The 229,097-nt window shown below is 39.0% G+C and overlaps 10 protein-coding genes across 16 annotated transcripts; 4 read left to right on the forward strand and 6 right to left on the reverse strand.

The window, feature by feature from the left end:
- Nucleotides 1–1,855: 1,855 nt before the first annotated feature.
- Nacalpha (nascent polypeptide associated complex protein alpha subunit) lies at nucleotides 1,856–8,345 on the reverse strand. Of its 3 annotated transcripts, none has more exons than XM_028172985.2 (6): nucleotides 7,852–8,345; nucleotides 5,608–5,766; nucleotides 4,568–4,689; nucleotides 3,583–3,801; nucleotides 2,864–3,025; nucleotides 1,856–2,692 (listed from the first exon to the last, which is right to left on the reverse strand). In XM_028172985.2, exons 2-6 carry the CDS (start codon nucleotides 5,723–5,725, stop codon nucleotides 2,678–2,680), a joined length of 636 nt encoding a protein of 211 aa, XP_028028786.1. In that variant the 5' UTR covers nucleotides 5,726–5,766; nucleotides 7,852–8,345; the 3' UTR covers nucleotides 1,856–2,677. The 3 variants fall into 3 exon arrangements, with proteins under 3 accessions (XP_028028786.1, XP_028028787.1, XP_089591287.1); XM_028172986.2 differs by having other exon boundaries at nucleotides 7,784–7,943; XM_089735161.1 differs by having other exon boundaries at nucleotides 7,497–7,903.
- Nucleotides 8,346–8,419: 74 nt separating this feature from the next.
- On the forward strand, nucleotides 8,420–39,685 carry LOC114241922 (uncharacterized). 2 transcript variants are annotated; one of them, XM_028172911.2, is made up of 9 exons: nucleotides 8,420–8,787; nucleotides 32,583–32,694; nucleotides 33,662–33,743; nucleotides 34,510–34,654; nucleotides 35,909–35,994; nucleotides 37,346–37,427; nucleotides 37,733–37,833; nucleotides 38,906–39,027; nucleotides 39,544–39,685. In XM_028172911.2, coding segments are annotated over exons 1-9 (792 nt in total). In that variant the 5' UTR covers nucleotides 8,420–8,726; the 3' UTR covers nucleotides 39,545–39,685. The 2 variants fall into 2 exon arrangements, with proteins under 2 accessions (XP_028028712.2, XP_028028711.2); XM_028172910.2 differs by having other exon boundaries at nucleotides 8,421–8,787; nucleotides 35,909–36,003.
- Nucleotides 39,686–51,867: 12,182 nt separating this feature from the next.
- On the reverse strand, nucleotides 51,868–74,274 carry LOC114241953 (uncharacterized). Of its 2 annotated transcripts, none has more exons than XM_028172955.2 (14): nucleotides 72,385–74,274; nucleotides 71,267–71,401; nucleotides 70,547–70,672; nucleotides 67,924–68,130; nucleotides 66,607–66,687; nucleotides 65,394–65,543; nucleotides 64,698–64,871; nucleotides 64,003–64,151; nucleotides 63,373–63,594; nucleotides 59,425–59,537; nucleotides 57,998–58,098; nucleotides 55,649–56,703; nucleotides 54,533–54,751; nucleotides 51,868–53,549 (listed from the first exon to the last, which is right to left on the reverse strand). In XM_028172955.2, the coding sequence occupies exons 1-14, from the start codon at nucleotides 73,088–73,090 to the stop codon at nucleotides 53,361–53,363; spliced, it is 3,627 nt and encodes a 1,208-aa protein (XP_028028756.2). In that variant the 5' UTR covers nucleotides 73,091–74,274; the 3' UTR covers nucleotides 51,868–53,360. The 2 variants fall into 2 exon arrangements, with proteins under 2 accessions (XP_028028756.2, XP_028028755.2); XM_028172954.2 differs by having other exon boundaries at nucleotides 64,689–64,871.
- Nucleotides 74,275–75,456: 1,182 nt separating this feature from the next.
- LOC114241872 (protein-L-histidine N-pros-methyltransferase CARNMT1) lies at nucleotides 75,457–101,691 on the forward strand. Of its 2 annotated transcripts, XR_016324676.1 has the most exons (9): nucleotides 75,457–75,719; nucleotides 76,651–76,948; nucleotides 77,337–77,458; nucleotides 79,820–79,967; nucleotides 80,999–81,151; nucleotides 81,856–82,007; nucleotides 82,300–82,381; nucleotides 83,197–83,401; nucleotides 101,557–101,691. XR_016324676.1 is itself a non-coding variant. In XM_089735214.1 (8 exons), exons 1-8 carry the CDS (start codon nucleotides 75,631–75,633, stop codon nucleotides 83,317–83,319), a joined length of 1,167 nt encoding a protein of 388 aa, XP_089591340.1. In that variant the 5' UTR covers nucleotides 75,457–75,630; the 3' UTR covers nucleotides 83,320–85,325. The 2 variants fall into 2 exon arrangements, 1 of the variants encoding a protein (XP_089591340.1); XM_089735214.1 differs by lacking the exon at nucleotides 101,557–101,691 and having other exon boundaries at nucleotides 83,197–85,325.
- LOC114241894 (protein KTI12 homolog) lies at nucleotides 88,145–90,817 on the reverse strand. Its single transcript, XM_028172875.2, has 4 exons — nucleotides 90,475–90,817; nucleotides 90,010–90,178; nucleotides 88,890–89,028; nucleotides 88,145–88,430 (listed from the first exon to the last, which is right to left on the reverse strand). The coding sequence occupies exons 1-4, from the start codon at nucleotides 90,740–90,742 to the stop codon at nucleotides 88,146–88,148; spliced, it is 861 nt and encodes a 286-aa protein (XP_028028676.2). The 5' UTR covers nucleotides 90,743–90,817; the 3' UTR covers nucleotide 88,145.
- Nucleotides 99,825–107,662, forward strand: LOC114241895 (U-scoloptoxin(01)-Er1a). The gene is made up of 4 exons (XM_028172876.2): nucleotides 99,825–99,983; nucleotides 101,557–101,720; nucleotides 106,647–106,727; nucleotides 107,541–107,662. The coding sequence occupies exons 1-4, from the start codon at nucleotides 99,950–99,952 to the stop codon at nucleotides 107,592–107,594; spliced, it is 333 nt and encodes a 110-aa protein (XP_028028677.2). The 5' UTR covers nucleotides 99,825–99,949; the 3' UTR covers nucleotides 107,595–107,662.
- Nucleotides 107,663–110,685: 3,023 nt separating this feature from the next.
- Cht2 (Chitinase 2) lies at nucleotides 110,686–130,083 on the reverse strand. Its single transcript, XM_028172874.2, has 9 exons — nucleotides 129,869–130,083; nucleotides 127,652–127,816; nucleotides 125,455–125,650; nucleotides 123,586–123,682; nucleotides 122,801–123,016; nucleotides 121,573–121,767; nucleotides 119,821–119,954; nucleotides 112,320–112,495; nucleotides 110,686–111,096 (listed from the first exon to the last, which is right to left on the reverse strand). The coding sequence occupies exons 1-9, from the start codon at nucleotides 129,939–129,941 to the stop codon at nucleotides 110,831–110,833; spliced, it is 1,518 nt and encodes a 505-aa protein (XP_028028675.2). The 5' UTR covers nucleotides 129,942–130,083; the 3' UTR covers nucleotides 110,686–110,830.
- A 3,890-nt stretch (nucleotides 130,084–133,973) lies between these two features.
- Nucleotides 133,974–164,214, reverse strand: LOC114241967 (trypsin-3). The gene is made up of 9 exons (XM_028172975.2): nucleotides 163,902–164,214; nucleotides 148,208–148,492; nucleotides 146,780–146,975; nucleotides 143,363–143,480; nucleotides 140,610–140,739; nucleotides 139,871–139,991; nucleotides 138,238–138,485; nucleotides 136,364–136,471; nucleotides 133,974–135,266 (listed from the first exon to the last, which is right to left on the reverse strand). Exons 2-9 carry the CDS (start codon nucleotides 148,413–148,415, stop codon nucleotides 135,091–135,093), a joined length of 1,305 nt encoding a protein of 434 aa, XP_028028776.2. The 5' UTR covers nucleotides 148,416–148,492; nucleotides 163,902–164,214; the 3' UTR covers nucleotides 133,974–135,090.
- Nucleotides 156,631–158,247, reverse strand: LOC149503396 (uncharacterized). Its single transcript, XM_089734960.1, has 2 exons — nucleotides 157,179–158,247; nucleotides 156,631–156,792 (listed from the first exon to the last, which is right to left on the reverse strand). The coding sequence occupies exons 1-2, from the start codon at nucleotides 158,106–158,108 to the stop codon at nucleotides 156,787–156,789; spliced, it is 936 nt and encodes a 311-aa protein (XP_089591086.1). The 5' UTR covers nucleotides 158,109–158,247; the 3' UTR covers nucleotides 156,631–156,786.
- Nucleotides 164,215–169,032: 4,818 nt separating the features above from the next.
- Nucleotides 169,033–222,779, forward strand: LOC114242004 (uncharacterized). Of its 2 annotated transcripts, XM_028173021.2 has the most exons (7): nucleotides 169,033–169,803; nucleotides 189,883–190,338; nucleotides 209,247–209,358; nucleotides 212,271–212,330; nucleotides 218,752–219,005; nucleotides 220,914–221,081; nucleotides 221,695–222,073. In XM_028173021.2, the coding sequence occupies exons 1-7, from the start codon at nucleotides 169,161–169,163 to the stop codon at nucleotides 221,925–221,927; spliced, it is 1,926 nt and encodes a 641-aa protein (XP_028028822.2). In that variant the 5' UTR covers nucleotides 169,033–169,160; the 3' UTR covers nucleotides 221,928–222,073. The 2 variants fall into 2 exon arrangements, with proteins under 2 accessions (XP_028028822.2, XP_089591324.1); XM_089735198.1 differs by lacking the exon at nucleotides 212,271–212,330 and having other exon boundaries at nucleotides 221,695–222,779.
- Nucleotides 222,780–229,097: the final 6,318 nt, after the last annotated feature.

The following is a 229,097-nucleotide window of genomic DNA, read 5'->3' on the forward strand; positions in this document are numbered from 1 at the left end:
GTCCTACGTCTCGACTGAAGCATGTCCATATTGACATCATAGGCCCTCTTCCATCTTGTTCTGACTTCCAATACTGCCTGACTGCTGTGGATCGCTACACTCGATGGCCCGAAGTTTGGCCTATGCACGGAATAACAGCAGAAGAAGTGGCAAGCACCTTTGTAGCCGGTTGGATTGCTCGATTCGGAGTACCTGCTGTCATCACTACCGACCAGGGACGACAGTTCGAGTCGGACCTTTTCAGACGCCTTACTAATTTATGTGGTACTAAACGTATACGCACTACTAGTTACCACCCTTGTGCCAATGGGCTCGTGGAGCGCATGCATAGACAATTAAAGGCCTCTCTGATGTGTTATGATGATTCGTGGTTGAATGCATTACCTTTGGTCTTATTAGGAATGCGTTCGGCTTTTAAAGAAGATCTACAAGCAACAGTAGCGGAATTGCTTTACGGAGAAACATTAACGCTTCCAGGGGAACTGTTAGTACCTCCCGGTCCTTCTGGCTTCGAGGACCCGACGGATTTTGTCGTAAAGTTAAGACAGCGTATGTCTAAATTGCGTCCCACTCCATGTTCCTCACACACTAAACCATCACCTTTCATATTTAAAAATCTTTCCACTGCCTCTCATGTCATGCTCAGGGAGGATTCGGTTAGACGTTCAATGCAACCACCTTACTCTGGTCCTCATAGAGTTATATCTAGAGCCGAGGACGGAAAAACGTGGTCGATTGATGTAAAAGGGAAACAGGTGACGGTCAGTGTCGACAGAATTAAGCCAGCTTTCGTCGAGCATTCTTTAGTAGATCTCGTTCCAGCACCAGCACCGCGGGTTTCTGTGCCTCAACCAGCGCAACCGGATGCTACTAATGTCCCTTCATGTCCACTCGTGCCTTCGGCACCTCTAACTGCTACTCCTACACATACACCTCAATATACCACCCGGTCAGGTCGCAGAGTCCACTTCTCCAAACCTTTCGACCTATGATAATTTTTCTCTTTTTCTGCGGATTCTCCTTCTCCGTAGGGGGGTGGTGTGGCGTTTTATTATGCGTAAGCCGGAACGCACGAGATGTGGGAAAAAGGATATAGTCTGTGACGCATTACCTTTTTACCGCCAAATATGAAAAACATAAAAATAATTTATAATGAGTTAAATAACTAATTTAATGTAATTACTTTATGCCGCTACAACAATAAAATTTATATTGTTCCAACTGTGGTGTTAATTACATAAAACACGACCAGGCGAAATAAAGAAGGGACTCTATATGAGCTCCCTCAAGCGCATTATGCTCAACTAAGATTCAGCATAATTCGGCATTGTGCGTCACTGAGTCGCATTATGCTCTGTAATTAACCATTACTTAATGGTAGTTTTCCAATTAACCATTACCTGTAATTGGAAAACTACAAATTCTGAAGCTTAGTTGAGCATTATGTCGCATAATGCGCTCTTGTGCTGTAATTGGAAAACGGCCATGGTAAATACGTACTTTTTGTTTTATAGTTATTCAATTTAATAATTTATCAAGTAGTGCGCTCTACGGTTGCAGTATTATGGAGGCTAAAGGTAAGGAGCACCACTTTGTTTAGGGAACAAGCTGAAAAAATGTCCACCTGTAAACGGCAGGTTATTATTGGAAGCATCCGAAATAGCGCTATTCTAGAAGTGGAAATTAAACAGGGTGAAGTGTTTAATAGTTTATGACGCTGCTATCTAACTTCGCAGTATATAAAAATACAGATTACTAATTTAGTTACAGACGCTTTCGCAATTTATTGTTGCGAAACTAAATACATACCTAGTACATTTTATAGTTGTGCATTTAAAAATGAAAATAAAAAATGTAAATTCCAATACTTTTATTATTTCAAATTTTAAGCCTATGTACATTCAACTAGTACACCTTGACCGAGGCATACTTTGGATTCCGACACGAAGGACGACCTCCTTGTTCTTAAATGCGTATTTTACATACATAATTAGCGATAGTTATTTTATCTTATCTATCTTTTATTGTTATTATTTTTACAAATTGTACATAAGTATTGTATCTTTTCTTTATATGATTCTATCTTTCCAATTATTGTATGCTGTTCGACAATTTATTGCCTACAAAGAAGCGAAAAATAGGCCATTCACCTATAAAAACCACATCAACCTCTAGGAGAGCGTACCTAGTTGTTAATGCGTTGCCTTGTCCTAGTTTCATAGGTTTAAAAAAAAAGTTCAGTTTTCAACAATGTTTCCGTTTCCGTTTCGTGAATTTAAAATATAACAAAACAAGCTTCAACAATAATCAACAGCAAGAATGAGTCAGATTTTTAGTGTCATAAATAGTCCCCGTTTTTAAACTAGCTTTTTGGGTGTGACCATGTTGATGTAAATCCATTTACAAAAACGTTGGCCTACAGTTGCATACATTAATGAAAACAAAACGTTAGCCTACACTTGCATACATTACTAAAAAGAAATGTGGCCAAACAAAATCACTTTAAAATTTGCAGGTTGTACAGACACTACTTATGATAATTTTTTTTATTTCGAGTATACAGTTCAATATATCGCCTATTATGCATGTGTTCATTCGACTTTTCGTCCAGTTGCTAATGTTGAGAGCGACTTAAAACTAACAGCAGTGACATAAGATATTGTGACGAAGGCTTCTCCTACATTGTTAGCTCCTGCAAAGAGAAAACAACATAATTAAAAAAAATTATGTACAGTCAACATAATAAAAAAAAAGAAATTAAGTCGAAAATTTTATATTCACATTTTGAATTTCGGAAATACTTCATGATTAAATGTATAAAGTTCAAATAAGGGTTTAAAAAATTACCAGTCAAGAGACTCACCATAATTGCATTAACAATGTCAGATTGGTTGTTCTTGAGTGCTCGGACTGCTTTCGCTCGAGAGACGTTCGCCTGGGACATTACTATCTCCACGTCCTTCTCATCGACTCCAGTCTCGTCTACTCCTTCTTCGTCTTCTTCTTCTGCTATTGGTGCTACCGTCTATGTAAACAATCCAAATTATTGGGTTATTTTACACAATATTTACCGCTAGTGTAAAATATAGTAGTATAAACTATTCTATAATAACTATTTCTGTAAAACTTATTTCGAGTATATAGTGAGGAAAGAATAAGACTATACTTATTTCGGAAATAAGAGAAAGAAATATAACAAGTGCATGCTGAGACTTTGTTGAAGTTACAAATTCTATGGAATAAGAACTATTATATTCTTGAAATCTGAACAATATATAATCTGTATTTTTTTTATTGCTTAGATGGTTGGACGAGCTTACATCTCACCTGATGTTAAGTGGTTACTGGAGCCCATATATATATACAACGTAAATGTGCCACCCACCTTGAGATATAAGTTCTAAGGTCTCAGGTATAGTTATAACGGCTGCCCCATTCTCCAACCCGAAAGGCATTACTGCTTCACGGCAGAAATAGGCAGGGTGGTGGTACCTAGCCGTGCTGACTCACAAGAGGTCCTACCACCAGTAAATCACTTTGCTGCAGAAATAGGCAGAACAGTGAGAATGTTTAATAGCTTACCGTTCCAGTTGTGGAAGCGTCATTGCCAGTGGCTGTGGTCTCTGGTGCCTTGAATCTCTCTGCTGCAGCCATGGTGGCCTGTGTGGACAAATCTTCAATCTTGGCTTCACCAAAAACAATGTAGGTGTCTGAATGAGGATTCTTGTATACATCAGGTGAGTTAATGACAAAGAGAATGTTCTTTGATTTTCTGATTGTCACTCTCTCTACTCCTTGTACCTGAAAAATATAAATTGTTTTTAAGTTGAATGATGTTTTTAAACATGTACTTTCTTTACAACTATGCAAAATATCAACTATTTCAGTAGGTAATGTCATAACCCAGAACAAAACAATGCTTATCCTACTTGGAAAGGAAACATTATGTTTTGGTAGTTATAACACTAATTAATAAGACAGCCGGTATCAATCCTCATAGACTAAAATAGTAATTGCTTATATTGATCTATATAAGTAATAATATATAATAATAATAATCATCTATAATGGTGTTTAGTTATAAGGTTATTTTTTATACAGTTTAAGTTCACTCTTTGTCTACCAAATAAAACAAAATAACAAAATAGCTGTCTGTGAAATATCTGGACTGAGCATTCCGCTGTTTTTGCTTCTTAATGAAGACTTAGACTTCTATGTAATGTGAGGTGTATGTGCGCACCACAGTTGACAGGCCTTTGAGTATTATATATATTGTAGCATTTGAGAACTTGCATTAAATGAAGGACAGAGGGCGTATATTGGAATACCAACATCACATGAAAATTCATGCTTTTCCCAGTGGAATGCAAACTTGACTCTTTTGAATTTAATTGTGCAGCCTTTCACAACACCATTTATAAGCTTATCATTATAAAATACTAATAGGTAAAAAATTTAAAGACAATTCAGTAAGCACAAAACTTGTGCTATGAACTACTTAATAAAAATGTATGTGTGCCACATTATCATAAGGTTTGCAAATAAAGATATAAATTCTATCACTCACTGGTTTGAGACCGAGTTTACTCATTATCTTTCTGGCCTTCTTCTCACCACGAGATTGTTTCGATTTGCTGACGATGTCAATGCCAGCAATTGGGTTGGTGATTCCACCTGCATCTGGTGCACCTGTTTAACAAAACATAAGCCCTAGTTTAATTTTCAAATTGCTGGCAATGATGAGGGCAAGTTTTTTCCAAAATCTCACTATTGATGTTAATCTCTTCTGAGTTATTACTTTACACTGCCTTTATTTTCTATCTATCTATCTCTTAGGTTTATGGCGTTTCCTTTTAGATTTCGCCAATGTCAAGTGTATTTAATACTCTGCTTTCTATAGCGGGCTTCGTGAATGAGCAAGGTCACAGATATTCACTAAGAATTAAGTGAGTAGCTAAGAATGTTTGATGACAGGATCTCTGTTGATTTACCTAAAACAAATAAAACGCACACAATATATATACAGGAGTTAGTTCGATAACAGACAGACAAACTACAGCTTAATATTATTATGGTTAATGAATGAACTAAGAATATAAATATATTTTATAATCATCTTTAGTTGTTGACATATTGACAAATGTGAATACATTTATGTACTTGATATGTAGCCTCAATCCAATGCAACTGGGTTCTTTATCTAACATTAGTGTAGAGAATGGTATTCAAATTATGTTGTCTATATATAATTTTTTTTCCACAGGAGAAAATCGTCGGATCCCCACCCGCATGTGAGAGTTGAACCTCACTAACAACTCCTGCCGCTCACAACCGGCGCCCTACCCCGGACCGGACCGGAGCCCAGTCGGCACTATTGAGACGGCGGGACAGGTTAGACGCAGAGCACATTACATCCATCCCGCCGTCCCACAGACGCCGGACCGGCGGCCGCCAGCGTCACGAAGATGAATTCAGTGAAATAAATTTGAACAAGCACATATTCAGAAAGCATAAAGTCTAGTCAACTTTTCATATATTCAACAACATTTTAAATGTTACAATTTGTAGGTACAAAGGGCCTATAAAATACAGAGTTGGGACATTAACCTGCATCTTCCAATTCTGGAATGTTGTCATCAGAGTCACTGTCAGATGATGCAGTCTCTTCTTTGCGCTTCTCAGTCATAGAGGCGGTGGCCTTGTCAAGTTCAGTCAGTTCTGGCATCTTGATATACTGTTGAGATTATTTTGAGTAGACGTAGAAGTCTGAAATGAAATTTTTAAGTAAATGTCATTCTTTAAGCTATTTTGTCACCAGGAAAGGAGAGTATTTAGACAGCGGCTTGGCTCAGCCCCTGGTATTGCTGAAGTCCATGGACGACGGTAACCACTCACCATCAGGTGGGCCATATGCCTACAAGGGCAATAAAAAAAAATAACAGTAGAGTGATGAGCAAATTTAGGTACACAACCCAACCGGTACTAAATTACCATGGTCAATTTTAATTTATGTTTAGTATAAATTTTCCTAACTTATGTATCATCAGAATATTGTCTCCTATTACAATAGTACAGCCTTGTTTAAGCTAGTCGGTTATTGGAACTAAATAAAATGAGTATTAATGAAAATAAAAACTCTTTTGTTATTGACTAAGACTAATATCTCTGTGCAAGTTCCTTACCGAGTAGTCATTGATTAAAAGATTTGAAGTACTATGTTTGCCTCCTTACCACATAAAGATAAACATTATAATATATGTGGATTCTCAAAAATTACGTTGCTTTAAATAACAAACAATTGTTATGCTAGTTAAGACTAAGAACGAGAATACATTATTCATGAAAGTGTTCAAACTATTATCTTACTATACACCACATTCAATAGTGTTATTCAAAGTCAAGTTGAGTTTATGAAATTTGTTATTAATCAAAATTTTGGGAATCAATAGTGGCAATGAAATGATAATTTGTTAATCTTACCTAAACTTAGTGTGTTATTTGAAATCTATTAAATTTCATCTCAAAATTAAGATTATCAATATTGTTCTTTATTAAGGTAATGTATTAAGTAAATCACAACAATTTAGTTTTGATACACTAACATAATTGATGAGAATCTTGTATAATATATTTTTCTAAGCTGAAATTCATAGAACATAAATATAAAAAAAAAAGATTTTTTGAAATTTATTTTTCTATTAGAATAAAGAAAAACTCGATTTTGATACCCATCGAATTTAGATACTTTGGTTTTGAAAAAAAGAAATTCTTAAATATTTAACACCACAAATAATGAAATTATCAACATGTGGTTTCAAAAATATATGTAATTGCATATTTAAACCTGTACTGTGTGTGTACATATTATATATTAGTAATCTTATTTTTATTTTTATTGTTACATTCAGTGTTCATCTCTTTTCATCTAAGACAATTAGATGTTTTTTTTCATGCTGCGTTGTCAATGGGAGTCATAGTATATTTAAAAATATGAATTAATTTTTTTTGTTGACACTGATAAAAATTATGTCACGAATATCAGTAACCTAACACATTGGCTGTGGGATCATTTTTCAAAGCCAATGCGTATGAGGTCTTTCGAGATAATATTGGACTTCTTTACAGTGCGTAGGAGACCTGATAAGCCTCGCAAAGGACCCACCCACACACATAGAAATCTGGACATAGTTGCCTCGTGCACCGAGCGGAACATGGGTATGACTGCCGTATCAGAAGGCAGTCGCGCATGATGCTTTTTAAACCACATAACGCGGTCAACTTATTAAATATGAAAAAGTAATAAGTGAAACTAGTTACGTTCGTCATAAAATTCATAGTACTACACTATACATTCCGGACTTAGTGTATTATTATTTTTTGTTAGGTACAAGACCTCTTCCTTGACCACATAAATTATGAATTCAAAAAGTTGAAAACTATACAATGACAATAATGAACGCAAAATGAAAACCATAAAAGCTGTTTTAATTACTTACACGTTTGGGTATCTCGAAAACAAGCCGACAATATATTGTGGGCTAGGTTATAGGCATCTTAACCATTCAATCATACTTTATCTATTTCTACATTATACGGCTACTTCGATTTCAAAATACTTTATAACAGATAGTTATTTTGAGGAAATTAGATATATATAGTAAATAGTTGTTGCCTTAATAATTTATCACTACATTTCATTTAGAGGAGCCGCAAATTAAAATACAGCGTCCCGCTAGTGAATTTCCTTAAAATCAATAAACCAACAACCTTTTTCAATACTCACGTTAAGACTAATTCAATATTTTCGTAGTATTTTAATAAGATTAACTTATTTTTAAACGATCTATTTACCTTTTAAAGATATCGGAATACGAGAAGAGCTATTTGAGTATTCGCGTTTTGTATTTTGACTTTTGACGTTAAAGACATATTTTTATTTCTTTTCATAGGACAAGCAAAGGAACGACCGAATGAACAATTCTTGTAAAAAGTCGAAGTCATTTCTTTAAGCCAAATAAAGTAGCATAAAATACATAGATGCCACTGTCACATTAAAACTATTGAAAATTTTAACGCAGTAATAAGATTGTAAAAGATTCGATCTTAACAAAAAAATTAAGTTGGATTTTTGATAAAACGACTGATGTTGAAAATAGACAGATTTTATCTCTTTTTTCTTAAAATTGTCTTCTTAGATTGCTATTGATGCCATATTGAGTACGATGCTCTATTAAAAGTATAACGGAGCGGGCCAACAAATATGTTTGAAACTTGACGGTCATACAAATTCAAACATTGACTGTACGTTTTTTCTATGATTGTATCAGCTGTCCTCCGTTTAACACATTACTTCAGTGGTTTAACAGCGTAACAAGAATCTCAGAGTAGTTTGAGTAGCATACGTACCTAAAAACTACTCTGTACTTGTTTGACAGCTGTTTGGCTCATAGATAATGCACTTATTATTCCGAGTACATATGAATGTGTCTATGTATCTACTATCTAGTGGTTCGTCTTAAATTTTTAATGTCGTAATTTCAACCATTACAATACAAGGACATTAGCACCTAATTACGAGTCGTAACTTAATTCCTCAATGTACAGTTAACATGTCCAATACGGTGCAGTGATACAACGAAATTCGTTTTACCAATTGAGTCCAAAGTGCATTGTTGTAATTGTTTTTACAGTAGAAATTACTGTGATCGTTAACTTGTGCTAATAAAATGTCTCTCGAAGAAAAATTTAATGCTGCGGTGAATGTTATTAGGAGTTTACCGAAAAGTGGTAAGTTTAGGAATTCAATAATATTGATAATAGTCGATTTTGATGTATTTTGTGGGTCGGTTATTTGTCTATATCCGAATTAATTAATAGGCTTACTAAACAAAAGTAACAATTACATACGTACTGAAAAAGGAATCTTTTACTGAACAACACCTAATTAATAATATATGAAAATTTTGTTGTAATATTTTCTGTGAACGAATACATTAAAGAAATATGTAGGGCCCAAATAATTTAAAAAAAGAACGACGAAATTTATGCACATTACACAGCAATTTGTGATAAGTTTTTTTATTCTATTTTCCTAAAAATTTTTGCTATGGTAGTTTTTAATAAAACTAGTTAATAAAATACTAATATTACAAAATAATGTATGGTACAACATAAATGATAGCTATTGCTGGAAGCATTACTGTTAAATAATTAATGCACCTTATAGTATGAACAGTAAATTATTAAGATGTGAAGAGTAACAAAAGAGACTGTGTTGAAGTGTTGCCAACAACAAAGTGATTTTTTAATTTTTTTTTATTGCTTTTGTACGCGTACAGTCCAATTGATGGTGAGTGGTTACCGTCCCCCATGGACGTAAGCAACGTCAGGGGCGCAGCCAAGCCCCTGCTTATTGTTAAAGTTATTTAAATCAATGATTTAACATACAACATAAAGAATACTAAAATCAATTACTAATATTATAAAATAAAAAGCAATAAAGCAGATTAAGTAATGACTATACTGTGTGCTGTCTATCTAGAATAGCACAAGCTTACATTTGAACACTGAAAGAGTCATTAACCACACTATTTATTACTATTATTTTATTAATATCATAAATATGAAAGTGCTTTTGTTTGTTTGTTTCTTTGTCCTTCTATCATGTTGAAATGAAGAAACAGATTGACATAGTTTTAAAGTAATCGTTTTAATTCAGAAGGATGACATCGGCTACCTTTTATTACGAAAAACTTTTCGTTCCTTAGGGAAAGTACGTTTTACTAACTTACTGGTGGTAGGACCTTAGAACTTATATCTCAAGGTGGGTGGCGCATTTACGTTGTAGATGTCTATGGGTTCCAGTAACCACTTAACACCAGGTGGGCTGTGAGCTCGTCCACACATCTAGGCAATAAAAAATATAAAAAAATTACCAAATTTAGATAAAATAAGTTATTTCTTTTATCTTGTTGAAATCGAGCAATGTGCACATGATTTTTATTAAGTGAGTGTTTATTAATTTAATTGATAGTCTTAGATTAGAAGAGTGACATAGGCTACCTTTTATGTCTCACTCCCACGGGAAACTATACTGACATATTTCCTTGACCACACAATTAAGATTATTTCAAAATTATTAGTGGCTTCACATGTGTACCATGGTATGTAGGTTCCATTCTATTATTTTCGTAAACAAGACTTGCCCCATGGATTCACTCACTAATACGATTGAGAATTTTATTGTTACAAGAACAAATGTTTCATAGATTTGCTCTCTATTAATACCTGGATTATCATGCTCTGAGATCATTCAGGTCATTTGCATTTTAATCAGATAAGGGGAAGAAAACCCTGAAATAATTACACACGTTTTATTTTCCTGGAATAAAAAAACAAACAGTAGATTAATTCTATTAGAATATAAAGTCACAAACCAGTGAACACACTGTTCTACGTATTAGACAATATACACAATACGTCCTGGACCAATGGTAGGCAGTGGTAGATAATTTTTGCAAACCTTGCCAAAGTGACGTCTTCATACAGAGAAACTAACCTAACTTGTCTCCGAATTACTAAATTTGGATTAAATACCAATTCAAGTTTCCATATAAAGTGATAATTCTTGCTCAATCTAGAATGAAATAAATAAAAAAAATATTTGGTTAAGTCTGGTTATTGCGACAATTGTGTGAATTGATTGAGACATAAAATAGGTTTTAAATTGTTTTGCTACAGTACTCGAGGACATATTAAGCCAGGGTGTGTATTGTATCCTGTATGTATCTTCAGGTTAATGCCTCTAGATAAAGACCAAATGTGATTGCAAACATATTTTTACCCATTAATTTTAATGTAAATCAAAAATCGCATTTCTAAATAAAATTTGATCTGTTAGTTTAGCTGCAATACAATTTTCTGGAATTAATTGCAATTTACGAATTGTTTATAAAACTAAGAGGTTTGAATGTTAAACTTATCTTTATATGTATTTGTAATGTATGTTTTGTAATTTTTACTTTTCATATGGAGTACTTTGGCACTGCTTTGATATTTAAATGTTTTTTTTTTGTTTAGGTGGTTTAAATGTCCACTTTCCATTTACGCTTGTGCTTTTCTGGTCGACGTCGCCCTAAACACGTCATTACGGAACCTCCCGATCCATTAACGGTGATTTTAGGTACCTCAAGCGCCGGTCACCGTCCTCGCCGAACCCGTCGCTTGCGACGAAGGGCTCGACGAGTAAATTAACCCATAGACACAGCCTACTGAGTTTCTCGCCGGATCTTCTCAGTGGGTCGCGTTTCCGATCCGGTGGTAGATTCTGCGAAGCACGGCTCTTGCTAGGGCCAGTGTTAGCAACACTCCCGGTTTGAGCCCGTGAGCTCACCTACACGTCAAGCTGAAATAGCCTCTCAAGGCTATCAGCATAGAAGTGCTTTTCTAAGGTACTTTTACGAATACGTGTTCATCAATGACTGTCTTGTAAGAATAACATTGTGCAATCCGGTCACCGTCCTCGTCGAATTCGTCGATAACAGCGAGTTCGACGAGCTAACTAACCCATAGATACAGCCCACTGAGTTTCTGGCTGAACCTTCTTTACTGGTGGTAGGGCCTCTTGTGAGTCCGCACGGGTAGGTAACACCACCCCGCCTATTTCTGCCGTGAAGTAGTAATGCTTTTCGGTTTGAAGGGTGGGGCAGCCGTGGTAACTATACTTGAGACCTTAGAACTTATATCTCAAGGTGGATGGCGCATTTACGTTGTAGATGTCTATGGGCTCCAGTAACCACTTAACGCCAGGTGTGGGCTGTGAGCTCGTCCACCCATCTAACCAATAAAAAAATATATGTATGAGACTAAACCCCCTCCGTGTTCCTCAGTGCTGAGGGTCGTGACCTTTACGGAGCACTATGAGGTCGCACACATGAGACCAGAGGCCAGTACAAAAAGGAGAGTGACTTTTCGGAATGACACATCTCAACTATGCCTGTATGAGCAGTAAAATTTCGGTTCTTCCCCTATATTCTGTGTTCATAGTGCATAATATAGGTACCTATTTTTCTAAATATTTTTTTTACAAAAATTTCGGTATCGTTTTGTAGAAAAGTACCGTGTTATAAGAGGATTTACGGGAATTTTTCTTTTCGTGTTAGAGTCGAGCAGTGTTGTAAAATACCGTGTTGTAAGATGGTTACCTGGCTGGTTATTACAACAATTTAATACCAAAAAAATGAAGAGTAAGACAAATCTCACTATAACTCGAGAACACGCAAGCGCCTTCAGTTAATCTGCCCATGTTAGATCTATATATTAATACGTGAAGCAAAAACTTTGTATCCCTTTTTACGAAAATTGCGCGGACGGAGGAGTATGGAATTTTCCACACTTATAGACAATATAGAGAAGAAGTGCACAATGCAAATATTTTTTTTAAATAATGCATAAAAGATACATTAAATCAATAAAGAAAACATCACACACACTACATACCATGTATTTGACGCACACACGCATGCATACTATTTATTGTCAAACTTTTGTTCTTGACGTCTGTGGTCAAATTGAGAGTAGATTAAATAATAATATTGTTTGTCTTTATTAATATTTTTTTATAGTGTAGCCTTGGTGAAATTTGTGATTATAGAAGTATAAAATACAATCTTACAAATCTTACAATTAAAGTCGAATTTCGACTACTGCGGGACCTCTAGTAATTATTAAAATAAAATAAAAAACTTCCATTGATTAATGCCCAAATAATGATACCGTATTACGAAATGTTAAGTTTCGTAATCGCGTTGCCGAATGTTCTCTGAAACCTTTCTCTTTCCATCACCGGCGATGGTGTGTCTGTAAATTACCAAACGCAGCTTTTTGCGGTATGAACACGTCGGTCTGTCTGTTATTGCGTGGTACAAGCGCAATTGATATATTAAACCACACGGTGCAGTGCAACTTTGTTATGGAGGGTTGAGGTAAGGAGTAAGGATGAAGCGTATTTACGCTCCCAGGTTTTAAAACCAGCTTTTCTCTTCGAAGTACGGCGCCCTGGTACTAGCAAAAAGTACTTGCAAGCATGAAAGTATATGTGCTGAAGTCGAATTTTGCTCCTTATCTCTCATGGGTTGAATTCCTATGCAAGTATTTTCAAATTTGAACACAGCGGCATGTCAAGCAGTTCATACGTATATTTTCAAGTATTTTTAAAACCTGGTTTTTGACCATGGTATTTTTCCGTACTCTTAATTAGTAGCCCTGGTATTCAATTTTGCAAGTATGTCTCATCGCTAGTAAGGAGAACCGTCTCTGTGTGTGAAAAAGCGTCCGTTAAAATCTGCTAAATAAGGGTGGCGCTACTGTAGCAACCGTGTAAATTTTAATAAAGACGCTGAAAGTTATTAGAATAAGATAGAGAAATAAAAAAAGGACGAAAGAACTGTAAGCACTACAAAATCACAAAAAGTATATTATTTAAAGCTGATAAGAAAATGCAATCGATGTCTCCACAACAATAATTTTAGGTTATATTGACGAAATTAGTTTGGACTACGTAAACATGTGATTACACTGACAATAACTACTCTAGTAATTAATAAATATATTAAATTTCCTAACTCAACATACTTCAATCAGTTAACAACTGCTCAATCCATATCATACCCTGTGCCTATGCTAGCGCCATTCTAGAGGATTTTTGAACTGTTATTTAGCTCTGAAAGTGGGATACTTTTTCATGCTTCTCCCACATGAGACGGTTCTCCTTACCTCTAAACTCCATAAACTTTGTGCTTAGTGCGAGTTTTTTAACGTTCTCGATAGCGTAAAAGTTAACTCAAATTTGTATGGAGTTGGAAAGTTTGCCTACATTTGCCGCTAGGGGCGCTGTTCCAACTGCATACAAATATGAGTTAACTTTTACTCTGTCGAGTACGTTAAAAAACTCGCACTAAGCACACTGTTCCCGTGAACGCAAGGCATTGTGACGGTGTTGGCTTTTCATAACGCTAGAGCGGTCGCTTTCAAAAATTAATAATAGGTGTTGCATTGCAAGCGATGTCGACGTATATTTTTAACCGATTTCAAGAAAGGAGGAGGTTCTCAATTCGGTTGTATGTTTTTTTTTATGTTACCTCACAACTTTTGACTGGGTGAATCGATTTTGATGATTCTTTTTTTATTAGAAAGCTGACGCTTCCCGTGTGGTCGCATTTCAATTTAGTCCAGTTCTGATAATGGTATCCATGAGAAAACCAAAGTCTTAAATTTTCATTAAGTACGTGCGCGACAATTAGATGAATAACTCAATAACTCAATATCACGTCAACCAATTTCGATGATTATTGTTTTAGTGTATATATATTAATGTGTTTTGGATATTTTTTTTCTATTTGTAGTCGGTTTTTGTTAAAGCATATCTATTTACAATAGTTTGCGTTTTTATCCGCGCTAAAGTTTGTCTTTGAAAGAGTATGTGACATTTTAGTTTGCCAATTCAGGTTATGAACAATCTTTTTGTCGAATTCTAAAATTACATAAGTAATTCAATGATTTTTTCGAATTTGAATAACAAACATCCTTCACACATGCAAACTTTCACATTTGCAATGAAAATCGTTTTGTATTTTGAACACAGATTTTTCAGTTTATAGTCAGGTTTAAATGCTTTTTTTTTTTAATTTTTTTTTCAGTGCCGTATGTACAAATCTCTTTCGATTTTTTTTTAAATTAAAAGTATATCGATGGATCTTGTGAGTCCGCACGGGTAGTTACCACCACCCTGCCTATTTCTGCCGTGAAGCAGTAATGCGTTTCGGTTTGAAGGGCGGGGCAGCCGTTGTATGATAAAAATGAGATCTTACAACTTCATGTCTCAAGGTGGGTGGCGGAATTTACGTTGTAGATTTTTATGAGCTCCGGTAACCACTTAACACCAGGTGGGCTGTGAGCTCGTCCACACATCTGAGCAATAAAAAAATGTTTAGTGTAGTTTCCCGCGCGAATGAAATGTTTTTTTTTTTTCGGGATAAAAGGTCTCTCCCGTCCTAAAACTGTTAATTTAATGTCAATCCGTGTCTTCGTTTTGATGTGAAACGAGGACAAACAAACACACTTCCATATTTATAATACATATTAGTCTGGATATAAGCAATGTATTTTATTTTATTTTATTAGGATCTATTAATTAGGATTTATTAATTATTTAGGATTATTAATTAGGATTATCTTTCTAAACACATCCAAGTAATTACAAGTTTGTGTTTATCATATTATTATAAATGTGGAATTCTACAATGAAACTGAAATTATAGTAGAACGTGACGTATTTATTCATAACTAGAGGTCCCGCAGTAGTCGAAATTCGACTATAATTAATTGGAATTGTAAGTTTGTACATGTGGGCGCAAACGCCACAATTGGCAATAAATAACATAATAAATATATAGTTTAGTTTATTTACTTATGGATAACGACTTTAGTAATATTAAGACATTGTTATGATTGTTATTCTAAATGATAAAATGTTGTTTTGATAAATATCACAATAATGTAGGGTAGACACCGTAACGCCACAGTATAAAACGGCGGTGCGTGAACAGTGTCGTCTCAGTCTGTCTCAGGCAGTCAAGTCGGTCGGTCGCTCTGTCGGTCTGCCGGTTTTATTGACTTTTATTACAATTATTACAATACACTGGGTTCAACGGAATAAGAGTGATGACGGAACGGCCGCTCAGCCATTCTTGGCGCCGTCATCAGAAGTGGGATCAGAACGCTACTCTCACTGGCGTGCCATGTTCGAATTTTAGAAAAGCTACCGACGCGGAGATGTGATTATCGGCTGCAGTACCAAAGTGGGACAGGGATGCAAAGGCATTGGGAGGATGATGTTCCCCACCTGCCATTAAAATAAAGCAGATTGAAAATGGTCCGCTGAATGATGAATTAAGAGAAGTTGAATCAGTTGGTAAGAAATGGATGGACGAGCGGTCTCTGCAATCCAATGTGTTTTGATAAAGGTAAAGGTAAAGGTTTGGTAATGGTAAAGGTTTGGTAATGGTGAATCAGTCCTCTAAATGTTAGAGGATCCTGATAACTGACAAATTGACCATATGGGCAGAGCGATTTGCTCTGCTGTAAAATGACTTAAGTGTCTACTTTTATTTTCCTATCCAATTATCCTTCCTAAAACGCTGGCGGGCCACCATGCGAATCCTTAATCCTGGTCTTGTGTGTTGGCTAGATCCCGTATGGGTGATGCCTTGTGTGTTGGCTAGATCCCGTATGGGTGATGCCTTGCGTGTTGGCTAGATCCCGTATGGGTGATGCCTTGTGTGTTGGCTAGATCCCGTATGGGTGATGCATTGCGTGTTGGCTAGATCCCGTATGGGTGATGCCTTGCGTGTTGGCTAGATCCCGTATGGGTGATGCCTTGTGTGTTGGCTAGATCCCGTATGGGTGATGCCTTGCGTGTTGGCTAGATCCCGTATGGGTGATGCCTTGTGTGTTGGCTAGATCCCGTATGGGTGATGCCTTGCGTGTTGGCTAGATCCCGTATGGGTGATGCCTTGCGTGTTGGCTAGATCCCGTATGGGTGATGCCTTGTGTGTTGGCTAGATCCCGTATGGGTGATACCTTGTGTGTTGGCTATATCTCGGTCGGGTGATGCCTTTTGTGTTGGCTATATCTCGGTCGGGGCTATATCTTTTGTGTTGGCTATATCTCGGTCGGGGCTATGTCTTGTGTGTTGGCTATATCTCGGTCGGGGCTATGTCTTGTGTGTTGGCTATATCTCAGTCGGGGCTATATCTTGTGTGTTGGCTATATCTCAGTCGGGGCTATGTCTTGTGTGTTGGCTATATCTCAGTCGGGGCTATGTCTTGTGTGTTGGCTTTAACTCAGTCGGGGCTATATCTTATGTAAAATAAAACAGCGCAAGGTACGCGCTGGAGTCAGTATGGCCGTGTGGGCGCAAACGCCACAATTGGCAATAAATAACATAATAAATATATAGTTTAGTTTATTTACTTATGGATAACGACTTTAGTAATATTAAGACATTGTTATGATTGTTATTCTAAATGATAAAATGTTGTTTTGATAAATATCACAATAATGTAGGGTAGACACCGTAACGCCACAGTATAAAACGGCGGTGCGTGAACAGTGTCGTCTCAGTCTGTCTCAGGCAGTCAAGTCGGTCGGTCGCTCTGTCGGTCTGCCGGTTTTATTGACTTTTATTACAATTATTACAATACACTGGGTTCAACGGAATAAGAGTGATGACGGAACGGCCGCTCAGCCATTCTTGGCGCCGTCATACACTATTATGATTGTATTTTATACTTCTATAATCACAAATTTAACCAAGACCACACTATAAAAATATTAACAAAGATAAAACAATATTTAATCTATTCTCAATTTGACAACAGACGTCAAGAACAAAAGTTTGACAATAAATAGTATGCAGGCGTGTGTGCGTGAAATACATGATATGTAGTGTGTGTAATGTTTTCTTTATTGATTTAATGTATCTTTTATGCATTATTTTAAAAAAATATTAGAATTGTGCACTTCTTCTCTATATTCTCTATAAGTGTGGAAAATTTCATACTTCTCCGTCCGCGCAATTTTCGTAAAAAGGGATACAAAGTTTTTGCTTCACGTATTAATATATTTATTCATAATTCATTGGCGCCATGGCGTTTTAAAAAAACGAAACAGGTTTTTGTTGTTACCGCACCGACGCGGCGACGCCGCGACGGTAGCGCGCGGCCATATTGAGATGATTATAGTAATAAGTCATTTGCATGTGACGTTTGTTTTATTTGTGAATCTGTGGCGTTATTTTTACTTTTCTTAATCTGCTTTAAATATTGTTTATTTTTTTTGAAAATGGAAATTGGTTTCCTGTGCTGCCATTGTTGCCAGTGTCGATTTTATAAAAATCATTTCAAATTACATTAAAAATGATATTAAGGAGCGGAATGAGATGGGATTTTGGTTTATTTTATAATGTGATCAATTAACGTGAAATTAAATAAACCGAGATGAGATAAGATGAAATAAAGTCTCAGTTTTTTTTCCTACCTAAGCTGATAGCCTTCAGAGGCTATATCAGCGGAACCTTAACTAGTAGTTGAGCTCACGGAGCTCAAACCTGACGACGTTGCTAACACGAACCCTAGCAAGAGCCGTGCTTCGCAGAATCTACCACCGGATCGGAAACGCGACCCACTGATAAGATCCGGCGATAAACTCAGTGGGCTGTGTCTGAGGGTTAACTTACTCGTCGAGCCCTTGAGAACGATGACCGGGGTCTCAGTAAAATATGGGATAATCTAATGAGATTTCAGAGATGCTAAAACGGTCAAACCACCGTAATTACACGTTAAACCAGAGGAACCATAAATATATATATTTTTTTAAATGAGCTTTGTTGTTCACCAATTAAAATACCTTTAACGATTAAAACGTGTTTTCGATTTTATTGTTGATCGGCGAAACCAGTTCATTTAATGTAATATTAAGTACATTACAATGTTTTAATATGTTTTAGAAATCGAAGTTCTCATTATCATTATCATAATTTTAATGTAGACCGTAAAAAGCCTCTTCCATAGTTTTGCAGCCTTTGAAGCTTTACAAACGGCCAATGAAACAAATTCACGCTGCTCCTACTTTAATTTCGCAGGTTGATTAAGTTATTTTCGTTGCTCTTACTCTAAAATTATAGTAGGAGTAATTGTTTTTTTTATCATCATCACCCTATGCTGTTTCATATTAATAACATAACTAGATGATGACTGAGCTTTGCTTGTTTTTTTTTTTTTTTGATAACGCCTTCTTTTTGTGTCTTTAAAGCGGTTAGTTGCCCTCAATTAAGAAAAATAGTATTATTATTCGCCAATAGATGTCGGGAAGAGTTGATTACTGAAAACACGAATAAAACAACATTTTCTGAAAATAAATCGTAGCTATAGTCGGATTTTTAATTAGACGAAGCCAGCTGACAGTAGCTAATGTCACTTTGTGAAATAATGTTGCTATATTTAAAGTAATAGTGATGCGTTCAGTTCTCGTTCAATCACATAAATGAACAATGAGTGTGAAGAGTTAATCATTAATTTCAAACTATAAAAGAATATTATTTATATTTTACAATAAAATTGTATTAAAGTGATCCAATATAATAATATGTTACTAGTAGTATGTAACTACAATCAGTTTTTTTTATTTTCATTACCTATGTACCTATAATTGTTATATTTTATACATCTATAGTTTCAACTATATGATGCATTGGAAATAGGACAGTCTTACAAACTTCCTCGCAATGTTTTTCTTAATGTTTAAAACACTCGGTATTTAGTACAGGTAGATACCATAGGAACATAATGTTTCGTCGAAAACTCGTTGGTATGTACAAAACACGGCTAAAATTCGAACCCCGTGCCCGATATCGGCAGTTCGGCACACTAACTATTCACTAGACAATCGAGGCAATTTCATTAATTCAGGAGTTTTTTCAATCGTTCACTTTGTCACAACACTATTTTTATTTCATCAAAAACTGACAACACAGTAAACGTCAGTTTACTTCGTCTAATAAAAAATCCGACTATAGATCGATTTATCGCCCCCGAAATCCCCTGTTTACTAAATTTTATGAAAATCGTTGGAGCCGTTTCCGAGATTCGGATTATATATATACAAGAATTGCTCGTTTAAAGGTATAAGATGAGATACAAGTTTTGAACAAGATCATTTGAATCGTCGGTCTACCGAAATATTTCACCCGGTCGGTGCAAGATCTTCCCTTTGCCGTATTCATTCATCTTAAGCCTTACAGCCCAGGGTGGGCCTAGCCTGGTCCGGTATGTTTCTCCAGACTGCTCTGATCAGGGCTTTCTCTTTCCAGTCCTTGACACCGATAACTTTGAGGTCGTGCTCTAGGCCATCTAACCATCGGAGTTTGGGCCTGCCACGACTTTTGCGGCTGGCTTGCCGTATACCCGTTTGCAAATAAATTGGCAGTTTTAGAGCTCACGCTCAGATAAGCGATCTCGGTTTTAACGAAGGCCTGTATTAAAATAAAGCGTAACATAATAAGAAAAGATTGTTATTGGTAAAAATTAAATTAGGCATGTACGTACGTAGTGCGTTGACCGATTTACCGTGGCCCCTCGCGTGACCCTAGCGATTGTTCAGAAACCAACGTACATAACCGTGAATATTGATGAGGACGAACAATTAAAAATGCATTGTTTTTTTTGCTTAGGTGGTTGGATGAGCTCACGCCCCACCTGGTGTTAAGTGGTTACCGGAGCCCATAGACGTCTGCAAAGTGAATGCCGCCACCTACTTTGAGAGATGAGTTGTAAGGTCTCATTATAGTTACAACGGCTGCCCCACCCTTCAAACCGAAACGCATTACTGCTTGACGGCAGAAATAGGCAAGGTGGTGGTACCTACCCGTGCGGACTCCCAAGAGGTCCTACCACCAGTGAGTTCTTTATTGCTGTTTTTTCTTTGGAGGTTCACTGATAAGTGTTTCTATCTCGTTCCTTATTGGTCTATTTACAATTTCTAATTACGATCAAGTACAGAACTCTCAAATCAAATACAGAATACACTTAAATATATGGCTAATAAATACTTAATTAAATATCATACATTCCTTACTAACTATATTATATTAATTATAAAAAAATCGTGGGGTGCATGGTATCAGTAGTTATAAATACTAGAGGTCCCGCAGTAGTCGAAATTCGACTATAATTAATTGGAATTGTAAGTTTGTACACTATGATTGTATTTTATACTTCTATAATGACAAATTTCGCCAATTATATAATAATTTATTTCACACTGTTAAAAATATTAACAACAATATTTAATATATTCTCAATTTGACAACCACTGAAGTAGGAAACCTATGGAAATGAAACGTCAACCAAAAATTCGTGCCACTGTGACGTCATCTGACCACAAAACATGGCGGTTTTAGTGCTGTACAAAAGATTTCAATGTTATCAGGTTTTATCGATAAACGTTCTTGGCTCATTTTATTTTAAATATTGTTGAGTATTATTTATTTGTAAAATTTATACTTTAATGGGAAGTAAGTAGGTATATTGTTATGTGCAAATATGATATGATTTAGATGGGTGAAATCTAAGACAAGTTCGTCGAATTTGCCAAGTAAACGATATGATGATTTTTAAAAGTTGCTACACTGATTTTATAAAGTTGTCGTTTGTCGCAAAACATAAAGATATGGCGTAGTACAGTGCCATCTGCCCATTTCTAGCATGCTAAATGTTATCGTATTTTGAGTACGTGTTTTTCTTAGACTATTACCATCTATTTTAATTGTTGTGCTGACACACTACCGCAGCGCACCCCAAGGAAGGTGCGCCGCACCATTTGCATCACTTTCTTTCACTTGAGAGTGATTCAAATTTTAAACTTATCAAGGGACCGAGTGAAAAAAAAAACACCTACAGAACATTTATTCATTATTAAAAACGTCATTCCTTGTGACTTCCTCTCTAAAATCACTTAATTATTAAATATTTAACGAATTTACAATAGTGTTTTACTCACTGCGGAATAAAACTATTTTATTATTTATATTTATAACGGCCGTCTGGTGTAGTGGTAAGTGACATGGTCACTACACAAGGGGGTCGCGGGTTCGAATCCCGCCAAGGGAAGATATTTGTATGATAAATATAAATGTCTTTTCCAGGGTTATGGATGTCTATTAAATATATGTATGTGTATAATAAAAATCTTACATTTATTTCCGTTATTTGGTACCTACCTGTAACACAAGTTCTTTACGAACTTATCACGGGACCAGTTAACGTGGCGTGATTGTTAGTAAATATTTATTTATTATTTATTTATTTATTTAAATAGTTCCGAAGAGATTTTGTCGGTAGCCTTTTTCCCGAAATATCTAAACAGAATGTCTTGATGTTTTGATGACATATTTTAAAGAGGTATTTATGATTAGTGTCTTGATCAATAGATTCCGACCGAAAAATATGGTGTTCGATTTTTCGGATGAGGGCTCCTTAATGAATTTAAATATATAGATATAGATAATAGTTTTGGGACATCGACTTTCTTGAGATCCTATAAAATATGTTTTAATTATTATTTTTGTATGTTTTAAGCATGATAAAATTAGAAATTTTATATAAGCAATCATATTAAATCGATATCAAAGTCAATAAATAATGTACAACCCAAAACAGACGGCCGAACTGACGTGACAATGACATTTGGCGCGCTAAACATGGCGGATTTTCGGCCTCATTAGACGGAGACGGAGATATTTACGTATATTCATGTTTCATTTTATGTACGCACTGAAATACTGTTATATTGTTTTCCTGCGAGTTAAAGTTCTGAGTAAGAACGAGATAGATATATGTTTATGTGTGTGCCTTCAAAATGGGTGCTATTTATATAAGCATTTGTACGTATAGAACAATATGTCGTGTCCCTACTATATAGGTCTAGGTTGACAAACGACGACAAAAACAAAAGTTTGACAATAAATAGTATGCATGCGTGTGTGCGTCAAATACATGGTATGTAGTGTGTGTGATGTTTTCTTTACTGATTTACTGTATCTTTTATGCATTACTTTGAAAAAATATTAGCATTGTGCACTTCTTCTCTATATTCTCTATAAGTGTGGAAAATTTCATACTCCTCCGTCCGCGCAATTTTAGTAAAAAGGGATACAAAGTTTTTGCTTCACGTATTAATATATAGATATCTTAGTTACATTTTCTATGAAAGCGTATTTTGTTAGTTTTTTTAAACTATTATTTATTTTTCAATCCTTCAGTGTTCCCTCGGTTATCCGTGTGAGCAGACAAAGAACAATTCGAATAAAAAGAAGTTAATATAAAAAGTCGCTATCAATATTTCGTCGTTACGCTAATAATCTGGGAGTACCCACACAACAGAACTGATTTTACGTAGAAAAATATTTAACACGTCATTACCGTGAATTTCACATTTACACTACACAATTCCACTGATTTTAAGTGAAATTAATCTTAAGCATCTTTTTTACTGGTGGTAGGACCTCTTGTGAGTCCGCACGGGTAGGTACCACCGCCCCGCCTATTTCTGCCGTGAAGCAGTAATGCGTTTCGGTTTGGAGGGTGGGGCAGCCGTTGTGACTATACTGTGACCTTAGAACTTATATCTCAAGGTGTGTGGCGCATTTACGTTGTAGATGTCTATGGGCTCCAGTAACCACTTAACACCAGGTGGGCTGTGAGCTCGTCCACACATCTAAGCAATAAAAAAAAAGCAATCAATCAAATGTAAACAAAATCTTAGTTATTTATTCTTTTTATTTTTGTTGTTAATGCACTGTCGATTGCAATTATAGATTGAGGTGACATCTTCCATGAACTTTTGTCAGTTTGTCAATGTTTTGTATTATCGATGATCACATTGTTGATGCAACTTAATAAATAAATAATCAGTTGTCAGGTACAGTGGCTATGATGATGACGGCTAGACTGTATACGTGTAAGTGGCGCTTACAACACCTTGAACATATTTGGAACAAATTGAATGTGAAAATCGTGGTAGGAACCCGGTTGAGTAATCTTGAGTCTGTATTTTTTTTTATTTTTATTAGGCACACTATATACCTAGTCAGGTCATAAATTCTGTCACATGTTTAATGTAAAATAATTGAAACAAGTTTATTCATTATGTAACCATTCATATACCAAAATGAACTTAACAAAACATAGATTCTTATGACACTAAAGTTTATTCAAAATAACCTCCGTGATTTGAATACAGGCCTTCAATCTGCGCGGCCAGTCGTCTATCGCAGCACGAACGAGGTCCATGTCAATATCGGCGGCTGCCTTAATCAAGGATGTCTTGAGTGACTCGAAATTGGGATGAGGCTTTGAGCACGCCTTTTCCTCCAAGTGTTGCCATATCTTGTAATCTAACGGATTCAAATCTGGACTGGAGGAGGGCCAGTCTTCGTGCCGGATGAAGTCGATTTCACGCGCCGCCAGCCAGTCTTGTGTGCTCTTCGCTCTATGAGCTGGCGCCGAATCTTGTTGGAATACCCAGTGCCTGTTATTGAACATGGTATGAGAAACAGGTTCCACAAGGTTCGTCAGGACTGTATTTTGATACACAACTGCATTCGTTTTTACACCTTTCTCACAAAAATGTACCTCTGTTGAGCCCCAATAAGAAACTCCCAACCATACCATGAGCAAGGATGGAAAATGACCTCGTTAGACACGCGGAATACGGTTGCTCGCTTCTTCACTACTGTGTGCGTACACCTTATCATTTTGTTTGTTGTAGCTCTCTTCTACGGTAAAAATTTTTTCATCCGAAAAAAGAATTTCCCGATATTTTTTTCCCGCGTACCGCTTCAACAAAGCGCGGCATCTCTTCAGTCTCAGGTCCATTAGACGAGCATTCAAACGATGTCCTGTTTTTCTTCGATATGCCCGAAGCCCTAAGTCTTCATTTAACACCCTTTTCACCGTGGTTCTGCTTGCATCTGAAGGGCCAACAGTTTCTGCTTACGTTTGGGATTTCTTTGAATTCGCGCCTTCACAGCTTTTATCACTGCTGGAGTCCTAACAGACCGAGGGCGACCACTTCTTGACCTGTCATCTACACTAGAGTCTTCATTGTATCGTTTGATGGTACGATAAACGAATCTTTTGGTTATATTCAAATTTTTCAGTATGTTAACAATTTGAATTGGCGCGTAAACGCAACGATGCAACGCAATAACTGCAACACGGTCTTCTTTAAACGTCCACTCCATATTTAAAAATGAGTAAAATTCTAAAAGTATACATTTTTATTTTCATGAACAATTCGAAATTCGAATTCAATAAACTTTTTTGTGGCCAGCATTCTAAAAAAAAGTTTTTACTGTGTGACAATACTTATGACCTGACTAGGTACATTACTATAGTGCGCGCGGAAGCGCTAGTCACCTCCTGAGGTATGTGGCGGGGTGAGACGGGTGAGGGCGCGATTGACAAGACGCACACGATATTATATTTATCTGCAGATAAATCTCAGAATAACATTTTGGAATTAATGTAATGGGTACCTAATTGTAATATTGTATTTTACTATTACTACTTACTATTACTAGTACACAAAGTAACTCTTTTGGTCCATCATCCATCTTGTCACCATTTCTTCCATTTCAGTCTTTGGGCATGGTTTAGAGCGTCGGTGGCTTTTGATATATTTCTTATTTTTCTTATTTATTTTTAAAGTGGGTGGCGCATTTACGTCGTAGATGTCTATGGGCTCCAGTAAACACTTAACACCAGGTGGGCTGTGAGCTCGTCCACCCATCTAAGCAAAAAAAAAGGACATGTCATGGCGCTCAAAAGTGTGAATGAAATTTTGAATCCCCAATTTCAATAAATAAATATTATAGTCTGTTATTGTTAAAGCTATACATCGATCACAATGATGTTAATTTAGTCGCATAGACAATATAAGTTATTCATTGCATACTAGTCTATGAGCTATGGTTAGATCATTGTTGATTTTAGACACGTATGACGTCACCCGTAATGCAGTTTTTACGTTCCGTCAAGGTGACGCGTATTTTTTTTTTCTTTTTAAATCATTAGTGGTCTGGTCAAATGTTGTTTTGATCTGTACTAATAATATAATAATAATAATATATAATAATATATTATAAACAGAAAAGGTTTGTTTGTTTGTTTGTATTGAATACGCTCCGAAACTACTGAACCGATTTGAAAAATTCTTTCACTGTTTGGAAGCTACACTAATCCCGAGTGACATAGGCTATAATGTTTTTGAAAAAAATTGGGGATCCTTACTAAAACTCCAATAATGTAACCCAACGTGTAAAAAAATTACGTAAAATATTTTTTACATCGCGTGCCCTGCGATAACTATTGATGATAGAATAAAATAATGTACTACGACTTTGTAGAACACATTATTATTTACAAAAAGGGTCGTGACAGCATGTGTCTTAACTATTATAGTTAAGCCGCAATAAGTGTTTTTTTTATTTAAAAAAATAAACCACGTCAAATATCTTTGAAATTTTTGTTAAAGACCCGAGCGGAGCCGCAGCGGGCCGCTTGTAATTTATCTATATATTAATACGTGAAGCAAAAACTTTGTATCCCTTTTTACGTAAATTGCGCGGACGGAGGAGTATGAAATTTTCCACACTTATAGAGAATATAGAGAAGAAGTGCACAATGCTAATATTTTTTTTAAATAATGCATAAAAGATACATTAAATCAATAAAGAAAAACTTACACACACTACATACTATGTATTTGACGCACACACGCATGCATACTATTTATTGTCAAACTTTTGTTCTTGACGTCTGTTGTCAAATTGAGAATAGATTAAATATTGTTTGTCTTTGTTAATATTTTTTATAGTGTAGTCTTAGCGAAATTTGTGTTTATAGAAGTATAAAATACAATCATAATAGTGCACAAACTTACAATTCCAATTAATTATAGTCGAATTTCGACTACTGCGGGACCTCTACTAAAGTAAAAGAGGCAATACAGGTTGAACGACTGTGGTAAATGTCGAACGAATCTTTTGATGTATAAACACTCTATGCTAGTTGCGTTATCCACTAAATAAAAAAAAAAACAAATAATTAGAATGTCTGAAGACTCAAAACAGATGTTTAGATAACACGTCTTTTTTTTTTCGCGGTGACGTAACGTAAATTCAATTTTAATAACGCCACTTGGCATTAGAGAGGTCTAAAGACCTTCACTGGACCATAGTCAATTATTCGATTATTATTTTTTAACTCGAATTACATAATGTCTCATGGGTATTCGTTTATAATAAAAATGAAGTAGGGGCAGATACGAAAACTTTTTTTTTATTTTCACCTTTCACTTCATCTACTTACATAAATCTACAAAGGGCCTTGAGTTTGCGGAGTTTTGTACCTCGTATTCCACAAGTGCTCTGAGCCATTAATAGGGATTTTCCTATCATATAAGCAGAATTCTTTATTGTAAATTATATTCTTAAAACGCCTTGGCTTTGAAACGTATTTCAACCGACGTGTTTTTTCCTGAGCGTTACGACACGTCCTTGGCTCATTCATAGCCTTTAGTTGCACTGCACCTTTTATAATCCTGGTTGGGCCATAGAGGTTCATCTACTCGTCTAATCATCCTTTTTTGTTATTGATTAGATGGGTGGACGAGCTCACAGCCCACCTGATGTTAAGTGTTTACTGGAGCCCACAGACATGTATAACGTATATGCGCCACCCACCTTGAGATATAAGTTCTAAGGTCTCAAGTATAGTTACAACGGCTGCCCCACCCTTCAAACCGAAACGTATTACTGCTTCACGCCAGAAATAGGCCGGGTGGTGGTACCTACCCGTGCGGACTCACAAAAGGTCCTACCGCCAGTAATTACGCAAATTATAATTTTGCGGGTTTGATTTTTATTACACGATGTTATTCCTTCACCGTGGACGTCGATCGTGATTGTTGAGTACGTATTTCATTAGAAAAATTGTCCTCGGGTAAGGGTAAGGCTAATCTTCGCCGTATGGCTATAATTTTGAGACGCCCCTCGTGCTAGCTCGCATGCTTAATTTTAATCCTTTTACAATCGAATCGCTCGCATACAACTACACCGGGAGTTTTATCCTATAGGCCGCCACGATTTCGAATTGACTCAATTCGTGAGAGACGCTTGCGACGAAGGGCTCGACGAGTAAATTAACCCTCAGACACAGCCCACTGAGTTTCTCGCCGGATCTTCTCAGTGGGTCGCGTTTCCGATCCGGTGGTAGATTCTGCGAAGCACGGCTCTTGCTAGGGCTCGTGTTAGCAACGTCATCAGGTTTGAGCCCCGTGAGCTCACCTACTAGTTAAGGTTACGCTGATATAGCCGCTCAAGGCTATCAGCATAGGTAGGACAAAAAAAACCGTGGAAGTCAATCGTGAACAATTGTTGAGTAGATACGTACTTCATTAGAAAAATTGTCCTCGGGCAAGGGTAATGCTAATCTTCACAGTATGATTGTAATTTTGAGACGCCCCTCGTGCTAGTTTGCATGCCTGATTTGAACCCTTTTATTGTTGAATCGCTCGCATACAACTACACCGGGCGTTTTATCCTATAGGCCGCCACGATTTCGAATTGATTCAATTCGTGAGACATGCGTTATCCTCAATCATCTTACTCGTAGGTAATGTTTTAGCGTTCTCCGATTTCGTCTTGATAATTGGAGACAGCAAAAACGCTTACCACTTGCTTAGCACCGGTAGGTACCACCTTTTTTTTTATTACCCTTGTAGGCAGACAAGCATACGGCCCACCTGATTATGAGTGGTTACGGTCACCCATGGACTTCAGCAATGCCAGGGGCAGAGCCAAGCCGCTGCCTACCGCTTAATACTCTCTACAAGCCTCGTTTGAAAAAGGACATGTCATAGCGCTCGGGAAACACACTTTGTCTATTTCTGTCGTGAAGCAGTAATGCGTTTCGGTTTGAAGGGTGGGGCAGCCGTTGTAACTATACTGAGACCTTAGAACTCGTATCTTAGGTTGGCAGCATATACGTTGTAGATGTCTGTGGGCCACCACTTAACACCAGGTGGGTCGAGCTCGTCCACAAAAATTTGTAATTTAAAAAAAAATGAACGCGTTAACTCTTTAAAAAAACTAGAGTTTAGTTTATTTAGATTGTACTCTATAGTAGTTAACTTAAAAGCGCCTTATACCGCGTAATTGGTACTTACTCTCTTCCCTCGGTTTTCTGTGAACCACTAATGCGAAGATGAGATTCTCGTTCAGGCCTCACCGCAAACAATAACCTTTGGCTGTGGTAACGGTACTTTTGAGCCTTATGATTACTATGATTTCTTCTTACACGGCAATTAGCTAACTTTTTTTTTTAAATATTATTTTAGTTTGAAATATCTTTCTACAGTTTGACGTTCTGAATTTATAATGACGTTCATAATGTCAGTTTCGATCTGTCATCTATATATTAATACGTGAAGCAAAAACTTTGTATCCCTTTTTACGAAAATTGCGCGGACGGAGGAGTATGAAATTTTCCACACTTATAGAGAATATAGAGAAGAAGTGCACAATGCTAATATTTTTTTAAAATAATACATAAAAGATACATTAAATCAATGATGAAAACATTACACACACTACATACCATGTATTTGACGCACACACGCATGCTTACTATTTATTGTCAAACTTTTGTTCTTGACGTCTGTTGTCAAATTGAGAATAGATTAAATATTGTTTGTCTTTGTTAATATTTTTTATAGTGTAGTCTTGGCGTAATTTGTGATTATAGAAGTATAAAATACAATCATAATAGTGTACAAACCTACAATTCCAATTAATTATAGTCGAATTTCGACTACTGCGGGACCACTAGTACTATTTAAATGTGTAATCTTAATTTTATTCATATAATGTGCTTTAGCTGTAACATTTTGTTGTATTGATGATGATATAATCGTAATAATAAATTTATTTTTACATTGGTAATCTATACTTATTATTATTATTATTATTATCTATACTAATATTATAAAGAGGAAAGATTTGTTTGTTTGTTTCGAATAGGCTCCGAAACTACTGGACCGATTTGAAAAATTCTTTTTCCATTAGAAGCCGACATTGTCCCTGATGAACATAGGCTACTTTTTTTTTGTTTGTTTCATGTGTGTTTTAATGTTTCCGAAGCGAAGCGAGGGCGGGTCGCTAGTAATTAAATAATTATGATACGATTTTTATTTTGTGTTCTCAACGTTATTTAGGTTAGTAATTTAAAAAAAGAATCATTATTATTTATTTTGACAATTTGGCGTTTGTTGAGTGTTTAATTTTTTTTTTATTGCTAAGATGTGTGGACGAGCTCACAGCCCACCTGGTGTTAAGTGGTTACTGGAGCCCATAGACATTTACAACGTAAATGCGCCACACACCTTGAGGTATAGTTCTAAGGTCTCAGTATAGTCACAACGGCTGCCCCACCCTTCAAACCGAAACGCATTACTGCTTCACGGAAGAAATAGGCGGGGCGGTGGTGCCTACCCACCCGTGCGGACTCACAAGAGGTCCTACCACCAGTAATTACACAAATTATAATTTTGCGGGTTTTGATTTTTATTGGACGATGTTTTTCCTTCACCGTGGAAGTCAATCGTGAACATTTGTCAAGTACGTATTTCATTAGAAAAATTGGTACCCGCCTGCGGGATTCGAACACCGGTGCATCGCTTCAACACGAATGCACCGGACGTCTTATCCTTTAGGCCACGACGACTTCAAATTAATTTTTGACATATAATTTTAATTATTTATGTATGTTATGTATAAGTAATTTTGGCGATTTGGTTATTTCATTTTCTTCCCGTCGCGTTGGCTGCAATGATTTAATTCAATAAATATTAATAGGAACATGAATGTTGAACTGCCAGTCGTCTGTTTGGTGGGACGACCTGTTGAATTCTGTGTCATCATTGTTTATAGCAAGACTAGCTTCACTTGTCCGCTTCGCTGGGCATTTAAAATTAACATTATTATTTCTCACCCCCACGAAGATTCAAGAGATCATTTCTCATCATTAACACCCCCGCAACTGGCGTAGAGAGTCCAGCACTCATATAAATATTAGCCTATCCGTTAAGTACATGTATTTTCTACATGGATACCAAGTTTCAAGTCAATCGGATGTACGGTTCAGTAGTTATAACGGAACATCCGTAAAAACCACTGTAGATTTATATATTAGTTATTAGTATAGAGATGTGTAAACCGGTGCGAATTATGTCTTTTTTTATCGAAAGCAGACGGCTCGCCCGACGGTGAGTGACAACCGTCAATAAAATCAGTGGTACAAAGAATAAGTAAAAAATTTCATGAACAAAATAAATCTTTTATTCATAATAGTTATAGTATTTATTGTATTATCATAATGTTAATTCATATTATCGTATAATAATGACGCATGAGATCGATGAAAGGTCATATCTGTTGTGTAAACAAAGAATGTTCGGAAATTAGCGATTTAAATTTAAATACATATCACGAATGTAATAGTCAAATGCGTTTGTCGAAACAAAAAGAAAATAAAGGGATAATCATCAATCAGTCCCGGAGAGTGATAAATTCCAATTTAAATTGACATTTTCCTTGACCTAATCAATGGACCAAGTCTCGAATTCGGAAGCGCACAAGCGGGTAACATCTTGTAGCAAAAATCAAACCCGCAAAATTGTAATTTGCGTTATTACTGATGGTAGGACCTCTTGCGAGTCCCCACGGGTAGGTACCTACCACCACCCCGCCTATATCTGCCGTGAAGCAGTATTTCTGGAAAATATTACGCTAAAAAGGTATTGTGCTCTGGGTGCGAGTTAAGATCGCCACGCCACTGTTCGAGGCATCGATGTCTAGTGAACAAATCGCGATTGAGAAAATACTTAACTAAATAACTTTCTTAATTAACTAATTTAAATACTTAACTACATAAAAAACTTGACGTATCAGCATACGTATTGACGTATTGGACGACGTTATGTAATATGTTATAACGTCTAAACGCAACCACGTGAAAGTGAAATTGAAACAAGACCTGGAATTGCATGGCTGTTTTATTTAATCATCAAAACACAACATAATAATATGATTGGTAAATTTAATTTGGATGCCTGCTGTTCATTGGGAACAGCATAACCCATTTCATCGAGATTCGATTGAAGAATGCGCAGCAGAGATCTGACAGTATTAGACAAGCAGACCATACCATTCAAACAGGCAAAGTCGTTTTTAGCGCTATTGTACGGTAGACAGAGGCTTGAATGTACCCTCAGCCTTGCGGACGACCATGAGCGAAGATAACCGCTCCATGAGATGGGCCGTATGCTCGTCTGCCTATTCTATCAGTCCACAGACGTCCTCTGCTGGACATGGCCTCCCCCAAGTCTCGCCACAACGATCGGTCTTGCGCTGCTTGCATCTAGAAGATCCCCGCGAACCTCAATAGACCGCGTACAAGAGTAATAAAAACAGTCCATATAGCGCTCGTGTGCAATCATTACCCTGGCGGCCTCTAGTAAGCGCGCGGTTAAAATGGGATAGGTATAAATGTGACAGGTTCATTGAGAGCAGGCGGTAGGCTCTGCCCCTGGCATTGCTGAAGTCCATGGGCAACGTTAACCGCTCACCAGCAAGTGGGCTGTCGTCTGCCTATAAGGGCAAAAAAAAAGAGTATTTAGATCGTCGCTCTCTATCAGCGCTACGTCCTACGTCATAGGTAAAGCCGTTTCTGTGTAGGAGTGTTGTTAAACCCCTACGACTGGGTTTCACTACAGTTTCCCAGGATATCCGGTCTGCTCGTCCACCTGTCCTGGTGAAACTGGAAAGGCCTCTGGGCCACCTGTAATCCCCCGTTCATAAAAAAGAAGGATCTTCTGCAATCACTTACGGTTCACTTTCGTTCCAGGGTCGTATCAGCCCAGCAACGAGCTAATGCTCCGCTTCTACAGCTATTACAAGCAGGCCACGGAAGGACCCTGTGACAAACCGAAACCTGGCTTCTGGGACGTGGTGAACAGGTCGGTCAGCCCTTCGATTTTAAATTACTAGTAGTAGGACCTCATGAGAGTCCGCGCGGGTAGGTACCACCACCCTGCCCATTTCTGCCGTGAATCAGTAATGCGTTTCGGTTTGAAGGGCGGGGCAGCCGTTGTAACTATACTTGAGACCTTAGAACATATATCTCAAGGTGGGTGGCGCATTTACGTTATAGATGTCTATGGGCTCCAGTAACCACTTAACAAAAGGTGGGCTGTGAGCTCGTCCACCCCTTTAAGCAATAAAAAAAAGAAAGAAAGAGAAAGACGAAAGAGCTTTAAAAACAGCCCCATAAACTAGCACACTTCACTTCAAACTAGTACACCTCACTCTGTTTAAAGCTGCTATGTTCATATCATTTCCACTTGCCACACTAGCGCCATTTCGGTGAGTCTTCCAACCAAAAAAATACATGTGTGCAATTCACACGTGGTAGAAGTGAAACGTTCAAAAATTAAGATACAATTATCCTAAATGTCTAAGTATATATGTAAAATTTTGCCATTAGTAAATAATTGTAAATCATCTTTTATAGTATGAGCTAGCGCCCTCTGTGAACTGATATTTTAACTTCACGTATAATCCTAAATTAAAATTCACTACAAGCGGTTTCATACACACGTTAGTATTAAAAAATCTCACAGATGGCGCTGTATTAAAAAAACACTACACTGAGAACGTGTGATGTGCTCTATCTCATTCTCTCGCCGGCTGAATCCTATACATTTATATGTTTGTGTCTCTATGGACTTATTTTTTCGTTTCATCGACTTTGAAATCAAAACGATTCTAAAGAAGTTTCACTTCAATAACTTACTGTTTTCTGCTCCTTACCCTCCAGACTTCGTATTTCACGAATGAAGTCTAATTATTTTCAGTGGCAGTTTTTAGGGGCAAAAAATGTTGAAGCTAATCCATCCAAAAATTAATTATTTTGTATGTTTACAGAGCGAAATGGGAATCGTGGAACAAGCTCGGTAACATGACTGCAAACGAAGCTATGCAGGCGTACGTCGAGGAATTACACAAAGTTAGTTTAGAATCGTTCCGACGTGTTCTCGTACGGGACCAGTGTGCTTAGTGCGAGTTTAACGTTCTCGATAGCGTAAAAGTTAACTCTTATTTGTATGCAGTTGGAGCAGCGCCCCTAGCGGCAAACGTAGGCAAATTTTTGAACTTCCAATATATATACATATACATATCTCAATTCGGTACACGGTTTATTACTGGTGGTAGGACCTCTTATGAGTCCGTGTGGATGGGTACCACCACTCTGCCTATTTCTACCGTGAAGCAGTAATGGGCTTCGGTTAAAGGGTGGGGCAACCGTTGTAACTATACTTGAGACCTTAGAACTTATATCTCAAGGTGGGTGGCGTATTTACGTCGTGGATGTCTATGGGCTCTAGTAACACCAGGTGGGCTGTGAGCTCATAGCTCATCCACCCATCAAAAAAAGGGAGAAAAAAGCTCATCGAAGCAGAGGACAGTAGCCGGCGCCGGGGCGTAGCGTCCACGGGCATCACTTCGCACAATAGTCAAGCCCATCGTACTATGTATATGTATATATAAACTACAGCCGTACACGCTGCGAACATCCCCCCCCCCATCTCACCCTGCATCCACTTCAGTCCTGCCCTGTGTGGCAGGGAGCTTCTGCCCGGGCAGATGAGTTAGTCCCGAGTCCCGTTTCGTGCCCCCGTAAGAGGGTACGACGACCCGCATTCATAATTCGGTACAGTCCGGCTCTGTTTGTACAATGAAGTTTGTACAATTCGAAGTGAAACTCTTTACAGATAGTCGAAACGATGTCGTACAGTTCAGACGTCGCCTCGTTCCTGTCCGTCGACGACGACGACCAGGAGTTTCCCAACAGCGACCTGGAGCTCGTGGCGGGGGACGTGCTCGCGAGGGTCCGCTCGGCGCACAACACGCCAGCCGGTGAGAGATTACAGGGAACTCGACGTTTGTCGTGGCGTGCAACCTCTTTGCAACCGTATTTGACAGGACGTAAGACCTATAATGACTAGACATAGACAGACACGTCATTTCGGATCCTCCCGATCCACTAACGGTGCTTTTAGGTACCTCAAGCACCGGTCACCGTTCTCGTCGGACCCGTCGCTTGCGATGAAGGGCTCGACGAGTAAATTAACCCTCAGACACAGCCCACTGAGTTTCTCGCCGGATTTTCTCAGTGGGTCGCGTTTCCGATCCGGTGGTAGATTCTGCGAAGCACGGCCCTTTGCTAGGGTTCGTCTTAGCAACGTCATTAGGTTTGAGCCCCGTGAGCTCACCTACTAGTTAAGGTTTCGCTGAATTAGCCTCTCAAGGTTATCAGCTTAGGTAGGATTAAAAAAAAAGATAGACAGTCTAAGACAGAGACTTGACAAGAATTCGAAAAGGAATGGAAGGAGGGCGTACGTGACCAGCGAGTGGCACGCAGTACATTTTTTTGACTTCCGAAAAGATGGACACAAAAGAGACGACAAGGAACGAACCGACCGTTCAACTGATCCTTTAATCGTTCAACCTTGGAGAAACTAGAACGACCAAAGGAAGATCCGAAGCTAAAACGCAGACTGCAGACGAGTATACGGCGAACCTGATGGTGAGTGGTTACCGTCGCCCATGGATGTCAGCAATGCCAAAGGCAGAGTAAAGCCGCTGCCAAACGCTTAATACTCTCCTCAAGCCTCGTTTGAAGAAGGACATGGCATAGCGCTCGGGAAACACCGTGGAGGGGAGCTCATTCCAAAGCCGGATGGTATGTGGCAGAAAAGACCTCTAGAAACGGACTGTGGATGAACGCAGTGGCTCCAGGTAGTACGGATGAACTCTACTCCGTATTTATGTATGCAAGCTTATCTTGAAAATATTGTAAGCGAAATTCGGGTATTTGTCAAATATCTTGTGTTCTATGATAACTACCCGCTACAAATACAATATTGGCAGATGTCGATGAGCGACATATTACGAAGCATTCTTTGAGTATGTTACCAGGGCCATGCCCATATCTGCCGCGGAACTGTTGAGCGTCGGTTCGAAGGGCACCTCAGTTGAGGCTTGAACCTCATGCCTCAAGGTGGGCGGTGACATGTGTATCTCAGACTCAATCGCGTACATCTCGCTTGTGCGTTTTGTTTAAGCTCCGAAGGTAGGGTATAGCGAAGTTCACTGTACATTGCCGCTCAGGTTCTCGGTCGGCGAGTGGCGCGTCCTCACCGGCGGCGCAACGCACGCGACACGACTCCGAGGACGAGTACATCGACACACTCGATGTTAGTGTTGTACGTAATATAAGCTCTATCGCCCCTCTCCTCAACCCATCCCTGTAACACATATGCGATCTAATGTCCATTCTCATCTCGTTAATCTTTGATGACCACTCTAAGGAATATAGTCTTTGACTGATCCGCCATATTCCGTTAAAAGGAGGTAAAAATCAACACGTGATTATATAGAAATAAAAATCATATCGATTGTCATTTGTTCCAAGAATCCAAACATTGCAATCCCTACATGCATGGCATGGACGTATACAATACTAGGTTTTTCACATTGTGCTCATGCTGTGCGGTGCTCATGGATTTGAATCTTTAGATTTTTAATCCTCATATCTGTTTATCTCGGTATTTCACTGAAAAACTCAGCGAGCGACCGCGTAGTAAGTAAAATGAACGGCAAAGAAAATGGCGACTATAGAGTCAGAACGATTGGAATTAAATCGATTCGTATTATCAATCGAATAACAAACGAAAAGTGCCTCGTTACAATTGTCAACTTCAAATTTCGAGTGACAGCACTGGCCGAAGCTGATCGGCTATGGATATGTTTGCTCAGAAGCACTTATTAAAAAAAAAATTTTTTTTCATATATTTCAGAATCTCCCGTATCCCCTTCAGATTTAACGTCCATTTTTTCCTTTTCCCTTAACAAAAACGCTTTCTTCTTAATATATAAATATACCATAAATTCTTCAATAATAAATAATACGTTTTCAGATACATGATCCCTAAAAGCAGTTTCATTAATAATATTTTATTTAAATATAATTTTACGGGTGCTTTACAATTTAGGTCTAGTTGTTGCCAACGACTGAATTGTTATCATTCGACATTCGTTTTTTTAAGGGATTTTATGACCTGGTAACTAAGACTGTTAAGTCATATCTTAGTTTAATTGATATTCTTATTTTTATGAAAAATGATAATATGGAGTGAAATGAAATGAAGGTGATTAATTTGAGACATTAATCAACTGGGATGAAATTAAATGAAATTTGATGATATGGGATGAAATAATATAATCTCAGTAAAATGGTGGTTATTTACTGAGACTTTTTCAGTGGACTTTTTGGAGGATCCCGAGAAGTTACGTCCAGCGGCTTTGTTTCATTTTCCCACATTCGTGCACTTTCGCAGACATTAAATAGTTAATAAACCACCGTTATTACACATTTATTATTTCACATTTAAACTTGAAGAAACACTAAATAAACAAAATAAAATAAATCACACAACTTCACTCCTCGCGTTCCCGCCAAAAAGTCCATATTTGTGCTTGTTTGTACATTGAGTTTCGGAGTTGTGGGTAGACAGATATAATAGAACATTCTCGTTCCCTGTGTAGAGCGAGCCCGAAGCGACGACCCAGCACCGCAGCGTCCGTCTCGGCAATGGACACGCGCACCAGATCACCTCGCAGCTGACCCGTGAGTGACTCGTCCATTTCAGAACCCGTCGCGGCTTGATTGGCTAGACGTCTGACGTTTTTGACAGTTGACAGCTCGATGACAGAAAGATGAAAAAAAATTTTTTTTTTTTATTCGTACCCAGTCGCTGGTATCCCAAGGGGCCGTTCCGGTTACGAATCATCCATTTCAGAACTCGTCGCGGCCCGACTGGCTAGACGTCCGACGTCTCTGACAGTTGCCTGGTCATGTATACTATCACTGTCATATAAACTGTCACTGGCATGTATACTGTCATGTACACCGTCACTGTCATACGTTTTCAGATTTGAAGGTCCTAGAGCAGTTGCCCGGGACACTGGCGCGGCTTGAGGCCGACGTGGCCGCGCTCAGGAAGGCCGTCGAGGGGGACCGAAGGATATTGGACGTGAGTTTGTTTCCCGCGTTAATCCGAACTCACTAACTATATTATTAAGCGTACGGTCTGCAGAATTGCACGGATAATAACTACTAGATAAACTAGACGTTTTGTTGTTATGACTACAGTACGTACTCCCAGTGCGGCGTATAACGAGTTCGCACTGACCTCGTTGTGCTCTCACCTGACCGCCGATAACCTCTTAAACACTAATGTAGAGTTCGTCCCTGGGTACATAGATGGCGTTAGTTGCGTTGTCCTTTTACACAGATCGTTGGTTAGGTTCCCTATATATAGATGGCGTTGCTTACGTTCCCATATACATAGATGGCGTTAGTTACAGCTCAGTACGACCTTCTGCCTGAACTATCCATGCACTTTTATAGGCGAATGTACTGAAGGACGTCCTCATGAAATATTTCCACGGCGAATAGTATAGTGTAATTAAAAAAAAGGCGGATTTGTGAGCCCGGACGGGCAGGTGCTATCGTCGCGGCAGATTATGCCGCGAAGCAGTAATGCCTTCCGGTTTTTAAGAGTGGGGCAGCCGTTGTAGTACCATACCATACCATGTCGACTGGGTCCAATTAATCATTCAATACTCAATACTCCGTGTACGCGTATTATTATATTTTTTATTTTATTATTATACTATACATTTTCAGTATTATTATGGCACGAAATGAATGACCTTCGCTTCTGAAATGCGTTTTAGTATGTTTTTACTAATAATAAATAATAGTTTAAAAAAACACTAACAAAATACGCTTTTATAGAAAATTCAACTAAAAAATAGAAAATAAATTTTAATAAATTTGAATTAAAAATAGTCTAAGAAAAAAATATTTTATTATAAAAAAAGCGTGGGGTGCTTGGTATCAGTATGGTATATATTCAATTTTTTTTTAATATTGAATTGTCATCGGTCCTTAATAAGTATACCAAATTTCGAGTTAATCCGACGTTTGGAAGGGGATCAAAATCATGTTCAAAGATTCCGTTACAAACATACATACGTCTGAAGCTAATAAAAGCGTATTAAAATTATTAAGCTCCTACCTATGTGTTGGGTCGTTTTCAGCAAGTTTCAGGCGGCTGGCGTTGGCCGTGGCAGGAGCTGAGCCCCCCCACATTGGCAGTGTTATTGTTATGGCCATTGCTGCTGTACCGGCTCGCCAGACGTAACAGAAGCGCTCTGCAATGGTCAGTATTGTGTGCTTGTTAGCGATACAATCGCGTTTCTCTGTACTGTAAAAATTTATGACACGTGTGTAAACTTTTTTACTGGTGGTAGAACGCCTTAAGTCTGAGCGGGTAGGTACCACCGCCCTGCCTATTTCTGCCGTGAAGCAGTAATGCGTTTCGGTTTGAAGGGTGGGGCAGCCGCTGTAACTATACTGAGATCTTAGAACTATATCTCAAGGCGGGTGGAGCATTTACGTTGTAGATGTCTATGGGCTCCAGTGATCACTTAACACCAGGTTTTGTTAAATTGCCCTATAGGCAGACGAGCATACGGCCCACCTGATGGTGAGTGGTTACCGTGGCTCATGGAGGTCAGCTAAAATCGATTATAAACGACTCAATCGTGTGAACTATATATATATGTTTCAATGATTTCTTCCAGATCTGTGTTAAGTCCGGGTTATCGGAATAATAACGTCGTCACTATGTCGTACCTTCACATACACGGATTTTAATGTGTAACAATGCTTACAGATGTCGAATGTTTGAGGAACGTTACCCACAGAAACTGGATAAAAGATTGAGAAGCAGCGACTCGCACCGCCTTGCACGTGATAAGCGTTCTGTATAACAAAAAAAAAAAAACCAAAATAATTATAGAATTTGAATATTTAAAATTAAAAAAAGGTTAACACGCCGTGATTACGATTTACAATCACACCTTGCGAATCGAAGGAAAATCGATTTTAATATAAACAATCGACTAATTCTAGTTTTCGATTAATCGATTTGAAAATTAAAAATTAATCGAATTGTCTCTGAATATATATCGACGTTTGAAAGGCAAACGTGACTAAGCGACAATGCGTGAACTTTACAGTAGACTAATTTAAAGTTGAAATACCTGAAGAAAATTCTATTTTAACGAATCTAGCTGTAGGATTGAAATGATTTTAATGGACCTAGAAATATATTTTTTTTGCGCATCGAATATGGTTATTGCCTATCATTTATGTACAAAGCAGTTATTGTCGCTTAGTCACGTTTGCCTTTCAAGCGTCGATATGTTGTTTTGTATTAAATAATGTACGCCCTGTACTTAGAAGACATTCCTATTAGGATAGTTAATACTAATTAAAATAAAACATTTTTCATCTGACACAAAGATAAGATTTAATAGTATTTATTTGTTAAATATATTAATCTTTAATTTAATGAAATCTTTATAATGAAATAAATTATGTCACACTCTAAAAAATACAATTCTCCGTTTACCTCATCAAAAGAAGTGTAACTTATTGAAAATTGTAATCATAGTGTTGCAAGCCTTGAAAAAAAAAACATTGAAACGGTATAGTACAAATTGTGGTTGGCAACACGAAGCTTTCAAGACTTCGGTGTTAGATTAAGCAAACACAAGTCGGCAATTCGATTTGAGCTGTTTTTTTTATACAAAAAACGTAAATATATGTATTATAAAACAGGGGTGAAAAGGTGAGGGTTGAAAAGTTGTTTGGTTTGAGCGACATTTTTGCAACTTTACAAGAGAGACATTTAAAAGTTTTTTTTTTATGGTATGTTACGACCTGGTAACTGAGACCTTTAGGTCAAGTCTTATTTGAATTTTTAATGTTATTTTTATGAAGAATGATAATATGGAGTGAAATGAAATGAAGATGATTAAATTGAGACATTAATCAACTGGGATAAAATTAAATGAAATTATATGGGATGAAATATAATCACAGTAAAATGCTGTTTATTTACTGACTTTTTTCAGTGGACTTTTTGGAGGATCCCAAGTAGTTACGTTCAGCGGCTTTGTTTCATTTTCCCTGATTTGAGCACTTTCACAGATATTAAACAGTTAATGAATCACCTTTAATACACATTTAAACCTGAAGAAACACTAAATAGACAAAATAAAACAAATCACACAACTTCACTCCTCGCGTTCCCACCAAAAATTCCTTTTAAAGTTTATGATTTGGAAAAAATATCTTAACAAAGAAAACTTCTTCAGCTATGAATAACTGGGGTAAACTTAATTGACGTTCAATTAAAAACATCGAACTGTTGATGCAAATACCAAATAAAGCCTTTAATTACAAAGATAAATGTGGCGTATTAACCGATATGTTGCTTAACCCAAATATCCTTTTACCCTTCGATATATTGTTTACCTATTATATAAATCTTTTTAGATGTAACAATAAGATTGATGAAGGCAATTATACTTGTAATTGTTTTTTTTTATATCGACGCTTGAAAGGCAAACGTGACTAAGCGACAATGCGTGAACTTTACAGTAGACTAATTTAAAGTTGAAATACCTGAAAACAAAATCTATTTTAACGAATCTAGGCTGTAGGATTGAAATGATTTTAATAGACCTAGAAATATATCTTTTTTTGCGCATCGAATATGGTTATTGCCTATCATTTATATACAAAGCAGTTATTGTCGCTTAGTCACGTTGCCTTTCAAGCGTCGATATACAATAATATTACAGTCAAACAGTATGTGGGTCAAAAATATTGTGATGCTTAACAGAGATGTTCGTTTTCAAAATGCAACGCTAAATCTAAAATTATCATACTCTATCTCGCTCGCACTCGTATTAATAGCGCGAGCCGAGAGCGAGACGGCACGTTTTGATGAATTTCGTCGTCCACTCAACACATTCGGTTTTGTTTGGTTACGTTTTTAAAATAATTTTAATGTGATATTTAGTTTTAAAATGATTAGAACGAAAATAAGTTTAATACACTTTTTTAAGTGTGTTTACTTTATTCACAATCAAATGGAATGGAAATAATATATTTTAAACAATATCGATCGAATACAAGACGATCTTTGGATCAGCTCGTGCACTTGGAACTAAGTTTATGTGAATCCAATCGTTACCGTAGGCTGTGGTACAGTCAACAAAAAAAGTCGAAACTAAAATTTAGTTATTAATTCTATTATCGTTCTCAATAATCACAGACGTATTTTTTTTTCGCGTTTGTAGTGTTAGAGGTTGGTAGAGAAAGAAATTTCGATTTCGTTTTTGTCGACTGTACCGGTTTTACATTTTTTTTTTTCATTCATACAATCATCATAATCGCTAAGTCACGTTTCAATTCTATTGTAAGTTCAATGTTTTGAGGCCAAGGGAAAAGTTTAACAAGGAAAAGTTAAGTAGAAATGAATTTAATTATTTTTTTAAAGGGATTTTATGACCTGGTAACTGAGACCTTCAAGTCATGTCTTATTTTAATGTATATTCATATTTTTATGAAAAATGATATTATGGAGTGAAATGAATTGAAGATGATTAATTTGAGACATTAATCAACTGGGATGAAATTAAATGAGATGATATGAGATGAAATATAATCTCAGTAAAATTGGTGGTCATTTACTAAGATTTTTTCAGTGGACTTTTTGGAGGATCCCGAGAAGCTACGTCCAGCGGCTTTGTTTCATTTTCCCACATTTGTGCACTTTCACAGATATTAAACAGTTAATAAACCACCGTTATTACACATTTAAACCTGAAGAAAGACTAAATAGACAAAATAAAACAAATCACACAACCTGACGCCTCGCGTTCCCGCCAAAAAGTCCAAAATGAATTTAACTCCTTTATGACAGTATTTATCTGTCAATTTTGAGTTTCGTATAAATGACACAGGTTTCATTTTTACTCAGTACAAAATTCTTTTGAAATATATGTGTCGTAAATCTAGATTTTATAATGCTGATTTGCGTTTAGGTTGAATTATTTCCTAAAAACTATTTCTGTGTTGCGCCTTGTATTGTTTTAATATGAGAACAAAAATTGAGATAACCAAAAAAATATTTTTTTTGTTAAAATAATAGTTAAAAAAAACTAAAAAACACGCTTTATATAAAATTCAACTAAAAACTAGAAAATAAAATTTAATTGAAAATAGTGTAAAAAAATATTTGTTATTGTAAAAAAAGCGTGGGGTGCATGTTGTTATTAGTTATAAAATATTTTTCTGACAGATATGAGTAGAAAAAATATTATTTCAATAATATCTTAAAAAGTACGGTCAATTACAAACATACAAACATACATACAAGTGAAGTTAATATAAAGCGTGTAAAAAAGTATATTACGTATCAACTCTAAAGTTTTCCTTGTTCAACTTAATGCATTTGTAAATAAATACCTAATGGATATAGGTGTTAAGTGGACAATTATAGATTTATTTTTTGTTTGTTTTAATTATGTAATAAAGGGGATTTTTTTTAAAATAAATAGTTTTTTATTTTATGCTGTATGCCAAGAACCAGCCTAAAGGATAAGGCTGCACTTATAGCCCGCGTTTGCGATCGTGTGATCGAATCGACGCAGGTAAGTATCAAAATACTAACGGAATATAAAATAGATATTGTGGAGATATATAACGACGGAGGAAAGATCTTCCACCGAGCGGGTGATATTGCTCGGTAGACCGACGGTCCAAATGTTTTTTTTCTTTTTTTCCTACCTAAACTGATAGATAGCCTTGAGAGGCTATTTCAGCGTAACCTTAACTAGTAGGTGAGCTCACCGGGCTCAAACCTGACGACGTTGCTGACACGAACCCTAGTAAGAGCCGACGAGGACGATGTGCTTGTGGTACCTAAAAGCACCGTTAGTGGATCGGGAGGATCCGAAATGACGTGTTTTGGGCGACTGCTTTCCATTCTGTCCGCAGGATCGGGAATGGGTCTGAATGTTTGATTTTTTTTTCTTACCTAAGTTGAGAGCCTTGAGAGGCTATTTCAGCGTAACCTTAACTACTAGGTGAGCTCGCGGGGCTCAAACCTGACGATGTTGCTAACACAAACCCTAGCAAGAGCCGTGTTTCGCAGAATCTACCACCGGATCGGAAACGCGACCCACTGAGAAGATCCAGGGAGAAACTCAGTGGGCTGTGTCTGTGGGTTAATTTACTTGTCGAGCCCTTCGTCGCAAGCGACGGGAACAACAACATTCTTGTATATCTGCAAGCTTATCTTGAAAATTTTAGCGAGATTCAGGAATCTGTCAAAGATCTTGCGTTGTATGATGGCTACTCGCCACAATATCGCAAAAAAAACATATCATCAACAAGGAAAATAGTTTTAAATAAAAGACGAAAACGTATATTAAAAACATTATATTATATTCCGTACGCGAAAATTACTCGTTACAATAATAATACCAACAAGCGCATAAATTGAACCGAAGAAGCATAAAAATCACAACTAGATTTTGTACAATGAATATTGCTTGTATCTAAATAGTCACTTTTTAGTTCACACCCATACGTTACGTTGGTAGTTTTCCAATGACAGCACAAGAGCGCATTATGCGGCATAATGCTCAACGTTGAATGTTCAAACTACAGCAACTCGAAGCACAATCGAGCACTCTCAAAAGTACTGCTCTCGCGTGATACTCGCAATCGATACCGACTCAGTGACAGAAAATTGACAAGTGTTTTTTTTTTTAAGTTGGCATTGATCGAAATTTTGTTTATATTATTGTTAGTAATATTTTTTAATGTTGAAAAAAATTGCAAGGCTTTCGTTTCGTCGTAGTTTCTTAGAAATAATCAATGCTAATTAAAGCTGTGCTAACTTAGCGCACTCTGCTGATGCATTTGAAAACTAATTCACGTTCCAATTAAGCTTCAGCATAATTCGGCATTGTGCGTCACTGAGTCGCATTATGCTCTGTAATTGGAAAACTACCGTTATGTGCTTAGTGAGAGTTTTTAAAATTTCTCGATCGCGTACAGTCCCTACGTTTGCCGCTAGGGGCGCTGTTCCAATTCCATACAAATAAAGAGTTAACTTTTACGCCATCGAGAACGTTAAAAAACTCGGACTAAGCACACGGATCTTTTTGTGAAAATCAACGTAATGCATTCTGTCAGCGGTTACATATTGAAATAAATGAAATACGCAACCCAGTGTATTGTATATCGACGGATGAAAGCGGAATTGTCGTAACATGAAAATTGCCAACTGTACACTAGAGCCGTATATATAATACTAACTGACCCATCTACCTTTTAAACCTTCTCTGGACTTCCACAAATAATTCAACGCCGAAGTTAGCCAAATCAGTCCAGCCGTTCTCGAGTTTAAGCGAGACTAACGAACAGCAATTCATTTTTTTATATATAGATAGAAGATAGATAATGTGGTAAAAAGTGTTTTAGCCCAAAACGCAAGTTACGACATTTAAACTTTCTCCCGCCGATATAGTTATGTCGGGTTTTATTGTCGATCATGTTAGCTTGCATTACGGCCACATACGTACAAACAAAATATTAAGTCTATGTGTATTTAAAAAGCCAAAAACGAATAATCTTTTAGTTAATGTAATTTTGAAAATTGGTCAAATGGCACGCTTGTATTGTTAACGTATGAGATAATGCAAATTGAAAAACAAGTAGCCATACAGAACTTTGAAGTTAGAGAGAAAAAAAGGATTTACTTTAAAAAAAATTGCACGAATGAAAATGAGTTTTAGAAGATTAAGCCGAAGGTTTTGAATCACGTCATATTTATAATGACATTGACGTAACCGCTGACAGAACCAAAAAGATGATGAGGCAAGAGGATGATGAACATACATGACAGTTAAACTTCTCATTTGTTTAATCATTTCTAATTTCCATCGTAACATGTTTTAATATTATATCTTTCTTTGTAATTAAAATTTGTAATTAACGTAACTCTTTGTAGATTTTCAGATGTAAACTTTCCGTCATAGAGTATAAATATATTGAGTATAAAAAAAAACCTTGGTCTTAAAAATTCAAAAACTATTTCACAATACTTCGATATTGAACTATAAGCTCGTGATTTTGATTTTGAATCCGATTTTTATCCAATTGAGTAAAATATGAAGAAAAAAAAAGATTTCCTACTTCTCTGCTTCATATACTCTATGACATTTTATATTACATTTTATTATTGCTTAGGACTTACTTAAATTTTATGGTTACAATATCATCAACTGTTTTTATAATTTTTATTTATATATATATATATATTTCCGATTCGTTAATACTATATTTTATATTATTACGTGCGTGAATTGTATAATAATAACAGAAGAATGTTTAAAAACGGAATACTCTCGGACAAATTTAACATTGACTACGTAAACTTTGGATGTGGCTTTCGAAGAGACGTTTAAAAGACTCATCCAATTTTACTGTTGTAAAACATTGACAGGCGAGCACGGGTCATTAACAGTGCCAATACTACGATAAACAGATATCGATAGCAAAACAAACGAATACATTGTTTTATTAAGTTGTATTCTTCTTCTTCTTCTTTGTCGTTTCCTCATTACTGAGGGTCGTGACTAAGTTGTATTAAGAGACGTTAATTTATCAATAAATTATCCCAACGCAACCAATGTTAAATTCAATGGCGAATCCAGGGGGGGGGGGGGGTCATGACCACCCCCTGAGCTGGTTCCAGGATTAAGGTGGACCACTAATTGAATATAATGATTTTATTTATATATTTTGTCACCATACAGATTTTATGTAACTACATACCTTCAATATTTAATTAATTTAATATAATATAACAACTTTGTATAATGGCAAACGTTTGGGAACGAACGCATCTAAATTTGACTATGTGACCCCCTCCTGACGCCAAAGCTGGATCCGCCCTTGCTTAAATTCAGACACTATTAAAAATAAGTTAACATATAAAACACAAGAGAACAGTAAGTAGCTTTTGACATCAGAAAAAGAAAGGTCGGATTTCTCTTGAAATAGCTTGTAAAGTAATTATAACACGGTACACTTATAACGCATTTTCATATTACGCGATTTCAATCGTATAACACGAGTGTTCTCCCATATAACGCGGGGATCTCACACGAGATTATATTTCTGTACTGTGAAATTTAAAATGATTTATAAAGCTCATAATTAATTTCGCGCACCTTTGCACATTATGTCAATTGTGTCGTTAAGAAATTAAATCAAATTAATTTATTAAATTTGTGTTCTTTGTTTTTGAATTGTAAAAACCTTGTACAAAAAAAACAAAAAAATACAAAATGTGTGCAATTCACACGTGGTAGAAGTGAAACCTTCCAAAATTAAAATACAATTATCCTAACTTCTTAAGTATATGTAAAATTTTTTCATTAGTAAATAATTGTAAGGTAGCGCCCTCTGTGAATTGATATTTTAATTTCACGTATAATCCTAAATTAAAATTCACTACAATAGCTTTCATACACACGTTAGTATTAAAAAATCTCACAGATGGCGCTGTATTAAATAGTATGTATATTTCTGTCTCGTTCTTTGCTGGCTTCATCCTACACATTTTTGTATTTGTGTCTCTTACCTGTCGTTTTTTCCGTTGCATCCGGTTTGAAATCACAACGATTCTAAAGAAGTTTTCACTTCAACAAAATATAAAAATAATAGAATTCTGTTCTTTTACTCAACTTACAAATATTTGCATATTATATATGTACATAACGCGTTAAATGGGGTCATACAAGCGCGTTATGCGAGAATACTCCTACAACGCGTTTCCTATAACGCGGAACCAATCTGCCGTGTTATACGGGGATACCGGGGATTACTGTATACAGAGATATTAACAAATACATTTTTCTTTTCTTGAAATCTCGACCTAAGACCTAAGACTAAAAGGTTTAGATTTAAGCGAACATTATATCTTCAAATGGTTGAAAATATTCTACAATATATTAAAACGAATTATATGTTTAAATGGATTTCCGACCTTATCTCTAACGAGTCAAGAGCCATTGCACTAAAGCACGCTTATAAATCGGTTATCTAGATTCGCGGGTTACACAAACTTATGGTTTTTGTACTTTTCTTTTCGTAGTGCTCACTAGACGATAACTCAGTACATTGCGGGTTCAATATCGAAATTATTGGACAAGCAATGAAACTTAGCTTGGAAATTTTAAACTGTTTTTGTTTAAACCGTCAAAGAATATAACTGAGATGTGACATGAAAGTACCCACAATTACTTTTTTTACATTTGTGGATGAACGAGCTTATGGCCCAGTTGGTATTCAGTGTTTACCAGGATCAAAGGACCGCCTGCCGTCAACCGCCCTTAGATAAGAAATCGAAGAGTGTAACATATAATTTTTTTTTTTTTAATAGTAAAATAACAAATTCTCGGATTAGCATTCTAGGCCACCGATATATAAACATGCCTTAAATAAATTAGTTATCAACTTAAATATCACTTATAATAATAATTGTATAGTAACATTTGGGAATAGTGATTCTTTATAGACATGTGATAAGCGATTTTTAAATGACAATCTGTCAACTTCGTTCCGGGGTAAAATTGAAAATACTTTTTTTTAAGGGATTTTATGACCTGGTAGCTAAGACCTTTAAGTCGTGTCTTATTTTAATTTATATTCTTATTTTTATGAAAAATAATAATATGGAGTGAAATGAAATGAAGATGATTAATTTGAGACATTAATCAACTGGGATGAAATATAATCTTAGTAAAACGGTGGTCATTTACTAAGATTATTTCGGTGGACTTTTTGGAGGATCCCAAGAAGTTGCGTCCAGCGGCTTTGTTTCCTTTTCCCACATTTGTGCACTTTCACAGATATTAAACAGTTAATCAACCACCGTTATAACACATTTAAACCTGAAGGAACACTAAATAGACAAAATAAAACAAATCACACAACTTCACTTCTCGCGTTCCCGCCAAAAAGTCCATTTAAAATACTTAAGACCGCGCGTCTGGTGTTCTATTTTTAAATGACTTGATCTCTCAACATCGTCCCGGGGTAAAATTTAAAATACTTAAGACCGTGCGTCTGGTGTTAGATCATTAGCAGGGTCAGACCTGACGTTAAGAGATAGAAACAGCGTCTCAGTCATTGCCAATTTAATCTATACTAATATATAAATCTACAGTGATTTTTACGGCAGTTCCGTTATAATTACTGAACCATGCATCCGATTGACTTGAAACTTGGTATTCATGTAGAAAATTAACTTAAAACTTAATGGATAGGCTAATATTTATATGAGTGTTGGACTCCCTAATAATAATGACAATAAATAATAATGTTAATTTTAAATGCCCAACGAAGCGGCCGAGTACGGCTAGTAGTCAATAAATTTGACGTTCTACTTTTGATTTTGTTTCTCAAATGTTATGGCGTAAAATAATTGTTTTTGACTGTCACGAAATCTGATGACGTGTGTAACACAGAATCGTAATACCAAATTTCGACCTTACGAACTCTGGGACGAGAGTCGCTTAACGCTAGCATCGAGACCGCACCCGAAGTTGACAGAGCATCACATTAAATCACAACAATATACAAATCAACTTTGAACTCTGAATGCATAAAACCAATTTTTTTACAACAATTTTACAACCTGGAATGATTACAGAATATAATAATAAAAACAAATAAAAAAAAAGTTACAATAAGAACGTCATTTATGTACAACAAAACAAAAATAATAATAGTATAATAATAAAAAGATTAAAGCTTCAATGATGTTTAAAAATTGTACCTTCATATCAGACCTATTCAACAAACCGTTAACCTATAAAACTAGTAAAAAAAAATAAAAAAAAAACAAGGAATCAATAAAAATGGCTGCCAAAAATTAGCACTCGACTAAGCTATGTACATATACATCCATTAATTTAATATTACTGAAAATACTGCGCTGAATCGTGTTGCTTGAAGTGTATTTACTGACAATTTTTTTTGGTAAAATTTTCTTAAAATACAAATCGACAGATCATTGTAACATTTGTTTAATATTAATAATGTTAAAAATCGACTAAACAACATTGAAAAGAAGAGAAATGCGAATATCAATACGTTTTTCAGATCAATGTGCTCGCGACAATAAGCTGTGCCTGCTTCGTGAATCCCCTCGTCAAGTTAAGCTAGCATAACCATATTGGGTTAACAGCTTAGATAAGAGAAGAAAATTTTTTTGGATGCAAGTGGACCAATCATTTATAATCGACTATTTTCGAGTTTTTAGAGATTTGTATTAAGATGAAATAAATGATCAATTAGCTTGGAACATTCCATATACATAATATTTACATATACCATATTTACACTTGGAACGTCACGCACGGTCATCAGGTCCCAATTTAGGATTCCCTGTGTTATCGGCTACTAGAGAAGTAGAGACTGATAAACAAACTATGTCGCCTTTCCGCATTAAAAGTGTACAATTCCCCAAAATATTTAAAATTGAGTTAATATGCGTAAACATTTGGTATCACCAGTATTTTTCTCATAAATACTGTCAAAAGAGGGTAGTTTAGTTTTTCTTTTTTTTAGTTTACCTATGTTTTGACTGCTATTAACAAAATGAATACATAAATTTTATCTTACTTTAAAAGACAGATAATGTAACTGGTAAAAAATAAAAAATAGATGTTGCAAATATGACTAATATTAAAAATATTACAAGTTAAACCTTTAAAACACTCTCCTGTAAAATTAGTAAATTTTAAGATTATACAGTTTTAATGCGAGAAATTTAAATTTAAATATATACATCAACAGATAGTAAGCATCCAGACAAAGAGCAAATAAATGTTAATCACAAAAAAATTTTGCTCTATGCAGAAATCGAACCCAAGACCCTTGGCGCAATAGTCAGGGCCGCTAATCGCTGCACCATGGAGTCAGTCTAAAACTGTTTATTATCAGTATCACTACATACTATAAAACAAAGTCGCTTTCTCTGTCCCTATATCCATATGTATGCTCAAATCTTTAAAACTACGCAACGGATTTTGATGCGGTTTCTTTTAATAGATAGAGTGATTGAAGAGGAAGGTTTATATGTATAATAATATCCATCAAATAGTGGAGAAATCAATTATAAATTACAGTTTTCGAAGCGAAACGAGGGCGGGTCGTTAGTAAATGTATATAACATATGTAAGGAATTCGTGCATGTATATATATGTATGTGCATATATACATATATGCATGTGTGTGTATGTGTATATACATACGAGTATATTTCAATTGATAAGAAAAACCGCGTGTAATTTGTTTCCAAATGATTCTTTCCATCTGATGGTTGTCTGGAAGAGATCGTTTTTAGCGATAAGACCGCCAATTGTACTTTTTTTGTATTTAATTTTTCGCATATTTTGTTTTTTGTACAATAAAGAATACTCTCTCTCTCTTTAGTACGATGGTAGATTCTGCGAAGCACTGCTCTTGTTAGAGCTAGTGTTAGCGAATTCTCTCAGGTTGAGCCCGTGAGCTCGCCTACCCGTCTAGGCGTAGTCTCTTAGGCTACCGGCGAATAGGTAGGAAAAAAATCATCTATTTACTCATCTACGACCTTTGGGTAAGTATGAGATATATTGTCTTGGCGAGGATCGAATGAAAAGACAATGTGTTAACTTCGACTCTTCAAGACTTCGTTTCACGTAGCAAACCCGCATAAATGTGAATTTGAGAAACCTTAAAACGCTGGAGGATCGGAATCTCACACCGGGCATCATACCGTGCAAGGTACTCATAAAGACAAAGCCTAGCTTACTTGATAGGAGCTTTTGCGGACACAGCTTACTGTCGCGAGACGTATTGCAATTAAATTATTCAATACTTATTCGAGATTAGATTATATCAATTTAGAAAGAAGAAAAGAAAAAAACATCGCAACATGATCAACTGTTACGACTTAAAAAATATTTAATTTAAAGTACAAAATTATTTCACGCATTCTTATTCTTTTAATGGCAATTAATTGGCTTCTTGCGACGCCATTGTTGCCAGTATCGAAGTTAATAAAAATCTTTAATTATTTATTATTATGAATACTTTAAAATGGAATATGGAGCGGAATATATTTTATTTATAATATTTATTTATTTGAAATTGAAATCCTTTGGAATGAAATGAGATGAAATAGCGCCCTAGTAAAAATTGTGGAAGCTTATCGAGACTTAAATGAGCTTTTGTTAAGAACCCCACGTCACGTCCAGCGACTTTATATATCTTCCCATCTTCCCACACTCGTGTACTTTCACAGATGCTTAAAGGTAAATGAACCATAGTTATTAAAAAAAAAAACACTAAATTATTATAACAAATTCGCACAACTTCGCTCTACGCGTTCCCGCCAAAAGAGCCGTCAAAATACTTCAACAGTTAAATACACAGTAATAGACAATCAGCACAGATAACACAAAGACATCGGCTCGCCTGACCGGAACATTTATTGATACGACTTATTTTTTCTTATTGCTTAGATGGGTGGACGAGCTCACAGCACACTTGGCGTTAAGAGCTTACTGGAGCCCATAGACATCTACAACGTAAATACCACCACCCACCTTGAGATATGATTTCGGTCTCAGTATAGTTACAACGACTGCTCCGTCCATCAAACCGAAACGCATTACTGCTTCGCGGCAGAAATAGGCAGGGCGGTGGTACCTACCCGTGCGGACTCACAAGAGGTCCTACCACCAGTAAAACGACTAAAACTAGCGATACATTGATGTTCGGACTTACGATTATCCGTTTGCCTATATTATCACAGTAAAACAAAAACAAAACTAAGCACGTGCCAGCACGAGATTCGATTCAGTCATCAATCTTCATGTTCATGACATTACTAACCGACTTTTAATATTAATGGAGGAGTTTATCGATTGGAGGTGTATGGTTTTTTTTTCCGACATCCTTTTGTAATCAGACCTTCAGAAGTCTTAGCTGCCTTGTAATCCAAAAGACCCTTCCTATAAAAAAGGGGTATTGACGGTTTTCTAAAATTGCCAAATTAAACCGACACCTCATACAGTCCGACTAAATGAAGACGACTGGTCATATAATCGGACTAAATGAAGACAATTGGTCATATAATACGACTAAACGAAGCCGATGCATCGTACAGTCCGACTAAATTAATATGACTCGTCATATAATACGACTCAATATATAATCCGACTAAATTAACACGACTTGTTATATAATCTGAATAAATTGATACGATTCGTCATATAGTCCGACTAAATGAAGTCGACTCGTCATATAATCCGAATAAATTATTACGACTGGTCATATAATCCGACCAAATGAAGACGACTCGTCATATAATCCAACTAAATGAAGACAACTCGTTATATAATCCGACTAGATTAAGACAACTGGTCATATAGTCCGACTAAATGAAGGCGTCGATGATCCCGGACCTCACTTAAAACACTAGTTCGTTCAATGGGTGGAACGACATTCGTGTGTTACACTCTGAACATTTAACACTCCTCAACCGAAGACACGTTCGTAGAGCAACTACAGGGTGTTCCCCAGCATGACGCTGTCGTCGTACAGGCTCAGTCTGTTGGCGCTCTCCCGGCCCTTCTGAAGGGCTCGGTCGCGCCTGGCCTTGCGCAGGGCCACGGGAAGGTCGCCGGGGGTCTTGACTCGGCCCGCCGGCTTTACAAGTTTAACGTCGCTCACCGTGCTGAAGATGTCGCTTACCTGTCAACAAGAACGACCAATCATTACGACCAAGTTCTTCAAATTAAAATTTTGAACATGATATTAAGAGATTTGAGATTTGAAAATAAAACGTAATTAATAGTGTATCACTAGCTTTTTGGATGGGCGGAGCATCACGGTCGTTGTAGACGGTGACTGTTCTGATACCATAACCATTAACGCTGGCGTTCCACAAGGTTCGGTGCTCTCCCCCATGCTTTTCATCCTGTATATCAATGACATGCTATCTATTGATGGCATGCATTGCTATGCGGATGACAGCACGGGGGATGCGAGGCCATCAGAGTCTCTCTCGGAAAGTGGTGCAAGAGAGACGATCAAAACTTGTGTCTGAAGTGGAGAACTCTCTGGGGCGAGTCTCCGAATGGGGTGAATTGAACTTGGTTCAATTCAACCCGTTAAAGACACAAGTTTGCGCGTTCACTGCGAAGAAGGACCCCTTTGTCATGGCGCCGCAATTCCAAGGAGTATCCCTGCAACCTTCCAAGAGTAGCTTCTTCCATTTGACTCCCTACAGAAGAGGGCCGTTCGGATTGTCGATAATCCCATTCTCACGGATCGTTTGGAACCTCTGGGTCTGCGGAGGGACTTCGGTTTCCTCTGTATTTTGTACCGTATGTTCCATGGGGAGTGCTCTGAGGAATTATTCGAGATGATACCGGCATCTCGTTTTTACCATCGCACCGCCCGCCACCGGAGTAGAGTTCATCCATACTACCTGGAGCCACTGCGGTCATCCACAGTGCGTTTCCAGAGATCTTTTTTGCCACGTACCATCCGGCTATGGATTCGGCTTATTCAAACGAGGCTTGTGGAGAGTATTAAGCGGTAAGCAGCGGCTTGGCTGTGCCCCTGGCATTGCTGAAGTCCATGGGCGACGGTAACCACTCACCATCAGGTGGGCCCTATGCTCGTCTGCCTACAAGGGCAATTACTATAGTAAGTATTAAAAACTAAGAAACCTGCTCCAGTGAGCGCTGGCGGCGCACGGCGGGCTTGCGGGGCGCGGGGGCGGCGGCGTTGGGGGGGGCGGGCAGGTAGGCGGGGTTGTCTCCGCTGTAGCCATTCGCTACGTTCTCCTTGTCGTTGGGGTCGCTGACCTCGTTGTCGAAGTTCGAGTAGCGGTTGTGGTTCTTGTTGAAGGTCACCGTTTTCTTTTGGCTCTCCTTCAGCACGTCGTTCTGGAAACGTGATGGCGGACGTGAGACTTCGCTGCCCGCCTTGAGGCATGAGGCCGAACACTCAATCACACTAGCGATTATGCCCCTCTTAAAACCGGAATATTAAGAGCGTTAATTTTAGAAAACAAAATTAATTTAATTATTTAACTATATTAATTAAATTAACTGTTAAGACCTTCTTTATTTATTAAAAAAAAAATGTTGTGACAAAGACGTCTCCATCGTCTCTGTTCTTTGAAATTTTAGTAAATTAGTTCATATAAGTCCGTTAAGTATGTTTTACAAAGGCATTATTATTATTTTTTCCATCTTTACTAGATAATGATTGATTTTTAGCATGATGGCATGGCGTCGGCCGCGACCGATCGAGGAATAGAAAGGGGTAGAGTTGCCTCCCGAAACATCGAGGACCTATTGAAGTCGTCGTGGCCTAAGGGATAAGACGTCCGGTACATTCGTGTTGAGCGATGCGCCGGTGTTCGAATCCCGCAGACGGGTACCAATTTTTCTAATGAAATACGTTCTTAACAAATGTTCACGATTGACTTCAACGATGAAAGAATAACATCGTGTAATAAAAATGAAACCCGCAAAATTATAATTTGCATAATCACTGGTGGTAGGACCTCTTGATGGTCCGCGTGGGTAGGTACCACCGCCCTGCCTGTTTCTGCCGTGAAGCAGTAATGCATTTCGGTTTGAAGGACGGGGCAGCCGTTGTAACTATACTTGAGACCTTAGAACTCATATCTCAAGGTGGGTGGCGCATTTACGTTGTAGATGTCTATAGGCTCCAGTAACCACTTAACAACAAGTGGGCTGTGAGCTCGTCCACCCATTAAAGCAACAAAAAAAAAAAAAGGCTGACGGTGGTCTATGGACGCACGAGTCGCTCACCTGGTACTTGGGGTCCTTGCTGACCGTCTGCATCGTGATCCTCGAGCCCCCGTTCTCGGACAACAGTAGCAGCTGCTCGTCTTCACTTCCAGAACAATCCGAGTTCAACTCGAAGGGACTGGCCGCTGGGTTCGCACCCTCTATGAACTGCAACTCCAAATTGATACTGGCCCTAGAGGAACTGTTAGAGCCGGGCTTGTTGTCGTGGCTCAGTCGATTCTTTAGCGTCCAATCCCCGGATTCAGAGTTGTTCCTGTAAACGCTCTGGGATGAGGCGGAGGTCCCTACAGACTGTTTCAAACTCTCCGAACTGCTACCGTTCTTGCTCTTGATACCGCTTACGTCCGGTTGGACTTTCGGCACGATGACCGCGTATATGTGACTATCGTTGTGCGAGGGTATCTCCTTGAAGGTCGCGTCCGCCATCATGTTAGGGGACAAAGTTCGGTTTGGCGGCGAGAGGCAGGGCGCTTCGTATATAAGATTGGGGTCTTGGCTCAGGACCAAGTTGCTGGGTCTGTTGTAGTTGTTCTTGTCGTTAACTACGGATATCCTCGTTCTCTGGCCTTCCGGTGCGAGCTTCACTTCCGTATCCATTTTGTTCTTGTTGAACTTCTCGAAGAACTTCCTGATGCCCCATCCGGTTTTCTCGGTTCTTGTCTCCTGCAGTAAATTGGTTTGCTTCGGTCCCCGGTCGACGTCGTGGTGGCTCACGTCGTTCTGAACGTAATCTAGCGGGCGCTGGTGTGACCTGGTCACGTTCGGCCCCGAATTTTCCGGTACGGCAACCCTGGGCGAGCCCCTGGCCACAGACAAGCAATTGTCGTCTATGTTCTCGAGTCGGATGGCGTCGCTCGGGTCGGATATGTCCTTCAGGCTCTTGTGTATGAGCGTCACGTATTGCTGCGTGCTCGTGTGCGTGTTGCGTTCGATGCACGCGTTGCGGCCCATGTGCGGGTGCGGGTAGAGCAGCGGGGTCGTGACGTCACAACCGTGACGTAGCGCCGTGCAGTTCGAGTTCTTATCCTGATCGACTGGCGAGGGCGGGCTCGTCTCTGTTCACACACAAACAAACATACAAGCACGTTCGCTATATCGAAGGATGAGTTACTATTTGGTTTAAGCGTCTTCTAGGGTCATATCGAGTTATATACAATATTCGGAATCAGCGAATTTTTCTCAATCGATTCGATGTTTTTAATTGAATTTCAGTAAAGATATCGATATCGATGATTGTCTGTGCGTTACTAATCAGTCGGGAGTCCCTAGTTACGCTGTCGATGTATGGTGCTCATCTCTATTAATATTATAAAGAGGAAAGATTTGTTTGTTTGTTTGTATTGAACAGGCTCCGAAACTACTGAACCGATTTGAAAAATTCGTTCACTGTTTGGAAGCTACACTATTCCCGAGTGACATAGGCTATAAACTTTTTTGAAAAAAAAAAAAAAAATTAGTATCCTTACTAAAACTCCAATAATGTAACCCAAAGTGTAAAAAAAATTACCTAAAATATTCTTTACATCGCGTGCCCTGCGAAAACTATTAATGATAGAATAAAATAACGTACTACGACTTTGTAGAACACATTAGTATTTACAAAAAGTGTCGCGACAGCGTATGTCTAACTATTATAGTTATGCCGAAAATTAGTGTTGCAAAAAATTCGCTTAAGCCAAATGGCCCTTCACTCCTCGATAGGCAGAAGGTACTTGGTTGCACGTTGTGTCGATTCTATACATACGCATTCACACACACAAACAGACAAACGTACGTACTACATTTTTACAGATCGCCCTTTCTGGTGAAGTTACTTTACCTGGTGACTTAGCACTGAACCACTGACTTTTATTAGAGGTGAGATGCGTGCCTCATCATTATTATGTTTAAGGCGATATCCGGCCCCACAATCACGCAGCAATTAAGATATTGGGTTAAGTGCGAGGCAGAACCACAGGGGGCTCAAGGAGTCACCTTGATATGAGTCGACTATTATCAAAGCCGGCAATCTGACTTTTGGACAATGATTGGTAAATCAGAAAAACGAATTATTGACTTTGTATTCCATTGGCAGTCACAAAACCCTTCGGAACGACATCTTAGATAAATAACAGGTTAACTATTAACCTTTATTTAATGCAGGTTTTGAACCGTATTCTTTGAAGGAGACGATTATATTCAAATCAATCTGTATTGACATATCAATATTTTTTTTTTGTCCAAATGCACAGATGGCCACCTTTGATAATAGACGACTCATATATACCTTTTTTTTATAGCAATTTCCCTAGTTGTAATGTTGTGAAGATGTAATGTAGTTTTATTATTATTATTATTATTATTATCTACCCGAATTCGGATGCAAGTTGTTATCGTGTATCCGAGGTCCCTGGGCTTGCAGTATCTGCTTCAGTTCGGCCATGCGTTCCTCAACGCACACCGCGGTCAACCTAAAAAGGACGAATCATAATAATCCTTCGAGATCTCTGCAGCGTTTTTTTTTTATTGCTTAGACGTATGGACGAGCTCACAGTCCACCTGGTGTTAAGTGGTTACTGGAACCCATAGATATCTACAACGTAAATGCACCACGCACCTTGAGATATAAGTTCTAAGGTCTCAGTATAGTTACAACGGCTGCTCCGCTCTTCAAACCGAAACACATTACTGCTTCACGGCAGAAATAGGCGGGGTGGTGGTACCTACCCGTGCGGACTCACAAGAGGTCCTACCACCAGTAGAAGTGCAAGTGATTGAGGCGATTACCAATCACCGGTGGTAGGGCTTGGTAGGAGCTTACACGGGTAGGCACCACAATCCTGACTGCTTCTACCGCGAAGCAGTGACACGCTCCGGTTTAAAGAGTGGGCCACTTGTTCTAATTGAGATTTCGAACTTTTCGAGATCTCTACGAGCTTTTATGGCTTTTTTTTAACTTGCATGTTCGATTTCCAATAAAGAACACGGACATTTATTGTGACAGTGAAAGAGAAAGACATGGCGTATACTTTATTGCAAACCAAAACACACATAATTGAAAAATAATCAACAGACAGCTATAATTGTTTAATAGGCGGTACTTATCGCTAAAAGAGATCTCTTCTAGATAAGCTTTTTTATTTAGAAAAAAAATATATCTGAAAAAGATACGTCACTTGTGATATGGTGTACTGTTGTTAACAAAATTATATTGAAAAATAATTCTAGAATTACTTATCCGGGTGGATAATAGGGTCTTCCCTGATATCGGTACTATTACGTGTATCGATATATAGTATAAAGCCATATAGTAGTCATATAGCCAGTGAAATGTTACTGAGGTATCTAATTTGACGTATTATGTATTATCTTTGTGAATGTGTGCGACAAGGGAATTAAATGACTGGAAGTGGACAGATTTAATTAAAACTTGGAAATTTTCTGTTGACGTTGATAAATGGGAACGTCTCCGATAAGGGAATTAAATGACTGGAAGTGATTAGATTTAATTAAAACTTGGAAAATTTCTATTGATGTTGATAAATAGGAACGTGTGCAAAAAGGGAATTAAATTACTAGAAGTGATTAGATTTCATTAAAACTTGAATATTTTCTATTGATGTTTATAAACGGGAACGTTTGCGATAAGGGAATTAAATGACTGGAAGTGGCCAGATTTAATTAAGCTTGGATTTTTTTTGTCGATCTTGCTGAGAGGGTTCTTTAAGGTTATGCCTTACGTTAAACTTTGAAATCTATGCCGATATGAAAAGAAGATAGTGTGAGGTGTATCTGACCTGGCCTCCGCGTCGTGGTCGCAGCACTCGTCGCACGTGTCGGCGGCCGTGCACTGAGCGAGCCCCGGCTCGCGCGGCACCGGAGGCCGGGCCTTCTTGCGGGACACCAGCGTCTGCGCGGGACACACGCGACTTTACTGGTCGGGTCAACGGACTGTAGCACGCACGCCACACAAACGACTGTTATAAGCGGGTCAAAGAACTGTTGCACGCTCGCCACACACACGTCTGTACTACCCGGGTCAGCGAACTGTTGCACGCCCGCCACACATACATCTGTACTACCCGGGTCAGCGAACTGTTGCATGCCCGCCACACATACATCTGTACTACCCGGGTCAGCGAACTGTGGCATGCCCGCCACACATACACCTGTACTACCCGGGTCAGCGAACTGTGGCATGCCCGCCACACATACACCTGTACTACCCGGGTCAGCGGACTGTTGCATGCCCGCCACACATACATCTGTACTACCCGGGTCAGCGGACTGTTGCATGCCCGCCACACATACACCTGTACTACCCGGGTCAGCGGACTGTTGCATGCCCGCCACACATACATCTGTACTACCCGGGTCAGCGAACTGTTGCATGCCCGCCACACATACATCTGTACTACCCGGGTCAGCGAACTGTTGCATGCCCGCCACACATACATCTGTACTACCCGGGTCAGCGAACTGTTGCATGCCCGCCACACATACATCTGTACTACCCGGATCAGCGAACTGTTGCATGCCCGCCACACATACTTCTGTACTACCCGGGTCAGCGAACTGTTGCACGCCCGCCACACATACATCTGTACTACCCGGGTCAGCGAACTGTTGCATGCCCGCCACACATACATCTGTACTACCCGGGTCAGCAAACTGTTGCATGCCCGCCACACATACATCTGTACTACCCGGGTCAGCGAACTGTTGCATGCCCGCCACAGATAAATCTGTACTACCCGGGTCAAAGAACTGTTGCACGCTCGCAACACAAGCATCTGTACTACCTGGGTCAACGAACTGTTGCACGCCCGCCACTCACACACACACGCACGCGACTGAACTACCCTAGTCAACGAACTGTTGCGCGATCGCCACACGAACCACGCTCTCCACACTCACCACTGTTATACCCGGGTCAACGACTGTTGCACGCCTGCCACACGAACGACTGCTATGAGCGGGTCAATGAACTATTGCATGCTCGCCACACAAACATCTTACTACCCGGGTCAACGAACTATTGCACGCTCGCCACATCAACGACTGTTATAAGCGGGTCAACGAACTGTTGCACGCCTACCAGCACACACACACACATACACACGCGACTGAACTACCCTAGTCAACGAACTGTTGCACGCCCACCACCACATACACACACACACACACACGCGCGCGACTGAACTACCCTAGTCAACAAACTGTTGCACGCTCGCCACATCAACGACTGTTATAAGCGGGTCAACGAACTGTTGCACGCCTACCAGCACACACACACACATACACACGCGACTGAACTACCCTAGTCAACGAACTGTTGCTCGCTCGCCACATCAACGACTGTTATAACCGGGTCAACGAACTGTTGCACGCCCACCACCACACACACACATACACACACGCGCGACTGAACTACCCTAGTCAACGAACTGTTGCACGCCCGCCACATCAACGACTGTTATAACCGGGTCAATGAACTGTTGCACGCCCACCACCACACACACACATACACACACGCGCGACTGAACTACCCTAGTCAACGAACTGTTGCTCGCTCGCCACATCAACGACTGTTATAACCGGGTCAACGAACTGTTGCACGCCCACCACACACACACACATACACACACGCGCGACTGAACTACCCTAGTCAACGAACTGTTGCACGCTCGCCACATCAACGACTGTTATAACCGGGTCAACGAACTGTTGCACGCCTACCAGCACACACACACACAGACACACACGCGACTGAACTACCCTAGTCAACGAACTGTTGCTCGATCGCCACACGAACGACTGTTATAATCGGATTATCGGACTGTTGCACACTCTCCACACACACCACTGTTATACCCGGATCAACGAACTGTTGCACGCCCCCTACACACACACGACTGTACTACCCAGGTCAACAAACTGTTACACGCTCGCCACTCAAACGACTGTTATAACCGGGTAAACGGACTGTTGCATGCCTACCACACACACGAGTATATTACCCGGGTCAACGAATTATTGCACGCCCGCTACACTACACAGATATTTATGGTGTTATGAGTTTCCTATATAATGGCATATTATTCGCACGTGGTAGCCCTGATGTTGATATCAACGGAATCATTCCCAACACCAAGGCTACAACATTCTCAAACCTATCAGCAGTGATGTTTCCTCCCAGGCTCATTATATTGACTACCCCGAATCCCCCCACTGGTTCCCAATTACATCTTTTACTGGAAACATTGAAAGCCCGTGTGGATGGGTATTACATCTATTTCTGCCGCGAAGTATCCATATGTTCTACTTACATATATATAACCAGTCTGGCCATAAATACTGTTTCATAAAAACTTTTCTTTTTTTCAACTTTTTAATTATTTTGAATTTGGAACATGTATATTATTTTTAAAACTTCTTTCGATTTTGCGCCATTTCACATATTTTTTTGTGTTCATTATCAATTTACAATATGGAATGGGGTGTTAAAGAAAATAGGATTGCAGTAATCGCCTTGCACAAAGTGGGTATGAAGCCGTAGGTCATATTCCAGACACTTCAAAAGCTTGGTATCTATCAGCCGTATGTACGTATATCGTACTATCAACAGATACAACAACACTTCGTCTGTCGAAGATCAGAAAAGATCGGGTCGACCGCGTGCCGCTAGAACTACAAAGGCTGCTAACGCTGTTAAAGCCAAATTTGGTCGAAGCCCCAATAAGAAGAAAAAAAGTGTGTGTGTCCGCTCCGACGCACGACTGGAGTTTACTGGATATAAAAAATTAAACGAAACAATACGAGAAATAGTTCTATATTACGACAACACGATACACTACAGATTATTAACAAATTAACGAGACACAAAACAAACGACTAACAAATATATGAAAATACAATAATGAGAGAAACGCGCGATCAGTACGAGGCTTTGTGGCGGACTGCCGGCGCATGTACTAGCATGTCACACGAAATGCGCATAACGCATTTCGTGTGACATGCTAGTACGATTTTGGTCCCCATAATTTTCATACCCCGGGCCTATATATGTAAATCGATTCTAAAGGAGTAAACTCCAAAAAAACTTTACGCCTGAAATGAAAATGCCCGCTAGGACTCTGTCGCGTGTTATAAAACAAGACCTGAAGCTCGATGCTTATCGTTGATATACAGGACATGCCCTAAATCAATCTTTACAATTAAAGAGAGTGATCGATCAAAACGCCTTCTGTCGCGATACGCAGCTGAAAGGTACAGAAATATCCTCTTTACCGATGAAAAAATTTTCACGATTGAAGAACACTACAATAAGCAAAATGATAAAGTGTACGCTCACATTTCTAAAGAAGCAGCTCAAGTGGTCGGAAAGGTACAAAGTGGTCATCATCCTGCGCCAGTGATGGTTTGGTGGGGCGTGTCTTATCAAGGAGTCACAAAACTACATTTTTGTGAAAATGGGGTGAAAAAAAGATTAAAGGCCGGTATAAAAGGCAAAGGTGGCCATTTCAAACAGAATATTTTTTTATTTTTTGCTGAGACTTTAATAAATATGTCGGAATACATTTTAATAATTGAATTGCAAAAAAAAATGTTTTTCATTTGTAACAGAATTTATGGCTAGACTCGAGCTCATATTTCAAATTTGCTCAAGTTAAGAGTCTACATGTCTGTTTAACTATCATACCGATTGTCCAAAGACCCAAAGATTGATTAGGTCCAAAACTTACCTGCATGTGATGCAGCGTGGGATTGGCCGGCAGCCCCAGATGCTGGTAGGGCAGCATGTAGCAGGGCGTGGGCCCGCTGTGGGCCGGGGCGGTCCTCCACAGCAGCTCCCAGAGGACGAGGCCGAGGGCGTACACGTCGACGGCGCACAAGGCCGCCCGGGCTCCGCTGAGGTCCAGCGCGCCTTCTAGGGCTTCGGGCGCGAGATATCGGAGGGTACCGGCCTGCCACATATCGTCCATCAGGGTAACTTAAGCTTTCCGTTTAACATTAGCCCACTTACTCATTTTTTACATAATATCTATTTATAATTTCCAAACGGGATACATGTTACCATAGACTTTGAAATTTTTAAATATGAGGATTATTATTGAACGAAGAAAGCGCGCCAAAATTTGAGTAATGCGTTTCGGTTTGAAGGGTGGGGCAGCCGTTGTAACTATACTGAGACCTTAGAACATATCTCGAGGTGGGTGGCGCATTTACGTTGTAGATGTCTATGGGCTCCAGTAACCACTTAACATCAAGTGAGTCGTGAGCTTATAGCTATACTAATTAAAGAAATAACTTCCAGTCGCGCGTCGGAATTGTACATTATGTAAATCACCCTTATTGAGCATCACCTCACATACCTCAGTGATCCTGTTTGGAGCTGTGTGCTCTCTCCTGGGCTGCAAGACTTGGGCCAGACCCAGGTCGGCGAGTCTGGCGGTGCCGTTGCTCGCTATGAGCACGTTGTTGCTGTTCACGTCGCGATGGACCACGCAAGGTTTGTTCCCGACTGAGGACCAAAAAATTGGGCCAAAATTTCAAAGACAATTCTGAACGGGCAACAAGTGATATCTCTGCGGTTTCTGGTGAGAGGCGACTGATAGCCAAACTGGGTATTTTGTTATGAGATCCCTTTGCAATTGAATACGCAAAAAAAAGGTACGGGTCTACGGGAATATTCCTTACAAATCTGTTTTTTTTTTCAATATCATCGGCCTGATTTAGGGCTCGATTAACGGTTTTACAATTATTATTTATTTATAATCAGTTCGAATTCCTTAAAGCAATTTTCCACTTTAATTCGAGTGACGATTCAAGATTACAGGAGAACGATTTTTTTTTTTTTAAAACTATTATAACAAAAAGAACTCGGCTATTTGAATGGGGTAAGCTTAACTTTAATCTCTAAGTCATGTCGCGATTTACTGATTTTTTATATAATTTTAACCTATATTATTCATTTCGGAACTAACTATAAACGCCGCATTTAAACACCCTTTATTACAACTATACAGGGTGTTTGTTACACGAAATAGTTTTTACTTACAATACTTACTTGGTGTATGTAGGTGTGCCAGTGCGGCGGCTATCCCGTGAGCCAGAGTAGCGAACTCCAACCAGCTTAACGTCTGAGCTTGAAGCTTCGCCCTCAAAGTTCCCACACAAAGCTCTAGAACGACTAGATGCTCCCTCCCGCCACCCTCAGTCAGAGTGGGTCTTGTTTCACTGCCTGAATTTTAAACAATAATATCGAATACTCGTTACGTTAATATAGAAGGGTAGATATAAAAAAAAAAACTATGCGTCTAATAAATCGACAAAGAAAAAAATTAAGATTACTAATTAGATAACTAATTAAGATTTTCTCCATAGTTTTTCAAATGATTCTCTTATAATAGCAATATGCGAGTCTACTGTTCTAAAGACAAAAGTGAAGATTTATTAAAAATAAAAAAAAAACAAAAATAATCTAAGCCTTGTGATATCTGTAATTAAGGTCGAATTTTGAACACAGACGAACTTAAGACACTATAGATGACAGAATCTTTGAATATTCAATCCGACAAATCTGGTTTTTCATGAAGACTGTAATTAGAAAATAAAATCAACCACACGGAGCTTTAAAATATATCTGAATTGTTTCTTATATGGTGTCTTCTTATCTGGTGGCTGTTTAGTCGGTGGGCCGTTGTCTCTCTAGAGCAATAAAAAAATTAAACAGCCACAAGGCTTAAGGGGTACTACTACTCACCGTAATATCTGAGTAGATTTGGATGAGACAGGTGAGGTAACGCGTATATAGCCGTCTCTTTCTGCCAGGCGCTAGAGCTGGAATACAGTTTGACAGCAACTGGCGTCGAGCCCAATGAACCGCGCCACACTGAACCGAATTTACCTTGACCTAAACATAATAAAAAATCGGCACAGAGTTTATTAAGTGACGACGGTGACAAACTGACCATTTGATAAGCGTGTGGTTTGTTATCGCTTTCGCGGGATATTTTCACTCCGAATATAAAAAAGTCAAACACACAATTTCCTATAATGTGTACAATGTTATAATCTCTATATATATAAAAAAGAATTGCTGTTCGTTAGTCTCGCTAAAACTCGAGAACTGAGCCGATCTGCCTAATTTTGGCCTTGAATTATTTGTGGAAGTCCAGAGAAGTTTCAAAAGGTACATAAATATGAATTTGCTCGGAATTAAATAAAAATAACAATTTTGTTTTTTCTTTCATGTAACCCCCCCCCCCCCGTTGCTCTTTTATTTATCGATCGGGTCAGCTAGTATAAACTAAAACAGTAAACTTAAACCGACGCGCGCGAATCTCGTCGCATGACGTCACGGGACACCTGCGCGTTCGGGAACTCCGATCGCATCCGATGACGCCCGAGTGCGACCCAGTATTGCACGCTACAGGCGCATAGCAACGTTACATTCGGTCGAGGTGTTTGTTTGTCACGGTTTTATCAAATTGTTACAGTTGCAACAACTGATCCGGGCGTTGTGCTGGTGTTAAGTGGTTACCGGAGCCCATTGACATCTACAACGTAAATTCCGCTACCCACCCCTTGAGATATGAGTTCTATGGTCTCAGTATAGTCACAATGGCTGCCCCAACCTTCAAACCAAAACGCATTATTGCTTCACGGCAGAAATAGGCGGGGTGGTGGTACCTACCCGTGCGGACTCACAAGAGGTCCTACCTCCAGTAAAAACTAAATTAAACAGCTGTCCGAATCAAGACTGCATAATATGCGTAAAATGGCATTAATTAAGATTGAAAAACAATAAAAAATGGAAGCAGATTATTTCTAGCTAATCTAAAAAAAAACTACTACTGTTTCTCTTTTTTAATTCGCAATATGACTTTGTTTTTTTAATAATAATAAAAAAAAGTTTGAGAGCCTCTGGATTATTAAGTCCAAACGGGATTAATCTTTAACAATGTCAAACTCACCTATATGCTCGATAAGCGTCAGATTGTCGACACACAGTAGTCCCGTGGACAGCGAATCGGGGCAGTTGCCCATTATATCACCTGCAAAGAATTTATAGGACTTAATTAGGGCTGTCACCACTTCGACAAAGCGGCACGACACGAGAGCCCTCTCATCATGCCGCCGGTAACTACATTCCCGATCCTGCGGACAGAATGGAAAGCAGTCGACGTCGCCCAAAACACGTCATTTCGGATCCTCCCGATCCACTAACGGTGGTTTTAGGTACCTTAAGCACCGGTCATCGCTCTCGTCGAACCCGTCGCTTGCGACGAAGGGCTCGGCGAGTAAATTAACCCACAGACACAGCCCACTGAGTTTCTCGCCGGATCTTCTCAGTGGGTCGCGTTTCCGATCCGGTGGTAGATTCTGCGAAGCACGGCTCTTGCTAGGGTTCGTGTTAGCAACATCGTCAGGTTGAGCCCCGTGAGCTCACCTACTCGATCTGCGAATCTATAACCCCTCGAGGTCACTAAAATAGGTAGAACAAAAAACAAAACAGAAAACAGCGTTAACTACCCACCAACTTGAGACTTTGAGGTGGAATCTCATCCTTAAAATTATAACTATACAGGATGGTGATACCTACTCATGCCGGCTCATACAGTAATTACGTTTGAAATTATTATATTACCAAACTATTTTTTTTTTTTTTTTCTTAAGATGAGTGGGTAGTTTTTTAATGAGCTAAGGTTAAGTTTAGATCTACCAATAAGTTAATAACTATTAAAAAAATATGTTATTAATATAAATAAAACATTGTGTCGTTAATGGATATCTCCAGCAGAGCGTTAAGGACATGCTGCATTTGGAATAGCCTCTCTAAAGTGCATTTGTAGAGAAGTCGGTCATCTATTACTGGTGGTAGGACCTCTTGTGAGTTCGCACGGGTAGTAGGTAGGTACCACCACCCTGCCCTTTTCTGCCGTGACGGGTGGGACAACAGTTGTAAATATACTGAGACCTTAGAACTTATATCTCAAGGTGGGTGGCGCATTTACGTTATAGATATCAGTATATAGGGCTTCAGTAACCACTGAACACCAGCAATAAAAAAAAGCCTGGCCAATGCGGCATACGGTATCAATCTACAATGATGATACAATACAATTTTAAAATAATTTGTAAACAATCTCAGCAAGGTCGTTGAACTTTGACTTTTGTATGCATTACATTGCCGGCTCATGGAATATGAAAATTTCAACTGATATTTTTCTTTATCTTTCATGGAAAGGAAATCCCTTGCATCTATACTATACAACAGCAAAAAAACAAACCTTTCTCGACATCAGTTCCGTCACTAAGCTCGCCTTTATCGATTTTGATGCGTTTGCAATAAAACGTCTTAACGACTATCGCCATCACAAGTATCGCGACTAGGGCTAGGGATGACGAAGCGACGAGGTTGGAATAGCTCGGCTGCTGAGATGCTGTGTTCATTGTAGACTCGGCAGATATTGTCACCGTCTCCTCTTTAAGTGATACTGTAAATGCAATAGACTAAGTCGTCGTGGCCTAACGGATAAGACGTCCGGTGCATTCGTGTTGAGCGATGCACCGGTGTTCGAATCCCTCAGGCGGGTACCAATTTTTCAAATGAAATACGTACTCAAGAAATGTTCACGATTGACTTCCACGGTGAAGGAATAACATCGTGTAATAAAAATGAAATCCGCAAAATTATAATTTGCGTAATTACTGGTGGTAGGACCGCTTGTGAGTCCGCGCGGGTGGGTACCACCACCCTGCCTATTCCTGCCGTGAAGCAGTAATGCGTTTCGGTTTGAAGGGCGGGGCAGCCGTCGTTACTATACTTGAGACCTTAGAACTTGTATCTCAAGGTGGGCGGCGCATTTACGTTGTGGATGTCTATGGGCTCCAGTAACTACTTAACATGAGGTGGGCTGTGAGCTCGTTCACCCATATAAGCAAAAAAAAAAAAAAACCTAAAAGCTCTTGAAAACAAATCGCCTCGAAAGCATTGTACGCATTGTCACTTGTAGCATATAGAAAAGCTATTTTGAAATATTCATAAGGTGATTTAGTACGATGAGTATTATAGTCTTATAGTGTAAGTTGATGTACAAAATAATATGTGCGTATTGTGTTGCTCTTGTTTTTTTGTAACTTAAATTTCTAAAGGGGAATGCCCATTTCAGGCCCAAAACGGACAATAGATTAGAGAAAAAATACTTAGTGCATTAATTTTGTCATAAATAAATATGCATTTACTTTCTTCCAAATAAGCGCCACTACAGTTTACAATAAGTAGTTTAAAAAAAGTAACTTAAAAAGTAGTTTTATAGTAATATTTGATGTCCACCTTGGGCCTAGCACACTATGGAGAGTAAGCATTCCCCTTTCTCTTCTCTGTTCACTTTCTAGCTATATGTGATATTGACTGTAGAAACATATTTAATTATTGTTTTAGCAATTTAAATATTATATTATATCATATTAAAATATTATATGTTTGTATTGTGCTGTTGGTTTCCCAAATAGATAAATGTCAAATGGTATCAGGTGTAATGTGAACTTTGTTTTAGTAGTAATTAAATAAAAACACATACATAAGTTGATTACCGAAAGAACATTTTGGTTAACTTAAAATTTTTAAAAACACTTTTATTTCAAATTTGCATCACAATTACTATTAAAAAACTGAACCAATTCTTATCTTATTCTCGTAGACATGAAGTATTATTGATACTAACAAAAGATAAAAGAGCTATTAGTAAAATGGTAGTAGAAAAAATAATACTAATTAAGGATAAGAGATAAAGAGATAACCATAATCACAAAATATATTTGTTAGGGTTCACACATCATCGTCATATATCAGAGTAATAACTAACAATACAGTTCACATCACCTTATGGGATATCTTTAGATGATCATGGTCATCTGGGCAAATATACGGATGCCGATTTGCGGAAAATGACCAGATGCACACACTCATTGAACCAGAAATATACATATTAATGCATAATGAATGACCGCAACAGCAAAGCAGTAAAAATGTAAAAACTTTTACTTTTTTTTTTATTATTCAAATGAAATCAAATAAAAAAAAAATTATTCAACATAAATGAAAGTACATACTTGTTGAACGTCAAAAGAACTACCGCCAATTCACAAGAACTAGCCTCCGTCCTGAGAAGAATTGGCAAGAAACTCAGCGGGCATATCTTTTTTTTTTTACATATAAAATTATTATTTATTTATTTTTTAATATTAGATTTTTTTTAAATATGAATTTTTTACACTGAGTATTATAACGTAACAATTACTACAATATTGAAATGCCTGGAGCGAGCAACTCATTCCCACTTTTATTTTTTTATTTTTTTATTGCTTAGGTGGGTGGACGAGCTCACAGCTCACCTGGTGTTAAGTGGTTACTGGAGCCCATAGACATCTATAACGTAAATGCGCCACCCACCTTGAGATATAAGTTCTAAAGATCTCAGTATAGTTACAACGGCTGCCCCACCCTTCAAACCGAAACGCATTACTGCTTCACGGCAGAAATAGGCAGGGCGGTGGTACCTACCCGCGCGGACTCACAAGAGGTCCTACCACCAGTAAATATTAAACCAGTAAATAATAATATTATAAAAATTTGGCTCCAACAACGCCTTTGGCATTGATTTCGCCAATGTCAAAGTGTATACAAAAATGACAGGTGCTTAGAGAGGAAAAAAAATACTAAATCTAAATACAAATAAATTTGGTCAGTTTTTCCATACGCGAATCTGTGGTTTTAAGAGCAGCCCAAACAAATATATGTTAGACTAACTACTTTAAATATAAATATTATTAGCAGATGAAAATTTACACAGAATATTTACATGTTTAGAATAGACTTAAGTTAATAAAGAATTAATATATAAAACTTACAGAAATCACTGTTGCAGTAACTTTTGGTACAACAGCAGAATTTAGAACCCGGCAATCGTTTGGGGGCACGCATGCACTTGTCACATGTGCTAATGCCCCTTGCTGTTTCAGCTGATCTCCAGCAACCTGCACATAATCCCAATAGTGAACTAAATAAAAATTTAAGTCTTTACGAACATATACCATTGAAACGGTTTGTGTTCTACTCTAGATGGGCAGGTAGCATTTGCTGTTTCACAGTTACAGATTATGGATAGCACAATATGAGAGTCTTACATTGACTTTATTGTATGATGTTTTCAGTAACTCGTATTCTTGCACAACAAAGATGTAGAGGCAGAAATATCGTCTTCTCATATTAAAAGTGTGCAAGTTCCAAAAAAATTAGAATAATTTTTCTCATAAATACTGTCAAAAGACCGTAGTTTATTTTTAGTTTGTTTTTTTTAGTTTACCTATGTTTTGACTACTATTAACAAAATTAATACATAATTTTATCTTACTTAAAAAGACAGATAATGTAACTGGTAAAAAATAAAAAATAAACGTTGCTAAGATGATTAATATTAAAAATATCAAATGTTAAACCTTTAAAACACTCTCCTGTAAAATTAGTAAGTTTTGAGATTATACAGTTTTAATGCAAGAAGACGATATGTGTTTTAAATATGCTGTTTTATTATTTTCACTCATTGTATTGTATTATCATTTTTAACTGACCTTGTCCAAGTATTGTAATATTTCCTTGATCCTGCATATGCCAGAATGTGTAGCAAACATCTCGTGTATGTGTACAGTGTTCAACTCTTACTGTTTCACCGGTTTCAAGTTTCATATCTGTTATTGGCCTCTCTCCTGTGTAGATGTAATTAGAGGAAACAATAAAATATTATGAGGTATCATATCATATTTATGTTTTCGTTTCGTTTGTGTCAAGAAATATCGACCATGCTGATATCAAGGAGCTGTCTTATCTGTAAACTACTCCTTACCTTTTACCTTTAAACCTAAAACCCGGATACATTATCTCTAGACCTAGCGAAAGGGAAACAGGGAGGGGTTTCACATTCCAGTGATGTCCAGAGATGTAGTGACCGAGCAATAAAATAGTGGTAGTTATAAAGATCACTACAACCCGGTTACATTATCTCTGGACCTGGCGAAAGGGAAACCAGGAGGGGTTTCACATTCCAGCGAGGCCCAGAGAGGTTGTGGTCAAGGACTAAAATAGTGGTAGCTATAAAGGTCACTACAACCCGGTTACCTTATTTCTGGACCTGACGAAAGAGAAACAGTGAGGGGCTTCACATTCCAGCAAGGTCCAGAGATATTGTAATCGAGCTATAGAGTGCATGGATACTATACAGCATAAAAACATTCAAACTAACTTTTTTTTTTTTGTAATCAATGATAGCCTACATTATTTGAAATGGTATTTTATTCAGTCCTCACTAGTTGGAACATAAAGGCTTCGTCAAACAGAACGCGTAATTAGCGCGCGTCAGAGCGCTACACCAATGCCGCGCTATGACGCCGAGATGTGTTGTACTACTACGGTATCATACCGTCAAACAGAGAGGCGTAGTAGCGCTCTGACGCGCGCTAATTACGCGTTCTGTTTGACGAAGCCTTAAGTGTTAGTTTTTCATTTTCTATTGTTGTTACATTCTACCAGATGCTTTCATTTATTTCTGTATAGAATAACTTAGTCAACACAATAGTAATATTTGCATGAGCGACACGTTAGTTGTCTGTGACAACAAAAAAGCTTTAAATTATACATAAATTAAAAAAATATTTATCAAAATTCTAAAAAATAGAAACCTTTTTTTACTCACTATAAACATCATTCACTGTCATAGTTTGAGCGTTCGTGTCATCATCGTAAGACAGGGTAGCACTGTGGAACACATTCTGCATTTTGTATATACATGATATTGTAGGTCCCATTGTGGTTGGTGGATCGGTAACAACGATAGCATTTTTCACATTCGTATTCTTAATGTAACTAGGTATTTCATTTTTTATTATAACTTCTTTTGACTGGCTTGAAATTTTATGATCTATAGAACTGGTGTGTTTACTGACAGAGTCAGCTGCAAACTGACTCAAAACTGGTATATTGCCCGAAACCAATTCATTCGAATTCATATCATTGAATCTTCCAAATTCGTTCGGTTTTGTTACACTTCTCTTTCTTTTTTTATTTTTCTTTCCAAACCATCTCCCACTAGAAATAATTTCATTGAGTGGCTCATTAATCACTGTTTCAATATCTTTATAGTCTAAATTTTCTAGGTCTCTTTTCCCCATGTATGTATGGCGGTCTTGCATCAGCCAGAAGTTATTTATATCATTATTCTTGTGTATATTTCTTCTATGGTGATATTTCGTAAATGTCCTTATATAATTCTGTGCTTTCAATAGATGAAAGCTGTTTCTAACCTCCTGGGAATCATGCTTGTTCGACGTCAAAACTTTCGCGGTGAAAATAAACAGAAATAAAACTATACATTTTAGTATGGGTATAACTTTTTGCCCCATTATACTCTCCGTGTTTTTTTTGCTGTTTTTTATATTTGCACTGGCATTTTCGAATATTTGTGTAATCTATCGGGCGGTTTTTTACTGCATAGCGTTAATCAAATCCTAGCAACCGCGACCCTGCAGAATTTATTGATTTTTTCATCATGTCATAAGGCGTTCGCGGAAAGCGGTTTTGATGTTTTCATCAAAAATAAACTAACGACGCACTAAACGCACTTATGCCACTTATTAAATTCACAATAGATACAGTCCCACAGAAGTAATATTATTATAGAAATTAGTTTTACATATATACGGTGCAAAATGTTAGAATGTTCACATTTTCGTTATTTTAACGCACACGATACGTTTTAATGTGTAATAGATTGATTTGAACGTATAAACTTGCTTTGTACTTTATGCAATGACGACGGTTATTAAATTTTTTTTAATAGATGATTTATTTGTTTGATATTTTAGAAAAGAAAGAAAAAATCAATACGATGTTGACAAACAGTTCTTGGTTCGCCGACATTTCGATTTTCGATGACGTTCCGTGACCTATTTTGTGTTTTTTCCGACCAACATCTCAAGAAATCGATTAAATACAAAAATATGTAAATGCTTGTGATATAAAATCTTTGATCAATCAAATCACAAATATTGTTAAATTCTCGTGAGAATTATGGTAACGAATAGTAACGAACGAATTATAAAGATTGACGAAGAGTAAGTTTGTCCACTGGGGTTTAAAAGTTTCTCGAGTGGCGATCACACATTCGAAGGCAGTGAAATTTCCTATAAGATAGACCATCGAATTATTGTATACAGCAGGAAACATATGAAGATCATCGTGGAGGAGGAATATATCCATCAGTGGATGTCTGTAGACTGAAACTGTCTGTAGATGAACGTTGAGGAAAAGCTAAAACCAAGTTTGATCAGAAATATGTTGAACTTCGGAAACATTTCGGTTTAGATTGTATGTGAAAGCTCGTGACAAAAATGATATATCACTATATCATTTAGTTAGTTTCACAACTAACTCCTAATCTAATTAATTTCTAAAATTCGTGGTCTGGTCCTCTTTTTAAATACATATTATTTTACCTTGATTACCATCTTTACCTTCATTGTTTTTGTCTAAAATCGATTCAAAAAGCAACAAGCAAATATTTTTGTTTTGCAGTACAACCCTAAGAATCAACAAAAATGTCATTGTCACCACTAGACAACGGCAGGCTGATCATAATTCTCTGACCAAGAGAGTCAGTGTTAGGTGTATTATCTGTTATCTTTTTGGCGGGAGCCCGAAGACGAAGAGTGAAGTTGTGTGAATTGTTTTATTTTGTTACTTAAATTATTCAGGTTCAAACCTGTAATATTAAACCACTGTAGATGCTATATTATTAATAAGCCACCAGTTCATAAATATGGGTAAACAAAACGAAGCCTCGGGACGTGGCTTCTAGAGCTCTTCCAAAATATCCACTGAAGTCTAAATAAGCAGCTATCATTTTATTGAATCTTTACTTCCTCCATTTCATATTGTTTCATTTAATTTCAGCCCAACTACTTACAATCTCAAAGAAATCAACTTCATCTTATTTCGCTTTATTTTATTATACGTAATTTTCATTTATGAGAATGTATATTTAATTAGCAGATTTTCTTATTCGGCAGCAATGGCATCTCAAGAGGCCAATCCTATACTTATAAAAAGATGAAGAAGAGTACTTAGTTTACCGAGAGTATGAAAATGAATCACATTAAATTGTTTAATCACAACCAGAATCAGTGACATGGGTTTTGATCTTAGAAAAAAGAATCGATTACATGAGTCAACTCGAATCTTTGGCTCCATAGATTAAAAGGCTTACGAGAAAACTCTGAGATCGATTAACAAAAAAGTCGATGACGATTAGATTAATCCATGGGAGCTCAATTTTGAAAAACTGATCATGATGACATAATAGTACCTATCTTTGCATTAAATTCTGTAAAGCACAGATTAAAGGCTTAGTTATTCATTAATTTTATTAGTCAACCACGTTATTTAATGCAAAATGTTATTATATTAGATCTGTATGTCTGCAACTCTGCACAGAGAGAGGTTTGATCTTTTCGCCAATAATCCATAGTCTCGATTCGGGAGTAAAATCGATTTTTCATTTCAATCGGAATCGATTTAACCTGCAAATCTCGCAGTTTCCTTTGCAAGATTTTATATTAATTGTCATCTTCTTAATGAGTATAATATCTATGGGCTTATTTCAGAAATTATATAGAACAGACAAGGCTGTATAGGCTTAGATCCCCTTGCCTATCCTAACAGGGAAAATTGTACCAAACAAAATATCTATGGGCATCTCAAAAAATACTGTCATTTAAACTGTTTTCGCAGGTTACAGTACATACAACTTACAATAGATTTTACAACAAAAAAAAAGATAAAGACACCTGCGTTAATATTGTGATAATTAATTAGATACGTAAATTATCAAACGGTTATTCGTTATTATTGTATAATAGTTAAGGTTAAATTACAAGTCTTTGAAATGTCTTCCATTCCGGCTTCCGAGGAAATTGATGAGGCGAAGGAGCGTGAGCACTTTAGGGCGGTTGTAAATGCATTCAAATATTACAAGTAAGTACATGAATTGGACAAATGTAATGAACAAGAAAATTAAGTCTTCGTTTTAGCGACTTATTAAGTTAAGAAAGACAGAACTGACTGAAGAAACCATTTACAGGCCGCATAGTAACAATTCTTTGTGTTGAACTTGTACTCTGACCGAATTTATTGTACTAATTGGCTAACCAGTTTATACAAACCGAACATATTATCGTATGTATCCTAATTAGGTCTAACACAAAATCAATATATGGATTAGTTATTTTAAATCTCATTTTTAAATTTCCAGTTAAAAATTATTTAAATATTACACTAGTTTATGTATGTACTTCTTTCATTCAATTCATATTCAACGCTAATCTTAGTAGCTCAGCTACTTGAAGGAAAAAATCTTATAATAAATGTGCTAAATTAATGTAAATTTTTTATTCATATTTATAACCATTAATTATTTACCTCTGTATTCTTCAATACATATAATTGACAAACAAGATTCTGCCCTGGTGGGTACAAGCATTCTTCTTTCTATGAAGTATCCAGTTTGAATAGTAGGAGGACATCTATTACACAATGCAATTGGGACTTTGCCTTTGACTTACGATATCTCATTTTAATGAATTAGTTGGCTGTAGTGGTGCCCATGAACTACAGCAATTAACTCTCAGGCTATCTGCATTTCTAAGTAATTAATGAACACATGCACTGTAATAATTGATCTGATAACTGGAGTATTTTCTGAGTCAGCATAGTCACTGTAGGAGTACCATGTAAAGGCTCTAGTGTTGTACCACGAATGTAGATGTTTATTTTTTAATATTTTTTTAAAGCTGCAGTCACACACTGGAGTTTTGGTTTTTCACTACTGGAAACAAAATTTTCACATAAATACTACTTTACAATGTAATAGGCATGAAATGATTGCGGCATTGTATTTTTTTTTCAGGCTATGTAGTTTGGATCGTATACATAAATCTGAAAAGATAATTAAGTCACTATCTCAACACCATCAAAGGCACCTGGATAAGTACAAAACATATTTAACTAGATTCAAGAAATGTCTTGACATTAATAATAGTGTTGTTAATTTGATAATTAAAGATGTGGATAAAATGTTTGAGAATGTCGATCATAGTATGACAGAAAGTTCTGGAGCCAACGGTACTGAGAGTTTTGGATGTAATTATAATAATTGCGAGATATCATCGCAAAAACAACATAAAATGCAGCATGACGTTGAGAAGGTAAATATTGAAATTTTTGTTCTTTTATTTATTTATTTTTTATTGCTTAGATGTGTGAACGAGCTTACAGCCCACCTGGTGTTAAGTGTTTACTGGAGCCCATAGACATTTACAATGTAAATGCGCCACCCACCTTGAGATAAAAGTTCTAAGGTCTCAGTATAGTTATAACGGCTGCCCCAGCTTTCAAACCGAAAGGCATTACTATTTCATGGCAGAAATAGGCAGGGTGGTGGTACCTACCCGTGCAGACTTACAAGAGGTCCTACCACCAGTAAATAGTCTATAAATAATTTTTCAAACGGCCAGTATTGTAAAATGGCAACTTCATAGATAAATACCTATTTTCTTTATGGTATTTTTTCAGTTTGTCTTGTATATGTTTTAGGTGCAGTCAGTATTAAAAAATATTGTGCGAGATTGGAGCGACATTGGAGCCCCGGAAAGGGAACAATGCTACAAACCCATACTGGACGAGATTGAGAAAAGATTTCCCCCAGAGAAATGCAGGTAAGGGGTTTTTGTAGCTGGAATTATGGAATTAAGAACAAAAAAACATCAAAAGTTTTTGTGGTAATTCAACAGACAGTAACATAAAGAAAAATGGTTGCATTTTGAATTGGTGCTTCGTTTTTTTTTGCATTAAGGGTTTTCGAGTAATCTTGACAATTTACCACTTCGATAAAGCGGCACGACACGAGAACCTTCTCATCGTAGCCGCCGGTAACTACATTCCCGATCCTGCGGAAAGAATGGAAAGCAGTCGACGTCGCCCAAAACACGTCATCTTGGATCCTCCCGGTCCACTTACGGTGCTTTTAGGTACTTCAAGCACCGGTCACCGTTCTCGTCGAACCCGTCGCTTGCGACGAAGGTCTCGGCGAGTAAATTAACTCTCAGACACAGCCCACTGAGTTTCTCGCCGGATCTTCTCAGTGGGTCACGTTTCCGATCCCGTGGTAGATTCTGCGAAGCACGGCTCTTGCTAGGGTTCGTGTTAGCATCGTCGTCAGGTTTGAGCCCCGTAAGCTCACCTACTAGCCACGGTTACGCTGAAATAGCCTCTCAAGGCTATCAGCTTAGGTAGGAAGAAGAAAAAAAAAGACAATTTAGGGAATTTTAGTTGGTCCCTTAATTTAGGTGAAGTGTGTTTTTTTTGTCACACTGAAGTTCTTAATAATAGTCACTTATTAAGTAAAAATAGTCAAGTGATTACCTTGAGTAGTACTTTCCGTTATTTACTAACCACCTTCCCATTCATTCCTATCGAGATTAATCCCAGACTATTCCCAAAAAGAGACATCACGCGGGTGGCCGATGATAGAGCCAAATTAAATCACATAATTGACAATGTTTTCTCTACTGACCTAGATAAAATGATGACAAGGCCAATACACCTCATATATACAAAATTATAATTATTATTTTTCATTTCATCATAGTCATTGAGTCAGCGATGTGAAGAGTGCAAAATTCGGTAAAAATTCACACTAAAGTTGTACCTTTTTAGATTTAAATTCAATAGTCACAGTGTACAATTATCAACGCGTCCAATGGAGGCGAAGGGCGGGTTTGGACGTTTCTTTTTATTATTATTAAATGCGTTTATTTCAGACTAGCGGCCTAGGGGCTTTAACAAAAATTTCAAAATAAAAAATTATAATACACACTCATTAACCCTTATATTTGCGTCAGGTTTCTAAAAATAGAAAGTTATATAGATAGTTTAAATATTATTATTATATTTTAATGAACTTTTATTTTCATTTAAATAATATTTGTTTTTATCTATTTTTTTATTATTTTTACATAGTACATTATTTTATTCTATCATTAATAGATTTTGCGGCGCACGCGATGTAAAAAATATTTTTGGTCATTTTTTTACATTATTGGAGTTTTAGTAAGGATCCCTAATTAAAAAAAAAAAAAGAATATAACCTAGGTCGTTCGAGGATAGTGTAGATTCCATACAGTGAAATAATTTTTCAAATCGGTTCATTAGTTTCGGAGTCCATTCAATACAAACAAACAAATCTTTCCCCTTTATAATATTAGTATAGATAATAATCCATATTAATGTTAGTAGCAGTGATTTCTTACAAATATGTTATTAAGGACATATTAACAAAGGAAAACAACAACACACATACATACAATTCTGCAATAGTTGTCCAGTACGAGCAAATTTCGAAATTTCAATCCGGCTTCGGAATCCGTACCTTTGCTTCACAAATGTCACCTTTCGGCCACGAAATCGTAACCCTGTGCCTGTATAACTTTAAATGAATATATTTCGCAAAAGCGACACTGACATCGGTGCATTGTTATGATTATATTGCACAAACTGAAATAATGTTTTTTAATACATATTTGATCATACTAAAGTGATTCGCTAAATACTCGTGTTTTTTTTTTTGCTTAGATGGGTGGATGAGGTCACATCAAATAAGGGTGCGCCACCCAACTTGAGATATAAGTTCTAAGGTCTCAGTAAAGTTACAACGGCTGCCCCACCTTTCAAACCGAAACGCATTACTGCTTCGCGGCAGAAATAGGCAGAGTGGAGGTACCTACCCGTGCAGCCTCCCAAGAGGTCCTACCACCAGTAATTACGCAAATTATAATTATGCGGGTTTGATTTTTATTACACGATGTTATTCCTAAATGAGTACGTATTTCATTAGAAAATATTAGTACCCGCCCGAGATTCGAACACCGGTGCATCGCTCAACACGAATGCACCGGACGTCTTATCCTTTAGGCCGCGACGACTTATTATGCACATACATACGGACTGAATTTTTTTTTTTTTTTTTAACATTTGGCCACACTAAGGTTTTCGCTAAATACTCATACTGATTGTTGCAGTGACACTGTGGTCCGCGTGCTGGTGCCCGGTGCCGGTCTGGGCAGGCTCGCCTGGGAGATATCGAAACGCGGCTATACAACGCAGGGCAACGAATTCTCATTGTTCATGCTGTTTGCAAGTAATTTTGTGCTTAATCGGTGCCCTGAGGTTTGTATTTGATCGTGTTTACAATATAACGTAACGAGTTATAACGTAATGCTATCTTTAGGAAGCCTTAATTTATTTTGTGCTCCTCCCTAACTAGGCTTTTTTTATTTTTTTTATTGCTTAGATGGGTGGACGAGCTCACAGCCCACCTGGTGTTAAGTGGTTACTGGAGCCCATAGACATCCAAAACGTAAATGCGCCACCCACCTTGAGATATAAGTTCTAAGGTCTCAAGTAAGTTACAACGGCTGCCCCGCCCTTCAAGCCGAAACGCATTACTGCTTCAGGGCAGAAGTAGGCAGGACCTAATTAGCCAAAAGCCCGTATATACAGTTCTACCGGCTCTGTCGACAGACTGAACTGAGAAATGGGAAACCTATGAACAATAATAATAAATAAGGCCCGTAAATAATAAAAACGTACCTACCAGCGTCTGCTGAGAATAGAAAAGTAAAGAAAATAATACTAATAATAATACAAAAAAAAAAAAAAAATATATAAAAATACTTTATTTTTAAAAACGAGTCAAAACAAAACAATGATTGGAGTCTCCTTTTAAGCGTGCAAGCCTGTACTAGGAGACTCCGCTCTTCCATAAAAGCAATTTATATACCACAAGAAACCCATACTGGGGGGATCGCGGGGATCCGCTGGATGCAGGCAGCGCAGGAGCGGTCTTTGTGGCGAGGCTTGGGGGAGGCCTATGTCCTGCAGTGGACGTCCATGGGCTGCTATCAGTGTATCAGCTATCAGTAGTATTGTGGTATCCTCCTATGAGGATACCACAATACTACCAATTATGCATAACAAATGTGTGTGTGTGTGTGTGTGCGCATGCGTGCGTGCGTGCGTGCGTGCGTGCGTGCGTGTGTTTTACTTTAATATATATAGTATAAGCCTCTGTTTCGTCATAGTTTTTAGAACTGAGCCATTTAGAGATGGTTATTTTACACTCAATGTATAATTTATCATATAATAATAATACACGCGACATTAAACAGTTCTTTCAAAATACATCTATTTTCCAACAGGCGAACAAATATACGGTTCACCCGTGGTTACACCAGTACGTCAACAACCTGAGCTGCGAGCACCAGCTCTTGGGCGTGAAGTTCCCTGATGTGAGGCCGTCGGGAGACAGGCCCAATCCGAATTTTTCTATGGCCGCTGGAGACTTTCTTAAGGTATTGTTATGCGCTGTGGTTCGGGATAAATAAAATTTCACCAAAGTGCAACTTAAAATCTGTATTCAACACTTGAACACTCAACAAACACTTTAAAACACTTCACAAACACTCAATTCGCTTGTTCCGCTTCGCTTCAGGCGATCCGTTCGCTGTTTCGTTTCGAGTAGTTTCGATTACTGACTGACTGCGTGCCAACCCTACAACGCTTTTATAGCCGATACCTCATCCCTAGAATTATCGAGAATATTCCACACCTCCCTAGTAGTAGTTTCTGCTATCTGCCAATAGATGGCGTTGTACCTCTCGAGCGTTCTAGGTGCTACTAGATCCTTCGATATTCGTTCGACTATTCGGCGATAGATGGCGTTACTCTTACCGGCGTAACAGAATGTATGACGTATGGAACGTGTGATGCTGAATGTCATCTGCTCCTCTACCTTCCTGCCACATTTAGAACCTACTGAAATGAATTCTTTTTACTGGACGGTAGGGGGCGCTGTTTAAATCATACACATTTTTTTTCTCGACATGTTTTTTTTTTGCCCTTTTATGCAGGCGAGCATACGGCCCACCTGATGGTGAGCGGTTACCGTCGCCCATGGACTTCAGCAATGCCAGGGGCAGAGCCAAGCCGCTGCCTAGCGACGTCGACTGTTTACCATTCGGTCCACCGGATACCTTGATTCTTGCTCGGTCCCCAGGTCTACACCGAAGTGGACGAGTGGTCGTGCGTGGTGACCTGCTTTTTCATCGACTGCGCTCCCAACGTCATCGAGTTCGTCGAGAGGATATTCGAGATATTGGTGCCGGGAGGGATCTGGATCAACCTGGGACCCTTGCTGTATCACTACAGGTACGCAGCGCAGGCCTGACTGCATCAAAGTCTTGGTAACTGTAACGATCTTGATAATATTGTCTTGTGAGTCCGCGCGGGTAGGTACCACCACCCTGCCTATTTCTGCCGCGAAGCAGGAATGCCATCCATTTGGGTGGCGCCCTGGATGGTTTAGATTCACAAATCAGCCCGGCAGATGGCGCTGCAGTCGGTATATAGGTTATTTATCTTTCTTAGAAATAATTTATATGGCAAAACAACGTTTGCCGGGTCAGCTAGTATTTTATTATATTATTATCTTCCTTTGCAGCGACATGCCGACCGAAAACAGTGTTGAGCCGCCTTACGATATACTAATAGAAATAATAAGAGATGTGGGATTTGATGTTCTGGTAAGTGTCCTGATAAATATAATAAAACAGTATATCGTCGTTCTCAAACCAAAATCTTCTATGTGCACTTTTTGAGATTTTTACTTTTTTACCTTTTCGTATAGTTCACAGCCCTATCTACCGTATAAAAAAAACTGTGTAGTGTTCCTATAGCTTTAATATTTATCTATAGTTTTAATTTCATATAGTTCTTAAAAATTCACCGTCATATAAAAATTTAAACAAAAATGTTTTTACTCGTTAATTCAAAATAGAGTTTTTGCACATAGCAGACATTTTGGTTTGACAGCGACGATATTTATTACACGGTATTAAGGTAGTCAGCGACTCGGCCTCTGACATTGCTGATGTCCATGAGCGCCGGTAACCACTCACCATCAGGCGGGTCGTATGCTAGTCTGCCTATACGGCAATAAATAATTAAAAAAACATTGAAAATTGAAAATGTAAGTGCTTTAGTAATTTATTTAGACAAGTATTACAAGATGATTTACATTTGACGTTCCAGAGCAATTAGTCACCTCAAATGTCAAAATTTTTTTTTTAAAGTGATTTTATGACCTGGTAACTAAGACCTTTAAGTCAAGTCTTATTTTAATTTATGAAAAATAATATTAAGGGAAATGAAATGAAGCTGATTAATATGAAACATGGCAAAAAATGAAAAGAAATGAGATGATATGGGATGAAATATAATCTCAGTAAAATGGTGGTCATTTATTGGGACTTTTTCAGTGGACTTTTTGGTGGATCCCGCGAAGTTACGTCCAGCGGCTTTGAGTGAGAAATGGCACTTAACTGTTTTATCTTTACAGGAAGAGCGGACGGGCGTCAAGACGAAATACGCCCAGAACCCAAACTCTATGCTTCAGCACGAATACGAATCTGTTTTCTTCGTCTGCAGGAAGCCTTACACCGCACTACGGGATAAACTTTAAATTAAAACAACTTACTGAGTATCAATGTAAGTCGGTCCACAGCAAAGAAAAAGTTGGGATAGCTTGAATTATCTTCTAAACGGTTAGTATACACTGATGATGAACGTTCATAGTGTATGCGTTATGCAGTAAATTTGCTCAGAACATCATAGCTTTGTGAGGCACAGGTGTTCGCTATCCATCAGCCACTTTAGTTTTATTTATGTGAACCATACATGAGGCTTAGGGATGGAATTTAAAAAAAAAACTCAGTGCTTCTCTAGGGAGCTTGTGGAATGATATCATAAACATTAAGTACCCTAATTTTTAAATCAATAATTGAAGGAGATATGTTTTTTTTTGGCGGGAATGCGAGGATTGAATTTGTGTGATTTGTTTTGTTTTGTCTATTTAGTGTTTCTTCAGGCTTAAATGTGTAATAACGGTGGTTTATTAACTGTTTAATATCTGTGAAAGTGCACAAAAATTTGGGAAAATGAAACAAAGCCGCTGGATGTAACTTCTCGGGATCCTTCAAAAAGTCCACTGAAAAAATCTCAGTAAATGACCACTATTTTACTGAGATTATATTTCATCCCATATCATCTCGTCTCATTTCATTTCATTTCATTTTACTCCATATTATCATTTTTCATAAAAATAAGAATATAAATTAAAATAAGACATGATCTAAAGGTCTTAGTTACCAGGTCAAAAAATCCTTAAAAACAACAAATGAAGGAGATATTATGTCGCAAATCTATATAATATAATAGAGCTAGTTCAATTTGGAAAGTTGAATGAACATCCGACTTTATGGTTATTAAGAGATATATTAGTATTAATCCGTTTCTCATTGTCTTAGCGAAAAGATAACAGGGTTGCCTTTATAGAAGCCAGCGATAACTACCTCAACCCAAGCGGGTGATAATACTAAATTTGTTAAACTAGCCTTACCTAAATATTTGTAACGTTAGGCAATGCGGATTTTGGGTTTAGGCTCGAAAGACCTGAGTCCAGGGTGTTAAGATTTTAATAGTTAGTGAAATTTAAAAGGTTCCCGTACCCAAACATTCTTTCACGGCCCCTTAAAGGATGAAAGCGATTAATAGTTTTTTTTATGTCAATCGTGAGTTACCTCGCATTACTAACCTCTTCAGAGACAATTTTTTTAAAGTACAAATAGTTACATGAATTTGATTTATACTTTATTGCGATTTGTTTATTTTATATTTAAAACAATTGAATGAGTAAAAAAAATATAACAAACATATTTAGTAAATATTAATTTAAAAAAAAAAGTCCATATATGTGGCCTTTTAGTGTAAGTTAAAAATAAAAAAAACAATTAAAAAACTCACACATATGTGCCAATGTTTCTGAAGAGGTTAAACTTGAATAATGATTAGTTTCATTTTGATTTAATTCCAAAATTGAGTTGCAATCGGATTATTAGTAAAATAAATTGATATTTAGTACTACATATTTTTAAGACTAGCTTTTGCCCGCGACTTTGTCCGCGTGGGATAGTTACTTTGGCATGACGCTAAATTTTACCCGCCTCTTCATTTACATAGAAAGTGAAAATATTTTTGAATAATAGAATGTTAGCTCTTTTAAAGGGGAACAATTCTCTCTTACATTACTTTAGTGAAATTTTAGCTGTTTCCGCAGCGCACGCAGTGAAAACTCTCAAAAGGGATTAAGGCCGCTTGTATTGGCCTTACCGTGATGTTATATAGCCTATAGCCTTCATCGATAAATGGGCTTGAGATATAGTTCTAAGGTCTCAGTATAGTCACAATGGCTGCCCCACCCTTCAAACCGAAACGCATTACTGCTTCACGGCAGAAATAGGCGGTGTGTAGGTCACCGGTGACCTACGCGGCGCACTCAAATAATTATATCGATTTGTGTTGCTGTTCGAATTTAAGACACTAACAAAATCAGTCATTTGCTTTGCATTGGCAGTGATACTGACAGGTTCTAGTGAAAGATTTCGCGCCCGTTTACATTATGCCTCGTAATTAAATAGGGAATTCCCCGGTTAACAGGTTAAGCTATCCGCTTTTTGGAAGGCCTCAAGATCCGTTCAGTAGAGTTGCGTAACGAACGAACAAACAAACAAACATCCAAAAATTTTGTATCCTTGTTCCATTTATGTAACTTTAAGGTTTTTTTTTTTTTATTGTTGAAAATGTGTGACGTATTGACAAGAGGGATTTTTTTTAAAGCAATATTATCAGGCGGTTCGATTAGTTATTTTTTTGGAACGAAGTTCCTTACGGCAGGCTTGGATAGGGATTTTGCTGCGCGACCGAACTGAAAAAAATGTGATAGTAAAACCGTAAGAAAAAATCCGTTCATCCATTCTCTTTCTATTTTATGTAATTTATTATTTCCTAAATTACTGAATTTCCTAAATACTTTCCTATACTTAAATAAAAACTAATCAGCAAAATTTAAGAGAAAAATCAAGAAAATCAACATAAAATGGAGCACGATTTTTTTTTTGCAAATTGTGTCGATTCTACATTAGCCGAAGGAACTTCGTTCCTACCTGGTGTCCCACGACACCACATTTTTTTCTAATATCTCTTCAAACGTGCCTACCTCTTTACTTAAAACAAAAGTCTGTATTTAGTAATATTTAAACAAACGGAATTTGACTAACAAAATTGTATTATTTTTGTATTAAAATTAACTAAATGAAACGTTGTCTAGTATTAGTAGTAAATATTTTTAAAGAAAATGTTTAAAAGAATTAATAATAGCAGAGTTTAAAAATGAATAGTATTTTTGTTTAATATTAGCTTTCATTAGAACTAATGAGTTCAAATATTCAAATAATAAATTTTCGATGATGAAAAAGAGAAAAACAATGATGTCGAAATGTTCGATAATTTAATGCGTTTACGGATTGATTTCGTAAATAACTAATAACAATAGTTCAAGTCTATAGCTTAGGTTCTAGTTATGGAGGGTAGAGGTAAGGAGAACCGTCTCATATGGGAGAAGCTTGAAAAAGTGTCCCACTTTCAGCACTAAATAATAGTTCAAAAATCTTCCAGAATGGCGCTAGCATAGGCACAGGGTATGATATGAATTGAGCAGTCGTTAACTGAGTCATTAACTGATGCTGAGTTAGGAAATTTAACATATTTAATGACTAGAGTAGTTATTGACAGTGTAATTAATATATAAGACCTCACATGTTTACGTAGTCCAAACTAATTTCGTCAATATAACCTAAAAATATTGCTGTGGTAAAACGTGGAGACATCGATTGCTTTTCCTTATCAGCTTTAAATACTTTTTGTGTTTTTGTAGTGCTTACAGTTCTTTCGTTCTTTTTTATTTCTCTATCTTATTATAATAACTTTCAGCGCCTTTTTTAAAATTTACCCGGTTGCTACTGTAGCGCCACCCTTATTTAGCAGATTTTAACGGACACTTTTTCACACACAGAGACGGTTCTCCTTACCTCTACCCTCCATAGTTGTAGATTATCTTGCATCAGTTGCGCATAGCCTGCTAAGGTCTTTTAAATTTGTGCAGTGATTATGACAAATATGATTGTTAGGTTCCCAATTAACACTTCGCACTTAAATTGTGCTGTCCCATTCCCACTTCCCTTCGGTGACCACTACAGCAGCCGCGTAGTGTCAAGAGAAAATTATGTTAAGTTGAAACTTTTCAGCAGTTGTCTCAAAAAAAAAAGTCGACCGAAATTGACTGCTACTTCCGTTTTCGATAAAGGTCTATTTAAAAATAATTTCAGTTAAAGATAAAAATGAAAAAAATTTCAGGCAGAATTCTATCGATGCAATTGAATGACAATTACATGTATGACGTATCTCTATCCTCATTATAATACATACATTATCCATAAGCTTTATAAAAGAAGACCTTATTTTTGTCTGTTACAACTTAAGAGTTCTATGTGAAGTCTTAACAACTTAAAAGTTTGTTAAGCTTGTGTTGTAGAACAGCTGTAACTGTTAATATTTTTGTTGCGTGTAAAGAAGAAATAAACATCCATTTGTTTTAAAGCTTATCAAAATGTTAATATTTGTTTAGTTACGTAATAAGTCGTTTTCCGTTTGCATTTTTTTTTTCGTTCTGACAGCTGTCTAAATTATAAATGTCAAATTTTTTGTACTAAAAATATTCTACTGTTTATGACACTTGAATTTTTTTATGTTGTATGGGATTAATAGGCGAATGTAATAAGTAATAGATAGTTAAAAAATATTGTATTGTTTCAAAGTAAGCTTTACAGCTTTATCATCAGACTGTATTTGTAAACTTAAGTTGTTGATATAAAAAGTACACAAAAAAAATGGTTGTAAAAAAATAGTTGAATTTCTGAACTTTATTTATCTTGTTTCATTTATTGTGAGCAATGTTAATAAGAGATTATACGTGTTTTTTTATATAATAAATAATGTTTTATTTTCGTGTTTACTAATATGAGTATATTCATTTGATAATGTTTTTTTTTCCTGCCTATGCTGATAGCCTCTGTCAGTTTACCCTAGCGTGTGTAGGTGAGCTCACGGGCCTCAAATCGGAGAGTTACTAACACTGACCCTAGCAAGAGCAGTGCTTCGCAGATTCTATCACCGGATCGGAAACGCGACCCACTGATAAAGATCCGGCTAGAAACTCAGTGGCTGTGTCTGTGGGTTAATTCGCTCGTCTAGCCCTTCGTCGCAAGCGACGGGTTCGACGAAGACGGTAACCGGTGGATAATATGTATTAATTATGTGAGATAAGGAGATATCAAAGAATTGGCTCTTTGGTTCTTATTATCAAGACAGTGTGACTCATTTAAAGTTTGAACATCAATCATGTAAAGTTTTATTTAAATACTGCACAAAGTATCTTGCTATTTTATCTGCACTTTCACTGGAATGATTCATTTTCGCATATGTGAGGAACTGTCTCCTGAGTCGCAGTAACTTCTGAGGGTTTACATCTTGTATGAAGCCGGCTTCAAGCACAGCCGAGTAACTTGGGAACTTGACTTCTCCGTCCAAGTTCAACTGTTTCGCTTCCAGTATCTGTTTGCAGATATCCTGAGTGGTTTTGTCCACTTCATATAAAAAGTTCGTTGAGGATAGTGGAGGCTGAAATTACCAAAAATTTATATGAACATCTGCTGTTAAGCAGAAGGACAATACCCGGAACATAGTCCCAGCAGGTTATTTAGTTCTTCTTTTGTCTGTACAATACTAGTATACCACTATGCATGCATGAAAAATACCAGAGGAATGATATTCACATACGCTTATAAAAAAATCTACTCACAAATACTTTGAGAACTAGCTGAGAATGTATTAGAATTTTGGATATTATAAATATCAAAACTATATAGTAATTGATGTCACATCACTAGCTAATAGTCACAAAGAGTAACTATTAGCTAGTGATGTGACACAAAGAGTGTTGTCTGTATTTGACATCACAACACAATACTTCAAACAATGTTCTAATGATAGAAAATAGCTTAACACACTGGGCATTGCTAATAACCTTTAGTCACGGTAAAACTAAGATGCAAGATTAGGTGACATGTAGATACTTACATTTTGAGTGCTTTGATTGGGTGGTGGAGGTTTCTTTTCAAATAGAACTTTGTATATAGTTTCTAAATCTATATTGTCTGTTGGCAGAACTGTGAAGCGTGGACTATCCCATCGATTGTTGGAATTTGGTTCCTCGAACCTAGAAATATTAATATTTGATTAATATAGGCAATATTAGAGAAATGAAACGAATATTCGAGTTAATGATGATGTTTTGTTAACGGTCCCCTAATCTGCTCTGGACTATAATGAATTGAACTGAAAATCAGAAAGATATGATATTAAAATATATTTTTGAGTTGTGTTCCTAATCTTTGCATCGTGTTCCTCAGTGCTGAGGGTTGTGACCTTTATGGAGCACTTTTGTTTGGTCTGCTCCTCGATTCTTTAATATTAGAACTCATTCATAAAGGTTCTCTTGGGAAAATGACTAGTTGTGGATTCCAGTGTCCTTCTACAGCAGAATTTCATCAGAGGCAGTTTGGTTCCTCAGAATATCAAAGTTGTGTTATTTTATAACAACTCATCAATGAAATATTTTTTTTATAGTTAAATAAAATAATTTAATTTCCATTAACTATCTGTCTCTCTCAACTATAGGTTATTTTATCTGTTTATTTATTTGATGAGTTGGATGCTCTATTACATTTACAGTAAAAATCCATTTCAAAATTAACTATTTATTAGTTAGTTATTTAGAAACCATAGATCCACTAAATTTCACTTTAAAGAAGGCGATATTTGAGGCAGTAGCATAAGTGTGTTCACATTGCCATTGTCCATAAACATTCGCACAAGATAGATGAGAGAGAGAGATGGGCCATAGTTCTGCCACCAATATCAATAAAAAATCGACTAGTACACATTTGTACATAACTTTTACTGATTAAGAACACAAACATGTTTTTTTTTATTGCTTAGATGGGTGGACGAGCTCACAGCCCACCTGGTGTTAAGTGGCCCATTGACATCTATGTCGTAAATGCGCCACCCATCTTGAGATATAAGTTCTAAGATCTCAAGTATAGTTACAATGGATGCCCCACACTCACTGACTCACAAGAGGTCCTACCACCAGTAAACTGACAAGAGGTCCTACCAACAGTAAGTGTGATTTTACCTCAATCTAGTTAATGCATTAAAGACTTCCTCAGTGTACTGGTCACTATTATCTGTGCTAATCCTCTTCTGGTTCGCCTGCCACGCTTCTTCGTGATTACGTAGGGTGTAAATTGTGCATTGCGTGGACTTTGAAGCTTTTGAAGCGCAATACAACTCGTAACGGTATCCTGTGATGTAATAATCGAATATAAGTTTATACAGGAGAGCAGAGCAGATTTCTCGGTTGTCTCATATTTGTTAATTGATATTAGATTGTGATGAGCTAGTTCACGTTAAGCACTCAGACAAAACACTTAAATTATTACTGTGATCATTTTCATTTGGATTTGGTGGATAATCCTTAAATACAATAATTCGGTTATGGTATAGTTTATTTTCATAAAATAATTGAAATGAAAATGGTATATTAATTTAAAATCTGTTTTGTTTAATTTCTTTAGGCAGATGTTAAATGATTATTTACCTTTGATATAATTGCTGCCGTCTAGTATAACGACATTATCCTTTCCTATTAATCTTATCGCTTCAGATTTTAAGTAACCCCGCACTCGTTTTTCCTTCTGGGAGTCGAGAAACATTGAATTTTTTTCATAACCTAATTTTGCAATGGCCTCGTCTTCAGAAACGATTTCCACGGTTTTACCGTGCTTTTCCTCAAAAAACTGTTTTAATTCTTTCGCTCTTGTCGTTTTTCCGCTTACTGGTGTGCCACAAATTATAATTAAAGGCATTTTATCGAATACTTACTTTTATTTTACTATTTATGTTTCGTTTTGTTGAGTAGGAATTCCATTTTTCTAATTGAAAAGGCGAAGATATCAAGCCATACAGCGTAATCTTTTGAATATTCTGTTTTATGAATAATGATACTGAGCGTTATGATATGGAATGGAATGAAGTCTCAGTAAAATTTTGGTTATTTATTGAGACATTTTTAATGGACTTTGTTTCATTTTCCCACATAGGTTTTGCAGATATTAAACGGTAAATAAACATTATTACACTTTAAATTCTGAAGAATCAACGAAAGAAAACAAATTACACTTCGTTCCTTGCGTTCCCAACAAAAAATCTTTTGTGTTTTACATTAATTAGATATAGGTGCCTTATTACACTATGCAGATGGTTCTGTTTGAAGTCTGATATCGTATAGTCTGATAACATATAATTTTAGTCATCAATATGTTGATTTGTGTTTTTCTCCCCAAGCGACGGGTTCGACGAGAACGATGACCGGTGCTTGAGGTACCTAAAAGCACCGTTAGTGGATCGGGAGGATCCGAAATGACGTGTTTGGGGCGACGTCGACTGCTTTCCATTCTGTTCGCAGGATCAGGAATATAGTTACCGGCGGCCACGATGAGAGGGTTCTCGTGTCGTGCCGCTTTATCGAAGTGGCGCATCGACGCCGACTGCAGATACCTACTGATGGACTCTAAGTCCAGGTCGTCATGGGGGTCGACGTTCCTGACGAACCACGGAGCTCCAACGGCTATCCTGCAAAAAGCGGGATTGAATAACTTGGAATGATTTTAAGGTAGTGCGGGCCGCGTTAGTGAACACTACACTTGCATAGGTCATGACGGGGCGTATGCAAGTTTTGTAGAGTGTCACCTTATTTCTAAGGGACATTTTACTTCGCCTGCATATCATCGGGTAGAGGCGTCCTAGTATGAAGGCGGCACGGTCGCATACCGTCTTTATGTGGGGGCGGAATGTCATCATCCCTCTGTCGAGGTGACGCCTAAGTATTTGACCTTCGGGGCCCACGGTATGGGTAGGTCGTACATCATGATTGGGCGAATGGCGGAGGCGGAGGTGTTGACACGCCTAGTCGGGAGTGGGATGCTCAATGTGGTGTTCGGTGGGCGACTCCTTTTGTAGAGCACCGCTGTGCTTTTCGTGCGGGCTTCACTTGAGCTTATTTATTAACGCTCGCCCTACCAAGAGTAGTGCTTAACAGAATCCACGGCTGGTAGGCTGTGTCTATTGACGAGATTGATTGTCGTATTGACGAGATCGACAAGGACGGTGACCGTTGCTTGAGGGTTCTAAAAGCACCGAGAGTGAATCCGGGGAATCCAACAAGACATTGTCATGTTTAGGGCAACGGTGGCTTTGTATTGCGCCATGGCCTGGATCAGATAAGTAATTAGGGGCGACCACGATTAGAGGGTTATCGTGTCGCGCCGCTTTGTCGAAGTATATTAATGCCGCATGTGTTTTATGATTTTAGATAGTAATTTGTTCGAGTGTTATCGCGCCAAGAATTACTTCTTGACAAAGATTCCAATACGGCACGTATTATTACGCAATAGTTATCTGTCACATTCGTATATCCACTACGAAAAAGCGCAATAATCAATTATACATAATTATCTTTTTAATATCACGATACTGAATAATTATGGTTCTGTATATTTTTATTTCTATTTTAGCACTTGTGAGTCCGCACGGGTAGGGACCACTGCCGTGGAGCAGTAATGCGTTTTGGTTTGAAGGGCGGGGCAGCCGTTGTAACCATACCGAGACCTTAGAACTTATATCTCAAGGTTCGTGGCGCATTTACGTTGTAGATGTCTATGGGCTTCAGTAACCGCTTAACACCAGGTGGGCTGTGAGCTCGTTCACCTATACAGGCAATAAAAAAAAAGTATATCCAATGCAGAGAATTTGTGTGTATTAGTACCATAAGCGTCCCAGAGCAATGCTTACACTTTGCCTGAATTTACTGAAAAAAATTACATAAACGCGAGCGAGGCCGTTGATAAAAGCTAGTAAATAAAAACGTTGAACATCACGATTTTCAGAAAAAAAAATTAAAAATAAAACTTAATTTCAAAAAAGAGGAACCCTAAAATGAAATTGAATATTTAGATCAAATGTCTAATCAATCAACTGTTAGTATTGCAACCTTCGGCCGACGTTTCAATGTTGTCAGTGTTAAAAATTTACAATTTATTTTTTACATACAAAAATCTTTGTAAGCAGCCTTCGGTTAGTTTGAAAGTATGCTGTTTATCTTGATTTAATAAAAGTAATCAGTCAGTTGAATGAGGCCAAGATATACCAAGGGTTCAGGATCCGACTAGTGTTGAGTGGTCCGGCGCCCATGGACCACACGACACCTGTGCCCATCTTGAAACATGATACGCGTCACAATTGTATAGTAAAACGGCTCTTCCTTCGAAAAAAAAAAAAAACATATGTAATGATATAAAATGTATGTAATGACAGTTATGTGTTAGATTTTTTAAGTTACTATCATAGATAATAAGTAACTCTCAATACAAAAATTATAAATTGAAAATGTTCCGCTCATCCTTAATGTTTGATGTTGCGTACTAAAATACAAACAAAAATACTATTATGTACATACTATCAAATAGCATGGCGATGCTTTCCGGGGTACGCATCGCCACGCCAACAGTCTATCTGACTCGTCGAAATAGATGTTTCACATCAAAATAATAATCAATTGTCTTTGTCTTGGCCTCATGATAAGTTACAAGAGTTCGCTTAGTCTATCTTACCATGCTGCATAGGGATTTGGCTGCCCGCTGAGTTTCACGGTGGATCTTCTTAATGGGTCGCGATTTTGATCCCTTTTTTAAATTTTTTTATTGCTTAGATCATCTTAGCCACCTCGTGTTAAGTGGTTACTAGAGCCCATAGACATCTACAACGTAAATGCCGTCACCCACCTTTCTAAGGTCTCATTATAGTTACGACGGCTGCCCCGCCCTTCAAACCGAAACGCATTACTGCTTCACGGCAGTAATAGGCAGGGCGGTGGTACCTACCCGTGCGGACTCACAAGAGGTCCTACCACCAGTAAAATCCTGCGGTAGATGCTGCGAAGTACTCCTCTCGTTAGAGCTAATGTTAAATAATTTCCTTAGCTGGAATAGTCCGTTAGGCTACTTGCGAATAAGTAGGGAAAAAAGGGATTTTGCTTGAGTTTTACGACGGGCAGCCTCCCTGACGCGAATCCTACTTCTGTTATATCTCTATGTACCCGATTGTACTTCTTGCAACGTGCCATAAGAACTATCCCTTTCGCCTTTTGCTGTAAGTTTTACTTCATCTAATTTAAGTTCTATGAATTTAAGAGCGGACTGTTAGCGTAGTACGGACATGTGATGCGTAGAGAGAAGATGCAAATGACTAGAAGATGTATGGAAATGGTAGTGCAAGGTAGAGGCGGAAGAGGTCGATCGAAGAAGACATGGATGGAGCGTGTGAATGACGATATGAGACAGAGAGGAGTGAGTGTTGAGATGACGCCTGATAGAAGAGAATGGAATAGAAAAATTCCCTGTGCCGACCCCACCTAGTGAGATAAGGTGGAGAAAAATTAGATTTTAAGTTCTACGATTTTCATTGTATTTATTATAAAAATGTATACTAAAGTTTCAAATTCGTCAATACAAATAGTGAATATCAATTACAAGTGTTGATCGTAATCCATACGTGGAACGTTCAATTCGTTTGACAACGATTTATGCAAATCAATCGAAATGATAGATGGTCCGCTTCTAATGAGACGTTGACGTGTGTCAGTTGTGTCATTGTCATGTTATTGATTGTTTATGGTTTCGGGTGGGTGGGTAGATCTGTGAATTCGGGGTTTGAAAATAAGGTTTTATTTGATTTACTGTTGATGTACTTTGTAATTGGAATAATAGTTAAAAGAGATTTATATGGATAGCCTAGAATTTTTAGGTTCATGTTTGTATTTCCTTGATGGACAGACGATCGGACCAGCTGACGATGAATGGCCGTCTATGGACAACAGCAATGCCATGGATACAGTCAAGCGTCTTACCACTAAAGACCTTCCTGAGCCTCACAGGAAATACATACTTCCTCATTAACTACCATAGAAGAAACAATACATATAATTATAAAAATTAAAAAATAATAATTATAGATGCATTTTATAGTAATCGTTACTTCTATATCGTCATTCGACTTAAAAGTTAAGGTTTTAGCTGCATAATAACGACTATAGTCAAAAGCGACTTTTCAACCGGCAGTTCTGTCCGAGAACGTTTGCCTTTATTTGAGAAAAATCGTCTAAAAGCGAATTCGATTTTAAGCATTCTAATATTTCTTAATTACATGCTCATGTACTCGTATACTTGTCAAGCAAGTACGCCATAATCGAGTTTAATAAACTGATCGCTAATTATTCCATAACAAGCGTTCACTTACCTAACAACCATTACCTAATACGTCAGCTTCAGAGCCGTGAACCAAATTAAAAAGTTGAATTAAAAAACTGCAAAAGCCAATTCGAATTTCAAAAGGTGACGTTTGAAATTTTTTGATGAAATTTAAATTCGGAATGTTGACGTTTGACCTCGGTGCGCGATGGCGGTCAGCTTTGGCGCCAACCGCTCACTTATGGCGCCAAAACGTGCGTAGGCTAGGAACTTAATTCTAATAAAAATTTTTTAAGGACGTGCCATTTTTTTTTAATTCATCATCATCATCATCATGAGCCCAATACAGTCGTTCACTGCTGGACATAGGCCTCTCCCAATCCACACCACTGAGCCCGGTCTTCGGTTTTTCTCATCCACTTCTTGCCGGCCACCGTTCAGAGGTCATCGAACTATCTAACCAGGGGGCGTCCCACGTTACGTCTTCCGCTGCGTGGTCTCCGAGGACCTGTCTGCTCCAGCGATCGCCAGTTCTACGGCATATATGGCCAGCCCACCGCCACTTCAGCTTGCTGACTCTTTGAGCTATGTCGATGACTGTAGTTCTCTATCGAATAACCTCATTCCTGATTTTATCCTTCAGAGTAACTCCGAGCATATAATAACTTATAATTACGTAATTAATTTATGTAATGAAGCCTGCAATAATTGTGATAGGCCTAATTACCAAATTGGGAAAAAAAATCGAGTATCAAGGTAACAGAAAGTTGCAGCTTATCCTCACACCATTACGGATCCATCCATCCACTAACCCAACTATTAGACCTCTGCAGCGCTTAGCACTAGAAGCAGGTATAGGGACCCTGGTACCCAAACTCGCATAACTAGCAAATCTCACCTCACCTGGCTAAGTTTGCGCTCACCCACCTGTTCTGGTGATACCAGATCGCTTTCGGATAAGGCTTTCATCCCAAATTAAAAAGGACTATCCGATTAACTTTAAACAAACATTCATGAATTTAGAAACAATTGTTCTCTCAAGTTTCTGTCAGAAATTAGATTGGCATTCGTCTAACAACGTTTGAGGAGCTAAAGCTATATTTTTTTTAAATAAAGCTGCGAAATAACAGTCGTGCTCAGATGCCGAAGCTTAATCATCAGAGTCACTGAGCACTAGATTCACGAGGCAATAATAGCAACGCAGTGATGGGCCCTTGATTTGTAGACAGCGCCTTGTCTCTGCCCCTGACATTGCTCAAGTCCACGGGCGACGGTAACCACTCATCATTATATGGGCCGTACGCTCGTCCGCCTAAAAGGGCAATAAAAAAAAATTTATACTTAGAATACAAGAATGTGATAATTCCTTCAATTGTTGTAATTAATGATCATTACGAGTATTGCGATATGTGACCGCAAATCCCAACAGCGCGGTCACTGGAGCAAGCCACAATCGTAGGCAAGGCCGCAACCTTCGTACGGTGTATGCGAGATGTAACCAAGAAAAGGATAATAAATCTAATATATAAAATTCTCGTGTCACAATGTTCGTTCCCATACTCCTCCGAAACCGCTTGACCGATTCTCATGAAATTTTTTATGCATATTCAGTCTGAGAATCGGCTACTATCTATTTTTCATCACCCTAAGTGATTAGGGTTGTCCACCCCTAACATATTTTTTTTTAATTGGACATTTTTTTTTGTTATAATGAGGTATTATGTGGTTGAATGAGGTTTTGTTATTTTTATTATATATTCCCTCATCGTTCACTGCACTACATGCCTCTTTCACTCATTTACCACATCCTTACACACTTACAATAAGTTATTTTTTTTTTCTACACTAGAAATTCCCTAGAAATCTTATATATGGCAAAACAATGTTTGCCGGGTCAGCTAATAATATAACCAGTCAGGTCATAAGTATTGTCACACAGTAAAAACTTTTCTTTTAGAATGCTGACCACAAAAAAGTTTATTGAATTCGAATTTCGAATTGTTTATGAAAATAAAAATGTATATTTTTAGAATTTTTAGAATAGAACCACGGTGAAAAGGGTTAAATGAAGACTTAGGGCTTCGGGCATATCGAAGAAAAACAGGACATCGTTTGAATGCTCGTCTAATGGACCTGAGACTGAAGAGATGCTGCGCTTTGTTGAAGCGGTACGCGGGAAAAAAATATCGGGAAATTCTTTTTTCGGATGAAAAATTTTTTACCGTAGAAGAGAGTTAAAACAAACAAAATGATAAGGTGTACGCACACAGTAGTGAAGAAGCGAGCAACCGTATTCCGCGTGTCCAACGAGGTCATTTTCCATCCTCGCTCATGGTATGGTTGGGAGTTTCTTATTGGGGCTTAACAGTGGTACATTTTTGTGAGAAAGGTGTAAAAACGAATGCAACTGTGTATCAAAATACAGTCCTGACGAACCTTGTGGAACCTGTTTCTCATATCATGTTCAATAACAGGCACTGGGTATTCCAACAAGATTCGGCGCCAGCTCATAGAGCGAAGAGCACACAAGACTGGTTGGCGGCGCGTGAAATCGACTTCATCCGGCACGAAGACTGGCCCTCCTCCAGTCCAGATTTGAATCCGTTAGATTACAAGATATGGCAACACTTGGAGGAAAAGGCGTGCTCAAAGCCTCATCCCAATTTGGAGTCACTCAAGACATCCTTGATTAAGGCAGCCGCCGATATTGACATGTACCTCGTTCGTGCTGCGATATACGACTGGCCGCGCAGATTGAAGGCCTGTGTAAGCTTTAGTGTCATAAGAATCTATGTTTTGTTAAGTTCATTTTGGTATATGAATGGTTACATAATGAATAAACTTGTTTCAATTATTTTACATTAAACATGTGACAGAATTTATGACCTGACTAGGTATAATAACTGGGAACAAATCGCGCACGACCATACGGTTTCGAATTAGCATTTCCCGTGTTATGGGTATCAGAGACTGACGTACATACTTATATATGTTTAGATATATACATAAATAGATAATAAAAACCCGAACAAAGAACAAACAAGCATGCTCATCACACGAACGTCTGCCCGGTGTGGGAATCAAACCCGCGACCCTCGGCGCGACGGTCAGGACCTATAACTACTGCAATACCGATTCAGTTAGGATAATCGTGTCTTCTTTTAATTTTTTTTTATTGCTTAGATGGATGGACGAGCTCACAGCCCACCTGGTCTTAAGTGGTTACTGGAGCCCATAGACAGCCACAACGTAAATGCGCCACACACCTTGAGATATAATTCTAAGGTCTCAGTATAGTCACAACGGCTGCCCCACTTTTCAGACCGAAACGCATTACTGCTTCACGGCAGAAATAGGCGGGGCGGTGGTGCCTACCCGTACGGACTCACAAGAGGTCCTTCCACCAGTAATTACGCAAATTATAATTTTGCGGGTTTGATTTTTATTGCACGATGTTATTCCTTCACCGTGGAAGTCAATCGTGAACATTTGTTAAGTACGTATTTCATTAGAAAAACTTGGTACCCGCCTGCGGGATTCGAACGCCGGTGCATCGCTACACACGAATGCACCGGACGTCTTATCCTTTAGGCCACGACGACTTCAATATCTATGTATGTTTTTAGTATTCGGTTTTGGCGGAGCGTCGACATAATTAAAACTGCTTTTATGGCTTAATATCACGTTCGTTATTATCCTCGTGCTTATTTATCTCCAAAGCTACGAATACTTAACGGTTTGCGACAATTACAATGCGACAGGATCTATCAGGAAGCGACGGTCCTTAGTTTTACCTCCCGGGAGTATTTCTCGTGTTTACACATTTTTAAGCGGACTAAAACGTCTGATGGAATTTTACTTACAACGTGGTATCATAACTAGATTCATCTAAAAATTTACTTAGAATTATTTATACTTAATATTATAAAGACTTAATATTACCGCGTACCGGTAAGCGCAGCGTTGGGCGTCCCCCTGCCCGTTGGACCGATGACTTGCGGCGATATACTGGGAGAGATTGGATGCGGAAGGCGGAGGATCGTTCATTGTGGCGGACTATGGGAGAGGCCTACATCCAGCAGTGGATAGATACAGGCTGATGATGATTATAAAGAGGAAAGATTAGATTGTTTGTTTGTATTGAATTGGCTACGAAACTACTGAACCGATTTAAAAAAAAAATTCACTGTTGGCAAGCTATACTATCCCCGGGTGACATAGGCTATATTAATAAAATTATAATTAAAAAAATAATAGGGATCCTTACTGAAACTCCAATAATGTAACCCAATGTGTAAAAAAAATACCTAAAATATTCTTTACATCGCGTGCGCTACTATGCAAACGAAGCCGGGGCGGGCCGCTAGTGGCCCATACAACTGTAAATAATTATGTTCATCTATAATGCGTCTCTCTAAAGAAATGTGAAAAAGCAATGCGGGCTCAATGTTAATAACACTGTGAGCTTAAGAAGGGCCCTTATTGTCAGCATTATATTTGATGATAGCACAGTGGGCTTAAATGCGCTATTTAAAGTATTTACGTAAAAAAATAAAAATGTTATTAAAATATTACATTCCGCATAATATCATCCACAGATCGATCACATTCTAAATCTGTAGCAGATTGATTACAAAGTAAAAGATTAACTATTGGCTTAGTACAATTGATCTCGTACAGTGCGCCGGTCGGCCAACGACCCGTGCCCATATAATTTATTTATTAAAATAAACTCGTAAAATTTAGTGTTTATTTAGTTTATTTTTAAGAATGACGAATTTATTCTACATTTTGGTATCGATGGGTATGTCTGCATTTATTTATGTTGTTTTAATTTCGTTTAGGAAGAACATAATTTGACTGAACAATTTATTTTCTTTTTCTCTTCATCGTCTTTGTAAGGTCAAGGCAGTATTTTCTGTTATAATGCTGTGTTAGGCGTGAATTTTACGATCGGCAGCTTGTAAGACGTGAACCCTTCTTGGATTAAAAATCTCCTGTAGCATATCGACGGAAGAAAGCGGAATTGTCGTAACTTAAAAAAATCCAACTTTACACCAGAGCCATAAAAATATTTTATCATTATCTATACTAATAAATAAATAATAAATAAATAATAATAAATAAATATTTACTAACAATCACGCCCCGTTAACTGGTCCCGTGATAAGTTCGTAAAGAGCTTGTGTTACAGGTACTAGATAACGGAAATAAATGTAAGATTTTTATTATACACATACACATATTTAATATACATCCATAACCCTGGAAAAGACATTTATATTTATCATACAAATATCTTCCCTTGGCGGGATTCAAACCCGCGACCCCCTTGTGTAGTGACCATGTCACTTACCGGCCGTTAATATATAAATCTACAGTGGTTTTTACGGATGTTCCGTTATAACTGCTGAACCGTGCATCCAATTGACTTGAAACTTGGTATCCATGTAGAAAATACATGTACTTAATGGATTGGCTAATATTTATATGAGTATTGGACCCCCTACACCAGTTGCGGGGGCGTTAATGATGTGAATCTTTGTGGGGGTGAGAAATAATAATGTTAATTTTAAATGCCCAGCGAAGCGGTCGGGTACAGCTAGTATAATAATATAATCAGATAGGTTTTAGAATACATACCAATATTAAATTTTCCATCTTTATAAATATAACATGAGTAATGAATTTTTGGAGTAAGGATTTTTTGAATGAGTTTTTGTGGCTCTGGTGTAATGTTTTTTTAATATATTTTTTATATATCTTTTATTGCTTAGATGGGTGGACGAGCTTACAGCCCACCTGGTATTAGTGGTTACCGGAGCCCATAGACATCTACAACGTAAATACCGCCACCCACCTTAAGATATAAGTTCTAAGGTCTCAGTTTTTGATGTTGATTAAGACCTAGGATGTTTTTTGTTATGGTTACTATGACCAAGTTCCATCGAGCTCCTCGGTGGTTTTTCTCAGTGAATCACGTTTCCGATCCGGTGGTAGATTCAGCGAAGCACTGCTCTTGTTAGGGCTAGTGTTAGCAAATTCTCTCAGGTTGAGCCCGTGAGCCTTATTCTTTAGGCCACGACGGATTTACCTTCGAATTACTTTTCGAAGTTCTAGGGTAAGGTAAGGTAAGTCCGAAGGCCTAATATCTACCGATATTAGGTATAAACTTGTCTTGAATGAGTAAGTTATTAGTAAATAGTGTAATTCGTACATCAAAACTGAGATTTAGAACAAATGTCTCAAGATCGGTGGCGGCATTGACATCGTGATGTCCATGGTCTCCAGTAACCACTCGTTCATCGGTCTTTAGAATAAAAAGCCTAGCCTAATTAATGATGTTATTTAATTAGTCGTTTCGCTTTTCTTTCCAGGTGTAGCAGCAGTACTGTCCCAGCAGGCCATCGACTATTACCACGTGCTGCACCTTCCCCACCACCCCCCACTCCACCCTGTATACGACCACGCACCCCCCACTCGCTTCTCCTGCGCCGGACGACAGAAAGGATACTACGCTGATATAGACAGTGGATGTCAAGTAAATACTACTAGACGATTTTTTTTGATAACGCCTTGCGCGGTTTTTTTTTGATAACGCCATCTTGTTGTGTCTTTAAAGCGGTTAGTTGCAAAAATAGTATTATTATTCGCCAATAGATGTCGGGAAGAGTTGATTATTGAAAACACGAATAGAACAACATTTTCTGAAAATAAATCGTAGCTAGATCGATTTATCGCCCCCGTAATCCCCTGTATACTAAATTTTATGAAAATCGTTGGAGCCGTTTTTGATATTCAGATTATATACATATATATTAATATACATTTTATATTAATATATAAAATGTATATTAATATACATATATATTAATATATTTTGTGGTCGTCGTGGCCTAACGGATAAGACGTCCGGTGCATTCGTGTTGAAGCGATGCACCGGTGTTCGAATCCCGCAGGCGGGTACCAATTTTTCTAATGAAATACGTACTCAACAAATGTTCACGATTGACTTCCACGATGAAGGAATAACATCTTAATCTCTAACGCAAAATTATAATTTGCGTAAATACTGGTGGTAGGACCTCTTGTGAGTCCGCGCGGGTGGGTACCACCACCCTGCCTATTTCTGCCGTGAAGCAGTAATGCGTTTCGGTTTGAAGGGTGGGGCAGCCGTTGTAACTATACTTGAGACCTTAGAACTTGTATCTCAAGGTGGGTGGCGCATTTACGTTGTGGATGTCTATGGGCTCCAGTAACCACTTAACACCAGGTGGGCTGTGAGCTCGTCCACCCATCTAAGCAATAAAAAAAAAAAAAAAATACAAGAATTGCTCGTTTAAAGGTATAAGATAAGGGCCGAGTCACACCGGAATGGCAGCGGCCGGCGGCGCCCTCCAGACTGGACGCGCCTAGTTTAGTTTCTTCATTTGGCAATGATAATCGTGTGTTTGGAGTGAATATGAGGCCTATAAAATTAAAGGCAGCTAAATCCAAGTCAGTCAAATATTCAGGTAAACTACAAAAATCGACCCTAAACACGTCATTACGGATCCTCCCGATGCATCGAACTACTGCTCTTGCTAGGACAAGTGTTAGAAACACTCCCGGTTTGAGAAGCTGAAATAACTTTGTTCGGATAGCTAAGATATTCTATATTTTAAAGCAGATATATAAAGAATGAGAATATTACTAATAATCTGAATTTTAAATGATAAAGCTTCGCTGATAAATTTTGAACTGAATTTGTTAGAGATTTAGCTGCATTTGTTATAACATGAAAACACTAAAGCGTGTCCATCCATTTTACGACATTAAGGCGTTTAGCTGCCTTTGATTTTATAGGCCTCATATGATGGACTTGGTTATTATATATGAGCGCGGTGTCGCCGCTGGCAGCCCAGGGTAGAACTACCGACAAGAGGCACGTGGCGCGCGGCTGTTCGCTTCACCGCGGTCGAGCAACGGCTGTGTTGCGACCTTTGCTAGCTTTTCAAGCGATACTGAACTTTTAAGTATTTAGATAAAGTTTAAAATTATTTCACACTGAAAGTGCTCGCCGCGACGCTGCCATTCCGGTGTGACTCGGCCCTTACGCGCTGGGGTTCGGGATAAATAAAAAAATCCACCGAAGTACAAGTTGACACTGTATTAGCACTTAGAACACTTAAAACGCTTCACAAACACTTTAAAATTCTCAATTCGCTTCTTCCGCTTCGCTTCAGGTGATCCGTTCGCTGTTTCGATTTGAGTAGTTCCGATTACTGACTGACTGCGTGCCATCTCTGAAACGCTGTTATAGTCGAGACGAAATTCCTAGAATCGTCAAGAATATTCCACACAAGTCGAGTACTGTGACTTTCCGCTATCTGACAATAGATGGCGTTGTACTTCTCGAGCATTATAGATGCTATTAGATCATTTGATATTCGTTCGACTATTCGACGATAGATGGCGTCGCCGATGAAAGGCGGTTTGATGAACGCGACATTTATCTTTGTAATGAAAGGTCCGTTTTATTTGGTACCAGCATCAACAGTACGATGTTTTTAATTGAACTTCCAATTAAGTTTACTCAATACGAATAGCTGAAAAAAGATTTTATTTTTGGTTTTGATATTTGTTTTCCAAAGGACAATGCCCAAAAGTGGGCCAACTTCATGACAAAACTATTTGTACTTGAAAAACTATGCCTTATTTTTTCATGTTGTTTAGTTTATGTATCAACATTTCTTTCACCCTGGCATTGTTTTACAAAAATATAAATTACTTATTTGATAACATCCCAAAACTGAGTGCCATAGTTTTTAAATTCGCCAATAGACAAAGGGAAAATTAGCCCATACATCTTTATAGTAAACTTATATGCTGACAAACGAAAGAGCTGTCTGTGACTTGAACAGCAAATTAAAAAAATTGCTAATGGTTATAATTCACAGACTTTTTAGTTTATTGTTGTTCAATTCAATATTTATGTATTGTAATAATAATTATTACTTAAAACCATGAACTATTTAATATTTTTAGATATTAATGATTCCATTAGTAAAAATCTCAATGGTCTACCATTACTCTATTCTTATTATATATGATCAGAGAGTTTTGGCAGCAACCCGAGTGAAGCGTCACTTGAAGTTTTATTTTATGTTTTTTTAATAGCTTATTGTGATGTATAATATACAAATTGGGTGTTGTTTTGTGAATTAAATGTCAATAATCGTTGTTCACGATTATTGGGGCATTGGAATAAAACTGTGGCTAACATAGCAGTGACTGTTTTTTTTTTTTCAAGATAAAAGGTCTGCGGAAATTCACGCTCACTCAATGTGCTATTCATCAAGTTGACGTCAAAACTCCCAAAAAGCAATAAAAAGAAATACACCGGATTTTTATTAACATAAAAAATATATAAAAAATATAACTATGACAGACTAGGCTGTATAGGCTACGCTCTTTGCCTGCTTGTTGGCGAATTTAAAAACAACAACAACAATATCGTTGCCGGCTTCCGGATTTCATTTCATTTTATTATTATTATGAGGATATAATAATAATAAAATGTACGTAAGGGCTTATTTCTAGCAACATTAACCACAATTAACTTATTTAATACTGTAAATAATGATGAGAGTGATTATTGATTTCGAAGAAAACAATTAACAACTTAATTTTAGCTGCAGAAAAAAACAGATTTCTCTTAAACCTGGGTGAGAATATAAAAATCGTTTTCTGAATATGAAACGATATTTCTTTTTTTGTCTATCAAATTAAGTTAAAATCATCATCACCCGACAACTTTTTTAGGGGCCCAAACGCCCATAGAAAATGGGCATTGTCCTTTTAAACTTTAAATGTTTCTATTGTAAAGTTGCAAAGATGACGCTTAAACCAAATAACCTTTCACGTCTCCATATGTACATATCATATACATGTCGGAGACGGTTATCAGTTTGATAGCTAAACGAAACGCAGCACGATTTCCGAGAGATGGCAGCACGATCGCGGTCTCGTCGGAACTCGGCTAACTTCGTGCTACGACAGAGCCTAGCCGATGGAGGCGCGTAGACGCCATTACACACTTACTAACCAGCCTTCTTGAATAGCGGTGCCTCCGTCCTGAGAACTGTCATTCGTTTTCGTTTGCTAAGCGTCAAGAGAAGATTTCTAAATTGTTCTAAGACAACAAATGTGATTGGTGTACTCAATATTTCTCTTAGTTCGATCACCCTATTCGGCTCTATGATGTCTGACTTTTTTTCCCTACCTATGCTGATAGCCTTGAGAGGCTATTTCAGCTTCGCCCTAACATGTAGGTGAGCTCACGGGGCTTAAACCTGAGTGTTGCTAACACTGGCCCTAGCAAGAGCAGTGCTCAGTGGCGTAGCTAGGTAACCAAGGGCATTGGAGCAAATTAAAAAATAGGGCCCCACTGCTATGTAAGCTGATTAGGTTTTATCAAATAAAAATATGAAATATTTTAAAAATGCTAAGCTCGAATGCACCAGACATCTTATCCTATAGGCCACGACGACTTCAAACGATGCCGGTGTACTAATCCGGTAGGAATGTATAGGATTTTCTAAGTAAATACGTACTTATCTCGTGTTCACAAACGACTTGAACAATGGACGGTTGTGCACTGCAGGGCAGGTAATAAAAATATTAAAGAGTAACAACATAAATTACAATTAATACTTGGTGTAGGTTTGGCTAATAAAACGAAATAAAGAAGATTCAAGGGTTTATTATATAAAGGGCGGGTCCTTCTTTTTCGGGCTGGGGGCCGAACCTCCTACTAGGTCCTCGCGCTTAGGGTGCGCGTGGGGTATGTGGTACTGATCCGCGACTGCGAAACCGCGGGTCCAAACATGTTTTCAGGGCCTTACCGCACTAAGCAACTCCCCTGCACTCTTCGCCCAAGCGTCCGATCCCCTTCGAGGTCAAAACCCGGATGAGGTAAAGGTTACCGCGGTGAACACTACAATCAGACGGCGCAGCTCACCCCAAGGACGCCCGGCCGACGGAGCCTTCGAGGCTTAACTCGAATTCACAATAAAATGCACATCGTAGAATAATAAAACGCACATATCACTATCCGTCAAATTGACAACACTGCCAACCTACAGAAATAATTTAGGGGAATTCCCTAGGCATAACTTCTGAATTTCTCTCAACTGAGTTGTCATGATTAAAGTGGGGTTGCAACCTGTCATATTTATTTTTAAAATAGGAGAAATTTCCAAAAGTTCAGTTCGATTGAGATTTCTGGTAAGGATTCGAGGGCCCCCTGAGCTTGAAGGCCCCGGGGCACTGCCCCGCCTGGCCCCTAGGTAGCTACGCCACTGGCAGTGCTTCGCAGAATCTGCCACTGGATCGGAAACGCGACCCACTGAGAAGTTATTCATCTAGTGACTAATGAATTATAACTATTACTATTGTACTAAAAATAAAACATATCGCTTTTCAGGCATATCACTTCTGCTGGCGGCAACGTCTGATCAGCACCGACTTATGCTCAAAGGGGACGCTCTTCAACGAGCAGTTTCAGGTATTTTATCATGAAATTTTAAGCTAAGCAAGTGAAGTTTGAAGTCGTCGCGGCCTAAAGGATAAGACGTCCGGTGCATTCGCATCTAGCGATGCAACGGTGTTCGAATCCCGCAGGCGGGTACCAATTTTTCTAATGAAATACGTACTTGAAAAATGTTCACGATAGACTTACACGGTGAAGGAATAACATCGTGTAATAAATATGAAACCTGCAAAATTATAATTTGCGTAATTACTGGTGGTAGGACCTCTTGTGAGTCTGCAGTAGCCCGCATGGGTAGATACCACCACCCTGCCTATTTCTGCCATGAAGCAGTAATGCGTTTCGGTTTGAAGGGTGGGGCAGCCGTTGTAACTGTACTTGAGACATTAGAACTTATATCTCAAGGTCGGTGGCGCATTTACATTGTAGACGTCTATGGGCTCCAGTAAACACTTAAAATCGGATGGGCTGTGAGCTCGTCCCCCCATATAAGTAATAAAAAAAAGCTTTCGTTGTCTGTTCTAACGTTTAACGGCCTTCTGGTGTAGTGGTAAGTGACATGGTCACTACACGAGGGGGTCGCGGGTTCGAATCCCGCCAACGGAAGATATTTGTATGATAAATATAAATAAATGTCTTTTCCAGGGTTATGGATATGTGATGTTAATTAGATGTATTTTAAAAAAAAAACTTACATTTATTTCCGTTATCCGGTACCTGTAACACAAGTCCTTTACGAACTTATCACGGGACCAGTTAACGTGGCGTGATTGTTAGTAAATATTTATATTTATTTATTTATGTTCTATTAAGTAATTTTATTTTTAGGTCTGCGATCACTTCTACAACGTTCGCTGCGGTTCGCCTTATGAAGATCTTTAATTCATGATTCAGTTTATTGTTTTTACGTAATATTATTTATAACAACAATTTAATAATAAATATATATACGTAAGTCGAAGTGTATATTTTTCATATAGACTCAGAACGGCTGGACAGATTCCGTTGAAATTTTCAGGATATATTCAAATTGACCTAACCCAATTGTGATGGCCATTGTGATGTTCCAAGAAAATAAAAATAAAAAATCGGCTATTAAATAAAACAAACACTTCTAATACAATGCTTTTGTTTATTCGCTAAAGTACATAAAATATAAGGTACAGTAGGTAAATATAAGGTACAAACAAAAAAAAAAGAGTATTTATATTTTCAGTATTTTTAGGTTCAATTACAAAAAAAAAAACAAGTCTTAAACGTAATAGAGATGTATAATTGAGTATTTTATTATATATATTTAAAAATATAAATAGAAAATAATGTTTAGTGGATAAACTACCATTCAATAGTTTGGCATTAGTAAGTTGACAGCCCTAATCGAAAGCAAAGGCGTTACCCGCGTAAAGTATAATGTTTAGGAAGATATCTAGATTTTTTTTAAAACGAACTAAAAATTATATAAATATTTCTCCGCAGTTAATTGCGATGTCATCATATTTCTGAATTATATGTTAATTGTCGTCTTTATCAGAAAGTTAGTTTGAAATCAATTAGCATCGTGTGGTAGAATTTTTCAGTTATATATGTCATTCATAGTTTGCTATAATAAATGAGGTATCATGCACGAAGGTTGAAAAACCTTCCTGTTTTTCTTTCGAATCATTAGATATTCGATTTTGCGAACAAAACTTAGCCCTAAATATCTTAATTTGACAACTGTCACACGTATCATCCTATATTAGTTACTATACTTTTTTTTTTTAATGAGGAATTGATTTTTGTGTAAATCAGGCAGCGTGCGGGGTCAACGCCCCACAGTACCGTGTTACGCCGCGGCCATCTTTGCTTTATTCTTAGAAAACGATTACATATTTATATGTTATTAAATTTTGAGTCACTATTAATATTGGCAATTTTTATATCAATAATTTGAAAGTGGACATAAAATAAACAGTGAGAATTGTTGATTTCCTTTAGTTGCGCTAGTTACTGGTTGCAAATATGTTTCAGAGTGAAAGTAAAATAAACAGTGGCAATTGTTGATTTTGTTTAATTCCAATCTTAGCGAATATATTTGTTTGCTGGTTACGTCATTGTAGTATTTAATTTTGAAGTTTTTCGAGAACAGTTCTCGTATCGATAGTAAAAGTAAAAAATAATCTCTAAGCCTAGATAACCTATATCCATTTAAGAAAATATTTATCTATGAAATCTCCGTATAATAAACAGAAAGTAATTTTGTTTTAGAGTACACGTCCCTAGACGTCGATACCCATAGTACCCATAATCAAAATGCGCAAATAGTCGGTATTCCGACGCTCCGCACTTTATACTCATTAATAGAGAGTCGACCTATCGACGGTTCGCGCTGAAAGGGTTAAGTTACAAATGGCCTGTATTGTAAAACGGCTACTTCATAGGTAAATACATATTATATAATTTTTTTCCTTCTTTACGATCCCAGGTTCAAATATCATGTTCAAATATCATCAAATATCATCAAATTTCAACAATAATATGTTTGAATTCATTTGAGTATCTATATATTAATACGTGAAGCAAAAACTTTGTATCTCTTTTTACGAATATTGCGCGGACGGACGAGTATGAAATTTTCCACACTTATAGAAAATATAGAGAAGAAGTGCACAATGCTAATATTTTTTTAAATAATGCATAAAAGATACATTAAATCAATAAAGAAAACATTACACACACTACATATCATGTATTTGACGAACACACGCATGCATACTATTTATTGTCAAATTTTTGTTCTTGTCGTCTGTTGTCAAATGAGAATAGATTAAATATTGTTTGTCTTTATTAATATTTTTCTATAGTGTAGCCCGAAGTTTGTGATTAAAGAAGTATAAAATACAATCATAATAGTGTCAAAAACTTACAATTCCAATTAATTATAGTCGAATTTCGACTACTGCGGGACCTCTAGTTATAAATAATAGGCAGTGAATTTTTAGCTTCGATATGTTTAAACGAAAAGGAACCAGGAAAATGCAGTTAAATATTATTTCTACCTACATATTTTAAAATTAATCAAGTATGTTCAAATGTGGCAATGCGAGCGCATCGCCTGATGTTAAGTAGAACAAATTGAACCAGAACGGCTGTATCACGTGACTCGCTTTCTCTCACGAGTCAATATTGTTACGCTGATCTCTTACTGAATTAAGTGATTTATATGAATTGTCGCTTGGTAATTTATTGGTATTTAAAATGACTTCGGTGTTAACACGAATGTTTGGTCTTTTTTTTTTTTTTTTGTTGCTTAGGTGTGTGGTCGAGCTCATTTATTTTTATTTATTTATTTCATTTATTTATTATGTTGGTCGGTTGAAAGCGAAAACATTTTAATCAAGGATTAGTGTAGGTATCTTTAATAAAGATATGGTTTGTCTATTTATTTGCCTTATAACACACAAAAATGCCTTAAAAGCTGACTAATATCATGTGTCAGTTTTTGTGTCATTCTTGACGAATAAAAACTAAATTGGTTCCTTACTGTATTCACCGGGCTCTGTGTCCGCTCTGACAATCCAACACAGAGGCTACAACGACTAATTAACACACTACCATACAATCTGTTCTGACTGCTTCTTCAGAATTCCTCTGAATGACAACGATCGCTTCTAGCGACAAGACCTTTTATTTTACAATGCTAATGTTACCTTTTAACCGACTTCAAAAAAGGAGGAGGTTTTCAATTCGACGGTATGTTTTTTTTATGTTTGTTACCTCATAGCTTTTGACTGGGTGAATCGATTTTGATGATTCTATTTTTATTAAAAAGCTGACGCTTCCCCATTGTGGTCCCATTTCAATGTCCAGTTTAGTCCAGTTCTGATAATGATATCCATGAGAAAACTATATAAGTCTGAAATTTGCATGAAGTACGTGCGCGACAAATAGATGAATAACTCAATATCACGCCAACCGATTTCGATAATTATTGTTTTTGGTGTATATTAATTTGTTTTGGAGTATTTTTTTTTTTCTAATTCGGTTATTGTCAGAACATGTCTGTATTTACAATTATTCGTGCGTAAGTTTTCCTTCTTTCTATCTCTCCGTTCTCCTTCTCTCTCTCTTTCTGTAGTTCAAAATAACAACTGATATATTAGTAAGCTAACCAAGGCCAGACTCCGCTCCGGTCGGGAGCATCCGCTCAGAGTTTGATCTATCTCGTTGTCTCTGTTGACGCGTGACATTTCGTCGAGGATCCTCTTCTCCTCGAGGGCGAGGGTGGTCGCGGCGTTGACCGTCTGCATCAGCTGGTAGTTGCTGAGCTGGGGCTGGGGTAGGCGGAGTTCCAGCCTGCCGTCGGTCAGGGAGTAGGCCGTGCCGCGGTGGAGGTTCCGGGCCTCTGTGGACCACGGGCCGCTATAATCCTTCGATCTTATCTTTTAGGGGAAAACTGCTTTTTGCAGATTGACATACGTAGGTACTGTTCTCGGACTGTTTACCAGGTATGCCCGTGCACATATAAGATATGTACCGTACGATATCTATACATATAAATAAAATTGGAATGTCTGTTTGTAATATTGAAATAACCGCTTTTACTACATGTATATGAATATCGACACTTGAAAGGCGAACGTGACTAAGCGACAATAACTGCTTTGTACATAAATGATAGGCAATAACCATATTCGATGCGCAAATAAAATATATTTCTAAGTGTATTAAAATCATTTCAATCCTACAGCTACCAGCTAGATTCGTTAAAATAAATTTTGTTTTCAGGTATTTCAACTTTAAATTAGTCTACTGTAAAGTTCACGCATTGTCGCTTATTCACGTTTGCCTTTCAAGCGTCGATATGTATATATTTAAGGACGAGTATTTGTATCTATAAATATGTAATTATATATACACATAATGTAATTATATATACACATATGTTTCAGTAATATCACCTTCACACTACACCTACCAAGGTTCATCTCTGCACTCCCCTAAGGTAGACTGTCAGAGAATGCCTATGGCATTAAGTCCGCCTTTATACTGTCTAGTATATGTATAAAGTTATAAATAAATAAATAAAATCCTTCGATCTTATCTTTTGGGGAAAACTGCGGGCTTTTTGCAGATTGACGTACGTAGGTATTGTTCTCGGACTGTTACCACGTATGCCCATGCACATATAATTTTTTATTTTATTGCCTAGATATGTGGACGAGCTCACAGCCCACCTGGTGTTAAGTGGTTACTGGATCCCATAGACATCTACAACGTAAATGCGCCACACACCTTGAGATATAAGTTCTAAGCTCTCAGTATAGTTAAGAGATTTGTACCATACGATTTGGACTATACGATTTGCACTATCATATATTTGTCATACGATTTATGGCTAATAAATGATTTGCATTTTTTTTATTTATTGCTTAGATGAGTGGACGAGCTCACAGACCACCTGGTTTTAAGTGGTTGCTGGAGCCCATAGACATCTACAACGTTAATGCGCCACCCACCTTGAGATATAAGTTCTAAGGTCTCTTAACATCAGGTGGGCTGTGAGTTCGTCCACCCATCTAAGCAATTAAAAAAAAACACTTTTCAAGGGGTTTGGATGATACTCACCGTCGCCCAGTTTCAAGGTTTTCAAAGCCTCCTTAAGTAAGGGATCGTTGACCATCCTGTTGTAGCGGTCTGTGAAGTCCTTGAAGGTCCTGTCGTCGATTCCGCAGTGACCTCTGAAGTCGTCCGTGTCTATACTCCAGACCATGAGACCGCCTAAGTTATTGTCTACGGCGAACCTGAGGAATAACGGTTTTTACTAGAGATGAAACGGATATCCGGTAACAATCCGGTATCCGGCCGGATTTCGGATAGTAAAATTTAAGAAAATCTCATGGTTATACGAAAGGCAAATAATACCATAACTTTTATTTTTATAATCGCACGACAAAAGTGATTGTTTTATTAATTAGTTTGTTTAATACTCAAAATTAATAAGTGGCAAATTGTAGTGAATGAAGTCCAAATCGTAGTCGCGATCTCTTTTTTTTTTTTTATGGTTGAAAGTTTACTGGTGGCCCGAAGGCCTTTCCAGTTTCACCAGGACAGGTGGGCGAGCAAAGGCTCAGCCAGGAGGGGTGGGATTTGCTAACAGCTACCCGAGCGCCTCCGAAGGAGACCTAACAACTCAAGAGTAGCTGCTTCGCGAATGAATCTATTACCGGATCGGAATCGCGACCCGCTGAGAAGATCCGGCGAGAAACTCAGCGGGCTGATGCATGGGTTAGGTTGCACGTCGACCTCTTTGTCGAGTTCGACGAGTACGGTTACCGGGGTCCCTAAGCCTGCCCCTAGTATTAGAGCTGAAGGCATCTAATGCAAAGGTTATTGGATCTGATGGATCCGTAAGGACGTGTCTAGGGCGTCGACGGTGACTGGCTCCTGCATGATCAGGATTCGGAGAGTAGTCAGCGGCGGCAACGATAAGGCGATTATCATGACGCATAGCCTTATCGAAGTATCGTTCCGACGCTGACTTCATGTATTTCCGAATTGATTCGAGGCCCAGGTCGTCGTGTAGGTCAACGTTCCTCACGAACCACGGAGCGCCGACAGCTAACCTGCAAAAGCGGGATTGTAGGGATTGGAGGGTGTCTATGTGTGTGCGGGCCGCGTGAGCGAACACCACACTCGCGTAAGTCATGACGGGCCTTATGCAAGTTTTGTAAAGTGTCACCTTGTTCCGAAGGGACATTTTACTCCGCTTACAGATCATGGGGTAGAGTCTACCGAGAATAAACGCGGCACGGTCACGGACTGATTTTATATGCGGGCGGAATGTCATCGATGCATCCAGGGTAACGCCCAGGTACTTGACCTTCCTGGCCCAGGGTATGGGTTGTCTAAAGAGAGTAATCGGGGGTGTGAGATTCCTCCTCCTAATCCGGGAGGAAATCCGTGTGGAGCTTCCCCTCTGAAATAGCACCGCAGTACTTTTCGCTGGGTTGATGTCTATGCGCCATTTTCGGAACCACTGTCCTAGGGCTAGGGCTGCGCTCTGAAGCTTCTTCGCGATTAGGGACTTATTTCTACTAGAATAGTAAACAGTCGTGTCGTCGGCGAATAAAGCTAAATGGGTCGGCGGCGACCGGGGAATATCGTTGACGAATAAGCTAAATAGGAGTGGTGAGAGGACAGAGCCTTGCGGGACTCCAGCTGTGAGAGGTCGTGAGGAGGAGCGGGTTCCCTCGACTCGATATCGAAAAGAGCGGTTCGACAAGAAGTCCCGTATGATGAGCACGAGACTATCCGGCACGCCCATGTTGAATAGTTTGAAAATCAAACCATTGTGCCAGACTTTGTCGAACGCTTTTGCGACGTCGAAGAAGAGAGCTCCCGTGTATAACGGTTTTGGTCGATTAAGCCCCACAAGAATGTGCTCCGTGAGGCGGTGCACCTGTTGAACGCATGAGTGATTTGTACGGAATCCGAATTGTTCATCGATGAGAATGCCCTTGGATGAGACGAAATCTCTGAGGCGCTTGTAGAGCAGACGCTCATACAGTTTGCCTAGAGACATGAGGAGGCTAATCGGGCGGTAGCTCGTCGGATGATTTTTTGGTTTACCGGGTTTATGTATGCCGATAACGTCCGCTTCTTTCCACACCGCGGGAAAGATACAGTTCGCCATAGCGGCATTGAAAATAGATGCCAACATCACGATGAGTTGGACGGGTAGAAGTTTAATAACGCGGTTAGATATACCGTCGGAACCGGGAGCCTTGCGAGGACGTAGGTCTTTGATCAAGTCTTTAACTTCCATCGGGGTGACGGGTGGTAACGTATCCGAGGGTGGCAAGGAGGCTCTGCGTTCTACCTCACTGTCTACTAATTCTACATGAACAGGGTCCACGGATTGAGTGCTGGGCGTGCACTGGGTTTGCAATGTATCGGCCAGCAGCTCTGCTTTTTCGTCATCATCAAAGGCCGCGAGTTGGCCTGAGGGGCCTACGAGGGGGGGCATAGTTACTACCGTATCCGATTTGAGAGTACGAGCTAAGCGGTAGTAAGACCTTTGGGAGGGCGCGAGTCCTTCTAAGAAATCAGACCATCTGGCATCTCGGACTTCGGCGATGCGAGACTTTACGTCGCGTTGTAGGGCACGCATTCGAATACGATTTTCCGCGGTAGGATACCTGTCGTAGGCGCGTATCGAGGCGTTCTTAGCTCTAAGGAGTTCCCTAATATCGTCGGACAATTTGAAGCGGTGAAGGAAGTCCTCCGCTACAACTTGTTTCGATGACCTATCTAATGTCGAGGTGATGTGTGATGTTAAGATGTCTATGGCTTCAGCGGTATCCTGAGGAGACGGGGTAGAGTCCGGGTTAAACGGGAGCGATGGTGGATCAGATTCAGCCAGGCTGATGCCCAGCGTGTGCCAATCCACCACAGTCCTCGTGACGGGAACGGAATCGGGAGCGCGACCGAGCTTCATGACGACGGGACGGTGGTCTGAATCTAACTCTGAAACTACTTCGATCGAGTGTAAGCGCAGAGTTACGTTTTTTAATAACGCTATGTCGAGTATATCCGGGCGATGCGCGATATTTAGCGGGTAGTGAGTCGGGGTTAACGGAGCGACGATATCGAAGGCGAGATCATCGACTAACGCGTCAAGCCGCCTGCCATTCGGGGTTGTGGTGTGTGAGTTCCACCTGATGTGTTTACAATTTAGGTCGCCCGCCAGAATGACAGAGCTCCCCATACCGAGCAGCGCCTCAATATCGCTGCTTAGAACGATCTTATCCGGTGGAAGATAAACGGACGCGATAACGATCGGCGCGTGTCCCGTCAGTGAGATTCGGCACACTGATGCTTCGATATTAGCGAGCGCGGGAGGATCGAGCGGGACGCAATGCAGGGCTCTTCTATAGTAAATAACGGTACCACCACCACGGGCAGAGAGCCTGTCGTTCCTGACCATGTTATAGTTCGCGATTTTAGGGTCACGGCGCGCGGGCTTAAGTAGGGTCTCCTGCACTAAGAAAATGTAAATTTGATGGTCACGCAAAAAATCACAAACCTGATCACGTTGATTTGCGAGACCGTAAGCGTTAAAAAATCCTATTGTTACGGATAAGGGTTTTATTCTACTAATGTACGCCATTGATTACCGGCGGAGTGAGGGGAGGACGTACGTATTTAACGACGCGTATACGTCAGCGTATTCTTGCACAACGGCGATGAAATGTTGTGCAGTGGAGGCGGCGCGAATGGCGTCACCCAAAGCGTTAACACGCTCAAAGTTGATCGACTGAAAAAAGTCGATCGCTAGAGCGAGATTTTCGGACGCGGTCGGAGGGCAGGTCGCGGGGGAGGGACGTATCGCGGGGGTGGGACGAGTCGCGGGGGAGAGAGTTGTAGCCGTGTTCGTGTACGGCAACGGTTTAGCCCAAGCCGAGACGCTGGGCACCGACGCCGGCACGAAAGCAGGCTTAGCCTTCGGCACAGAGGGTACCGTGGCTTTGATGTCTGGGCCGGAAGCTCGGAGGCGGTTTTGACGGGCGACGCGGCGATTTATTTTTGGAGCTCGGGGGCATCCACGGTAGTTCGCGGGGTGACCTTGTGTTCGGCACAGGACACAGCTAGGCGGTTCCGTCGCGGTTTTTTGGTCGCGAGCGCAGAGGGCCGTGGCGTGATCGCCCAAACACTTAACACATCGGGGGCGCGCGTGACAGTTACGGGAAGAGTGCCCGTACAGTTGGCAGTTATGGCACTGACTAGGAGTGCCTTTTTTATGGGGGACTTCGACGGCAATACCGGAGAGCCTACAGACGGTCCGAATGTTAAAAATTTGCTTACCCTCGGGGGCAGGCTGGAGGGCGACTAAAACCATATTGTATGGCTCCCTACCGCGGCCGGTGTGCATGCGGTGCACGGAATTTACTGGTAGGCCTTGTTCTATCAGATCTGCCTTGACGAGATCGGCATCTAGCTCCTTCGGGATTCCACGTATGACAACGCGGAGTTCGCGCTCCTCCTGGAGCGTATAAGTGTGGAAACTTATACGCTCCTTTCGGAGGTAACTTGAGAGGGCCCTATGGTCGTCGGGTGTCGTTACTTTTATTTGAATCCCGTTGGCGAGATTACGGGCGCTGGCAAAATTAATATTTTTGGCCTTAAGGGCCAGGGAAACTCGGTCCCAAGCTGCCTTCTCTTGAAGGATAACCGGGGGAGGGGTCTGAGTTTTAGATTGCGCCACCGGTCGCGGCGACGGAGTGGCACGGGCTGGAGGCGCAACGGGAGTCTGAGGGCGGGGGCGCGACGCGTTCGCGGCTTTGCTAATTTTAGCGGCCGCGAGAGCTCGAGACTCCGCGGCACGCTTCTTACCCTTTTGTACCAGGGTGAATCCATCCGTCGATGAGGCGGGGGCGAGGTCGACCTCCATCTCCGAGTCAGAGTCGGAGGACGAGGAGGCGGGCGCAGGTGACCTACAAGCAGGAGTTTTGGAGGGCGCGACGGAGGCCGCGGATGATCGCGCTGCTGGAACGGTGGCCACGGCGGACGATGCAGTAGTTTTACTCGCCAGTATAGGCGACGCGGGAACGGCAGGCACGACGGAGGCTGCGGTGCTCGATGTAGACGCTTTGCACGCAGGTACAGGCGACGCAGGAGCAGCGAGCACGGCGGAGTCTTCGAGAGAGCTCGCAGTGTGATTGGCCTTGAAAGCCAGAAACTCTGAGGCGAGTTGTGGGTGACGAAGTCGGAGGAATTCCACGAATACAGCGTCCATGATCGCTGAGTACCCAGGTGGGGCGGCCCCGGGTCTTGAAAACACTCGCCTTGCGGCGAGGCCCCAACTTCTCGGACCTGAGCGGTTCTATTGAACACAGGTGGCAATGCGGCGCGATTACTACAGGACAAAGAAAAAGCACAACAAAACAGAAATTACAAAAAGAAGCAAAACAAATAAATACTTGCAGGAAAACACTTTGTCGGCAAATGTTCCACGAACACAAAAATAACTAAAACAAAACAAATAAAAGCTTCCAGGAAACACACTTGGTCGGCAGATGTATCACGAACACAGGCCGCGCGAACAATGGCCGGGCTAACAAAAGCCGGGCGAACAAAGACCGGGCGATCGAGTGGTCGATGAGCACGTCCGCACGTGACGGGTGCCTTTATCGGAATGTCGCGATCTCTGCTACGTGGGACAACGTACGTGGGACATGAAAAGCGTGTCAGATGTAAGCATTTGGTATTACCAGTATTTTTCTCATAAATACTGTCAAAAGAGGGTAGTTTAGTTTTCTTTTTTTTTTTAGTTTACCTGTTTTGACTTCTATTAACAAAATCAATACATAATTTTATCCTCCTTAAAAGATAGATAATGTAACTGGTAAAAAATAAAAAAATAAAATTAATTATGTGGTGTCGTGGGACACCAGGTAGGAACGAAGTTCCTTCGGCTAATGTAGAATCGACACAAATTGCAAAAAAAATTGTGTTCAATTTTATGTAGGTTTTCTTGATTTTTCTCTTAAATTTTGCTGATTAGTTTTTATTTAAGTACAAGAAAGTGTTTAGGAAATTCAGTATTTTAGGAAATACAGTCAAAATCTGTCATAACGACATCGAAGGGACTGCTCATATTCAGTCGTAAAAACCGATAGTCGTAACAACCGGTGATGTTTAATGTGTATTATGCAACTACAAACAAATCGATAGGGAATTATTGGAAAAATATATTTATTCAACTATGTACATTTTGTTTATTACACATAAGTACAATGCATATTATTTTTCTGTGAGCATAAAATCTGTAATTTTGGTCTGTTTGGAACACTTCTGTTGTGCATAGATATTTTATAATTCACGTTGGATTTTAATTAACGTATCCTCATTGCTCTTTCCAAATGGTTGAAATTGTCGAGTGTGATACACCATATTCCTTTGCTAAGTCTTTGTTTGAAATTCCGCTCTCTAGCTTGGATATAATACGGATTTTTCTTCAATATTAATTTGTTTTCTTTTTCTTTGCGACATTTTTAAAGTTTCACGAATAACTCCACAAAGTTTTGGTGCGTCTTGTGTATAGATAAGTAACAAACTAACTGAAGAGATATGAAGAAGCGGGCTTTGACTCTGCTGCATGCATGTGTTATGTTTCTAAGAATTAGAAAAGACCCTACACTAAACTAAATCCTATTGTTTTCTTTCCTGATTTTAATAGCCATTGAAGACAAATGTGGATACCTATTCAAATTGTTTAAAAAAATAATAGCCGGTCGTTCTAAAAAATCGAATTCTCCGAAATATTGGTTAAATGTGGTCGTTTTATGAGGTATGTCGTTATAAGCAATGTCGTATAAAGCAATATTTTTAATAAGGCGGTCATATAGCATTCAGCCGGGACCTTTGTTCTAGGTTATTATAACCGGCATGTTGTTCTAACCGATGTCGCAGTAAACGGTTTTGACTGTAATACATTACTTAAAATAAAAAAAACATCGTAATTCAAATTATCAACTAAAATAACAAAATATGTCTCTTTATTTTTGTTTGACAACATAAAATTACATAGAAATAGAAAAATAGAAATAAAAATAATTACAAAATAGAAAGAGAATGGATGAGAGAACGAAAAGAAAGAGGGAGAAAGAGAAAGGTATTATACACTACTCGCTTGTGTATACGACTGTCGCGCCTGCCCACGTCTCATTTAACGGTTTTATGCCACGCACTTTCTTCCACGGATTTTTTCTTACGGTTTTACTATCACATTTTTTTCAGTTCGGTCGCGCAGCAAAATCCCTATCCCCTCCAAGCCTGCCGTAAGGAACTTCGTTCCAAAAATAAATGTTGCAAAGATGATTAATATTGAAAATATCACATGTTAAACCTTTAAAACACTCTCCTATAAAATTAGTAAGTTTTGATATTATACAGTTTTAATGCGAGAGGACGATATATGTTTGAATAAATAGCGTCCACAGAGAGAGCGAAAAAAGTTATTATCCGATGTGGGAATAGAAGCCATGCTCTTCGACAGTCTAGGCCACTAACTGCTGCGTCATCTGGTTAATCAACTAACAAAGAATTAGATGAAAACAGTACTGACTTCACTTTAGCTGCTATAGCTCTGGGATCATCGTAGGAGATGACTCTGGCTCCATCGCGTAAGTATGCTGTGGCGCTCCCCTCGTGCCAGTGGTACTCCCACGGCGATGATTTATTCGAAACCTCTGCGCAGATCTGGAAAAGAGAAAAGCTTCTCAGATTAATTTGTCATACGAGGCTGTTCTTATCACAGGCCCTTGCATAGCCCGAGTGGTATGATCTGTGCTATAACCACAGATTAACATTAGAGGGACTTTTTGGCGGGAACGCGAGGAGTGAAGTTGTGTGATTTGTTTTATTTTGTCTATTTAGTGTTTCTTCAGGTTTAAATGTGTAATAACGGTGGTTTATTAACTGTTTAGTATATACTAAATATCACACAAATATTTCACATATGTGAAAGTGCACAAATGTGGGAAAATGAAATAAAGCCGCTTGACGTAACTTCTCGGGATCCTCCAAAAAGTCCACTGAAAAAATCTCAGTAAATGACCACCATTTTACTGAGATTATATTTCATCCCATATAATCTCATCTCATTTCATTTCATTTCATCCCAGTTGATTAATGTCTCAAATCAATCATCTTCATTTCACTCCATATTATCATTTTTCATAAAAATAAGAATGTAAATTAAAATAAGACATGACCTAAAGGTCTTAGTTACCAGGTCATACAAACGCTTAAAAAAAATTAACATTTTGGTCAGTCCATTTATCACAAGATGGGCGAAATACTCCTTCCATAAAGGAATAAATTGTTGACTGTGAAGAAATAATCACATCGTATAGGGTAATCACTGATTAATTTTCGCGCCCCTCAAATCGAAATTGGTACCTACCAATAATTTAGCTATTTCCGTTTCGATTTGATACCCACCGATTGTTACCTGTGGGTACCTACCCACGCGAGTAACAATCGGTGGGTACACGAATCCGTATAAGTTGTAATAAAGACTTAAACACTATGTGTTATTCCTTCAGCGTGGAAGTTGTTCATGAACAAATGTAGGGTAGATACGTATTTCATTAGCATTGGTATCCCTGTCCTGGTCCTGTCCTGGTCCTGTCGTGGTCCTGTCCTGGTCCTGTCCTGGTCCTGTCGTGGTCCTGTCCTGTTCCTGTCCTGTTCCTGTCCTGGTCCTGTCCTGTTCCTGTCCTGGTCCTGTCCTGTTCCTGTCCTGTTCCTGTCCTGTTCCTGTCCTGTTCCTGTCCTGTTCCTGTCCTGTCCTGTCCTGGTCCTGTCCTGTTCCTGTTCCTGTCCTGGTCCTGTCCTGGTCCTGTCCTGGTCCTGTCCTGGTCCTGTCCTGGTCCTGTCCTGGTCCTATCCTGGTCCTGTCGTGGTCCTGTCCTGGTCCTGTCCTGGTCCTGTCCTGTTCCTGTCCTGTTCCTGTCCTGTTCCTGTCCTGGTCCTGTCCTGTTCCTGTCCTGTTCCTGTCCTGGTCCTGTTCTGGTCCTGTCCTGGTCCTGTCCTGGTCCTGTCCTGGTCCTGTCCTGGTCCTGTCCTGGTCCTGTCCTGGTCCTGTCCTGGTCCTGTCCTGGTCCTGTCCTGGTCCTGTCCTGTCTGGTCCTGTCTTGTCCTGTCCTGTCCTGTCCTGTCCTGTCCTGGTCCTATCCTGTCCTGTCCTGTCCTGTCCTGTCCTGTCCTGTCCTGTCCTGTCCTGGTCCTGTCCTGTCCTGTCCTGGTGCTGTCCATCTTCTTACCAAAAGGTCTAAAAGGTCTAAAAAGACAGCCGTGCCATTGATCGACTTACCTCATTGTATCCCATGAAACCAGCTTCTCTTGTATAAGGCCCTTTGAATCCTGCACTCTCCACGGAAGTGACGCCGAACTGAAGACGTTTCGTTGAAGCGTCATTGAGCACGAACGTGCGCCCGTACATTGGGAGTCCAAGGACCAACTTGTAGGGTGACACGCCTTGAGAGATCATGTATTTGACTGTATACTCCTGTAACAATAAGAGCATTATGAAGCTCAGCCCTAATGGGGAAGACGCCTGGCATACACGTGCAGTCATGCGTGTTCCAAGGATGTTATTTTGGCCTCACGCCACGCGAACTAATAACGTACTGTTAAAACAGTCAAGGCCTTAAGTTTAAAACAAAATTGAAATACAGAAAATGTGGACAACCGTCAGGACTGGGAGTTGAGAGGAATGGCTGAAAAGGTTGAAAAGGAATGGCTGAAATTGCTGATGGAAAAGGCAGTCGAGTATGCAGAAAGCCGTACATGGAATAGTTATAACAAAGGTACCGAAGTGAATGTCCGTATGGGACCCATGTCGCTATAGCCTAGACGTTGCTAACCTGTCTCTAATGCAATAACAAAATGGTTCATTTTGTGGTGGTCACCGTTGAGACTATTTCATATATTAACGTCTGTTCATCACAAAAGAAGAAGTTCTGTTACTGTTTACTGGTGGAAGCACCTCTTGTAAGTCCGCGCGGGTAGGTACCACCACCCCGCCTATTTCAGCCGTGAAGCAGTAATGCGTTTCGGTTTGAAGGGTGGGGCAGCCGCTCTAACTATATTTGAGACCTTAGAACTTATATCTCAAGGTCGGTGGCACGTTTATGTCGTGTATGTCTATGGATTCCAGTAACCACTTTACACCAGGTGGGCTGTGAGCTCGTCCACTCATCTAGCAATAAAAAAAGGGTATTTTTAGTCATGTCCATTGTGACTGATGATCGTGGTTGGTCATCATTCCAGCACGAACAGTTTCTAGTCATCAATTCCGGTCTATAGCATTCCTCATAGTATCCTAGAAGTTTTGTGATGGTTTTTCACCTTTGTGCTGGTCGGCTTATCGTCCTGGGCTCGGCCATATATATGGCTTTTATTCTCACCTCACTCTTAATTTATGGAATAACTGATAACAGCTGAGAGCATACGTTCCAGTAACTTTAATATGCCCCCCAAAGAACCACATAGGAGGTTCGACCCCTAGCTAGAAAAAAAAAGTAACTACCCTCACTCACCACGCTTAGAACGTCTTCATCATCCAGTCCCCTCAATGGAGCGTTCGGACCCACCACTCCGTCCCAGGTTCCGTGGTAATCATAGCACATCATATGAATCAAATCTAAATAGCGACTCAGTTTGCTCAGGTCATAAGCTGACTCCATCGTCTCCTTGCCAGCTCCAAGGGCTGCTGTTAGTATCAAGCTTTTGGGCTCGAAAGCTTCTTTGAGTTCCTGAAATGGTTTACCTCCTCATATGAAATGATTGGCCATAGGATCACGAAAACAATTTAAACGAATAAAAGGTTATAAAATTTTGAATTATTTATTTATGATCAAAAGGGGGGGTTATGCCGTAAACGTAGTGTAGGACACCCTCCTGCTAGATGGAGCGACGACCTGCGCAAGGCAGCTGGCAGTGACTGGATGCGTAGAACCGAAGATCGGGTTCAGTGACGAGCTTTGGGGGAAGCCTATGTGCAGCAGTGGACTGCCGCAGGCTGATGATGATGATGATGATGATGATGATTTATCATTTACTAGAAGTTAACCGCGACTTCGCCTGATTGGTCAAGGAAAATTGTCAGGGTGTAGTTTTCCGTTGGAAAGAGATATTTTTGCTGGACATAAGACAGCCTGCGTCACTCTCCTGGTTGAATGCGGTCACTTTAAAACAACCATGTCCATCCGTTGATTCTTGTTTCGACGCGAAAACGACAGACATAAACAAACAGACGGAATTCAAACGTAAAACCCTTTCGATAGGTTCGGATAAGCGAATGGTTTGGTGGAAGATATCTTACCTTAACAAGGGATACATAGTTCGCCTTATCGTCTGGCTTTCCGCCCCTCTTGCTCGGATACTCCCAATCAAGGTCCAAGCCGTCGAACTTGTACTGACTGAAAAAGAACGCTCCAATTACGCAAAGAAGATGCATCATAATGATCAGCACTCAAATAATATTGGCCTATCTATTCCCTGGTAGACTTGGAAATTCCAACCTCGCGTCGATGGGTAGGTGACCTCACGGGCTCAGAAAGAATTTGCTAACAATAGAGGGCAGCAAAGGCAGTGCTTCGCAAAGTTTACTACTGGTACGATAAAACCAAGATGCTATAATCAGTCATTAGGGCAGGGCAATGAGAAATAAAAAAAAAAAAAATGTGTGCAATTCACACGTGGTAGAAGTGAAACCTTCCAAAATTAAAATATAATTATCCTAAACGTCTTAAGTATATGTAAAATTTTGTCATTAGTAAATAATTGTAAGGTAGCGCCCTCTGTGAATTGATATTTTAATTTCACGTATAATCCTAAATTAAAATTCACTACAAGAGCTTTCATACACACGTTAGTATTAAAAAATCTCACAGATGGCGCTGTATTAAAGAGTATGTAATCTCTTTCTGTCTCATTCTTTGCTGGCTTCATCCTACACATTTTTGTATTTGTGTCTCTTACCTGTCGTTTTTTCCGTTGCATCCGGTTTGAAATCACAACGATTCTAAAGAAGTTTTCACTTCAAAAGTGTGTGTGTGTGCAAGTCACACACGGTAGAAGTGAAACTTATAAAATATAAAAATAATCGCAAGGGTCAACCACTCCGCAGTGCAATGGAGCAGCCGCACCTCGGGGAACCGCCTGCATGATCACGGTATCCCTACGCCAGCTAAGTATGATTTAGCTTTTTTTTTCCTACCTAAGCTGATAGCCTTGAGAGGCTATATCAGCGTCACCTTAACTAGTAGGTGAGCTCACGGAGCTCAAGTCTGATGACGTTCCTAACACGAACCCTGGCAAGAGCCGTGCTTCGTAGAATCTACCACCGGATCGGTAACGCGACCCACTGAGAAGATCCGGCGAGAAACTCAGTGGGCTGTGTAGGAGGGTTAATTTACTCGTCGAGCCCTTCGTCGTAAGCGACGGGTTCGACGAGAACGATGACCGGTGCTTGAGGTACCTCTAAAAGCACCGTTAGTGGATCGGGAGGATCCGAAATGACGTGTTTGGGGCGACGTCGACTGCTTTCCATTCTGTCCGCAGGATCGGGAATGTAGTTACCGGCGGCCACGATGAGAGGGTTCTCGTGTCGTGCCGCTTTATCGAAGTGGCGCATCGACGCCGACTGAAGATACTTATTGATGGACTCTAAGTCCAGGTCGTCATGGAGGTCGACGTTCCTGACGAACCACGGGACTCCGCCGGCTATCCTGCAAAAACGGGATTGAATGATTTGGAATGTTTTTAAGAGAGTGCGCGCCGCGTGAGCGAACACTACACTTGCATAGGCCATGACGGGGCGTATGCAAGTTTTGTAGAGTGTCACCTTATTTCTAAGGGACATTTTACTTCACCTGCATATCATCGGGTAGAGATGATTTAGCTTTTTTCCTACCTAAGCTGAGAGCCTTGAGAGGCTATTTCAGCGTAACCCTAACTTTGGTGATTTAGCAAGAGAAATACTAGAACATCTATCAGCTGTGTAACATCTCGTCGATTCAGGAATTGTTGAATTTACGTGTAGCGACATCTGTTGATAACAAACTAAATAGAAATAAAATAAACATGGCGCGTAACGGAAGAAATTAAGATGGCGCGTAACCGAAAAATGTTACGTACGTTTTTTTCCTCCCTGCGTCGATAAAGAAGTTTCACATCAAAAACAACTCACTTCAAAAAAGTCATGACGCTGTTTATAAAAGTCTTTCTCGTTTCTGGGCTGGATGCCATTTTGGAATAGCGTTCCGAACCCTCATTCCAGCCTCCTATAGCTATGGTCACCTTCAAATGAGGGTAGCGTTCCTTCAAAGCCACGATACGTTTGTAGCCGGCCTTGCCGTAATCCTTTTCTAAATCTTGCCATGGGTCTGGAGAAATAAAAAAATAACGAATTTATTAAATATTTAATCTCATCCTTCGACTGGATATGCGTGCTTACAGAAACCAATAGGCGTCTCAAAGTAAATTCTGCCACCCATATTGAGACACATGAAATACCAATTACAATTTAAACTTATTGAACAGCTTTTTTCCCTAAAAGGGAAGATATGACCTTAATAAGGCCTGCCGTCTTGTATGGATCAGCTTGTTGGACAACAAAAGTGGCGGACGAAAGGCGATTGCATGGAGCAGAGATGCGAATGTTGCAATGGATGTGTGGAGTAACGAGAATGGATAGAATACGGAATGAATATGTTAGAGGAAGTCTGAAAGTGGCACCTGTGACAGAGAAGCTGAGAAGTGCGCGTTTGGGATGGTATGGACATGTGATGAGACGAAATGAAAATGAGGTTGGTAAGAGAGTGTTAACTATGAATGTGGAAGGATATAGAGGAAGAGAGAGACCTAAGAAGAAATGGATGGATTGCGTGAAAGACGATATAGGTAAGAGGGGAGTGAGCGAAGAAATAGTATATGATAGAAGAGTATGGAAGGAGAAAACATGTTGCGCCGACCCCAGGTCGGACTGGGAGAAGGGCAGGATAATTATGAAATGGTGATGGTCAGTTTTTTTTTTTTCATTTTCAGCTTTGCAGAAATAGACATGATGATGGTGGCAAATACTCGTATGCAAACCGATAGACTTGTAAAACTTGATTTTGAGTTTGTGATTCGACACTGGTTCCAGGGTGTGGCTCTTGATGTGTTTCATTATTTACCAATCTAATGATAAAAAGGGGGAAGGGGTAAGGCTTTATATGGAAAGAAGAACTGATCACATCGGTCAATGTTCTATTTATCGACCAAACTATAACAATGTAAGATCCTGAAATGTAATTTCATAAATACATGAGCTCCAAGCAAGGCTGATCAATCACATACGAAAAGTTGTTGTAATTGATTACCAATCATCCAATTCCCGTCCGCTACTTATATTGCACCGTCGGGTATGTAGCTCAGAGCATTGTAGGACATAAGAGCATTGTTTTTGTTAAAGACATTTATTTGGTTTTACGTATCTGGACTTTACGCAGAACCTTGAAGAATTGACCCAGATTGGTCGAAAACATCCATTAACCGATGAGATCACTTCTTCTTTCTATATAAAGTCTTACTCCTCGCCCTTATTTTTATCTGATTGGTGATCAATTAAACATGTTAAGGTCTAAGGCCCTGGAACCAGTATCGAATCAGGACATTAAAATTAAGTTTTGGAGTCTATTGATTTGAGTATTTGCCTCCACCGTCATGCTTATTTCAATTGCGAAGCTAAACGTGAAAAAGAACCGGTTTTTCAGTATATTTAAATTGTAATTGGCACTTGCGTGTCTCGATGTGTGTGGCAGAATTTACTTTGACTCTCTCTCTCTCTCTTTACATCTCTTTGGCTCTCAGTTGAGATGTTGGATATTGGCTTAGACCCGTTGAATTTGAACAGTCTATCTACTGGTATTTTTTTTACTGCTTAGATGGCTGGACGAGCTCACAGCCCACCTGGTATTAAGTAGTTACTGGAGCCCATAGACATCTACAACGTAAATGCGCCACCCACCTTGAGATATAAGTTCAAAGGTCTCAAGTACAGTTACAACGGCTGCCCCACCCTTCAAACCGAAACGCATTACTGCTTCACGGCAGAAATAGGCAGGGTGGTGGTACCCACTCGCGCGGACTCACAAGAGGTCCTACCACCAGTAATTACGCAAATTATAATTTTACGGGTTTCATTTTTATTACACGATGTTTTTCCTTCAACGTGGAAGTCAATCGTGAACATTTGTTGAGTACGTATTTCATTAGAAAAATTGGTACCCGCCTGAGATTCGAACTCCGGTGCATCGCTCAACATGAATGCAACGGACGTCTTATCCGTTAGGCCACGACGACTTCTAAACAGAAGAACGACTACATACAGCAGCTTAACTTACCCAAGCTTTTAATGGTGAATGTGGTTTCGTTGAGTCCGGCGAACGAGTACACCAAATGGGTGCAGAGGGCTGGTTGCAGGTTATCCAGGGTGAATTGCCCATCGTTGGGTCTGTAGGCTGCCCAGCTCGCGACGTAGCAGACCACCGCTTTTCCATGCATCGGCCCTTGAACCACGATACGGTTAAATAAATTGACAAGGTCATGTTTCCACAGGAGTCATTATTCTAGGGAACGCGAAGATTTTCGAGTTCCCTTTTTTATTGCTTAGATGGGTGGACGAGCTCACAGCCCACCTGGTGTTAAGAGGTTACTGGAGCCCATGGACATCTGCAACGTTAATGCGCCACCTACCTTGAGATATAAGTTCTAAGGTCTCAGTATAGTTACAACGGCTGCCCCACCCTTCAAACCGAAACGCATTACTGCTTCGCGGCAGAAATAGGCAGGGCGGTGGTACCTACCCGTACGGACTCACAAGAGGTCCTACCACCAGTGTTGCACCTAGATATTTGAAGTTCCATTGGCATGTTAGTATGGAAGGGACGTACGGATGTTATCTTCTAACATAAATACAATTTTTTCCTCAAAAACAAGAACCTCATAATACGTACATAATATAATACCTACGTAAAGAGTTTTGAGTTTTACGTTATCGAGAAGGTTAAAAAATTCGCACTAATCACACAGTTTCAGTCATGCGCAAGTTAAGTCAATAAACATATTTTATTTGTTTTCTTTCCAATCGCATTAATGCAATTTGGCTGTTAGAAGTCATTAACATTCCTATATATTAAGTATATATATAAAAATGAATTGCTGTTCGTTAGTCTCGCTAAAACTCGAGAACGGCTGGACCGATTTGGCTAACTTTGGTCTTGAATTATTCGTGGAAGTCCAGAGAAGATTCAAAAGGTAGATATAAATATAAAAATGCTCGGAATTAAATAAAAATAACAATTTTGTTTTTCCTTTGATGTGTCCCCCGTCGGACGGATTCCTTTTGTTTGTTTTAAGTTTATTTTATACAAAACTTTAGGTCTTTTATTTATCGATTGAGGCACTAAGAAGTCTGCCGGGTCAGCTAGTTCATAATACAATCGAACTTTACTACGAAAATGAATAAAACGAGGAGATAAATACAAGGAAAAGGATGCCGTTCAATTCCTTTAAAATTTAATTAAAGTATTTCTGTAATGACTCATTTCGTGAATCATTAAACCTAACAACAAAATTCAACTGGGTGCTTTTTCTTCTATTTTTTAAGTGTGACATTTGGTTCCTGTGACGTTAATGTTGCCAATGTCGGATTTATAAAAAAACACGTGTGGCACTCGGGGACTGGCGCGGTAAGGCTACTGCTTAGCATTTTTTATCGTCCTCGTCGAACCCGTCACTTGCGACGAAGGGCTCGAAGAGTAAATTAACCGACAGACAGCCCACTGAGTTTCTCGCCGGATCTTCTCAGTGGGTCGCGTTTCCGATCCGGTGGTAGATTCTGCGAAGAACTGCTCTTGCTTGGGTTAATGTTAGCAACGTTTTTAGATTTGAGCCCCTTCAGCTCACCTAGCTGTTAGGTTATGCTGATATATATATATATGATATAGGCTCTCAAGGCTAAGCTTAGCTTAGGAAGGATAAAAAAAAGATAACATTGATCGAGTAGTTAAAAAAACTAGAACTAAGCATAGTGACATTACCATTACCCGACTAATTATGATAGTAACCAGTCCCTATTTAAATATCGTTAGAAAGCTTGATATATAATTTCATTTTGACAGTCTAAAGCAAAAACAGACTTTTTGGCGGGAACGCGAGGAGTGAAATTGTGTTTTATTTTGTTTATTTAGTGTTTCTTCAGGTTTAAATGTGTAATAACGGTGGTTTATTGTTTAATATCTGTGAAAGTGCTCAAACGTGGGAAAATGAAACAAAGCCGCTGGACGTAACTTCTTGGGATCCTCCAAAAAGTCCACTGAAAAAAACTCAGTAAATGACCACAATTTTACTGAGATTCTACATTTCATCCTATATCATCTCGTTTCATTTCATTTCATTCTTCATAAAAATAAGAATATAAATTAAAATAAGACATGACTTAAAGGTCTTAGTTACCAGGTCACACAATCTCTTAAAAAAATATGACAAAACCTCGTAAGTCTATGATTCAGAGGCTAGCAGAAAACTTTCTCTTTTAAAGTAAAAACAAAAACACTCACCGCCCAATATCTGACCGTCCAAACTCGGCGCCATTAAAGCAAAAATTAACAACAAAAACAACACTACCGCCATTTTGTTTCAATACAAACTACAAAATCAACTTAAAAATGTTGGAGGAACGTGTATTTTGAATTTAGAACCACGCCGTTGCGCCACGGCGACCAAACTGTATGAAATCTACGTCAGACCGCGAGACATTCTCCTTGACTGACTGAGCGCGTTTGACATTTGCTATGTTGCAGACTTCTCCGATTATATTCGCAGTTGAATTTAAGCCCTAATTATCTGGAAATACGAATCAAATTTTATTAACGGGGTCAAGGATGTAACTTAAAAAATTCAAATTTAAAAGAACCATACCGGAATTATTGGGAATGTTTTAAAATTTAATATATAATTTAAATGAAAATGTGTTTTATTCGGTTTGAGGTAGAGTAGAAATCGTATTGTTTTTAAATAATATTTTTAGGGGGACATGTAATTTAAGGATCCAAGAAATGGAACGTGATTGTGTTTTGAATTAAATTTTAATGCTTACGTAACACGGTTTAAATTTGTTTTTGTAGATTTAATCGGCTAGAGATGTGCAATGATGAATAATACATTTACTTATTCATTAGTAGGTAGTACCGGTTGTAATGAAGTCCAAAAAGTGGATTTTTAAACAAAATTTATTTTATATATTTTTTTTATTTTTTTTTTATTGCCCTGTAGGCAGACGAGCATGCGGCCCACCTTGTGGTGAGTGGTGGCCGTCGCCCGTGGACATCAGCAATGCCAGGGGCAGAGCCAAGTCGCTGCTTAAGTACTCTCCCCAGCCTCGTTTGAAGAAGGACATGTCGTAGCGCTCGGGAAACACCGTGGAGGGGAGCTCATTCCAAAGCCGGATGGTACGTGACGGAAAAGATATCTAGAAACGCACTGTGGATGACCGCAGTGGCTCCAGGTAATATGAATGAACTCTAGTCCGGTGGCGGGCGGCGCGATGGTAAAATCTACCTTATTTATATAGAAAGGTTAAATATAACGAATTAAGTATTCTTTATATTCTTTACATTGTGTTATGTTTTTTGTTTATTGTTATGGTCCGAGAGCATTCTATGGTGGGTATTTGAAGCAGAGTGATTACTTAGCCAAGTTCAAACTGATAAGTTGTGGGCCTAAATTGTTCTCGTGCTACCTTGTCGTTCGTTACCCTTATATTTAACGATATACAGGGTGTTACAAAACTACCCGTAAAGCCGAACGGAGCTTAAATGGGGAGTTAGAAAGAGTCCATTCACAATATTTAAGAACCTTAGCAACGCTGTGTACAACATTTTTTTTTATTTTTTTTTATTGCCCTTGTATGCATACGAGCATACGGGCCACCTGATGGTGAGTGGTTACCGTCGCCCATGGACTTCAGCAATGCCAGGAGCAGAGCCAAGCCGCTGCCTACCGCTTAATACTCTCCACAAGCCTCTTTTAAAGAAGGACATGTCACAGCGCATAACTTACCACAAAAAAAAAAAAGAAGTATTTTACTGAATTAAACCACGCAGAATGTACCTACATTTCTACCGAATTCGCGGAAAGTCAAAAATATTAAAATACTAGACTAGTACCCGTCCGCTTCGCTGGGCATTTAAAATTAACATTATTATTTCTCACCCCCACAAAGATTCTCAACATTAACGCTCCCGCCACCGGTTTAGGGAGTCGAACACTCATATAAATATTAGCCTATCCATTAAGTACATGTATTTTCTACATGGATACCGAGTTTCAAGTCTTGACTCGAGTCTAGACATTCGAGTCAATACTCGAATACCGAAACGGTACTCGATTACTGACCGGGCTTGAATCGCCCAATCGAGTCATGATTCAAATACCGCGTAAACTGCATCGAGTCGACTCGATGACTCGATCCCCCAAAACAGCGACTCGACAGTCGGCACTCGGCAGATTGCTGTATACTGTATGTAATTTAGGGATGTAAACCGGTTCGAAGATAACGAGAGAAAAACCGGTTTTTATAGATACCGATAAACACCTGTTTTTATTTAAGAATATCGGTTTTTAATTACGCCTTACATTCACAGTTCCCACCAGTGTTACCTCTTTTTTTTTTCTTCGATGGGTGGACGAGCTCACAGCCCACCTGGTGTTAAGTGGTTACTGGAGCACATAGACATCCACAACGTAAATGCGCCACCCACCTTGAGATATAAGTTCTAAGGTCTCAAGTAAGTTCCAACGGCTGTCCCATCCTTCAAACCGAAACGCATTGTTGCTTCACGGCAGAAATAGGCAGGGTGGTGGTACCCACCCGCGCGGATTCACAAGAGGTCCTACCACCAGTGATTACGCAAATTATAATTTTGCGGGTTTCATTTTTATTACACAATGTTATTCCTTCACGGTGGAAATCAATCGTGAACATTTGTTGAGTACGTATTTCATTAGAAAAATTGGTACCCGCCTGAGATTCGAACACCGGTGCATTGTTCAACACGAATGCACTGGGCGTCTTATCTGTTAGGCCACGACGACTTCAAATTATACCAGATCAAATTGTACAAACTACCGTGCTGCTAGATAAAAAATACCGTGTTTCAGACTCAAATTACCGGGCTCACGGGGCTCAAACTTGACGACGTTGCTAACACGAACCCTAGCAAGAGCCGTGCTTCGCAGAATCTACCACCGGATCGGAAACGCGACCCACTGAGAGGTTCCGGCGAGAAACTCAGTGGGCTGTGTCTGAGAGTAAACTGCGTGCTATACCTGCAGCGGTTATATTTTATTATAGTCGATACCACATCCCTAGAATTATCGAGAATATTCCACACATCTCTAGTATTGTGTTTCCGCTATCTGACAACAGACGGCTTTGTACTTCTCGAGCATTCTAGGTGCTCCTAGATCCTTCGATATTCCTTCGACTGTTCGGCGATAGATGGCGTTACTCTTACCGGCGTAACATTATGTGTTCAATAATGTATTCACTTTTTTTCTCTTTCAGTTAAATGTCAATGTAAGTAGACTTTAAACAGTTGTGTGAATCAATGAAATAAATAAATAAACATAAAAAAGACGGAAACCTCCTTAAGCTCTTTAAAAAAAAACCATTTTTTTCTTCTTCATCTCCTCAGTATTCTTATTGCATTTTCTCCGATTTTCGTGTGTCCGGAGACACAATTAAAATTAATTTTAGGGTTTAATTGATTTTAATTTATTGTCGGTATATTATTTCATACGCTTCGAATACCTTACCTACAGTTTTCATGATCTCAAACGCGCACACAGTCACAGACACACACACACACACGACTTAATTCTGATTCTAAAATGATTATAATCGATTTTTTTAATCATAATAAGCCACTTTACCTTTAGTCGACATACAACGCTACGTCGCTAAAGTACCTAGCGTGTTTTTTTTTTGGGTTATTTAAAGGCATATATATTTGTTTTCTTTTTTTAATCTCAATACGAATTTAAATTACACGTAAAATGGAAGAATCGTTTTTTTCTTTCTTGTCTATAGTTGAAAAATATTAGGCTGTCATTACTCGGTCTTGGGTGCAATTTTTTTTAAGGTAATCCAAAATTTTTTATGCTAGTCGAAATCACGATCAACATTCGACATTATAAGATTTGATTAATACGTGAAGCAAAAACTTTGTATCCCTTTTTACGAAAATTGCGCGGACGGAGGAGTATGAAATTTTCCACACTTATAGAGAATATAGAGAAGAAGTGCACAATGCTAATATTTTTTTAAAATATTGCATAAAAGATATATTAAAACAATAAAGAAAACATTGCACACACTACCTACCATGTATTTGACGCAACCACGCATGCATACTATTTATTGTCAAACTTTTGTTCTTGACGTCTGTGGTCAAATTGAGAATAGATTAAATATTGTTTGTCTTTGTTAATATTTTTTTATAGTGTAGCCTTGGCGAGATTTGTGATATAGAAGTATAAAATACAATCATAATAGTGTACAAACTTACAATTCCAATTATTTATAGTCGAATTTCGACTACTGCGGGACCTCTAGTAAGATTTGATTGATGGAAAACAAAGTCAAAAATAAAACACAAGAAATAAACAAAGGTTTTCTTCATAATAAAATTATTTCGATAACAATAATAAATTAGGGTAATACAATTTAAAGAGGAGATCAAAATGTTTCATTTCAAAAATATACAATCAAAATGGCAAGGAAAGCATTGGATTAGGGGCTGTTTTAATAGAGGCTAAGTGACAATGTCAATGACATCATCAACAATCGCGTAAGTCACCGTGGACTAAACGATAAGGCGTCCAGTGATTTATGTCGATGCTACCGTGTCAGTGTTCGAATCCCGCAGGCAGGTATAAATTATTTCTACTGAAATTTGTACTTGACTCAAGTTCAGGAATGACTTCCGAAAAAATATATTTTACTGGTGGTAACGCGTAATATGAGCCCCTATGAGCAGTAGTATTCGCGTTGTGATGTCTATGGACTCCCGTAACTGGAGTTGCTGATCTGTGAGCTTGTTAATCTACGCAACGAAAAGGGTACTACCTTCTTTCTTACTTTTTTTAAGCTCACAGCCCACCTACTGTTTTTTTATTTTAATTTTTTTTTATTGCCCTTGTAGGCAGACGAGCATACGGCCCACCTGATGGTGAGTGGTTACCGTCGCCCATGGACTTCAGCAATGCCAGGGGCAGAGCCAAGCCGCTGCTAAGTGGCTAAGGTGTTAAGTGGTTACTGGAGCCCATAGACATCTCCAACGTAAATGCGCCACCCACCTTGAGATATAAGTTCTAAGATCTCAAGTATGATTACAAGGGCTGCCCCACCCTTCAAACCGAAACGCATTACTGCTTCACGGCAGAAATAGGCAGGGTGGTGGTACCTACCCGCACGGACTCACAAGGGGTCCTACCACCATTTATTTATGTCGCTAATCAGTCATGCGACCAGTTTGAAGAGTGACCAGCTATTTAGTGTCTAATTGAATAGCTCTCACAATAATAAAAAGAAATCTTGTATTTAAGAGCATACATGAGAATGTTCTGATCGTATACAAAGAGTGTATATCAATATTTGTCCACAATAAGAAATTACGTGTCATATCTTATCAACATCTTTTGTGTCCACCCTGAAGCCACAATGAACGATCGCTTCACGACAGAAGTAGAAGTCGGACTTCTGTAGGTGCCGCACCAATCAGAAGTCAATGTAGTTGATCGAGGCTATAACTCCTCGTATCCAGTTGGCTGTCACTTTGACGTTGTGGTAGATGCCGGGCTGATGGTCCACACCGCAGCCGAAGCCTGCCGAAGTGATCCCCACAAGGTAATACCTTCCGTTGTCGAGGACTATGAGGGGTCCGCCTGAGTCACCTGCAATTGTGGTATGTTAGGAGAAGGAGAAGGAGAGTGCAGCTAAACGAAGCTGGTGATTCTTGACGACATAAATCTTGGAAGCGTCCAATCTCTAATCTCCCATCATGAAGATCTTCAAATCCGCTAGCAAATCTGATTTTTTTTATTGCTTACATGGGTGGACGAGCTCACAGCCCACCTGGTGTTAAGTGGTTACTGGAGCCCATACACATCTACAACGTAAATGCGCCACTCACCTTGAGATATAAGTTCTAAGGTCTCAAGTATAGTTACAACGGCTGCCCCACCCTTCAAACCGAAATGTATCACTGCTTTACGGCAGAAATAGACAGGGTGGTGGTACCTACCCGCGCGGTCTCACAAGATATCCTACCACCAGTAAGGTAAATTATTTGTATGCATTTAACATGTGGATATAGTCCGCATTGAGGGAATTAGTTGTGGAACCAATCGGAAGAAGGGGCGAATGTTTAACAGGGTGCCAGTAAGTTCCACGGGAGACGCCATGAGAAGATTTTTGAGGCAGTCCCGTCGTCTCCATGCTACCATCGCAACCCCGCCACCGAAATAGAATCGATACGTGAAATCTTTGCGTTAATCCACAATGCGTTTCCAGATATCATTGCTGCAACTGATTTTGGGATGAACGTCAGTTGATGTGTTCATGACTGTGTTCAGCATCACTGCCAGTGTGGCAACATTGTCGACCGCCTTGGTTACCACGGGCTCTCATGCGCGAAAAATGCTGGCAGAATATCCTGCCACGCCAGCATAAATGACATCATCGAGGCCTCGGGAAACCAGAAGGCCGCTACGTATTTTGCACAAAGAATTAGCATTGCTATCCAGCGTGGAAATGCTGCCAGCCTTCTGGGAACGCTGCCAACTGGCGGTAAGCTTACACAGATTTTCTATTTATAAGTAGCTTTACCTACATAATTATTATATAATATTTTGATAATACTTATTTCATTTCTTCTTTGAGTGAATTTGGACACGTGTCGTCAGCGGTGCCGGGTTGGGTGCTATGTTCATAAGTACCGAAGCCCCTAATGCCTTCGTGACCATAAAAAAACCGACTTCACATTTATTACCTAAACATGCGTCTTGGTGTCCATCAGAATGCCCGGCGCATATCATCTCTGAATGTATCTCGACTGATATCTGCTTGCTCTGGTGCCAGCTGATGCACTGCTCTTTGCCTGTGATAAAAGATTTGATAAAGTATTGAGAATACAAAGACTATTTTTTAATTAATTTAAAAAATGAGGTTCCCATTTCTACTGTAGTTTTTTTCAATGTGTTACCAGAAGAAGATCTAGTTCACAATCTAGAACAGCTGATGGTGACAGGAAAGGTAGATAGCAAACGTCCCAGAGGACGCAGTCCCACGAGATGATCGGACCAAATACGATCTTCTCTAAACATCAACTTCCACAATGCCCTTCATGAAGCAGCAGATGGTGGGAAGTCGTACGGGAGAAACTGATGCAGCGGGGGAGTCACGACCCTCAGTAATGAGGAAAACGACGCGAGGAGGAGGACCAGAAGAAGAAGGTCCAGAGGCAGAAGGCGAATGTACTGGTCGGACCTGATACCCTCTACTCTCAAGACTTTAATTCATGTTGCCATCCACCCAGCCGAGGATAGGCAGGAGTGGCGCTGGATAATCCAGGATAATCCAGAGTTATTAGAGGAGGCCACAACCCTCAGCGTTGAGCATTATCGACGCAAAGAGAAGGACCCCTCAGAACTTTTTTCAGGTTGACCGATTTTGACGATTTTTTATTATTATTATTATTTGAAAACTGTTTCTTCTACTGCGGTCTCATTTATACAGTGCATTTTTAGAGATCTTTTTGACTTTGAATAATATCCGTACGTGGAATGAACTGCTTTCTATGGTGTTTTCATTTACCATTCAGTGAGCCAGACCAGGGAAATGAACAAGACGCTTTTTACCCCATAGGACTCTTCTTATAAGACTATCGACTAACATCAACATCCATTAATAAGAGCGATCATCGGCTTAGAGCCTAAGCTGTTTTTTTTATTGCCCTTGTAGGCAGACGAGCATATGCCCCACCTGATGGTAAGTGGTCGTTGCTCATGGATGTCAGCAATGCCAGGGGCAAAGCCAAGCCGCTGCCTACCGCTTAATACTCTCCACAAGCCTCGTTTGAAGAAGGACATGTCATAGCCCTCGGGAAACACCGATATAGTATAACACCGAAACTCTAGTGTCGATAGGTATATATGTAAACGGTATATATTTTGTTTATTGTATGTATATATTTTCTATATATTAATACGTGAAGCAAAAACTTTGTATCCCTTTTTACGAAAATTGCGCGGACGGAGGAGTATGAAATTTTCCACACTTATAGAGAATATAGAGAAGAAGTGCACAATGCTAATATTTTTTTAAAATAATGCATAAAAGATACATTAAATCAATAAAGAAAACATTACACACACTACATACCATGTATTTGACGCACACACGCATGCATACTATTTATTGTCAAACTTTTGTTCTTGACGTCTGTTGTCAAATTGAGAATAGATTAAATATTGTTTGTCTTTGTTAATATTTTTATAGTGTAGTCTTGGCGAAATTTATGATTATAGAAGTATAAAATACAATCATAATAGTGTACAAACTTACAATTCCAATTAATTATAGTCGAATTTCGACTACTGCGGGACCTCTAGTTTTCTATAATAATGCATTATCCATAGTACACCGCAACATACCTGCTATATTTTTATATTTTCCAGAATTTCTGTAAATTAAACGGTTATCTGGAAGAGATCGCTTTTAGCGATAAGACCGCCTATTGTATTGAATTGATTTTTGAATGTATCGGTGTGCAATAAAGTGTATTCTCTCTCTCTCTCTCTCTCTCTCTCTCTCTCTAAGAAGCTCATCGAACTGTCCTTTTTGCCTACTGAAAAAATAACTCACTCAGTATAGGCACGGTGGCAGATCTTAACAGATTCGTTCCGGTGTGGCCATTACTCGTGTCCGTTTTTCCCCATCCTGCGATAACTCCCGACTTGCCTTTCAGTTGCAGGTCGTGATCAGGCAGGCAAATGGGCAGGATATGCGACATGTACGTGACGGGCTGGGAGAGCTTTAGCAAAGCTATGTCGTAGCGGTCCGGTTGGGTTATCCGGAATTGAAACAGAGGATGGAGGATCTTCCGAACGACTCTAAAATTTAATTAATACTATTAAACATTAAAATCAATCAATATGTTGATCAAAAGTACTTTGATAAAGAGACGTATGCATTTATAATATTATTATAAGTTTATACTTATTTGAAGTCATCGTGGTGTAAAGGATAAGAGGTCCAGGTACCAATTTTTCTAATGAAATACGTACTCAACAAATGTTCACGATTGACTCGCACGGTAAAGGTATAACATCGTGTAATAAAAAACAAACCCGCAAAATTATAATTAGCGTAATTACTGGTGGTAGGACCTCTTGTGAGTCCGCACGGGTAGGTACCACCACCCTGCCCATTTCTGGCGTGAAGCAGTGATGCGTTTCGGTATGAAGGGTGGGGCAGCCGTTGTAACTATACTGAGACCTTAGAACTTATATCTCAAGGTGAGTGGCGTATTTACGTTGTAGATGTCTATGGGCTCCAGAAACCACTTAACATCAGGTGGGCTGTGAGCTCGTCCACCCATCTAAGCAAAAAAATAATAATTAAAAAAATCATACATATTTGCTTAATTACTAGTGTGGCCTATTAACGGTAAGCTCACAAGGCTAGGTACCAGGTAGCCATCATGCGTTCGGGTTTGATGAGTGAAACAGCCGTTGTGGAATCCAATTGTTATTTCGCCTTTTTGTTCCAAGGTACGAATAAGTGGTGTAATTTAGGTTAGGATCTCTATGTGTTCCGGTAACCGCTAAAACCAAATGGACCGTAAAATTGTACAACTATTTTTATTTTTTATTGCTTAGATGGGGGACGAGCTCACAGCCCACCTGGTGTTAAGTGGTTACTGGAGCCCATAAACATCTAAAACGTACATGCGCCACCCACCTCGAGATATAAGTTCTAAGGTCTCACTATAGTTACAACGGCTGCCCCACCCTTCAAACCGAAACGCATTACTGCTTCGCGGCAGAAACAGGCAGGTGGTACCTACCCGCGCGGACTCGCAAGAGGTCCTACCACCAGTAAAACCATCTACGCTTATTTAGCAAAAAATGTAGAACCTTTCAAAAAGGAATGCTCGTATGTTCTGCAGCAGAAATTACTGGTAATAGGGCATTACTAATGGGCATTTTACTGGTAGGTAACTATTTCTGGCGTGAAGCAGAATGCGGTTCGGCTTGCGCGTTGTGACACCGGTTGTGCTGTAAAACTGAGACTTATAGCTCGTGTTCCGAGGTGGGTTGTTTGGCTGTGGCTGTCTACAGGCTCCGGTAACCATTCAACAACAGACCAGGCAAGATCACTCTATGTCCACTAATGAACAAAACAAATAGACAGGGTGGTTGGTACCCGACATACAGAACCGATCAAAAGCAATCGGAGACGCTCGGCTTTGCTCATCAATGAAAGATGGGCTTACCCAAGTTTCCGTGAAGTTTCGTCGCCAGCCGTGGTGTCGAGTGCTCCGAGCCATACAACGATGTCACGCGGCCGCGCTCTCGATACGCAGTGAGCCGCCGTCGCCACGTACCAACGGGACACTGAACCAAAACTAATAATAAGAAACTTTTTTATCGGGTAGGGGCCGAAAAAAGGCGACTCGCTGTTTATATGGGACTGGACGTTCCGCGCGCCCAATGGATGGTATTTAGGACCCTACCCACTAAGCGACTCCCCTGCACTTTTCACCCCACGTCCGATCTCCGCCCGACTCACGGGTCGTCGAGCCATCGACGACCAACAAGTTCGGTCTCCGCGGTGACTAATAAGGAACCTAACCTAATTCTTGAAGCCTTTTTTTATTGCTTAGATGGGTGAACGAGCTCACAGCCCACCTGGTGTTAGGCGCTTACTGGAGCCCATAGACATCTACATCGTAAATGCGCCACCCACCTTGAGATATAAGTTGTAAGATCTCAAATGTGATTACAAGGGCTGCCCCACCCTTCAAACCGAAACGCATTACTGCTTCACGGCAGAAATAGGCAGGGTGGTGGTACCTACCCGTGCGGACTCACAAGAGATCCTACCACTAGTACGCCTTCTTACTTTTCGCCACTCTTAAAGGATGAGGCAGCCCAATACGAGCTGGCAACATACCCTAGCAGTATTTACAAGTTGCCGTGGAAGATGCTGAACTAGGGAGGATGTCTTCTAACCCAAAACTCCTCCACATTGGAATTCGGATATCCTGACGTGAGCCTGCCACGGGAACTCGGCAAACCTCGCTTCGCGTCCTCCTATGATTCTCTTCTGTAGTATCCTTGATGAAGGTAGACCACAGTCCATCTGTCAAGTGATAGACTGTCCTGAATTCACGTGCATCTTTTTTTTCATTGATGCGGAAAGAGGCCCAGACGGTAAGTGGTAACGGGTAATGGATATTAGATTTGGGTTTGGCTGATCGTAGATTAGAAGCTCTAAGCCTCTAAACATAGGGTTGGAAATACAAAATGTCACTTTTTTAATGAGATTTTAAGATGTATTTGGTACTAATGTATCGCTTGGATTAGGTTAGGTTATTATTCGTAGGTTAGGAAGGAACTGATCTAAAAAAATGGTGTTAATACTTGATAATGATTAATACCAAGGAATTTATAAATTAATATTTAGTTTAAAAGTCTTAAATAACTTAAAAACCGAATTAAATAATATTTTTATCTTCTTTTTTGGATTCTGTCGAAACCGGTTACAATATTAGAGTGAAGTCATAAAATCGATGTCTTGTTGCCAATCCCAGATGCGTCTGCCACTTTTGAAGTTAATCAAACGTCTTGTGCTCGTTAAAAATGACTTTCAAAGATTTTGTTACACACAAACATGTAAACTTACGTAAATATATATATATATATACGGAGCTATTAAAAGCGTGTTATTATTATAAAAATTGTAACAATGTTGCAACATTAAATCGCAGATAATAGCATACCTATTACGAACGCTACTTCAAAGAGTCTATGGCTCGAAAAGATATATTTTTAGGGAACTGAATTACACTATTGTTACGCCGGTAAGAGTAACGCCATCTATCGCCGAATAGTCGAACGAATATCGAAGGATCTAGTAGCACCTAGAACGCTCGAGAAGTACAACGCCATCTATTGCCAGATAGTGAAAACAGTACTAGAGATGTGTGGAATATTCTCGATAATTCTAGGGATGTGGTATCGACTATAAAAGCGTTTAAGTTATCGACTATAAAATCGTTGCAGGGATGGCACGCAGTTAGTCAGTAATCCGAACTACTCGGAGGGAAACAGCGAACGGATCACCTGAAGCGAAGCGAAAGAAGTGAAGTGAAGTGTTTAAGTGTTCTAAGTGTTGAATACAGTTTTAAGTTGTACGTTAGTGAAATTTTATTTATCTCGAGCCCCAGCGAGTAAACCTATTTTAGTATGCTTTTTATTGGCTTGATGTGTATCGATGCAACTGTATGTTTAGCGGTAGGCAGCGGCTTGGCTCTGCCCCTGGCATTGCTGAAGTCCATGGGCAACGGTAACCACTCACCATCCGTGGGCCGTATCAGGTGGGCCGTATGCTCGTCTGCCTACCAGGGCAATAAAAAAAAATGTTCAAAAGTGAATTTGACCCGTTTTAAAACGTCAGATTGTATTGAACCTTAACACACTGATCCGGGATCTGCTTCAAAAACCAATAAAGGATGTTTCCAAATCGGGGTATTTATCTCTTTTGAGAGCTTCCGCTACGTGCGCTGCGGAAAGGATTAAAGTTTCGCTAAAATAATGTATGAGAGAATTGTTCCCCTTTATAAGATCTAAAAAAAGTCCGCGACAGCATATATACTTATATATTATATTAAGGTTGGCTCACTATAAAGTTTTTTATGTTATACAAATTTGTTCTAAAACAAGCTTTTTTTGTGAAGACGTTTTGATAAAGATAATATTAATCCTTATCCAAATAAATACGATATTCATTACAACATTGAAAGACCCAAATCACTTCAAAATAGGTTTTGTCAATTATACATTTTTCTGGATTTCTCCAGGATCCCATCATCTGATCTTGATGATTACAGGACCATTCGAGAAGTCTACCCTTTCGTACAAAAAAAAAAAAAAATAATTATCAGAATCGGTTCAAGAATTCTCGAGAAATCGGTGAACATACATAGATAAAAAATTATAGTCGAATTGATAGCTTCCACTTTTGAAGTTGGTTAAAAAGCGTGATTTTGGTACCTTAAATAGCACCTTAACTTTCTATTTGGTTCTTTTTTAATGAGACTAGACATAAAACCTATCGCATGGCCAATTAGAAAAAAGAATGTAAAAGCAAAAGTCAAAAATAAAAAAGACTATCGCCGACCGCACCGCACGCGCTGTACACACACACGCCGCTTGTTTTTTCACATAAATATTTTCATGGACTCTTATTGATTTTCTATTATCCGAACTCTTACTGACGATCATATTCGTCGTTGCGCGAGTGGAATACAAGTTTTATGGACAAATAATTTAGAAGAGTGCTGTGCCAAGTCGTCAGGCCAGCCACCGCCATTACGCGTCATCCAGCCGTGACGTTGAATTCTGCAGCCTGGAAGAAACTAGCGACAGGTTGGCAGGTACGTCTACCCCTCATAACTTAGCCTCGGCCTGCTCCTCTTTTTGTGTATCTTTAGCGATACTCGCCCCCGCAAAAACTTCCTTCAAAAATATTGAACCAGCGCAACACCGTGGTGGAAAATTTGTAAAGAGTTTTTCCCATTACTATTATTAAAAAAAAAAATCACTTTCTATGTAAATGAAGAGGCGGGTAAAATTTAGCGTTATGGTAAAGTAACTATTCCACGCGGACGAAGTCGCGGGCAAAAGTTAGTAGCCTTTAAGGCTTTGCGTTCTGCTACCCACATTTTAAAACATATAAATTTACTGCAAATTTTATTATATACCTGGGTAGCGTCATCGTCTACTCTCCTTCTGAAGACATTTGTTGGTACGACGCTTCGTTGAGGCACTTGGCGGAGCTTCGGAGGGGAAACTTTGTACTTCCAGTCCGAAGACGGTATACTGAAAAGAGGCAGGTCGTGTCTATTTAAAAAAAATGATTGAAGGTTTACATGTACTGGTGCACTATGGTCGTTAGCTGATATTTCAGTTAATTGGGGGTTTTAGTTCGACTCAGTATGGTGGAATTCTGTTTTTGGTATTGTTTTTTTTATTTATTTATTATATAGCTATCTATTATTATTCTTCTTCTATTATGCTTCTATTATTATAAGGCCTTCGCGATATCAAGGCTCACAGCAAGAGCCTCGCCCTTGCTTTCCAAGGCTTCAGCCCACCTGTGAGTAAGGTATACAAGAAGATCGCCAGCTGAGCGACCGTGACGGAAGCCGTACTGTCGGTCACTGATCAGCTGGCGATCCTCCAGATACTTCAGGAGTTGTATATTAATTATTCGCTCCATCACCATGAAAAGCAAGGAAGTTATCGCGATAGGCCTATAGCTCGATGGGTCCGACCGGTCATCCTTCTTGGGGATAGGGTGGACGTGGGCGGTCTTCCATGAAGACGAAACCCTGTTAGCGCAATAAGAAAGACGATACAAACGCGTTAGCGCAGGCGTCAGCTCAGGGGCGCACCTTTTCAGAACCACTGCAGGGATGCCGTCTGGCCCACTCGACTTATGGACGTCCAGGAGTCGGAGCTCCCGCCTGACTGCACACTGTGTGAAGCAGATCTCCGGCAGGGAGCTATCACACCGGGGGATGTTCGGTGGTGTGACACCCCCGTCGTCCACAGTCGAGTTCGAGGCGAAGAGTTTGACCAGAAGGTCAGCCTTCTCTTTCGCACTATGGGCCAGACTGTCATCGGACTTGCGTAGTGGTGGGAGACTAGACCTGCAAAAATTTCCTTCTGCAGCTTTGGCGAGCGACCAAAAAGCACGGCTCCCAGAGGGATAGCTCTTCAGTCGCTAGCCAATTCTAGCCTGGTGTTAAGTGGTTACTGGAGCCCATAGACATCTACAGCGTAAATGCGCCACACACCTTGAGATATAAGTTCTAAGATCTCAGTATAGTTACAAGTTGTTTAATTAAAGTGAACCCATATATCTGTCTTAAAGGCCGAAAAACAATGGACTCTAAACAGCTTGTCAAACGTGAGCTCCATGGTCAAAATGGTAGATAGGATCTGGCTAATTTGCCTCTCTTGATTTATTAGAGCTTTCTTTTATCAGGGGTTAACCTGGAGAAGCTAACGGTGACTAGCCAGGTGAATAGAAGAAGATCACGAGGTAGAGGCCCGACACGTCGGACTGACCAGATCCGCACTATCCTCGACACCACAGTTCACGATAATACTCGGCGGCAGTTAGGAGCAAATGGCGTGGAATGATCCGGAATAAGCTCTTGTTGCAACGAGGTGATAACGACCCTCAAGTGGAAACCGAAGCGAGAAGAAGAAGAAGATGCCTTGGCGTCGAGTGACAGTGTGGTTTTAGCCGGAGGACCACTCGACCCCGAACATGTCTGATAGTGACATGGTTTTACCGGTGGTAGGACCTCATGTGAGTCCGCACGGGTAGGTACCACCATCCCGCCTATTTCCGCCGTGAAGCAGTAATGCGTTTCGGCTTGAAGGGTGGGGCAGCCGTTGTAACTATACTTGAGACCTTAGAACTTATATCTCAGGGTGGGTGGCGCATTTGCGTTGTAAATGTCTCTGGGCTCCAGTAACCACTTAACTCCAGGTAGGCTGTGAGCTCGTCGAACCACCTAAGCAATAAAATAAAAAGGTTGTATTAATCCGACCCCGAAAAAGGTCCAAACTCGGCCGGTCATTCTATCCATCGTGACTTACGTTACGGACACTGCGCTTGCACTGCGCCTTCATTTACGGTTTTAGTTCCGATTAAAACACTTTCACGGTTTAATGTTGTCTTTATTTTAAGGCCTTTATGAATTTATTAGGGCACGACGTCTTCGAAGCGATCGGTCATGAATTCGCTGCGTGATTTATAAATAGCATTGCTTTATTATTTATTATTTTATTTATTGCTTAGATGAGTGGACGAGCTCACAGCCCACATTGTGTTAATTGGTTACTGGAGCCCATAGACATCTACAACGTAAATGCGCCACCCACTTTGAGATATAAGTTCTAAGGTCTCAAGTATAGTTACAACGGCTGCACCACCCTTCAAGCCCAAACGCATTACTGCTTCACGGCAGAAATGGGCAGGGTGGTGGTACCCACCCGCGCGGACTCTCAAGAGGTCCTACCACCAGTAATAACGCAAATTATAATTTTGCGGGTTTGATTTTTATTACACGATGTTATACCTTCACCGTGGAAGTCAATCGTGAACATTTGTTGAGTACGTATTTCATTAGAAAAACTGGTACCCGCCTGAGATTCGAACACCGTTGCATCGCTCAACACGAATGCACCGGACGTCTTATCCTGTAGACCACGATGACGTGGATCAAAAAAAAGACGCTGTTTGATTACTTTTAAACTGGCGATAGTGCTTTTTTTTCCCTATCTCTGCTGATAGCCTTGAGAGGCTATTTCAGCTTCACCCTAACATATAAGTGAGCTCACGGGGCTCAAACCGGAAGTGTTGCTAACACTGGCCCTAGCAAGGCCAGTGCTTCGCAGAATCTACCACCGGATCGGAAACGCGACCCACTGAGAAGATCCGGCGAGAAACTCAGTGGGCCGTGTCTCCTTCGTCGGCAGGGACGGGTTCGACGAGGACGGTGATCGGTGCTTGTGGTACCTAAAAGCACCGTTAATGGATCGGGAGGATCCGCAATGACGTGTTTTGGGCGACGTCGACTAGGCCTTATAGTAAGCTGGCATACGTGCGAAAGTCGTTAAACAATAAAGACAATTCCACCTTAAGTTTCAAGGTTAGCTCCTTCAGTTATTTATGCGTTAAGTTAAGTGCTCTGAGGAGTTGTTCGAGATGATACCAACGTCTCGTTTTTACCATCGCACCGCCCGCCACCGGAGTAGAGTTCATCCATACTACCTGGAGCCACTGCGGTCATCCACATTGCGTTTCCAGAGATCTTTTTTGCCACGTACCATCCGGCTATGGAATGTGCTCCCCTCCACGGTGTTTCCCGAGCGCTATGACATGTCCTTCTTCAAACGAGGCTTGTGTAGAGTATTAAGCGGTAGGCAGCGGCTTGGCTCTGCCACTGTCATTGCTGACGTCCATGAGCAACGGTAACTACTCACCATCAGGTGGGTCGTATGCTCGTCTGCCTATACGGCAATAAAAAAAAAGAGAGGCAAAATGGTGATGATCATTTGATACCAAGCGCATATGGAATACTTTAGGTCAGCATTTTCACCTGTTGTCGATATTATTGGTTCCAGGTGCTTCGACGGATGCGCAGCAAGAGAACAGCCAGCCGCTTCCACAGCCCCGGACCCCGGTGCCGCCTCGGAGCCAGCACGTAAGAGTCAACGTGCAAGGTCTGACCTCGGAACCGAGGATGCAAGTCGACGGGTACCCGAGGATTGAGGCCAAGACGCTGCTGGTTAGAACTAGAATAAGAAAGAACGACTTTTGAATTACTTTTAATGTAAAATAAGTTCTTAAAATACCACAGTGTAAGTGTAAATTTTCTGCCGTGAAGCAGTAATGCGTTTCGGTTTGAAGAGTGGGGCAGCCGTTGTAACTATACTTGAGACCTTAGAACTTATATCTTAAGGTGGGTGGCGCATTTACGCTGTAGATGTCTATGGGCTCCAGTAACCACTTTTTTTTTTAATTGCTTAGATGGGTGGACGATCTCACAGCCCACCTGGTGTTAAGTGGTTACTGGAGCCCATAGACATCCACAACGTAAATGCGCCATCCACCCTGAGATATAAGTTCTAAGGTCTTAAGTATAGTTACAACGGCTGCCCCACCCTTCAAACCGAAACGCATTACTGCTTCACCCTACTACTACTACATATGTGACTTGTCAGTCGTTGTCCAAGTGCGGTAGTGTGCGTCCTAATAGATACTGTCAGTGTATCGTGGGGCACAGATAACGTTCTAAGAAGTCGAAATCAGCCGAATGCCTCTTTTCAAATAAATGTACATGTTTTTTTTTTTTCCTACCTAAGCTGATAGCCTTGAGAGGCTATATCAACGGAACCTTAACTAATAGGTGAGCTCACGGGGCTCAAACCTGACGAAGTTGCTAACACGAACCCTAGCAAGAGCCGTGCTTCGGAGAATCTATCACCGGATCGGAAACGCGACCCACTGAGAAGAACCGGCTGGAAACTCAGTGGGCTGTGTCTGAGGGTTAATTTACTCGTCGAGCCCTTTGTCGCAAGCGACGGGTTCAACGAGAACGGTGACCGGTGCTTGAAGTACCTAAAAGCACCGTTAGTGGATCGGGAGGATCCGAGATGACGTGACGATGTACAACATGTAGCGTCGGGTGCTGTAAGTGTCTTTATCGTGGTATCGTGATCTTATACTGATATCTTGATGACGTCACTTGATTTTTTGTAGCTTAAGGCGCAAGATCCTTGAGTAGCACCTATCATTGGTTCGACGCGGACAGCCTCACTGACTTACCTGGCTCGAGAAATTTACTAAGCATCGCCGTGCCACTGTTTGACTTGAGAATTGAGATCGAAATCTCAACCGTATTGTGGAACTACCGATCCACTACCCATTCTTAGTGAGAAATTTTTATCTACACCCGTTGTATGTTTGATCAAGTATTCGCTATTACCATTATACTATACTCATTGTAAGAGGATAGACTACTCACTCTCAACAGCGTTGCTCTGCCCGCCAACATTTAAAACGATCAAAGGTATCAGCCATTTTGTGCTCAGCCGCCATCTTGCGTTTCGTCTCGTGCGACGCCATCTTGTTTTCCGATTTGAACTCTTCTTACATTTATTTGCACCGTATTCATTCTTTGTACTTTTTATCCATTTTTCTTTGTCCGTTCGTACACTTCTCACCGTTGACATGGCTCCTGTATCACTTTATATTGTTCGGACATATCGTGGGTGGTAAAGTCGCTTTCCTCGTTAAGTGCTTTTTAAATCTGTAATGAAATCATGACGCGTCATTTTTTTGTAAAGGTAACTAATTATATTGCTATGTAGTAAGTAACACACGTATTTTAATTTAATGTTTTATTTATGGTTTGTCATTTTTTATGTGACGAGGGAAACCAAGGTTCAAAACTAGCTTACAAACGCGTCATGCCCCACTGCTTACGTAATTAAAATATATTTTGAATATTTGTAAAGCGCTAGTAGTCGATCTGAATTCTGAGTTGGAATCACTATAGTATGAAACCTATGGAAATGAAACGTCAGCAAAAAATGCGTGCCACTGTGACGTCATCTAAACATGGCCGCTAAACATGGCGGTTTTAGTGCTGCCCAGAAGATTTTAATGTTGATCCTCAGCAGCTCCGGGATATTGTCTCCGGGCTGTTCCCGCGGATGGAGAGGGACTTCGAAGTACCCCTTCATGGGCGTGCCGCCACGCAATGACGTGAGCGGTGATGCCCCTGCTGAGGTGGTCCTTCCGAGCACCTCGGAAGAGGAGATTCGTGCGGCCGTGTCGAGGATGCGAAGGAAGGACGCGGCCCCCGGCCCTGATAGTGTTCACGGTCGGGTTTGGGATTTGGTCTTCGGTGCCCTTGGGGACCGGCTCGTGCGGCTCTTTGAAGCCTGCCTCGAGTCGGGACGGTTTCCAAAGCAGTGGAAGACGGGCAGACTTGTTCTATACATTCTTTTCATCTTAATCTATGTAACATAGGAGTGCCAGACAGACTCGTGCTCATCATACGAGACTACTTGTCGAACCGTTCGTTCCGATATCGAGTTGAGGGAGCTCGCTCTCGCCTCCGTCACATAACAGCCGGAGTCCCGCAAGGCTCCGCCCTCTCCCCGTTACTGTTTAGATTGTATATCAACGATATATCCCGGTCTCCGGAGACCCATCTAGCGCTCTTCGCCGATGACACGGCTATCTACTACTCGAGTAGGAAGGAAGAAGTCGTTGTTGCATCGGCGACTCCAGACCGCAGCAACCACTATGGGACAGTGGTTCCGGAAGTGACGCATCGATATCAACCCCACGAAAAGCACAGCGGTGCTCTTCAAAAGGGGTCGCCCTCCGAACACCACTTTGAGCATCCCACTCCCGACTAGGCGCGTCAACACCTCCGCCTCCGCCATTCGCCCAATCATCATGTACGACCAACCCATACCATGGGCCCCGAAGGTCAAATACTTAGGCGTCACCCTCCACTGAGGGATGACATTCCGCCCCCACATAAAGACGGTACGCGACCGTGCCGCCTTCATACTAGAACGTCTCTACCCGATGATATGCAAGCGACGTAAAATGTCCCTTAGAAATAAGGTGACACTACAAAACTTGCATAAGCCCCGACATGACCTATGCAAGCGTAGTGTTCGCTCACGCGGCCCGCACTAACTTAAAATCATTCCAAGTTATTCAATCTCGTTTTTACAGGATAGCCGTCGGAGCTCCGTGGTTCGTCAGGAACGTCGACCTCCTAGACGACCTGGACTTAGAGTCCATCAATAAGTATCTTCAGTCGGCGTCGATGCGCCACTTCGATAAAGCGGCACGACACGAGAACCCTCTTATCGTGGCCGCCGGTAACTACATTCCCGATCCTGCGGACAGAATGGAAAGCAGTCGACGTCGCCCCAAACACGTCATTTCGGATCCTCCCGATCCACTAACCGTGCTTTTAGGTACCTCAAGCACCGGTCATCGTTCTCGTCGAACCCGTCACTTGCGACGAAGGGCTCGACGAGTAAATTAACCCTCAAACACAGCCCACTGAGTTTCTCGCCGGATCTTCTCAGTGGATCGCGTTTCCGATCCGGTGGTAGATTCTGCGAAATACTGCTCTTGCTAGGGTCAGTGTTAGCAGCTCTCCGGTTTGAGCCCCGTGAGCTCACCTACAAACGTTAGGGTGAAGCTGAAATAGCCTTCAAGGATAGCCTTGAATGCCTGATAGCAGCATAGGTAGGTAGTAAATAATAGACACGTACGTTGCGTTCACCGTTTATTGACACACTGAAGTGAATACTTACTTACAAACATAACACCTCCACCCTTATTTACTACACATTATAAGCACAATTAATATATATATATATATCTTAACTAAGCGTACATAACAAACTAAAGTAAAAAAAACAAAGAGAGGTTATAACTATAAACTTAATCTATATCCTCGAATCCATATCTAACTGGTGGCTTGCGTATTCTTACAGGACGTTCACGTTTGGGTGTCACATTTTCATTGATACTCTTACCACCAGTACTACATGCTGCCTTGTCTATCGGCACAGCGGGTCTCATAGGGCTGCCACGAATAGGCGATACAGCATCCTGTGCCGGTGTGCTATTTTTTGGTGGTGAACTACTCTTCCCCGAATCGTTGACCACCGCCACTGGTTCCTCGCCACTTGTCATGGGAAATGATAGCGACTTACGTGATTGTGTTCTTAAGTCTAAATTTTGCGCGATCAGTTCGGGACTTATATTTTTACGAATCGATGCAAAGGTATCAACTTTATCTATATTTTTTGTAACCCTTAATTTTAGCTGATCGACGTGCCTATGATTCTCGGTTCCAAAACTAGATCGTACACAGTAATCACGACTACCTAATTGCTTGAGGATCGTCCCAGGTACCCATTTATCCAGACCTCGATAATCCCGATACCACACCTTAGTGCCCGGCTCGAGTTGTCGCTGCACACCCCCTGCGTTTTGCTCGCTCCGCTCTTGTTGCGCGATAACTCGAGATTGCCTTTCTGGTTTTAAATTATCTAATCTCATACGGAGACTTCGACCCTGTAATATATTGGCTGGACTATCGCCGGTAGTTGCATGTTCTGTATTTCTGTAGGCTAATAAAAATCTACACAGAGCTGTATCTACGTTTAAATTCTGTTTTAATGCCTTTTTAATCGCACGTTTACAAATTTTAACTGCATTTTCAGCGGCCCCATTAGAGGCGGGATGATAGGGAGCTGAATAAATATGTTTTATGCCATTATGAATCAGAAACTTCTGAAAATCAGAGCTCGAGAAAGGCGGTCCATTGTCACTGACCGTTTGCTTTGGCAGGCCGAATTTTGACCACAAGTCCCGCAGTACCGATATAACCGCTTGTGCCGTTGTCCTCTGCATTTTAATTGCCTCTATCCATTTGGAGCATGAATCCACTACAACTAGATAAGTGACTCCACCTATGGGGCCTAAGAAGTCTAAGTGTAACCTGGACCAGGGGCGTGAGGGCCAGGGCCACGAGCGGGGCGCGTGTGTAGAAGGTGCGTCTGCGACGGCAGCATACACGGTGCAAGCGCGACATTCCGTCTCGAGCGCTTCGTCGATTCCCGGCCACCAAACGTAACTACGTGCTAGCGATTTTGTTTTCACTATGCCCATATGCGGATCATGAAGCTCCGTTATTATTTTGTTTCTGCATGAAGAGGGTATAACCACACGATGACCCCACATTATACATCCTAATTCAATATAAAGTTCGTTTTTCCTATTATAATATGGTTTTAATTCATTAATTTCTATGTCTAAGGGCCATCCGTCCCTTATATAACTTAACACGCGACTTAAGATTGGATCACTACTAGTTTGTTTTTTAAGAACATTATAATCTATTAACAGAGCTTCTGTTGAGAAGTGTAAGTAGGTTTGCTCGGGTAAGTCTGTTTCCTCGGAAGCTACGTAATTTTTTTGAGACTCGATTAACCGTGAAAGTGCATCGGCTACATTTTTATCTGTCCTAACGTACTCGATTTCAAAGTCATATGCTGATAGTTTGATAGCCCAGCGCTGCAAGCGGCTAGCTGCCGCGCTCGGGATACCTATGTTAGGCCCGAAAATGCTCACCAGAGGTTTGTGGTCGGTCCGTAGTATGAACTTTCTCCCATATAAGTATTGATGGAATTTTTCCACCGCGAAAACAATCGCCAATGCTTCCTTATGAATCTGACTGTAATGTAATTCATGAGTGGTGAGTGCGCGTGAAGCGTATGCAACGACGCGCTCCTGACATCCTGGCCCGCGCTGCGCCAACACGGCACCCAGACCACGCGCGCTCGCATCCACAGTCAACACCGACTCCAAAGACATATCAAAATGTGCGAGTGCTTTTGTACTACACAAAAACTTTTTAACATTCAGGAAAGCAGCATTCTGTTCATTTCCCCACATCCAGTGCTTACCTTTTTTTAAAAGGGCATATAAAGGTGATAAATGTGCACTCAAATCTTGTATGAACTTCGAATAGAAGTTTACCATACCGATGAAAGATTTTAATTCTGTCACGTTATTTGGGTGTGGCATTGTTGCTATTGATTTGACTTTCTCTGGGTCTACACGAACCCCATTTTGATCTATTATGAACCCTAAATACCTCACTTCTGTTACCATGAACTCGCACTTACTCCTTTTAATTTTTAAGCCATACCTTTCTAATATATCTAATACTTCTTTTATAGACTTTAAATGACTGTCTAGGTCCTGATTTCTAATCAATATGTCATCATAGAAAACTACTACATTTGGGACATTTTTAAACATATTTACCATTAGTTTTTGAAAAATGCCTGGGCTCGAAGCTAACCCGTAGACGAGGCGGGAATATTTAAATAATCCTCTATGCGTATTGATAACCGTGTACTCGCTAGAATGTTCTGATAAGACTATTTGATTATAAGCTTGAGATAAATCAAGCTTAGTAAAAAATTTATTTCCGCTGAGATTACTGAATAAGTCCTCCATTTTTGGAACCGGAAATCTGTCGATTGCTAATACTTTGTTAAGGGTTACCTTATAGTCCGCACATATTCTCAGACCGCCGTCCGCTTTGCGTACTACGACAAGTGGCGTGGCCCAGTCGGAGTGGTCCACCGGTTTGATAACGCCGCACAGTGGGTCGATACTGTGATTTTAGTGACTTAGGGACTAACTTTGTTTTTTTATAAATTTTTTTATGTAGATAGATAGAGCTCGTTAATCTCAATAATAATTGTTTTGGGCAAAAATTACAATAACTTTATAGTTTGGTCAGAAAAATGTGTTTTGTGATTTTTTTGTATGGAGCGGGTCACATTAAATTAAATTCCTGCTAAGTACCGCGAGGTCCCGCTTTGAAACTTTATTTTCCTTATACCTTGCCTAGTCTACTATCATTTGATGCTATGAACATGTGCATAAAGTTGCAACTCTGCCAAATAAATGGATCGAAAAAAATTAATAAATACATACAATAAAAACCTTTTTTTCTTTTTTCGTAAGTGCTTTTAAGTTAAATTTGATATGGATTAGTAAGTAAAAGCAAGTAATGATACCCATAATTACATAATACCTAACAACAATACATTTAGTAGGTCTCTAATTAAGCAATCTCTCTAATTATTAGGATAGTTAACATTATTTAATGAGGATAATTATTTAAGCAGCCATTACTGGGTAGTAGAAAATATAGTAAACATTTGTTTGTCACTGGAAGTATAAAGTGACTATGCTTATTATATACTAACTAGTGTTCGTTTATTCGTACTACTACTAACATCTCGTGATTGTCGTTGTGATCTTGATGTTTCCGTTATAATTGATAATTTTGTTAACAATTTAGAATTAAGATTTTAAGAGAGCAACTACAGTCGCTGTCTGATAATAAAAAACTCTTTCAATTCCTACAAAATCAAATAAACGTGACCGAAGAGAAAAATGTTGAGCTCTAAAAATTCTGTACGCAATTTTGTTCAAATATAAGTGCAATATGGAAACGAAGTAGTCGCATGTTAGCACAGTTTATAAGAAAAAAATGTGATTGGTTAGAATGTGCAATAAACTGGCCCGAAGGAATGATATCTGAAGCTATCAACACTGCACATGAAAGGCTCGAGATTTCTAATACTGAAGATGTTGAAAATGTACCACCCTCAAATTTACTACAGAAGCCTCGACATCTATTTTTGCAACTCGAAAACCTTTTGAAGAATTGGGATCCAGGAAAAAACGAAGACGCATTGAACAAATTTACCAATCGCTTTCGTTATCCCCGGATGAAATGAAAGCTACTACAATTGCTAGTTTGAGAAACACTAGAAATGAAGATGTAGGAGAAATAATGAACCACTTGTCAAATCACCCCGAAGATCTAGAAAAAGTTAAGGAGTATTTAATTACAAGTAAAGTGAAAAGTAGTACATATTCTCCCGATGAGGCAATATTAGTTTAACTTAAATTAAGTGGCAGTATATAAACCTAAGAGAAGCAGCAAGTGAAAATAGGTCTGATTTATACCCTTCTTAATATAAAATTAAGCAAGAAAAGACCAAATGTTATCCAGGGAAAGACGAGGTAATTATTACTGAAGAAGGAGCTGCTATTAAAATGCAAGCATTACTAAACTTGGCGCTATATAGGCTTTTAGATGTGATTACTTCGGATTTGAACTCTGCAAGAGAGCTACTGCTTATAAGCAAATAGGCTTTGATAGAGCCCTAGGTCAAAGTAATTATAAACAAAAAACTGAAACAGAGTTTGATGATTCATCTATTTTCATGGTCAGTCTAGTTCCTATAAGGCTTCAGAAATTTGATAGAACAATTGTTTGGGAAAACGACCTACCCTCATCAACTTTTTATTGCCGTCCAATAATGTTTAAATTTACAAAAGAAACGCAGTCAACAGTGACAATTATAAAAGCTAGCATAACAGAAGAAATAGAAAGACTTCAGCCATCAAAAATCAAACAAGTTGAAGTTAAGCATCAATTGCACATGATGATGATAGACGGCAAAATAACCTCATATTTGTCAGAAACATTTTATGCTGTCTGTGATATTTGCAAAGCAAAACCGTCAGAGTATTTTGGAGTGACTTGCTTATCAAAGAGAAAATAATGAAGAAATATTCCAGTATGGAATGCCATCTTTACATACCTGGATAAGATGCATGGAGTGCTTACTTCATATCGGTAAATATAATTTTATTACTTCACAATTTTTTCATCGTATGTAGTTTCCTGTGAGATAATTTTTAAAATGACACTTTTTTTGTTTACGTCTTATCGTTTGGACTTCAAGAAATGGAGTTGCAAGGGGCGATGACAAAGAAAAAATAACAACCAGAAAAAGTGCTATACAGCAAGCGTTTAAAAAGGAATGCGGTTTACTTATAGATGTTGTCAAGCAAGGAGTAAGAACAACCAATGATGGCAATACTGCCAGAAGATTTTTCAGGGATGCAGAAGAAACAGCCCGCATAAAGGAATACGTAAAGATTTAATAGAGAGGTTTCACGTGATTCTTCACTCTGTTGCATCTGGAGAGCGCGTTTCCAATTTTTCCGAATTTTTTAGATATACTGCAGTATTGTATGTTAATTTATATCCCTGGTATTATATTGTATACCTTCCAGTATTCATAAATTGTTGGCACATGGCAGTGATATACAATAATGAAGAACTTTGGTGCCATTCGTATAGGTAAACTCTCGGAAGAGGCAGCGGAAGCTCCCAATAAAGATTTTCGGAAATATACAGAGAGTTGTTATTCAAGAATGAGAAGTAGGACGTCGACTAATGAGGATATTTTACAAAATCTTCTTTCGTCTTCTGACCCAAAGATCGAAAGGTGAAACAAAATATATAATATTTAGAGAGATTGCTTCATTAGAGACCTACTAAATGTATTGTTGTTAGGTATTATGTAATTATGGGTATCATTACGTGCTTTTAGTTACTAATCCATATCAAATTTAACTTAAAAGCACTTACGAAAAAAAATATAAAGGTTTTTATTCTATGTATTTATTAATTTTTTTCGATCCATTTATTTGGCAGAGTTGCAACTTTATGCACATGTTCATAGCATCAAATGATAGTAGACTAGACAAGGTATAAGGAAAATAAAGTTTCAAAGCGGGACCTCGCGGTACTTAGCAGGAATTTAATTTAATGTGACCCGCTCCATACAAAAAAATCACAAAACACATTTTTCTGACCAAACTATAAAGTTTTTGTAATTTTTGCCCAAAACAATTATTATTGAGATTAACGAGCTCTATCTATGTACATAAATTTTTTTATAAAAAAACAAAGTTGGTCCCTAAGTCACTAAAATCATAGAATCGACCCACTGTGCGCCGGCGGCCAGCATCGCGTCGAGCTCGGCATCGACGCGCTCGCGCAGCGCATACGGCAGCGGTCGCGCGCGGCAGTAGATAGGCACCGCATCCGGCCGCACGATTAACTCTGCTGTGCCCCCCGTATATTTACCCAATGTGCCGTCGAACAAGGATTTATGTCTAGAAACAATTTCATTAATTAATTTATTATAGTCTCGTGCGTGTTCGGTTACAAAGTTACTGTGTTGTATTTTAAAACTCGTAGGTTTTGATATTTTTATAGGAATATTCAATTCAGCTAACCATTGTCGGCCCAATAGATTAGTCGTTCCTTTGTCTATGACATACAAATCTAACATTTTTGAAACACCTTGGTACTTCACTATAGTGTTTATAAACCCTAAAGGCCGAATGATTGAGCCATCGTAAAATTTTAAATTTAATAAGCATGCCTGTAACTTCTCCTTAGAAAAATATTTATCATAAACATTCTTGCTAATACAAGATAACGCCGATCCAGTATCGACCTCCATCTTGAGCAAGTAATTTTGGACTTTAATACACACCGGTTTATAATTACTCAATGTCATTTGGTACATAGGCTCATTTTCTTCTCCACACCCGTCCTGTTCATTATTGAAGTTGTTGTATGTGTCATCGTTGTTTTGATCGTATAATAAGTGCAAAGGAGCCCGCTCTCGGCCTCCTCGTCCCGCACCGCGCTGCCCGCGCCACGATCGCCTGTTGCCGCCTCCACCCCGGTTCCCCTGGCGCCCGGTGCATGGTGAACCCCCGGCTGCCTCCGCCTGGTTCTTAAGCCCTTTTTTGGGGCACATTCTTCGTAGATGGCCGGTTTCATGACATGAACTGCACACGTAGTCTTTGTATATGCAATCCTTTGCTTGGTGTCTCCTGTCTCCACATCTTGAACATTCATTGAAGTTAATTTTGTTAACCTCCTCAATTGGCGTACGTTCCACTGCAATCGCATCCCTCTCCGCAGCTTCTAAAGACAAAGCTAACGTAACTGCACGCTTATATTCTAATTTCTCCTCGGCAAATAACCTTTGCCGTATGATTTCGCTCTTTAATCCACAAACCATTTGATCACGCAGATTTTCATCCAGCGACGAGCCGAACTCACAATTTTTTGATAATTTTTTAAATTCTGTGACGTAGTCAGCTATTGACTCATTCAGCTGCCGACGTTGTCGAAACTTGTATCTTTCCGCCAAGATTGAGGGCTTCGGTTGCAGGTGAGCTGCCAACATCGCCACGGCATTAGCATAAGTTAACTGTGACGGCTTCGAAGGGCTGGCTAATGTCGATAATAAATCGTACGCTTCCTCACCCATAACGGAAATTAATGTGGGTAATTTTAAATCGTCAGTCACTTTATTCACCAAAAAGTACATTTCTAATCTCTCAACATATGAGGACCAATTTCCACTGTTTACCGCAAATTCTTTCAACTGCCCGACCGACATTATGTTCATATAATTTTAATTAGTTCAAACAAGAAACAAACAAGCCACAAATTGATTTTTTTTCCGCGTTCGCCACTAGTAAATAATAGACACGTACGTTGCGTTCACCGTTTATTGACACACTGAAGTGAATACTTACTTACAAACATAACAGTAGGCAAAAAAAAGTTTACCAATTTCATAAATTAAAATATTTTTACACAAAACTTAATACGGCCAGAACTAAATTAAGTATTTTTACGTAATAAATTATGATGACAATATATTTTTGCGGTGGTATTTAATTATCTTCTAAGAACTTCTCAAAATATAAACAAAAGTTTGATTTTTGAATCGAAATGACTTTCTAACCAAACGATTCATGGATTATAATATTATAAATGTTGTGTACATACTAGCCACCTCAGTACCGTGTCAGAGGATTTTTTCGAAATCTGGAATACTCATTTCTGACCGACGTACCAGTCTTTCGGTAGAAAAAGTTAAAAAGCTGATGTTTTTATGCACCAATCAGAAATAAATAATATTACTAACTTGTTATTTATATTAATGTACAATGTTGACCAAATTCTGGTTTAATAATAATATTCATATTAATGTACATAATATTACTTGTAAAATATTTAGTATGAAGTAAAATTCCTAGATATAATATATTATTTATATTAATTTAATTACTAATTTATGTGTATTATCTATGATTAATGAATATTAACTTATTTCACGAATACTGTACTAGGTTTAACTCGTTTTCCCGTGTTATCGAAGTATATTAAGATATCAGGATATATTCACGACATATGAACTGTGACCGAAATGATTGAAATGATCGAATCTTTATAACCCGATCACTATACGAATAGGTCACGATCGACCCGGGTCATGGAAAACGATTGACCGGCACAGGTCTAATCCATATTCAGCGAGTTTGTTTCATTTTCTCATCATATTTTAGTCGTCTATTATCAAAGGTGGCAATCTGTGCATTTGGACAAAAAAATGTTATTGATATGTCAATACAGATTGATTTGAATATAATCGTCTCCTTCAAAGAATACGGTTCAAAACCTGCATTAAATAAAGTATTAACTTAACCTGTTATTTATCTAAGATGTCGTTCAGAAGAGTTTTGTGACTGCCAATGGAATACAAAGTCAATAATTCGTTTTTCTGATTTACCAATCATTGTTCAAAAGTCACATTGCCGGCTTTGATAATAGTCGACTCATTTATGGACTTCCAAAACATTAAATCTGAAGAGAGAGACAAGAATGAACGAAAGAAAAATAATAAACTTTTAACTTGACATTACTTCACAATTGACATGATTTGGGTGGACTCGACTTGACTCCGCGAAACCGAGAAAACGCAGAGTCTACAAAAATTGTCATTTTTGAATTTTTAGGCATTAATAAACTAGAGATAATAAACGGTATTACAAATTTGAAGTTTATCAAAGCAAAAAGCAATAGCGCGATTCAGAAGTACACACAGCGCCATCTATTGATAATAAAGAACACTAATAATCCAATGACAGTCTCACATTATATGCATGGCCGGCATGTCATATGGATGGAGAAAGGTGCATTTAGATCATCTCTCGCTTCTTCAACATATCTTGTTCAGCTTCGTCCACCGATAACCGGTCATGCCGAAGGTCGGTGTTTTCTTCACACGACAAGGTCTCCAATTGTCAAGCTAGGCTGGTTTTTGTTTGCCGTACCGATTTCAAGGAATTCATTAATTTAACTGTGTTTTTTTTTGTGCGTTAACATAGATTTGAGAGTGTAGGCGTTGACGCCACTATAAGTAAGCATTGGCGGCGTATTTTTCTTTTAAAATTAATTAAAAAAATTAATACGTGAAGTTAAAACTTTGTATCCCTTTTTACGAAAATTGCGCGGACGGAGGAGTATGAAATTTTCCACACTTATAGAGAATATAGAGAAGAAGTGCACAATGCTAATATTTTTTTTTAAATAATGCATAAAAGATACTATTAGAGGCGACTCCCTCTTAAGTCAAAGTCGATGGGCGGAGCCATTGACGACGAGCACTCACGTGGACTCGTGACGTCATCTGGAGGGGCAACCGACCGACCAGCGGGGACATCACGCCACCTCGGATCACTTTTGCTAGAAGCGCGCGCAGCGTTCACTTGTCTTAGATTTAATATTCTGTGTCGATCGTTCCTACCCACTTTTGTATTTTTTTTATTTATTTAAATTATTAAGCAGTTGCTAAAATCAGAAGTGGGATAGGGCTTGTGCCCTATCCGCTTTTGGGTTATCCTGGCGTACAGTTTATTTTTAAAATTTGCATTAAATTAACAAAGTAATGACCGATATACGTGTAACTGGAAGCAGGGTAGGAGGACGCTCGCATTCGCCGAATGTTCGAGACCAATATTGGAGAATAATATTGGCGCGTTTAATTGCTTAAAACTCAAATGTGAACGTTGCGCGTGAGTCGAGCCCGCTAGGGTTGCATAGAAGACGCACGTCCCTCGACCGCGGACGGTGGTGGCGCCGGACCCGTGGTGGCGTTGGGAATCACATCACCGCCGCCGTCAGAGTCCCGCGCGTACGACGCTACAGACAGGATCATCGGAGCATTAAGTGCACTGTCCAAAGTAAGGTCGAACCATTTTTATATTTCTAATTTTGACCCCAGCGTTAATGATATCGATCCTTGGTGCGAAGTAGATTTTTTTTGTCGGATACCCTCTTATGAAATGTAATAAATCACCAAGTAACTAGCTCAACGACTTTATCACAACCGACCTTACGGTCTATTTTTATTGACGCGATAGAACATGCTCGAGACTGAATGCTCAGTTTCGGTGGGTGGAAATAGCATTCGAAGGGTTCAAAATGTTACTAGTCGGCAAACTCCATCAATACGTCAATTAGACAACAGTCCGACTGTCCAGGTCGGTGATCATGCAAACGGGACGCCGTGTTGTTCCATCGCCGTGTCGATTGTACCCGCGTTTGAGAATAGATGTAAAATAGTTCCACCACGCGTTGTGACAATAAAAAGGCAACTACCACATCAGCACGGAAGTTAACCGAATCCATTAGATTCGTAAATTCAGATCGAGCTCATGGTTACCTTATTTCTAAGTTTTACCCTGCCGTGCAATAGATAGACACAATGTGTAAGGAAGTAGAATGGGTTAGATCCTTAACTGGGAAGGCACTGAGTATTTGTCACGAGTTTTGGGCTGTCTTAAGAGTGATGAGCGTACTTGGTTACACGTGTGATTGTCTAGTGACCGGACGTGGGGTAACTTCGTAAAAGACTTTAAGCCGTTGTGTCCGCGAAAGTTAGAGTATGCCAATATTCTTTATAATGCTATGCAATTAGCATCAGATTGCTTTGCCTCATACGTCGAGTGCGCCAGGAGATCGTTGCTATGTCTTAAGATGGTCAGAGTTCTGACTGACAAACTCGGAACTTTAATAATGATACGGGGCATAATGGGCCCTCTGGTTGACTCGCGAACGCTAGTCTACAGATTCACGATTTGATTTAATTTTTGGTGGAGGTCAGGTTAGGCCGAGTCCTCGTAGGGTTCAGGCACTAGTTGAGTCACCAGTGACGCGTAATGTCAAACATTCTTGGGGTTGACTGCATGCTTCCAGAGATTTACGTGGTAACATAGTTCATGTAGATGTTGTAACGTGGTAACATAGTTCACGCAGAGATTTACGTGGTAACATAGTTCACGTAGATGTTGTAACGTGGTAACATAGTTCACGCAGAGATTTACGTGGTAACATAGTTCACGTAGATGTTGTAACGTGGTAACATAGTTCACGCAGAGATTTACGTGGTAACATAGTTCACGTAGATGTTGTAACGTGGTAACATAGTTCACGCAGAGATTTACGTGGTAACATAGTTCACGTAGATGTTGTAACGTGGTAACATAGTTCACGCAGAGATTTACGTGGTAACATAGTTCACGTAGATGTTGTACCGTGGTAACATAGTTCACGTATATGTTGTGACGTGGTAACAAAGTTCACGTAAAGGTGTGACGTGGTAACGCAGTTCACGTTACGAGTGTATTAGCTTGACATGTTAACTTGGCCATGTCAACCAGACTTTACTCTCACAGTATATTATACACCCGATATGGTAACAGTGCCGTGTCGTCAGTACATCTAACGTAACTCAACAAGAGCCTACTATACATGAACACACTGAAATGTGATGTAAAATGCTCACAAAAACTACTAACTTTTACTAATGGTTCATGGTACCAAAATCATGATTGTAATGCAAACAATCTATTTCTATGACGATATCATAGAACACCCCGATAGCAACGCTGTGCACAGAGTGAGTCCTGCATCGTCAGAGATTGAAGACGGTCATGACATCCAGGTGAACGTGGACGTCCACCAGTCAGGAGAGGCCGTATTAGAGGCGACTCCCTCTTAAGTCAAAGTCGATGGGCGGAGCCATTGACGACGAGCACTCACGTGGACTCGTGACGTCATCTGGAGGGGCAACCGACCGACCAGCGGGGACATCACGCCACCTCGGATCACTTTTGCTAGAAGCGCGCGCAGCGTTCACTTGTCTTAGATTTAATATTCTGTGTCGATCGTTCCTACCCACTTTTGTATTTTTTTTATTTATTTAAATTATTAAGCAGTTGCTAAAAATACATTAAATCAATAAAGAAAACATTACACACACTACATACAATGTATTTGACGCACACACGCATGCATACTATTTATTGTCAAACTTCTTGACGTCTGTGGTCAAATTGAGAATAGATTAAATATTGTTTGTCTTTATTAATATTTTTTTTTATAGTGTAGCCTTGGCGAAATTTGTTATTATGGAAGTATAAAATACAATCATAATAGTGTACAAACTTACCAATCCAATTAATTATAGTCGAATTTCGACTAATGCGGGACCTCTAGTACAGATAAATACATTTACTTGGGTAAGCAAATAGGGTTTAATAGCAAAAACAATGAGTTAGAAGCAGAACGAAGAATACAAAATACTTGGAATAAATACTGGAGTATTTAAGAAATATTTAAAAATGAACAGATTTCTTAGTATAGATTTTATTATCTTCGACTACATTGATGACCTACTCGTTAAGTTTGTTAACGCCGGTTTTTATTTTTGCTAAAAGGAATTGTTTATTTCTCATGGACGGAGCGCTTGAGGCCAGAACGATACCGGTCTGGGCGAGCGTGGTCCATGACGTACCTCAACACGTACTGGTTCGTTCTCGTCTCTGGGTCACGGCTCGAAGGACCAACAGACCATGAACTTTCTAGTTATCATTATAATTGAAGTAAGTTTAGACGAGACAGTCACGAAATTAATTTCAAATTTGAACTAAGACTTTTGATCTTGATCGGACTGCGGTCATTAACCTTTCTGGTTCGACTGCTCTGTGCTTTTTATAAATGGGATTGTGGTACTAATGCGGGTAAAGAATACCAAGAAAATGCTTTCAATGCAGCGGTGGTAGATAGAAGTGGCTAATGCGAGATCCTCTGACTTACACGGATCGGAGCACACTATGTTATCTCATAGGCATTTGATACATATTTTTTTAAATGTGTTACAACCCTTACAACGATCTTGAATACCCGATCTCTTGGACTAGAAGCGCTTAAGTTACGTTGACCTGTAGCCTGAGAGCTATTAAGGCTCGTCAAGTCATACGACAGCACTTAGCGGCGACTAAACGGTATACCAGTCGGAACGGCTTAACAAACGCAAAAAACTGGGTCAAATCATAAAATCCTCGGTTACCTTTATCCGGAGACTGCGTAGGACACACCGGCGCCTTTCACTTTCCTCCGGAACTTTCACTAACGTACTATCACAAAACAAAAAAACAAAAAAACAAAAAAGCATTCAATTACGAATTAAAACGAAAAACAACAAAACAAAAAAAACAACAACCCGTATATAATGAATGAAAAAAAAAAAAAGTTAATTCGTTATTTAAAATGAATTTTTTTTTTTTTGAGATGAAATTAATTTTTGTCCGTTCGAATTTTGATTTCGTCGTTCGGTCAGCGAGCGCGGTCCACTTTCGACGGTGGCGGAACGCGTACTGCCGGTTTGGAACTGGGACGCGGCTGTAAAGCTGGTTTCACAGTTCACACTGTCGTCTGTGCCGCCTCAGGTATTAACGCGCCCATGTCACGTGGCATTAGGAAAGCATGTTGTTATAGTAAAATTTAATTGTCTTCTACACGCTCAATGGAGTTCGCTGTTTTAATGACAAGCAAAGCGAAACTGTAAGAAGTAACATTAAAATCGTAACGCTTGTGTCCGCGGCGCCGCGCGATTTATTTCTTAGTCATGCGCTCGGAGGTCGAAAGAAATCCCTTTCAGTGCTTTTTTTGCCTATTCTAGTAATCTCGAGGGGTTATACTAGATTCAATCAACGTGTAGGCCGGCTCGCGGGCCCAGCCTGACGGATTTGGTAACCCTAGCCCTAGCAAGAGCAGTGCTTTGTTGAATCTACAACCAGATCGAAATCACGACCAAATTATATCGAAATACTAGCTGACCCGACAGACTTCGTACTCAATCGATAACGTATAAAATAAACTTAAAAAATAAAAAGGAATCCGTCCGACGGGGGGACACATCAAAGGAAAAACAAAATTGTTATTTTTATTTAATTCCGAACATTTTCATATTTATCTAACCTTTTAAACCTTCTCTGGACCTCCACAAATAATTCAAGACCAAAATTAGTCAAATCGGTCCAGCCGTTCTTGAGTTTTAGCGAGACTAACGAACAGCAATTCACTTATATATATATAGATAGATTTAATCTAATTTTGAGGGTAATTGTCAGCTAACAAAAATGGTCGTACAGCGATTGGCCGCGATTTTCCTGTTGCCCAGGCTTATCTAAGTCTTCTGACCCTTATCCCCCATTATAGTTACGGTTACTCTTATCATGCTGCGACGATTTAGTATCTTTCTCGGACTGTGTCCGTGATCATTCATTCCTGAATTTCGACTACTGCGGGACCACTAGTAACAATTAAGCGTAAAGGTACACCCAAGTAGAGGATTAAAATTAAATTTGTAACGTAAGAAAGAACACATCGTTATTTATCAATTTACTTATTAGGGATAGCGACCCGCCCTCGCTTCGCTTCGGAAACATTAAAACACACATGAAACAAAAAATAAAAAAATAAAAAAAAAGTAGCCTATGTTCATCAGGGACAATGTCGGCTTCTAATGGAAAAATAATTTTTCTAATCGGTCCAGTAGTTTCGGAGCCTATTCGAAACAAACAAACAAACAAATCTTTCCTCTTTATAATATTAGTATAGATTAGTATAGATATAGATTAGTTTTGTTAAAATATAAACCGCTGTGTGTTTAGTGCGGATTTTTTAACGTTCTCGATAGCGTAAAAGTTAACTCAAATTTGTATGAAATGGGATCGTTTGCGTACGTTTGCCGCTAGGGGCGCTGTTCCAACTGCATACAAAGTTGAGTTAACTTTAACGCTATCGAAAACGTTAAGAAACTCGCACTAAGCACACAGATGAGTAGGTGAGCTCACGGACTCGTCATGAGAGAATTTGCTAACACTGACCCTAGCAAGAGCAGTGCTTCGCTGAATATATCATCGGATCGAAATCATGGCCCCTTGAGAATACGCGACGAGAAACTCAGTGAACGAAAGCACTGCGCCACCTATTAGTTTAACCCATAGACAGAGCCCACTGAGTTTCTCGCCGGATCTTTATCAGTGGGTCGCGTTTCCGATCCGGTGGTAGATACTGCGAAGCACTGCTCTTGCTAGGGTCAGTGTTAGCAACATTCCGGTTTGAGCCCCGTGAGCTCACCTACACACGTTAGGGTGAAGCTGAAATAGCCTCTCAAGGCTATCAGCATAGGTAGGAAAAAACCTTATGAGTTGTAGTGAAACTCCAATATTAACTTTGACAGTGCCATCTATTGGTCGACATAAGGAGTTATTCACTCGACTCCTTTCATTGCACCGATTTACACAAAGTAGCGTGTAACATAAATAGTTTTGGTTTCCCTCAACAGATGGCTCTTAATGAAAATTTTTTAATGATACAAATATATCGAGGGGGAAAGGCTATTTGGTTTAATTTCTTGGTTCGCGACATTTATCTTGTCCGTTGTAGGGGAGAGAGGGGCTTGTTGTAACAGTTTTCATGAAAACTAATATATCTTGAGATTTACTGATTAAATTGCTACTAAATAAAGACGGATGGATGCTGTAACTCTTCCTCTACCAAATCAAGTAAAAATAGTAACATAACTATTGGTCATTATTTTACAATTAATTGTTTTCTAGAAGAAGTGCGGTGTTACAACTTACCTCGTGCTTGGGGCAAGTTGTAACGTCTACCGGGGCAAGAAGTAACGACAATTCTTTGTTTATTTTTAACAAAATTGACACCTTCCTAAAGTAGGTATTATGTAATTGTTATCAAAAATCAACTTAAATACACTACACTTAAACACTACTTATAATCATCATGGTACTTTTAAGTCACAGTAAGTATATAATTAAATTATTTATATCTAAGCTATGCTTCGTAATTATCTCTTTTTAATATTTATCTAACAAAGTATTGCACTTATATCAACATTTGATGGGTTTCATTATAATTGAATTCAGTCTTCATCTGCGCTACAATTAATACAAATAGAAGATATTATTATAGTGTCTCCAGTAACACATCCTACAAGTACCCCCATCTTACAAATGATACAATCTTCTTTATTTGAATCTGTGTAAGCTTCACCACATACCAGACCACTCTTCTGATTCAGATTCTGAATCTGAACATTAAATCTTTTTTTTAACTCTGTCCACTCCGGTTTTATTTTTTGTTGATTTACCTTTGCCTTTCCCCTCCCTTTTCCTTTACCTATTTCTTTAATTTTGTCATCTTTTTTCTGTTATTTCTCTATCTTTTCCTTATATTCCTTTTGTAAGGCTTGTTTTTTGGGAGTTTCTGTCAATACTGGTCGTCAATTCACGTCAATTCTTGGTGGCGCCTTTCGTAGAGGTCTAATCTTCGATAGTGAAAAAGTTTTTGTAGACTGTTTTAACATGTTACAACAAGCCCCGGTATTTTGTTACAACTAACCCCACGGTATGATTTTTAAAATTTATCAGGATAACTATTTAAACAATTTAGCGATCTTAAAAACTGTTACACATTATCAGAGATAAATAAATTTGAATGTAAATAAGATATAGAAAATTTGAAATTGGTCGATAATAATAACGTAAACCAAAATTTTACGACAGTACAATTTTATATTACCTGGCAAAAATGAGGCGCATGCACATTTTCGCTCATTGCGCTGGTCGACTGGACATTGGCTATGGTAAAATGATGCGGTGCGGTTTGTAGGTCAAATCGAGTCAAAGAAATACGCTAATATTGTTTAAGATCCTAGTGAAAAGAGGCTGTTACTACTTACCCCTGTTACAACAAGCCCCTCGCTCCCCTATTTGGTATTAGCATCAGCACTTCGATGTTTTTATTATAATATTTTATTATTTATTGCAATTTGGTTCTAATGTTATCTATAAATGCGATATCATTCAGATTAGAAGATTTTTAAAACATATTATAAGATTTGAAAAAAATAAATTAAATTAAAATATATTTGAAGAATATTTTGTGTTCTGTGAAAAATTTATTTAAAACAGTATAAAAGTTGAGATCTCATGAATCAGATAGCAAATTAAATACAAATTCGATAGGTTATTTTTCTTCACGTAGTAAAATAAAAGTGACATTAAAGGAGCACCCGTTGAAGTCTTTTGTTCGAAATTAACAAATAAAAAGCTCTGTTGGTTTTTAACTCAAAATCCTACTTATTTAGTCGTTAATATTTTACCGTATTCTTACAACTTATTTTAATGCTACCTTTAGGTACCGTTGTGCAATAACAATTTAAATACTGATAAGTTTGATGTGAGCTTCGAAGCTCGATGTAAATATTGTAGCTCGTCTTAAGACGTTTTATAACAGTTGTTTCATTCTTCCAATGGAAACGCATAGACGCATACAATGGGCCACCCAACGTTAAGCGGATACCGTAGCTCAGAGATGTAATAACATGTTTGCCCGCACGTATCATAAAAGCTGGCTAATAGCATAAGATCTTAGATGAAAACTGACAAAAAATTGTAGATATGCTGTCATCAGGTATAGGTTTTATGTTTACGAAGGTGCTAAGCTTTCGTATGGCATGAGATCTTTATTAATACGCTTTTATTAGCTTGAGTTGTTTGTATGTTAGTATGTAACGGAATCTTTGAACATGATTTTGACCCCCTTCAAAACGTCGGATTAACTCGAAATTTTGTGTACTTATTAAGGACAATAATAAAATATAAAAGAAAAAATTGAAAAAAATTAAATTCAACTAAAAAATGAAAAAGAAATAATATGTAGTTAAAAAAAAACTAACAAAATACGCTTTTATAGAAAAACCAACTAAAAAATAGAAAATAAATTTTAATTAAACATAGTGTAAGAAAAAAATGATTATAAATATAATAGAATGATGATAAAATTTATTAAAAGTTAATTTCTATTTTTTAACATAAATGTTGTTCGTGAAAGGATTTCGCAGGACGCTAGCACCGATATACCATATCAACGATTGATTAAACGTAATTCTCAGAACCACTTACAGCGTAGATAACGCGCGTCCCACTTACCGCGTCGCGCGCCGTGAATCCCATACAAAACAGCCGTCTAATCTGCGAGCTTACGTAAGAGCCTCACGTCACCGACTTTACGTAAGCCTCGCGTAGCTTCGCCCTGCGAACGGCCAGTCTCCAGACGACCGCCGTCGCGTCCGCACGTAACCTAAAACAAAACAAAAAAAAAACCCGCAAAAAAAAAACATTGAGGCGTCGTCAAAAAATGTACTAAAAGTTTTTAATAAAAAAAAATATATTTATTTTTATTTATTTTTTTAATACGCAATGAAAGTGCACACACCGGTTCAGTGACCGCGATCAATATGTTCAGGCAAAACAAATGGAAAGTGATACTGCTTGTGGCGGCTTCGGTGGCAGCGGCAGAGTCGTCCCGAGCCGTCGCTGTCTATCAGAAGCCATACAAAAACGTCATGTTCATATCGAAGAACATATACAGGAGACGCGGCAGACAGAGAGTCATGTTCTTGGACGATAGACAAAATGGGAATTTCGGTAACGGCGAGATTGATCTGACAACGGGCCAAAACTCGAAGATAAAGTTCGATGATAACACTGACTACGAGTTTACTTCGGACGGGTCGGACGTTAAGGCCGAGCCGTCGGGCCACGAGCGGTATTACGAGCCGCGATTCCGGACGCCGAGCCAGCCGTTGTACCAGCAGAGGTTTGGGCCGTACGCGCCCGGGTTCAGCTTCGAGCCATTTGCGCCTGTAAATTTCGCGCCGGCGGTCCGAAACGGGTATTACTCAGGCTGGCGGGCTCGCAGTCCAAGGGTCGTGTTTCCGTACGCTTCTGATAGTGTGACAGTGACGAACTCGCACGCGGGTCCCGGCGTGGACAATGTTGTGTTCCGTGATCAGAATTTTGGATTGAGCGACGTCGGCGTTGATGAGCAAGCCCTGCAGGATCTTGGCGCGGGCAGCGCTGAGATCTTCCCCGATAAAGGTTGGTTTTTATTTGTATTAGAGAAGCAGTAGGGCTTATGAGGGCCAGAGTTCTCACAGACGGGACAATATAGAGGTTAATTTGCGAGTGGTTTCCCCTAGGAATAGATAGTGCACTTTTCTGGTTTGACTTGAGTTGGCTCGCGAGCACTTTGGTCTGACAGCAGCATTAGAAGTAAGACGATTTATATCCCCCCCTTTTTTTTAAGCCCCTAACTTTTACTTCGTCAAGTCGAACATAAAATATCTTGCATTATGTAAATTGTCGCACCTTACCCATACCAGATAACTTAGACAAACACAATTGTAACATTACACCCGAAGAACAGATCTTGTTTAAGCCAATCGTTGTAAATATGTTGATGGTTTATTAAAAAATATATATATCACTGCTTCACAGCCATTTTAGTCAGTCGCTTAAAATTTCAAAATATATGTCTCAGAACTTCTTGTTGCTAATGCTAATTTAGGCGGAAAACAATATTAACTAATCACATTAAAAATCTCTCAGCCTTTTGTTTGGCGTTCGTAATAATACAGGAGTTAAAAAGAACACTATTTCATTGTTACACAATAAATTAAGATAGCTTAGATTTAAATTCAGTGTTAAAAGTAAAAGAAATATAAGTGAGAGAAAAAATTTCTTTTCAGAAATTAGCGGAGTATGTTTAATAAATATTTAATTTTTGACTCGAAAACAAAACCGGTTCGGCACAGTACGGTCGTCAAACTCATTAACAATAACATCCTGGGTTCGCTATTAGTGATTAATTCGTGAATAAAAATTATTTACTCATTAGCACTGCATCCAATAAAATTAATTTAATCAAAATAAAATTAATTATTTATTTATTTATTAAGTTGCACCAACAAAGTGATCATCAATACAAAACATTGACAAATTGACAAAAGTTCATGGCAGATGTCACCTCAATTATAGGTGCAATCGACAGTGCATTAACAACAAAAATAAAAAAATATACAGCTAAGATTTGAATACATTTCATTCATTGCTTAAGATTAATTTAATTGGGAGATGATCCGCGACAGATTTTTCCTGTAAGTAGTGAGACAATCAGAAAAAACATCTATTTCACTTAAAATAAATAAAATATATATTAATATATCTTATTAAATACGGTATTCTTCGGTTTTCGTTTGGCGGAGACATAATTAAAATTCCTTTTTTTATGATAGAAAGATTACTAGTGGCCCGGAGGCCTTTCCAGTTTCACCAGGACAGGTGGACGAGCAAGGGCTCAGCCAGGAGGGGTGGGATTTGCTAATAGCTACCCGAAAATTACTCTTACGGTCTAGTCTGGTGGGTAATAAAACCTGCCAGACTTTGTTTCATTAGACTAGACTTTGTGTTATTAACTACGGCTAGACCCAGACCGTGAATACTGTACGGTTTTCGAAACTTCGGAAACTTGTTGACATTTGAAATACGAGTCTAAACCGTAAAAGTAGTTTAAAATAATTATTTAGGTAGTGCAAAACAAGTTTCCGCAATTAGGGTTCTAGGATCTTTCTAACACAATGCTATCCAATGATATTCCAGGGTATGTACAAAAAATTATACTCGTCAGAGCATTTAGATCTCCGGCATAGTTGTAACGCCAGATACGTGTACACAGGTTATAATAATAATAATAATAAATAAAGTAGTACATTTAATAGACATAGCAGTTCCTAAAACCAATAATATACAGAGATCAATAGCTGAAAAAGTAAATAAATATACAGAATTAAAGGGAGAAATTTTAAGAATCTGGAAAATGAACAAAGTCTACATTGTACCACTGGTGCTATCCAGTACAGGCGTTATACCTAAACACCTACTCCAGTCTTTAAAAATATTAGATATAGCAGAGAACACGTACATGACCATGCAAGAAGCCGCAATATTAAACACATGCCGTATAGTCCGTCAATTCTTGCAGGAAGACTTAAATATTCTTCAAGTAGAAAATGAAGCTCACTTGGCATAGGCCCGTGATCTTCATTATACCGAAATATCTTAAGTATTTCGCGAAACACAATACAAAAAATAATAATAATAATAAATATTTACTAACAATCACGCCACGTTAACTGGTCCCGTGGTAAGTTCGTAAAGAACTTGTGTTACAGGTACACCAGATAACGGAAATAAATGTAATATTTTTATTATACACATACACATATTTAATATACATCCATAACCCTGGAAAAGACATTTTATATTTATCATACAAGTATCTTCGCTTGGCGGGATTCGAACCCGCGACCTCCTTTTGTAGTAACCATGTCACTTACCACTGCACCAGACGGCCGTTGCGCACAGACAAACATTAATATCAGAGGGGTTTTATAACTTAACTATATTTACAGCTCGTTTAACCTCAATTTAAAATACCATAAGAAGTCTGCGGAATATTTACAAAAACCTATTCACATACTCTGCTTATATATATAATATTGTATTGTTTGTTGTTATATATCACATGATGCCACATTTTACTGCCGCTCTTGTGAACTTACTTGTGGTAGGACCTCTTGTAGGGCCGCACGGGTAAGTACCACCATCCTGCCTATTTCTGCCGTGAAGCAGTAATGCGTTTCGGTTTGAAGGGTGGGGTAGCCGTTGTAGCTATACTGAGACCTTAGAACTTATATCTCAAGGTGTGTGGCGCATTTACGTTGTATATGTCTATGGGCTCCAGTAACCACTTAACACCAGGTGGGCTGTGAGCTCGTCCACACATATAAGCAATAAAATATATATATCAGATAATGCCACATTAATTTTTGACACAGTTTTTAAGTTACTAACATATTATGTTATAAGTAATGCTTACTACTCGTAAATAAAGATACACAATAATAATAATAATAGTAATAAAATATTTAGACCTGGCCCAGGAGACTACCGCCATGTGGCATGTTGATTCAACCATCATTGTTCCAATAGTTGTGTCGGTACACGGCTTGATAGCGAAAAGTTTCGATCAACATCTTAAGAAACTTTCGTTATCCAGCTGGGTTAAGGTCCTAATACAGAAAGCAGTTATCCTCGATACTGCACGCATTGTGAGGAGGTTTCTCACTCTGGAGTCCTAACCACTGGTGGCTTGTGTCGTAGACACCGCCATCAGCGGCAATCTATTTTTATATAGTGTTTTTTGAAAATTGTATTTTTAATATCCTTTTTAAAAAATATTATGTAATTAATAAGATTTTAAATAAATAATAATAATAATAATTAATAACAACCACGTAATACAATAGAACACACTTAATTAGCCAACCTCAAGAAACCGTGACATTTACTTGAGCGATTACTCCGTAAATGTCACTAAAGTACTACCAGCGCAAGCTGAGAAAGAATTTTTTAAAATAATAATAATAACTAGAGGTTCCGCAGTAGTCGAAATTCGACTATAATTAATTGGAATTATAAGTTTGTACACTATTATGATTGTCTATACTAATATTATAAAGAGGAAAGATTTGTTTGTTTGTTTGTTTCGAATAGGCTCCGAAACTACTGGACCGATTTGAAAAATTCTTTTTCCATTAGAAGCCGACATTGTCCCTGATGAACATAGGCTATTTAAAAAAAAAAAAAAAAAAATATTTTTTTGGTTTCATGTGTGTTTTAATGTTTCCGAAGCGAAGCGAGGGCGGGTCGCTAGTATTTTATACTTCTATAATCACAAATTTCGCCAAGGCTACGCTATAAAAAATATTAATAAAGACATTGTTTAATCTATTCTCAATTTTACAACAGGCGTCAAGAACAAAAGTTTGACAATAAACAGTATGCATGCGTGTGTGCGTCAAATACATGGTATTTAGTGTGTGTGATGTTTTCTTTATTGATTTAATGTATCTTTTATGCATTATTATAAAAATATATTAGCATTGTGCACTTCTTCTCTATGTTCTCTATAAGTGTAGAAAATTTCATACTCCTCCGTCCGCGCAATTTTCGTAGAAAGGGATACAAAGTTTTTGCTTCACGTATTAATATATAGATAATAATAATTGTTTTCGTCCTTTCCGTAACACTGAAGTAACTCAATTCAATAAGGACCAGCGTGGCAAATTTTAGTATTTAGAACATTTCGAACTCAATGAATTTCATTTATACATTTTTAAGATCTAAACGATTAGCGCGTAAATACTCATACATTTACACAATTGTATTCCTTTCGTCATCGGCACAAGGATTAAATTTCCTTTTACATAAGCGCAAGCGTTATAATGATTTAGGTAAAGTTGTATATCCATTATTCTGTTGCGCAACGTTGTGCCTTCTGTGCCTGCGTTAAGGACTAAATTTGCTTGTTCAATAACAGAAACTCTCGATTTCGTTCGCGTGCGTGTATGATAATGATTTTATGATTGTATAAAAGAAGACTTTTACTTGTACACGCACTGTTGGCTTAGTTGCAGCTCTATGTATGTATGAGCCTTCCTCCTCGTTTGATTTCCGACGATTTTCATTTAAGAATCGCATCAGCTTTATGTTTTCCTACCTGAGTTGATAGCCTTGAGAGGCTTTTTTTTTATTCCTTAGATGGATGGATGGACGAGCTCACAGCCCACCTGGTGTTAAGTGGTTACTGGAGCCCATAAACATCTACAACGTAAATGCGCCACCCACCTCGAGATATAAGTTCTAAGGTCTCAGTATAGTTACAACGGCTGCCCCGCCCTTCAAACCGAACCGCAATACTGCTTCACGGCAGAAATAGGCGGGGTGGTGGTACCTACCCGCGCGGACTCTCAAAAGGTCCTACCACCAGTAAACAATAACAGAACTTCTTCTTTTGTGATGAACAGACGTTAATATATGAGTCGACTATTATCAAAGCCGGCAATGTGACTTTTGGACAATTATTGGTAAATCAGAAAAACGAATTATTGACTTTGTATTCCATTGGCAGTCACAAAACTCTTCTGAACGACATCTTAGATAAATAACAGGTTAAGTATTAACCTTTATTTAATGCAAGTTTTGAACCGTATTCTTTGAAGGAGACGATTATATTCAAATCAATCTGTATTGACATATCAATAACATTTTTTTGTTCAAATGCACAGATTGCCACCTTTGATAATAGACGACTCATATGAAATAGTCTCAACGGTGACCACCACAAAATGAACTATTTTTTTATTGCGTTAGAGACAGGTTATTAACGTCTGGGCTATAGCGACATGGGTCCCATATGGACATTCACTTCGGTACCACCATATGGGATAGAGGTTAGGCATTCGACATGTGTTTCTACGACCGGTCGCCTGTTAGTCAGAAAAGCTGAAAACCTTGACATATTTGGCGATTGCCTTCCAATATTCAGGAACAAAATTATAAAAAAGTTGTTGTTGAACCTCAGCCTCAGCCTTGGTCTGAGTACTCGGGTATTACTGTCCTTAATGTCTTTCTTTTGTTTTTAATTTATTATTATTATTAATAGTATTGTTAAATCTCTACTGATATATTAATGTAATGCATGCTGTGATTACCTCTAATTAGAGTTGCAGTTATCAATTGCTCTATACATGTCAATGTTATTTTATGTCTTACTGTAAACCCTGTCGGTAATCCTTAAATAAATAAATAAATAACTTCAAAGCTTGTAACACCGAAAGGCGAACGAGACACTTTCCATGTTCCGCTTTCAGATTACACAATGATAGAGTCTTCGGAAACGTTGACGCAATCGACTTATGTAAAACGGGCCAACTCCTATCTCTGTCTAAGACGTAACGACGGAAAGAGACGGCGAATGTTTGTTTTCGATAATCGAATTAAGCACGTAACGAAGACTAGTTGCTTTTTTTTTAAGAGATTTTATGACCTGGTAACTGAGACTTTTAGGTCATACTTTATTTTAATTTCTATACTTATTTTTATGAAAAACTAGCTTTTGCCCGCGACTCCGTCCGCGTGGAATAGTTACTTTGGCATAACGCTAAATTTTACCACCACTTCATTTATGTAGAAAGTGAAAATATTTTTGAATTATAGAATGTTAAGGAGCTATTTAAACCCCTGTTTTGAAACATTCTTTATTGGTGCTCCACTTGTATTGGCCTTACCGTGATGTTATATAGCCTATAGCCTTCCTCAATAAATGAGCTATCTAATACTGAAAGAATTTTTCAAATCGGACCAGTAGTTCCTGAGATTAACGCGTTCAAACAAACAAACTCTTCAGTTTTATAATATTATTATGAAAAATGATACATTGTATAATATGGACTGAAATAAAATGAAGATGATTAATTTGAGATATTAATCAACTGGGATGAAATTAAATGAAATGAGATGATATGGGATGAAATATAATCTCAGTAAAATAATGGTCATTTACTGAGATTTTTTCAGTAGACTTTTTGGAGGATCCCGAGAAGTTACGTCCAGCGGCATTTTATTTCATTTTCCCACATTCGTGCACTTTCACAGATATTAAACAGTTAATAAACCACCTTAATTACACATTTAAGCCTGAAGGAACACTAAATAGATAAAATAAAACAAATCACACAACTTCACTCCTCGCGTTCCCGCCAAAAAGTCAAGACTAGTTGCATTTTGTAGATCACCGCGACTACAGATTGAGGATAAGGTGTTTTTTTATTGCCCTTTGGGTGACACACGGTCCGTATGTCAGTTAGTGTACTTTAGTGCTTACAATCGCTTCGGAATCCACGAAGTCATTTCGGATTATTTTTTTACGGTCATTTCCGGCTGATGAGTTTATTGTTTTAATCCTTTTTAGTGCTGGACTTAATTTCACATATTCTGCAGGAATTGCTTAAAGATTTTTGAAGTAAAAAAAAGTATCTTATAAAAAACATTAACTTTTCTCCACGATGTTTCCCGAGCGCTATGACATGTCCTTCTTCAAACGAGGCTTGTGGAGAGTATTAAGCGGTAGGCAGCGGCTTGACTCTGCTCCTGGCATTGCTGAAGTCCATGGGCGACGGTAACCACTTACCATCAGGTGGGCCGTACGCTCGTCTGCTTACAAACGTAATAAAAAAAAAAGTATGATTATTTATAAATGTTATAAACTCATTAAAAACTTTTTACGTGTGCGTGCTAAGACACTTCGGTATAGGTCGATACCTAATAGTCGGTATGTGCACACTGAGTTTCTCGCCGGATCTTCTCAGTGGGTCGCGTTTCCGATCCCATGGTAGATTCTGCGATGCACGGCTCTTGCTAGGGTTCGTGTTAGCAACGTCGTCAGGTTTGAGCCCCGTGAGCTCACCTACTAGTTAAGGTTACGCTGAAATAGCTTCTCAAGGCTATCAGCTTAGGAAGGAAAAAAAAAAACAAAATAGTCGGTATTCTGACGCTCCGCACTTTATACGCATTAATAGAGAGTCGATTTATCGAAGGTTAAAGGCTGCGATACCGGTACACGAAGACTTTCATTACGAATATTAACCAATTTTCAACTTCACTTTTATTTGAGACACACTTTCAGCTCCAAAGCTTAGAGTGACGTTCCGTTGATTTTCCTGCGGCCACTTTCCTATTATGAACAATGCTGGCTTCCCACGTGTTATCGCCGTTTTTTTATTCCATCCGATCAGTGAAACTAAACATTTCACTCCGATCCCACGGCCGGGGAAAACTATTGTCTGCGTCTAGCCTTATTCCGTGGGAAGTTCGGACGCGCGTGCTTGGGTAGGTATATCACTTTGATTTTATCATTTCATTAAAAAATAAAATAACTTAATAACAATGCGATTTAGTAAAAGTATAATTTTTTAGTCGACTTCAAAGAAGATTAGATAGATTAGAAGATTAGATAGAAGACAGATTTTTTACTAGTGGTAGGACCTCTTCTAAGTTCGCACGGATAGGTACCACCACCCCACCTATTTCTGCCGTGAAGCAGTAGGTAATGCGGTAGGGCGGCCGTTGTAACTAGACTGAGACCTTGGAATTCTTATCTTAAGGTGGGTGGCGCATTTACGTTGTAGATGTCTATCTATGTACTCCAGTAACCACTTAACACCAGGTGGGCTGTGAGCTCGTCCACCCATCTAAGCAATAAATAAAAAAAAGATTAGTTGACAATTCGACTGAACTTGAAGGATGGCGCTTGTCGCGCTATCCAATTAATTTTTTATCAAGATTTGAGTCAGCATTGGTACGCGCTTTCTAAAGGAGGAGGTTCTCAATTCGACTGTATGTTTTTTTTTATTTGTTACCTCATAACTTTTGACTGGGTGAATCGGTTTTGATGATTCTTTTTTATCGGGAAGTTGACGCTTCCCGTGTGGTTCCATTTCAATTTAGTCCAGTTCTGATAATGGTATCCATGAGAAAACCATATCTATATATTAATACGTGAAGCAAAAACTTTGTATCCCTTTTTACGAAAATTGCGCGGACGGAGGAGTATGAAATTTTCCAACACTTATAGAGAATATAGAGAAGAAATGCACAATGATAATATTATTTTTAAATTATGCATAAAAGATACATTAAATCCATAAAGAAAACATTACACACACTACATACCATGTATTTGACGCACACACGCATGCATACTATTTATTGTCAAACTTTTGTTCTTGACGTCTGTGGTCAAATTGAGAATAGATTAAAATTAAATATTGTTTGTCTTTATTAATATTTTTTTATAGTGTAGCCTTGGCGAAATTTGTGATTATAGAAGTATAAAATACAATCATAATAGTGTACAAACTTACAATTCCAATTAATTATAGTCGAATTTCGACTACTGCGGGACCTCGAGTAAGTCTTAAATTTTCATTAAGTACGTGCGCGACAAATAGATGAATAACTCAATAACTCAATATCACGTCAACCGATTTCGATGATTATTGTTTTTAGTGTATATTTATTTGTTTTGGAATATCTTTTTTATTTTCTATTTGAAGTCGGTTTTTGTTAAAGCATGTCTATATTACAATTATTTATATCAGCTTCGTATGTCTGTATGTTTGGTTTGTGTTGTGTATCGGAATCTTTGAACGTCATTTTCGACGACTTCTTGTTGCCAGACTAACGGCCGTCTGGTGTAGTGGTAAGTGACACGGTCACTACACAAGGGGGTCGCGGGTTCGAATCCCGCCAAGGGAAGATATTTGTATGATAAATATAAATGTCTTTTCCAGGTTTATGGATGTATATTAAATATAATATGTATGTGTAAAATAAATAACTTACATTTATTTCCGTTATCTGTAACACAAGTTCTTTACGAACTTATCACGGGACCAGTTAACGTGGCGTGATTGTTAGTAAATATTTATTTATTTATTTATTTATTATTTAACTCGGAAATTCGCACAAGCGTCAAGGACCAATAACTATACAATAGTTTTATACCTTCGCTCTAACATTTACAACGATGTGGGTAGGCTAAAAAAAAGATAAAATTAATTGCTTGCTATAAAAGAATGTTTCTTTAGTTCATATATTATAGTATTTTAAAACAAAAGAAATTCTAAACAAAGGAGCTCACGGCCCACCTGATGTGAAGTTGTGACCGGAGCCCATAGACATCTACAACGCAAATGCCGCTACCCACCTTGAGATATGAGTTCTAAGTATAGTTACAACGGCTGCCCCATCCTTCAAACCGAAACGCATTACTGCTTCACGGCTGAAATAGGCCGAGTTGTGGTACCTATCCGTGCAGACTCACAAGAGGTCCTACCACCAGTAATTACACAAATTATAATTTTAATCCAGATCAGGAACACGAGATTCAACAGATTTCAAACCGAAACGCATGGCGGTGGTGCCTACCCGCGCGGGCTTACCAGAGGTCCTAACCACCAGTTAAACGTTCGTAACGTTAGCCACGTAATATTTAATGTATTGTATAATAAATTCGACATTTTCATATAATGTGTATTTTGACACAGAAACGATTTATCGTAATCGTTTTACGTAATCGATTTTCGTTCGGTCAAATCGATGCGTTTTTATTCGTAACCCAGTTTCTGTTTCCGCTTTTTTTAATTTTTATGACTGCCAATTGATAGTACTCGAGGTCCCGCAGTAGTCGAAATTCGACTATAATTAATTGGAATTGTAAGTTTGTACACTATTATGATTGTATTTTATACTTCTATAATCACAAATTTTGCCAAGACTACACTATAAAAATACATTAAAAAGACCACAAAGACCAACAATATTTAATCTATTCTCAATTTACAACAGACGTCAAGAACAAAAGTTTGACATTAAATAGTATGCATGCGTGTGCGCGTCAAATACATGGTATGTAATGTATGTAATGTTTTCTTTATTGATGTAATGTATCTTTTATGCATTATTTAAAAAAAAAAATTTGCATTGTGCACTTCTTCTCTATATTCTCTATAATTGTAGAAAATTTCATACTCCTCCGTCCTCGCAGTTTTCGTAAAAAGGGATACAAAGTTTTTGCTTCACGTATTAATGTATTGATAGTATAATATTTGGTGCGCTAGTTTACGGGACTAGATCGATACTAGGGCGTATTCCGGTAGCTATTATAAAACATAATAGCATACATTACATACATACATTACTGAGACCTTAGAACTTATATCTCAAGGTGGTTGGCGCATTTACTCTGTAGATGTCTATGGGGTCTAGTAACCACTTAAAATCAGGTGGGCTGTGAGCTCGTCCACCCATCTAAGCAATAAAAAAATATATTTGTCGCGTTTTTGAATCGTGTTACGCGTTGGGGTTCGGGATAAATAAAAATTCTGCCGAATTACAAGTTAGCACTATATTAGCAATTAGAATACTGAAAACGCTTCACAAACACTTCAAAATTTTCAATTCGCGTCTTGCGCTTCGCTTCATGTGATCCGTTTGCTGTTTCGCTTCGAGTAGTTCCGACGCTTTTATAGTCGAGACGAAATCCCTAGAATCGTCGAGAATATTCCACAAACCTCTAGTATTGTGTGTTTCCGCTATCTGACAATAGATGGCGTTGTACTTCTCGAGCGTTCTAGATGCTACTAGATCCTTCGATATTCGTTCGACTATTCGGCGATAGATGGCGTTACTCTTACCGGCGTAACAATCGCGCTGACGACATATACAAAATAAGAATGCATATATAAATGTCCCGACCAATAATATTCTCACCCCTAATCCATACATCAGCCCGCTGAGTTTCTCGCCGGATCTTCTCAGCAGTTCGCGATTCCGATCCGGTAGTAGATTCATTTGCTAAGCAGCTGCTCTTGAGTTGTTAGGTCTCCTTCGGAGGCGCTCGGGCAGCTGTTAGCAAATCTCACACCTCCTGGCTTAGCCTTTGCTCGCCCACCTGTCCTGCTAAAACTGGAAAGACCTCCAGGGCACCAATAAATTTTTTACACTTTGGTTTACGTTATTAGAGTTTTAGTAAGGATCCCTAATTTTTTTCAAAAAAGATTATAGCCTATGTCACTCGGGAATAGTGTAGCTTCCAAACAGTGAAAGAATTTTTCGAATCGGTTCAGTAGTTTCGGAGCCTATTCAATACAAACAAACAAACAAATATTTCCTCTTTATAATATTAGTATAGAATTATATATATGCTTATCATAAGTACAACGTGAATGACCTGATGAACTCAAGATTTGAGATTTGTGTCGCGTAATTATGAAAAGTTCTTGGTTACTTTGGTTACATTGCTCGGCGGCCACCAGACAACCTTGAAAGATTTATTTTTTTATTTTTTTATTGCCCTTGTAGGCAGACGAGCATACGGCCCACCTGATGGTGAGTGGTTACCGTCGCCCATGGACTTCAGCAATGCCAGGGGCAGAGCCAAGCCGCTGCCTACCGTAAATTGATTGTGGTGGGCAAGGTAGAAGGGAAAAGACCCGCCGGCCGGCCACCAAACCGTTGGTCGGATCAGATAACTGCACTCACTGGACTCTCCGTTGCGAACGCCCTGAGAGAAGCCGAAAACCGAAGCAAATGGAAGCTGAGGATACGAAGAGCCGCGAAAGGCTTTCAAAGACACGACCTTCAGCAATGAAGTATTCGACTAAGAAGAAGAAGAAGAGAATTATGAAAATTAAAATTTTAATTTTTGTTAAACAATATCATTTCTTCATCGTTGGAAATCGTTCGTGAACATAAGCTAAGTAATGCATCGGAGAAAACATCGTCACAGTCGCGTCGTTAGATCGACACCGGACGTCATAATCTTAAGGCTTCAAAATAAACGCAGAGTCAGATTTAGAAGAAGACCCTCCCTTCTTCATTTAAGGTTGGGTTATAAAAAGACACGTGTAGAAAATTTTATTTAGATAAACCGTTATGTTTAACTTGTTTTTGTAACTTGTTCTTTCTTAATCTTTCAAACTGCATTCTTAATGTGCGTTACGCAACGTATTTCATATTAAAATTTATTGTCGACCTTTTTAGTGGTGTGTTGAGTCGTCTTAGAGATTTTAGGGTTGCCATACTCGGATAAGAAGGATGAAAAAAAAAACTCGGCAAATACGTGTGTGATAAGCATAGGCCCAAGTATTTTCTGTCAGTATTAAAGTTGATGCCTGAATTTTTATAGATAATCGAAATTGATATGTTTGTTTCTTAGGAAACTTGTACTTGAAAATACAGTACTTAATCATTAAATATGTCTTACTGGAACCAAATCTTTAGCATTTTTTATTTATTTATTGCTTAGATGGGTGGACGAGCTCACAGCCCACCTGGTCTTAAGTGGTTACTGGAGCCCATAGTCATCTACAACGTAAATGTCACCATCCACCTTGAGATATGAGTTTTAAGGTCTCAGTACAGTTACAACGGCTGCCCCACCCATCAAACTGAAACGCATTACTGCTTCACGGCAGAAATAGGCGGGGTGGTGGTACCTACCCGTGCGGACGCACAAGAGGTCCTCCCTCATTAAGCTGTGTAATGTTTTATTTATTTATTTTCCACTGCAGAGTTAAAAGGTTGGAAAGAAAAACCATGGTTTTAAGGCTCCAGTGACGCATCGCAATCCTTATTATTAAATAGTATTAAAAGAGTAATTTAATAATTGTTGTTATATTTAAAATTGCATCACGTGTGTATGTGAAACAAAAACGTTCCATGACGGTGAAAAGACAGGAATATAAAGAAAATACATCTGACACGATCTTACAATGTGCGTCGGAGCTTAAACTCGTAACTAATCGTATAATAAACTTCGTAACACTGACATAGATACACGACCCGTTGTTACCTAAAACGCACATAATATAAGGAACCAGTACAATATGAATTACTTTGTTTATATTTAATTGCTCATACTAATTGATATTACGGTTGGTATTAATTAATTTAATGAAATTTTAAATTTTGGCACTTCTCTTAATGGGTCTCGTTACTGGGTAGAAAGGTTTCTTGTTAGATGACGTCATAACCATCGAATATCTCAATTTTTTTCTAGAATATTCAATTACATAGTTACATTGGAACGCTTCATTGAGTCGCTGTAAAAGTAGTCGAGAGATTGATACACATTTATACTGGTTGTAGGACCTCTTGTCAGTCCGCGCGATTAGGTACCACCACCCTGCCTATTTCTGCCGTGAAGCAGTAATGCGTTTCGATTTGAAGGGCGGGACAGCCGTTGTAACTATACTGAGACCTTAGAACTGTTATTTCAAGGTGTGTGGTGCATTTACGTTGTAGATCTCTATGAGCTCCAGTGACAACTTAACCACACATCTAAGCAATAAAAAAAAACATGAGTCTCCCAATAATTAACCGATTTTAAATTTTGCATACTCGAAATTTCCCCAACTTTTTAATTTACTAATTCCGCTAAGTCTGACAACCCTTGATGCGCTTAACTGTGCATTTGCTGTTGCGCGATGCAACTTAAGGCGAATACGCTCGCACATATTTCATTGAACCTGAAAAAGAAAGCATCTGTAATAAGTATATGAAGTCACTAGCTTTTGCCCGCGACTTCGATCGCTTGGAATAGTTACTTTGGCATAACGCTAAATTTTACCCGCCTCTTCATTTACGTAGAAGTGAAAGTATTTTTGAATAATAGTATTAGTCCGTAGTTCCTGAGATTATCCCCGTTCTAACAAAAAAAAACTTCAGCTTCATAATATCAATATAGATTATATAGAGCCTATAGCTTTCCTCACTAAATGGGCTATCTAACACTGAAATATTTTTTTCAAATCGGACCAGTGGTTCCTGAGATTATCGCGCTCAAACAAACAAACAAACTCTTCAGCTTTATAATATTAATATTAATTATATAGAGCCTATAGCCTTCCTCATTAAATGGGCTATCTAACACTGAAAGAATTTTTCAAATCGGACTAGCAGTTCCTGAGATTATCGCGTTCAAACAAACAAACAAACTCTTCAGCTTTATAATATTAAAGGTTATATTATTATAGCCTATGGACATTTACAACGCAAATGCGCCACCCACCTTGAGATATAAGTTCTAAGGTCTCAGTATAGTTACAACGGCTGCCCCGCCCTTCAAGCCGAAACGCATTGCTGCTTCACGACAGAAATAGGCGGGGCGGTGGTACCCACCCGCGCGGACTCACATGAGGTCCTAATACCAGTAAAACTACAATACGTTTCCATTAAATACGAATATTCGTTATGGGATGTTCTTTTAGCTTCGCCTTAATAAAGATTTCACTACCGCCCGTAACACGTGACAACGCATGTACGCCGCGCACCCGTCCCTCTCACGCCCGAGGCTGAACGTTTTTCCATCTCTTTCTACGAGTCGAATGTCAATGACATTAGCGCAAGTCGGTTTTTCCTTACAAATCAGGAAATACTTATGAAGAATTTTAATGGAAAGTGGATTTATTTTCTTTATGTATATAATCTGGTTCTCGATGTTCGAGTCAACAGAGCTGCCCAGGTTGTTAGCTTAGATGAGCACTTCAACTTAAGGCTCATTGTGGTCTAAAGGATAAGACGTCTGTTGTATTCGTATCTAGCTATGCGACTATGTATGGGCTTAAATCCTGCAGCTGCATCTGGCCCATCCTACTGGTGGTAGGACCTCGTGTGAGTCCGCGCTAGTAGGTACCACCATCCTGCCTATTTCGGCCGTGAAGCAGTAATGCGTTTCGGTTTGAAGGGTGGGGCAGCCGTTGTAAATGTACTTGAGATCTTAGAACTGATATCTCAAGGTGGGTGGCGCATTTACGTCGTAGATGTCTATGGGCTCCAGTAACCACTTAACACTAGGTGGGCTGTGTGCTCGTCCACCCAATTAAGTAAAAAATATATTCAGAGAAGCTCACCAGTCAAGGTGAAGTAGCCCCTCAAGGCTATTGGCAGATATATACCTCATTTAAATTAGGCTTTGGTCCGCGTACCCTCATCGCTGGATGAACTGTGGATGAGCAATCTGGTCGACGGTGTATCGCGTTCCAACCCGGAAGTCTGGTTCTGATCCAGCGGCAACGCCCAGCCGGCTAGATGGGCCGTCGTTCCGCGGAGACAGGCGTGGTTGGTTGTCAACATTCGCCTGATTGACCCATTGTTCGGGCGTGCCCGTAGTGGTGCCATGAGTCTGGTTGCAGTGTTAACCGTGGTAGCCCCCTTGGAGATAGTAACGTCGGGTGCGAGAGTGCAAGGGAAGTCGTTTGGTGGGTAGGTAAAAAATTTGTCCCACGGTACGCTCCTGACAACTATAGACTAGTCAATTGTTTTTTTTCCTACCTATGCTGATAGCCTTGAGAGGCTATTTCAGCTTCACCCTAACGTGTGTAGGTGAGCTCACGGGGCTCAAACCGGAGTGTTACTATCACTGACCCTAGCAAGAGCAGTGCTTCGCAGAATCTACCACCGGATCGGAAACGCGACCCACTGAGAAGATCCGGCGAGAAAATCAGTGGGCTGTGTCTGTGGGTTAATTCGCTCGTCGAGCCCTTCGTCGCAAGCGACGGGTTCGACGAGGACGGTCACCGGTGCTTGTGGTGATTTGTCAAGACTCCGTGCGCCCCAAGCGCGAAAACCTAACCAAATTCGGCCCGCTGCCCGTAATAAAAAAGTCGTGAAACTAAGTATGCCCGTAAATCACTCCGTATACACGAAATGACATCACAACAAAACGAAAGTGAGAGTGAATCAGCTTTCATGTCCGAAATGGCTTATTGTCTCATAATTTGTTGGTTTCGTCATAACCGCGCCGTCTTCGTCGGAATTATCGTGTTGTTACTGGGGACAGGACATTAACACTAATGTATTTCGAAGTCGTCGTGGCCTAAAGGATAAGACGTCCGGTGCATTCGTTGTTGCGATGCACCGATGTTCGAATCCCGCAGGTGGGTACCAATTTTTCTAATGAAATACGTACTCAACAAATGTTCAGGATTGACTTCCACGGTGAAGGAATAGCATCGTGTAATAAAAGTCAAACCCGCAAAATTATAATTTGCGTTATCACTGGTGGTAGGACCTCTTGTGAGTCCGCACGGGTAGGTACCACCGCCCTGCCTATTTCTGCCGTGAAGCAGTAATGCGTTTCGGTTTGAAGGGTGGGGTAGCCGTTGTAACTATACTGAGACCTTAGAACTTATATCTCAAGATGGGTGGCGCATTTACGTTGTAGATTTCTATGTGAGCTCGTCCACCCATCAAAGCGATAAAAAAAAATTTTTTTATATAGTTACTGTTTAGTTAGTATATAGTTAATATCTGGTGTTCCCGTCTGTCTGAATCACTCTCTCCGGACCTCCAATATGTTTCTTTATTCCGAAATCGACTTTCGAGTAAAGCAACGCGCATTACCCAACACGGAACTAGTGAACATGGGCGGTATTCAGAATATAATAACATTAGCCGAGGGGCAAGTCACAAGAATTTTTAAATGATAAGTGTTGTACATAATAAAATATTAGAATAAGAAGTGATAGAATGTAAAAATAGATAGATTTAGTAAATTTTGTGTTATAATTAATATAAAAATAAATTAAATTTTCGCATGCCTAAACAGGCGAAATATATGAAGTTATGTCCCATATCTTGTAAACTATATTTCTGGCGAATAAAGATTTTCTTTCTTTCTTTCTTTCTTTCTTTCAGTTTTATCTGGCCCCAAACTAGGATTGTCTACGGGAATGTCGAGAAATTGTGGGAATCAGAAAGTGCGACACATCTAATATATAAAATTCTCGTGTCACGGGGTGCGTGATTGAACTCCTCCGAAACGGCTTGACCGATTTTCGTGAATCTTAGCGTGCATATCGGTCAGGGTTGAGAATCGAACAACATCTATTTTTCATCCCCCTAAATGTTAAGGGTGGTCCATCCCTAATATTTTTTATTTTTTAGACAAAATTTTTTGTTTTTATTTTTTTATGATAGAGCGTACAAAAAAACATACAATCCTAAATTTTCACTCATTTACCACATCCTTACACACTTACAATAAGTTAGTATTTATCTACACTAGAAATTCCCTAGAAATCTTTTATAATTATGGCAAAACAACGTTTGCCGGGTCAGCTAGTACTTATATATTTTTTTGTGGGGCAAATTGTGGCATCGCTGGGTGGATGAGCTCACAGCCCCTCTAGTGAACGGTCGATTTGTTCTTTTGTCGTCTATTTTATGTACATAAGAGAATGGTCAATTCGTTCCTTGTCGTCTGGTTCGTGCATTATTATTTATTTGATTATTTCTGCTGTAAAGCAGTAATACATTTTGATTTGAAGGGTGACGCAGCCGTTGTACTGTTAAAACGGAAACCTTAGAACTCATGTCTCGAGGTGGGTGGCAGCATTTACGCTGTAGATGCATAAAGGCTCCGATGAGCACTTAATACCAGCTGGGCCGTGAGCTGGTTCACCCATCTAGGCAATAAAAAATAACTAGAGATCCCGCAGTAGTCGAAATTCGACTATAATTAATTGGAATTGTAAGTTTGTACACTATTAAGATTGTATTTTATACTTCTATAATCACAAATTTCGCCAAGAGTACACTATAAAAAATATTAACAAAGACAAACAATATTTAATCTATTCTCAATTTGACAACGGACGTCAAGAACAAAAGTTTGACAATAAATAGTATGCATGCGTGTGTGCGTCAAATACATGGTATGTAGTGTGTGTAATGTTTTCTTTATTGATTTAATGTATCTTTTATGCATTATTTTAAAAAAATATTAGCATTGTGCACTTCTTCTCTATATTCTCTATAAGTGTGGAATAGTGTCATACTTCTCCGTCCGCGCAATTTTCGTAAAAAGGGATACAAAGTTTTTGTTTCACGTATTAATATATAGATTGCATTCCCATTATACAGTACAAAGAATTTTGACAATATTGGTCAATAAATATATTACTTTACCCAAAAGTTTTGTCATTAATCGTATGGATTGAAGGTGTTGTTACTCAATACTGTTTTAGCTTTCACATTTATGTCCCCGAACGTTCGAACGTACGCAATTAATTGCTCTTACAATTAATAATAATACGCGTTTTATTTTGTAATAGTTGCTTTGTGTAGCTGCCGCATGTTTGTAAAGAATGGTTTAAAACAAAAGTATTGTAGCATTTTAGCGGGTTTATTCATAGCGTTCTTTTTTTTGTTTAGATTGGTGGACGAGCTCGCAGCTCACCTGGTGTTAAGTGGTTACTGGAGCCCTATAGACATCTACAACGTAAATGCGCCACCCACGTTGAGATATAAGTTCTAAGGTCTCAGTATAGTTACAACGGCTGCCCCATCCTTCACACCGAAGTCCGAAACGTATGACTGCTTCACGGCAGAAATTTTAATAGGCAGGGTGGTGGTACCTACCCGCGCGGACTCACAAGAGGTCCTACCACCAGAAATGTTTGGGAATTCATTAAAAGTGAAAATCTGTTTTATCGTATGTGTGGATCGTCGAGGAGAAGCGTCGAGATTCAATGGTAAGGACCGCAGACTAGAAAGAAGGTAGCCAGATTTGTTTGCCCTTTGCGTCTCTCTAGTCTACCCGTGATCATGGCGGTTGCTGCACTGGTCACTGTCCTCGTCGATTACGACGAAGGGTTCGACGAGCGAACTAACTCATAGACGCAGCCCACTGAGTTTCTCGCCGGATCTTCTCAGTGGGTCGCGGTTCCGATCCGGTGGTAGATTCTGCAAACCGGTGAGCTCACCTACCCATTCGCTTAAAGCTAAAATAGCCCCTTTAGGTTGCCAGTGAATAGGTAGGAGAAAATGGTCCTTGCCACGATGGGCACGAGTTCGATTCCCACATCAGACAAACATTGTTTGATGAACAGTTTTGTTTGCTCATTATTTGGCTGTTTATTAACTATATTAGTATACATTTAAACGTGGTGGTAGGACCTCTTGCGAGTCCGTACGGGTACGTACCACCACCCTGCCTATTTTTGCCGTGAAGCAGTAATGCGTTTCGGGTTGAAGCGTGGGGCAGCCGTTGTAACTATGGCAGTAAGCACTTAACAGCCTTAAGCTTCCAGCGAATAGGTAGGGGAAAAGAACAAGCATTGCTTTTATTTCTCAATCTTCCACACGCGCCGATATTCATCTATTGTCACGTTTACCTGTGTGCATTTTATTGATATAAATAAGTCAAACATCAAACGTGTTTATTACATTACAATCAATTAAATTAGTTCAATTAAAATTTATAAATATTCCATTGAATAATTCAATTCAATTAATAAATATTATAAATTTCAATTCAATTCGGTTTTGTTCGTCGTTTAAGCTTGTGAATTGATATTGTTTTCCGTTTATCTTGCAATAACCTTTTTCGCTCGTAATGAGCTTTCTTGTATAATGTACTGTCCACTAATTAATAGCTCTGAATTCGAATTTACACACACTATAACAAATTTTTTCTTATTACTAATCTTACCTAAGCAATCACCAAGTTAAACTTATTACTAATTTCACCCAAACAATTACCGATTTTACCGTCATCACTGGTCTTACCTAAGCTATCATCGGTTCATTTAATTACTAATTTTTTAGCTTTACCGCACGACTAAACTGTCTATTATTTAACAAAACCGACTTATTTTTTTGTATATATTTATATTAAAGCTTCATTCTTTTTTTTTCCATCCCGCACAGATGCCAACGTACCACATCGAGCTCGTAATAAAGCCGATCAAAAGCTACGAAAGCCCATGTTCGTTCAGACTGAAGGTGTAAGAAAAAGCGACGACAATTCACTATTCCCGAACATAAGTAAACGCAACATCGTATTGCCGGAATTCAAACCGATCACCGACGAACAAATGGAGAGAATGAATGAGATTCTAAACGTCCCGGTACAGTCGAAGCGAAAAGCCAAAGAGCTACCGGTCACCGCGGACAGGCGAGACGAAAACTGCCCCCAAGGTGGTTCCTGCGAGTTTTTCTTTTACTGTTGGATGGTCGGAGGCCTCTTGGACGGTACCTGCGGCGGGCTACTCAAAGGCTGCTGCCACAGAGTCGCGAAGGCAGGCGTCCTCGGAGTTCAGGATTCGAACTCCATTGAGTATGCGAACGAGGGATTTAGTTACGGGCCTGTCGTGAATGACGAAAGTAAGAGGCATTAATTTCGGAACGTTGCGATGGAACTCAAAGAATTAATTTTCTCATTTTTAATATTATTACGTATTTAATTTGCAAATGTAAACGGTAAAGGAGCTTTTGTAGTGACGATTTATCATCCTTATCATTATCATCGCAACGTTCCTTATGATGCAGACGAAGATGAAAACACGAAAGCGACTACCGTAACAGTTTTCACACCGCTGTGTAATGAATTTTAGACGAATAATTAGCACTAGATGATGACCGAGCTTTGCTGGTTTTTTTTTTTATAACGCCATCTTGTTGTCTCTTTAAAGCGGTTAGTTGCCCTCAATTAAGAAAAATAGTACTATTATTCGCCAATAGATGTCGGGAGGAGTTGATTATTGAAAACACAAATAAAACAACATTTTCTGAATATAAATCGTAGCTAGATCGATTTATCGCCCCCGAAATCCCCTGCATACTAAATTTTATGAAAATCTTTGGAGCCGTTTCCGAGATTCAGATTATAATAATATATATACAAGAATTGCTCGTTTAAAGGTATAAGATAAGATACGATTTGTCTTATACGTAAACAAGAAAACGGACTCTGATGTAACGTGTAGCTTAAATATATTCAAGCGCATGCTGTAGTCCATAAGCCTCGAACTACACATAGTATACTGGCTGGCCCGGCAAACGTTGTTTTGCCATATACATTATTTCTAGGAAATATTAATAAGATAGATACCGACTGCAGCGCCATCTGCCGGGCTCATTAGTAAATCTAAACTATTTTCGAATCCACTTCAAGGTACACAGAAAGTTTCATTAAAATCGGTCCAGCCGTTTAGGAGGAGTTCAATGACAAACACACGTACAGAATAAATATGTATATAAAGAGGTGTAGTTTAAAAAAGAATTAATAAAAAAAAACCAAACCGACCAAACAAAAAATTTATTATAACTTTTTTCTGTTGATACCGATCAGGAAGTGGAATGATATTGATCCTTGACACTTATGCGAATTTTCAAGTTAATCTTGAAGTTAGTGGAAAAGGACCTTAAAAGGATTCCGTCGTATACAAATAGAACTGGTGGTAGGACCTCTTGTGAGTCCGCACGGGTAGGTACCACCGCCTCGCCTATTTCTGCCGTGAAGCAGTAATGCGTTTCGGTTTGAAGGGCGGGGCAGCCGTTGTAACTATACTGAGACCTTAGAACTTATATCTCAAGGTGTGTGGCGCATTTACGTTGTAGATGTCTATGGGCTCCAGTAACCACTTAACACCAGGTGGGCTGTGAGTATGTCCACACATCTAAGCAATAAAAAAAAACTAATAAAAGCGTATTCAAAATTAGTTAATTAGTTTAAAAATCGTATGAATTTAAATCTATCTCTATATATAAAAATGAACTGCTGTTCGTTAATCTCGCTAAAACTCGAAAACGGCTGGACCGATTTGGCTAATTTTGGTCTTGAATTATTTGTAGAAGTCCTGAGAAGGTTTAAAAGGTAGACAAATATGAAAATGCCCGGAATTAAATAAAAATAACAAATTTGTTTTTCCTTTGATGTGTCCCCCGTCGGACGGAATCCTTTTGTTTGTTTTAAGTTTATTTTATACAAAAGTTTAGGTCTTTTATTTGTCGATTGAGGCACTACGAAATCTGCTAGGTCAACCAGTAATTAAAAAAAAATTCAAGGCACGTTCGACTGTAATTTCATTACACATCGGTATGAGGATTGGATTCAGTCGCAACTCACACAACTAACAGAGCTCAGATGTGGTCGTTCGGCAAGACATATTTAGAATTATCCGGGCAAAAAAAAACCGGTTTGACCCGGTTCCCGAAAACCGGACATCAGATTTTCCAGTCACCAGGTACATTGTGTTGTGTATTGTAAATATGTATTATTCTGTTTATTTTCATAATTTTTTTCTCTCTCGCTCTCTCTCTCTCTCTCCTAAACAGCTATAATTCTAACTATGTCTTGCTTTTTCACATTTATCATTATTAAACTAACGCACTAATGCCACTACTGAAAAGAAATGCTTTTAAATTATTGTTGTAATGCCGCTATAGAGATATTTCGTGTCTCTTTCTCTATTTCCAGTATTGGCACTCGAGTGAGAAAGACGGATATACTCTAGTTTAAAGGGTGTATTTTATTGTGTTTTTTTTTTCTTAACAGCTCGAAAAGGTGAGTGGTGTGTTTAATTATACTAGATGATGACCTAGTATACTAGGTTTTTTTTTTGATAACGCCATCTTGTTGTGTCTTTAAAGCGGTTAGTTGCCCTCAATTAAGAAAAATAGTATTATTATTCGCCAATAGATGTCGGGAAGAGTTGATTATTGAAAACACGAATAAAAAAACATTTTCTGAAAATAAATCGTAGCTAGATCGATTTATCGCCCCCGAAATCCCCTGTATACTAAATTTTATGAAAATCGTTGGAGCCGTTTCCGAGATTCAGATTAAATATATACAATAATTTCTCGTTTAAAGGTATAAGATAATATTTATTCAAGCCAAAATATAAACATGTACAAGAATTTATAACACTAGCATAATAGTGTAAATGGTTTTTTTATGAGGTACACAATAACAATCCCTGACTTATATGCTAGGAAAATCTGTGTTACAAAAGACAGTGGTTCAGGGCTAGGTCACCAGGTAAAGTAAGTTAACCAGAGAGAGTGTATGTGTGTATGTATGTCAAACAATAAAGTATAATAAAGTATTACATTATATATGTCCTGTATTTTATATATTATATCAAACATATACAAGATAAGATTGCATATATAAATGTTCCGAACAATAATATTCTCACACCTAACCCATACATCAGCCCGCTGAGTTTCTCGCCGGATCTTCTCACCAGTTCGTGATTCCGATCCGGTGGTAGATGCATTCGCTATCCAGCTGTCCTTGAGCTGTTAGGTCTCTCTTTCGGAGGCGTTCGGACAGTTATTAGCAAATCCCATCCCTCCTGGCTGAGCCTTTGCTCGCCCACCTATCCTGACAAAACTGCAAAGACCTCCGGGCCACCAGTAATCAATTTAAAAAAAAAACCCTCTGGAGACTTGCCAAATGATTTTCAGTGCTTACCTACTTAATATGAGTTCAAGAATGAATTCCCCAAATGAATAATACAAAATTTTAACAAACTAGGCAAACCGTCTTTAGGAGGCTTTTCCACCTCCAGGCCACCGGTAATCCTTCAATCAGCAAAAAAAAAGGCTTTAAGTTACTCGAGAAGTTTTGTTGAATTAGGATTACATTAGTTTATTTACAGAATAGGAATAACAACTGTACTAACCGTCTCAAGTAAACTCAATCATTTTGTTTATTTCTTACCACGAGCTATTATGATAAGATCTGTTTGAGACGTTTGAGAATATTTGAGATAGCAGTTTTTAATATAGAATTGACTGACCCATCGATTGTTCTTTAATTTGTTGTGTGATGATTCTACAAAATACTATTATATCTTATTTGAATCACAATAAAAATAAACGACATAACTCAAGTAATAATGCAAATAAAAATAAAAGGCACTTATAAAATCTTTTAGAATGGATTGCCGCTTATTTTATTTATTAAATCAATTTAAACAGAAAAAGCATAGAAGAAATATGAAGTCGTCGCGGCCTAACGGATAAGACGTCCGATGCATTCGTGTTAAGCGATGCGCCGGTGTTCGAATCTCAGGCGGGTACCAATTTTTCTAATGAAATACGTACTCAACAAATGTTCACGATTGACTTCCACGGTGAAGGAATAACATCGTGTAATAAAAAATGAAACCCGCAAAAATTATAATTTGCGTAATTACTGGTGGTAGGACCTCTTGTGAGTCCGCACGGGTAGGTACCACCACCCTGCCTATTTCTGCGGTGAAGCAGTAATGCGTTTCGGTTTGAAAGGTGGGGCAGCCGTTGTAACTATACTTGAGACCTTAGAACTTATATCTCAAGGTGGGTGGCGCATTTACGTCGTAAATGTCTATGGGCTCCAGTAACCACTTAACACCAGGTGAGCTCGTCCACTCATCTAGCAATAAATAAAAAATAAATAAAATAAGGCCTTATTAGATTCGAAAGATCGTTAGTTTTTTAAATCAGTCAAACGAATTTGAATATATTTAAACATTAACAGAATTCGTTCTTTTTTCGGCTAAGCTTAGCTTAGATTTTAAGAGCATTGACTTATTTTTTATTTATTTTTATTGTTTAGATGGGTGGAAGAGCTCACAGCCCACCTGGTGTTAAGTGGTTACTGGAGCCCATAGACATCTACAACGTAAATGCGCCACCCACCGTGAGATATAAGTTCTAAGGTCTCAAGTATAGTTACAACGGCTGCCCCACCCTTCAAAACGAAAAGCATTACTGCTTCACGGCAGAAATAGGCAAAGTGGTGGTACCTACCCGCGCGGACTCACAAGAGGTCCTACCACCAGTAATTACGCAAATTATAATTTTGCGGGTTTGATTTTTATTACACAATGTTATTCCTTCACCGTGGAAGTCAATCGTGAACATTTGTTGAGTGAGATTCGAACACCGTTGCATCGCTCAACACGAATGCACCGGACGTCTTATCCTTTAGGCCACGACGACTTCGTAAATATAAAAAAAAAGTTTGATCGAAAACTGTTCTTATAGGCTTGGCTGTGCCGTTAGAATTGCTGGAATCCGTCAACGTCACTGACCACTCACCATCAGATTGTATGCTAATCTAATTACGAAACAACAAAAAGGGGTTCATGCATAATATGCGCACGATGACGGACCTCTATGGCTATATATATACAGATTGAAGAAAAGGCGATCGTATTTTGTTCGCGAATGTACAGCTCAGCTGACTTCATTACGTAACACGCTTTCACTCCGCGGCGCCACTTAACGCTTGTACACGCTAGGGCTGCGACCGCACACATATCGCAATGCTAAGATATAAATGTCAGGTAGATGGTAAACAGTCGACGTCGCCCAAAACACGTCATTTCGGATCCTCCCGATCCACTAACGGTGCTTTTATGTACCTCAAGCACCGGTCATCGTTCTCGTCGAACCCGTCGCTTGCGACGAAGGGCTCGGCGAGTAAATTAACCCACAGACACAGCCCACTGAGTTTCTCGCCGGATCTTCTCAGTGGGTCGCGTTTCGGATCCGGTGGTAGATTCTGCGAAGCACGGCTCTTGCTAGGGTTCCTGTTAGCAACGTCGTCAAGTTTGAGCCCCGTGAGCCCACCTACTATTATAGATAAGGTTACGCTGATATTATGGTCTCTCAAGACCATCAGCATAGGTAGGAAAAAAAAGCGATGTACAAAAAGGTTTACAGTAAAATCTCGATAATAGCGCTTTCTTCATTCGCGTTTTCGCTGGTCGCGGATTAAAAAAAGAGCGGCCCTATATTCGCGTCTAAAGATTTCTTTATTCGCTGATCCAATTGGTACATCGGTACATACACATTGATAAAAAGCATTCCATCCAATATGTACGCATCCACGGAATAGATAATTTATCTATTCCGTGTACGCATCCAACCGAATATTTTGTAATCGCGTCGTGAAATGAACTAATATAAAAGTAAAATCGGACCTTATTACAACTATGCCTAAAGTATGTTGTTAAATGATATCGCCGCAGTAAATTACTTCCTCCCCGAATCCTGATCACGCAGGAGCAAGTTACCGTCGTCGCCCTATACACGTCTTTACGGATCCATCAGATCCAAAAACTCTTGCATTAGATACCTTCAGCTCTAACACTAGGAGCAGGCTGAGGAACCCCGGTAACCGTACTCGTCGAACTCGACAAAGAGGTCGACGTGCAACCAAACCCGTGCATCAGCCCGCTGAGTTTCTCGCCGGATCTTCTCAGTGGGTCGCGATTCCGATCCGGTAGTAGATTCATTCGCGAAGCAATTGCTTTTGAGTTGTAAGGTCTCCTTCGGAGGCGTTTGGGCAGTTGTTAGCAAATCCCACCCCTCTTGGCTGAGCCTTTGCTCGCCCACCTGTCCTTGTGAAGCTGGAAAGGCCTCCGGGCCACCAGTAATCTTTCAATCATTAAAAAAAAAATTACTTCCGTCATACCATTATTGAGTATCCACGGATTTTGTACCTATTCGGGTTATATTTAGGGAACATATAATCGCGAATAAAGAGCTTTTATATAGTTTAAAAAATATATAAAAAAACGCTTTAACTAATAACAAACATAATTAACAATTACTGACAACTTTTTTGATCTTGTTAGTACAGGAAAGTAAATTAAAAGGCAATTAGTTATAAAATGTTTAATCTATCATCGGTCCTTGACGCTTGGGCAAATTTCCAAGTTAATTGGCCGTTTTGAAGTCGCTAAAAATTAAATTTTATTTTATTTTTATTGCTTAGATTGGTGGACGAGCTCACAGCCCACCTGGTGTTAAGTGGTTACTGGAGCCCATAGACATCTACAACGTAAATACGCCACCCGCCTTGAGATATATAAGTAAGTTCTAAGGTCTCAGTATACAACAGCGGCTGCCCCGCCCTTCAAACCGAAACGCATTACTGCTTTACGGCAGAAATAGGGGGGTTGGTGGTACCTACCCGTGCGGACTCATAAGAGATCCTACCACCAGTACATACGTAAATTATAATTTTGCGGGTTTCATTTTTATTACACGATGGTATTCCTTCACCGTGGAAGTCAGTCGTGAACGTTTTTGTTAAGTACGTATTTCATTAGAACAATTGATACCCGCCTGCGGGATTCGAACACCGCTGCATCACTAGATACGAATGAACCGGCCGTGTTATCTTTTAGGCCACGATGTCTTCTAAAATTCAAAGAATTCATTGCATACAAACCAAGCTAATGAAAACATCTCCCTCTTGCTCTTATCCTACATCATGTGGGGTTGATGCAGCATAACCTCTTATCATGCTGCAAAGGAATATGCCATGAGTTTTACGACCGGCCCCTTGCCTGACTTGGATTATATTGTATGTTTATATCTTAAATGCGTAAGTATATATACATAATACATACCAAAATACACGTCATTTCGGATCCTCCCGATCCACTAACGATGCTTTTAGGTACCTCAAGCACCGGTCATCGTTCTCGTCGAACCCGTCGTTTGCGACGAAAGGCTCGACGAGTAAATTGACCCTCAGACACAGCCCACTGACTATCTCGCCGGATCTTCTCAGTGGGTCGCGTTTTCGATCCGGTGGTAGATTCTGCGAAGCACGGCTCTTGCTAGGGTTCGTGTTAGCAACGTCATCAGGTTTGAGCCTCGTGAGCTCACCTACTAGTTAAGGTTTCGCTGAAATAGCCTCTCAAGGCTATCACCTTAGGGAGGAAAAAAAAAACACCAAAATAACATTTTTATTTTGTCTGTCTGTTTGTTTGTTCCGGCTAATCTCCGGAACGGCTGGACCGATTTTGACGAGACTTTCACTGATAGGTAGCTGATGATATAAGGAGTAACTTAGGCTACTTTTTTGTAGACTAGCTTTGCCCCGGGACTCATCTATAAATAATAAAAATTAATGTATCCGAACTAAAGCGAGGGCGGATCGCTAGTAGATATTTAAAATACGTTTTCATTCTGTCCAATTCATTTGGCGATTGCGAAGCTAAAAATGCAATAATACGTAAGTGAATTATACATCACATTTTAGTGAATTTAATGAATATGTAAATTGGTTTGCTTGCTTTTGTCGAAGCACTCCGTAATTATTCGAAAGTTCGTAAAAACGTGGGAATTAAATAATGCGTAATTGGCAAAAAAAAAAGGCAATAAAAATGCTAAGATATATCCTAAAGGCGTGTCGGATAACGTAAACGACTCGAAAACAAACTGAAGGGTTCAGGAGATATTTTAACACGCTTTTATTAGTTTGGTTTGTATCTGAGTATGTTTTTTTTATAAGTAACAGAATCTTTGAACGTCATTTCTATTGACTTCTTTTTTTTATTCTTTATTGTACACACAGTTAATAAAATACAATAATTGCGAAAACTTATAAATAGGCGAGCTTAACTTAACAATTGAGTTATCTACCAGCTAACCGTTCTTAAAGAGGGAGAGCTTTACATAAGTGGATAGAAGAGTACAATCTTATCAATTTACTTATTGATACAATACACAATAATAATAATAATAAAAATCAAACACTAATACATAATATATCAGACTATATACATGCACAATTACACACAAAAATAACATAAACATATACATACACGTACGTATATAATGAAATACATAAAATAAATACATATAAGTAATACTAAATCGATAGATTTTTCCCACCTATGCTAGTAACCTCGAGGGGTTATTCTAGATTCACCGAGCTAGTAGGTGAGCTCACGGGGCTCAATCCGGGGGTGTTACTAACACTGGCCCTAGCAAGAGCAGTGCTTCGCAGAATCTACCACCGGATCGGAAACGCGACCCACTGAGAAGATCCGGCGAGAAACTCAGTGGGCTGTGTCTATGGGTTAATTCGCTCGTCGAGCCCTTTGTCACAAGCGACGGGTTCGACGAGGACGGTGACCGGTGCTTGTGGTACCTAAAAGCACCGTTAATGGATCGGGAGGTTCCGTAATGACGTGTTTAGGGCGACGTCGACTGTTTACTATTCGGTCTATATGGGTCGGGTATGTAATTTCCAGCGGCCACGATAAGATGCTCCTCATGTCATGCCGCCTTCTCGAAGTGGCACAGAACTCGCACTAAGCACACTGAATCCGCTTACTTGAACCAAACAAATAAAAACTAATTGGTAACGTCCGCCTTTTTTCCTCCCGATCCACTAACGGTGCTTTTAGGTACCACAAGCACCGGTCATCGTTCTCGTCGAACCCGTTGCTTGCGACGAAAGGCTCGATGAGTAAATTAGCCCTCAGACAAAGCCCACTGAGTCTCTCGCCGGATCTTCTCAGTGGGTCGTGTTTCCGATCCGGTGGTAGATTCTGCGAAGCACGGCTCTTGCTAGGGTTCGTGTTAGCAACGTCGTCAGGTTTGAGCCCCGTGAGCTCACCTACTAGTTAAGGTTCCGCTGACATAGCCTCTCAAGGCTATCAGCTTAGGTAGGAAAAAAAAACCGCCTTTTTTTTAAGTGGTTTAATAATTTCACCTTGCCAATTACGAAATTAATTGGCAAATTAGTCTTTATGTGTATTAGTCAGAAGGTCCGGTTCACTTTCGACATTGAACGCGATCTATTGCCAAATACGTATTCGCATTCGGAAAGTTAGAGACACGTGAATTTATTTGGGTTTTTTACGTTTTATGAACTAGGCTTATTAAGAAATCGTTGCGTAAAATCATAGAGAGCGCTTTTTTTGTTATTGTGTGTTATTTTATTGCCTGTTTAAATTACTGGACTGCGTGGGTTATTGCTGCGCGGCAGAAATAGGGGAGGGGGGGGAGCGCTGGTCATCTGTTGTTACACAAATTAAAATTTTAACGGGTTTGATTTTAATCACACAATGCTATTTCTTTCAAGTTTTTATTACGACAATCACCAGTTACTAAAGGAGGTATTGTGTTAACCGACTTTAAAAAAAGTGGAGGTTATAAATTCGACCGATTCGTTCACGTGTGAAGTTTTAAGTAAGTGTGTGTAACCGTATTTAATGATTCTTATTAATTAAATTTAATTTTCGCTTAAACGTTTGGCATCTGTGAACGCGCACAAGTTGAAGAATTTTTAACACAGCTCCTCCGGGTTCTTAAGTTAAGCCATTGGAAAATTTAGTAGCTTTACACCATTACTGGTGGTAGGACCTCTTGTGAGTCCGCGCGGGTAGGTACCACCGCCCTGCCTATTTCTGCCGTGAAGCAGTAATGCGTTTCGGTTTGAAGGGCGGGGCAGCCGTTGTAATTATACTGAGACCTCACAACTTATATCTCAAGGTGGGTGGCGCATTTAAGTTGTAGATGTCTATGGGCTCCAGTAACCGTCTAACACCAGGTGGGCTGTGAGCTCATCTACCCATCTAAGCAATAAATAAAAAATTCATAGCGTCATAATTTCCTATCATCTCGCTTCATGCAATTTCATATGGTTCGATTTTTTATTCGGACAGCCCTAGACTTAGGTATTGTCACAGTTATTGCCATAGTATTACATTTATATTTTTGCATCACGAATAATAATACGTAATCATTCTATTTTTTTTTGTGTGATAGGTAATTTGTGTTACTTACTTATCAATTTGAAATACAGTGAAAGGAAACGGGATCCGTTTGCCGGAAAGCGTAATTTTATTTATTATCTGTGCTCTAAGTTGTCAATAAATGGCGGTTTATTATTTTTAAGAATTTTAGAGGACTTTTTAGCGGGAACGCGAGGAGTGAAATTGTATGATTTGTTTTATTTTGTCTATTTAGTGTTTCTTTGTTTATTAGCTGTTTAGTATCTATAAAAGTTCACAAATGTGTGAATATGAAACAAAGCCGCTGAACGTATAATAACTTCTCGGAATCCTCCAAAAAGACCACTGAAAAAGTCTCAGGAAATGAATACCATTTTACTGAGATTATATTTCACCGCATATTATCTCATCTCATTTCATTTCATAATATAATTTTGCATATAAAAATATATATAATGAATTAGGCTGTATGTTATGATATCTTTGCCTTTCCAGTTGGAAAAATAAAACTACCACAACTACTTTAAGAATTTTAGAAACAGTTTTTTTTTGTAAGTAATACATTAACTGTGGTGTCGGAATTTTTGGTGCCAACGCGCGCTGTCAAGTTTCGTGAATAATTTTATATCCGTTTCATTTTCATCAGGTTTTAATCTTAAATATTAAGTGTATTTATTATCTATGATTTAAATTTTTAAAATATCCGCTGGGACATTGTATCATATTATTAAATTAGTCAATCGACTTTGTTTTTTTTTATATTATTTATAAATTCGTCACATAACACAAAGTTTAATTATTTAATTAAAAGATGCGTGCTCATTAGAGTTTTTTTTTTGTGTATCTCAACAATTAAGATGTTATTTTTAAGTATTTTTCTACAATTTCCCAAAAATATATTACATTCTAAATGCTAAGTTCAAGATTAGAATGTTAGAATAATGAATCTAAGAGAATTTAATCAGTCTAATGAATTTAGAATCTAATGCTACATTTGTTATAGTCAACAAAATAGCTTGGTTTTCTTTACAAAACAATGTAATGTGCCATATATTTATTAAAATCTTAAATAAGAGATCATACTAGCGCATTACATATGTATTATATATTTGATTTTAGAAACCAATTTAAAATTTAACACGTAATAATACTGAAAAAGTTTGGTCGAGAATCGAGAAATTGAGAAAAGGACATAAAAGAAAAATCACTTAAAAACATTCTTACAAAAAATATATATTTATTTACTCTTTAAATGTACATTTCTGGGTTATCTTCTTATGTATTTACGTATATTAGTGTATAACGTAGTTTTTAAAACAATAACCAGATGAGTTATTAAATCGCGAATTCCCATGCCTTGCACCGTATACAAAGTGTAATGGTCGTATGGGTAGGTCGCCTCTTCCGCGCGATCCGTTGCAACCAAGGGCGAGTATTGATGACACAGTGCTGTAACGCAATATCCTTATATCATTAATTAGTGTGAGCGTGTGTGTGTGTGTTTTTCCTACCTTTTTTTTATTGCTTAGTTGAGTGGACGACCTCACAGCCCGCCTGATGTTAAGTGGTTACTGAAGCCCATAGACATCTACAACGTAAATGCGCCACCCACCTTGAGATATAAGTTCTTAGGTCTCAAGTATAGTTACAACGGCTGCCCCACCCTTCAAACCGAAACGCATTACTGCTTCACGGCAGAAATAGGCAGGGTGGTGGTACCTACCCGTGCGGACTCACAAGAGGTCCTACCACCAGTGATTACGCAAATTATAATTTTGCGGGTTTGATTTTTATTACACGTTGTTATTCCTTCACCGTGGAAGTCAATCGTGAATATTTGTCCATGTCTTCTTCAGTCGACCTCTTCCCCCTCTACCTTGCACTACCATTCCCACACATCTCCTAGTCACATGCATCTCCTCTCTACGCCTCACATGTCCATACCACGCTAACCGTCCGCTCTTTAATTTGTCGATTACCGCGGCTATTTTCACACTTCCCTGATATACTCACAAGACATCCTACCACCAGTTTCCAATTCTTTATTTAGATAGTAAACATAACAGTCTTCTACTTTGCCCGTCACAATCACTTTGTCCAAGTTATCTGACTGTCGGCGGGCAATATGACCGAAGTAGCTGAGGATCCTCTAGTAACAGATTGTTGAGAGCCTGACTCGGATTCGAAGCTGATCCATGATAGATTTATTTGTCCTCTTGGCCGTCCACGGAATTCGGAGCATTCGTCTCCAGCACCACATTTCAAATACGTTTATTTTCTTGCGCTCGGAAGCCTTAATTGTCCAGGACTCTATATACATTAACGGCCGTCTGGCGTAGTGGTAAGTGACATGGTCACTACACAAGGGGGTCGCGGGTTCGAATCCCGCCAAGGGAAGATATTTGTATGATAAATATAAATGTCTTTTCCAGGGTTATGGATGTATATTAAATATGTGTATGTGTAAAATAAAAATCTTATATTTATTTCCGTTATCTGGTACCTGTAACACAAGTTCTTTACGAACTTATCACGGGACCAGTTAACGTGGCGTGACTGTTAGTAAAAAAAATATATATATATATATACATATATCAGTTATTTATAACAGACCTCTAAACCAAAAAAAAATGTTTACCTTCCGCTTAATTCTCGCCCGCATTGTTACGTGGTATATCTGCGTTTAAGTATGTCAAGACAGTGGACACCGCTTTCACTCTGACATAATATGACATAAGTTACCTCATTCGATACGCGTACGTTAAACATCGCACTAAGTTAGATTAAGTAATCTCTTTTACTTACAAAACAGTAGTATGTCATTTAGTTTATGTATTTGAAGTCGTCGTGGCCTAAAGGATAAGACGTCCGGTGCATTCGTATCGAGCAATGCACCGGTGTTCGAATCCCGCAGGCGGGTACCAATTTTTCTAATGAAATAAAAACAATTTAATCAAGGCATCACTATTCAATAAAAAATAACTAATATTCAACATAGACACAGTCACGTAACCAATGACACAGTGTGGGACCGCATCAGAATAACAATGGATCTTAACCCAGTTTTTTTGTTTCAAACATTGACATATTATTTATTCTGTGCACTTTTATTTTCGCGGCCTTGGAGTCTATGGTTATATCACGCGTCCTTGGCTGTTGACACCAAAATAATTAGTTCGTATCGTGTCTTCGGACGCCCGCTATGAGTTCTAAGGTACAATTACAACGGCCTTTCAAATCGAAACGCATTATTGCTTCACGGCATAAATAGGTAGGGTGGTGGTACGTACCCGCGCGGACTCACAAGAGGTCCTACCACCAGTAAAAACCTGCTGGGGGTGTTTTTTTTTTATTGCCCTTGTAGGCAGACCAGCATACGGCCCACCTGATGGTGAGTGGTTACCGTCGCCCATGGACTCCAGCAATGCCAGGGGCAGAGCCAAGCAGCTGCCTACCGGTGGTTGGACAGCTCACGGAAATCTTGATACTAAGCTGTTACCGGAGCCTATGGATGCAAATTAAAGGAAACTTGCCTTAGGATCGAGAGATCGATCTAGAGGATCGATCGAAATGTCGATAATTACCGGTGGTGGAGAGAATTCGGCGAAGATATCATTCAATTTGGATGGCAGATAAGACTTCAGCCTCAAATTTTGATTTGGATGGTCGTTACGATGCCACATATGTACACATGTAGGTTGTGGAATGTGTTTTTACTGGTGGTAGGACCTCTTGTGAGTCCGCACGGGTAGGTACCAGCACCCCGCCTATTTCTGCCGTGAAGCAGTAATGCGTTTCGATTTGAAGGGCGGGGCATCCGTTGTAACTATGCTAAGACTTTAGAACTCATATCTCAAGGTGGGCGGCGGCATTTACGTTGTGGACGTCTATGGTCTCCAGTAACCACTTAATACCAAGTAGGCTGAGAGCTCGTCCACCCATCTCCTGAATATAATAAAAAAAAAAAAAAAAGCATAATATACAATATACATTTAGCTCTTTGATACTTTTATTTGCTCTATGTATTTTTAAATCTCATACAAGATTAATAGACGAGAAAGTCGTATCAAGTTATCAACCGTAGACGTTGGATTAGAAGCCGCCAATGTCAGGAAATAACCTTTCGCAATATATACTTCTGAAACCGCAGCCGAAACCGCGTCGAGAAAGTCGCGTACTATGCTGTACTTGAAAACGGTAATATCACTTTTCTATAATGACGGTAGCATATTTGTAAGAATGCGCGGGTAGGTAACAATATCAAATCAAATCAAAGGACTTTTTGGCGGGAACGCGAGGAGTGAAGCTGTGTGGTTTGTTTTATTTTGTCTATTTTGTGTTTCTTCGGGTTTAAATGTGTAATAATGGTGGTTTATAAACTGTTTAATATCTGTGAAAGTGCACAAATGTGGGAAAATGAAACAAAGCCGCTTGACGTAACTTCTCGAGATCCTCCAAAAAAGTCCACTGAAAAAAATTTAGTAAATGACCACCATTTTACTGAGATTATATTTCATTCCATCTCATTTCATTTAATTTCATCCCAGTTGATTAATGTCACAAATAATGATTAATTGTCTTCGTTTCATTACATTTCACTCCATATTATCATTTTTCATAAAAATAAGAACATAAATTAAAATAAGACATGACTTAAAGGTCTTAGTTACCAGGTCATAAAATCTCTTAAAATCAAATCAATTTTTTTTTATTCAACATAAATGAAAGTACATACGTATAATTCACAAGAACTAGCTTCCGTCCTGAGAAGAATTGGCAAGAAACTCAGCGGGAATGTCTTTTTTATATTTATATCATAGATAATACACATAAATTAGTTATAGATAAGCAACTCAAGCACTTTTGGCGTTTAAGAACGCACCTTTTTATGTTGCGTAAGCCGGAACGCACGAGAGGTGAGAAAAAGAATATAGTCTGTGACGGGACCTTTTTACCGCCAAAAGTTTAAAACGTAAAAATAAAATATAATATGTATAATAACTAATATAATATAATATCTCAGAATTATTTATGCCGTTACAACAATAATATTGTTTCAACTGTGGTGTTAATTACATAAAACACGATTTTACGGCGAAATAAAGAAGGGACTCTATATGGACTCCCTCACACTCAACAAAAATATTAGGTTTTATTTTCGTTACGGAATTTCTTGATTCGGTCGCCGCGTTCAAAGTCCGCGATAAAAGCTATGCTATAGCTTAATAAAAAATATAATTTTGCGCACCTTATTAATTTCTATGAAGGCTTCATCCGCGTTCTGTTGTCCATGGACATCGGTAGCCACGTCACGTCGTATAGGTCGTAAAACACGCGTATTTAGTGCATCTAATGTTCCTTGTTTGTCTTAAATATTTCGTATGTTCAGTATTTTGCTTCTAAAGTTTTCCTGTGACGTAAATCGGACGCAACGCAATGTTAATTCATTATTATAATCTAACTATTGGTGGAGATGCGAATGTGACGTCTTTTGTTTGCATTTTGGAATAGTCGTAAGGGAAGATCAAACGTTTGGAACATTCAAAGGAAGCATACCGTCCGGTCGGTATTTTGAAAGAGCTGGTGGTAGGACCTCTTGTGAGTCCGCACGAGTAGGTACCAACACCCTGTCTATTTCTGCCGTGAAGCACTAATGCGTTTCGGTTTGAAGGGTGGGGCAGCCGTTGTAACTATACTTGAGACCTTAGAACATATATCTCAAGGTGGATGGCGCATTTACGTTGTAGATGTAGGGCTCCAGTAACCGCTTAACACCAGGTGTGCTGTGAGCTCGTCCACCCATATAAGCAATAAAAAAAAAAGAATTTGCTTTTATTAAAAAGTCCAGGTTTGGTCGTGACGGATAGACCAGAGCGGACAACATGCACAACCGAATCTTACGGTTTCTCAATAAACAGAATTTACAATTTCTGATTAGTGAAATAACCGAATTACTATACCGGAATATCCTTGCCTCTTTCCTCATACGCAGGTATCAAATACTATGCAAAAACACCATGATCGTAATATATAAAGGAGTTTTGCAACAGTGTTTTGTTTTCGTAGCTTCATTGAGCACGTTTGAGGATTGAATCAAATGTGAAAATAATTTTATAATATAAGTCTTATAGTTTTTCGGGTTAAACACATTATCAAATAGTGGATACCGAATTAGAATATAATATTATCGAAATTTTGTGTGATTTGAAAAGTTTCTTATAATAAAATAAAATATCGATCGATAGGTGTTTGGTGTTTTAAAGAAAAATAAATATAAAGATAAATAAATATATAACACTAAGTGTACTGGCGTGTGTGTGTGTGTAGTGGCAATTTTAAATTTATTTCCAAACTAAATTACAATTATACTACTAATTCATTATTGATTTTTTTTAAACTTATTTTTGAACAAGCTGCGTATTTACTTATGCGGATTTTATACGCAAAATGGATTATTTGAAAGCGTTAATCATAATAATGTGTAGCTTTGCTTCAACAACTTACGTGAGCACGCGTATTTTAAATAAGAAATTGACGAAGGATCTCACGAAAATAATGAAGCCCATAAAATCTGAAGGTACAGTTTCGATTTTAAACTTTATTTATACGACATTACGGTTCAAGAATACACATATTATATTAGAAAACATTGTGTAATTTTAATACATATATTATGTTTGGAGCCATAACGGTGTTTGTGATTTATAAAGTAACTATATAGCTGACCCGGCAGACTTCGTAGTGCCTCAATAAATAAATAAATGACCTAAACTTTTGTATAAAATAAACTTAAAACAAACAAAAGGAATCCGTCCGACGGGGGACACATCAAAGGAAAAACAATATTGTTATTTTTATTAAATTGCGAGCATTTCCATATTTATCTACATTTTAAACCTTCTCTGGACTTCCACAAATAATTCAAGACCAAAATTAGCCAAATCGGTCCAGCCGTTCTCGAGTTTTAGCGAGACTAACGAACAGCAATTCATTTTTATTTATATAGAAGATAGAAGATAGATAGATAGTTTAATATACACGATAAACTATACCGAAACTCACATGTTCAAGGTAGGTGGCGCATTTACGTTATAGATGTCTATAGGCACCGGTAACCACTTAACACCAGGTGGGCTGTGAGCTCGTCCACCCACCTACGCAATAAAAAAATTAAAAAAATGCGTTTTTTTCGTAAATGTCTATACAAGAATCTGTGTATTTTTACTGTTGGTAGGACCGCTTGTGAGTCCGCGCGGGTAGGTACCACCGCCCCGCCTATTTCTGCCGTGAAGCAGTAATGCGTTTCGGTTTGAAGTGTGGGGCAGCCGTTGTAACTATACTGAGATCTTAGAACTTATATCTCAAGGTGGGTGGCGCAGTTACGTTGTAGATGTCCATGGGCTCCAGTAACCACTTAACACCAGGTGGGCTGTGAGCTCGTCCACCCATTTAAGCAATAAAAAAAAAAGTATTCTCGGTCCGGTTGTGCCGGGAGACGCAACTACACTTGTGATTCAAGGGCTCCGGTCCTGACCTCTAATTAGGCAGAGTTATAGAAGTCATGGACTTACAAATTAGTACCACCCGCTTGGTATATTTCTGTCGCTAGGCAGTCATCCATTCCTTCTTTTAAGGATGGTACCGTGCGAGCTTAGTGCGAGTTTTTTAACGTTCTCGATAGCGTAAAAGTTAACTCGAATCTGTGTGGAGTTCGAACAGCTTTCCTACGTTTGCCGCTAGGGGCGCTGTTCCAACTCAATACAAATTCGAGTTAGCTTTTACGCGATCGAAAAGTTAAAAAACTCGTACTAAACACCCTGTATAGTATACAATTGACAGTTAATATCCACTGTCAATGATGGTCACACATTACTCAGAGACATTGGCCGCTGAGTTTTTCGCCAGATAGTCTCAACTCTCAGTGGGTCGCCTTCCCATCCGGTGGTAGATTCTGCGAAGCACTGCTCTTACTAGGGCTAGTGTTAGCAAATTCGTCAGGTTAGAGCCCCGTGAGCTTCGCCTACTCGCTCGGTAAATCTAGTATAAGCTCTCGAGGTCACTAGAAAAAAAAAACTACAGAGAAAATATTCTATACTAGCGACCCGCCCTCGCTTCGCTTCGGAAACATTAAATTTTATTATTGATAGTTGAGTTCCGTGATGTTACCCGCGGCTATTGTCATACCGCGCCGCCGCGGGGCGAAGTTAGTCTAAAAAAATTAGCCTAAGTTACTCCTTATATCATCAGCTACCTGTCAGTGAAAGTCCCGTCAAAATTGGTCCAGTCGTTCCAGAGATTAGCCGGAACAAACAGACAGACAGACAGACAGATAGACAGACAGACAGACAAAATTGTAAAAAATGTTATTTTGGTGTATGTACCGTATATATATTCATATGCATGTAGTAAAAAGCGGTTATTTCAATATTACAAACAGACACTCCAATTCTTTTTATATATATAGATTAGACTAATCTAAGCCATGAAGTGTCGGTGAGTCTGGACGAATTTCTACCATTGAGTGGACATTAGTATGGGTCATTTGATCCGTTATGGTATGTTTAATGTTAAAACTACTAGACGGTGACGGTGAAAAAATAAATAATAGTTTAAAAAAGACTGAATATTTTTAATTCAAATTTATTTTCTTGTTTTTAGTTGGATTTTCTATAAAAGCGTATTTTGTTAGTTTGTTTTTTAAACTATAATATTATTTATTTATACAATGACCGAAACGTTTTCGATTTTCAGGGTGCGGTATAGCAACAAACAAACAGACGGCCCAGCGCAGGATTGTTGGAGGTGACGACGCGGGCTTCGGAACGTTTCCCTGGCAGGCCTACATCAGAATTGGATCGTCAAGGTATTTAATATAAATAATATATTCACAATTGTGTATAGATACATCTAATGCACCGTAAATCATTTTTATAGATGTAATAATACACTTAATCGCATACATTCATTCGCAATAACGGAGATTGGCCATTAACACTGTCATTAATATTAATAGATCGCTAACGGCTCTATTTTGTGTTCTCTTAATAAAACAATTGAACGAATTGAGTGAGTGATTTTGGGTGATAAATAATGAAACGTTAATTGAAAAAAGGTATAACTAGTGACATCTAGTGGCGTCAATACGCAACGTTTTTATATTTTTATTTCATAAATTTATACACCTACTGATAATGCTCGCCGCATTCATTGTTAATATCAAAGTCTGAATGTAATTTATAATGCAGTAAATATAACAATTATAAATTAGTTAAATTAAAAACAAAATTGTTCGTTATCTGTATACACGATAACTGTCATAATGCTTTGACACATAATGCGTTTTGTGTAGGTTGGCAGCTCTGCAATTCATAGGCATTATAGAGGTCAAAGTACCAACATAAAATAACGGAAGAAGGATTGCCTTTATCATTACATTATTATGTTGTTTTTCATTTTCAACTTTAAGTTGGTCAAACAATGGCTAATTTAAGACTCAGTACAAATAAAATCGCTTTGATATCGTATTGTTATTGTCGTATTATTAATGAAGTTTCGAATATTTCACAGAAAGTATTGAAAATAATTTTAATAAGCAAGAATTCTACATTACCACGACTGCTCTGTCAAGAGCAACCGATTATGATGATGATGATGATTGAAAATGCAAGATTAAACTTGGGTTTACGGCTCGCGATAACCAAAGTTAACCGCAGACCGAATGATTTATATTATATACTAGCTGACCCGGCAGACGTCTTAGTGCCTCAATCGATAAATAATTGACCTAAACTTTTGTATAAAATAAACTTAAAACAAACAAAAGGAATCCGTCCGACCGGGGACAAATCAAAGGAAAAACAATATTGTTATTTTTATTTAATTCCGAGCATTTTCATATTTGTTTACCTTTTAAACCTTATCTGGACTTCCGCAAATAATTCAAGACCAAAATTAGCCAAATCGGTCCAGCCGTTCTCGAGTTTTAGCGAGACTAACGAACAGCAATTCATTTTTATATATAGAGATATCGAAGAGTGAAAGGTTATTTGGTTTAAGCAAAATTTGACAACTTTACAGAAGATTAATTTAAAGATTAAAATTCGTAAAAAATATCATAAGAAAAAACTTCTTCTCAGCTATTTCAATGGAGCAAACATAATTGAAATTCAATTAAAAGCATCGAGCAAATAAAATATTGTAATGCCGAACCGAAATTATAACGTTATTTAAATTTAAAATAAAATAAGTGGGCGTTTATTTTCTAATTAATAAAATTAATTCGCATTGTGCAATTAACGATGTGATGACGTAAGAATCAGCCCGAGACATAGTAACGCTTCCAACAGTTAGAGCAGAAAGAATTAATATATTTTAATTTAAAAAATTTCAATATTTTAATTATTATTTCAATATTTTTTATGATTAGCAATACGATTACGCAATGTATGTTCTTCAAGTACATGTTCATTGCGTAGAGGAAATGCGAATCCCATAAAATAGTTTTTTTTCTTACCCAAGCTGATGGTCTTGAGAGACCAATTCAGCGGTCACGGGGCTCAAACCTGATGTTGTTGCTAACATGAGCAGTGCTCCGCAGAATCTACCACCGGATCGGAAACGCGACCCACTGAGAAGATCCGGCGAGAAACTCAGTGGGCTGTGTTTACGGGTTAATGCGCTCGTCGAGCCCTTCGTCGCAAGCGACGGGTTCGACGAGGACGGTGACCGGTGCTTGTGGTACCTAAAAGCACCGAGCCCTTGTGGGCGAGCTCACAGAATTGAGAATGGCGAATTTGCTTACACTAGCCCTATTTAGGGCAGCACATCACTGAATCTCACCACCGTTGGACACTGACATGATCTCTCTACACCAGAGTTCCCCAAACTTTTTTGTGTCGTAGACCCCTTGCCATGTTTTTCCGTGTTGGGTAGACCCCCTACTTACCTGATATTGATTTCCTGTAAATTTCTAACTGTAGTAAAGTTTAGCGTTAAAAACTTAAAGTAAAAACACAAATGTTAATTTATATATTTATTAATTGAATTTAAATTAAAACTACTCAAAATAAAATTTTATATCTGTTATGTAAAATATACATAATATAAAATAAACTATAAATAAAATAACATAAGCAATAAGTCAATATTTTTAGTGAGAAGGATGAACCTGATGCTTTAATAATAAATTATCAACATTTGGCGTCAATTTTGTAAGGGTTAATCTTAAATCTCCTCGGCTAATGATGTCCTGATATTATAAGATAGTATGATGTAAGTAAATAGGTACTATCAGTGTATGTGTTGAGATCCACTATCGTTGGCCCTAAATTTTTTTCGCTGACGTAGACCCCTTTCAGGTTGTCATAGACCCCTAGGGGTCGATATAAACCACCTTGGGAATCACTGCCCTAGACCATCAGCTTAGGTAGGAAAAAAAAACCACCTGTGTCGGAATCGCGTCCCACTGAGAAGATCCGGCGAGAAACTCAGTGGGCTGAAAAATATTATTCATTTTACATTATAAACTTTTCAATAATTCGGTTTTTATGTCACAACACACAGCTTATCTTAAAATTAGAATCATACGCTACGGTAGCGCCGCCCTATCGGTCGCATTTCTACGGACACTGTTCAATACACGAAGTACTTCCTACTTCCATTCTCCAAACGCAGTGCAACAGGAGTCTCCAACAGAACGCTCGTCTACGCGTCTCTATCCAGCTCTATTACATGTATATAAAGCATTTACTAACAAATAACAATTAATGTTTTCAGGTGCAACATGCTTATGTCAATATTCGAGCTTATCGGTTGGAAGCAGTGTTGGATCGAGAGGTAAATGTGCGAAAGGGATGCCTAGAGTTTAATTTGACATCGCGACTGTCTATATTATTTGCAGTGAAAACTTCTTTAGACCCTCAATGGTTTGGGTAATATAATAAACTCGAAATATGACACTAGGCCGCGAGTAAAAGAGATAGAATGTGTCTCATGGTTTCACTTTTAATGTTCGTCATTCTGTGAGTATGCTACGCGTGTATTTATAAATTAACTAGCTGACCCGGCAGACTTCGTAGTGCCTCAATCGATAACTAAAAGACGGATCAAAGGAAAAACAAAATTGTTTGTTTTTATATAATTCCGAGCTCTTTCATATTTTCTTACCTTTTAAACCTACCCTGGACTTCCACGAATAATTCAAGACCAAAATTAGCCAAATCGGTCCAGCCGTTCTCGAGTTTTAGCGAGACTAACGAACAGCAATTCATTTTTATATATATATAGATTTCATAATTACACTTAGTAAACAAAAAGAAGATATTCAGTTTACAAACAGACGAGGTAACAGCACTTTAAAATTTTGAAAAAAAAAAAACAACAAAAGAATTTATCTCTTCCCAATGATAAGCCACTATGGTTAAAATTATTGCGGCCTGTGCCAATATAAAAAAAGCTTCTTAACAAGTGTTCACGAATGACTTTCAAAGTGCAATTAAAAATATATATTCTTCTTATTCCATTGATTAACTAGGCTTTCAAAAGTTAGTAAAGCAAAAAACAATACGGTTCGCAACAGCACAGAATACTTAATAGTATTTAACTTATACGTATACTAGGTAGTATAGTAAGTAGACCGTATACTAGTAGTATAATAAGTAGACTAAATAAATAAATAACTGTTTTGTCTTTGCCTGATTTATTTATTTATTTAATGGATCACCAACAAATGAAACACTGGCTTAAACATAGGGTACAAAAATATCAAAACATGACATGAGCTCACTTAATTAAAGGCAATCACAACTAACATCTAGTTCTAGTGCCAAATGATTATAAAATTAATTTAATTATTAAAAAATATTGATTAATAAAAATTTCATAAAATTAACGATTGAATCATTTCAAACATTGCGGATTGCTTCCTAATTGTTGTTCGATCACTCTCCCATCGAAGGCCAAAGAAGTTTCACTTGTAATGAAGTCAGTCGTGATGTTATCAATAGCGTAGTGTAGAGCATGTTATTGTTTAGAGGTTAACCGGTGTTTACTTCCAAATTGATAGCCATTTGAGGTACATATGTATATACATATATTATATCGAGGGGTGAAATACTATTTGATTCAAGCGACATTTCGCTTTATAAGCGACATTTATATTTGTAATTAAAGGTGCGTTTTATTTGGTACTTCCCAATACATTAAATTTTATTATTGATAGCTGAGTCCCGCGATGTGACGTCGCAGGGCGAAGCTAGTCTAAAAAAAAGTAGCCTAAGCTACTGCTTATATCATCAGCTACCTATCAGTGAAAGTCTAGTCAAAATCGATCCAGCCGTTCCAGAGATTAGCCGGAACAAACAGACAGATAGACAAAAATTGAAAAAAAATGTTATTTTGGTGTGTGTAAGTACCGTATGCATTCATATGCATGTTGTAAAAATGCGGTTATTTCAATGTTACAAACAGACACTCCAATTTTATTTACATGTACAGATAAGCATCAACAGTTCGATGTTTTTAATTGAACTTAAATTAAGCTTACTCTATTCAGATAGCCAAAGAATTTTCTTTGTTATGGTATTTCTTCCAATTTTTTTTATTGCTTAGATAGGTGGACGAGCTCACAACCCACCTAGTGTTAAGTGGTTACTGGAGCCTATAGACATCTAAAACGTAAATGCGCCACCCACCTTGAGATATAAGCTCTAAGGTCTCATGTATAGTTACAACGGCTGCTCCGCCCTTCAAACCGAAACGCAATACTGCTTCACGGCAGAAATAGGCGGGGCGGTGGTACCTACCCGTGCGCACTCACAAGAGGTCCTACCACCAGTAAATTTTATAATTCTCCTGTAATGTTGTAAAAATGTCGCTTAAACCAAAGAGGCTTTCACCCCCTTGATATAATAATATATTGTACAGAGTTTAATATTGTACAGAATCGACACTATATATATTATACACTTTTCGCGTTAAATCTTCGCGTCTGTTTATACATACAACAAACAATATATCTTTCTATTCCTTCAACTTGTGTATTTAATATTTTTCTCATTTTATTTTAAACTTTTTCGCACATTCCTCTTATTCATATTATTGATTTGATTAACAAAATTAACATAAATAATTTTTGATCGATCAAGAGAACGGTAAGTTTTATTAACAAAATAATATTAGTTAAGTGTCTTTTTTATTTTATTTTTATTGCTTAGATGGGTGGACGAGCTCACGGCCCACTTGTGACGTTAAGTGGTCACCAGAGCCCACTAACATCTACAACCTAAATGCCGCCACCTACCTTGAGATAATAGTTCTAAGGTCTCCGTTTTTACAGTACATCGACTGCCCCACCCTTCAAACCGAAACGCATTACTGCTTCACGGCAGAAATAGGCAGGGTGGTGATACCTACCCGTGCGGACTCACAAGACGTCCTACCACCAGTAAAAAAGGTCTAAAAGGTCTAGGGGAGACAACTTGTGAGGGCCCTACGTACCAGCGAGGTACCCTAGGACTACAACAACAATAACACAAGTTTTGGAGACGTTCGGGAGTCTGGTATGGTCTGGGAGGTCGTCCGGTGTGAGGCGTTCCGTGTTCTTTCATGAAATACCGCGACTCATTAAGACTAAGGTCACCCGTAACATCAGGCCGTTGAGTTTCTCGCCGGATCTTCTCAGCGGGTGGCCATTTCGATCCAGTAGTAAGCGCATTGACGAAGCAGCTTCTCCTCAATTATTAGGTTTATTTTTTATTGCTTAAATGGGTGGACGAGCTCACAGCCCACCCGGTGTTAAGTGGTTACTGGAGCCCATAGACATCTACAACGTAAATGCGCCATCCACCTTGAGATATAAGTTCTAAGATCTGAGTATAGTTACAACGGCTGCCCTAACTGCTTCACGGCAGAAATAGGCAGGAAACGCCCGGGCAGTTGTTAGGCAAATCCCACCACTTCTGGCTGGGCTGGCGCTAAATACTCAAAAAACACTATGACTTACACGACGAAGGAGTAACTAGTAATAATACAAAGATTATACCCTATTCCAATTACAAAGTCCCATGAGACAGATGTTATTATTATATTCTTATTGTGTGTATGTGTGAATTAATTGTATAATTGAATATGCGATTTCGAAAATGGGCACATGTCGCATATTTTGTCAAATACGTTTTTCCATATACGTGTAGTTTTGAGGCTTACCTACACCCGTTTTATAATAATTCCAGTAATTTTCAATTCCTAATTAACACTAAAATATATCTCAAAAGTTAATATTTTAAATTTTACACTGCTTTAGAAAATAAGGTCAGTTTTTTTTTTTTTCATTTCCTGAACATTTTACATTTTCAGAGATGTGACCTTTTCTAAATTGCATATTCAATTATTCACGATTGATTGTCTATTTTAATACGCTTTTATTAGCTTCAGACGTATGTATGTTTGTAATGGAATCTTTGAACATGATGATGACCGCCTTCAAAACGTCGGATTAACTCTCAAAATTTGGTATACTTATTAAGGATTGATGACAATTCAATATTTAAAAAAATAATTGAAATTCAACTAAAAAATTAAAAATAAATAATAGTTTAAAAAAACTAACAAAATACGCTTCTATAGAAAATCCAAAAAATGATTTTATTGTAAAAAAGTGTGTGGTGCATGGCATCAGTAGTTATAAATATTGTACGAACAGATATGAGTAGAAGGGTTATTTTGATAATATCCTGAAAAGCACCCCACGCTTTTGTTTCAATAAAATCATTTTTTCTTACACTATTTTTAATTCAAATTTATTAAAATTTATTTTCTATTTTTTTGTTGGATTTTCTATGAAAGCGTATTTTGTTAGTTTTTTTAAACGATTATTTATTTTAAATTATGTTTACGACCATGAACAAAAAAAAAATTATTATTTTTTCAAATTATGTGAAACGTGTAGAGTTACGTTCTAAGTGTCAAAAAGGGACTTCGTAATTGTAATAGAGTATAGTACTTAGTAGTGGAGAGAGCGAGTTAAGTCCATCTTATCTATTCCTACTGCAAAGCCGTCAAGCGCTCCACGGCCGGCCTTTAGAGAGAGAGAGAAAATACACTTTATTGCACACCAAAACACAATTTACATTCAAAAAACAATCAGAAAAAGCACATACATTTGTACAATAGGCGGTCTTATCGCTAAAAGCGATCTCTTCCAGACAGCCGTTTAATTTACAGAAATTCTAGAAAATATAAAAATTTACTGAGATTTGAATATTAGTAGTAAATATATATTATATGGAGCAGCTCTTTATTGTTATATGATTGTTATTTTATCGTATCAAAAAAAAAACTGTTTGGTTATCAAAGACAAAAGGGTTCCGTCGATAGAATATAAAGAATAAATAACATTATTTTTGGTGGTATCGGAATTTTGTTCAATCGTGGTTCTATTTGGCAAGAGTGTCTGAAGCGTTAGCCGGTATATGAGTAGCCACCCCGTTCATTTATATTAAAATATGTCTTGTAGTGATAAATATCCCATGCATATAATATTATGTATGTTGATATACTAAAATATTTTTTTTGTACCACTTGGTAGATACCACATTTTTTTAAATACAGCTTCTACCTTGAATTAACTATGGTGCAGAGATTTATCTTGTGTTGATGTAGGCTCCGACCACCATTAATACCAGATGACCGGGTTCGTTGGAGTATAAATTCCGATAACGCATTTAAATTAAAAACAGTCACTCATTAACAACGGCAATGAAATTGTAACTGCCAAGTCGGATAGCCAAGGGCTCTTTTATAAAGGTTATTTTAAGGATGACTTGTCTTTACTGGTGGTAGGACCTCTTGTGAGTCCGCACGGGTAAGTACCACCACCTCGCCTATTTCTGCCGTGAAGCAGTAATGCGTTTCGGCTTGAAGGGTGGGGCAGCCGTTGTAACTATAAAAAAAAAAAACTTTTGAAACACACTGTGGGTGAATAAGAACGATCTATAGTCAGTTGCTGATACACTCTGCTTCGGTGACGTGATAAAAACAAAGTATTTTTTAGCTGGCATTATTTAGCTGCGGAAAAACGACTATTCCGTATATCTTTCCTGAAAAAAAAGAATTTTGTGGGATCTAATGTTAGTCAATAGTTCAAATAATGCAATATCTGTGAGCACGGAACCCTAGAAAGCGTCTCCGATCTTGGCCCTTTACACGCGAGAGCCCACGCGATGTTAGACGCAATATAACCATTGTTTTGTGTTTCACCAGCATGTCATAATAATCATAATTCTTGTATCTATTAAATTTCTCGTTTGCACGGCGTGTGGCCTCGCAAGCTCTGTGGAAATGTTCGGTTTCTTGGGCATTTGATTTCTCTACTATCACGTTTTAGTAGTAGGACCTCTTGTGAGTCCTTAGAACTTATATCTCAAGGTGGGTGGCACATTTACGTTGTATATGTCTATGGGCTCCAGTAACCACTTAACACCAGGTGGGCTCGTCCACCCATCTAAGTAATAAAAATATATAAAAAAAAACATTTTATTTCGTTCTTGGCTATATCCAAAACTATGAAATATTTTTGTTGGGTAAATGACCTTAAAGTGCTTCTTCTTTTTGGCCTTATCCCAGATTATAGGAATTTGGCGTGAGGCTTACTACAGGCTGAAACTCTAACGCCTTGAGTTTGGATAATCTTGTAGTGCATCTGGCGCTAAATTCCTACCGTAGCTCGTAGGAGCAGTAAATACTGCCACACGGCTTGAGAGTTGGTCAAAGTCTGGCAGCGGTTATCTCTCTGTCAAAACAACTACGTTTGAAAGCTTCGCGGCAGAAATAGACTGGACAGTAAGGCCCGTGCGGTATCCAAAATGTGAGCTTTGCATTGTTATTCCATAATTCCTTCGTCGTGAAGTTGTTCAGTGTAAATTTGCAGAGTAGTTGTTACCTTGAAAAAAATGTCTGCATACGAGATTTTGATTCGGGCATCGTCTCATTGATCGATAAGTAAAACTAGTATAGTGTCTTATAATTTAAAATTCGAATTTCAAGACAAATTCAAGTTCAGCCAAGGGACCATTTCGTTTTCTTATGTATAGGATTATCCGCTTCCTTGCGTCGATAATCCTTAATGCCGAGGGTCTTGGTTTCCCCTAATAACTTTCTCCTGAATTATCCTGCGCTTATAGACTTAAGTCTTGATTGATCTGCGATATTCCATGGTCCGTTGCAAATCGGAAACTTCAAACAACCTTTTCAATTCCAGATGTGGCGGTTCTTTGATTTCACGTCGTCACGTCGTGACGGCTGGTCACTGTGTGGCTAGAGCCCAGCCCCGCCACGTGAGGGTCACGCTTGGAGACTACGTCATAAACTCGGCGTCGGAGCCCTTCCCCGCCTACACGTTCGGAGTGCGGGCCATAAAAGTGCACCCGCTCTTCAAGTTCACACCGCAAGCCGACAGATTCGACGTGGCGGTTCTGACCCTGGACAGAAACGTTCAGTACATGCCCCATATATGTAAGTACTAATTGTTATCTCACTTCAACAAACATACGAACTTGGCATCACTACATAGTATAAAACAAAGTCGCTTTCTCTGTCCTTATGTATGCTTAAATCTTTAAAACTACGCAGCGGATTTTGATGAGGTTTTTTTTAATAGATAGAGTGATTGAAGAGAAAGGTTTATATGCATAATAACATCCATTAAATAGTGAAGAAATCAATAACAAATTACTGTTTCCGAAGCGAAGCGAGGGCGGGTTGCTAGTAAATACATAAATCGATCGCATTTATCCTTACTCTTATGATCCATTAGCTACTTGATATTTTTCTCATTTTGGCATTTGAATATCTAAATTTTAAGGGCGATTTTTTATAATAATACAATGGGAATCGTAAAATCAAAAACGGATTAAGTAAAAGAATCACCGAAAGATGAAACGGGAAAAGCTCCCTGCATTTGGCGTGTTGCAGTGGATATTCCACTGGTGATATAGTCCGTAGAGGATTGACGTCAGACAACTCAAGCTAAATCCGAATACAGCATGATGAGAGAACATGCTGAAATCAACCCCACACGTTGTGGGACCAGGACAAGAAGAAGAAATCTTCAGAGACCATGGAGCTTTTGACAAAACAGAGGACGCGGCTCCGTTGAACAAGAACATGATTGCAGACGAAGAAGCCTTAATTGTATCCTGGGCCCAGTCTGCCCCTGACTCGTGTAGCAAAATTGATGTCCTCTCTTTCTCTCTCTTCCGAGATGGCGGTGGTCAGTTTTCCCTAATTTTCTCCTCCACTTCGCTCTATCTTCGATAACACCGCCAGAAACATTGCATTCTCTCTTATCCTTCAGCACTACATCTTTCCACCTTGTCTTGAGTTTTCCTCTAGGTTTTGGACTGGAGAGAAGGAGCCGCATTGCCAATTTTCCACCGTAGTCTGGTGGCTTCCTTTTTACGTGACCATACCATCTCAGCCGACTCTCCTGCATCTTGTCGGGGATGTCACGAGGTTCCCTCGCACTTACTGGTTGCGGATTTTATAAAGTTTAGTTAAATCCCACATCCACCTCAGTATCTACATTTCAGCAACTTGTATGGTATGCACGTTCTTTTGAGTTGCAGCAACAGCTGCTTATATTTGCATAATCCGCTGGTTCAAATCATTGTTGGTAATAAGTATGACAGTCATGCGAGATTGCGCAACCGTGTCACGCTTAACATTCGTGATTATTCCATACCGTGCTCATTGCAATAGCGTCCGTTAATTAGCCCGCATCTTTAAATTGCTACTTAATTTATATTAACATTCCTTGTTGTTTATTTGTCGTCATTGTATGTGGTTTTGTAATTGACCCACGGCTATTAAAATTTTCTTTTTTTTATTGTCTTTGTAGGCAGAGTTTAGGGTAAGTAGTCTCTGTCGTACTTGGACTTTAGCAGTACCAGGGGCTCAGCCAAGCCGCTGCTTACTGCTGAGGGTCCACTTCAAACCTCTTTTGAAGAAGGGAATGTCATAGCGCTCGGGGAACAGCGAAGTGGGGAATTCATTCCAGAGACGCATAGTACATAGCACAGAAATTATGTGGAAACATCTGTCGATGAACGCGGTGATTCCGAATAGTATGGATGATCTTTGTTGCGGTGGTGGATGGCGGGATAGTAACGGCGTTTGGGAGATATATTGTGCTGAAGGCCTTTGAAATAGAAGAAGACTTAATTTGAAACTACGCCTCAATAAGCTCTTCTCTCTTCTCAATCTTCTCCATCCAAAGGTCGCAATCAGTTTCATTTATATGTATAAGTCCCAATAGGACCTTGGATAAATTAGGAAAACTATTTTTTATTCTAATCCAATTATTTATGAACGACGTGATCAAAATGCATTATACATCACATAAAACAACTTTGCTCTTTTCAGCCCCAATCTGTCTTCCGGAACGAGGATCAGATTTCCTCGGCCAGTACGGCTGGGCAGCAGGCTGGGGTGCCCTCAGTCCTGGCTCCAGGCTCAGGCCTCGGACGCTCCAGGCCGTTGATGTACCGGTTTTGGACAATAGAGTCTGCGAGAGATGGCACAGAGCTAATGGTGAGCTTTTTTTTAAGTTAAAATTCCACTAACACTGTAAGAATAGTTCAGCTTTATCTGGATATTGGATCCTACAGTGAAAACGGTCTGTCTGTCTATTTAAAAGGCAGTACGGGACCAGGGTGAATGCCACCACATACTTTGAAATATGAGACCAAATTCTGATTTAGACCAGGAATACCAGGACCAGATATAATGAAAAAAAAAGTAGGCAGCGGCTTGGCTCTGCCGCTGGCATTGCTGAAGTCCATGGGCGACGGTAAAAATTCACCATCAGGTGGGCCGTGTGCTAATCTGCCTACAAGGGCAATAAAAAAAAAGAATTAATGAAATTTTGTATAGTTTATATTGAGAATGTATACTGTTTTATTTGGGTGCCGGATGCGTTTCTCCTAATCCAAACAAACGATTCAAACACATTTTTAATGAAATATTATCTTAAGTATCATATTAAATCGCTAAAAAACACCAATCACAAAATGTGTATTATTAATGCTATAATTTTAGATTTTCGTTTGCTTGGCCCCAAATGACGTCATATGTGACAAAGCTCCTTCAGACGATCTATGTAATGTTTGTTTAATTTTCATTCAAATTTCCGTTCTGTTACCAGGTATAAACGTAGTGATATACCCGGAGATGCTCTGCGCCGGTTACCGGGGGGGAGGCAAGGACAGCTGTCAGGGGGACAGCGGGGGGCCGCTGATGCTGGAACGCGGGGGACGCTGGTACCTCATCGGGGTTGTGTCCGCGGGCTACTCGTGCGCCAGTCGGGGTCAGCCCGGGATCTACCATCGGGTCGCACATACAGTCGACTGGATCTCACACGCCACCACCTTATCATAGCAGTCTTAAGCAAAGACCCCTCAAACTTTTAAAATACGTTGCCCAAAATCATTCTATGTTTCTTTTCGACTTTACATATCTGAGGTATGTGTGAGAGAGATAGAAAACAGTTTCGGAATGACCGGCAACTAATGGAATGTATAGAAAAACGTACTTCAAGTTTTGTATTCGAATCTTCCGTCCCGTTTTCGCCTATCAAGTTTTCATAACGAGTGAACGAGACAAAGCTTAAGGATTAGACGCGCACATCGAGTATTAAGTGCTATTATTTATAACAGTCGAATTTTGGATACTCGTGACGCGTGGAATTAAGAAGGCGTGTTCTGTCTCTTTCGAACGCGTTTGCAGAGCACCGTGCATGAAAGGGACAGAACGAGGCGTAGCTCTCGCGTTCTGTGTTACATTTGAGTCAGTAGAGTTCCGCTTAATGGACCATTCCAGACTTTTATTGTTAATCAAAAAGTTTATTAATAATTAACTAGCATGTCCGTTGCTGGCCTCACGGCTTTTGAGCTTACAATTTATTTATTTAGTTAATCGATGTACCATCTGGCATAAAGTGGTATCTTGGGCCCATAGACATCACCACGATAATGCGACTTGAGTCGAAAGTACAATAGCATTGTATTATTACTTAATCCTTTAAACCACAAATAGGCAGCACGGTGGTACACTGTCGTGGTACCCTACAATACCACCTCCCACTAGTGGAAAGTCTATCGAGAGATAAATTGCATAACGAACACTCTATAAAAACTAAAGTACCCTCATATTTTGTAAATAGTTCATACGTACATTTGTGAATACACATAACATTATTTATAAGCTTTTACCAATAAAATAAAATAAAAATGTAAATAAATTAATTATTTAAACAACAAAAAAAAAGCTCGTAATTAATTTAAGAATTCTAATTTATTACCTCCCGTTTTTTTTCTTCGTATTTTTATAATTAAATTTAAGTACTTGAAATTTTTATTTTAATAAATTCATATTTATTGTTTTATAGAATTGTTTTATTTTTACATCCGTCAGTTGAAGACCATGTTAATGGCGTAACGACTCCAACGCGCATTGTATTACAAATAAAATGTACAACGGACACTTATTTTTTTAGATCATATCTGCGTGGCCGGGCTAGTAGGTGAGCTCACGGGGCTCAAAACTGACGATGTTGCTAACACGAACCCTAGCAAGAGCCGTGCTTCGCAGAATCTATTGATCTCAGACTCTGAAACGTCACGCTTTGAGGACATACAAATGTTTCCAAATAGCGAAGGGGATAGCATGCGTTCAATGGTCCGCGTGCGAGCGAGACAGATAATAAGCGATTCGAGACTACAGCAGTGACGCGGGAAATTCGTGTCCGTTAGACCCATTTCGATAAAGGGGCACGACACGAGAATCCTCTCATCGTGGCCGTCGGTAACTACATACCCGATCCGGCGGACCAAATGGTAAACAGTCGACGTCGCCCTAAACACGTCATTACAGATCCTCCCGATCCACTAACGGTGCTTTTAGGTACCTCAAGCACCGGTCACCGTCCTCGCCGAACCCGTCGCTTGCGACGAAGGGCTCGACGAGTAAATTAAAGTGTTAGCAACACTCTTGGTCTGAGCCCCGTGAGCTCATCTACTAGTTCGATGAATCTAGAACAGTGATTATCAAACTTATTTCTTTTACCGCCCCCTTTCAAAATCAATCATTTTTCAGCGCCCCCCATTTTTTATACACCCCTAAAACTTTAAAACCACAATTTCATTAATTTAATAAATAAATGTTGTATTCATTGTAGTAAATGTAGTACCACGTAGTACATATGTATTTGTAGATGCTGTTATTGTTTCTTCATATTATTATATGTCCGTACATTGCTACAGAGCGTGTATTTCCAAATTTGCAAAGTAAAAATGTATTCTTCTCATCAATATGTTTGTTTAAATTCAGAATTACCAAAATAAATTGCTAGTTCACTGTACTATTACTATGCTAATTTATTAGAACGAAATTATTTTTGTTGAATATCTTTCTTATTAATATAAGATTCTCATCATAAGATAATTAAAAATTTATATTTCGACTAGTAAATAATACTACTAATAATAATAACTTATTAAACTACGAATAAGCTAAACCTGGAAGTCGTAGAGGATTTTATTTATCTGGGCTCCGCCATAGCTAGTAAATGGATCCTCCGAAAAAGACCTCAGAAGGCGAATCAGTATGGCAAAGAGAGCTATGTCCCAAATGGACTGGTTTGGGCACACAGAAACATCTCGAGGAATACCAAAAAGCAGCTCGTCACCTCCCTCGTCTTTTCCATTTTTCTCTACGGCGCAGAGACTTGGACCCTCAAGAAAGCCGACCGCCAACGCATCGACGCGTTTGAGATGTGGTGCTGGAGGAAAATGCTCGGGATTCGTTGGACAGAACACAGAACCAACGAATCCATTCTTACCGAGCTCAAGATTCCAATGCGCCTCAGCACTACATGCGCGCGGAGGAGTTTCGAGATCTTTGGACAAATCGCCAGGAAGAGAGGTGACAATCTGGAAAAGCTGCTGGTAACAGGCAAGGTATGCGGAAGAAGGCACAGAGGCAGAAATCCAATGCGCTGGTCGGACCAAATACGCTCCACTCTCAATACCTCAGTCGACGTTGCTATCCGCACAGCCGAGGACAGGCAGGAATGGGGCAAGATGATGCAAGAGAAACTTATTAGAGGAAGCCACGACCCTCAGCACTGAGGATTATCGACGCAAGAAGGAAGGAAACTACGAAAAATAAATTAATATCATTTCGTATTATAGATAAATATGGGTAATTTTTCATAGAATTTTAGTTTATAATTTAGAACTGGTTCAAATAAAAACCGCCGCCTAAGTCAGCGTTTTATTATTTATAATAATTAATATCTATACTAATATTATAAAGAGGAAAGATTTGTTTGTTTGTTTGTATTCAATAGGCTCCGAAACTACTGAACCGATTTGAAAAATTCTTTCACTGTTTGGAAGCTTCACTATTCCCGAGTGACATAGGCTATAATCATTTTTGAAAAAAATTAGGTATCCTTATTAAAACTCCAATAATTTAACCCAAGGTGTAAAAAAAAAATACTTAAAATATTCTTTAGGTCGCGTGCCCTACGAAAACTATTGATGATAGAATAAAATAATGTACTACGACTTTGTAAAAAAAATTTTTATTCACAAAAAGTGTCGCGACAGCATATGTCTAACTATTATAGTTATGCCGCAATAGGTGTTCTTTTATTTAAAAAAAATCCCCTGATAAGACATGGAGTGCCCCCCTACCTTCGCCGACTGGTGACTTCCTACTTGGAGGACAGATTGGGCCTCGACGTGACACTCAGTAAATCCGAGGCCATGTGGTTCCACAGGCCCCGGAGAGTGCCACCTGTTGATGCCCATATCGTGGTTGGAGGCGTCCGTATCGGGTCGGGGTGTAGTTGAAGTACCTCGGCCTCATTCTGGACAGTCGTTGGACCATTCGTGTTCACTTTCAGAACCTGGTCCCTCGTTTGTTGGGGGGGGCCGGCGCGTTAAGCCGGCTTCTTCCCAACATCGGGGGGCCTGACCAGGTGACGCGCCGTCTCTATACGGGGGTGGTGCGGTTAATGGCCTTATACGAGGCGCCCGTATGGAGCCAGTCACTGGCCGTGGGGGTAGCGAAGTTCCTGCAACGGCCGCAACGCACCATCGCGGTCAGGATCATCCGTGGTTATCGCACCATTTCTTTCCAGGCGGCGCGTGTACTGGCTGGGACGCCGCCTTGAGTTCTGGAGGCGGAGGCGCTCGCCGCTGACTATCAGTGGCGGGCTAACTTTCGTGCCCGGGGCGTGGCGCGTACCAGCCCAAGTGTGGTCAGAGCGCGGAGGGCCCAATCTCGGCGGTCCGTGCTGGAGTCATGGTCCAGGCGGCTGGCCGATCCTTCGACTGGTCGTAGGACCGTCGAGGCGATTCGCCCGGTTCTAGTGAATTGGGTGAATCGTGACAGAGGATGCCTCACTTTCCGGCTCACGCAGGTACTCACTGGGCATGGTTGCTTCGGTGAGTTCCTGCACCGGATCGGAGCCGAGCCGACGGCAGAGTGCCACCATTGTGGTTGCGACTTGGACACGGCAGAACATACGCTTGTCGCCTGCCCCGCATGGGAGGGGTGGCGGCGTGTCCTCGTCACAAAAATAGGAAACGACTTGTCGTTGCCGAGTGTTCTGGCATCGATGCTCGGTGACGACGAGTCGTGGAAGGCGATGCTCGACTTCTGCGAGTGCACCATCTCGCAAAAGGAGGCGGCGGGGCGCGTGAGAGTTGCACAGGCCCGCCGCCGTCGAGCGGGGTCCAGGGAGGCGGATCTCGCCCAAGCCCTGGCCCTCTAAGTGTTTCGGGTCTCCCTCACATGTCGGCCTGGGGACCGGCGAAGGGGGCCTAAGAAGACGACGTGCAAGCTGCTCTGCACACGTTTTACGCATGAGGATCCGGGTGATGGAAGGCCGGCTATCCTCAACCCACGGTGGTTCTGACCCAGCGGGGTATTCCGTAGGATAGACCATTCTAACCGGCGCCATCTAGGCGGGCTGTGGACAGCCTGCCAACCGAGAGGGCTGGTGGTCGTGGCGCCAACGACCGCCAGTCCGGCGTCCTGAGGGGGAGGGTGATCGGATAGATGTGCTCCGCACTAAGCGCTTCACTTTCCCCCTTTGCCTTTTCATGAGCTCTGTCTCATGCAAGTTTTGGATGCTGGTTGTTGAGCGACGGGAGGTTTTAGTCGGTTCGACTCCTACATGCCCCGCCCTCCATCCCCAGTGAAGGGCGGAAGTCCGGCGATTTCCTCCTGACAAAAAAAAAAAAACGTGTGGCACTCGGGAACTGCGGCGGTAAAGCTATTGCATAGCATTTTTTATCAACTTATGACATTATAATTAGACAATGACAATTTAATATTAAAACAATAATGACACAAGACCACGCTATATTAAACCTTAATAAAGGCAAAACCTTAACTGTCCCCTTCACACTCATAAGCTAAACCGCGCGAGAGAGAGATGGGTAGACTTTTCATGATGCGCATGCAGTGTGACGTCACGCCATGCGCTTATTCACAAACACTACACAAGCGTAACGTGTGAATGTGTTGAACGCGAGCTACATGGTAGGCGGAGTGAAGGATGTTAGGTTTTTTTCGTTACGGAATTTCATGATTCGGTCGCCGCGCTCAAGGCCCGCGATAAAAGCTATGCAATAGCTTAAAAATGTATGAACTTGTAATAAAATCTCCTTGCCTATACTATTTGTATCTGGCTGGTTTTGGTATCATTAAAAGTTTAAATTCGAAAGAAGATAATTGCAAATTAAAATTAGGAAGATGTGTGATTTTTATTTATTTTTCGTACTGTCAAGATGAGTGAATCTAATGAAGATATTCGATACATTTTAAAATTTTGGTACAAAAAAGGCAAAAAAGCAACGCAAGCCGTGAAAAAAAATTGCGACGATGTTTATGGACCTAGTGCAGTGTCTGTGAGAGTAGCACAAATTTGGTTTAAGCGTTTTCAATGCGGAAATTTTGATGTCAAAAAAGCACGTCGCTCTGGTCGCCCTATTACGGATAAAATCGATGCCATTTTTGAAAAAGTGGGGCAAGATCGGCATATCAGTAGTTACGACGTAACTGAAGAACTGGGAATTGACAACAAAATAGTTATGGTGCATTTGAAAAAAACTGGGTACACAAAAAAGCTCACTGAAAGAAACCTAATGAACCGTGTACTCATTTGTGATTCTTTATTACGACGTAATGAAACCGAACCATTTTTGAAGAAGCTGATAACTGGTGATGAAAAGTGGATCACGTACGACAAGAACGTACGAGAAAGGTTGTGGTCAAAGGCCGGTCAGGCTTCACAGACTGGCGAAACCCGGGATAACTCGCAACAAGGTGATGCTGTGTGTGTGGTGGGATTGGAAGGGCATTATACATTATGAGCTGTTACTACCAGGCAGGACAATCGAGTCTGAACTCTACTGCGAACAACTGATGAGGTTAAAGCAAGAAGTTGAGAGAAAGCGGCCGGAATTAATCAACAGAAGGGGTGTGGTTTTTCATCACGATAACGCTAGACCTCACACATCTTTAGCCACTCAGCAATAATTAAGAGAGCTTGGCTGGGAGGTGTTAATGCATCCGCCGTATAGTCCTGACTTTGCACCTTCAGATTTCTACCTGTTTCGGTCTCTTCGGAATTCTTTAGGCAGTGTCAGGCAGTTAATATCAGGAGAGGACTGCCAAAACCAATTGTCGCGGTATTTTGATCAGAAGCCCCAAAATTTCTATAGCAATGGGATCATGTCCCTACCTACAAGATGGCAAAAAGTTGTCGAACAAAATGGTACCCACATACTTTTTTAAATGTGAATAAGCTATATTAAAAAATGTTGTGAATTTTCTTAAAAAATGCGAAGAAACTTTTTCCCCAACCTATTATTATACAGAATTATAATAGTAAACAATGTTTACAATAAGTGAGCTGTTTAGGCTTACTATACTATTTGACATTGGACGGTAATGGGTAAATTGTAAAAAATAATAATCTAAGATAAATTTTGAACAATAATTATATACGCATTTCCATTTTATATAAAAATTATGATTCTTACATCAGTAATTTCTTATAAAATGCTAGGAAAATGCTGTAAAATGCCCTTATGTTAAAACAAGAAAGAAAGTAAAGAAAACCTCAATTTGTGTTAGTTTACGTATGTGTAATATTTTAAAACTCTGCATGGTAACTTTTTTTTCTAATGTTTAAAATAATTTCTGGCGCAATGTAATTAAGGTAAAATTGCTCTAATTTTTTAACTATCATCGATCATGTTCCGCAGAAACTTGTTACAACTTGATTGCGTACGGTGTGTGGGCTATCCTACGAAATCTATGTTAATTATTTTAAGTTTTTATAACATCATACAGGGTAGAAATATAAACGAATTATTCGTTATTGTGTAGTAGGTGATTTTTAATTTTAGTATAATTTAAAATACTATAAAGTAAATGAAATTACAAATTTTACAGCGCCCCCCTAACCCACATCAACGCCCCCCATTTTTTCCTGGGCCCCTTAACGCCCCCCTCTAGGTTTCAAAC

This window comes from Bombyx mandarina, chromosome 02, assembly GCF_030267445.1.
Source record: "Bombyx mandarina strain Sakado chromosome 02, ASM3026744v2".
Classification (NCBI taxonomy): Eukaryota; Metazoa; Arthropoda; class Insecta; order Lepidoptera; family Bombycidae; genus Bombyx; species Bombyx mandarina.

Bases quoted from the DNA above. Each gene is read 5' to 3' on its own strand.
- LOC114241895 (XM_028172876.2), top strand. From the start codon at position 99,950: ATGACGAATTTATTCTACATTTTGGTATCGATGG. The intron at 99,984-101,556 runs GTATGTCTGCAT...TTTTCTTTCCAG, and splicing joins CTACATTTTGGTATCGATGG to GTGTAGCAGCAGTACTGTCC. The intron at 106,728-107,540 runs GTATTTTATCAT...TTTTATTTTTAG, and splicing joins TCTTCAACGAGCAGTTTCAG to GTCTGCGATCACTTCTACAA.
- LOC114242004 (XM_028173021.2), top strand. From the start codon at position 169,161: ATGTTCAGGCAAAACAAATGGAAAGTGATACTGCTTGTGGCGGCTTCG. The intron at 169,804-189,882 runs GTTGGTTTTTAT...CATCCCGCACAG, and splicing joins TGAGATCTTCCCCGATAAAG to ATGCCAACGTACCACATCGA. The intron at 212,331-218,751 runs GTAAATGTGCGA...TTTCAATTCCAG, and splicing joins AAGCAGTGTTGGATCGAGAG to ATGTGGCGGTTCTTTGATTT.
- LOC114241894 (XM_028172875.2), bottom strand. From the start codon at position 90,742: ATGCCTTTAATTATAATTTGTGGCACACCAGTAAGCGGAAAAACGACA. The intron at 90,179-90,474 runs GTAAATAATCAT...ATTACATCACAG, and splicing joins CGGCAGCAATTATATCAAAG to GATACCGTTACGAGTTGTAT. The intron at 88,431-88,889 runs GTAAGTATCTAC...TGGTAATTTCAG, and splicing joins CCAATCAAAGCACTCAAAAT to CCTCCACTATCCTCAACGAA.
- LOC149503396 (XM_089734960.1), bottom strand. From the start codon at position 158,108: ATGAACATAATGTCGGTCGGGCAGTTGAAAGAATTTGCGGTAAACAGT.
- LOC114241872 (XM_089735214.1), top strand. From the start codon at position 75,631: ATGTCTTCCATTCCGGCTTCCGAGGAAATTGATGAGGCGAAGGAGCGT. The intron at 77,459-79,819 runs GTAAGGGGTTTT...TGATTGTTGCAG, and splicing joins TTTCCCCCAGAGAAATGCAG to TGACACTGTGGTCCGCGTGC. The intron at 82,008-82,299 runs GTACGCAGCGCA...CTTCCTTTGCAG, and splicing joins CCCTTGCTGTATCACTACAG to CGACATGCCGACCGAAAACA.
- LOC114241922 (XM_028172910.2), top strand. From the start codon at position 8,727: ATGTCTCTCGAAGAAAAATTTAATGCTGCGGTGAATGTTATTAGGAGT. The intron at 34,655-35,908 runs GTGAGAGATTAC...ATTGCCGCTCAG, and splicing joins GGCGCACAACACGCCAGCCG to GTTCTCGGTCGGCGAGTGGC. The intron at 37,428-37,732 runs GTGAGTGACTCG...ATACGTTTTCAG, and splicing joins GATCACCTCGCAGCTGACCC to ATTTGAAGGTCCTAGAGCAG.
- Nacalpha (XM_028172985.2), bottom strand. From the start codon at position 5,725: ATGCCAGAACTGACTGAACTTGACAAGGCCACCGCCTCTATGACTGAG. The intron at 3,802-4,567 runs GTGAGTGATAGA...TATATTTTTCAG, and splicing joins GTAAACTCGGTCTCAAACCA to GTACAAGGAGTAGAGAGAGT. The intron at 3,026-3,582 runs GTAAGCTATTAA...TTGTTTACATAG, and splicing joins ACGCTTCCACAACTGGAACG to ACGGTAGCACCAATAGCAGA.
- LOC114241953 (XM_028172954.2), bottom strand. From the start codon at position 73,090: ATGGGGCAAAAAGTTATACCCATACTAAAATGTATAGTTTTATTTCTG. The intron at 65,544-66,606 runs GTGAGTTTGACA...TATTATGTTTAG, and splicing joins GACGCTTATCGAGCATATAG to GTCAAGGTAAATTCGGTTCA. The intron at 64,872-65,393 runs GTGAGTAGTAGT...TTTAAAATTCAG, and splicing joins AAATCTACTCAGATATTACG to GCAGTGAAACAAGACCCACT.
- Cht2 (XM_028172874.2), bottom strand. From the start codon at position 129,941: ATGGCGGTAGTGTTGTTTTTGTTGTTAATTTTTGCTTTAATGGCGCCG. The intron at 125,651-127,651 runs GTAAGTTAAGCT...TTATTTCTCCAG, and splicing joins ATTCACCATTAAAAGCTTGG to ACCCATGGCAAGATTTAGAA. The intron at 111,097-112,319 runs GTGAGTATCATC...CGTGGTCCACAG, and splicing joins AACCTTGAAACTGGGCGACG to AGGCCCGGAACCTCCACCGC.
- LOC114241967 (XM_028172975.2), bottom strand. From the start codon at position 148,415: ATGTCAACGGTGAGAAGTGTACGAACGGACAAAGAAAAATGGATAAAA. The intron at 146,976-148,207 runs GTGAGTAGTCTA...TTCTTATTCTAG, and splicing joins GCAGAGCAACGCTGTTGAGA to TTCTAACCAGCAGCGTCTTG. The intron at 140,740-143,362 runs GTATATAATAAA...ATCACTTGACAG, and splicing joins TAGACGATGACGCTACCCAG to ATGGACTGTGGTCTACCTTC.